Source organism: Ochotona curzoniae, unplaced genomic scaffold, assembly GCF_017591425.1.
Source record: "Ochotona curzoniae isolate NIBS_2020 unplaced genomic scaffold, NIBS_Ocur_1.0 contig_4612, whole genome shotgun sequence".
NCBI classification, from domain to species: domain Eukaryota; kingdom Metazoa; phylum Chordata; class Mammalia; order Lagomorpha; family Ochotonidae; genus Ochotona; species Ochotona curzoniae.
The window spans coordinates 11,234,911-11,523,268 of record NW_024466343.1 but is presented as its reverse complement, the minus strand read 5'-3'; the positions used below and the strand labels follow the sequence as shown (position 1 = coordinate 11,523,268).

Genomic DNA, 288,358 nt, shown 5'->3' with positions numbered 1-288,358 from the left:
TCACAACAGCCCCCTCATAATTTTTTTTTTTAATATGTACTTACAACTTTTTACAGATTTGCCCCTGTTTGTTATAGGATTGGATTGGATTCATTCACATCTGAATTATCATATGCATTGTACTGTTACCATGACAAAAATGCAAACTGGGTCAAGCACGCAGGTCATCTGGTGAGCCCACCAGCAAACTATGATAAGGGTAAAGTTAAACAAGAAGAGAAAACAGACTGATTATAAGCAAAGATCATGATGAATCTATAAGTAGCCTTTCTATTATGCAGCATTACCCAAAACATATAATGATTATTTAAAGGAAAAAATGAATTAAAACAGACTAAAATAAATTGCATGAATTCAGTTTTCTGTAAACATAGAGGAGACACGTTTAAGAGAAAAACAATTAACTGGTAACTGTATTTGTTTCCCCAGGTAAGTGCAATGTAGTCAAGGCTGTGATTGGAAGCAGGAGCATTGAAGCAAGGTGTGTCCATCAGTAGGACAACAGAGGAACAGAGTGAGCTGCGAGTACATCATGGATGATGAAGACATTAGGAGCAACTAATGAGACTATTTGTAGCAGCATGGGTAGATCCTTTCAGAGAGGTTTTAATGAGTTATGCAACTCCTATCACTTACAGAATGTTAAAATGTGAAAGCAATAAAGCATAATATGAAACCAAAAAAAAAAATTCACACTGAATTATGTGCCTGTGACAAGATAGTATCTTTCAGCAAAATATTTGAATAGCCCAAGAACTTGCTGAGTCTCATTCACATCATCTGTGGACAATCCAATCCCTGATGGTCCTGGAAATGAGCAAGATTCCCAACCTAATGTTCCTGGGCCCTTTCCATCCTAACTCTGCTCAGAGGGAATAGTTGGGGTAGAGATAAAAAGAAATAAAATTGAAACAAACCAATAACAAAGACTCTTTGCACTACACAGATGCTAATTTGCCTGACTGGCAACAAGAAAAAGAGGCAGGGAGACAGACCTGTTCGATCATGACAATATGCTTAATTAAACTGTTTAACCTCAATTTGTGCAGGGCTTTTTAGTTTGGTTTGATATTGTCTTGCCGTCTTTTAATAAGAGCCCATCAACCTTCAGCAGCTTGAAGGAATGTAGATCCAAGCATCTAGGAAACCTACTACACCTGAAGGGTCAAGCCTCAGCACCTGTTCGATTTGCTGCAAGAGTCTCTGTGTAAAATAATTGAAAAAGCAATTTGCTTAAAACTATATAGAGATGTGGATCAGCCAGCAGTTCCTTCATCACCCGGTTAGGTGTGGGATTGCTGAGGAGCAAATATGATGTTCTAGGAACTATGATGTGACAAGTAGGCAGGAAAATAACAGGCAGTTATGGTACTGAGCATCACAGGTGGCCAAAAGGTAGGTCCTAAATCTTTGCACAATTGGAAATGATCGGAGAATATTTGCTCTGATAAAGGTCCGGGGCACTAGATGCCTGCCCGTGAGCCCGGCACAAGCAACTGTCCTGCAATAGCTAAGGGAGAGTTAAAAGGACCTAAGTCGTAGAAAATAGCCAGGACCAATTTGGAAGCTTCCAATCACACAAAACCAAGCACATTCTTTTTCTGGGGATTGTGGCCAGGTAAGAGATTGACCGATGGCAGCAGCCCGTACGTGACATGATTTATTGGAAGGCCCCACAAACTCACTGAGATGATTCCACACAAAGGTATGCTGCACAAGTTATAGGGCTTTCCAAAATAAATGGATACAAGATGAGAAATGGAAATAAATTGTATGAGCTGGGATACAAATCGCAGTCGACCTGCAGACACGTGTCCAACATTTAATCTCCAAATTATTACAACCAGAGAAACCAACACTTTCATTCCATCCAAACAACTGACACATGGCTTACTGTCCCTCTTTCCCCCTGGAAATGCACCTTCTCAGCATGCAGTGAGAAGAGGCTTGTCTGGACACATCTCTGGAAATGAATCACTGACTCTACAAACTCTGATATGTATTATCCTCCTACAGCAAAGCTAGAAAAATTAGGAAAGAAAAATTCATAAGTAAACAGAAAATAGCAGAATATTCTCACAGAACTCATTCTGTTTTGGCAACATTCTTTCCTAAGGCAAAGGGTGACATTAGACATGTGAAACAGCCAATGTGAAATCGGCATAGACTAATCCAAGTACATAAGAGCGCCAACTGTAGTAGTAGTAGTATTAAGGGACTGCCTCTCCTCAGCATGGGCAAATGCCCAGCTGATTCTCATAACTCGGTTCAAGGATCATCAGATTTTTTTTTTTGGTTCCAACAAATAGCAGAAATAGTTTTATAATAGTTCACAACTTACCCAGCATGCTAATCACCCTGGATTCATCCAGCAGACATTTCTTGAGAGAGAACTGTGTGCCCGATCCCACGAAAAGAAAAAAAAAAAATATTAAGAATGGTTTTTACCGTCAAAAATTTACAACCAAGTCAGGGAGACAAACATCACACACAAGGTACAATTAGAGCACAATCTTAGGTAAGGCATGTGTGTGAAAGGGGTTGACTTGCATTGTGGGGAATGGGGTGCCGGAGCTGCCCCCAGGAACAGGCAGAAGTCGAGAAAGCCACAACATGGCGGCTGACCCAGGGTCAGGAGGCGGGGTTGGCTGGCCAGTAGGTAAACAAGAACTCACGGGGATAGGCTGAAGTCCTTGCTGCGATGATGTCATTGCTACTGGCCTATCAGGTAGCGCCAAGTGGGCCTACAGGGAGAAGTGATTGGTGGAGATGGGGAGAAAAGCAGTGGAGAGGGGGATATAAAGGCAGCCGCTTTTTTTTTGCTTTTTTGCAGTCAGACCGGCGGTGCAGTGGGGATGGGTACTGTGTGGTGGGGGTGGGTTACGGTGCGCTGGGGTGGGTTACGGTGCGCTGGGGTGGTGGTGAAGAAAAGCAGTGGAGGGATATATAAGGCAGCCGCTTTTTGTAATAAGACCGACGGTGGGAGAAAAGCAGCGGAGAGGAGGGGAAAAAGGAAGCTGTATTTTGCAGTAAGACTGATGGGGGCGGGAGGGGGGGAGAAAAGCAATGGAGAAGTATATAAGGCAGCCGCTTTTTGTAATAAGACCAACAGTAGGAGAAAAGCAGTGGAGAGGGGGAGGCATAAAGACAACCGCTTTTTGCCCTAAGACCGATGGGGGGGGAGAAAAGCGGCAGAGACGGGGGGGGGGGTGGTATAAAGGCAGCTGCTTTTTACAATAAGACCGACGGTGGGGTGGGTTTGAGAGGGTGGGATGGAGGGGAAGAAAAGCAGCGGTGAGCGGGGTATATAAGGCAGCCGCTTTTTGCAATAAGGGGTCCAGTTTTGGTTCCTGTTTTCCCAGACCCTCAAGAGTGCCTCTTAGGTAGTGTCGCTGCTGGTTGGCCACCACAGGTGGCCTGTACAGGGAACTCCCAGCCAATGCCAGTGTAGGTATTTAGGGCAAATCAAAATTATTTTCGCCCTCAAGGCGGCAAAGTGATACAGCCCTAAGAGGTGGTTTTTTGTTTCTGAGAGGCGGCATAGCCATTGGCAGTATCTGCTCATGAGATGGACCCGTGAACTAGACGATAGGAAGAGACTTCCGAACCCCAAAAAGGCAGGGCCTGTGCCCCTAATTAGCAGGAAGCAGCTACAGAAGATATGATTCTTCACCTGTCAGCAATGCTTAGAATTAGGGTTGGGAAGGCTCTAAGGAATTTAGGCAGCTAGTTCAGGGTCATGAGCTTGGAAGTCACCCACAAACCCTGGAACCTTGCTCGAAAGGACCTTACCCGGTGATCCTGAACATTCCGTGGCCATGAAGGTGGCCGAAATCAACCCCCGAATTCATTCCCGGCTAAAACAAAAAGGGAGAGATGTGGGGAGTGGGGTGCCGGAGCTGCCCCCAGGAACAGGCAGAAGTCGAGAAAGCCACAACATGGCGGCTGACCCAGGGTCAGGAGGCGGGGTTGGTCTGGCCAGTAGGTAAACAAGAACTCACAGGGATAGGCTGAAGTCCTTGCTGCGATGATGTCATTGCTACTGGCCTATCAGGTAGCGCCAAGTGGGCCTACAGGGAGAAGTGATTGGTGGAGATGGGGAGAAAAGCAGTGGAGAGGGGGATGGAGAGGGGGATATAAAGGCGGCCGCTTTTTTGCTTTTTTGCTTTTTTGCAGTCAGACCGGCGGTGCAGTGGGGTTGGGTACGGTGTGGTGGGGGTGGGTTACGGTGCGCTGGGGTGGTGGTGAAGAAAAGCAGTGGAGGGATATATAAGGCAGCCGCTTTTTGTAATAAGACCGACGGTGGGAGAAAAGCAGCGGAGAGGAGGGGAAAAAGGAAGCTGTTTTTTGCAGTAAGACTGATGGGGGCGGGAGGGGGGGAGAAAAGCAATGGAGAAGTATATAAGGCAGCCGCTTTTTGTAATAAGACCAACAGTAGGAGAAAAGCAGTGGAGAGGGAGGTATAAAGACGACCACTTTTTGCCCTAAGACCGATGGTGGGGTGGGGGGGAGAACAGTGGCAGAGACGGGGGGGGGGCGGAGGGTGGTATAAAGGCAGCTGCTTTTTACAATAAGACCGACGGTGGGGTGAGGTGGGTTGGAGGGGAAGAAAAGCAGTGGAGAGGGGGTTATAAAGGCAGCCGCTTTTTGCTTTTGGCAAGACTGACGGGGGAGGGGGAGAGAAAAGCCGCGGAGGGGTATATAAGGTAGCTGCTTTTTGCAATAAGACCGACAGCGGGAGAAAAGCAGCGGAGAGGTGGGGTATAAAGGCAGCCGCTTTTTGCAATAAGGGGTCCGGTTGCGGTTCCTGTTTTCAGACCCTCAAGAGTATGCCTCGTAGGTAGTGTCGCTGCTGGTCGGAGACACTGCATCAGAAGTGTACCCTCCCAGAATGCCTTTGAGTATGAAGGCACTGGGGTGAACACTAAGATGCAGATCTAGACCCATCACATTCAAAACTGCAGTTCCGTTGGGAGCAGAGGTTAAAATCCACATCCTTCTGACAAAAGTAACATAGGCCTTTGTTTTAAAATTTAAAGGTTTCCCCACACACACACACACACACATTGCTTGGACTATGTGAGGTTTGGGAACTGGCCTGTCAGCAGAGAAAGTCCATCTGGCCCCGGCTCGGAGTCTGAGTGCTGCCTGGTCCCCAGCCGTACACTGAGTGTTTGACGCTGACCTGTGTCCTGCTTTCCTCACCTTCTCCCATTGCCTCACTGTGCAATATTGGCCAACATTTTGAGATTTGGCAACATCCTCCAAAACACCCCTGCTTTAGCTACCCAGAACGTAATTTCCCCTTGTAAGCCAGGGCGGCCTCCTGACAAACAGGCTGATTTCTCATTCTCCAACACAATCTCACGTCCCAGCTGTAAAGGCTTCGGAAGCTTCCCTGACTCTTGATCCAAAGGAAACTCAAGCAGTGCAGGCAGAGTCCCCTCCAGGCTGGTCATTTTCAAAACCAGTTTCTGCTCTACCAAAGAAATGCCTTTAAATATCCTCTCCAAACAAAATTCTAAGCAAAGTATACCAACCTAGCTCCCTCTTCTGGGGTTTCCATTTCATCGGAGCCCGGGAACCAGCCCAGAGCAGAACTCGGTGACCTTCCGGTCTCATTTTCTCCAGGTTTCTTTACTATCCCTTTTCTTTCCAGTTTATTAGCAAATTATCTTTACATCATACTGCCCACATTCTCTTGTGTGGTTTATAGTAAATCTGTCTTCATTCTTGCTTCCATGTTGTAAGGGAATGGTTAAGATTTAAAGGACAACTTCTGACTTCTCGTTCAACAAGCCTGGGTATTCCATGTAGATAGCTTGGCTGTTCACCACCACCATCTCTGAAATTAGCATGAAGCATGTGTTTGGAAATTCAGAAACTGAACATTGTCTGCTTTGTTCTTTCCTGGGCTCTGCCTCTCCCTGAAGCCAAAGATGTTATGACTCAACGGGCAAGGACTACAGTGCCAAATGAATTAATGGTAATTAAAATAACAAAAGAGCAAGTTTCAAAATATTATGGCTTCTTGGCCCTAAGTTTTTTTTTCCTTGGGTTTTAAAACAAAATCCAAAAATATAAAAAAAAGGATTGGGCAACAACATAGCACTGGCACTTCTGTTGTCTAACACACCTTTGTTATACAATGGCCTCAGGTGTGTCACGGGAATATCAAAGCAGAAGCTTTCACAAACAGGTGAAGCTTCACCCTTGCCTCACAGGGTTAGGGAACATTCCAACCTCAGCAGAAAAAAGGCTGTGCCACCATCTGCAATCAGCAAGTTGTTTGAGGGAGAGGTGAGGGGAAGGACAATGTGGGAGGCTGACGTAAGTGATGGAAGCTGTGGATAAACTCACTCTTCCCTGTGACTGTCCGCAGGTGATCCCTAGTATCAACTTCAGATCATAAGCCACTGTTCCAGCTGTCAACAATTAGCTAAGTGCCTCCTTGACAATACTCTTGATTCTTATGTAAAATACTTGTGATAACGCAATTTTTACTTGACACACCTGAATCAAAAAGCAGTGGTAACTGCAAACAAATTTAGACCTCTACATTCTGCAAAAGGGCTAGTTACATTCTTCATTTTCGGACATCACTTTTTTCCCTTAAAATCAGTCCTGATTTGTATCCCTTGGTTTCTAATTAGTTGCTTATGACATTTGTTTTCCCTACCTATTAAGAGATTGCAATATTACTGACGCAAGCTCATCCCAGCTGTTGTGTATGGCATGAGTTGCTTACTTCAAATAGCAAGTCACCAGGTCAACTCAATTTTATGTCCTCTGAAATCGCCTCCAGTTTTGAGAAAATTTACAAGATACTTCATGGGTTGTCGCTTTCCAATCCATTCAAAGTTACCCAACTCAAGTGATCACTATCTGGAACTTTCTAAGGAGGCCTTCATTTTGTGTCAGATCTCACCCCCTTTTTCTTGAAATAGTAGCTAGCATATTTAACTTTAAATTACAAGTGACACATCAATAGCAATTAACTTTTGCTATGTAATAATTCCAAAATGCAATAGATGGAAACAATACTTAACTGACAATTCTGCAGGTCAGCAACGTGGGCCGGGCCTAGCTAAGCAGTTCTGACCTCAGCTGGGATCTATCACATCTTCCACCAGCTGTCAGGGAAGCCTCAGCTGGCTGCTCCGGCGTAGCCTCGGCTGGCTGGGTGTCCAGACTTGCTCACAGAGCAATTAAGCAGGATTTCAAAAGAACTGCCACATCTTTTCTGTCATAGAATGTTGGCTTAACAGCATTCTAAGGCCAGCCAAGATAAGGATTGGACAGAGACTCCGTCTAGTATAAGATACTATATTACACATTACATAGGACAAGAGCCGTGAACAACTGAAGTTTTGGTCATCAGTCTAGCAAAATATCAGTGACTGAAATCAGTCAACGAATAAAACGTATTAAGTTTTCACCGAACACACTCTGCTAGACCTGTTCCATGAACATCCTGTCAGTTTCCAATCAACTTTACTTTGAGAAATCAAGTAGAAAGCCAATCGCTAAATATGTTATAACAGAATGAGGCAGATACAGAGGAAGGGCACATCAGTTAAGCAGGTCCTCCAGAGAAGACTGACATACCAGGTATCAGAAATCCAAAAGGATAGAAATACAACATTTTCTATGTGCAAACAAATAACACCAAATCCATAGTTAGTTGTCTTTGTCAGAAGGTCAAGAAATCATTTTACTGACAGCCTTGGGTTGCCAAGAATGGCATGTTTGATGCTAAGGACTTTTCAGTAAATTACCTGATTCTGTCCACTAGTTCCTACCACTCCTTTCTACTGCCTAGATGTACAAACTCCACATAAAGCTTATTCTTCGCTTTCTCGGTGTCACGTAGTTCATGTTACCTGTTGGTTGTCTCCCTAGAAGTTCTCACAACTCGTTATCTTCACACATGTTCCTTTATTTTTAGCATCTAGAACCCCACAGCCATCTTTAACCTTAATATTGGTATGTGACTTCGTCTCATCTGCCTCAGGCACTTTGATATGCTATTTCTAAAGCCTACCTGCTAGTCAGAGGCTCATGCACAAAATGATTTAACGGTAGGAAAGATCATTGTACCTTCTATCTTCATGACTCCTACACTTAGAAAAAGAACTCAGATTAAAATAGGAATTACAGAGCCCGGCGCAGTGGCGCAGTGGTTAAGGTCCTCGCCTTGCACCCCCGGGATCCCATATGAGCGCTGGTTCTAATCCCGGCGGTCCCGCTTCCCAACCAGCTCCCTGCCTGTGGCCTGGGAAAGTAGTCAAGGACGGCCCAAAGCTTTGGGACCCTGCACCCATGTGGGAGACCCGGAAGAGGCTCCTGGCTTGGGATCAGCATAGCATTGGCTGTTGCGCTCACTTGGAGTGAATCATCGGACGGAAGATCTTCCCCTCTCTCCTTTGTGTATATCCGCCTTTCCAATAAAAATAAATTTTAAAAATAGCAATTATACAACAATTTTTCAGTTAGGACCATTTGTCATTTAAAGAAAAATACAAGATGGTAGGAGATGAAATAAGAAATAAATCGCTGACAGATTAACAGAAATTAACCTCAAAGGAATCTGGGAGGATCCCAGGGCATACTTCAGATTGAGGCCACCATTGTATGCCTAGCTGTGGAAGAGTTACCAGGAGCAGTATGCTGGCCAATGTGGCTGCAGCCGAACGGGGTGAGGCCTGGGATCAATGGTGATGGGATTGCAGGGATGGGAAACCCTCACTCTGCAGGCCTGGAGCCAGCAAAGGGTACTTCTATCTAAAACCAAGCCATCCTTAGGACTCAAGCACTCCAAGGTTGACCCAAATCTGATTTTCTATTCCACTTGCAGTTTATCATTCAAAAAGTACCTAGCTTACTTGAAAAAAAAAAAAATCCTCTTTAAGTGTGACTAATCTCCATGGTTTGAATACTTCTTCCAAGTAGTTGGATCAACTTTGATCAGGAAGTAGAGACTCAGAGTTCCCAGGGTTTCTAAGGATTGAAAATCTTTCCCAAGACACAGGAAAGGGTTGTGGAGGATCAGAGCTGAGTCACTGGGCCTCCTGCGTCTTGCAAGACAGGCCTGGCCTACCACCTCCTCCTCCTCGGGCTCTAAGAAGGTCACACTGCCTCCCAGGACATCCCGCGACTCCACCGGCGCTTCTCATCTCTGACTTTCCAAAGCCTTTCTCTATTTTAACTTTTCCTGAAATTAGAACTTAATCAGTGTACTTCACAGGCAAATATTTGGCTGTTTCTACACACAAAAACACACACATACACCCCTTAATGTTGAAAATCAAATCTAAAAACATACAAATGTTGGAAATCCAAACCTGGAATACACTTTTTGGGAAGTGAATGTATCTTTGTGTTTAGGGATGGTGTGAAGTTTGCTGAAGAGCAAATCTAGAAATGGAGAATTCTACTACTTGTTACCTCTGAGGCTCACGGATTTGCCCATGAAGACATTTTTTTACTACAATCTTCCTAGCAGAATTAACATGCAATCATTCTTTGGCACCTCTGTCTGTGCGGTCCCTTCCCCAAAGCGTAGTAGCATCACTCTACTCAAAATGCACAGCTATTATACCATAAAATTCAAAAATTCAAAATAAAAATTTAACAAAGGGAAACTGCATTGAAAACGTCTAACAAATTTGCTTGAAGAAAACACAGCTATTGAGGATTACCCACATCATAACTTTATCCTTTATTGCACTTAACATTTTTCCTACATGAACTTACCACTTTGGTCCACCATGTTTAATTCACCTAAGTTTACAAAAAACCTGGGGCAAACTCTAAGATCAAAGATTACATATTTCTTTCTAACATTTCTAATAATTTTAAAGGCAGACCAAGAGAAAAAGGAATGGAGAAAGAATCTTCCATCTGCTAGTTCACTCCCCAGATGGTTACAGCAGCTCAACCTGGGCCAGATCAAGTTAGGAGCAGGAACACTGTCCCAGCCCTTCGTAGGTACGGAGCCCAAGGACTTGCCTTCTGAGGCACGTCATCAGAACTAGACTGGGAGTGGAGAAGCCAGGACAAAACCCAGTACTCTGCTATGAGATGTGGTCCTCCCAAGCAGCAGCTGGGCATGCTGCACCACTTGCAGCCTCTCTGGACCACTTCTTTGCCAAAGAGCACTTTAAGAGTGATACAACTTATGATCAATTTTCAGAATTAAATATATTATGTCAAATCAAGACACTTTCCACACTACAGCTCAGTTCCTACCCTGGATTTTGTTAAATCTTTAGCTAGGAGCGAGCATTTCTCCTAGTGGTTGGCATGTTCACATCCACAACCCTGTACCTGCTTGTGATTCTCCACTCCAGCTCGTGACTCTAGCTTCTGCTGATGCAGATGCTGAGAAGCAGAGATGGCTCCAGCAGTTGAGTCCCTGCTTCCCGATGTGGGAACCCTGTATTGTATCCAGGCTGACTAGAACCAGCCCCAGTCATAGCAGGCATTTACACATCTCTCTCTCAATAAGTAAAATAAGACCGTTCAGCTAAAAATTTCCCACAGGTAAGGTCTTGCCACCATGACTTTTCTAGGAACTACCAGGGGCTAGGAAGGAACAAACATCCTGAATAAAACATTCTAAAACAGCTATCGAATGCTTAAGGAAAAGGGCCCCATGCAAACCCACCTTCAAGTTTTAATTTCACCCTGCGCTAGGCTGCTGGGTCCTAGGAAAGCCACACCTATTTGCAGCTCTAGCACAGCAACTTCATTTGGGTACCGAGGCTTGTTGGTTTCTAACCAGTAGTTTACCTGACATCTAACCAACAGCGAGATGGGACACGAGGTCACTTGTGCTCTGTTTTCTAAATGAACAAACAGACTTATTGATTTATGCAGTCAATTACAAGTGTGGCAACAGCCAAACAGGCAAGTGACTTCAGGGGAAAAAAAAATCCTCAGGTCACTGAAATGGCAATTAGCCAGGACTGGGGGGAGGGGAGGGCGGGGAGAGAGGAAGAGGAGGAGGGAAAGGCCTGATGAGGCAAATTGCCTTTAATTGCCCTTAAATATTTGTTCCTCTTTTGATGCCATCGGGCCCCCTGCAGTTCTAAATCAGTTCAAGTTTTGTTTTGCTCTTTGAGATGGGCCCGTAATAGCCACTGTGCAAACATGTTCTTAATCAAAGGTATTAAACTCCAAGCTGCTCTTCCTCATTTGAAATTGCCTGGGTTCATTATTGTCAAGGGGGAGAGAAGTGTAGTCACCACTGAGTTCCCATCTTAGTAAATTAAAATATTAATTACAAAATACGTTATTTTTATCTTATATCTTAAGCTATTAGTTACCATGGCTGGGGGAGGAAAAAAGAGGCTTCGTTTTACACTCAAGTAATTTTCTAACAAAGCATGCCGAGTGAGTCTCTGCTTCCTGGAAATCAAATCGGTCCATGAAATGCCGCAGTTTAGAGAGCCATCTGAATAAATTAGATAGCAACTTTCATTTTTTTTTTTTGTCTCCAAGATAAGTGCGCAATTACAGTCGCAGGGTCCACGCGCCAGGACCCTGTGAGCCAGGACCCTGTGAGAGGCTGCAGCCAATGCCAGGCAGAGCCCGGGAGCAGAGAAAGAATGTTCCCCTTTCATTTCCGCCACACAATGCAGTCAGATCTTGGGCTCCATAGACACACGTGCCTCAATCTCTGGGAAAGAAGCAAATAAACCCACAGAACAGACATTAGCACCAACTGAAACTCTCATTGTCTCTTCAAAGATTCAAATTACCTGCGATGTACTCAGGTGCCAGGAGAAAACGCAGGCCTGACCTTGGGCCCAAGCAGCCGCCAGCTGGCTCTGTGTTCTGCGGGCAAATGGAATGCATGCCAGTCAGGTAGTTAAAAGGGGAAACTCTGGAGAAAGGCCTCAAAGCCACCACTGCATCTGCAAAACACCTTCTTTTCTTCCTGCCATGATGCCAGAAATGAGATTCTCACCTCCCTTACACGTGGAGGAACACTCTGCCAAGGGTCCATACCTGATTTCAGAAACAGCTAGACCAGTCAAACTGGCCAACACCACTTAAGCACCCAGTGCGTATTAAGGGTTACAGATAATATTTTCTTGAAGTGGCCCCATAATCCTATGACTTAGACGATTTTATAGGCCTGTGAAACAGAGGCTAGAGTAGATTTCAATAACTTGGACAATGGCTGGGTGGTGATTCAGGGAAAATCTAAATCCATGTGTCTGAAAGTCTCTGGCTGTTTTGTGAGTTAAGGTAAGACAGGCTGCTGGGATTTTTAGAAGTTCAAGAGTATATATAAAAGGAGTGAAAGCAAGAATTGGTCCTCAGTATGCCCTCTGAAGAGCGAGCCCCTCTTGGCCAGACTGCCAGGTGCATGTATCACCGCTTGGCCTTCCCATCCCTCCCTCCCACGCAGCATCCACCGCAGCCTTCTTTGTAGGTCTTTGTGCTGTGCATTCGTCTCAGTGAACGGCACGAAGGCCACGGTCCCTATGGAGCCGCAAAGCAGTTTGGATTCTTTCACGTGGACTGCCCCTGGACCGAGGGCACGGAGCAGGCTCGCTAGTCCCCACACATCAATGGCAGGGGGAGGCGGGAGAGTGCAGGGTGGCAGAGCAGGACATGGCCTCACTGTCCACGGATGCAGCTTCGGGGCGACTCTTAATCCTCTGAGCCTCAGGAGGCTGAGAATACAACGCCTCCTTGACGGGATTGCAGGGACTACCAGCTACACGATGTGGAAGGGATGTTACTGTAACCAGTACGTCTTCATTTGATTTAACTGGGTAGAATATCATTTCTCGAAGGTTTACCATACACCTGAATTCCTAAACTATTAGTTTGTGAAATCGGGTAACTTTATAAAGAAAACAAACTCTCAGGACTGGAGGTTGAGGGCACAGTCGGCACGGGCTCAGTTCCAGAGAGAGAGAAGCTCACAACAGACAATGTGACAACGGGAACAGGACGCAGGAAGCCAGAATTGGATTCGGAGGACAGCCTCAGGTGTCACCGGAACCACTTTAATGCTCTCCAAGACTAACAAACATAATAAACCACGGACTTCCTGTTGGATGCTACTTCTTAAAGGTCTCGCCACTAGCTAATATCAGCACACTGGAGACAAAGCTTCCACTACCTGAACCCTTGGAGAGGGAATGAGCTATGCCAAAGCCATAGCAATACAAATAACATATTGCCCCAAATCCGAGTCAATAAATCCATTTTAATATATTTAGCATGGGTCATCCTGCAAATTATACCTGAGGGATTAGCTTTCCAAAGGAATGCTGATAGGAATACTGAATGAAAACAAGTAATGTGAATGTCAGTGCTAAGGGGCTGGGAGGATATTCTAATCACTTTTTAAGGTATATCCACTTATTTAAACGGCAGATTTACAGAGATGCAGAGCAATTTTTATCCAGTGACTCACTCCCCATGTGGCTGCAGTGGCTGGGTCTGAATGAGACCAAAAACCAGGAGCCTAGGATACCAGCCAGGGAGTGCAAGGGACAAGGACTCTAGCTTCCTGCTGGAAAGCAGAAGATGACTTGATGGGCAGTAGAGCAGTCAGGACTCGTACCTTGCCCATATGGGATGCTGGCACTGCAGGCAGAAACTTGACGATGCTACAGCAGCAGGCTCAATTTTCATTCTAAAGTTTGTTTTTCATATCTGAGTTTGTATTATCCAACATGGGGGAGCCATATTCATATTCACATACCATCTATCTCTGAGCCCAGAATGAAAGAAGGTAGGCCCAACCTATAAGTGGATATGTAGAGTAGGTGATCCAGTGAAAATGTATTACCAACGCAAACTCAAAGCAGAGGTAGTATTAAGTCCTCCTGCAAGGAGATACTAAGATGGAGCGAAGCCTTGTCTCAGCTTAGCTGGGAGGTAAAACCCGTGAAAGATAAAGGGAAAGGAAGCAGAACTAGACGAAACTGATGTCAGGTGGCAATATGGATCACAGCAGCTCAGCCAATACAATGGCAAATGCCCAGGAAAAGACCACTCTTAGGAGGGGCCCCGTACCCCCAGGCACTGCTGGGCTTAATCACTGGTTTGGCACTCAAACCCTCAGTAACCAATTCCCAAGGTTAAATGCAGTCTTTGCAGCTGAATTGTAAATTCTTTCTTGAAGCAAGACAGAGCAATGGCACCAGTGGGTTTCACAATGAACCTCTTCAATGTACCAAACTCAGGAGGTACCATGATAAACAAAGTGCAACACGAATAGGAGAGAAGTCCCAAGTTAGCCCGGGAAGCCAGCTATGTAAGTAAATCCAAGAAAGCAGGGCACAGATCGTTCTCCAAGAAGACTTGCTATGGGATGATAGGTTAACAAGGTCTGCCACGGACAATGTAAGAGCAGTAAGTGTACATACAGGCAGGGGCATCTGGCTTTCTTGGCCTGCCATTCTCTGTGCCAGTTTAAATCTCGGGCTCCAGGCGAAGTCTCATGTTTCCCACCATTTCCTTGTATCTGCTACTCCTAAGGGTCTTTCATTTATTACCAACTACCACATTTGTTAACTTCTTCAAACTTATTACAGAGTTTACATTTCCTGTATTATCCTGCACTTGTTTCTTTCTAAAATAGCTGCCCTCACTAACAATCAAGGAGCAAGCCACATACTTTCCTACCTGTCCCTTTTTTTGGAGTAGCCCCATTCAAATTAACACACAGTAGTGTAGTTGATAAGTCACAATTTCAAATGTAGATATTTAACAGACTAGAAAGAGTTGCAGAGGGTAAGGAAGGCACAAAGAGATATTCCATTCTCTGATTCACTCGCCAGATGGCCTCGATGGCCTGGACTGGACCAGGTCAAAGCCAGGAGCCAGGAACAACTTCTGGGTGTCTCATGAGGGTGCAGGAGCCCAGCACCTGGGATCATCCTCCACTGCTCTCCCAAGCCCATTAGTAGGGAGTTGACTGGTGCCCGTATATGGGATGCCAGCACCACAGTCAGTGGCTTACCAACTACACCACAGCACTGACACCTTAGACTCAGCTTTAAAGGAAATCGGAAATTGTTATAAAATTCACGTGTATCACTTTCTCCCAGAATTAGCGTCCCACAATAAATAAAAATGAGCATCATGTTCAGCTGAGATATGTCTCATATATATATGTGCTATTTACTTACTTTGTTTGTTTGAAAGACAGAGGCCTTCTTTCTAAGACAGGCCTTCTTTCTATCAGCTTACATCATAAATGCCACCCCCACCCACAGCTAAAAGCTGAACCGGATGCAAAGGAGCCAGGACTCAATCAGGGGCACCGCAATGGGAGGCAAGCATCCCAAGAGGCACCTAAACCACAGGTGGGAGACACCCATCTGGTGAGATGTTATTAACCTTGCACTCCAGTACTGGACACAGGGTTGGTACAAATGAAGAAACTGGAAGCTTCAGGGCCATCCCATTCTGTTTCAGCTCCACCTCGGCTTCATCTGATTGCCTGATTTTTAACTTGATAATTTAATAGAAAGTGTCTTTGCAGGCACCTCTTCAGGTCTATCATCTGTACCCCTAACAACGCCACCGTATCCACCACCACTAAGCCCTATGCAAACATTCAGCAGCAGCTCCTGAGACTCCCATGCACAGAATGCATAGAGCCTCTTGTTCTATTTTCCGCCTCCAAATCCTCTAGGGACTGGTGAAGTCAACCCGTTTCCCTTAAACCCTCCACTTCTGCTATTTTGGTTCACATCCAACTTCTCTTGAAGAGATCAACTTTCCAGTTAACTCTCTGTAGAAAAAACAAAAATGGACTGGGGGGAGGGGAACTTGAGATGAATCATAATTTTCCTTATAAAGCAGTCAGGCTTGTATACATCTGGCTTTATTTACCAGTGGGGAAAAAAACAGTGGCTTCTAAACTTTCTGAAGTGCGTCTACTCCCTCAAATTAGCTCTTTTTCCTTTGTCTTAGCTGGCAGGAATAGTCAGCCTCCTCATAATATTTGTGGCATTTAAAGTAGATAATAGCTCTCATGAAAATCTCTTCAAACCCTCACCCTGTGCATCCCTCATCACACTCCACATGTTTACACGGTCACAATGGCCATCTTTATTTCAAAGCTCACTTAAAAGGGCAGAGGGTTTGTGGTTGGCCAGAGGTCGCAATGACTCCGGCCCCAGTCGGTGACTGAGCCCCGCACTCGGCTCACCTCCCCAGCATTCATTCACACACACCCCATTATTAGAGCAGCACGTGTGCCAGAGACTTGCCCAATCCATCTTCTAGAAAAGGGACTGGGCAAAGGTTCGCTCCACTCCTCTCACATTTCAGGTTGGACTGCAAGTCACTGAAAATGCTTCTTACCTAGGCAAAGCACAGCCATCAGGTCATCTTCTGGTCTAAATCACCTATGTAGTAAACTAATAGGCTGTTTTCTCATTTTCTATAAAATATTACCCTAAAAATGTTTGACTTTTTGCAAATCACCGGTGTGGAATTTTTCTCCTTGCCTGATGTTCTGTGTGTTCTTAAGAATCCAAAGCACACTCCTTGGCTTCAACATGCTTTCCGTTGACTGTGGAAAATAAGCAACTGAGCAGACCATAAATAAATCTCATTACAGACCTAAGGACTGAGTGCTCAGGAAATTCACAGCAAGGGCCTTTGATCTCAGCTTAGGGAACACAAAGTCGGCTTGGAGGCTATGTCCTTAGAGATGACACCAGCCAAGTACTATTGTGGCTTCAATTATGTCTTCTCCAGAATGGTACATTGAAGTCCTAGGCTCAAATAGTCCACAAATTTAGCCTTATTTGGAAACGAGGCCTCTGCAGAGGTTATCAAGTTAGAGTGAAATCAGCAGGTGCAGACACTTATGTTCGGTGACTGACACCAGCACGGACACTCACAAAGGGAAGATAATCTGAAGATACTTGGAACTCCATGTCGAGACAGAATGCTGTGTTTACAAACTGTTGAATGCCAATTCAGCAGGTATAGTCAGCAGCAGCCAGTAAGAGGCAGGACCCGCTCCCTCACCTGGAGGTTTTGATCTTGGACTTGGTCTCCAGCACACTGAGAGCATGTTTGTTTTAAGCCACCTGAATGCTTGGCGGCAACAGCACTTGGGGACCAACTCGAGCACTGAGCGTGGCAGATTCAGCCTGCCCTTTGCTATCATGGAACCTGTGCAGACCCCAGGACTTCTACCACAAAGGGAAAAGTTTCTGGAGACTTTGTGTTCTGCCCATCTGCTGATAAGCTCTAAGCCCTGCACTTCCTCTGTAGTCAGCAGCTTGGAGCATCAAAGCTTGTGTTTCAGCACCACATCAAAACTCGGGAAGCTTTCAAGTTCATCCAAACACCCAGGCCGTGCAGAAAGAAGGCACCAGGACTCCAGAGACAAGCAACCAACTGTCTCAAGGATCCCTCTGAGAATGAACATCAGCTAAATAGGTCTTTATTTGCATTCTGGAATGTCCTTTCCTGTTCTGGGTCTGCTGCAGCCAGAAATACAAGATGTGGTGTCAGCGGTCACCTCTGATCACAAGACCAGTGGAGCCGAACCCTGGCTCTCAGACCACGAGCTCTGTTCGCCTGAGACACAGCTGAAGCCCATACCCCAGGCTGCACAAACCTGTTGTCTTGAATAGGGTAAAAATTAACAGTTTCAATTCCTCTTGAAATATCTCCAGCGCAAAGAAAGCATTTTTGACTGTCCATAAAGTCCGTCTGAATGCCTGATTGCCAGACATCTGAACGGAGAAAGGCTCACAGTTGCCCTGGATTGAGGAAGTCTGCTTGCTGAGAGAGGCTTCAAAGCACCGGAACTCCATGCATGGGGAAAGGGGGTGGGAAAGAAGACACCCTTCGGGGGAGGCGTGTGACAGTCACAGGATTCCTCTCTTCTCTGGAGGTGGGTGGACGCTATCTTCAAGAAGGGCTCTGCCAGTAGAAACACAAGGAAGTATACAATAAAAAAAATCAAGTGCCTGCAATGCTTCATTTTACAGCTAGTTACTTGAGTGTGTTTGGCCACCAGGGGCACAGTTCAGCTTCTTGCTGCCGATTGGGCTTCCACGTGGGAGGTTTGGGTCTGGAAGAGAGAGGATAAGAGCACAAAAAAAAGGCTTTCTTGCCCATTCCACACACAAAAGTTAGACTTCACTTTTGACAGTTTTGGGTTATACTTGGTCTCACTTGCTTGCTTTGTTTTATCTACAGGGAAGCTGAAAAAAAAACAAATACATGTTTATTGTTAGGTACAGAACCAGACTATACAACATTGCAAGAGCAATGCATCTCATTTTAGCATGAGTGCAATTTTTTCTCACAGAAATCTGCATTCATCTTTGCTAACAATCCTGGAGTTTTTCTTCTACCCTTCACGGTTTTCTCAGGAGGCAAGAGCTGCCGAGGAGGTACTCACTGCCACAGTTAAGACATCACACGGCCAACCTGGACCCTACACGCGAGTACCACTTTCCCAGCCCTGCTTTAATCCAGCTCCCTGCTAGTGTGGGCCCAGAGGGGCAGCAAAGCATGGCACCATGCTTGCATCTCCACCGCTGTGCTGTCCTAATTCACCTGAAGCGAAAAGGGAGCAGCAAGCACTGACAGAGCTTAAAAGGCAGAGCTCCACAACCACTCGTGGATGAATATGTAAATTCAGCATAAAGCTGGCTCACCTTGACGTTCATGCAAATAGGATTTTGTTAGATAAAGCGGAGTAATCCTAGATTAATGAAGATGCCTTGCTTTTACTGTCACAAACCGAAATATGAATCATTAGTAATATATTCCAAAACGTCAATAAAGGAACCAATTCTGGTGTGATCATGTCATCAGCAGAGATTGAAATAATATCAAATGCTCCAGAAAATAAAAATGCAATTTAGTGTCTAACAGCAAAGGAAGGGTAAATTCTGACTTGCAGAAGTTTGAAAACAATGTACCAAATGCACTTCTGGGTGCTGGAAGACATTTGGACAGAAATGAAAATATTTGATCTACTGTCCCTGTCTCCAGACCTCCAGCTTCCTCCCAGTAATCGAAAACACATCTAGAAACACATCTAGAGCTGAGTCGTCTCATTTTTCTCCCATAAGGGCTGCAGTCATCCCAGGGGTGGATCATGAACCAGTGTTCTTAAGTTCAGCTGCTCATGAGAACAGCTAGGACAATGGGGAAAGGAGAGACCTGTGGGGACAGACAGGCAGAGCGGGACCTCATCGCCTCACTGTATGAATAAGAATAAATGATCTCGCTCGCTGAAACCTCAATTTTGCTCATCAATGAAATAAAAACAACATATCCACCTTACCAGGTAGCTGGGAACATTTGAGATCATGTAGGTAAAACACATGTTGCCTGGCAAACATCAGGTGTGCAGTAGAAGTGAGCTATTATGCTAGAATATTAAATTACATGTCATCAATACAGACTTGCAGAAAATGAGATTTAGTACTGTATTTATGTCCCAAGGCAATTTGTCCCCCATTAAAAGGATTTCAAATGTCACTAAGCAAAAGCAGAGAAAGTCCTTATTGTAAGCAGAGGGAAAAAAATACATGTGAAAGGTAAGTGACTAAAAGACTAAAACTGCATTAACATGTAATAAATCAATCTATCATCAAATGCAAGTCAGTGATACTGATAAAAGTTTGGATATAAATAGTCGGGGGAAAGGACAATAACCTATGGAAATAGAAGGAACGGAAGAAAAAAATAGAAACCCGGAGAAAGGACGAGGAGGAGGACAATGAGAGTATTGAAGTGTCAATGATTAAAAGATAAAGGGGAAAAAAGTTGTACTCGGTAACACAAGGACTATTCCTGAATCACAAACCTTCTGAACTGAAACAACCATGATGCTAGGCGAAACATTAAAGAGTTCTTCATGTGATATTGTGCAGGTACAACACTGAGGAATCCATGGAACTCCAAGTGGAGGAGGGCCCTGAAGTGAAGAAGGTTACAAATCTGGCTTTTTCCCTAGTTTCTGCCAAACCTTAGGAACCATGAGTTTCCTCTTTGACTTACTGAGTAGGAGCAGCAGGAAGGAGCTAGAATGCAGCAGGCCTAAGTTAGAAACCAACAGAAGATTTTTTGCATTCAACAAAGTCTCAAAGGTCTCAACCCTTAAAGCTGTAAGAAACGGACCTGAGGGGAAGGCAGCGACTGGCTAAGACAGCTGCATTCAAAGGTATTTAACTTAGTGGTAAGATTTGCTTGGGGGGCCTGGCGCAACAGTCTGGCAGCTAAAGTCCTTGCCTTACATGCACTGGGATCCTACATGGGCACCGGTTCTAATCCCTGCCACCCCAGTTCCCATCCAGTCCCCTGCTTGTGACCTGGGAAGGCAGTCCAGGTCAGCCCAAAGCCTTGGGGCCCTACAACTGTGTGAGAGACCTGAAAGAAACTCCTGAGTCAATGCAGCTCTGGCCAGTGCAGCCAGGTGGGGAGTGAACCAACAGGTGGAAGATCTTTCACTTTCTCCTTCTCTCTATAGACATGACTTTCCAATAAAAATAAGTCTTTTAAAAAACTACATAAATCTTAAAAAAAAAAAAAAATCTTGCTTGGGGAGCCTGCATCCCACCTTTCAGTACTTGCAGTTAAGCTTAGGCTTTTGTCTACAGCTTCCTCAGAATGCTCAGTCTGGAAGATGGCCCAGGCGCCTGGAGGCTTCTCATCCACATGACTGCTCCAGACAGTTTCCAGCTGCTAATTTTTTCCATGGGGACATAGAAAAAATCAGATCAATCTCCATCAGATCAATCTCCATCTCTTAATAACAAATGTGAAACAAAATGTGTTGTACTTGGGCTCAGTTAAGACTTTCATGCTATAATCTTGATTCTGGATAAAAGAAATACAAAAGTGTCTCCCTGCTATAAATGTAACTGGCTCACCTAGAGTTTGACAATGTCTACATGATCATAAAAATGAGAAACTTCTGGTGACATTAAATTATTAACAGTTGCTTGTACTTGTCAGAAGCAAATATAAATCTTCTTTCAAATACATTAAAATTTCAACTCGATCCTTGAATAATAGCATACAATCTATAAGATAAAAAGAAAACAGGCCACCCATTGAGAAACAAAAACCACAGGACATGCCTGAAGAGCATCAGTGAGCAAAAGGAGAAAGCAGAAATAAGTCTCTTCACAACTTCAGAAATTGATAATCACAGCAGATAATAAATACTACATAATAAAACAAAATTTTTAGAAAAATCCTTTGACACGATCAGTAAAAGGAATATTATAAATGACAAAATTTATCTGAAAGAATCAATGGAAATTGCATAACAAGATGATTATGTAAGTTAAAAAACAGTTATTTAAGTTGGGTGCATTAAACAATAGAATTGACTTCAGGGAAGAGAGTGCATTGGAAAATTTCTGAAGGACTATCAAAATGCACAGACATGATCAATATGGACACAAGATAACAAGTAAAAATGAATGAAACAATCTAAGCAAAGTTTACATGGAATTAATAGAATCAATTGGAACAAAGCAGTATTCAGAGTAAATGCTTGGAAAATTTCTATAATTGAGGAAGTAACACTACTATTCAGATGAGGAAAACCACCCCCCAAAATCAGAAAATTCTAAGAACACCACAACTTGACAAGTCGAATAATCAAACTGAAACAATTAGACAAAAGTAAAGATATTTCAAAAAAATCAGAATAACTTGTAGGCAAAGAAGCAATGCAAACAAAGCTGAGTTCCCTAACACCCATAGGAATCTGAGACTGTAGGATGATTTCTCTAAGGTTTTGAGACCGTTGTTTCAGACTAGTTTTATCTGTGAAATACAGAAACAGCTTTCCAAGAACTAAAGTAGGAATAGACATATTTTCAGAAACCTGAAAACTTAGATTTTTTTACCACAAAGTCCTCCTCAAAGGGAAACTGCAACATTCTGTAAATGATTGCTTAGGATTGATACCCTGCTCATGTTGCTTCACCAATTCTGGAAGTTCCTAAAAGGAATAAAGAAATGCCAAAATACGTAAATATTATAAACATACCAACATGTGACTGCAATCACACCTTTTTTGTATGCTGTCTTATTCCTTCAATCACTATTATGATTCCAGCCGTTGCCGCAGCAGGGAGTTGTACGAAGACTTCAATCAACTTGAGAGTTGCAACCTAGTACCACTAACACCTCTACTTCCTACCTGGGGATAGTCACCCTTGCTCAACAGACACTGGAAAGTCCTGAATGCCCCCAAGGGATTACTGGAGATCTTGACCAATGGGACCTGGGAGGTAATGAATAATGCTTTAGTGGAAACTCATTTGATAAAATTTACCACAATTCAAACAAATTGCAGTCACTCACATATACTAGTAGCTAGTTCAACAATCCATTTTTGTCCTAACTCCCTATTTCACTCCAGCATTCTTCATCAGCATAAATTCTGATGAATTCCTTGCTGGCAAACTTTTAACTAAGTCTGTGATTTCCAAGGAAACCAGGTCAATACAATATCTTATGAAATACAGACAGCAATGAATTTGTGAATGCAAAAACATCAAGAATTATAAACTAGATTTACAAGGCTTCAAACAAAAAACTTGCTAGTTGATGTATTAATCAAAGTTCCTCCAAACAAGATAGGAATTGGCTCACCTAATTAAGGAGGTTGGTCTGCCAACCACAAGTTACAAATTCAAGATATTGAAGCCATTAACTCTGAGCCCCAAGGCCTGAAACCCACTGATGCTGATGTACACCACTGAAGCAGAAGAAGAGAGAATGAGCTGCCCCAACACAATCGATGAAGCAGGAAAGAACAGAATCTCTTTCCTCTGCCTTTTGTTTTACTCAGGCCCACAATGGATTGAATGTGCCCTCGCTAGAAAGTCCCCCACAATCCATTTTCTTGAGTCCGGCACTTCAAGCACTAACCTCACTCTAGTGCACAACTGGAAGTCACGTTTAATCTGGACATCCCTTAACGTACTCAAAAATGACTATGAAATTAACAGCTGAAATGGAATTGAAGAGATTAAAATTTCTGAAAGCTTTTTGTGGCATGAGTAGTAAGATATAAATAACCTTAGCCTAAATTAAGAATACATGTATATGTTACAAACATAAATTTAAGAGAATTCTAAACCATGCAGTTTCCAAAGAAGGTAGAGTAGGGACAGATGGGCAAAGACAACGTTGGAAATTCATCCAAATATAAAATTAGATGAAAAGGAGAGAGTAACAACAAAAGGAGAAAGTGGAAGTTACAAAACAGAAACAAACGGTGTATATAGTCATCTTAAATGCTTCAAATAAAATTATATTGGATTGAAACCCCAAAACGTAAAGCTACTAGTCAATAGAGATGTGAGAAAAGTGACTTTCCTTGAGTTATCTAATCCATCGACCATCCCAGATTTCTGTGTGTGTGTGTGTCTTCTGATACCAGCACCCAAATGTTTTCCACCATGTCATCTGTTATGAGAATGGAATAAAAATCGTATTCATCTTTGGGTGTCTACCATCCAACACAATAACAAAGCAATATCTGCTAAATTCATGAAATCAATTGTACAAGTATACAATTTGTCAGAAACATGTTGACCATTCTCAGAGTTAGTGACAATATTTTATCAAGTTTATGAAGACTGATTTGTTCTGACAGCATAACATAATACATGAGCTTTATTTCCCTATGGAAAATATCTGTAAGGGTGGTCATTTATAAGGGAGCACATATCCATGAACGATGACCTTAATTCAGTTTTGTTTATCTAATCTATGCCATATGTAGACACTACTTGTACCATTGTGTAGACACTGTAAGTATGGTGAATACAATAATAAGTATTAACCTATTTTTTTTGGAAGAGGTTGTCTTAATTTTTTAAGATTTATGTATTTCATTAAAAACTGGAGTTACAGACGGGATAATCTATCGGCTGGTTTACTCCCCAGAGGGCTACAACGGACAGACCTGAGACAGGCCTAAGGCAAGAACCAGGGGCTTCATCAGAGTCTCCCTTATGAATGGTAGAGGTCAAAACAGTTTTTCCAGGTCATTAACAGGAAGCTGGATTGGAAGTGGTGAACCCAGGACACAAACCAGCGATGCTGGCTTTCTCCACTACACCACAATGCCAACTCTGTCTTATTTTTAAAAAGACATATTTGAAAAATAGAGCAAGCAATACATAGATGAGAGTTAAAGGAAGAAGGGTCACTCGCTAAATGCTCATACTGGCTGGTACTAGGTCAGTCAGCTAAAGCAAGGGTCTGGATCCCAATCGGGATTTTCCATCTGGCTGCCAGGGACTGTTACTGGAGCCATCACCAGCTGGTACACGTTACTGGCTGGTGATGGAATGAGAAATGGAGCTGAGACTAAAACCCAAGCACTCTGATAGTTCCTGCCACTTTGCAGAGGACAGACAAGTTGGTATACAGCAGGTTTCTAATCCAAAGCACTTTAATACATGAATTACAGTTTAAATTTTCTTTTACATTGCATTGCTTTTAGGAAATTCCTTGACCACAAACTAAAATTTTAGCTTCTCATTAACTGGATAACCTTTGGGCGCATAACTCAGATCATTTGCTGCCCTGAAGTTCGGATTTATTCCGCTCAAAATTTTTAAATGATTTTCTACCTGTCCTTGTGACAATTACCCAAGATAATGTGCCAGGCATGGTGATCAATAAATGCCAATTCCCTTTACAACCAAGTTGTTGCCACCATGCTTAATGTTAATGAATACCATAGTGGATTTGCAGATATTAAGCATTAGTCATTCCAGACATCAAGTTTCAGACAAAGGGAGTCAGCTAGATGCAGCAAGACTGTTATTTATTAGAAACAGACTTCATGAGGTTCAAATAGGACTGTAATGTATGCATATTTATTCATACTTTGTATCAGTTACATAGATGATGGGCTAGCAATAATGCATGAATAAACTACTGGTATTTATTTACCAATAATAGCTATATTCTGTATAGCAAAATCATATCATTTAGAGCACTGGCCTCTAGCTCCCCAAAAAGCACAAGACTGAAAACTTGCAAATCACTGTTTTGACCATTACCTCCAAGTTCTCTACATAAGCAGATGGAGAAATGTATTATTGGATATGCTGCATAAAGTTAAACACTTTGAAATTAAGAGACCTGTTTGCCACAGGATACAATCATACCTAATGGGCTATTTAAAAATGATTAATATATATCCCAGTGGGCCAACAAAGAATAGGGCCATGATTGTGCATAAAAATGAAGAATTAATTTGACCTATCACAGCAACAGAAAGGGCCAGTCGGAGTTACAAAGCAATGACCTGTGGGAAGAAGCTAAAAGCATTGACTGCATGAACTCCAAAAAGCAGTATGTAGTCAGCCTGATGCAGTACCCTAGGGGCTAAAGTCCTCATCTTGCATGTACCAGGATCACATAGGGGTGCCAGCTCATGCCCCAGCTACTCCACTTCCCATCCAGCTCCCTGCTTGTAGCCTGGGAAGGCAGTGGAGGATGGGCCAAAGCCATGGGAGCCTGCACCCACTGGGGAGACCCAGAAGAAGCTCCTGTCTCCTAGCTTTGAATCACTTCAGCTCTGGCCATTGTAGCCATTTGGGGAGTGGCCCAGCGGATGAAAAATCTTTTTTCTCTGTCCGTCCTTCTAAATCTGCCTTTCCAATAAAAATAAAATCAAAAACAAAAAAAATGTTTTTTTAAAGCATATTTTACTCAAATGAGCTTTGTTTGGTCTTGCTGCAGTGGCTCGATCTTGCAACGTTAGGCGCTGCTTTGCCTCTGATTCACCATGTCGGTATTCTGTAAGTCAATTGCATGAAGGAGCATTGAATGGTGCCTTTGGGAAAAATACCAAACTCCTAAGCATGTTGGAATGAAAGATGCTTTGTAATTGCAAGAATTTATTATTAATTATTATACTGGTTCTCATTTACCAATATTTTCCACTTCAGATGAATGATATAAAGCCTGTTTCTGACTTCCAGAACACAAACTAAAGATGTTTGGAATTTTACAAAGCTTTGTTTCTTTATTCTTTATTCGGGACCACATAAAAATAGATTGTTTCGTTCTCCTGAACAGCCATCCATTAAATCTCAGTTTGGATTCTTTAGTGGTGAACAAAACATTTTAAAAACTCAGGATTTTTTTTTAGGTTATTCCTTTTAAAATGCTCCCCCTCGAGCTTCATTTTGTATGTTGCTGATCATTTATTGCAGCCTCGGTACTGTCAGTCAAATAATGAACACTTCTAGAAGCCACCGCAATAGAATCAGTTATGGAGATAAAAAGAACAGAAATGACACCTGCAAGATTAAATATGCGCTCATTAAATATCTTTGAAATAAATTACTGAAGTTTATTAAATATATTAGTGGCTTTTTAAAAGATTTGAAAGGCAAAGTGAGAAAGGGATAGACAGAGACAAAAGCTAGACATTTTCCAGCCTCACTCAAGTGTCTCAATAGTCATGGCTGAACCAGGCCGGAGCCAGGAACTCTATCCCAGTCTGCCACATGCGTGACAGAGACTCAAAACCTGACCCATCTTCTGCTATATTCCCAGGCACAATAACAGGATAGTGGGTCAGTAGTGGAGTAGCCAGGACTCCAAATAGCACTCTATTTAATCTGCTATACCCCAGTCTTAAACACATTAGATCTTGACTGACCGCCTAATGAAATTGGAAAGCCAAATCGGTGCTATTTCAAACATTATAGCTAGGTCACAAGTTTCTAAGTATTCATGCAACTGTTACACAGCATCACAAGAATAGTAGATGAGAGAGCTGGAATAATTCTAGACAAGACCAAATGGAGAGACCTATAGGTGCTTCTATTGATTCTTTTACTTCATTCTTTACCATACAAAAATGCAATTCACATACTTCCCACTAAGGAAGGAGAATTATACTTTAGTGCTTATTATGTGCCAGATATATTTCATATATTTATTCCAATTAAACCCTGGGGATTATGTATGTATTAGCCCTTTTTGACAAATTCATGTAGTGAAGCGAAAAATCAAACTATTCAACACCATACAAGTTCTAAGAATGCTAGATTTTCAGAGATTTGACTAAGTCTAATTTAAGCTTTTTCTGCAATATCAGTTCAATCACTCAGTACTTTCTACCAGCCTGGTCTTATACGGTGAAAGAAAATACTTCTAAGGCAGAATCAGTACCTTAGGAAGTCAGGAGGTCCAGCCTATGGAAGAAGTTTGCAAAAAGCAAGGGGGGGTCTATGCTCTCGGGCTTTGAGCAAGGAAACAGTGGGTCAGAGGAGTCACAAGAAAGTGGAACTGAAGCCAAGTTCAAAACCAAGTGGGCAGGATCAGGCAGTCCAAGAGTAGAGATCAGCATAAACAGAGGCAAATTAACCTGGAAAGTAAGTTAGCAAAAACTTCCAGACAACAAGTTTTTGATGAGGTATGAGAAGTTGAAAGCGAAGTCATAGCTTGTACTAAGTTGATAGCCAAAAACCAATGTCTTCAGAAGGGCATGAGCAACATTCTCATGTCTTTTCCATGAAGAATACTCATAAAAAACTGAAATTCGTATGAGGAAAAGCAAATAAAATCAATACTCTAATAGCATTTGGTTGAGAGTGGAATCTTAAAGTCTCAATTAAAATTATGAAGCAGATGGAGCAGATGGGTCTTCTCAAAATGCAACTGAGCTACTTTAGTGTTTGCACTCTAGGTCGTAGCCTTAGCACCTGTGAACCCTGCATTTTGCCAAGAGCTATGTTAGCTTTAGAAAAGCCACTTAGGAATTTGGAAATATATTAATGGAACTAGGAGATTCCTATAGAGAATAAATATGGTGTCATCCTATGGCTAGGCTGTGCTGCACTTCTAGATCCAGCCCACACACTGACTTGACTTCCTATTGGTCTTTTTTATTTAACTTGTGTTTTGGAAGGTGATGGGAGGAAAGAATAAGGTGGAATGTCTTGATTAGGATGCTCTGAATGTAGCCCTCAATGGGACGAAACCACAGACTGAAGAAAGCTGGCCCTGGCTGCCTGGGATCCTTCCAGAACCAGCTGCAGCACTCTCTTCGAACATTATGACTTGCAGCCTCAAATGAGATGCCCAAGGGTCTGCCCAAGTGAACCAGGCACCGGGTAGCTCCGCATTAAGAAGCTGCAGCTTCTGAGTTTCTAGGTAAACCACTGAGTAATGCACTCGACTCTGGGCATGGTAACAGACACAGAATGAGCTTTTTTCTTTCTTCATTTCCATTTTCTCTTAAAACCTTTGGCTGTGCTGATGAAGCCAAAAATGAAGAATGGTGAGTCGCAGACTGACATGACAAATTACCCATAAAATACATTCATAATCATATAATAACCAAAAATGGGAACTAGGCCACCATTCACATTAAGTTCATGCTACCTTGGTAAAGACTGTTCAATTGACCTTGAAAGCAACAATAGTGTCTCAGCAGCTCACAAGGAAGAATTTTGCATTCCGTCTCTTTGCCTGTCTCCTCCTTCTGTCACCCCTCCCTGTCTGCTCTCCTGTTTCCTCTGCCCCGTGTCCCTGACTTCTCTCTGTCACTCCATCTCCTCCTGCCTTTCTCTCACTTTCTCTTTCAGGGTATGTTCTATTTCTCCAGAAATTTGTCCCGGTCCTGTAAATTTTATTTGGATTAACGCCATCGGCAAAATGGTTTGATAGAACGTTGTCAGTGGCTTCTTAACCATAGCCGCACACAAAAGCACTCAGAATTAAAATGTTTCGAGTAATAAACTGAGTTTCCAACATCATTTGCTTCTATTTCTAGAAATTGAAGGAAACCTTCTGCTCCTGTGTGTGTGTGTGTGTTTGTGTGTGTGAGAAAAGACATTGGTGAACCCGTCAATCAAGGAGTCTTTGCATTTGTTCAATCGGTATTCCTTCAAGCCAAATTTTCTTCTGCTTTCTTTGGAAAGTGAAAGACGGCAATTGCCAAGTGCAGATCTTTTTCTCACACACTTGAAAGAACTTCTCAGAGCTACACACGCCATACTGAATTTTTTAAAATTTACCTCCTAAAGTTTAATAATGAACCCATTATACATCTAATTCTATATTTTAAAAACAATTTTAATGAGCTATTGTGCTTCTTAAATAATTTAAAATCCTAAAAATGCTGTTTTCAGCAAAGTCGCAGTGCATACATCAGTATGTGTGGCATACATTGGACTGCACTTATTTGACATTCAGTCATAAACACACTGCAGTAGTTTGTTTTCTGCATTGATTTGAAGAAGCTGTTTATTATCAGTCATCTCACCTGTAAATATTTACAGGCATGATTTCCAGTCTCAGATTGAAATATTGTATCTTACAATATCTAAAGATTTTTGATTTGCTAGTTTCTCTTTTGATAGCATGTTTATGGTATGATGGTGGGAGGTTTTCTCCTTTAATAATTTAAAAAACTTACCTGCAGTAAAATCTTCACCTGTTCTTTGTTTTCTTAGCACCACAAAATTAGAATTACATAAAAGACCTCTCCTCCAGGAGATTTGTGCCTACCAAGAAAGAATATCTCCACTTAAATTTTTATGAAACATCAAAATTATGGTCTGCTTTAGCAAAACAATACAAAGGGGTGTTTGCTGGGTGTAATGTATTTCCAATATTTGAAAACATCATTCTTTGTCCCCCATTTAATCTTTTCCTGTGGCAGTTTCTTTTGATTCCCAGTTTCATTGATTCCCTTGTTTGTATGTGTAGTGTGCTAATTTGTCTTTCATTACAGAAAGTTCCAAGTGCCAACCACTGAGGCAAACTCCAACCAGAGAACAGGTTCGCTGGAGAGCATAGGGGTTTTCAGTTCAATTTGAACTTGGTGGACACAAGGATTGAAGTCCAGTTTCCTTCTCCAGCACCTCATGTTGGGAGAAGGCAAGGAAGAGGCCACCAATGGCTACAAGTTTAACTGCATGTTCAAGTAGAAAAGCCCGGGCTGTCCTTCACCATGATTCGGATTTAAATCCCTCTTTATTGAATTATGTGTTTTAATAAAGGGTTTATATAACATCCACAGAGCAGTTATCAATTAATTACCCATGGAAATTTAGAGGATGTTCACAGTGTTAGTTATTATACCCAGGGCATTAGACATATGTTACATAAAAGACGCAGTCACCTTGAAACTGTATTGGCAAGGCTGCCTTTTTCATATCAAATATTATACACTGTAATGTGAACATGGAGTTAAAGACCTATTAAGACATGGGGATGGCATGTTCCAAATGCTTTCAGGCAGGCTTACACTGCCAGTCACTCAGCAGAATTTCAGGGAATTGTGCTCACCGACAAATGTCTGGCGTTTTCCAAACACTCTTACCTTCCCTGGACCGGGGCTTTGTGATTCAGAGAGGAAACAGGCAGCTCACTGAGGCTCCTAACCTCAACTGATGTAACTCACGGGTTCATCAGAAACCACCTAGAGTTGTGGCTTCTGACCTGGAGGCGGCTTTGGGCATCCTTCCAATAGGTGTGGTCGTAAGGACTGAAGTTATCACTCCAGAGCATCAGTATCTGGATGCAGAGGCCAGAAAGAGTACAGTGGAGCAAGTAAATGGGACAGGGAAATAGAAATGGATAACAGTAGGGACCCCAGAACCTGCCAGAGAAAGGCAGGATCTTTCAGGTGCCAGAATAGTATTTGCAAGCTTGGAGAGTGGTGGGAGCACTGGGACAAGCAGACAGAAAAGAGCCCCCTCTGGTCCTCATGACAATGACAGAGGCCAGCAGGTGTAGTTTCCAAATAAATCCTTTGTGTTTTGGATGAAAGCTTACCACCTTGGCCTCAGAGCACAAGGATTCGTGTTGTCTATGTTTTGAAAGTTACCAGGAACAAAAATGATCTTTTACCTGCCAAAAGATTCAGGAGTTGTTTGTAATTTTTGAAGCTATAATTGAATTATCAGAAAAATCAAACTCATTAATTTAGAGCATTGCATTACATTGATTTTTAGAAAGATGTAAATTAAAAATGAAGTTATGTCTTAAATTTTTTTTAGAAATCAGAAACCTGTTTTCATTTATTTGAATTGAATCTGTTTTTAAAAACTGCAATCTATTAGTACTGTAAAAACAAAAGCATTTCATTTATTCATTTAGACTTCATTTCTGGGTTTTTCATCAATGAGATCTGAAAAGCAGGAATGAGATGCATAACTGCAGGACAGCCTGAGAAGAGGTTGCCAGGAACAGGAGCATCCGAAGGCCTGATTCTACAGGTGCACAAGCTGGGCCCATCGTGGCACTGAGCCTTAGTGGACTGAGAATGGAATGGCAGAGGAAAAGGAAAATCCCATTCTGTCGAGGAGATGAAGCAAATTCCTTAGTAAACTCACCAGGACCCTTCCAACATAAAACTATCATTACTAAAGGTGTGTGCAGCCTCAGCTGGTCAGGCTCTGCTTCCTGTACCCCAGTGGGGCTCAGACACAGAGAAAGCCCACACCTCTCACCTGACACCCAACATTTGCTCAGAAAAGTCATTGCCTTGAGTTTAAGGGAATGCAGCCGGTATTGCAGTGCAGGGGATAGTCACCACCTGTACTGATGGCATCCCATGTGCACATGGTTTGAGTCCAACTACTCTACTTCCAGTCCAGCTGCCTGCTAATGCACCCAGGAAAGCACCAGACGATGGCCCAAGTACTTGGGCTCCTGTGCCTGCATGAGAGAGCCTGATAGATTCTTCTGGATTTGGCCCAGCACTGGCTGTTTTGACCTTTGGGGAGTGAACCAAATAGCTCTATTTCTATCTTTCTGAGATGAGACAGATTGGAGAGTTGGTTGGGGATGTGACATTAGGATAATTGGCTCATGCATGTGTAGAGACCGTAAAAGTCTTCTGTAAACTGCAGACTCAGGGTTGCCAGTAGCACATCCAAAGCCAAGGGCAAAGGTCTCAGAACAAGGAGAGTAACCAGTCTTTCAATCCCGTGCTGAAGGCCTCAACCCAGGAGGCAGCTGATGCAAGTCCTGAATCCAAGGGCCAAAGAACAGGGAATTCTGTTGCCCTGGCGTGGGAGAGAAAGGGGTTCCAATTCCAAGACAGACAGAAGGTGGATTTATCTTCCTTCTGCTTTTTGCTCTATAGGGCTCCCAGTTGATTAAATGATACCCAGGCACACAAAGGATATTTTCTCGCAGGTAGTCCACCCACTCAGTCTCCTCTGGGAACAGCCTCACAGACACACTCGACAGAATGTACTGCCAGCTATGTATATTTCCCCAAATGCAGTCAAATTGACAAATTAACCATCACAAGCCTCTCTTCTGAGGTATATACATCATTTTTAAAAGTGACATTAAGCCTTTCCAAATGCAAATTATTGAAGTGTCTTCTAAAAACTTTTTCATGCTGCGAGAAAGTAAAAATGAAGATTATCCACTAACTTCATCTCGTACACCTTTCATCTTGCACATACGAGGCTTGTCATTCCTTGCCTATTGCACCACATAGAATGATAGCAAAATAATAGAATTCAGATTGTGGCAATCTCAGAACATTGCTTAGACAGAAATTGATTAACTTTTTTCTATCCCATAACAGATTATTGGAAAATGGAAAAGAATTGTTACCTATGATAAGATGGGAAAAATCAACATGAAATTCAAGGAAATCAGAAAAAAAGTGTAACTCGGGTAGATAATGGGTTTGAATAATTTGAGCTATCTTATTCTTGCAGCATTAATTATTCAACCTTATGCTTTACTTTCAGTGTATTGTATAATCATCAAACTTTTGGTTTTGTATAGTTGTGATTGAAATTAACTATGACACAAACTTGCATTTTTACAGTCTTTGCTTTTATTGTTCCAAGGTGAAAAAGTAAATCTATTACTAGTTGCTTTATTCCCCATTTAAAAGGAATGTTCATCTGGAAAATTAATTTAAACCAACTAGTGAATTTTTTTAAGATTTATTTATTTATTGGAAAGTCAGACATATAGAGAGGAGGAGAGACAGGAAATGTTCCGTCCAATGATTGATCTCATGTGAAGATTATTACATCTGCAATGATCTCTTCAAATTCAGATTCCAGGGAGTAGAATACACACATATATTTAAAGGGATGATAATTCATCCCCACGCAGTCATCTTCCAAATCTTTTCACTAACATCCTCATCTCCATGGTGACACTGCACCATGACTGCAGGGTAAACATTGACTAAGGGTCAGACTGAAGGTCAGAACATCAAGTCGCTGATCCCATGATGAATTCCCAAACACAGTGATCATGTGACAGAAAAGAAATATTTGAAGGAATAATGCCATACTAGTCTGTGTCTTGCCGAATTCTCATGCTATGGGGGTCAGTTAGCCTGGCTTCTTCTGTCGGTCTACTTTCTACCAGGGAATTTCAGCATACATTTGTCATGTTTCATGTTAAGGGAACTTCAGCAGCAAGTCTTGAAATCATGTCTTCCAAGGATACTCCCTATAATTCCTCCCATTTGAAACTCCCCTTGAAAGTAACTCAGTTGGGTCTGAGACAGCACTTTTCATTTTTGTTTTTTCATTTCTCTGACCTTCAGTTAGAAATTAGAAAACACCTAAATTCTGGGATACTTTCCCAAGTTGACCATCACCTCTCCTTCAAGTAAAGAATCTGTTTGGGGGGAAAAAAAAAACCACAGTATTTGTTCAAATTAAAGATTGTACATGAGCCTAACACAGGCAAATTTAAAAGGCAGAATCTAGTAGTTTTCACTTCTTCAGTTTATCACTAGAAGACTTCACTGGATTTTCTTACAGATCCTTACACTTTAAGGTTTTTATCTTTAAGGACATGTAAGATGGAGAGCACGTGTGTCTATCTGCTTGTGCCATAACTACCAGGATTTTACTAATCATCTCTTTGCTCCTGGGAACCTGGTCAAGACTAGCTGAGACTGGCACATCAGTGAGCTCCGTGATGGAAGAGTTAGACCTGCTGATGCACACTGGGTTGCAGGAACAAAAACAGCAGGGAAGCCCACCCTGACCGCACATAGAGCAGAAGCCTGAAGCTTGAGGTGCTCCTCATCCTCCCCAGCAGTTTCCCTTCAGCTCATGCTGACCTGTAGCAGTTTCCCCATTTCTCCATGCTGTCTCAGCGAACTACTGAGCCTGAGACGTTTGTGAGCTCCCCTGAATTTGCACCCAGTGGGTGAGATGCAAGGCTGATCCATCAACCCCTACTCCTCACTCACAGGTGAAATGAGGGGATCTCAGAGAGGAGTGACCCTTCGCCTGTGAGGTGCTGCTGGACTCCAGGTTCATGGTTTTAAAAGTCATTGCAATCCCAGACTCTCTACTTGTATCTGGATATTTCCAAAGATGTGTTAGTTTCCTATTCCTGCTGTCACAATCTCAAGCGACACTGCCCCGAGCAGGACACATGATTCTCACCATTTTGAAGCTCGGACACCTAGTGTGCAGTCACCCACACTGTGGTCTTCCTGGAGGTTGGACGGAAGACTACATTTATCTGTGCTTTCTAGCTTGAGGTAGCTGACCGTGATCCTTGACTCTGGGCACCACATGATGTCACTGCATCTGCTTGGCTGTCCGTTTCTCAGATTTGGGCCTTTCTGCCATCCACTTCAAAAAGTCCTATGGTCCACCTGGACAATCTGGAATAATATCCTTATCTAAAGATCCTTGCCAGGGCCCTGTGTGATAACGTAGTGGCTAAAGTCCCCACCTTGCATGCCTGGGATCCCATATGGGTGCCAGTCCTGATCCCGGCAGCTCCACTTTGCATCCAGCTCCCTGCTTGTGGCCTGGGAAAGCAGTTGAGGACGGCCCAAAGCCTTGGGACCCTGCACCCATGTGGGAGACCTGGAGGAGGCTCTGGGCTCCTGGCTTTGGATTGGCACAGCACCAGCCATTGCAGTCACTTGGAGTGAATCATCAAACGGAAGATCTTCCCCTCTCTCCTCTCTGTATATCTGAATTTACAATAGAAATAAAAAATATACATATATCATATAATAAAAAAATCCTTGCTTGAGTCCCATTAGCCACGCCTCCTTTGCCCCGTTAAGTCGCAGCTCTCAGGGTTTGGGACATAGACGTGTTTAGGGGACCGTAACTCTGCAGTTAGACTCAAAAGCTGTAGCCTTCAGTAGCGTTTTGCTCAAAAACAACTTTGTGTTTTTGAAATCCCTTCAAAAGTGAGAAGTATATTTTGCTAAATGTAATTGGTTTCTCTCTACATGGGCTTTTTTGTTAACATGTAATTACTACTACCCTAGGGTTGTCTTTCCTTAATTTTTCTATCTCCTCTCACCTATCATTATTAACCCAGATCTCCTTCATCAAAAGGTTAAATCTGAGAATGGAAAACAGGATTCTAAAGTCTATTGCTAAATTCATTATATTCTTTCCTAAAATGGCTGCTAATCTTAACACTGATCTTCCTCAGTCCCAATAGAGCAGGACAGCAGTAGTGGATGAGTGTGCAATACAATCAAATATGTGGAATACAAGTTTAGTTTCCCTATTTAACTAGTTACACATTGTCAAAGAGGCTGGTGGATCTCTAAGGTTCTGTTTCCTTGTTTATAGGATGGTAATAATAGTAGTGTTAGCATAACCTCAATCATATAGCTGCACGGATGCAACAATCAACATAATGAGTAAAAAAAACCCTTTTCTTCAGCTTCACTACCACTGCCACCTGAAATGGGATCAACTGGCTCCAAAGAGAACCAACCCACAAGGTCACACATGTTGCACCTAATTCCCACATTCCACGCATGCCCATCGCTATGCCTTGGCAAGGTAATTCCACTCTCGGTATTAATATTGACTCACCTTGATAAATTATGTAAGTGCTCATTACCTGGTGGTGGAAGAAGGGTTGCTTGTCTTTAACCTGCACTCTACTTCTCCACTCTTCAAATGTGGATTAGTTGCAATCCTCATGCTAACGTGAAATCTTCCCATGAGAAGATGTCAGTTTTGTTGTACCCATCTCTCCAGCACCTGGTAGAAAGTGGGGGGCACATATTACTACAGATATTTAAAGATTTGGCTAAGGGAGCTGAGGAATGCCTTTCCATATTTCTTCATATGACCTTCTGCTCTGCCTCTGTTCCTTACTGCTATTTCTTTCTAAATTTAAGCTGTAAATTCAGGACCTACCCAAACTTGGAATTTTGGTAAGATTTCTTTGGACTACTCCACAGGACTTGTTCTCACCCACTTCTAAATTCCTCCAACATTCCCACTTATCTAGGATTGATCTTGTACTGTGTTTTATAACTTTCACACATGCTAAATTTTAAATTCAATTATTTCAAAAGCAGGTGATGGGCCATGTGTGTCTACTATTTGGAATACTATTTTGTACCAGACATCCTAGGCACTTGATGAATATTTCTTGAATTGGTCTTCCCTGCTGAAAGGAACAAACATTGCCTAAGAACCATAAAACATTTCCAAAATCCTGAGTACATTCATAACCAGGTTGATCATTTTTATGAATTAGTAAAACTATTTAATATAATTCCTTTCTAAAGTGTGGCACACGGAATTGATTATATAAAATTCAAATATAATTCATGCAGTTTGCAACCAGGTCACAGCATATAGTGGACTCCCCCAAAAGTGTTGCTGGGCTACTAATGCAATTTTTGTCTCATGTTTTGGGGCTCTTCATTGTACCTTCCACAAAATAATCACTCCAAAGTATATGCGGGAGCTGGATTGTTATAGTACGTGGCAAACTGTACTAATGGGAGTCAGTGAGGAATTTAATTATGCTCCCAATTTCCAAAGGCAATGATGTATCACATTAATACTTTTCCCATGCATTTCCTGCATACTAGTGGCAGAAAGTGAAATGATGGCCCGGTCTCCAGTGTATTTGCAAATGTTTAATAAATTACACCTCTGTACTTTTCAATGGGGGAGCTTTTTTCTGTTGATGTTACCTGTTTATGTAAACAGAATGGCACAGGCTGCCAAAACAAAGGAGATGATATCTAATTCCAAAGTTTTCTAGGGGTCTTTTTAAAACTGGAAGATTTTCTCTAAAATATTTGTATTTTTGTAGGGTTGGTAGCTCACCATAACCAAATTTCCAAAGGTTGCAATAGTTTTAACAGCATGCTCAATCAAATTTAACTATTTTCAAAGTCTCTGAATTTTAAGATTTATATATTTTTATTGGACAAGCAGATATACAAAGAGGAGAGACAGAGAAGAAATCTTCCATCTACTGATTCACTCTCCAAGTGTCCGCAATGGCCAGTGCTGTGCCAATTCGAAGCCAGGAGACAGGAGCTTCTTCCGGGCCTTCCACATGGGCACAGGATCCCAAAGATTTGGGTCATTCTTGACTGCTTTCCTGGTCACAAGCAGAGAACTGGATGGGAAGCAGGGCAGCCGGGACATGAACCACTGCCTATATGGGATCCTGGCACATGTAAGGTGACTACTTCACAGGCCAAGCCCAGTTTTTAGAAATTCAAAGACTCTGTCTTAGTTCATTTTGTGCTCCTATAACAGAATACCCTAGGGTAGGTAATTCATAACCAATAGCAATTTATGGATCCTGATTCTGGAGACTGGGCAGTCATGGAGGAAGGCTCATCACATGGCATAAGAACAGAGAATGAAGGGGGTCCAGACTCATGCTTTCAGGAACTCATGATAAATAATCCACCACCCCCCAAAATGCTATGAATTTGTCAATGGCTCTACTTTCATCTAATCACTTAGACTCTCCCCTCTCAACAGTATTGCTTTGGAGATAAATTTTGAACCCTTGAGCATTCAAATAGCAGTGATGTGCCTGTAGATTTATAATACTGTGATCAGGCAAATCAACATGTAATCTTCAAAGATTACCAATCCCTGGAGTGTTTCCTTTTCCTAGTGATGTGTGGCGAGGGTCTGTGCTTCCATGTCATACACTGAGCAATGAAATTGAGGTGCCGTCAAGTAAACTAATGTTTCTCACATATGAGCCAATTCTGTCCAATTGTTAGGATAGCAGACTATACGATGTTAAGGAAAAGAAGTTCAAAGGATAGGTTCTACAACTGGTCAGTGGTGCAGTCTTTTAAAGAGGAAAGACCTGATGGGATGGGCATTTACGCTTGGGGCTCAGATGAACACATCCTGAATTTAAGAATATGGGTTTGATTCATCCCTCAAGTGCAGGTGCTCAGTGGCAGAAGTGATGGCTGAAATGGTTGAGTCCCTGCTACCCAACCTGAAGGAGCTGGATTGAGTTCCAAACTCTTGGCTTCAGCCCTGGCCCAACTCCAGCTAATGCAGCCATGCAGGGAGTGAACAAGATGGGAGTTCCAGGTGTCTGCCTGTTTCTTTGTGGCTCCTTCTCATTCATTTTCCTCTATTTCTTTTCCCCTCCACACTTCCCTCAATTTTTTTTCTCCCAGAATTACTGGTTAAAATTATTAAAGCAATAGAATGTTACAAAAATAAAAAAATTTGCTGAATTAAAAATGTAGGTGGTGGCGCAGGGCTGGCTCCAGGCTGGGCTGGTCTGGGGCCACGTAGACCCTACCTGCTCCTCGGGAGCTGTAGACTGTCTCACTTGCCCTGCTAAGGAGCACTGTTGCCACCACCCAGGTGGCAGCACTGGGCTGGCTCCAGGAGGGTGGCCCAGGTGTCAATGGCACCAGGTACAAACCTCAGACCACCTGGCAGTACGCTCCAGGCACTCATGCTTCAGGATTTGCAAGGAGATTGGAGAATCAGAGAGGTGAGAAAGAGCAGTGACCTGTGGATTCATGCCCAGGTGAGGAATAAAAGCTGAAGGACAGTTATTCTGTCTTCAAGAGACAAATCCATTGTACTTGCAGGAAAGCGAGAGGAGTAAGACCTGGTAGCTTGAAGGGGAGAGAACAGAAGACCTTTAAAGGCCAGACCAATGTTCTAGCCCACATGGGAGTCCTGAGCTAGGCTTGTTAGCATGGAACATTGCTGACCACCACACACAAGCCCACACACACGCTAGGTCTGAGGGCCTGTCTGGCAGGGCTATATCCCAGTACATGACAGTGAGTGTCAGAGCAGTGGACAGATCACATTATGCTGGGCCATGACACCAACCAGTATGCAAGAGAACCAGGTCCCAGGGGTACATTCTGTAGGGGATATGTAGGCCTAATCCCATGAAAATACAAGTCCCACTGGGTAGCTTAAGAGTTGGGGTGGCAGGGGCTGAGCTAGGTGTGATCATGGAATCTGCCAACACTCACAGGTACTGGGCTGGGAAAAGGCTGGGCAGGTCCAGGCTGCAGTCCCTCATGTGCACCCTTACCAGGGTGTGGAGTGCCTGAGTTGCATTATCCACCAGCTCATACAAAGGTTGAAAGGAGACTGGCATACTGACCTAACTGCTGAAGTCCTCCCATTGAACTCATTGGGATCCCATATGGGCAATGGTTCTAATCCTGGCAGCCCTGCTCCCCATCCAGCTCCCTGTCTGTGGCCTGGAAAAGCCTTCAAGAACAGCCCAAATACTTGAGACTCAGTTGAAGCTCCAGGCTCCTGGCTTCAAATTGATGTAGCTCTGGCTATTGCGATCACTTGGAGTAAACATCCGACAGAAGATCCTCTCTTGTAGATCCGACTTTACAATAAAAGACAAAATAAGTCTTTAAAAAAAAGGTTGGGATGGAGAGGGCAGGCAGCAGCAGGTGGGGGCCTGGCACCTGCTGCCACATATGAGATCTAGGTCTGGGAATGACCCAAGTGGGGGAATCTGGGCAACTCCCCCATTGGATCATAGCTTTTGTTGGTGAGTACATGGTCCAGACCTAGATGTTAGGCAGTCAAGGCAGCTCTATCCATTGGCAAGTGTGTGGGCTGGGTTTTAAAGGGGGTGGACCAGGCAGGACCAAGCAGACCTTAGCCCACCGGCAAGAGCAGAAACCAGGTTGGAGTGCAGATCATTCTGGTTTATGTTATCATATCTGACAGTTTGCAAATGCAAGGATGGGAGCAGACTGAGCAGGTACAAGCTGTAGCACCCACCAGCGAGAGTTGAGACTAGGGGTTGGCCGGATCAGGCTATAACATCCAAAGGCAAAGGCCAAGACAAGTGGGGGCTATGCAAAGCTGGGTCAGAGCAACCACTGGCATGTGCAAGACCTGTGGTTGGGAACAGGCCTCATCGGGGAGCTAAGGGGACACCCTAGCTGGGTTGTGGTTCCCATTGGTGAGCATGAGGGCCATGCTAAGGGCTGTGGTCTGGACTGGACATAACTGCAGTGCCCTTTGGCATGGGTGTGGACTGGGCCAGGTTGTGCCATACTGGGCTGGACTCCAGCACCCACTGGTGCTCATGAGAACCAGGATGGGTGTAGGATGGGCCAGGCTAGGTCCTTGTCCCTATTGAACTATATGTGAGCTGTGGCTGGTTGTAGACCAAGTTTGGCTGGGCTCTAGCACCTAACAGTAAAAACCAGAAAGGATAGGAGCAAGTCACAAAAGGTCACCATTCATGCTGGGATGGAAGGTGGACTAAGCAGGGCTGGCCGATGGACCCACCACTGTGCACGAGATCTGGTATTGGGAGAGGTTCTGATGGAGGAGCTTGACAACACCTCTTTTGGGACACCATCCTTGCAGGTGAGCACAGGAACCAAGACAGGGAGCAGCCCAAACCAGACCAGAGAACAATACCCATCAGCAAACATTTGGCTCAGATCTGGGGCAAGCCAGGCTAGACACATTCATATCACCCACTGGCAAATCCAAGAAGAAAAAGGTGTATGAGTCAGGTCAGTTGAGCTGCAATACCAACCAGCTTACATTAGGGCCAAGACTGGGGGCTTGCTGGGCTAGGCCTGGCTAAGCTGTAGCCCCCACCAGTGTGAGCTGCAACTGAGGGGTGGTGTCTGGCCCAGCCAGGCTACAGCACCCACTGAGAAATGTCCAAGTGAGGCGTGCCATGCCAGAATGAGCAGCAGTGCTCAAATAGCACACACAAGACCATGGGGTAGAGAAGGAACACAGTAAGGGGGCTACATCGGGCTCCCCTGCTAGACCACTACTCCCACTGGCAAGCCTGAGAGCTGGGATTGGGGGTAGACCAGGCTGGGCAGGGCTACAGCACCTGTTGGCCTCATGTGAGCTGGATTAGGGAAATGACAGGCTGGATTGACTGTTCCTTTTGGTACATGCACAAACCTGAGTAGGTATGGGTTTGTTGGGCTTTGCTGTAGCATCAGCTGGTAGAAGCTGGCACAGGAGGCAAGTTCTGTCAAGTTAAACTGCAGAACCACCTGGAGAGTGCAAGATCTGGGAGTGGGAGTGGGCCCAGTAGGGAAACAGTGAGCACCTCCCTCTTGGGTGTCACTCTCACTGGTGAACATGAGAATCAGAACTAGGACAGGCACGGCTAGACAGAGTGGCACCGCCAGTGGGTGTGGGCTGGACAACGGGGCTGGTTGGGTTGAATTATGTTTCAATACACATAGACAAGTACAAGAGCTGAATGAGCTGTGGGACAGACTGGATCAGTCTGCTGTACATATGGCATGCATGGGAACCAGGGTAGGGGGCTGGCCTGGTGCGGGTTATTGGGAGTTGCACCAACTACACTGCAGCTCCCACTGGTTTATATGGCCAAGTGTATGGTGAGTGGAACATGCTGGGTTGCCATATCCATTGGTTTGTGTAGAAGACAGAGCAGGAGGCAGAACTGACCCAGCAATTAGAACCACCAATATGTATGTAAGCTGACTGGGGTAATGGCCTGTGCAGGCCCAGTATTGGCAGGCACACGCAAGAATCAGTTCTGGGGGGCCCGGCACGGTGGCCTAGCGGCTAAAGTCCTCGCCTTGAACGTGCCCGGGATCCCATATGGGCGCCAGTTCTAATCCCGGCAGCTCCACTTCCCATCCAGCTCCCTGCTTGTGGCCCGGGAAAGCAGTCGAGGATGGCCCAGAGCTTTGGGACCCTGCATCCGTGTGGGATACCCGGAAGAAGTTCCTGGTTCCTGGCTTGGGATCGGCATAGCGTTGGCCATTGCACTCACTTGGGGAGTGAATCATCGGACAGAAGATCTTCCTCTGTTTCTCCTCCTCTCTGTATATCTGACTTTCCAATAAATAAATAAATCTTTAAAAAAAAAAAATCAGGTCTGGGATCACCTCAAATAAGATTTCTTTGGGGAGTCCCCCAAATGAATCACTGGACTCAGAACTTCAGCAATGGAGAAAATTGCAGGGCCCGTGGTCTAACCTTGGAGTATTTGTGTCAAAGCTTGGCCTCCTCAGTGGCTCAGATGGAGCAGTGGACAGCATGGCTGTTGCACATGGAGGATACAATGGCACATTAGAACCTGCAGAAGACACCTGGTGCCAGATCAGAGGATGGAGGACAGAACAATTGGTTCAACTACCTTAGCCAAGTGTTGGCTGTGAAAATCTAAGTAAATGGAGACTCTAAGATGAAGTATGTCAGCCAGTGGGATCTGGAGAGATTGCATCATGCTTGGAGTGGAGACATCAGCTGCAATTCAGAACTGTTGAACTATCAAAACAACTTGAGCAGAGCCCTCGGAGCGGGCCCCACATTGGGGGCGCTGGGGTGGTGGGGAGGCTGGATGCGGCTCTTCCCCTTATCTCTCCCCTTTCCCCAAACACAAGAAGAAAAAGAATGTGATAACAATGGCCTCACCCACTTTTCTCCAGCCCTTGACCTTTGTGTCCTAATCAACTATGTAAAGATGATCAATGAAATAAAAATAAATAGAAAAAATCCATATAAAGAAAATGTATCGGTCTATAATGCTGAATGTAAAAAGATTGTTAAATACTTTGGGAAAGAGAATAAAGAGAAAAAGGAAGGAGAGAATGAGGAAGGAAAGTGAGAATAGAATTTGGTATCTAATTCTGATAAGTAAAAGTTATTCTATGAAACTAAATCTATATAAAAATATCTGTAGCTCTAGAATACTTTTCATACATTTTGCCAGATACTCAAAATTTCAATTTACTTATTTTTTTAAATACTAATCTCTTTAGTGTATTATTTATGGAAAGTGATTGGAAAATAGATTCATTTTTTCACAATATTTTACAAATTGGATATCCAAAAATCTGAGAAAAAATATTCCAAACTTAAACTTTTTGAGCACTACCAACATGATGCCACATGGAAAATTTTATTCCATGAAATCTTGTTTCATGCACAAATGTATACATTTTTATAAGAGGCTGGCATTGTGGCACAGTGGGTTAAGCAGCCACCGACTCCAGTGGGCTCCAGTTCATGTCCTGACTACTCCACTTGTAATCTAATTTCTTGTTGATGACCTAGAAAAATGCCCAAATGTCTGTGTCCCTGATTCCCACAAGGGAAGCCCAGAGGGAGTTCTTGGCTTTTGGGTTTGTCCTGAGCCAGCCGTGTCCATTGAAATAAGTATGAGAAGGTCTCTTCTCTGTAACTTTAAATAAATCCTAAAACAAAATAATATCATAATATCGGGGGGAGGTGGCAGTCCTGCAGCCAGCATGGATGCTGCTCGGCTTCCCTGTTTCTCCTAGAGTTTTTGTCATGATTTCGAGGATAATTGTTCTGGCTCATCTACTTTGGTTCTCACTAACTGAATCAACTGGTGCAGGTGGCTGCTTCACACGTTGTGCCTGTGTTAAACTGGCTAACAGAAAGTGAATGGAACAAGTTGGTAATGGAAACTGGAGTTGATTCCTGGGTCTTCCAGCTCTGCCCCTAGACCTGAGTGCCCAGCAGAGGGGAAGTGAACACTTTGTCACCATTTCCCTACCACTGAAACAGTAACAAAGTCTCACCTTCTTGGTACTCAGAGGTCAAACTAAGACAATGGAGAGTAAGCGCAAGCTATGTTATCAGCTCACATTTCAGCCTACAGTGATGTTGTGTCTGGCCTTGTGTTAAGCACTTCATCTCTTAATTTTTTATGATTGTAAATCTGCCTTTCCAATAAAACTAAGCCAGAGAGGAGAGACAGAGACAAAGATCTTCCATCTGCTGTTTCATTCCCAAATGGCCACAGCAGCTGGAGCTGAGGAGCCTAGAGGTCCTTCCCACGTGAAAGCAGGCAGGTGCCCAAAGACCAGTCAATCCTCAACTGCCTTCCCAGGCCACAGGCAGAAAGCTGATTCAGAAGTGAAGGGGGAGTCGGGGAACACAGCCGGCTCTGTAATCCAGTTCCTTCTCTTTGCTCTCCTCGCCAGGCCTTGCCTCGCTCCTCTCCCTTCTGCTTCCTGGGAGCTGCACTCCCATCAGGTATGAGCACTGCTGGTCCTCCAGCCGTCCTTCACGCTTCAATCTAAGAGGAAGCCGGAGGAGCAGGGCAGCTGGCCTGCTGGGCAGTCACGGGGAGCCTCGGGCTGGGTGGGCAGGACGCCACGGAAGATCAAGCATCCCGTGTCAAGGCATTGATTCAATGTGAATGATAACACAGCTTATCCACACAAAATATGAGAGGAGGCATCAAGCAAACTCAGAAAAATAGCAGCCGGTTTCCATTGACCATTACGAGCGACAAACGTGCTGCTGAAACAAACTCCTCTGTTTCACATAATAAAGATTTGAGGAGTTTTTTTTTTCAACACAGCAACACACTCTGCTGTGATGACCAAGCAATTCAAGCCACCTCAGTCCCTGGCTGAGCCACCACGGTCATTTGCCTCACCCTAAACAACGTGGAGGTCAACAGATGGCTGTGGCTCACATCAGAAGCAACACGCTCGAACTTCAGCTAATTGCAGGCTCCAGGGGGCCCAGGAAAAAAAAGCTTGATATTGAAAGCCACTGGTGATCTCTACTGCGATGGGTTTTTCATGGACACAGAGGAGGCAGCTACCGTTCAGCAATGTTTTGTGATTTTTTTAAAAAATGTATTTACCAGGGATATAATACAATCAAAGCCTGAAATGTTGAATCGGACTCAGTTCCCATTCCAACCCAGTTTGGGAGTCACTTCTCTCCTATGGGTCTCTATTGTTAATCTTGTAGGACATCGCTAAGTGTCCCTGACATCCATGTCCTAACTTTTGCCTCTCTTGTACTAAAAATGTAGAGGTTCTGCCAGCCAAATGTCCAGAGTCTTGTGTTCAGTCTTCTGCTGCCATCTCCCAGGCAGGGCGGCAGGCGTGGCCAGCCCAGAGCCTGAGCCCACGAGGCCCCGCTCGTTTCTATTTCGGCGCCAAGGATGCCAAGCTTTGCACCTGCCTGAGGCTCTGGCTGGGCTACCAGAAGGGATTGAACATGAAAGGAAAGGTTCGTGCGTGACACCTAACACGGAAAATTGTGCACTAAATTTTGTCATTTTCCCCACTGTTTTATTATCCTTACCTGTTGAGAGGAAAGTGATTAAGCAGTAAGTGTTAGCTGTTCTTGCAGCACCGAAGAAGTGGTGCATGCTGGTGGAACGGCTCCCGCTCTGTGATTAGCTAATGAAGCAGAGGGGAGAGCGCAGGAGAAGCGCCAAGGGCAGCAGCTTCTCCCGCCTCGAGGGGCAACAAGCATTTACCCTCGGGGGAGAGGGCAGACAAACCAGATGAAATTTCAGAAAACCCCTGGGATTTTCGCGCTCACTCCTCCCTTGCCTTTCTTTAATCCTTGACCTTGGGAGAATTCCTTTCTATGCCCATAAGTCGTTGAAATATAAACACACACAGCCAGAAGATACGACTTCCCCACGGAGCCTTGGTCTGAGTCCTGATACTGCTGCTGCAAGAGGGGACCCACTGTAGTACTTAACAATAGAGCAGATAGTCTGACACGCTGCACGCACGCTTCTAAGTGTGTCAAATACAATTAGTTCCAAATGTCTACAAGCCTACACTTCAGATCACACAATATTAATGCAGTCTAACAGAGTAATCCATTCTGGGTGATTATATAGAGCAAAAGCAAGCCTACTCCAAATAAATAGCACATTGTGTTTTGAGCTCAGCCTTGTGTCGTGGTGGAGCATATTAGAATAAAGGAGAGATTCAGTGTCACTCACACAGTGATGATGTGTTATAGAGAAGAAGGGAAATGAAGGAGATCTTTAAGGGCTAGAAGGGAAGGTGTTTGGCTTACCCGGTACAGCGGAAACACTTTGGGCAGTGCGTGCAGACAGCACAATGCAACAGGAAGGAAATCAAAGTGTCTCCACAGCTAGGGAGCACAGGGAATGAGGGAAGGGCAGAAGACTGAATTGAGGGGTAAGATTAGCCAGGATGGAGAAAGAAGAGAGGGTGAAGGGATTAGAATACCAAAATCATTAGCATGACTGCAGGAGGTGGAGAGAGCAGGGCTCACAGCTTCACAGACACTATCACTTTGCAATGTCACTTCCTTGTACTTGGAGTTGGAAGTTCTCATCCACAAATTGCTTCTGTATTTTGTGGGCATTATAAGCATTGGAATCCTATGGTTGGGGTGTTTTTCATTTGAACTTTTTATAAGGATTTATCTGTTTGAAAGCCAAAATTGAAGAAGAGAGAGAAAAAGGCCTTCCCTCCTTTGGTCAGCTCCCCAGAAGACCACAAAGGCCAGGACTGCACCAGGCTGAAGCCAGGAGGCGGCAGCAGTCTCATCTGGGTCTCCTGCATGATTGACAGTAGCCCTCATGCTTTGCCATCTTCCACTGCTTTGCCCAGCCATCAGGGGGGAGCTGGACTAAAAAGGGAAGAGGCCAGACCTGAACCGGCACCTGTACGGGATGCCGCGTTGCACGTGTTGGCTTCCCTCACTACGCTATAATGCTGGCCCCCGTCACTTGAAATTTTCATTTATTTCCAGAATTGCAAGAAATTCAGAGCTTTTACTTATTTTGAAGATGTGGTCACCTTACCTGCTTGATTTGTTCTTTCAAGTAATATTTATTGAGCTCATCTATTCCATTAACTGAGAGTTGATTTGAATCTGTTATTCAGTCATAAACTCAAAAGTATTGTCTTTTTCATATAACAAAGGACTTGAGCTTTTGGCAGAACATTTAAGAATCAAACTTGTGATAGTTAACTATCAGGATAATCAGTGTGTTTGAAAAATTATGGTCAACTCTGTGTAGATACTATTCAGTAGCACCAATCCTAGACACTGGAAACCAAGTTTATGAAGAGAAAATGTCCTCCATTTTCCTATCCTCTCCTGACTATACCAGTTACCAAATTCTCCCAGGAACTCTGACTGGCTGTTCCTCCCCTTTGCTCCTCTGGCCTCCTGAATCATTTGTGTACCACAAGTGCACAGTTCTCACCCCCAGCACCTATTGATAACTGGAATAGGAACCCTGTGTAATGCCAGCAGCACCCTGCAGCTGACTGGCCACACATGGACACAGGGGTTTACAAAAAGTCCATGGCATGTGTATTGTGAAATAATTGTGTGCAAAATTAAGCCTTATACGCCCCAAACGCCTTGCCTTTTAATTCAGATTTTCCATCTCTAAGGACCTTCAGTTACGTGCTTCAACAGAATACATGTATATTTCATCCCTACTTCTCAATTGCATTTTTCTGATAATGTATCAAGTCTTAATTGCCAAGGTGTGTCCTGTGACAGGTTCTAGGCTGTGCACTTTCATCTTGGCATGGAAGGCCAGGAAGACCACCTACTTTTCTCAGACCACCAAGAGAATTCCAGTAGAGTAACTTGCTCCTTTCACTTGATCTTGTAGTAAATTGAGTGCCTTGTGTAAGTGGACACCATGACATTAAAGGAATATGTCAGCTGAAAGCATGAAAGTTGATTTTATTAGGTAGGGTAATCTCTATAAAACATGTTTTCCCAACACGATATTGCATAAAGTCTGCACTTGGAATCACAACTCTTAAGGGTCCTTGACAAAGATCTGTAGCAGCGCTCCTGAGGCGGGTGTCCCCTCAGGACCACCTGGGAAAGAAGAAAATCTCTTGCTTTCAAAAAGCACCACCAAGATATTTAAACCAACTCTTGTAACCCACAGAAAATGAATGTCTTCCTGTAGCCAGAACACCGTCTTTGTAATATGAATTCTGTAATGTCTGCTTCCTGGTTTTTCTTCCTTTGTAGAAATAAAACCAATTAGTACCCTGTCCTATGATAATAATTTTACTTTCACAGTTTTGAGCACATCTTTTTCTTAGATGAAGTAAATACCAGCTTCTCTGGGCTTTCGGCGGAGGGCTTAACAAGCCAATTATACCTGTGCCTTCATCCTGACATAACGAATCCACGCAGTGCTATTTCCTTGAATATGAAGTCACAAGTGCCCGTTCTCCAACGTCTTCTTTTCCTCAACCTCTTAGAGAGGTCTGGGCATTGAAAATCTAGAATTAGTATGTTTGTCTGAATTTGTGATTAGGCTTAGGAAAGTGCAGAAAGTTCTCAGTGTTTGAAGAATTTGTTGGAGCTGCCTGAGGTTCGGTCGCTTACCTGCCTAATTCACTCACGTGGATGACATCGAGTGAAACTCAACCAATTCATGAACTGCCTAAGTGGACTTGAATCTCTGATCACATATTCCAACACAGGGGAAGACAAAAGCAGGACTAAGTATCTTGGTTTCCCTATTAAACTTAGTGAAGATACCAATTCAGTTCCTATGGCTAATTTAGCTGGAACTAAGTATTTTACTAGAGAATTTGTTTTCCTTAGCAATAATTTCTATGTCTGGTAGTAGCAAATTTCAATATATTTTAATATTTTTATTGAACACTGCTTTTTCATAGCTTTTTATTATTTCTGTAAATAGTTCTAATTCTTTGGAGACCTAAGGATGTTTATATTGGGCATTCCTTTATTGCTCATAAGTATAAGGTTCTTCTCTACCCAAACGTATTCATTTGCATTTTACCTTGAATAAGTCTAAGCCTTTTGTTGGACTCAAACCTAGGCACTCCAACAGACCAAACACTTAACCAGCAGCCCAAATGCCATTCTTAACATTTTCTGAGTAGATTTTCGTTTACTTATTTGAAGGGCAGGATTACAAAGAAAGGAGACACACACACACACACACACACACACACACACACACACACACACACACACAGCAGGGGGAGGGGGGAGAGAGGAAGGATCTTCCAAACGAGAAGGGAAGGATTACTTCCCAAATGGCTGCAATGGCTGGAGCAGGCCAGTGCCAGCGCTGCAGCCATGTCTCCCACACAGGTGCAGGGACCCGAACCCTTGGGTCATATTCTACTGCTCTCACAGGGAACTCGATTAGAAATGGAGCAGGTGGAACTTGAACCAGTGCTTATGAGATAGCAGTACTACACATAGAAGCTTAATCCACCTTACCACAATCTAGGTCCAAGTCATAACTTTTATTCTTAATGTTCATGATTTTCTTTTGCTTGCCTGCTTGTATTTTCCATGTCACTTCAGAGGAGGTGCTATGTGCCTTATTTCAAAGAAGTAAAAATATTCCCCACAGCTCTTTAATATTTCCTTTGATATATTAATATCTCATAGAAATGAAGATTTTGCTTTGTAAAAAGTACTTTCAATTGTTTTCTGGGTCTACCTCTCATATTTTGCAAATAACTAAAATGTTCAAATATATAACTCATTTATGATATGGAAAAACAATCTTGTTTTTTAAGTTGTAATAAAGTAAACATTTAGCATTTGGAGCATCCTCAAAGGCGGGGTGCAACAACCAGCCCACAGATGACTCCCTTTCCTTTTTTATTTCAAGGATAAACAAGGGATTTCCCTTTTCATTTTACTGGAGGCAGAATAGAAAAAGTGGCAGATGGAGAAAGATGCTTCATCCACTGTTTCACTCCCTAAAAGCCCACAAGAGCCGAGGTGCAGCAGGCCAAAGCCAGGAGTCCAGAACCTGCCCCATGCCTTGGGCCGCCGCCTGCGGCCGTGGGGGCTCTGTGTTCTCAATGAAATGTAGACACTTCACCCACTGTGCCCAACTCGTGCCCCCTAAGAGCTTTTTGGTAAGACAGCGGGCCAATGTTTTTCTCTTGTGCTATAATATTTATTGCACCGTGATGTCATGATGGTTTTCTCATTTATTCACTGTGCTATATGATTGTCACTGCTGCCAGTCATGTGTTTTTCTAGAGTTAATCTCTTGAGTGGCTCAGCTAGTGGGTAGGCAGGTCAAAATCCTGCCTGCTCACAATCGCAAGGGTTGTGCTGTATTCTTGGGTGATGGCTCAAGTAGCTACATCTCTGCCACACATGTGGGAGATGCAAAAGGATTTCCTTATTCCTGGCTCCAGCTTGGCTCAGACCTGGCAGAGGCCGAGGTGAGACTTTCAGAAGAGACCCAGAAGATGGAAGTGCTTCCTTTTTTTTCTCTTTCCTCCCCCTTCTCTATCATTCCACATTATAAATAAATGACTAAAAGTAAAAACAAAACAAATCTGTTACCTTGAGGTTTTTGTGGTGTGAGTTTACATGAGAGCCAGACTGAGGTGATGAGCTACCAAGAAAAGTCATTGGAACTTGTCTTCTGATTTTTGTGCATCAAAATATCTGGAGACCAAAGAGCAATTGTAACCGGTGAGGGAATGCCTGTGGGGGAGGGGCAGAGTCGAATGGCAGCAGCCACTTGGATTAGTTCATCTCCCTCCTGGTTTTTGACTCAGCTTTCCTCTCTGCTCCGCAGCTCCTTTCAAAAAGCATTTCCTGCTATTTCACATAGCATTTTAAAAGTTCATTTAGGCAAATTTCAATTAAGATGTCTAGCCCTCCATTGCCAGAAGCAAAAACATATTCCTTTATCTAGTCAACTAACATGTGCTTCGTACAAAGAAAGAGCTGGGATTATCATAGAGAAAAGGCAGAAAAATCACTTTTCATTCCACTAATGAAAGCCATGTTTAGTAGAATTTAAAATTACAACCAGAAGCACAGATGTGAAAATGTTTAGTTTTAACTTACATAGGGGTGCAAAATGCCTGAAAGGGACAATAATCGCTTAAAGGATCCATGCAATTATAGACCAAGGTGTCTGCAAGGCAGAGCATCTTCAAAGAACAGGTGACAGGTAGCATGTAGCTATCCAAAGCACAGGACGAGCAAGGCATGAGATGAGACTGAGAAGCCTATTTGGACAAGAGACCTTGAAGTGGACAGTTGTGGGAACTCCAAGCGATCAGATCAACTTGGAATGTCAAAGCTAAAGATTTTATTTTTGCATCATTGAGATACAAGGCAGTGGAAAGAAGGAAGCAAGATCTTGTGGGAAGAAAAATGTAGTTGGTGTTAATCAAGTAACCAGCGCAGAGGGCAGGGCTGAATTGTTACAAAAAGGTTTAGCATGCTCAAAACCAAACTAGGGCATTGGATCTGAAACGGAGCAGTCAGGGGGGATTTAAGGGGCATGAATTGCAAGAAGATGTTTAAGGACTTACCATGTCTTGCAAATAAAAGGTACTTAATAAATATTCATTTTCTTTTATCTCCCTTCATGGAAAGAAAATTAAACTGAGACTTGGTGAATTAGCAAATATATTTGAATTATCAAATATAGTTATAAAGAATGAAAAGAGCAGAGGGACCTTGATTTCAACTGAATTCATTTTACGATCAGCACTTTTATCCAACTCATATTCCCCTAATTACCAGTTTTTAACTATTCCCCTTATTTCTAAAATCCTAGTCCTTCATATAGTGATTTTTGTTGATTCTGATACAGCGTCTTAAGATTTAAAATATTTCAGAAGTAAAGCCAAGCTGGAAAGCGGCATTGCACTAATACAAGGGTTCTTCAAAACAATTAAGGAACATAGAATTTAAAAATAATTTTGCTTTGTTGCAAAAAATTGAAATTCATGTGTAGTTTTTGAAAACACATGCAGTACATGAACTTTTTGAAGTACCTTTATACTTCAAAATGTTTAAAGATGAGTACAAAAAATGGGAGCGTAAAACATGGACATGATATTAATTTTCTATGTGCACTTGGCTGGGCCCATGATGCTCAAGCAGGTGCTTTAATATTATTCTGTGAGCCAGCATTGAGAAGCTGTGGGTTAGGCAAAGGCTTGCAATGTCAGGCTCACATATATGTGCCAGTCATGGCTGCTCTCTTTCTGATCCGTCTCCCTGGGAAAACAGCAAGGGATGGCTAAAGTACTTGAGAACCTTCAAGCTACATGGGAAACCCAGACAGAATTCCAGATTCCAGGTTTCAACCTGACCCAGCCCTGATAACCACTTGAGGAGTGAACCAGCAGACAGAAGACCTCTCTCTCTCATTCTGTTTTTCAAACATATAAATATTAAAATAAAATTATTTGGGGTGTTTCTGTGAGAATGTTTTTGAGTGTCATTCAAATGTAAATGAAGACACAACAAATTGCCCCCCATAATATAAGCTGGTCTTCACACACACACACACCAACGCACATGTGTACTTGTCCGTGGGCATACACATATGGTAGCATGCACAAGCATACTATTCTGTTCATCTGCAGAAACATAATACAACAAATACCAAGCATTGATTTTGCTCAGAAATTTTTTTCCTTGTTTGAACTGGCTCTCTACTTTAGTAGCTGATGAAAGTCCATTTCAGATTCTGCGAAACTAACACTTCTCTGAGCTATTCTCTTAAACTTGGTCTAGAACTATTTAAACAGCATCGAATTATTACACTGTTACACTGTCAACCAATATTGTATAATATCAGTTGCTTTTCTTGCAGGATTTATTGGTTTACTTGAAAGATACAAAAAGAGGGAGAGCCAGGGAGTAAGATGTCTCATCTGCTAGTTCATTCCTCAAATGGTCACAACATTTGGAGCTGGGCCAGTCCAAAGTCAGATGCCAGAAGCTTTTTCTGGATCTCCAACTTGGGTACAGGAGCCCAAGCAACTGACTGATCCTCCATTGCTTTCCAAGACATGTTAATGGAGAGCTGGATAGAAAGTGGAGCAACTGGGACTCGAACCTGTGACCTAAAGTGATTCCTGCACAGAAGGCAGCAGCTTTACCTGTCACTCCACAACACCAGCCCCACCAACTGCATTTTTGGGAAAGCAAAGAGTTAGAGCTCTTTGAAATAGATGGCATTGTTAAAACTTCCAAAGTTCTGTCCAAGTTCTCCTGGCCTTTCCTCAGAAGTTCTCACTTTCCTGCGCTTGTTGGCCCTGCTTGTGTATCAGTCCATCTAGGTCAGGATGAGGACAATCACATTTCTTTAAAAGTTCAGACAAAATGATTAACTTTAACCTAAATCTTTCCAAACTATTTACCTTTCTTGTATTTCATAGAGGAGAGCTTGCAGGAATATAGTATTTTTTTTTTTTTTGGCTAAGATAGTCAACTTTTCAAGAAACAATATGACTTTAAAGACAGTCATCAAAAATTTGAAGCAGAGTATTGTCACGATTTTTTCACATTTCAAAAAAAAAAAAACAAACCAACTGTGCTTTTCTCCTATGCAGATACTTGCCAAAGCTCTGTGTACATACTCCAGGGGAGCCTCTGTGTACCTCCCACAACGTAAAAGAAAAAAAGAGAAAGCCCAATATCTCTATTGACAGGGAGGAAATAGTGAAGCTGTCTGGACAGTCCAAGCTGTGGGTCTACCCAGCAACTATAATTGCAATTAATTTTCTCAAGAATCTGCAAGCAACAAAGACTGACATGGGGGTCTCTGTAGGTGGACTGGCCCCTCTCCGGGGCACAGGTGCAGTCCCTCACAACCAGATCAGGGTGAAGAGGATTCTTGCCCAGTTCTGTCCAGTAGAATCTAATTGAAATTCCTCTCCTAAATGGAAGGGCTATGTAGTTTTTCAGCACACTTCAACTTTCAGTTTTCCTGTACCCTGCATCCAGCAGGATAAAGAATCTGAATGCAGAAGTCAAAGTTGCATTACAAGCAAAAGCTGTGCATCAGTGCTGAAGTGACAATCACCCCCATTCTCGGTGCGAACTGGGAGCAAGCGCTAATTAAAATTACAAGCTAGAGAGAACAGGCATTGAAAGAAAGAAGTCGTCCCTAACCAATAATTCCAGAAATAAATCCTACTTGATTTGCTAACATATAGAAGTGTCCAGGAACTATGATCTACAAATGTCTTGAATATGCCACTAATCAATCTGCAGAACAATAATCAAGCAGGCATATAATTAGAACAGGCTCCTAGCGACAAGCGGCACACATTGTCTCACCTTGAAACGGCGCAGGGCATCCTGTCTCCCAAGTTACAGCTAATCTCAGACAGAGGCAGCTTTCCCTCCTGAATTGCACTCTGGCCGACCTCCAGCTTTCCTGCACATGCAGGCTGCACTTCGGGGCTGTTTTAGCCATTTCATTGAGCCTTGTGTTCTTTCCGTCCTCTACTCTTTGCACTCTCACCCTTGCCACATCTGATTCATAAATGCAGAGAGCATTCTGACCTGAAATGTCTCTCCCGACAGCTCTAAAACCCAACTGGCAATTGACGATCAGTCATGGAAAACAGCAGACCCGGAACTCTGAGGAACTCAGAGTCCATCATGTTCTTTGACAAGCTGCTGACCTCCACCGAGTCCCAGCTTCACCTCTGCCATCAGGGCAGTGCTCACGCCGGGGCAGAGCTACAGTGGGAAGTGTTGCACACGTACCACTGTCCTGACAGGGTTTCAAGTCTTCGGAAGATCACTGCATTCATTCCACCAATGCGGCTGCTTAAGGAACAATAACATGGACACCAAAGAGCATTTGATGTTACCTGAAGGTTAGATTGCAAGCCACATCTCCCTTACAGCCGTCATCTGTACTGGGCCAGCATCTCACTGCCCTCCAGATTCTTTCTGATCCTAACAAATGCTCCATACATTCAAGACACAGGATCTTTGCATTGGTTCTTTTTTAGAACACTCTTTCCTGCCTCCAATTTATCACTTCAATCTACACCGTCATTTCTCATGGAGGCCTTTCTGAATATCCTACTGGAGTGGCCAGCTCACCAGTGTCTCGCCCTGTTACCCTTCCTATAGTCACACTGTGTGCACAGGCTCTTAGGTTTGAGGCTATTTCCTTCATCTCCTAACTACAGGACAGAAAGTGGGCTAATCATCATACAATAGCATGTAAGAAAGATCATAAGATGAGCAGTGCACCTACTTCAAGGGTAGGCTTTCAGAATTTTATAAATACCAGTAAAGTACTTAGACCAGAATTTACTAGCAAATACACTTCATGCATATTTTCCCCAAAACTCTGACAAATAGCTGAAGTTATCTTCTCGTCTGTCTAAATGGCTATTATGAGGCCAAGAAATCTGTTTTGTTCCTTACTGAATCTATAAAGATACCAGGAACACAAGATATTGTGATTTAAACCACATATTATGCTGGGCTTCAAGCTTGAGCTGCGATTGTGCTGGGTAAATCTTCATACTGTCCTTCTCTAGTTCTGTGATTTCAAATTGGTTATCCAAGTTTCGGTTTTATGATTTCCGAAGGGGAGCTGATCATAACCACTGTAAGCATCCATTCTCGTAAGAACCAATAAGAGGCAAGGTAGTGTGTCCCCTGGGGATAAAATCAAGATAAACCCACAACAGAGTTCAACATGCTGGTTCCCAGTCTGGGTGCCAATCACAACCAGTTATGTTCATTTTGTGAAAATTCAGTCACTGAATTCGAATATGTAAACATTAAGCAGAAGCAGAAATTAATAATGAAGAAATAAAGGAAACGGTGTGTAGCACAGTACTTAGCAGGTGAGATCTCTTGCTAGACACTAATCCTGCCCCGTTTCTTCTACTGCGGGCATGTAGAGGCACACCTCAGGGCCAGAACCCAAGGAGCCTTCAAGGTCTTGATCTGGCTTCAACCCGTGTCCCAGATTTCTGCTCCTTCTCATCCCATGAGACTCATAAAATTGTTCCAGCAACATGGAATTTCTCATTCTGGTTCCTTAAATTTTTTCTTGTACATGTTGGCATTTCAGAACATTTCCCTTCCATTTAAATTACTCCCTCTCTTGCTCATCCAGCAATCCCCTACTCATTATTGAAAATTGAGCCCTAATACTATTGCATTCAGGAAAGCAGATTCCTTTCAAACTCTATCACTTTCTCCACTGTGTTTCGTACTGGATTGCAATAATTCTTTTAAAATGGCTGTGCCTGAGATCCTGTCACTTATTTCTTGGCAAGGTCCTTAAGAATTTAGACTCTTCGGGCTGGCACTGTGGTTCAACGGAAACAGGCTATCCGTCTACCTGTGAGTGCCGGTGCTATATTGACACCAGTTCAAGTCCCAGCTGCTCTACCACCTCCCTGCTTAAGGTCTGGGAAAGCAAGGGAGGATGGCCCAAAGCCTTGAGACCCTGCACCCATGTGGGAGATTTGGAAGAGGCTCCTGGTTCTGGATTGGCTCAACTCTGACCATTGCAGCCATTTTTGGAGTGAACCAATGGATGGACTTTCCCTTTCTGTCTCTTCTCTCTGCAAATTTTCTTTTTAAATAAGAATAAATAAATCCTTAAATTCAGGTTCTTGGGTTTCTCATTAACTAAAAGTTTATTCTTTAACAAGCTACTTCACCTTGTTAAGCCTCTGTTTCCTTGCCGGTTATCAGCAAATAATAAAGTGTTTATGATATGAAGTTCTTTCAAGAGCTTAGGAAAAAGTAGGTAGCCAATATGTTAGCTGTATTAATTTAGGAGCAGAAAAAGCCTTTATTTCTGTGTTCCACAGCCTACCTGTATGAACACAGAACACATCAGAGACTCAACCATTATTTACTAGATCAATAAAAAGTGATTCAAATTGAGTGAGGTGAGAGACTCAACTATGGAAATAAAGAGAAGCATGGGGGATGGGAAAGAGAAAATGGAGAAGTGGAAAAACAGAGTGACACACTTCTCCACGTAAGAGTATTTTTAATTAGCTACATTAATACTCTGAAGGAGACTCGGAGGCCTGCTCCCCTTTGCTCTCATTAACCTAGATCGCTGCAGGAAGCTGACGCGTCCCTGGAGTCAGCACGGGAAATCAACCCTGGTAGACTGAGCTGGGTACTGCAGGTGCGTTGTTCCTAGAAGCAATCCTGAAAATATATCCTGCTCACATGGCTGATAACAACCAAATCCAAGTCCTGAGAACTGGTCGTTTCTCTGAAATCTAACCTTGAGATATTGATGCTACTCACAGTCTCTTCTAAAGAAAGAAAATGATGCAGCCCACTGCATACACATGCCCCATTCTACATATATTGGGCACTTTATATATATTTTATTTACAATTTTATGAAGTATTTTTAGATTTGTCCAAAAGAGAGCAACGGATTATACACATGTCTGTGTGAATACATTTCTATAACCATCGCATCTCTATCATTTAATTACTTATCACAGGAAATGAACACTAAAATTTGGATTAATCTATAAGAAATGAATATATTTGGTGGCTTGCTGCTCTACCATAACTTGTATGTTAAAATATATGATGTGTACTATAGCATTGGATAATCAAATGTGTGGAAATTTTTAAATTCTTAAACTTTTGAACAAGACATTGGCTGTTTTCTCAAAGTCCTTTTGTACAGGCTAAGGATTTCCCTAGGATATAGGCTTATTGACTGCACTCCCAAATTCTTTTTTCTCTTGTATACAGCTGGACTACTCCCACTCGCATATTCAGAGTGCTATACCTACAACGTCCAAGTTCTCTGTCTTTAAATGGGGCCTGCATCTCTAGGTGTCTGTAGTGTGACCGGAGTGCAGATTCCCTTTAGAGTTCTATAAATTTGCTCCAATAACTGTTTTAAGTTGTTTTGTCCACAACTGTCTTAGCAGTGACTCTAGGGCTTCAGGCTTGTTTCCCTCTCACCCCTCCACCCTGTCTGGGAGGGAGTGACTGCTGGCACACGCAGGTGTCAGCTGTTGCGGGTGTGAAGAGCGGCTTGTATGCTGGATGCCTCATTTGAAGCATGGTTAGAACAGATAACTGGGAGACTGGGGAGCTGAGGTTATCCTGCAGGATGTCTTAATTGGGAATCGCTCTGGAGAAACTTTCTAATATTTATTGTTCTTTAGTTAGGAGATACATCAGGTTTGCGGTCCTTTCTGTATTCAATTTGGTGTAACTGAACTCACAGCAAGAAGCTGACGTATATGTGATGTCACGGCATGAAATGGTTGGAGCTGGAAGTCCGAGTTCTTTCAGCACTCACACTCTTGTGAATATCTGAATTGTTCTAGCATAACTTTAAGGATCTGGATAGAATAAATCCTTAGATTTTACTTCACTACTACACAACTTAACTAGTAAATTGTACCTATAATCGGGATTATAAAGTTCCGTTAAATACTATATAGGTTGACAAAACTGCTGTGGGGAAACAAGTAGGTTGTTGCTGATTCTGTTGAAATGACCCTACAGTGATGAAGAAACCTGTTGGGCTAGGATCAGGCAAAATAAGTGAAACAGATGAGAAATATAAAAGCTGCATTCTGCAGTTCACAGAATCATTGTAGCAACAGGAGATCACTTCTGTGTGCATCCTGTTCCCCCGCATCCTTTTCTTCCCACATTCTGCTGCTGAAATGTTATGTCTGCCCCTGCTTAGAAAACACTTGAGTTTCAGGTGGAAGTTAAGTGCTGGAGACCATCTGCCAAGCCACCATCTTTGCAGTCAGACCTCTTACTAGTGAAAAAGGAAGTTTAGAGACAAAGAGAAATATAGGCACCTTCTCATTTTTTTTAAAGCATGGATGGAAAAAAGAACACTAGAAGGAAATTACAAAGTAGAATTAAGGAGACATTCAATATACAAGCAAGTTTTGGGACAATAAAGCTTAAACATTCATACTACACACACACACACAAAATGTTTACAAAAACATCCGAGGCTAGAAGACAATGAGATGGAAAATTCACAATAAAAATTTGCATACATCATAAAGAAGTGCTAAATCCATAAAAGGGTGAAATAGGAGTAAATATCAGAACTAAAGTCATTCTCTCTGGGTGGGGGAGACTGTTTACAGCGCCACGATGGATCAATGCTGAAGTGCTTGGGCTCAAGCATGAACTTGAACTGACTCATCATTTAGGCTAACTGAAATGCTAAGGAAACCTGTGTGTGCCTTTGTATTAATACCTACTCGGGATAATTGCAAGAATTAATGGTGTGATCAAGTTCAGTCGGCTGTCAGTCTTTGGGGTCAGTAACCTGACTGCCTGGGAGCCCCTAACCAGCTTGTCTTGCTGGCTGTCTCATTCTTTCTGTGTTAATCCTGGAAACTGCAGAACACATTTTTGAGAAACACAAACAATTCCAAGAATTAAGTTCAATGTCTTTATTTTTTAGAGGAAAACATGAGGCCTTTGACCCAAGGTTAAAGATAAAGCTAGACTACCAACTTTAGAAGCCCCAAAAGGTGAAATACACCACCATTTATACAGTATTAATCTTTTAGGAGTATAAGCAAGTCCTGAGATATTATTTTCCACAAGGCCTTTCTGCTACCATAGTTTAATTGCATAGGGAAATAAACATCAAATAATTAGATAAATTGCTTCTCCTTTTTCCCAGTGTGTGGTAACCAGATAAGCCGTTATTTTCATTTTATTGGTCTGGTGAGGACTAGAAACTGGATCTTAAAATATTTGGACTTCCCCCCTACTACAACTTCCCCTTGATGAGCTTTTGTAAGTATCTTCCAAGGGGACAAAACCTGTCACCTGTTTGCACTGGGTGTCAACCTTGCAAACGGGCCAGTGCTCAGTTACTGCTTGGTGGCAGATGACCTTTTAAAAGGGCCACTTCTCAAACACCTGAAGTGAGTCGTTACAGCTCTACAGACTCCAAACAACAAAACTTACTATGACCACCAGCATAGAAAAAAAATCCATCATGTGTTAGGAATATTCTTGGAACTCCAGCTTAAACCAGAGGTGCTACATGTTGAGTGTTCACAACCCTGGTGTCTAAAAGATATCTTTCTGGCACAGGTGCTGACACTCCCTACCTGGGAAACCTTGAGCAAATTATATTTCTTCCTTTGCAACAGCAGATAATGAGCAGAGTCCTTGGAGAATTCTTGAGAGGATTAAGTCCAATAAAGCACCTAACACTTGGTACAGAAGCCGGCAAATCCGAAGCATCTATTAAGAGACAGGTGCTGGCAGTTTTATTCCTGTAGCAAAATCCAAACCGTGAATGGAACAAAACCACGTAGGCTACCTTTAAAAGAGACAGCAATTCTTGCTTTGTAGTTCCTTTATTATAGTATCGAAAGAAGCGGCTCTATGCAAGCATGGTATTTTGGTTTCAAAGCCATCTATTTATTAGGATTGGTGTTTCAGCCGAAAAATAGGAATGAATATTTCATCTAATCAATACCACTGATTTGTATCTTTATTGTTCCTAGGTGGGTCTATATAGTAGCTGCCAGTCTTTAAGACTATCAAAAGATCAGCACTTTTTACCTAATAAAACCAAGAAAGCCATGTTGCTATGACTGCCAAAATGCTTTTTAGAAAGCTTAGCTCTGACACAGTTTTAAAGACGCATCTGAAAAACACATTGCAGAAACTACTCATAATCTGATCATTCATCACTTGTCTGTTACGCACACACAACAGATTCCCATAAGATCACAATGAGGAGCGGGTGCGGCAGCATCAGACACTCCTTGACGCGAGCATCCCACTTGAGCACTGGCTTGAGTCCCTGCTGCTTCACATCTGTTCAGCTCCCTGCTAATGTGTGGGAAAGCAGAAGATGGTCTAATACTTGGGACTCTGGCCACCCACATGGGAACATGGGAAACCTGTAGGAAATTTTCCTTGCTCTGGCTCCAGCCCAGCCCAGTTCTGGCCATTGCAGCCATTTGTGGAATGAACAAATAGATGGAATGTTCTATCTCTAATGAAAACATTTTTTTTAAACCATGTCCTTTATACATTCCTAAGCTTGGGCCTTTTAGCTTCAACAAGTCTTGGTTTTGTTGGCAGGCAAGTATCTTGGTGAGTTCAACTGCATTGGGTTACCTATTCTATTATTTCATGCACTAATCTCTAATGTTAAAGGCCAGAATACCTAACTGGGTTTTTTGTTGTAGTTTGTTTGGTTTGTTTTTTAAAGAAAAATTCCACCACTAGAAACAATTGGCTTTAAAAACCAAACCGGCCTCTGAAGGCTTCTGAGGAATCACACTTAGTTACAAGTAATGCCATCAGGAAAGAAATGGGAGACTCTGGAGAAGCCTCACTGAGAGATGAGAAGTGTGCTTTTGACAGTATTTTTAAGAAAATGCTTGTGAGACATTTAATTAGTCAAATCACATGGTGTACTTAGAGCTTATTATTAACGCCTTATGCAAAGGTAAGTTCCAGTAGCCTTGAAAGTTCGGTGGCCAAAAGCGCCTGGAAACAGATTTGAATAATTTCCAGGATGTTTCCATTAGTACCATAATTTTGCAAAAAGAGGACTAGTAACACAAGGAGTATTCAAATGATTTATAAAGTGTGCAATATGTATGGAACAAAAACCAAATCCAAAAACCTGCAAGAGTCCAAAATCTTTAGGACTAAAACAACTATCGTTCATTTCCCATGAACCTTTTGAATGGCTCGCATATGTACAAAGTATATGTGCATTGAAAACGTGTCTTTATTAAACATCCAAACTTTGTCTGCTTGGTGCATTTAGCTAACATTATGCTTCTGCAGTCATTCAAATGATAATTCAGATTGTCATGAATCAATCTCCAAAATCCACTACTACTCACCCTTTAGTTGCTAAGGCTTTCTGTCTGCCTGGACAAGCTATTTAAGGACTACTCACATTGAACTTAATGTTCACTAGCAGGACATGGTGACAGTATGCTCACAAGGAAGAACACTAATTTTACTGCCCTGTGAAGCAGTTCTATTTTTAGCACTCCAGTAACTTTTACTAATGTTTGAGATTTACGGCAATAAGTCCACAAAGAGAAACATTGGGAATACAGGATTGTGTGAACTGTTGGTACTGATGCTTATTTGAAAAACACTGCAGGAGGATTACAAGACAATCTACCAAGAAAACACAAAGAGCTGTTTTCATTTCAAATTCAGCTAGTATACCCTTTGACTTAGAGTTAACTGTAATAACATTTTACTGACTTCAGATTTTTCACAAATCCCCCAATCCATAAGAAAAATGAAAAGGTCAGTTTTAAGCCTGTAGTTTAAAGTGAAATTGATAGAAAAATACATTTTTTACTTTTTTCATTAAAATAAGCATAAAATGAAACCTGAATATACTTATACAAGTGTACACTGAACCATTCTTCGGAAATTCGGTGATGATTTGTGTATATTCCTATGCAATTTGGGGAGAGGAAACCGATCACATAATTGTAAAATACAAAATATGGTTAAAATACTAAATAACTGTCAAGCGAATTTGGATGAGCTGAAAATGACAACATATTTAAGAAATTTATAGATTGCTTGGGACTTTCATCCATATAAATGAGCCTCTAAGATCAACATACAGATGTATAAACTGTATTAAAGTAAACAAACGCCTTTTTAAAAAAGTAAAAGCACAGTCTGGCAACTTGTATCTAAAGTAAATTGTTGTATACATCCTTATTATTAACAGATTAGTGGAAGAGTTCCTGAGAACTATCACAATGTGGCTTTGTAAGTTCACCACTGTGACTAGTGTAATCAAGGGGCGAAAGCTGGTAATACAGGTGAAAGCTAAGTAGAAACTAGCAGATAAGAAAATTACTCAACACTAAGACAGTCAACGGATGAATTTTAAGCCAAAGAAACCATCTGGTACTAAGATGGAATTTAAGGCTACACACACACACACACACATACACACACACGTACTTTAAACAGTAACATTCCTTTAAAATGATTCTGCTTTTACTGGCAAGGGAGGACAGCTGACAATTTTCTTCCATGAGATCAAGATTCATAATAAATTACTTTTTCTAAAATTACCACTAACCACTTAGCTATCCCATCTTGTTTACGTCATACTGGAATATGGAGAGCTGACTCAAGAATGAAACAGAACTAATGAAAACAATCAAGGTTACTTTTCCTTTGCTCCTTTCAAACAATTCCTTGCTGAATCAGCCCGTGCCTAGTTAGCTGGTGCGCGACGAGCACGTAGCACACAGTACTGTATTTTTCCAGGCATTAAAAAAGCACAATATAGAAAGTGAAAAGTATTTTGTAGCTATCTTTCATCTACACACATGCACATATACCTACACACTGACACGAGTACTTTTCTCAGGATTATTAACTCTGGACCTTAGATTTCTTACCAAGTTGTTAGATAGGAACCACAGGTGAATATGTTGCCCTCCCATCTTTGCTTATCATTAAATGTATCCCATATTTTACTATTTAGAGTTTACCTCACTGGATCACATTTAGATATAGGAATGAAAACTGCTAACAATTCCCATTATTTTTTCAACTTTAACCAACATGACCAAGTGCACTGACACAAAATGGTGATTTCCAGCTTAGTGCAAGTAATTCACAAAACCAGTAATCACTAGGAAAAAGTTTGATATGGTTTTTGAACTTTATGTAAAATATTTCTAAGACCATAAGTATTGCCACTCAGCTGTCTACAGGGATATTTACAATCCTCAAATAGTTAAAGTATGCTTTAGGGATTTCCATGAATGCTACAGAAAAATTAATTGTAAGATATCAGCTGCTTATGATGTCTAAATCTAAAGGTATAATTTCCAATCCTTCTTTTTCAAAACAATTTTTCAATTCCCTGCAAGGCTCCCAAGGTACTTTTAAGAACCTTTTGCCTCAGCAGATTCTGTGTTTAATTTCATGTGTACTGCATCGTTCACATGAAGCCAAATCCATTCTTTTCAGCACCAAGGATAAGCAGGCACATTATCTGAATTCTGTCACGTGTCCATGGTGGTAATGGAGCCATCTGCCTCAGGGCGGGTCGGGGTTGGGGCAGGACCCATGTGTTAAAGCCAACCAGCCATCATAAACAAAAGTGCACATGTGAGCTACTTGAAAAAATTCACATTTATTTACTGTCAAACCGTGTTAAACTTTACAGTGGATATTAGTGATGGGCTCATTATTAACAGGTTTACACAAAGGGATGAAAAGAAAAGCAGAATTTTTGCTGAAACAATTTACACTTCATTAGAACTTTATCATAAAATAAATTAATTACTAAATATAGGCAGAAGGAATATGGAAGAGTAATATTTGTTTTATTTTATTTTTTAAAAAAGAATAGGCACCTTTTGTTCACTAGAAAGTTTGTGAGAAGTGCCCCATGCCCTCTTTGCCCTCTGTTCCAGAATAAACAGTGGGTGACACACAACCTTTTCTAGATTTCACCACATTTGTGCAAGGCATAGCATGACTGGCTTCATAATTTTCTCCCCATAAAACACATTGTTTTGGCAATAAGAAATTTAAATGTAAGAAGGACTAGTCAAAGCAGAACACCGTATACAGTGGAAAGTAAGTGAAAATGGGTAGAACTTACCATGACAAAGTGTAAGGAAAAACATTTCATAACATGTGCAACCAAGAGCTTTTCACAATAGTTTCTTCAAACTCTTTAAAATTATTTTAATGACAATTATATTTCAGTTGGACACAAAGGTATTTATTTTACCCTAGCAATAGAACAAAATATAATTTCTTTAGCCATTTTTCATGAGAAGAGTTCATTGTACAGTTGAGGAAACGTATGAAATAAGGCCTGTGGCTTGATTGCTAGTGGTTAAACATGTTTTCAATCTTTGCCTTAATGTAAAAGATTTGCAGTGAACTGCAAACTGATGCAGAATATCTCTCCTGCTTTTCCAAGTCTTGTCAGGAACAATAAGGTACAGTAAATTTGTCCCACAGGATTTTAAAGCCTACGTCTTGTATATAATACAATGCAGGCCTACAAAAATGGTGCAGCCATATTTACAAATTTAGTTCGCAAACTGCTGCAGTAAAATGGCTGGGCAGTTTTGTTTTGCTTGTTTCACAATTTCTCTAAACAGCAGCAGAATCTTAAAATACCTGGTAGGCATCTCTTTTCTCTGTAACAAATAACTCATTTTAGTATACTCTGTGTATATACAAAGTTTTTGTCCGTTTTATAAAAATTCACAGAACTGCAAGGTTCAGTCACCTTTTTTACACTGAAGAACCACAGGTCCACAGAGCCGTGTGTCTGAGGGAGCTGCGTGAGGCCACTGGAGTCTGTCTTTGCTTAGTTAATACTTGACTGCGGCCTTGGCATTGCTTAGCTGTACTATTAAAGACTCGTCACCAGCTGCATCTGTCCTTCTCTAACATCTCCTTCTGGGATACACCCTTCTTTGTTAATGGGGATTATGTAACCATCGCTATTGCCTCTGCTGATCTGGTAGCACATTTGAAGCTGATGGCCAGCTCCTAGATTTGGCATGCTTTTATAGTAAATGTCCTCGTTCTCACTCCTCCGGGAGGGAGAGAGGTCTTCTTCCATGTCGGGGCTGCTCTCCTGGTAGGGGGAGTCTCTGAGATTGGGCATGCTCGTGTACAGAGAGTCCCTGTTGGGGGACTGCAGATGGTCCTCGGCCTCTGCGGTCAGCTGGGACACGTAGCTGTCAGTGCCCTCTGGCTTCATCTTCTTCTGGGGTTGGTAGAGGAGGGAGTGAGTCCGCTGAGGGATGAGTGGCGCCTCGAGTTCCTTGTGATGGAGCTCCAGTCCTGGGTTGTCACCATGCATCAGAGATGCGGCGTCTGCCACAATAGCGTCATCTTCACTGCTGCTGCCTCCGATCACAGGTTTGACAGGGAGGGCAAGCTCGAGGTTGTGAGTCTTGCTGCTGCCCCGTAAGTTGTTGTGTACTAATTCTGAAATGATCATTTTCTCAAAAGCAGTATCATTCAGATTTAGTCCACAGTCCACGACTTGCACACTGTCATTATAGTCCCCCTTGCGCAGTGAGTAGCTGTTGTTAAAATTACCATTTAGCGGTAGAGTATCCATGGCACTTGTATCCCTGGCATTGTTCAGTGAATGTCCTGAAACAGAAAACACCGAGTTACCGTTACTGCCTCAGCTCCTTGCTAAAGAAACTATATTTCTTTTGTACAAAACTGTTTAATGTCGTTCAGGACAAAGTTGTTTTTCAAAGCTAATACTTGGACATAGTGCCAGGCTCTCCCGTTCCCGCATTCCCAACTGGAAATAATTGTAACCCCTTAGGTAACAGGAAAAAGTGCTAAAACAAACAAAATGAATCATATGTTTTCCAGGGACGGAAAATGGCATACAGAATATTCCCTTATTTTGGGGAGACAGTAGTTATGAATTACTTTTTGGTCAAATCTCTGACATTCTTACAAACAAGACTTCACTCCATGCCCTTGCATAGTTAATGCAAAGCAATTCATTCGTGACATTTACATTTTAAAGTACAAGACTATGGTTTATAAAAAGAAAATTAACAGAATTTGTCCTAAACAACACTAAATTAAAACAGAATAAGCCACATACAAAACCAAAAGGCAAATGTACAACATAAACCCACGAAACTTGCAAGCAACTTTTTAAACAACATTCTAACATTTCCTTTGTCTGAAGATGGAGTGAAAAAAAGAATGGACAAATGGACAGATACAAAGAGCTCATGTTAAACAAAGACAGCCATCTCTCACACGGACAGGCCCAGGGCCCACAAGCACCAACCAACAACACGACAGACAGTGGGTGGGATGACTCACTTTGGACAACTCACATCATGTGTGTCTGCTCAGGCTATCTGGCCTAAGAGTAGCTGATATATAAAAGAAAGTAAAATGATTTATTGTAACATGATGAAGAATTTCTAAGCTTCTCAGCAACTTAGAGCAAGGGTTCAACAAATTAGATTGCCAGCAAAAGCAGCCTTTTTGTTTTTCACTGAGTATTTCTTATCGTTTTGATTAGTCTCTCTAATAGCAATGGCCCCAGGCGTGCCTGCAGCCCTGCAGTCGGCCTCAGTCACAGTGACAGCACGGAATGAACCAGCAGAGTCTACTGTACAAGACTGGCCCATTCAGGACATGGGCATGGAGGTCAAATGCAGAAATGTTAGAGATTTCTTAAGTATGGCTCACGGAAAATTAAACCAAGAATAAATAGTAACTATGGAATGGGAGAAGGGTGTCAGCCTTGGCTGGTATATTTTTTTTTCTAAAGAAATGAAAGACTGGGTAAGTCTGCTGAAGACAGGAAAAAAAGGTTTAGGACGGGAAAAAAAAACATGGCAACATGCTATATTTGATTTAGAAAACTTATTTTCTACAGACACAAACATGTAAACTAAGACATCACAGTGCTTCTCAAGCAAATGACAAAAAAAGAAAAAAAAAGTCTGAGAAAAAAAATTAAATGACCTGCACCATGGGACGTTAGGTTAGGTTATTCATTCTCAAAATCCTAGGGAAAAAAAAAACAAAACACTTGTCTATAGATAGGTCTGTTAAAAAAAAAAAAAGGAAAAAAGGAAATGAAATGATGTTATTGAAATGAAACTGACCACTGTGAGGCTGCTGCATTGTATGCAAGGCTTGGAGGAGTTTGGGAAAAACGAATTCTTGGGGAAAAAATAGGAACTTTCCTTTTGAGTTGCCACTCCTTTTAAATCTGCAGATATCCTAGAAAACATCATTGCTGTCTGAAAAGGAGATCTCTGCGCCATACAAACTGCATATGCGATAAATACCTGATCACTCTCGGGTTAATTAGCAGCACATGAGAAAACTGGACTATTATTTAGAAACTGATTCAATCTCTGGATGTGAAAAATTGACAATTCATCTTATATTACGCTCAATGTAAAACAAAGTGAAGTTATGGAGTACTTATAAGGCTTCACTTAGCTTGAATGGCACAATTTCCTAGCATTTTATATAAAGTCATATATGTGCCACGTTTGTTATTTCTGAGTTTAATCACTGGAAAATACTTGACATTTTAAGTTAAAGGATAACATGTTAGCATTTGGTCCCATCTCTTGAAACATTTTTTTGATCACAGCTTAATCAAAATGAGTATTGGATAGAATCCAAAAGGTGTTTCTAGGTTATCCTGCAGATTTAAGCCATCTTTTGACTGGTTTTGAAGAGGCATCTTTTCTGCTCAAGTTCAGGTAATTCACTTGAAGTCTTTCCATAGCCTGTAGCAAGATTACTGTGGGAATGCAGAAATGATAAGTCAATCATTAAGCATTTTGGCCGACAGTACTTCAGGTTTTATATAGCAAATTATTTCAGCATTGCATATACTTAGTAAGGCCAGCATTTGCTACAGACCTCGATTACCGAGCAAAAGCAGTACAGATGGGTGTACTGTTAGAATTTGGTAACTTTTTAGTTGCAAATTGTGAACCACTTGCCCGCTGAGTCTACTTCATGACTGCTAGTTATATTTTAATTGTGCCCGTTAAAAATCATGCTGAAAAAATTTACATTTGATAGGCAAAGTTAAGTTTTACTCCCATACTTGTCTCTCTGTAGGTTGCTAGAGGAGAGCATAAGGAAAGTAAGAAAACAAGAGAATGAAAAGAGAAGCTGCAGTTATGTTAAAGGAGTTTAAGAAAAAATAACCGGAAACAAAGTTTTATGTTTAATTTGGTAGCAAATATTAATAATAGACAAATTATATGCTAGCAGTAATTTTGTGACAGCATTTACCAAAATCTTAAAGCCTGTTACTATATGCTATTTTTTAAATACGCTATTAGAAAACATAGTAAACAGGATGGGTTAGTGACCATTTTGCCCCCACCCCCAATTAAAAACTATAAGCAAAAATTAATATTAACTTTATTCTCAAGTTTCTCAATAAAGAAGAATAACTACCATAAAGCTGCACTATACTATAGTTTGGTCATAATGAGAACGAGGGACAGTTTTCTCTACACCTAGGCATCCAGATTATCATTAGCTAATTCATTCCAAAAGCAAATTTCGCCAGCAAGCTTTAGAGTCAACTGAACAGTATATTATATAGATAGGATACCTCTAAATGATATAAATCTTGAAGATGGGCTCTCGGACCATGTGATGTCAGTCCTGTAATAATATATTAAGATTTATGCCACCTGTGTTAAAAACATGGATCATTACTGTAAATACTATCATGGCTGAGTTTTTACTATAATATAGTGCAGTTTTAGAAGCCTGGCATGGGAAATATCAAATTTCCTTTAACTGAGAATTAAAGAATGTAATAATAAATATATGACAATTTGACTCTTAGAAACTGGGTAAAGAACAGAGCTCTGTTTAGCCGCAGAGAAGGGAAGCTGTATTTGTGAGTATAAGCACACCTGGTGAGTTAAATGCAGGAGCTGAAGGGGCGTTACATACAACTGTTTCAGCGAGCAATGTGTTATAGGGGTTGTTAGTGCCGTGGGGTCGAAGAAGAGGGTTTGTTAGTAGGTAATTGCCAGTCATTCCTAAAGCAAAAAACAAAACAAAAAACAAAACAAACAAAAACAGAAAAACACATCAGTTCTCTCATATTAGTTTTACAATTGCAGTAAAGTTTTTTTTGTTGTTGTTGTTGTCATTTTGGTATTCATCGAGGGTAGTGGACCAGTTGGCAATAGAAAATGTGTTGAAATTTTCTGACGGTATTTGAACTACTAATTTGAAGGAGAAAGGGGAGAAGGAAGTTAAATTTCAGTAATTCACAGGTGCTTTGCAAGTCCCCCAAGTAAACACCTGCTAAGATGACATTTACTAATTTATACAGAATCACTGTTAAACAAAAATGGCAATTAAATGCATTGAGATCAACATTATATTTCAAGATGTTACTGCATAATATTAAAAACAATCATTGAAGCCCAGAAGAGGCTTCTCAAACTTTCAGAATTTACAGGTGTGGGATTATCCCTCATGAAAACATCTGTGTTAATATCAACTTTGAAACAAGCAAGAGAAAACACAACTTTCATGAACAGATAAAAAGTACGACACACTGCAAAAAGCTTCTTAGTAAATGCAAAAGCACACATGCCAAGGAAAAAACCTGCGTATAATAAAATATCAGACATTCACAAATTCTACAAAATAAGAATTTTTCATTCTGTAATCTTATTTGCCAGGTTTCAAAAGTGAATCACTGAGCAATTTATTTACCTTTTCATAGACATTTTTATAGAATTAGGTAAAATATCCAAGCCATGTAAACACACATTTCACTCATTCTAACTGACAAAGTACAAACCTTTCAATACTTAGCAATTTTGTTTGGCATTAGTAATGCAACAACTAAAAAAAGAGTTGAAAATTCAGTTTGATTTTTATGCTACACACACTCTGTTTTTATTATAAGATAGTTTATCACAACAATCTCGACAATCAAAGATGTCTTTAACATTTCGTCACAATTCTATTTTAGGCTATGTTATAAATCAGAACATCAAAACTGAAAATACTAGATCAACTACCTTTCCAAGACACACAATTATTTCAGACTAAATGGAAATTTTCTTGTGTACATGGACTCAGGCTCTTACCCTGTTCAATTGTTTTACTTCCCAGTAAAGGCTACATGAGAATTATATGAATTCATAAGATAACTTCAAAATTGTTATGACAAATAAAAACAATATGAAATATTATGGGGGACAGCACTGTGCTGGGCCAAGTAAAGCCATCACCTCGAGCACCAGCATTCCATCTAGGTGTTGTCTCATGGCCTGACCCTTTGCTAACGTCACCAGAAAACAGCGAAGATGGCCCAAGCACGAGGAGGCCCCCCACCATGTTGGAGACCTGGAATTAGTTCCCGACTCTAAGATTTGGACTGGCTCATGTGTAGCCATTGCAGCCATACGGGGCATGGATTAGTGGATGGAAGATCTCTACCTTTCCCTCGCTCTGTAAAACACCACCTTTCAAGCAAAACAAACAAATCAATAAATACATCTTTTAAAAAGTAAAAACTTTCCATCCATTTTAATTTCATTTGTGTACTATGTTTTTGGCATTTACTTTTTATTTTTGGAAAAAAAAGATTTTTAAAAACTAATTTTCATTACAAAATTGTTTTTGTGAATAGGTGGTTATTTTAGTTATTGTTAATGTTTTAAGAAGAAAGCGTTGATGAATGTCTTGGTTAGAAAGAATAATTAGTACTCAATGGGAAATCATTTCAATCAGCGGCAAAGTATATTTTTCAAGAATCACTCTCTTCCAGCCTTACTCTGTTCATGTGGAATTTAAAGTTTTTGTATTAAATGACTAAGTAACTGGAAGTTATATGTGTTTTTAATAAGTGATGCTACAAATGGACTCAACAGGTTTAGGAAGCTGTGATGTAAACCCTTCAGAGACAAGTTCAGCATTTTCTCTAGAATGGTTACTTGTAAATTGGAAAAAAAATGACACGATTTCTACTGTAAACTCAAATTTTCCTAAAAACTGACCTTGATTAAGTGTTGAAGTGCTATTGATGTCACCTGAGATAAAAGAAGATTCAGACTGTTTTCTCACAGTGTCATTCCACATCCTTCTTATACGACTCTATCAATATAAAATAGCAAGACAGATAGGTTACGTTAGTTTCCCCCAGGCTTACCTTCGTTAAAAACACCAAGATTTACCCGGAGCCACTTGTGTAGTATTATCTGTTGGCCTCTTACTGGACGTTTGTTGTTCCTGGTCTACAACTAGGGAAGTTTACACTGCCTTGTTGCTTCGTAAGGAGTATTTAATCTTTAACTATCAAACACATGTCATTTTTTTGCCTTTTTTTTTTTTTAAACAGTGAGGGTAACTGATTACTCAATAAATGTTTACTGTGTGTTCACCATGAGTCTCTGTTCTATTACCTTGGGATATACAAAAGAATGATCTCATTGTTTTAAAAAAAACTCTCCTCAAAAAATTTCATTTAAATATTAAATGTGGAGAAATAGTCAAGAAGTTAAAACTACTAAAAACAAGTATTTACTATCTAGTTCACTAGTGTGAGGAAACAATGAGTGCATATGCAGAGAACATGTCTCAGTAGGTTTTCTATAAATAAGCTTAATTAAGGATGCTGTCAAGGTCTTTGTTACCTGTGTGCCAGAGGAATAGCGAGCACTGGTTCTGGTGGTTGACGCTTTCACTGAACTGTGGGGGCTCTCGGTTGGGAGGCCACCACAGCAATACGAGTGTCTGAAGCACTTGCCATATTCTTTTCGCACCTGCATTGAATAATCATGAGACCAAGGGATTAATATGAATATACTTGCTTCTGTTCCATTCCTTCCCTCCCTAATTAAATGAACAGTGAAGACAACCGAGAAGAATTAAAGTTCCACTAAGACTTACTCATGGAGAAAACAAATTGAACTTGCAAAATCGAGTTCAATTGAAATTCCTGAAATATTAATAAAAAAAGTTGGTACACTAGACTGGCTAGTAGTACCTGGAAAAGAATGTAACACAGGAAATCTTTCTATCCTGTTATTACAAAATTGCTAGCAATTCATTAAAAATATTATCTTTAAAGCTGTATTAGTATGTGAAGTCTACATACCTGCTTACTCCAATTCTGTTTTGAACTTAAACAACAAACACACAAAAACAACCAAAAAAAAAACCCTTTCTCTTGTTTAACTACATTTAACCACTCCATAATGCAGTCATTTCGGTTTTATATGTTATACACCCTCTAGCTAGATTCATACACAAACCTCTTTAACAGGACTGCATAGTTTTGAGGGCAACCTCTTTATAAGAACAAGACTACTTTGGCACATGAATAGAGAAAAAGAAGTGCTTTGATACTTTTGCCAATAATTAGGATGGAATATTTTCTTTTTTCCTACATATCTAGCTTTAACATTTAGTATAGTAACTAAAATGTCTGCTCTCTTCATTAACACACAAGGGAACTATTTATGCAATTTCCATTCACATTAATGAGCTACCCATGTAATTTCCCTTTTCCCCTGAAGCTTGGATATATGAAGAGATAGAGAAGTTGCTAGGTCTACAAGTTTAAATCCTAAAATGCAAAGTCTGAACAATGGCTTAATACAGGCTCCAGCTAGAGCTGGTGCAGGACCAGGAGGGGCAGAGGGTGCTGGCTCTGACACACAGCTACACTGGCACATAACCATGTCTCACTGTGAACTGCAGCCAGGCTCAAATAGTAGGGCTGTGTATGAAAATATTTTTAGTAGGGTATAAAAAACACACAAAGGACTTTACTTTGTCCTGCCCTCACAATTGCATGCTTAGCATTTGCCTAAAGCACACGAACTTCACATTTGATACAAAATCAGAAAATTAACGTCACTAGGTGGCTTTTTAAATCTAAGTGCACCTGTATTTTCATTTGCTAGCTTTATTTAATTATACCTATTAGACCAGTAACAGTGGGGATGAGATTTCAAGCATTATCTTGACATTAAATATACTCACTGAAGTACAAAGAATCATAATTTTAAATGAACCATTTTATATCCTATGTTTAAGAATCTATCCTGGGGCCCAGTGTGGTGGCCTAAGTGGCTAAAGTCCTCACTTTGATTACACTGGGGTCCCATATGGGTACCAGTTCGAATCCTGGAAGCCCCGCTTCCCATCTAGCTCCCTGCTTGTGGCCTGGAAAGCAGTTGAGGACGGCCCAAAGCCTTGGGACCCTGCACCTGCGTGGGAGACCTAAAGGAAGTTCCTGGCTCCTGGCTTCGGGTTGGCACAGCAATGACCATTGCTTTCACTTGGGGAGTGAATCATCAGACGGACGATTTTGCTATCTCTCCTCTTCTCTGTATAGATCAGACTTTGCAATCAAAATACATAAATCTTTTTTCTAAAAAAAAGAATATCCTGAAAGCACTCAAAAACATATTACCCAGGACTAAACAGAACATATTCAAAATGAGTGTAAAATACTTAAAAAAATGTAATTATCAATTTAATCAATTTTAAAGCATGGTAAAATCTCTTTATTCAATTAATACCCTAAACTGTAAGGAAATAATGACTACTTCACCAATTTCTGCTGAGTTTATGATTAATGTTTGGTACAATGGCACAGAAATTATTAATCTCTGATCAAATGCTTGTATGCAGAATGCCCATCTATGTAGGAAATATATAACCACTAAAGTAGTTGCTATAATTATCCTTGAACATGTTTAGAAAGTTAAAGTTCAGATACCTCACAAAAAATTTCTACACATTTAATGGCTACTAACTGTTCTGAAATGCTGTATAACCAAGACAATGGCAATCAAAATAGTATTTTATCCAAATAATACCCTCGGGTGTTGGTTTTGCCTAATGCCTATATTGCTGTGAATGTACATTATCTATCAGTATTGCATTTTCCCCTGTCATTATCTCAAAATTATAGCTTATTCAAAACTGATGGAAGTAACAACACTATCATCTTGTCAGGACTGAAAACATAATAGTTTTCACTTTCACAATTCTATTTCTATGTTCAATTTAGTGACCAACTAGTAATAACAGAATAAAAAGACTACATTAGATATGCAGTCAGGGAAAGGATATCTTGTGAAAGGCATGGGAATTTTCAACTTAAATTCCAGCTAAGTGATTCTGTTAGGCTTTTGTCTTGCTACAGATTCAAGTTCTCCATCTTCAAAATTAAATTTTGAAGCATTTTAGCTGACTTCATGTAAAACAAAATCAGGACAAAAATAGTAAGACTAAATTAATTCCTCTTTAAATCTTTCAAAATTACTAAAAATCAATGTTGATTCTTATATGTGGTATTTTTACAATTAAAATCACTTAATATTTTATTCAGTTTTATTTTGCATCATTGTCTTACCTTTTAGTAAACAAAGAATTTAACCTTACATATCCTTTGCATGAAGCATTTTCCAGAACCTATCAGCAAAAAAAATTTTACCATTGTATCCAGCTTGTAACATCTCCAGAGTCAAAGGATGAGTGATAATGGCATGCTTACACTAATGGTGTCTACAGTGCTGTCACCATTTGTTTATAGCTTAAAATATGTTAATATACCAGTTGTAGCTTAAACTTTTATTATTTTCACATCAAAGTTCAAATAAACGGAGCTCCTCCATGTTTGCATTCACTTACTTTCTTTTGGAGAGCACAGTGAAAGATGAAAATGAACACTCCCTGGAAAGCATTAAAGATCGTGAAGAGATATGCCATCACAATGGTCTCCTCATTAATAAAAAGCAACCCAAATGACCAGGTTAGGCCAAGAAGACACAGAAGAGCGAAAGCGCCAAGCACCCAAGACCTGAAAAGACAAAGTGAATTTTTGTAACAGGTTCAATGAGGGAGATACACCCATTATGCTTATATTTTAACATATCAGTAGTAGAAGTTGACTTTCTCTATGTTCACATTCAAATTCAACAGCATTATGGCTTTAACCTTTCACTGATTAAGAAAGAACAATTGCATTTAGTACTGCAGTCTCCAGTGAAAACAGCAACAGCAGGTCTGACCTTTCCTTACATCAGAATGAACAAGGTACCAACACTAAATTAAAATGCAAAGTATAAAATATCCCCCATAACTTTATTGTCTTTATATTCATTTGGGTAAGAAAAATTAAGTAGTCCTTAATTAGTTTACTTCTATATTTTTATTCCTGTGGTGCACTCATGACACAAAATAATGTGACACATACAGAAAGGTTAAATGGCAGATAATCACTTAACACCTCAACTTCAGATTCTAAGAGACTAGTCTCAGGTGAGCCTAAGGTTATATAACTAAAGTATGAAGAAGCCTTGCTGAAATGGGACAAAACATGAAAACAACTTCAAAATAAAATAATTCTGGAGAGATTTCATCATGAACAGCTTAAGAAAAAAAGAACTGTAGAAAATAGGACGGAATGAGAGGGGTTTAAAGTCAGTGCATTCCATGTCTAACTAATGATCTTACTTGATAAATGGCTTATTATCTTCATAGCTAGAAAGCATTATAAGCAGAAAAGAGAAACAAAATTATTAGACAGAATTAAAATAGAAAGTAATAAGAAAGCATTTATATATTTTATAAATTAGTCAAAATTAAGAACGTCAAAATGCAGAGGCAAGCAATTAAAAAATAAAGGCATATTATAGTTTTAAAATATCACAGCAAACCAGATATCCCAAAATAATTATAAAAATTAAAGGCAATTAATGACATTGACGGATTTATAAAAAATATAAATCATGCCATAAATTTGTTAATGTAGGGTTCTGCCTTACCCAGGTAAGTCCGTATTATAGTAGCCATCACAAACACGGTAATTACTGGTGTGGATGAGAAGACAGAAAGAGGAAAAGGAAGAAAAGAGAGAGATGCTAAAGATTATCTCTCTCTCTCTCTCACCATGCAACATGCAATGAAGCTGGCACTAACCTATCTAAAACATCTAATTTAAAAAATTATCGTTACTCTAGATCTGCCATTTGTTACATTAAAAATAGTACTATTTTTGCAATTTCATTAACTTGAATACTTCTTCAAATTTTAAACTAAGACTCACATTTGTAAAATACTCTATAAATGTTTCCTTAAGATGACTTAATGAACCAACAGCTATCAATTTTTGGTTAATGAGATAGCCTTTTTTTCTCATGGATGGAATATTGCAGTTCTTACTCAACATTTGAGAAAAAGTAAACATTTGTTTAATTAGTGTGAAAACAACAGATAATCTTCAAGTTAACGACAGTAATAGAGTCAATAGAGGATTAGAAGTAGAAAATGCTTACAATCCTTAAATCAAAAAGTCATTTAACAAAGCAAACTTAATGTAATCACATCAGACATGCAAACAAGGAAACATCATTTATTTTGAACTATATTTAAGTTAAAATAAAAATTGCTACAGTGAAATGGAATTTCCATGAAGTCACTGAAACAATTTCTTTGCTCTAGATCCAGGCAGAAATCATTTTTTAGTTTTGGACCAGGGTCTATGATGATAAGAGTGAGCTTCAATTTCAGTCAGTTCAAATCTCATTCTTAATAGTTTTTACAGTTGGCAGAAGGCAGAAATCCCTGTGTTCCCAGTGGAGAGTCTCTTTTACTTAGCTTATCAGTGTCAACACTAAAATACAAATACTTACTTAATGTTTTCCAACCTGCTAGAATCTGGTTTCAAGGTATTTGAATGCTTCACCATTTTGCACAAAGTGATCACCAGGAAGATGATATTTAGCTGTTATAACAAATAAACAAAGAATTAGGTGGCTTTAAACCAAGTAAAAAGTATATTTTTGTAAAAAATTTTAATGAGTTAATGATTTTAAAAGTCAGTTGATGCAAGCAGAGTTTGATTCAATTTTAGTTTAATGATGTAAACATCAAGTTGAGTCCATATAAAAATACTCTGGCTATGCAGGATCAATTCTTTAATAGATCATTTGACATGAAACTGCAACCTCATTAAGTCAGTATCATGTGGTAATTATTAAATAAATTAGAACACCTAAATTAGTTTTCTTAGCTAGATGTCCTCCAGGGCCTAAAAGCCATCTGATAGAAACACTTAAGTGAATTACTTAGAAAGGGGCATTTATACCATGCAACCTCTCAAGGAAGAATTACTTGGTTTAAAACTATGAGAGATTTGGTTACTTTTGACTCATCAAATGAAGACAGAAAACTTGGCAAAATCAACTTACAAGAAAATTGAGAAGATCAAACGAAAGTAAAATGTTTAATATGCATATAACTAGGCACATTCAAACAGACACATAGAAATACATATGTATATCCACTACTGCTAAAAGTCATCAGCACTTTAACACCCACATTGTACGGAAGGAGGTAGTTGCTGACTAAATGCTATTTTAGGTCCTTCTAAACATTCAGCCGTGAAAAGAATTTTGCTGCAAACAAAAACAAACTGGGAAAGATGGAATCTGGCACAAACTGTTACTGGTCTGGGGTTCCAAGAGGTCAACATAAGTAACATCAGAACACCTTGTCTTGACCGCATCTACTTCCTCTCACACCTGGCAGAATGCTGGGGCCTGGGGAGCAGTTCTATTTTCATGCTCTAAATACAGAACTAAGCTACACTGTTCCTGGATTTGGGATACTGTATTTCTTTGGGATTATTGCACTAAAAAAAAAAAAATATTGGTATTTTGTGAGATCTGCATGACTCAGAACACCAGACAAAGTGACAAGTTCAGGAAAGGATCTATTTTTTTTGCCATTATATGTAAGGACGAATTTAATTTCTTGGAGGCAGATAATCAATATAGCTATGTTACAGTAAAAGGATCAATACCACATGACAGAAGGACATTGTTTTATTTATTCATCTCTACTTCAGATTTAATAATTACAAAAACTAAACAGAAATAAATGTTCCAAGACCTTCCCAATGATGAGTTTTAGCAACAGCTTTAATCTATGTTCTGCATCATTTTGTGTACTATGACTTATTTTTCAAATTTTACTATTATTTATGTATTAAGTTCCCCTCAAGGGACAAAATGAGATCAATGATCCTAACTTGTACATGTTGGCAGATAGCATTCTGTCTTTCATATTAATTGTGTGGAGACAAAAGCAGCTATGATTTGAAACATATTTAAAAATTTGTAAAAATCCTCATCTACAGAAAAACAAAATTAAGCTGTAGAAACATTTTCTGGCTTTATCTTCTGAAGATCATTCTACGTGGTCATGACATTAACAGCATTTCCAGAATTTTACAATGATGCAAGGGCTCTTTGAAGACCTTGTGCAGAATGTGTACCATAAAAATGATCATAGACTTCAAAATCTTTTTGCACCAAAAAAAGCTTTTACACAGAGACCCACACATTTAATCTGAAGGGCAAAGGTAACACATTTACAAATAGGGATAGAGGGGAAGAAATCTTTTCTAGTGGTTTCCTCCTCATAATAAGAGGAGCTGGGGTAGCACAAGGCCAGAGATCAGGAGCAGGTGCTACAAACAGGTCTCCTCTGCAGGCGACGCAGGCCCAGGTGGTGGAACCAGTACAGTTATCTTGCAGAATGCACATACCAGGCAGTTGGAGAAACACACCAGGGCCTTGAACCCATGCGCTCTGACAGGTGGGGACGATATCCCAGTCAGATTTCTAACCACAAACCTCATCTAATTAATTCCATTATCCAGGAACATTTTGAAGTCCTCCATGTTTCATTCAAAAAAAAAAAGTACCAACCTCCTTGTTGCACAGAGGTATACTTATTGCATTCTGAGTAAGAAAGACACCATTTTTATCTATTTGAGAAATTAGAGAGATTAACAATTTCCTAAAGGCCATAGGGCCATAATTCAGGGTTCACTGCTTTCCAAATATCAGTTATTGCATCATCATCTCCTCAGACATAACACTACTGGAAGCACATTTCAGAACAGTAAAAATTAAGTATTCAAAATGTATCAAGTTATGAAAAAGTAACTAATAATAATGTAAAAAATGATTATTTAAAGTATGATGGTCTAAGAAGAAAAGTGCAATTATTTTGGTAGGGTAGACCATATTTTTCAATGAATACAATCAGAGGAAGAAGAAATAATTTAGGGATGAAAATACTGGAGTAAGTGCTGTGACATAGGATGGTAAGTTACCACCTACATGGGGTGGCACACCACACAGCTGTCAGTTCATGCCTTAGCTGATTCACTTCTGATCCAGCTCCCTGTTACTGGCCTGGGGATGCAGCAGAAGACACATCAAATGTCTGGGCCCTTCACCCATGTGGAAACCTGGGGGAAGTCCCTAGTTTCAGACTTTAAACTGGTCCATCCCCAGCCACTGGCCACTGTGGCCACTTGGAGAGCAAACTAGTAGATGGAAGAACTCTTTGTTTCATCCTCTCTGTTACTTTTTCAGGAAAAAAAAGTCCTTAATCGAATGTAAATACTTTCTGCTAAAAATAAATTTTACCTACAGAAAATGTAATAAAAACCTAAATATGATAGACTTTTTCTACTTGACTAAGCTGAATGTGCCATAGAAAATATATTTTCTATTTTTGCCTATGCCTACAATGCCATGATACACTTAAATAGCAAAAATGTTAAACTTGGGACTATTACTAAAGGGTTTTACTATTGCAACATGGCGGAAAATGCTGGAAGAGGAAGAGCGGAAGGGAGGAAAGGAAGGAGAAAGTGGAAATCCCTATAGCTACAAAGCTATATCATGAAAACCAATAATAGAAAACATATTATCTCAGTTAATCCTTTAAAACATTTATGATGCCAATTTTTACCTTATACTCTTGAGTGAATGAAGGGAAGGTTCCTCTGCACTGTATACTAAATGGCTCTTCATTTTAGTGCAAAAAAATCTTTATTTCCTTTTTTTTTTCATAATATACTTTGCCCACAAACCTTTTCAAGATTCCCTCTGTGTTTAATGTTCTTTTTGGTTAGAAATAAAACACATTCATAATTTTGGAAAATGTAGACCATTACAGGGAAAGAAAATAACCTACAGTCTCACTTTCAGAGGAGGCAAACTCATTTTTCAAATTACTGTGCTGTCTTGCCAACGATGACTTAGGTACTATGTCAGGGCTCACATGCAACAGGCTCAGGTCTAGTTCTTTAGACCAGTCTTTCCACGTAACATTAACCAATTCATTCTGAGTGAAAAAATTAAGAGTCTTCCTCCCAAAATATATACTAATTCTATATTAAAAAGGTTCTATTTCTATAGAGTAACCTAATTTAAAAATCACTTAGATGATAAATGAATTAAAAACATCTAATAAATTAATATATAAAATACTGCCTTAAAAAAAAGTCCTGGGACTGGCATGATGACTTCAATAGGCTAATTCTTTGCCTGCAATGTCAGCATCCTGTATGGGCACTGGGATGCAGCTCCCTGCTTATGGACTGGGAAGGCAGCAGAGGATGGTCCAAGTCCTTGGGATTTTGTACCCGCGTGGGAGACTTGGAAGAAGCTCTTGGCTCCTGCTTTAGGATTGGCTCAGTTCTAGCCATTGTGGCCATTTGGAGAGTAAATCAGTGGATAGAAGATCTTGTGTCTCTCGTTCACTACAAGTCTGCCTTTCAAAACGGAAAAATATATAAATCTTAAGAAATTCTGACTAATTCAATAGTGATACTGTTCAATTGTCTTTCACCTGAGGAATTGCCATAATTAACTGTACTTCCGTAATTCCTTGGTGAGACATTAGTATTCCACGAGCAGCAACTGATGGAAAACACCCACACACCTACTTGTCCAGGTTTATTCTTAATCATCACCTTAATTCAGTTATACTCTCATATAGTTAATCACAATAAAATTCTAATATAAAGATAAGAAAATTTAAAGCAGTTCTAAATATATGTAAAACTAGTTTTTCCAAAGAAACTTAGTCTCTTCAAAAGCAACTAAAAATATTAGAAAAATACTTGAAGAGCCCCACAAAGATTTTTGCATGCAACATGATTTTACAAGTTTCTGTGGCTTTTCCAATTTAGACTGAATATTAAAATGATAGCAAATCCACAGAATGTCAAGAAGTTTATAGTAAATCCAATACGCAATTAGCCTCTGGAATATGACTTAAAGGCATACAAATAAAGAGGCAATGAAACATTTAACAGGACAAAATACCATCGTTTAAAGTAGTAATGGAGATAAGAGCATGTAAGACATACTGTGAATGATAATTAGGTCAAAAAGGTGTGAAACACAGGATTTTCACCTTACTCATTGTTAAAAATTTTCACTAACATTTACTAATTTTGTTACAGAAATTTAAAAAATCTGTGTATGTTATTAACTGAATAATTTAAAATGCCAGAAGCAGTATCTATGGCAGTGTACTATTCTGATATTACAGAGACCGCACACTGAAAAACAAATTTTTTTTAAAAAGTAGTCTTATGGTTCTATTTCTCATATGCTTAAAGTTTTTAATATTAAATCTTGGCTTCAAAGAATATATGCAGTTCTTAGTATTTAGAGGGCGGGTTCAGATCCTCTGATTTTAAAAATCTGATATTTTGTAGGGTAAAACACATTTTAATGGATTCCTTCTCTGTTCTTCCTTGTGCTCTTAAAACACAGGCGTCAGAATCAGAATAAGAAACAGTGAGAAGTAAAAACATCCCTGTTCAAATCCATGACCAAAATTCAGTCACTTTAAGACAAAAGGGTTAGTTTCAAACAAACTACTGGCTGCAAATCTATTTTTTCTTTGCTTTCTTCTCTTGGCATAAATGGCTCCAGAAATATACTTCTGTTTTAGTTTTTAATTCCTGATTTAAACTAAGTGATGCTTTTCCCTCTGTTACTTTTACTTCTTCCAGTGTCAGCCTTTGGCATATATCTTAAAATAAAAGTACTCGCAATCATCTAACACAGAATTGACTCAATTTCTTGATTGGAACAGAGCCAATCAAGGAGATGGCCAGTTCAGCCACTTTTTGCTCCTCTTGTTTCTTCCAACGTAAACACTATTTGGGGACAGATTGGAAGGCTCCATGTATCAGTGACAAAGAAAAAAGGGCAGAGCTGCAGCCTTATTCTACAGATTTCCCTAAGGCTGGTCCTCACAGATGCCACTAACTGGTGAGCATCCACATGTTGTCACAACTGTGTGACTAACTTTATAGATGAAGAATTGCATTCCAGACTGAATGAGATTTTTAACTCCATTCCCTGTCTATGTGTGCATAGTGGTAAACAGATAGATGGGTATCCCTTACCGGAACTCTGTGTGAAAGTGCCAGAGCAAATTCAGAAGAAAAGAATATCTGCTACTCAGCCAAGACAAACTCTAAACTGAAACTTTTCCTGCTGACAAGTACTTCTTTGTACCTGTCCCCACAGGATATCTTTTAAAAATATCTTAAAATTCTTAAATAATCTCCTAGTATAATCTGCTGTTTCAATTCATTGCTACTTAAGTATGTCCCAGGTAAGGATTACTCATGCTGATGAATATAAAAGTATAAATATATTTAGTGGGAACAGGACCACAGATTATAGAAGTGTACGGTTTTATGGTCATCAATCTGCTCAATTGAATCACATACGCCTGAGCTTAGCAGCTTAAAATTCATTCCACAGCTTGCAGTGCTGACATGGATATGATAAGACAGAAGAACAGAAACCCCACTCTGAAGCAACTGCACTGAACTGCACATGTTCTGACCCTTTTTGTCCTCCTTAGAGCTTTTGCTACCTGGCAAATGCAACTCCAAAACTGTATTTGTGTCTCCAGATCTTTCCTGTTCGCCAGGCAGAAACCTATTTCTCCGTGGGACCAGCAGTCAGAGAGGTGTTCTCTGAAGAAGACTTCTAAATGAGCGTGTGAGCTGAACTCTTTCTGAACTGAATGAATTATTAACGATGCAGATGGAGCTGTCCAAATGATAAGAACAACTCCTGACGTGTCATGATCCAAGCTTTCATGAAACCATTTCAGGCATACTAATGGTTTCCCACTGCTCATTACTTACCAGCACTTTTCTCATAGATATAATAACTCTAGAGCCTGTGGGCAAGACATTCTACACAAACGCAGAAGTGGCAAGCTTTATCTTCTCTAGCATATTATTTTTCCTCCTAGAATATTATTGTTAAAATGGACACCTACTTAAAACTACTAAGCTAAACTGCCTCAAGTTAAAAAAGTTAAAAGTGCAAAAATATACTTTCTAGGAATATTAGTATATAATTTTTGGCCTAAGAATGTTGCATAAAATGATGATCAGTATACAATGTGATTTATACTACTACTATTATTGGTCTGAGCTGAAATTAAGATTATTCATTTATTTTTTAAAGATTTATTTATTTAAAAAGAGGGAGAGAGAGAGATCTCATGTACTGATTCACTGCCCAAACGCTGCAATTGGACCAGGCTAGTCTGGGTGCTGCGAATTCAGCAGAGGCCTTTTAGGTTGGTGCTAGGGGCCCAAATGCTTGAACCATCACCACCACTTCAAGAAGGAGCGGGAACTGAACTCAGGTGTCCCACTGAAGTATCCTGGCATTAGAACTGGCATGTTAAGCGCTAGGCCAAAAGCCCGTCCCATGGCAACAGCGATGCATGGAGGTAAATAAACACATACTGCATTCTTGTATTTGCACTCTTACATCCCTTTCAGTCTGCTCTGTTGGTATGACTATAAGACAACACTTAAGAGAGAAATTTGCACATGGCTGCCTGCTGAGTGTTTCTGGTTTTGGGAACATTATTCCAAAAACCCTTCACTTTTCCCTTTAAGAATTTGATAGAGGATAATAACGACAAGACCAATAAATAACAGTGGCTTCTCATGACAAATAGTCAATATAATAAAATTGTCCTTTAAACCTGTCAGTATTTTTCTTCTGAGACATAAACAGTATAACAAAAGTAAACATGTGGTATTTTTATAGGCCAAATATTTCTGAGGCTGTCTTAATATATCTAAAAACATAAATGTGCTTGCCCAAGTTTTAGGAGAAAAAAAAGAAAAAGCAGCCTGTGCGTCTGTGTGCTTAAAGCATCATTATCTCCTCATATCAGTTGCTTGTTATTTAATTCTCTGATTAGGGCCATGCTATCTTTGTGAAACCAGGACAAAACTGATGAGATATCAGCTTTCCTAGAAACACTTGGGAATGTTTTACTGGTTTGATTCACATAAGCATTCAGCTCTAACTGTCATTTGGCTTTGTATAATAATATAAAATAATTTTAAGGCCAACCATACAAATTTGAAGTGGTTTTAAAGTTTCTTCAACTATTACATTTTTTTCCAAATTTTATAAAATACAAATTCAGGAATGAAAGCTCATTGGTATAACCTATTGAAGACAGTTAAGAAAAAAGTCCTTAAATTAAAATAAAGTTATTACATAAATGTGCTCATAGTTCTTCAGTGTCATAATGGTTGATGACACTTATTGCTATCAGCATAGAACGAGAACTCTGAGAAAGTTGTAAATACTGAAATTCAGATAATACTTTCTTTTATTTCAACTGTATTTTAAATATAAGTTACGTGTTTAAAAATACCTTAATATTACTATGGTTAACCTGTATCCATTTCATTTAAAAACAATTTTTTAAAACCAGCATTTTTATTTGAAATTGCAAATGTCAGAAAGCAATTGTACGTGTAATGAATTGCAATCTGATTTAATATTCACTTTGGAGTATAAACTTAAAAAAATCGTTTCGTTCTAAACAGAATTGATTGCAGACTTTTAGCTAGAAGTCTTAAACTATCATGTACAAATAAGATAACAGAAATCAAGGTAATGTCCTTAAATCATTTTAAAACATTCAAATAATTCATAATATGACTTACATGTAAAAACATTTTGAAGTATATCATACAATATTTTAGAATACTAAGCTGAAAATAGGCAAAAATGTTTCTAGACAAGATTTTAGAAAGTGTATCCATTTTCAGTAATGATATATTTTAAATCACACTATACAACATCCTGAAAGATAAGTTTTCTTTTCATTGAAAGATTTATAAACTTAAGTTTTTCCTGTTGCTAATTTTTCTTTGAATAGCATTAAACAACAAAGGGAAAATATAGCTTGTTTACCAAAATAATGAAGGTAACAGGTCCAATGAAACTCCATATAAAATAATTGTCAACATGAAGCCAGCAGCTATGAGGACAAGAAAAGAAAAAAGTTAAAAGTTAAATGCTTTAATGCATTTTCAATACCACAAGGAAAACAATTTTTAAGACTTAAAAAATTAGAATAAACCTATCTCTATAATAGCCTTTGAAAATTCGTTTACCACCTACTAACAATTCTAGTAATTATGAGCTGGTTGATGTAAGAAATAGCAATTTATTCACTTCATCTGCCTTTTTAAATTGCAGTTTTTATTTTTTTTTATAAAAACATACAAAAATAATGTTTCTATGGGAAAATAGTAAATCTCATTTTACTCCTAACTTTTGGCTTTACTAAGATGTGAAATGCAGTATTTTAAACTGCCTCATCATTTGAAGGTTCTACATGTAACATTCAAATTATTCTTTCAGGTCTAAGCAGAAACCCTTAGCCCTACAAATACAACAGGAAAAAAAAAGTTCAGACTTCAAGGTTTGTTACAAAATAATATAGTAGAAATATAAGACCTCCATTAAGGCATGGATGAACCACCAGAGGGGGAAAAAAAAAATCAAAAATGGCAGTCACACAATATTAGAATAAATGATACCTAAACTTACTAAGGCAGATTTTACTTAGTGGTTCATTTTCTTATAACATTGAATCCCCACAGAATTCCTTTTATTTGTCTTTCATCATCTGTACAGTCAAAAAGCTTTTCTTAGTCCAAAGAATCTGTATATAACTAATTTTATCAAAGAAGAAGTAAAACAGAATTGGAAGGCAAATTCATGCCTCTAGCAAATGAAATCCTTAGAAACATGGCTGTGTCTACCTTCTGTCATTTTCTGTAAATATCTTTATTTTTATAAATGAAAGACAGTGACTTATTTTAATCCTTTCAAACTGCCTGATAAAATATTATCAAAGTAAAACATATGGAAGGGAATGTGCTGCTGTCACAATTCAGAACCAGAGGTAGCTACAGGGTCGGCTGCACAAAGAGAGCTAATGCTTCATTAGCTCAAAACTGAGTAGTTAAACCTGTCAGCTGCTGTAAGTTCAAAAGAAATTTCACTTAATATCTTTCTAAGGCCAAAAAGTTATTTACTTTTTCAATTTGTTTCAGGTCAATCTTTTGTGTTAAAAAGAAAAGTCCATAATTTAGAATCTGCCTCGCCAAAGTACAAATCCTCTGAACCCAGAAAAATTACAAAAGACTTGATTGTAATTTGCGCACGGCATGCATGCCCATTCTCTTACCAATAAAGCTTTCAGATGCTATTTTAGTCTGTCAGGAACCCTCACTGACAGCTAACAAGCTTTAAAAAATTATTCACTTGAACAACACTCAGGTCGCTTGCAATTACTTACGCTTTTTCTGTTCCATAGCTCTTATAGTCAATAGCAGCTGAAACTCCAACCACTGTGGCAGGAAACAAGTAGCCAGCTACATAGTAATATTTCTTCCTCGAATATTCACTTTCAAAAACTTCAACTAACATCAGATAGAGTTGCACGCCTTCCAGGCACATCCAAGCAAATGCCGCCAAGAAGAAAAAGTGTAAAAGTCCTGCAAATATTGGGCATGCGATCTAGAAAGAAAAACAAAAGCTCATGATTGCAAACAGCCCTCTCCAAAGCTATCAAATATTCACTGATAGAAGTCACATTTGTTTTCAAAATGTGTTGCTACTGAGCGAACTTTCAAGATTTTTTTTTCATAATGGAAATCAGAAATCTGTTTAAATCAGGCACGATTATGCCCAATGCACAGGACTGCATCACATACTACCACTTTCACAGCAAACATGCCTTAATTTTCTTCCAAAGTTACCCATTATGAAAGGTCAATGCTCTATTTGCACAAGAGTTGCTTCAAAAATCTTTAGGACAGTTATTTGCTCATATATTACTTCAAATGTTTCTTACAGTGAATTTTAAAACTTTGTTTTAATAACAAAAAGCCAAGGTCTACTGACCTAGGATTATTTTCCTGCCACATCTAGAACATCTTTAAATTTTTCCCAACACAGATGAATATAGGATAAGACATCAATTAATTAAGTTCTTTTTCTGACACAGAGACCCTTTGCTGATGAATAAATTATTCTAGATATGAGGACAGGTTCACTGGTTAGAACGACTATGTAAACAGTACAAAAATCTTTAAAATGAGATCTTTTCATTAGCAGCGTCACCAGCACACCTTTATTCAGATTATAGCATAACAAAACGCATAAATGCGCTATGTACCTTAACATATAAAGAAAAGCATTACTTAATGAGTTAGTCTATTTTTCTAACTTACTAAAAATTATCCTTCAATACTACCATGACACAAATATCAAATTATAGGGTCAAATATAAACATCAGTACTCTTTGGATGGACACTTTTTAAAGATGTTTCAGAGACCCCCAAGTCAATACATTTAATAGATTCTTACCGTGTATTTTGTTTTATCAATGCCTATTAGGAAAATAAACTCAGCAATGAAAAGATTGATACAAAGGTTCTTGTGGATAGTATTGCGGTCACTTTGTAGGCCACGGAAAAAGCAGAAGGTGAAGATGCAGATAGCCAGGCAAACGAGGGAAATGACGATCCCCACCCAGGTGATGACTGTAAGAAGTAATTCATGAACTCCATCTTTATACTGAAAACAAGACATGAGGACCATTAGATTGCTGCTTGACATCAAGTGGAAGAACGGCTTCTACAGGCATACATTCTCCCTGAATGCTCATATGTGCTCTAATAGGTCTCATTACTAAAAAAATATGTTGATCATACAATAGTTCAATATTACCTTACTTTTATTTAAATAATGACTTCTGAAAGCTTTTAGAAACCAATATAGCAGACCAGTTATTTCAAAATGTCTGAAATAATTACCTACATAAACACACGGAAAATATTCATAATAGAATAAAAATATTTAGTTATGATACCCATTATAAAATATCCATTACAAAATAATGCACATTTTAATAATTCTCTAAGCCAACACATAAGCCATGTTTTCAGTTTTCACCTGGGCTTTCTACGTGTTACACACTTCACAGCTAAGTAAACAGTAGGTATGTGAATTAATAAGTATATTTTGTTGTTTTTTTTAAAATCTATGGCTATAGTTCTCGCAATCAATCCAGAAGCCCGTCTGATTTCTCAGAATCTTCAGCTCTGTATAGTGATTAAGAAACCTAAAAACAACAGCTGTACAACAAAAACAAAAACAAAACTTGTGTTGGGATGGGCATGCCTTGTGTGTGAGCTACTAGTGTGCACTATGTAAACCTCTGGTTGCCTCAGCTAACCACCTGCACACTACTATAAAAATAATTTAGGATCATGATTTTTTAAGATACACGGAGAGTATAGAAACCCCTAGAAACCAATATCAGTTTGCTTTTTAGTTACAATAAGCACCCAAAGTTGGGATTATTACAACAAGTTGCTTTGAATCTCTGAGGTTTTTCTCTACTACTAATTAGCCGTGCAGATACTTACAGCAATTTCCCTGTGGGCCATGAGAATTGCAAAATTGGTTAGGTGGCTGCATGCACATGTTGTGCGGGTTTTATTAGTGTCAACCAGCTTGCAGCCCTGGGTAGACCAATATCCCATCATAGTTCTTTCTGAGTAGTTCCAGAAGGAGCAGTTTGCATTGAAATAATTGTCAGGCTGGGAAATAAAATGACAAGATAAAATTAGGATTTTACACTTTAAGATGGCAATAGCAATTGTCTAATATGTGTAAAAGGTAATTTAGATTGAACTTTGCATGTTTCGGACTATAAAGTTTTTCATCAGCAACATTGTGGACTATGTTATACCAGGTAGATTTCTAGCTTAAAACAGGCTTTATAGTCCGAAACTCTATCGTGTGCTCTAAATTACCAAAGACTCATCTTACACAATTATAATTTCCTTCTTATGATTTTACATACTGATGGCACATTAGAATTATTTTCTTCTCCTTTCTTGCCAAATCAGAGCTGTGAATTTCTGCTGAGAAAATGCTAAGAACCAAAGTCAGAGTTCATCTACAACACAGGGCCCACTTAGAAGTGGATCAACGGGAGATCCGAGTACAAATTTAAACTTCTTTGTCATTTTTCGCTTCCACTTAGTTATCTGTGGGTGCTTATCCACTCGGACACCCAGAACTGTGCAATCTTCCCACAGTGTAGTTGAGTTATCTAAGTAGCAATTTGCAGTTTAAGGCACAGCATGGGAATTACAATCTCTCGTTTTTTTTTTTTAACAACATTACTACTTGATGTCGATTGTGCCAGTATGATCAGTAAAGCCACTCTAAAATAAGTTGATTTGCACAGTAAAAAAGGCAGAGTTCCAACAAGAGTTAATACTCAGCTATCCTGCAGCTAAGGTAAGAGTTAATTTTCATTCAAAAACAAATTAGAGTCATTTACATTTTCCTGTTGATTACTGAATTAGCTTTCATTAAGAATACACTTAAGTTCTAATAATCACTGAACCAGGCTCATTTAATTTTATGTTCACAGACTTAAATAAACTTGTGTCTCTGACCTAGTGCAACATTTAAAATTCAAATGAAAAGGTCTTTTCTTTCTTTCCTCTCGGTCACCATCCTCAGCATGTCAGTTTTGCTTTCCTTCCTCTCTAGTTTTATAACCTTCCACTACTTCATTAGCATACATTAACTTACATCAATGTGCGGCAGGGTAAAAAGCACAGGATCAGTCAGGAATACTCGGCTGGACTCTTTATTGATTGAAACTGAAATCACGTGCGAATTCACTGCAATTGTGCTATTTCGGCCAATAAAGTCAGCGCCCAGTTTTATGGTCGCATTTTCTGTACTAAGGAACTGTCCCAGACTCCGATAAATGATGAACACCAGTTTTGCAAGTCCTAGAAGGTACAATAGTGATATAAGAAATGTGCTTATGCGTAAGATACATTAAAATAAGAATGAAATTTTAAAAAATCCCCTGTACTCTATACTTCGTTAAATTTAATGAGAAAATGTAATCTGCTTTAAATGTTAAGCTGTTTTGGTCACTCCAGATGTCAAATTAGTATTTTGGAATGAATACATTTAGCACTAGCAGTAGACATTTTCTTAGTTTTAAAAGGCTGTTGCATCTTACCGTTCCTGCTGTTCTGTTTGACAGTATTTGCAGAGAGCTGAATTGAGCTGCCTGCACCTTTGATGCCCAGAGGAAATTTAAAGTCTTGGACCTGTCCTTCAGTACTGAGTACTGCAACTTCCAGAACTGGAGGAGACAAAGGGGAAAGGAGAAGGAAGAAAAAGAAGCAATTTTTAAAAATCAAGAAGCAAGGGGAGTTGGTAAACATGTGCAAGCAATATGCAGGAAGGCTCCCAAAAATTGAGAATAAAAATCTAAATTATTTCAAGAGGGTTTACATCTTATTTTTGCTAAAAAAATATTGACGAAATAATGTTACCATTTTCTTGTTAGTTCTGGATGAAGGATAACAGAAATAAGTCCCAACTTTCACATTTATGAGTAAGGACAATGTTTAAATTTATTCAGCGCCAATTTTCAAGGTTTTATTTAAATCACAAAATTAAACTGAAATATTTCAAATTGATCCTTTCTGGTCACTTGTGTTAAGCAACATTTGAATGAAGTAGGAAGTACGAATGTGAACAGTCTGAGTATATTCATTCTATTTCTCCAGATTTACATGTTCATACATAAATTATTAACCAGGTTTACACTAACAGATTTTTTTTCCTGATCTCTAAAAGATCAGCATAGTATATTCATAGAAAAAGAGCTGTCACAAAATTAAAACTTAATTCTTAACCAATAATCTTACATGCTCAGGTTGGGCAAAACAAGATCTCAAAGCCAAGATCAGGTCAGCCACCCTTTTTGAAATCAAGTTTCACAGGAAGAGAGTTAAGCTTATTTATTTATACACTGTGTGACACAACTGTGTTAGTGCTTCAGTGTAACTAAGATACTCAACTTTTTAAAAGAAAAAATGTTACAGAAAATATTTGTCTGCCAATATGCAATTAAAAAATCTAAACCACAAAGAAAACTGAAAAACATTTTAAGGAAAACAGTAAGACATTTACCTGATCCATAAGGGCAATGCTTAAATTTGTTTCAAAAATGGAATTAATAGTAATTACACAAAACACAGTGTTTATTATTTACAGTAATTGAAAACTGTATTATGCAATTTTTTCACTTAAAATTTAAAAGAATATAAAGCGTTTCTTACACAAGTTATATTAATAATTACAAGATGCAATTTTACTGATTATATGGTAATTCTATGAAAAACTGGTAGAATTGTAAAGGTAACAAACATTCTTAACAACAATTCAAAAAACATGTTCCCTATGTTTCTCTGAGCTTTACTCAGTAATATTTTGTGGATTCATCCTTGGAAAGATTAAGCAATAATTCTATCATATCCCATATTTGGTCATTATTCTTCCTCCCTGTACAGGTAAAGTGACAAAATGTTTAGTAATTAATAACTGTCTCTTCCTCACACTGAAAGGGATTATCATCATTCATCTCTCAAGACAGAAGAGTGTAAGACTCTGAGTTTTCATGGAACATCTCAAATACAAATATACAAGAACAAATTTCATTCAACAGATGCTTACTCATCAAGTCTAAAAGTCATGTTCAGGGGTGGTTAAGGCACTAGTTTCGCTGTGTCTTCACTCTGTGTTATAGCATGTGGCTTAGATACAATTTGGCTACTGCCTGGTGATTTCTGCCTAACTGCTAATGTGGACCCTGAATGGCAAGACTGATGCCACAAATGACTGGGTGTTCTCTACCCACGTGAGGCACCTCGGTTGGGGTTCTGACTTAGGGCCCGAGTCCTAAGCGCTGCTGAAAGTGGGGGGTTTGAATACACAGACGGGAAGTTCCCTGTTCATCTCTCTGCATTTAAAATAATTTTAAAAAGATGTTCGTAGTAAGTAAATTATATTTCATTTGAGTTTTAGAAAAAAAAAGCTTGTCAACAGAGCATAGTGGATATTTTTGAGTGATGGGACAATGTAATAATCGCATACCTGTACACGTATAACAATATAGAAATTGGGAAAAAATGAACCTTCTTGGAAAAATAAAATAAAACAAAATTTAAAATCTCAACAGCTTTTAAGCAAGAAACAAAGATGAGTGGTAACTAAATATATATATTGAATTTTAAGCAAGATTTGTAATTTTGTTTCAGAAAATAGAATGCATCCTTATTAATGAGAAGACTTGTACATTGTATATCATAGCACACAAGACAGAAATTACAGAATATTCATTAAAATTATGCAGAAAACCTTTAAAGAAAAATATATATGTCAAATACTGAACAAATTATGCTTAAGTCAAAGAGGCATTCAAAATTCAGCACTAGAAAATGTATTAATATTAATTCACCAAGTAATTCAATAACAAGAGGTATTACCTTTACACATTAAACATAAAACTCCTTATAAAATAATACAAATAAAAGGAAAATTGTTGACCAAATAAAACTTTCTTACCAAATAAAGATTCTTCAATTATAGCTTATAGCAAACAATGATAGACACTCTAGAGTCACTCCTTTGAATATCAGAATGATTCCATATCAAGCAAGTTTTATTAAGCATTGTAATAAACAAACTAGTTTGTATATAATACTTTTTAAAAATGAAATACAAGATATGAAGACCTCAAGGGAAAAAAACTGTTACGTTATTCACAGTAAATGTCACTAACTGCCTAATAATCATCAGGGACTCCACAGAAAAATGTCAGAACTAAGAATCTAGCAAGGCTGCCATCAAGCAAAATCAACTGTGCTACTGTGTACCAAGCAATAGAACAATGAAAACAGGTAATTTAAAAAGAAACCACTACTAATTTGAACAAAATTAATTTTTAAGAAGTATAAGACAAATATGGAACTTTGTTATAAGATCTAAGAGCAAACAGAGATTTATATAAAACTCTTCTTTGGTAGAACTCAACAGATCAAGCTGGCACTTCTTTCCAAACTAATTTACAAACTCAGTTTAATTCTAATAAAAATTCCAGCAAGATTATTCTATGCAAGGAACTTGACATACTGATTTTAAAACCCATATCAAACAATCGTAGCTAAGAGGAGTAAAGGCAATTCTGTAAGGAACTGAAGGCTCAACAAATCTGAAAAACAGCAAAATCAGTAAATGATAGCGCCAATATGTACACAAAATTGACAATATGACAGGAACCTCATAAATCAGGACAGATACCCTATATAACAGGTATAAAATAATTTATAAACTGTGGAAAACACTTAAAAAAACCTGTTTATTCATAAGAAAAGAAATTTATTGTCTGCCTCACATTATACTATCTAATCAAAAATAAATTCCAAGTGGATTAAAGACAAAAATGCGAAATTTGTTCTCTAGAAAGAAAGTTTAGATACTTATAAATTCAAAAAAGAAAATTTTGTTATTTATGAAGCCAAAGATAAACATTTCTTTAACTAGATACTACAAAAAAAATGCACAGCACAACTTAAAAATTTAAATACCTAATAAATGCATTGAAAAGAATCAATCAGTATTTAGTAATCAGGGGAACTGAAAATTGAAACAATAACATGATCCATAAAACCTACAGGATTAATAGAAACTGTTTCAGTAATAAAGAATTGGCACAGATTACTAGCAAAAATGTAAATTGGCAAAAGGGAGAGCGCTAATTGGCATTATTTGGTAAAGTTGAAAATGAGCATGGCTTGTCACTAAAAAAAAAAAAAAGTGTGCATCATATATTTATCAGGGAACACAAGAAACAAAAACACCCACAGGACTTTTCCTTACATCAGCAAAAAGTAGAAGCTGCTAAAATGTCTTTACGTAGAATAGTTAAATATATGAGTGTGTTCTAAAAGCAAACAAAACTAGAAATGTGCATGTCAACATGTACAAAAACATTACAGTAAGCAAAATTATATAATCACACTTTAGAGTGTGAAACCATTAACATCAGATATATGTAAGGCTTTAAATGTACAGGCCTATAGAACAACAAAATAAATAAACCTCAAAGAAATTACTTAAGCACGATACTTATACACTCTTATTATTCTGATCAGGAATAAGGGAACCCAGGGGACTTTCACAGAATTTGTGATTACATTTTCCAGAAACATTTAGTTGAATACAGTTAAAAAAAAAAAAAGTGGTCTATTTGGGTGATTACTGTGCAGGATATCACACTTCTCATACGGTTAATGTTACATGCCTTATATTACATATCTATATTTCTGAAGGAAATATAACACAGCTATGTGGAGCCTCACACAGCTAATTGTGTAAACTTTCCATGGATTTCTGTTCTTTTTTTAAAGATTTATTTGTTTATTTTTATTGGAAAGACAGAGGAGGACAGACAGAGAGGAAGATTTTCTGTCCAATGATTCACTCCCCAAGGGGCTGCAATGGCTGGAGCTGAGCTGATCTGAAGGTAAGAGCCAGGAGCTCCTTCCAGGTCTCCCACGCGGGTAGAGGGTCCCAAGGCTTTGGGTTGTCCTCAACTGCTTTTTTCTTGTCATTGCAATATAATTTAGCCTAAAGTGAAGGCTACATTCATGCCCATTGCTAAGTCCATTAGGGAAATACATGATAGGAAATTTACAATGGATGGATCAGGGGTGACATTTAAGACACAAAGAAAGATAAGAAAACATCATGTGTCTTGTGGCAAGATGCAACATGATGTTCCTGGAAAAAAAAAAATGCCTAAGCAAGTTTCTAGATACAAAAGGGACACTTGTGGTGGAAATACGCTAAAATCCAGAAAATAGAAAAAATTTATACAACAAATCCATATCACCTTTTCATCAAAAATGAAAAGATTATTTAGAGAGACGATGATGGAACAAGTGAGTTTTAATGAAAGATATTCAACTGATACATTAATCAGATAGACTACATGAACGCAGTCTGTGTTGCAATTGGAACAAAGTCTTGTGGGTTCTCTTTTTGAAGTGAATAGGATACATGCGATGTTCTAAACAACAGCTACTGAAAGTTATGATTTGCTTTAATTAATAAATGAGAAGAATGAAGGAAACAGGATTAGTCAGATGTTGATCTGACTAAAAATGGCAGTTTTTACTCAATATTTAAAATTTCTCCTTTCTTAACTAGGGAAATAAAATGGGTGAAAAATGCCAGGGCTTCATATAAAGATACACAAATTCCCAGGAGTTGCCACTGCGGCACACTGGGTTAAGCCACAGCCTGCAACGCCCATATATTACATGAATGCTACTTTCATTCCCGCATGCTCTACTTCTGATCGAATTGTTCGATAATGTGCCTAGGAATGCAGAAAAGGATGGGCCAAGTACTTGGGCCCCTATCACACATGTGGGAGACTCAGAGTTACAGGCAGCAGGCTTCAGCTTAGCCAAGCCTTGGGTGTTTTGGACATGTGGGGAATGAATCAGCAGATAGAAGGTCTCTTTGTCTCTTTTTCTCCTTGTAACTCCAAATAAATAGATCTTGGTGGGGAGGGAGATACACAAGTGGAATAAAAGTGATAAAACTAACAGCAAAATGTTTTTAATTAGAACTTAGTGAAATGTAAAAGCAAACTTACAATGAAATAACCACTACAGACCACAAAAATTCCAAAAATTAAGGAGTACCAAGACTAAACAGTGGTGAGAATGCACAGCAATTACACATTGCTACTGAAAATATAATAAAGCCACTGAGAATAAATAGTTAAGAGAATACATCTATGAAGTGAGTAGCCGGATAAACTGAGGCATGCTGCCCCTTAAAATGGAATAAAACACAGTAATTAAAAAAAAAAAATGAAGGTCTACCACAATCTCATCTAAAAAATTAAATCTCCAAATTAATTCCTCTGCGTGAAAGAAGCAAGGCCAAAAAATACATACGATATGATTCCATTCAGTTGAAAGTCTAGAGAAAGCAAAACGGCAGTGACAGGAAGCATTCGCCTGCCGCAGGGGATAAAGAAGTACGACGCCCCCATGGGAGGGAACAGAAGGATGACCACGCTGATGACTACCAGAAAGTGTATGTCAAAATCATCAAATGTTACACCAAAAACTAGTGCTCTTATTACATGTCAATTGCATCTGAAGGTTGATTTATAATTTCTTTAGTGTTACTTATTTCAAAGATAGACGGGGCGATGTAAGAGGGGTAGAGAGATGGAGAGGTAGTTTCGATCCACTGCTTCATTCTTCAGCTGCACAACAGTCAAGGCTAGGCCAGGCCAAGTCCAGGAAGCAGGACTCAACGCATGCCTCCCACCATGCCAAGACCTGCTGTCTGCTAGCAGAGGGAGCTAGAATCCCAGGGCTGAGCCGGAATTCAAATACAACTACTCTGGTGTGCGTCTCAACAACCACCTATCTGCCCCGCAGATTTTAAAAATGCCACAACCAGATATCATGATAACATATTTGATGGGGTCATGCAGTACAACGGTAAATCATGCTATGAAGTTAAACTAAAAAATCGCTAAGGAGAAAAATCAAATTGTTTTAATAATTAAAAGATACTGTGGCCATCCCCTAAATTTAGATAAGAACTGCAGAGTAACAGTATAAAGGAATGTTAAGCTATTTTAGTCCTCATGTTTGAAAAGCAGAATACAAGCACTAAGAAAAAACTGAATGTTTCCTCATGGTGAAATCATATATATTTTTCCTGACAAAATTACTTATTTGATTTAAAAGCCAAAACTACATTAAATTGAGCTTCACGTGGACAGTTCCTGATGAGCCAACAGAATAGGTGAATTCCAGACATTATTACAAAGGTCAGTAAAATATATACTATATCTTACAACACTCTCCCAACCATGTTTGTTAACTAAAAAAATTGGGGGAAAATCAATAAAATGATTAAACCTTCAAGATTAAAAGAGACATTAGGGAAAAATATACACATGGACATTAATTTTTGAACATGATTTGAAATAGGATAAGAATACATTGGACATGTAGTAACAATTTGTTTTACACATGTAGGGCTGCTAGGATAACGCTAAGCACATATATCATTTCCTTGTATAAGGAAAAGCAGTCTTCAGGTTTTTGTTTGTTTTGTTTTTTAATAGCTTACAAAAGGTTTAGGAAAAGAAAAAACCTGAGATCACAATAGATCTCTTCAAATAATATAAAGATACTTAAAAAGTAATAGAATTTCAAAGTAAAATTAATTTTGACCTAAAATGTTTTTAAATATATTCAGTTTTTTCATAATATGCATTATTACATGAGTTTTAAACATCTATGCACGGATTTCAAACAGTCTTTGCACCAAAGCATACTCATCATCTAATTCCATTTCCCCTTTTGCATTCATGCGTCCCATGAGCCTTCCTCTAAGGTGACCGTATCCACATGCTGTTCCCCTTACAAGTATATCACTGGTGTGCTCACGTGGCACACATATGCATGTACATCCCTGGAAACATCCGGGAAGAACTGTCTCGGGTCTATCTCAGGAGCCCCCATACACCAATAATGAAAAGGCTTCGAAGGGCCTGTGTGATGGCTCTGCCAGCTTAACCCTCCACCTCCAAGCACCAGCATCCCATATGGGTACTGGTTTATGACTTGACTGCCCTGTTTCCCATCCAGCTCTCTGCTTATGGCCTGGGAAAGCAGGGGAGAAAGACCCACATGCTTTGGCCTCTGCACACCTTTGGGGGACACAGAAGAGACTCCTGGCTCCTGACTTTGGATTGGCTGAGGTCCAGCCACTGCAGCCATTTGTGGAGTAAATCAGCAGATGGAAGATCTTTCTCTGTTTCTCCTCTCTGTAAATCTGCCTTTCCAATAACAGTAAATACATCTTTTTTTAAGGCTTCATAAAGAAATGGAAAGCTTTACTTGTTTTGCACTTATAAGTCTATGTTGAATGTATTATCCTCCTGACACATACTCCAGATCATGCTAGCCAAAATATTTTACTTCATTTATTCCTAAGTCTCAGATTAAATAAGCACACTTGAATTTCTAAATAGAGTAGTTCCTGCCTTTTTTTAATCACTTGTTTAAAATAAAGGTTTTTACTTCAAATCCAGGTGTTTTAATTTTACTTGCACTCATTTTCTCTAGGAATCCTTGCTTTTTACATTAAAAAATATGAAAATTGATACAGGAATAATGCAGATATAAGATGGCATCCCAGACAGTAAGACTTTATTTACTATCTGCTGCACTAACGTAGGTAAGAACTACTTTTGTTGAAGGACTAGACTGTGTTACTTTAGAATTTTTAAAAATGTATGCTATGAAAATTTTATTTAACTGTTTGAATTCAGTGTCACAGAATAATCAACATTTCTAAACTGTTTAAGCCCATAACACTAGCACATATTCTACACAGTGTACTTCAAATATCTTCAAAAGCAAATTCCTACCCCCAAGTAATAGCATTTCAATTCTAACTTATACCTCAAAACTCTGCAGTCATGTGACAATCAATGAAACATGGACATTCTGTATTACGGGAGTCAGTTCTTAGATCACATCTCCACTTGAAGGCAGCTGTGGAGCTATTGGCTCAAGTTCTGAGCACTGAAATATTTCACTGGAAAAATATACTGCATAAAATAATTTAAATTCAGCAGGAATATACTAGATAAACTGGAAGAATAGTTGCCACAGTTTCACAGTAAGCACTTTCATTACCTAAGAAATCCATATTCTGGTATTTAAGCATTTTTATACTTCTTTAATGATTTTTCAATTGGAAAAGAAAAATAATGATTTTTTTCAGCTGGAAGAAAATACACACAAATCCAAAATATAAAGACACACAGTTGATTTTGACTTTTATGTTAATTTTAGTAAGTGGGATCAACAACTTATCTTGCTTACGAACAAAAACAATTTCGAGAAAGAGATTTAACACTGGTAAATAAGATGTTGAGGAATGGAAGCATCAACATTCTCCTAAACATCTACCTTCTAAATCCAAATGAACGCCGACAACAGACTGCACTTACCAATGTTTTCTGTGGGCATTGAGACCCTTGTTGGTTCTAAGAGATTGTCAGCCAGGACAAAGGCTCCTTCTTCCAGTGTATCAAGTAACATGGTTGCAGTATGTGCTTGTTCAGAAGAATTCATATGTTTCCATGATTCCAAAGCTTCTGGTCTCAAAAGGTTGTCCACCGTGTCAACAATTGCCTGCATCCATCAGAAAATATCATTACTTTTGACTGCTTCTACAAGCAAGGTAATTTTTCAATTACTGACTTGTGATAACAGTAATATTTGTCATGATGATGCCTGTTTAAGACATCACATCTAAACAAGGTATAGCTGGTCAACCTAAATTCTAGCTGATTAGCAGATCACTATCTGACTGTAAACAATAAATGCAGAAATGTGGCTTGTTTCTGATGATCTAATCATACCTCCATTTTTGAAGAGAAATAATGCAACCAGTGTCAGCTCTTGACCTTGGGCATGACCTACATGTGTGTTCATAACTATTAAAGTCATCCTATTTAGACTTCAGCGTTTTATAAATCACTGACGTGTCTGCAATAGACTATACTTGAAAAACAAATCAGAAGGTTTTAAGGGGGGGTCAAGGAGATAAGGACTAAAATAGTAATCAAACTTGTGCCTTGCAAACATTATCTACTTGCTATTAATTTTTAAACCAAAAAAATTGAAAAATCTTTACATTATCCATAGTGCCACTCTATTCTTCCAATTCTCTGTGCAGCTACGAAACACTTGAACATACTTTAATAAACAATGGTGTTCTTACAAAGGAATCAAGAAAGCAACCAAAATATTCAGAGCCTTTTGTGAAAGCTCAATGAAAACAGAACAAGAGAAGTCTCCAATACTTCCAAGTTGTAAATATTCATGTTCAATTCATTATCATGTAAAATGACAGTGAATTTTAGTCAGTGAATCAATTGAAGGCTAGTTTTTGGGCTGGAAATAATTGTAGTTATGTACAAATTATGCCTTGCACAGCTGAAACCACAAGTTTATTTACTCTGTTCCATTTACCTAGTCATAATGTGTCATTAAGCTCACACATAAATGGCTGTGAAACATAAGAAAACCCAGATTTAAAAAAAAACACATTGTACAAAGGACAACAATAAAAAATTGTTGGTTTGATACTATATTGAAATACGCAGGGAAAACAGTTGTTTGGGTCTACTGTCAGAGAAAGATTAATTAGCTTAATCCATCTTAATATCCTCGTTCTGTCTGCCTTGTGAGCTACCACCACCTTCTTGGCAGGTGGAAGATAGTTCCAAGTAGCGTTAAAGGCTTCTCTCTCTCTCTAATGGGAGATGGAATAGTCAAAATGTTCACACTGATCCTGTGGCAGCCATTAACTAGAGTAAAACAGAAATTGGTCTGCTGAGGCTAGATTCATTAGTCACCAAGAAATACATGCTGGAGCCTCTCATCCAAGTTACAAATGAATCCTCTGTCACAAAGCGAGAACTTGCTTCATTTGCATAGTGTAAGTCAGCTTCCGATTCGTAATTTAAGGAGTTTTATTAGTCTTATCTGAACAGAGAAGCTCTTTTGAGACATTCTGAAAATGACACTGGTCAGAAATTAAGGTCATGCTGAAACTTGCTCCATGTACACATAAATCAATGATGGTATGGAATTATTAATTTGAAACACCCCTTATTTATTGCCATTTTATCTAGTAGGATCAAACTGATCATTAGCCTCATCATATTCCTGAAGCAGTCTTCGTGCCAAAGAGAAAAGCAAGCTATTCTTTTCCCACAGTGATACAGGTCCTGGGCAACACACCAATTACTACATTTTCTAAATTACCTAATACCTTAAAGGTGAGCAGAACATTCAAGTTTGAAAAATTTTTTAGATTTCAGCAGTTATGTCTCCGCTACCATTAAGCAGGGTAAAAAGGACCTTTAGAACATTATCGGCTAAGATATGTCTCATCCATGCATTACCTTTTCCTACAGTGGGTCCAGGAATGTCTACAGCTAACAAACGGAATGCTGATGTTTTCTCCCCTCTAGACTTACTAACTAAAATATACAGTAAAAACGGGTTTTGAATATCCTGTATAAGATGAAATTACAAAAGGTCATTTGTAGTCACAGTATCAAGGTTTGACTTACCATGTTCATGGTTATAAATATGGTTATAGAAAATAACTATCCTCCTAAAAGGAAGTTGTGGAATTCATAGAACAAAACAAAATGCAATTGGATATTAGTATTCTGAGCTATCAAAAAGAACTAGCATGGCATGGCATGGCATGGCATAAGTCCACTGTTAGCCTGAACATAGTTCCTACTTACTCACATATACAAAGCAGAGAAGCTGGCTAGAGGACAGAAGGAATCTGAGCCAAACAATGGCTCTGTGCTCTTATTAGCCTGATAAAAATCAATATGGAATAGATACTGAAATTATCAGACTATCACACTGAAATCAATATCACACTATCACCCATCCCCATATCATCCTGATTCTAGAAATGACTCCTAAAGTTTTCAGGACAAAGCCTATTTTATTTAAGAATACATCACAAAGATAAGAAAGCAGTGACTTTTTCATGCACATACATTATGACTATACAGTCTTTGATATGATAAACTGCCAAGAATATATCATAGCTGTTTCACTCAAGTTATTTTTTTAATCCACAGAAATGACAACAAAAAAGATACAGGATTACTTTCCAATTCAGAGTGTATCTCATCAAAATTCTTGTACTTTTGGATGAATGGAAAAACAGCAAAAATTATTAAAGGAAATTATTTGTGTACTCAGAGTAATATACCTGTGAAAAGCCAACATTTGTACAGCTGATATGGGGCACATTATATAATTATCAAAGACTGAGATACATTGGATCATGCAGCAAGATGATAAAGCGTGGCAGGCAGCTGAAGAAGGGACAAAGCAGGGTGACAGCACGGGAGAGGTACCTTAAGGTAAGCCCTGCATGTCTTCTCTCGTTTTTGGAGCTTTTAAGTAAAAGGAAAGAAAATCAGAGGTTAGATTTTTTTCTGTTAAAAATGAGGAAAGAAGAAATCCTCAGAAATTAAGCTGGTGTTCCAGAGCTCAAACTTTATTTTGCACTAAGCAGTCCACTGAATGTCTGTGGGTCTACATTAATTGCCACACCGTGGATTTGGAGCTTTTACGCTGTATTTTATTAAACACATGAATACAAAATGTGTTGACAAAAGAGAGACAAAATGTACACTGGGATTCAAAACACAGTGCATATCTTAATCCTATGGAGCATATTCTGTGTTTAAATATATACACATACAGTGTAGTAAAAAGCAACATCGAATTTTTACTCTACTAGAAAAAATTACTGACACATAATACAAAACAGTCTGCATAGGGAAACTTGTTCTCCCAAAAGCTGCCATTGAAACGAGTATTTCAGTGACTTAATATTCCCACATGAGTCACAATTTTGCTGCAACCGTAAGAGTTGCATATATTAGCACACTAAACACATCAGTTGTATAAAATCTCTCCAAGTGCACATGGTGCATTTTAAAGCTAGAGAACTGACCATAACCAGAGGGATAATATTTGCCACCAGCTTTAATTTAACATCATGTTCCCTTTTTTTCTTGGGTTGGGGGTGGAGGGAGGTAGTGTTCCTTTTTCAAATGTAATTGTTCCTAGGAGAAATGAACCACTTGGAAAGTTTGTTTCTAAGTTTATGTCCAGGGGGTAAAAGTTTGGCAGCCAACTGCTAGAAAAATCAAGAACCACTGCACAAAATGACAACTGAAACTAACAGAAGAGTTGTGCCCACCTTGTTATAACTCCGTCCAGCTGAGTCCTTCTCACTGGGCTTCAGTTCCTGCAGCTGTGCATCGAGGATGTCCACCAACTGCTCCATCAGCCTCACAGAAGAGCTCACATCCCCAGCAAACACCGGCCCTTTGGTATGTTTAGCTAGTTCATTGGCAAGACTAGCAGCATTTTCCCCACTCCTGATCTGAAATGCAATTTTCATGATCTCAGTAAGAATGTCTGCTCTGTTTATAACTTCTAGTTCTCCCCAAGTAACTATGCTGTGGTGAAAAATAAATATTTGCGGATACGTCAAAAATCTGCAACTAATTGAGACCAATAACTTTCTCTTCATCTTGGAAGATTAAAGACTCTCAGATCCTCAACACACAAAAGCATTCTTAACCAGACACTTACAAGAAACAAAAGGGAAAAAAGAAAAACAGAAATCCCTCATAAAAATTTTCATTCAGCTCTGTCATTCCACTGCAACCATTTCCAATTGTTTTTTAAAACTCTTGTTTAATCCAACGATCCAGAATATAAATCAGGACATAATCAGTGTGACACTGAGAGTTATTATTCACTGTTTATATCTCAGGAAGGTGAATGAAGCAGGAGAAAATAAAATAGCACTGTGTAACATTACAATAAAAATTATATGGTGTTAGAAATGAACATATATTTTAAATATATGCCTAATACCTTTAATGTTGTTTTTACTCATTCTATCATAATCGCATGCATTATAAACATCTGCTTACATTCTGTGGATTTACTTGCAAGCTTAATGATACTTGATTTATTAGGTCAAAGCGCTATTTGTCTTATGAACATCAAAAGAAACAAACTAAATATGAATGAAATTAAATAAGCATGTACTCATTATAAAGCTTAACATAAAAAAACAACATACCCCAAAACATATGTAACTTTCAAAAATAGTCTGCAGACAAAACTATGCATATATTTTATATTTTTACACAGAACAAAGAGCAAGAGAGCCAGTTTGACACACAAAGCTAAATTATTTATGTTAGAAGTTAAAGTCCTGACTTGCCAATGTGTATCATATTAAAAGGGTTCCAACCAACCTTCTGAGCCAGCTGATTTACCCAGTGTGAGGTACAGTTGCTAAGATCCGGGCCCTTAGGGTTCCATGTTCCAGTAGAAACCATGCAGAGATACGAGGCAGTTCCTACAACAGATGCAGAAAACAACAGCGAAATTGAAACCATTTTTCTGCATGCATTCGGGAAATAAGCTATTAGACATTACTCTCCGTGTTAAATTTTGAATAAACACTAATGGAAGCTTTTGACAAAACCTGACAGAAAGTGGGGTCTAATGTAGGTTATAAACAACAAGTATAAAATCAGCATAGAAATATCAGATATTATGGCAAACAGAAGCTCTTGGTTTCTTGGGACTCATCCAGAGTGGCACTCCTAGCAAGAAAGGCAGCTTGTAGCCAAGCCTCACCAGAGTCCCTGGGCAAAATTCACAGGCCTGATCTGGCAAGATCTCTGACAGAGCTAATTCATTCCTTGACGTTAAATGCCTTCTTCATTTTTTTTTTCATTCCAAAGTAATGAAGTTAATTGTTGTAAATATCTTTATTCTACAAAAATTTCTTTGGTGTGATTTAGAATCTACTTGCTAAGTTAAAAAAAAATGTATGCATGGTATATTAAAGGAAATACCTCTCGTTCCCTTGGGACACGGTCGTTCAACCATCATTCCCCTTTGTGTCTGAGGCCACCTTATCCCCCTCGCGTCTAATGCTTCGCAGAATCTCTCTGGCAGGGGAAAAATATTTGTTACAGGAGGAATTTTGGTTGTAGAAACTGCTGGAGGTGGTTTTGTCCCTTTGCTTCCTTCCTGCGATCCAGCTACAGTTGTGCTCATAGGGCCTTTCTGTGAAGTAGTGCTTGTGGTTGACACTGTGGTTTTGAACAGCTCAGCTGAAGAAGTTATTGTCACAGCTGTGGTAGGCACTATGGAAAAAAGATGAGCATATTAATCTCACACACACACTGGCCTGCACATACAGCCCCGCACATGTGAACATACAGAGACAGGAACCCTGCCCATTCATCTGCCACCAAAACCAACCAAATGAGATTCACTATCAGAGTTAGTACCAGTGGGGCAGAAAGAACACATGCTACCATTTTTCACAATCTACTCACTAAAATATGGTAGCTCGGGCTCTCCTATAGCTTTTGCTTCATGACTTCATGTTAGTTTTACTTCCAAATGAAATATTTGATACTACAGTTTAAGCTCAACTTCTTCATGAAATATCAAACATTAAAGGAAGTGCAGTTACATTAATTTTTTTAAAAAGCCAAAACTCATATATGCTCACTCCATAAATAATCAAACTTGAAGATCAACAAAGTCTGATAATTTAATGTAATAATAAAATTAAAATCAGCCACTCTACAGCTTGCAGGAAAATACATAATGTGTCACTTTTCCACTCAGCAGTCATTCTAGCTTGAAAGACTTTTGAGCATGCCTGATTAGGTCCAAACACAAGATAAAGCTTAGCAAGCCTGCTTTATTTTTCAGTGAAAATTATGCTTCAAAACTACAAACTGCTAAATATAAAAATGAAAGTAGACACAAGACAGCTGAATAGTACCCTATAGCCATTTTAAGGTGTATAGCAGCTGGTTATATATAAACAAAAATTGAAATGTCAATGAAGTAGTCACAGGATGTGGTTAAGAACTCGCATTTACTAACATATTGGTCACTCAATACCATGTCAATTAACTCCATAATGCTGTAAATTGTTGTTGATGTTATGTTATGGATTTTCATTGGATGGGATGATATTCTGCCAGCTCTGCTTTCAGACCAGAGATGGTCTCCCCAAAAAACTGTTGAATTTATCTGGGCTGTACGGTACATGCTTGCAATGAAAGAATCATGACTGGATTCAAACTGTAATACTGCAACAATGTGGAGTAATCCACCATGTGGGGGAGAGTCTGGGGAGGGGTTGGGGGAATCCCAGAGCCTATGAAACTGTGTCATAAAATGAAATGAAATGAAATTTTAAAAACAGTTGGTTTAAAGAAGCAGCTAGTTCTCATCAGCAGAATTACAGTCTCTTGCTAAGATAAAGGGTTTGATCCGATCATGTCTAAGCCAATGCTCCATAATTTAATGACCCTTAAAGACAACAGAAAAGGAAGTATGCTTCTATTTTTAAAATCAGATAACTTTTATTTTTAAAGCATTTTTTGCCTTCCAACATTATTTGCAAACTTTCAAATTCACTGTGTTAAAAAATTGTAGCTCAACTGTTTTCTTCAATAATTAGCAATAAATAATTAAAAACAGGTGAAAATTTAAGACTACCATTTAGAATCTATTAGAAGAGACCACAAAGGTTCTGCCAACGTTTACTGACTTTAAGACATTTTAGTCCTAAATTTAAACCATAGTCAAGGAAATTATGTCTATTTTGCAAATAATTTCATAAACCATCAACTTATTTCATGCTTTATTTATGTAAGAGAAAACAAGCTACAACATTCAGACTTTTCAGAAAGGAAGTTTATATTACAGTGATATGCTTAATATTTTTATCTCCAGCCAACAAAAATGCTTTATATTAATTCTAACTCTATTGAGAATATTCTATCACAAAAAGTCAAGTCCACACTTCTCTATCTCTTTCTTAGTGACAAACCTCTTATACTCACTAAGCACTCTAGAAGCATTCCAGTACTTTTCCTCCCTCCGTCTTCTTAAGCATGTGTTTTATTTCCAGGGCATAATTTACTGACCATAAGAGAGATGCCGTGTACATTAGCCAAGCATCACGCCTAGCTAGCTGCTTCAGAAACCCATTCAAACCTGCCTGTCTTCTTCTGGAAAGCACTTGCCTGACATCCTGTTAAACCTCTGTAATTTTCCTTTGATTACAAAGCAGCCAGGCTTTCAGTGCTTTCTCAATTAACATTTGTCAAAGGCATCACAATTTTTTGCAGAAGTGTCAAATGATGACTGCTGAATCAAGTTGTATGAGGACAACGGAAAAATCACAGTGAAACAGAGAAAAGGGCAGAGCAAAATGGTTTAGTGCTACACTGTCCTATGTATAAGACACTGTACTAATCACTGTATTTAATAACTGAAATATGCAGTAATACTACAATTAGTGTTGTGTTGGCCTTAGCCAACATCATAGAGACTCATCATAAATAAATCATGGTAAATAATAAAATGACCTCCATTAAACACACAAACTTTAAGTTAATATTCAGTTGCCAGGTGTCCATGTGTTTTTCATCTTTGGTGATCAAAAGAAATATACGGGCACTCAACACATTCTCCAGTGGTAAACACTGACATATTGGAATAGCATGAAAATAAGCACAAAAGTCGCCTTTAAGTGACACAACTAAAATCATTAGGGAACAGCAAGAGTTGGTGAGATTCAGTAAGTCCGAATACTTTAAGGAAAGCAATTCTCTAATGTTGAAGCTACAAATGCAGAGATGTTTCTAAAATTATTAAGTTCTATCTACAGAGACAAGTCCCAAGGGGGCACTTTGAAGTGATCAAAGCTTATGCACCTAGATGCTATCCCAGTCACCATTCATGGGTCATCAGATCATTTTCCTTAATCCTTAAGCACAATCATATGCACCAGGCACTATAATTGTCTTCTTTTTACAGATGAGGAAATTGACCCATAGATAAGTTAATAATTTAAAGTCATTTGTCTGCACTTTGAAATATTCCAATTTTACTTATCTACAAAGATTTTCACGGACTGAAAAACTACAATATCCCACAAAGCAGCCTGCTCTTCTTTACACACATTTATCTGATGCTTTTCACAAATGTTAAAACAGAGGTCTGGATGTAAAATGAGAGCAATGAACCATCAAAAATTTCATATTAGGGGCTGATGTTGTTGCATAAATAGTTATTTATTTATTTTTATTTTGAATTATGTGGCAATTGCATAAATATTTAAGTCTCTGCCTGCAAAACCTGAATTTCATATGGGTGTCAGTGCCTGGCTGCCTCAATTCTGATGCAGCTCCCTACTAATGATCTGGGGAAACCAGCAGCAAGGGGCCCAAATGCTTGGGTGTCTCCACCCATGTGGGAGAACCGCATAAAGCTTATGGCTTTGGCCTGACCTGGCCTGACCTGGGCTGCCTGCTGGTGCCATCTGGAGAGTGTCCAAGCAGCAGAAACACTTTGACCCACTCTCTCTCTCTCCTCTGCAACTTCTAAATAAATAAACAAATGTTTGAAGTTTCAGAATAAAATTTATCTAAAAGTTCAAAACACAACACCCCAGGAACACTAACAGAAAACATAAACCTTACAACAAAAGTGTAACTTAAACCAAACTCACTTTCACAGCATTTTGTTGATGAAGCTGCCTTCATCCAGATGGACTGAGCATTCTAGCTACTATTTATCATTTGACACAGACACCTTGGTACCCATGAAGGCTTTGGCAAGAATATTTACCATGGTAGTGTTTATAAAACATTTTGTACCGACTACCAGAGTTTTCCTGCATTAAACAGTTTAGGAACAATTTCCAGTTTTCAGAGTACAACTGCCTTCACTGAATTGTAAGAACTCAAGTCATTGTTTACTGAATGAACTTGAGCAAAGTTTGTAGCTTCTATGAGTACCCATTGAATTTATTTTTCTTTCAATATCTGAAAATACTGATCAGGTAATATACATCATTTAAAGAGTCTTCAGAAAACATATGATCAATGCTGCATACATCCTAAATAAAAAGCACAACAGCCTCACCAGCTTTAAAACAAAACCATACAAAAACACTTTCTATTATTCAATTATCTTATTGAGACTTAAGACAAATATTCAGACACTTCCAAAACCAGAGTAAAAATACATTTTCTTGATAATATCTAGAATATCAAATTTGTGGAGAGCTTAAGTAAACAGAAAACAATCCAGATTTAAAAATGGATAGGAGTTAAAATAGGTTTGAGAAAGATTTTTCCTAAGCCCACTATAGGGAAAAAAGCAAAGTAAATAGAAAATGAGACCTAGTTAAAGGGAATGGAGCAAATGAAACAGAATCAAAGCGGGGAAAATCAGGGTGCAAACACAACATGCCTATGCTCTTAAAAATGAAAAGGCGTGAACTTATAAATGGAGCAATGTATTGAAGCTAATACACTGTGATAGAGTCCACAATGAAAGATGACAAGAACGGATAATTTTACACAACAATTAAGTCTTCACTACATACACAATACCAAATCTAGCACGTTAGACTTTCAGTGCGCATTCTAAGACAAACAGGTCAATCACTGCTCTACGACTGGCAAAGGCCTGCCTGGTCTGATCTGTGCTATCAATTTCTTACATCTTGTTTCTGGAAGGCTGACAATAGTTTAATAGTTTGACCTTAATGTATGGACCAGAATAGTTCTGCAAGGTTGCACCTGCATTTGTATGATACCATGTATCTCAGATGAAAGAGATGGGAGTCTCTAAAAGCATGGGAAGATAAATTATAAGGATGGAGACAGTAAAAATATGGGTCAAACAGTAGCAAGAGAAATTTAGGTCAGATAAAATTCTTATCACCAAGGGCTAAATAAAGGGTGAGTATAAATTTTCACACTGTGCATATTTAAGAATGACAAACTACTTAGGTTTTGAATGATAAAGCATAGATGTAGAAATGTACAGACTATAGCTAAACTTTCTCATCTTCAAAGCTGGTAACTGTTCTTTGCAAAAAACATAATTTATTTTTTCATCTTCAATGCATCAAATTATTCATTAAGACATACACTAGGTGTAGAAAATACCATTAGTAATTTTTGTATTCTCTGAAATACTTTCAGACAAGGTAGCATTTTTGTTTAACTGAATCTGTACTCCATTTTATTCACAATCTTCAAAGTATTGGTCACTTATACATTTACAATTTTTAAAATTTCTTCCTTTTTTTCTAATGAGGGGAAAAGATTTACTGCTATCTAAGACAAATTTTAATAGCTGTCAGGGTAATTCAGACTGAAAATAATCAATACATTTTTAACCACTCCCTGAAGTTTGTCTTTGAAAAACTTGTATGAGAAAGGATAAAAACATTTCTAGGAAAAAAACAAAAACAAAAACAATTGAGGCTGGATTATGCCATCATTTCCCATACCTACAATATCAGGACACATTTAAATAGCAGAATGATGGACTTATGGCTGTTTTCTGAAGGACTATATTATTGTAACAAAATAGGAGAAATCAATGAGGGCAGGGAAGGAGAAGTCCCAGGGCCTTGGCAATTGTGTCACTATATAAACAAACAACAAATACAAAGAATTGATGTCACTTCTGCAAAAAAAAAAAAAAAAAACCCACACACAACTGGTACACGTGACGCATCCGAGCTACTGGCCTCAAGAACAACCTGATCTGTCCAGGTTTTAAAATGAATCAACCTATCATCAAAGCTATTCTCTTTGAGAAGACCATATTATAAACTTATTTGTTTTGAAGTCAGAGACACAGAGAGGAGAGACAGAGAACTTCTATCCACTGTTTATGCCCTAGATGGCTGTAATGGCCAGGGTAAGTCCATGCCTAAACCAAGAGCCTGCAGGCAAAAGCTTCATCAGGGTCTGCCATGTGCTTCAGAGGCCCAAGTGGTTGGGTCACTCTTCACAGCTTTTCCCAGGCCATTAGCAGGCAGCTAGATTAGAAGCAGAGCATCCAGGACACAAACTGGCACCAGTATGGGAAGTAGTAGATTTATCCAGTCTGCACATATATACAGGATATTGTTGTTAAAAACATAATAAGAGATATTACTGCTACAGTTTTAAGCTGAGAAAAATAAAGCAACACAAAACTCTATATAACACAAGATTTAGAGCAAAAGGTAGATGAACTAAGTTGATACATCATTATTGTTCCTCTTTTATGAATAAAACCTATAAAAATGAGAAATTCAATGACGTAAGGTTCTGATCTCTCCATTTGAGATCCTCACATATAGCAATATTTAGAACTTATTAATAACGTTTTAAAATGAACAATATATTTGCAGTTGTAGTTTGTAATATATTTAAGAATACTTGCATTGCTTCAGCAAAAGAAAAACGATAACTTGTCTTTGTTCGAAAGAGTTGAAAAGATTTAACCACTCCAAAACTTTCTAGTTCCTTTGAAAGTAACTTAATAATTTGAAAATTCCAATTAACTCAGTAAATTGAAATATTAATTCAGATCTTAAACACATAAACACTACTGCTCAAATAGAAAAGACTCATAATTAGTGCAAGTTCTATATTAATACATTAACAGGTTGCTCTTTTATCATGAGTATGAGGCAATCTTTTTAAATGAAATATTCATTTAATTTGTCCCCCAAAATTACTTCATATAAACTTGAATTCACTTGATAAATTAAATATATTTCCAAAATTTTAGCATTACTATAATATTCTTCCACAAACATAAAGAGAAAAATAATTTCTGGAGGCCAGTACATCTCTCATAAGTCATCATGGGGAATCATTTAGTGTTTGGACCATGAGTGACAAAATGAGACATACTCTCTTGAAATTATCAATATTTCACCAGAAAATAAAAAATGTGCAACTTTACAATCCAACGCAGAAAGATCTGCTGGGTAACTCCCTCTCTTAAACCAAGAACAAATCCCCAAATTTCAGAACATTAATGCCTACTATTGTACATCAAGCCTTGCTGGTCTCCTGGGAATTCCTAACACACATTCCACTTAACTGCTGGCGCCAAGAAGTTAAAAGGTCTGCACACAGATTGTAATCCACATAGAAGTCAGGTAGGGAGAAAACCAATGCTAACAGGTTTGTAGTGGGTAATATAATTTTAGCACTGAAAACTAAACTAGCCCATGATGCTACCATTACTTGGAAGCCAATGTTTAAAATAAAAATGGAAATGGATCAAAATAAGCCTAAAATGTATCTCAACATTTTTCTTTGTGCTTGAGCTACAAAAATAGGAAGAAAATCAACATGGGGTTGGGGGAGGGGATATTTTATTTCAAAAGTGAGCAGTTCACAAAATCGCATCAACAAAGCCTTACCTTGGGCAGGATCAGGTGGACCAAATTCCAGAGAGTATCGTAAGATGAAGTTATTGTTCCACACATAGAGCTGGTTATCTCTTGGATTGTAATCCACTGCAGCAATATACTGGTACTGGTTGGGGAAAGGAACATCTACAAATTCTCCTTTGTTTAATCGAGTATTATAAATGTAATCAATTGCATTCTTCCCTGTTTCACTTTCATTGTCTTGATAAACTGACCTGACCACGTAAAGGACTCCACATATCATAAACGCATTTGACGCAGCACGTTTGTCGTAGACAGTTTCCCATGTTGCTTCAAATCGAAGAGTGTATGGGTTCAGCTGGCTAATAACTATCATTCCATTGTTCTGCTCAGTAGCATAAATGACCCACAAGCCATTTTCATCAACTGCTAGGTCAATGTCAGTCTTCCCTCCCCATCTATAAGGTGAGGTATCATGGTAGTTGGCATAGTTAATTATGGCCTCGCCACTCTTAATTCTAGTCCTCAAGTCAAATTTCACAATATTCCTTGTTCTTTCTTTATTAAAAAAGACAGCACCATCATAAACCACAAATCCAGTACCATCTACTCGATTTGGAAGTTTGTATGTTGTTGTTTGTCGGCTGTTTTGAAAATCTTCTAAAGAAGCATATTCTATTAAAGTATCGGTGCGATATGGCGTCCAGGGCATGAAATAAATTTTGTCTGCAGCCTGAAGAGGGTCCTTGCACCAGGCACCTGCCTTTTGTTCAGCTTCATAGATACACGGTGAGTCCACAATTGCTTTCAAGGTCCCCGGGCAGACAAAAACTAATGGTCACAGAGAAAAGATAAGAATTAATCCACATTAAAAAATTCACACAGATAAACGCAACTTTCAATGATAGCAAATCAAAAGAGGGAAAGTATTAGCATTCAATTTTATTAAAATTTATACTTATTGCAAATATTATTCTTTTCTGAAGTTACCATAATCCATGCACCAACATACAAAATGGCTGGGGTTTATTTTCACAAATATATACCTAATTTTAAGATCAATTGAAACTGAACTGATAATTCAAAATTTCATCATGTTTCTAGCTTATAATTTGCTAATGCACATTTCAATACTTTAAGCTGTGACCCAGCAATGTGTAAATTGTTTTTATACCCTCCAACCCTTATGCCCACCCACAAGACCCCAAAAGTAAAGACAAAATAAAGCAAATTAAAAAAAAAAAAAAAAAACCCAGTGTGAAGGTTTATTTGGAATTTTCACGGAAGACCGAAAACAAAAGTGCTTCAATTTAAAGGACATAAACATTCAGAAAATGCAATTAGGAGCTGAGAAAAGTAAATACAAGGAAAGCAGTGATGAAACAACCAGGAGACCCTGTAACCATGGCATGCTATGGAGAGGGTTCAGGAAGCCAGGCAAGATGATACTTTAATAACAAGAAAATATTCGAGGGTGTCAGAAAAAAGAGATAAAGGGTGAAAAGGAAACAGAGAAGGGGCAGCTTCCTCTCGCCGACTTCACAATTTTTACCCCATCACCAGATTTAGCAGTCATAATTTCATGTTGACTTCTTTATGAGTTGCATTTATGAGTTCCTGCTGATTATTCTAATGTAGCAGTGTTGTGGGGAAAGGGGAGGGCGGAGGTTAACATCCATAAGGCACATAACAGGGAGCCGGGGTTCAGACTGTATACATTATTTACCTTTTTGCTCCACTTCTATTTTAAGCATCGGAAGAAAAATAAAAAAAGGTGCAAGGAAAAAAGAAAAAAAAGATTAAAATAAATTGACTATTAGTCTAAGACTGAATTTGTAATAGAAGCTAAATACAGGAAGAATAAGAGCTGTACTACTTTGGATAAAGAGAAACACACAACAGGAAAACCTATCAGGAGAAAGATTCTAAAGTTACATAAAAGAACATGGATCAATCACTTTAGTAGATTAAGGAGGCAATACAAATATGTTGGCATGTTGCTTCACTTAGTGAACCTGAATAAATAATGAAACTCTTCACTAATGCATGGGATACATACTCTAGCCTTTCCAAAGTCATTCAGCATTCTTACTAGGTTTAACTTTGTGTATACTATAGACATAAATGCATGCATAGGTGTATTCCCCCCCATTAATCTTATATAAACCTAATTATTAAACTAAAACTATATAAGCATAACAATAGTAAATACACAGAAACAACAAGTTAATTTTGGAATTGAGGTCAAATTTAGTAAACAGTGATGTGGTTACATTTTTTAAAGATATTTATTTTAAAAAAATATATAGTTATATATCTCTGTTCAACTGTTTTTCTACTGCCTTCTATTTCTATAAAAATTCATCATAACTATAAAAATAAAGCCTCCTTCTCAGCAATACACAAATCTTCCCTCAGCCCCTTTAGGGGTTTTAAAGGGTGAAATGAGGTAGCACCTTTCTTCCCACTAAGAATTAGCAAATGGCACTTGTTAGATTTAAATATACCTTTTACTATAAAATTCGTATTCAGTTTTCTATATCATACATCTCAAACTTGTAATACTAAATCTAGTAAAGAAAAGTAAGCAAAATACATACAAGGGAAAAGCAAGCACAGTAGGCAAGGAGAAAAAGGAAGAAAGAATCATGGTTAGCTTATTGTGACATTTTCTACCATCATTAACTTTACACAGAAAGCAAGCTAGCATGCAACAACAATCACATCAAGCATTCAAAGCAAATACCTTGACTCCACAGACCCCATAAAGGTAAATGCTTTCATAAAACAAACCTGATTAGTAGAATTATATGGGGAAACAAATTCCTACACATTTAAAGAAATGGATTATGCAGTTACGAAGACTACTACAAAAGATCTTGTAAGTAAATAGTATTCTAATAGTCAAAAAGTACAGTCTACTACTTTGCACTATATCTAGGCTCTGAAGTATGTTGCCTGAATTTCACAAAATGACCGCACTGACTATCATTGTTTCTCCACCTTCCCGTATTAAACAAAGCATTAGAGAATGCTAATACTATCGCTTCTCGGCCTTTTGGCTAAGATCAAGTGAGAATGCTAATACTATATTCCCAGGCTGATTACTCAGACAGTATATTGCATATTTCATTAGAATCTTAGCTTAATTAGGTTTTCTAAATTACAATTATTCATCAGATTCAGTATTGACCTGAAATACCTTTCAGAGAAACGAATCACATAAATGTTTTAACTACAAGAATGAAATATAACCTTCCACATGAAACCACACCCTCTCTCTTAAGCAATTTGGTCTTTTTCAACACTTTCAGGAAACATACTTTCCATGACATGTGATTCTGACTATACTTGGGTAAACTGTTACTCTCTTGGAAACATATCTTGCTTACAAATCAGTAATGATAATGTTATTCCTCAATGAAGAGCAATAGTATACTTGCTTGGAATCAGTAACAGAAGGGTGTGGTAGGAAGGGAGGATAAGAGAAATCGTTAGTATTGTAACTGCACACAGACTATATATCAATACAATTGTATTTTTGCTTTCCTAAGGAGAGGATGGTTTTACTGAAATAAATGCAGTTAAATATAAAGCCAGGGAATAATATAAAAGTTAAGTTTACTTATTTGAAAACATGACTTAAAAACAAGCTCAGTGAAAGCGATTTTTATGCTTTCCATTTACTGCAATGAGTTGGATTTAATTACTTAATACACTAAAATGATAGTGCAGTTACTGAGCAAAACATCATGAGAGGTCTTCATTTATTTGTGACTTATTTCACCTACATCAAAGGAAAGTAAAATGGGCATGAATTATACAAATTTTATAGCAAATGAATACTGAGAAGTAGCAACAACAGAAAAGTTTTGAAAAATTAAGCAAAACATTTGATTATGGATGAATCATGTAAAATATGTATCTTGAAAACACAAGAATTACCTATAGTTTTGATTTTATGAAAACTCAAAAAGTTAGTGGAAAAACAATAAAAAAAAATCTATCAACCATGAGGACATAAAAATACAATACAATTAATGAAATCAATATTGTTCCTCACATGCAGTATTTACTTCAGCTAACAAGAGATTGATTAAATTAATTAATTCCTAATAATACATTTATTTTTCTATACACCAAACACAGAACTTCATGGCCCAGCAACATTTGTGTAGAGCTACAATGGATATTCAAGCCAATGCACTGATCCAAACTAAGTAGAGCCTACATACTCTGTATCCGAAGTGACACACTACTTGATTTTAAATAATCTTGAATTTTGCTCACTAGTAACGGCTTTTATCAAGAGTACTGGACCTTGTTTTCTTCGGCAAATACAGCCTGAAGCTAATGTTACAATTCTTACAATGGTAACTTGAAATAAACAGTAGAAACAAGGACGGAAAATTCTAATCTGACAACTCTCCTTTGTCCTCCAATAAACATGCAGGGAATTTCCAGCACTCTGTCAATTACATAGGATGCCTGCAAACATACAGGCATCACCTGGACAACTGTAAGTAAAAAGATCTGGCTGTTTATGGATTGATTGAAGTAAACCAAGAAAGATTTCTGATATTGACCGTTGAGTAAATTCATTGTATAATTTTTGTGTCAAAAAAATTTCTGAAACCTCTTATAGGATGAAGTAATTTGGGATATACAAAAAATATTATTTTAAAAAATTATAGTATATAATATATAGCAAATTATATATTATTTAATGTATACAATATAAAATTATATTAGAATATATGATATATTATATATAATCTCATGGAAAATTTATTATGAAAGTCAGTTGGCAGAAAATACATAGTAAATGTAATCTGATGGTGATAAGTTTTATCAAGTAAAGTGTAACAGATATGTAAGCACAAAAAAGTACAATAACCCAAATAAGGGGGAGTGAAATCAAGAAGCTTAGAATAAAAGCAAGTGTAAAGAATGGATACAGTAGGTAAAGCAACAGAAATAAAAGCAGGAAAATCAGGAAAAGATAAATCCAACAAGTCCAAGAAGATTAATCTAAGAAAGATTCTTTATAATTAATTCTTACATTAGAGAAAATTACATAATTTATAGTGTGTCACTACTGTACATTGGTATATAGGAATCATAATTACTTCTATTCTTTAGTGAGGAGTTAAAAAAAAAAAGGCGAGAGACTTAGTTCTGCCTCCTGCAAACATCTAGAAAGGTAACAGCAAATTAATTACTGGGTTGCTTTTTGTTTTAAAGGATAAAAACTAGAACGAACAAATACTTCTCTGAGTATTGCTATTTGCAAGCTTAGTGCACAATGTACAATACTTCTGGAGAACTGAAAAAGTAAAGTTTTGAAAGTTAGATGTTCCAGAAGATATCCACATTTTTCCTTCTTAACAGAGCAAGAAATAACTCAAAAGTCTGAAAATAATATTGGCTTAACACTGTTCTTGGTCTATAGACTAGATTACAGGAACTGGTTCCAGAGAGACACAATTCTTGGCAGCTCTGACTGGTTCCACTGTTTGGGAATGGATACTGAACTCTTTTTCTAATTTGAGGACAGAAACCATGCTGCATTTCAAGTGAAAGCGACTCCATGGAACAAAATTTTGGTTAGCTCAAGAGAATTCAGTGTTCCTCTAGTGGCACAGGAGAATGCTTACGGAAGCCACCATACTACACACAGGAGAAACGGTATATAAACATCAGTGCTCTCAGTAGGCTTCCAATCCTACAAATGGTACGGAAAATACTGAAAACATAAAAAGCATCCATTTCACAGGAACACAGGAGCACAGAGCAAGGATGAAAAGAAAAGGTCATCTGTGTTTGGCCTTTAACTGGTAATGCAAAAAGCCAATTTATCAAAAGTGTGGCAGAAAAGAAATGTAGAGTGTTTTCAGTGTAGGGACGCATTGCTACATATTAAACACAGCCCATCTTTCAGAATTTGGTCAGTGGCTCTTGGAAATATGGATAGTCTAGAATGAGGGGTCTGCAAGAACCAGTGGTTTGGTGTTTGACACATATTACCAGGTGAATTCAATTTCTTTTGGGGAGAGGTGCATAAAAACTGTCACAAATCAATAAAATTGTTGCTGAAACACCTTAATTCAAATGACTATAAACTAAGATGATGTGATATTTTTAATTTGCAAATAAAGACAATAATGCTATCAAACAAGTTTATGAAAACTCACTAAAATATTCAAACTTTGAAAATGTTTAAAATATATGTCTTCCTATTGAGAATACAGAACACAATTACTAAGTTTAATTCTGTGTAGTTGTCCTAATCACAGAATTCAGAGTATTAGCTGAAGCCTATCTAATAACTTTTTTATTAAATTTTGGATAGCCTTTTGTAGGATATTAAAAATGTAAGATTTCTGCTACCTAGATCCATCTTATTTAGCATTAAGGGTTTACCACTAAATGTGGGGAAAAAAATATCCCCTTAAGAACACTGCAACTGAACAGGAGGCACTTGCATCAGTTACTGCAAAGGTAGCTTTTACCAGGCACACTAAAGTTACCACAACAGCAGGTAGACATTCAAGTAGCTCACGATTAAAACTGAAGTCAATTCTTCCTTTAAAAAACTGTGAGCCAAACCAATTTGTCAGCAACTGGTATTGGGCAAAAGTACAGATTTCTATCTGCCCTATTGAATAGCTAATTCAAGTTTGTTTTCTGGAAAAACACTAGCCTTAAAAGCCAAACACTTAAGAACACAGACAGACACTTGGCCAGCATCACACTATGGCTTCCTTCCACACTTCATGAAGCTAATTGGAGGCCCAAGTCTGTTAGTGCTCTGCATGCATAATGGTTTTGTGGGCCATAAACATATGCTTCTTTCACGTGTGTAGTCTTTCAGCATCAACAAGGAATGCTGTGGGGAGTGAAAAATACAAACTTTATACTTACTGTAAGGGACACATTCATACTGGACTTCAAGGTATTTGTATGTTCCAGGACACGGATCAGGAAATACATCTGACCCAGTAACTACTATACACTGTGTTCGATTGTTGCACCTGCAAAATAAAATGGGTCACTTATATAATGTTTTTTTCTAAAATGCAAAACTGATCCATACTTTCTTCCAAATAGTAAAAACATACTTGGTTGCCTTAGATGATTAAATCAACATAAAAGTCATACTTCCTTATGTTGTTGTATCTGTAACATAAGTTGCACTGCCATCCTAACTAAAAATGAATACAGCTGACAGTTCTCTATAGTTTTTCTATGTATCTCCACTTGCACTGACATATTCAACATGTACTAGACCAAAAGAATAAAACACAGTTGTGGTCACCTGGGGAGTGAATTAATGAACGGATTATCTTCCTTTCTGTCTCTCCTCCTCTCTGTATATCTGACTTGGCAATAAAAATTTTCAAAAAAATCTTTAAAAAACCCAGTATACTAGGTGTCATGCTTATGACTCAAAATTGCAATTAAAAATGAAACAGCACTACATATAATGTAGAGAAAAACAGATATATAAACTGATGCTCTTAGCAAACTGTTTAGACAACCTACTAAAACAAACGAAGAGCCACGTTTACACGTATCCCTTAAATCCAGTTTTGTTTTAAGCCTTCTATACATATGCTACCTACAACCTTAAATACCCAGTAACAAGCCAGCAGAGATCATGCTACAACCTATAATAAAATAATGCAAAGCAATTAGCACCATCAAATATCTACATAATGCAAAAACTTACACTATTTTCATAGAGCAATGTGCTTTTATTACAAATAATTGTAACTCATTTTAAAATCACTATTCTCTGAAATATAGTATTAAAAACAATATTATTAATTTGCTGTCCTACTAATTCTCATCGAATTTAAAAAATTCTTGAATTTCAGTAACTAATCAAAAGCTGATTTACAATTCTAAGAAAAATGCTATTTTAAGCTCTGTGAGCTTGTCCAAATGGTCTTTTTTTAAAACAGTGTGAAGGCAAGATCTCTATAATTTAACTTAATTGTGTCTCAATGAAATAAAATTTTACAGCGATTTTATTGTTTTCTGAGACTATATATAATTAAGCATGCAAATCAAATGAAACGTTTGTGTATATGTATTATTAAATTCATTTAATAATCTGAATATCATATATTCTACAGTGCATAAAATAACTGAATGACAAAACGCCGTATGAAATTTTTGAAGAGTAGCCCAGCTTTTGGCATAAATAATAAAAGACGGTGGAATAGCAATCATATTAAAAGGGGCTGGTAGCGGGGCTGGCAGTGGTGGAGTAGCAAACTAATCATCTGCCTGCAAGCACCAGCATCCCATATGGAGAGCACTTTGTATCCCAGCTGCTCCACTTTGGATCCAGCTCTTTGTATATGGCTTGGGAAAGCAGCAGAGGGTGGTCCAAATGTGCACCCATTTCGGATACCGTAATTAAGCTCCTGGCTCTCAACTTCATAACGGCTGTCATCGGACAGAAGATCTTCCTCTCTGTCTCTCCTCTCTGTATATCTGACTTTGCAATAAAAATAAAATAAATCTTTAAAAAAGAAAATATTAAGCTACAACAATTTTTATCATTGGTCTGTAATACAGTGTGGCATTTATTTTTAGAAATGCATCATGGACTACAGTTTTCAAGCAGGTGGATAAGCACGCTATGCCACAGCTTCTGTAACATCATACTTCCTGTTCATGCTTTTGTGCTTCTCTTTAATAGGTATACTCATTTGAAGAGATCTGCCATTTACACCAAATCATCATTCTGTATAACTAAATAATTTTAACATGAATCACACAACCAATTTTATAACCACAACTTTTAGACAATAGGTGGATTTAAGCTTTCTCAATAGGTCAAACTGGAACACTTTAACTTACACAGAAACAGAACTCTAATGTTTCATCGTTCTTCTTTCGTAAATTCTGCACTAACAGAGACCTCACTCACCTAAGGTCTACTGATCTCCCAGGAATTCTCCATCACTAACCTGGCTTCCCTCTCCTCTCTTTATTTCCTTTGTGTGTGTATTCATACCTAAGGTGATTCTTCCCTCAGCCCACCCTCACATCCCTCTGGTGTGGTGCACATCCTTTTGCCATGCTCCCTCAGTACACATTTTATTCACTCAACGAAGTCCAATAGGAAAAAAAATACACTCACGAGAACACTTTCACCCTACCCTTCTTACTGGAGGCCTTTTTCATATCACATAGCTAGTAACGAGTGGGGGAAAGAGTGGGATGCACTTCAGACCCACAGACAGAGAAGCTGCTTCAAGAACTGGGGATTTCATGTCATTTTTCCCCCCAAGGAAGAATGCATTTAAGACCAATTATCCAACTTGTGTTATTAGATCAATATATCTGGCTTTCATATGAAAACATACTCTCCTTGTCAGAGTATGTCTTATAAAATGTTTACAGACTATTACTTCTGCTCCCAGTATCCTTTGTATGGAAGAGGACGAACACTAGAGAACAAAAACTAAATGCATATTGTTTTTCTGAAAAACTTTGCTTTACTAATCTGGTCACAATTATAAGTTCAAATAATGTCAGAGGCAATTATAACTTATACTACCATATAATTTTTATTTCTTTGAATAATTCAAATGATACAAAACATATTCAGTTAAAACTGAATATAAAGAAATATGATGGCAAAACCTGCAAATAAATTTATATAACTGTCTGGACTAGATGGCATCTAAAAATATACAAAACATGCATTTCACATTTATAAATTTCATTATGTATAAGTGCAAGAAGTTAACTTGAGAAAAAGAGAAATTTTGGTACTGAAACTATTCAGCTAGAAAATGAAGCCATTTGAAAAGGAGCTTTGAATATCAATATCAGAGCTTTTATATCCCAATATTGGAGCTTTTTTATATATCCACTAAAAGATATGAAAAATACATGAAAAACCAGAACTGTTGTGCAGCAGGCTAAACTTTTCTGGTAAGACCAATGCAGTGGCTCATACTGCCACATGAGTATGCCAGTTGGAATACTGAATACATGGTTGCCTGTCCAGTTCACTGCTAATGCACCTTGGAAAGCAGTGGCAGATGGCCCAAGTGGTGGAGCCTCTGCAGCAACATGGGAGACCTGACAGAAGCTCCTGGCACCTGTCGTGGCCTAAACCAGCCCTGGGCCAATGTGGCCATTTGAGGAGAGAACCAGAAGATGGAAGATCTCTTGTGTGTTTCAATTTGCTTTTTCAAATAAACTGCTTTAAAAAAACTAAGGAGCTAAAGAGAGAGACACTAATTAAGTACATCTCCTTATGAATGAAGCAAACCAACTTTCCAAACAGGGTAAATGGGGGACACATGGGGAATGAAAATACCCAACATGAGTTGTAAGACAGAAAAAAGAAATACCTGAAAATTTGTTAATGAAGAAGCTGTTGCTAAGGCTGTTAAACTGTAAATTGCTATCATTTAAAAAGATCAGTAAATGGAAAGTCATTACTTAGCCACAGAGGCAAAGTTAATTCCCACTAAGGATTCACCTTCAAGTTTTCATTCTAATGAAAATAAAAAGGTATGCCTACGCCAAGAAAGGAAAGGCTCTGAGTTCAACAGTTCATAGTCTCAGTAGCTAGCTCAGTTCCTGGCATGTCCCTACAATCTCCCCATGCCTGAAAAGATTGCTATCAGTGAAGGCATTAATAGGAAAATACCAACATATTTCGTAATACCAAACAGATCTATGGATTTTAAGAATCTACACTTTTCTTAAATGTTAAGCATAAAAACTGCACGTAAATGAGAATAAGACCTATAAAAAAACTTTTTAAAATAGGTAAAGCTTGATTAAGATTTGAAGAAGACCTGAAAAAATATCCTGGCTCCTGGCTTTGGCTCAGCCCAGTCCAATCCTGGCCATTTGGTCAAATGGGGAAGGTTCCAGTAGATGAAAAATCTCTCTCCATCTCTGTAACTCTTTCAAGTAAACAAAATAAATCTTATAAAAATGAAAGAAGGGCTCACTGCAATAGCCTTGTGGCTAAATTATCACCTTGGACGCACTGGGATCCCATATGGTGCCAATTCATGCCTGGCAGCTCCACTTCCCATCCAGCCCCCTGCTTGTGGCCTAAGAAAGCAGCTGAGGATGGCCCAAAGCCTTAGGACCCTGTACCTGTATCAGAGACCCGGGAGAAGCTCCTGGCTCTTGGCTTTGGATTGGATCAGCTCAGCTATGAGCACTGGAGCCACTTGGGGAGTGAGTCGGTGGACAGAAGGTTTTTCTAGCTCTCCTTCTCTCTGTAAATCTGCCTTTCCAATAAGAATAAATCAATCTTTTCTTAAAAAAAGATATTAATATTTTAAACCAACTTTCAAATAACTGACCTTTTGTTTGTACACATGAACACAGGGATGAGGATATATAAACAAAGCTTTTCAAGATGTAAGGTCCTTAGTCCAGTAGCACTAGTACCAAGTGGAAATTTGCTAGATACCTAAAAAGGCAGATATACAGCCTTCTCAGCTTAAAGTAGGTCTGCAGGTGACTGAACCAGATTACTGCACTTGGGAATAACAGGTATAAAATAACACAGGTTTAGACACTGTAGTAAGAAGTAAGTATGCATACTAGCATACACTTTTCCTTCATAAACATTAATGAAGTATAAGTTAAATAGAAAATAAGTGATAAATTTGATCCACCTAACAAGTGTGTAACAGAGCTTACAAAGTTAATACTGCCATGGCTAATTTTAGGTGTAGGAATAAAGAAATTGGATTACTCTGCTTTGAGTAACAATAGCTCCTGATATGGAGAATCTAAATAAGTACAATAAGTATAGGCATATACTGAATAAAACCCATTTTTAACAGGCAAGACAGATAATATTACTTTTTACAGAATTCAACTAGCTGGTCAAAATATCTACCACTGAATAAATCTGGAAATCAAATTCTGACAATCTTTGAAAACACATTATTTCCTTAGAAACAGAATACTGTCAAAAACTAGAGAAAATACAAATCACTATAATTACTCCTTATTTTTCTATATTTAACCTCTGACTGTTTTTACTAGTCACTCAACTCTAGAGTGGCATGAGTATCTGCTTCAGAGAGAACTCAGTACACCTTGCAAATGATGTCCAGGGACTAACTGGGATATAATTCATGATTTAACACTATCTAGAACAAAAATGTACAAGTACATTATCACTTCATCCCTAATTCTAAACAGTAACTTCTTATATTCTTCTAACCATAATTTTAAAACTCTTCAAATTTGGCAATGAAAAGACAAAGGCTTAACCATTATTTCCAACAACCCAGTAAAAACACTATCACAAATATTCATTTACATGCTATTTCTCTGTAAGCGTTGGTTACAACTTTTGGACTACGACATTCAACCCTTGTTCCCCTACTAGAGTAACATAACAAATGCTTTAACATTATGAGTTCGGATCTCAGAATAAAGTATTATTTTTGACATAAACATTCATGAAATTTGTCTTATGCATAAAGCTAATCAACCACAGCACAGAAAAAAAGCTGAATCCTACCTTAGATAAAGGACATACATTAGTTTAAATGAGGACAATTCCAAAATTTATACATTATTTTAAAAACCCTTTGATTTTCCTATCTTAAATGGGCTTGGGGGAAAGGGGTGGAAAGGATTCATTTTAAGAAGAAAAATGATCCTATCTACAACTGAAGAAAAAATGGATTAATAATTTTGGAGATTAGTAGCTATTTAATTCCCTGCCCTGCCTGTACACAAATATCAAATATTTGATTAACAAATTTAGAATGTGCTCAAAAATGTATAATTAATAAATAGGCATTTTATAGAGGTGTATTATTATTATTAGTTTGCTTATTAGTATACAGAAATCATCTAGAAAATATCACACACAGTTTAATAGTAGCATTTATGAAACATTTTTTCCACATCTGGAACACAGTGCTTCATTACTAATAAAATATTTATATTCCTTTTCCTTAACGTTTTAAAGCTGTAAGTGTAAGAAGACCCAGAGCACACATTTCCAATAATCTGAGAATAAACTGTAATGGAAAACAATACAGCATGTCGGTCAAACAGAGGCAGTCATTTGCTAATTGGGAAAATCAGAGTTGAAAAAGTGAGATGTCTACAATTAGAAAGAATTGCTCTTTAAAGTTCCAGCTTAGCTATTTACCTTAATTGTGAGACCAAAGCAAAGTATTAAATCTTTACACTTTAGTTTTCTCATTTGTGAAATTCAGTATCTTCTTCAGGGGCTTATTGGTAAAGTCAAATAAGATAATGCAGACAAACGCAGCATAATGCCTAAACAAAACACCCCAACAAACATGAAGCTATCAAATACATCCACAGTAACAGTCTCTTATGTAAGATGGACATAGGTGTGTATACTTGTGCATTGTACGTATTATTTTTTTTCCCCTGTATATAGCTTTCAAGGCACAACTTTAAAAATAGGCCCAACCATTTACGTAAATCGGCTTCCATTCCAACTCTAATCTGGATCTTTGGTACAATGCCCAACAAATTATTCTTATTCCTGCTTGTGTTATCTTATGCTCATTTTTTACACTCTACACCAAGTGAAAAGTATAAAGATGAGATCCCATGTGTAATCTATCGTGAGGTGTGTTTTAATCAACAGTTTTGTTCTGCTGATTAAGCAAGGGCTTCTGTTTTGGCAAGATAACATTAGTTTCTCCAGTCATGCTCCAAAAACCATTGGGCATCTTCATCAGATCATCAGATATGCTACAGTAAACCTTTGGCGAATTTTCTCTTCTCCCTTAAATTACTTCCTCACTGTCCCATCATTCCGTGTCACCAGTGGCACAGCGTTATTATTGCGGCTCCCCTGAAACCTGAACTAGAGCTATGTCTCCAGGCCATAGGATGCCATTTTCAATTGAAGCTTCAACTTGAAAATATAAATTAAGAAAATTTCATTATCTCCTGCCAGGGGCCATTATTCACCACAGTTCTATGGAAGATTAAAAATGCAAAGTTCCACCAACTGGAAGAAATATTACAGTATTCAACAGAAAAGCTTGGTAAACCATGACAGAAATAAAAAAAAATTGAGTTTCCTTACATTCAAAATCATCCCTTAGACTTAGTCCAATTCCTTACTGATTGTGTATTCTCAATGAAGAGTTTCAATGACATGCTTCTCTTAGTGACTGTTTATTTTTTTTAAACTTCAATAACAAAATACTAACAATAACAGGTCTACTGCTTTCTCTGCAGAGCTATCTTCTCCCTTAATCACAGGTGCTCAATTTTTGGAGTTGAATTAAATGTTTGGAAAGTGATTCCCCATTTCAAAATGCCATGTATCACCAAAATACTCACAGGAATATCCTAAAAAGGTTACGTCACATGCACAGGTGAATTGTATAATCTAAATTAGTACGTCCAACTGAATGGAACTGAAAGCATATTCATTCTTAGCCTCAATTATTAAATAAAAAATGGTATCTCAACAACTGAATTTTACTCTATTCAAGTACACAAGCTAAAAATTGCAGAACCTTCCCACAAAAGAGAGGGTAACACTAAAGAGAAAAGAAACAATGAAGAACTCACTAGAGATGATCAGATGCCTGGCACCTAACAATTCAAAAAGTGTTTCTGAGTGAATGAAACAATGATGAATGGCTAACTTGGCTACGTCTGCTCATAAATACACATGGTTAAAAAAATAAACTTTGGACATCTAATTCACTTTCCTTAACCTACAGTTGATTTTCAAAAACGCAGTCAACATTTGAATGTTATTTTGTATCCTTACAGACAGATCATCTATTTAAAGGGAGGGAGGAAAAGAAGATCCTTGGCTTCCAAACACTCCAAGACTTAGAAAAAACTTTTCTAACCACAGCAGACAATGTTAGAATATGTAAGCTCCAAGGCAAACTGATCCACCCAAAGCATCGGAGGGAACTGAGAGGGATACAAAGATGTTATGCTGAGACCACAAAGGTTACAACCATCTTTGCACATGCAAGAGATAAACTGAGATAAATGTTAACGCAAATCACTGTTTTATTTTTAAATTTCACAGAGAATTATTTTTAGCATGTAAACTCTTCTTCTGTACCACTAAGGAAAGTGGGTGCTGCTTTCTTTAAATATTTATTAATGACGATTTGTGAGCTTAACTAATTGCTAGGTAAGCATGACATTAGGAAGCTAAACAGTATGCAATTAATATGGCAAAAAGGGGTGTTTCATAGTGACGTTCCCATCTGTCACATAACTGTGCTGGTAATTTAATAATTAGCGTAGTCAAGGATTTCTAACAATCATACAACATTTAATTGTTTAGGAATTTTAGGATATTATAACCCATGTGCTTTAAAAAAAAACATATTCAAGTATTTTGAAATTGTTAGTGGAGCAAAATTACTATCATAAATTATCTAGTATAATCTACTTGAACACTGGTATTTTCACAAATACATTCCTCAGAAAAAAATAAACGGTATACTTTCTATCAATAGTCCTACATACTGGTGTTTCAAAAGCTTTTAATCTGAAAGCACAACTATTAAATCTTTGAAATTGCTTTAAAAAAATTAGGAAATCCAGCTAAATCAAGTACTTATAGGAAAAAACAAAATCTCGGTAAAATCAATATGTAAGTAATCTTACAGAAAAAAACAAAAGAAAGCCCAGTTAGCCCATGGAACTTGCTTTAAAAAAAGGGGGGGGTGGGGAGAGACAACAAAGAAAAAAGAAAAAGCTTGAGAGGAAAATTCAGTAAGTTCAAAGGTTTACAAGGTTGCCATTCTATTTTCCGGTGTTGGAAACAGTAATAACTTTAAAATGATACCCTCTACAATCATTTTGCATCTTTTTGCATCTTGAAAAATACTGTGCCAGGAATTTTAACCTCAGGTATGCATATTTAAATATTTAATCTGCATCTTAGAAATCCCCAAAATTTATTTTAAAATTCCGCATTAATTACTAAAATAAGCATTTTGAAATGGCAATGATTTACTAAAAACAAGTTTCTGTGTCTTACAAATCTTTGAAATTTCTTGCAGTTTTACTGGACCTTGAGGTCAGTTTAATGCAAAGTATGCTTGACTCACTGAGAGCCTTATTAATCGAACTGAAAACCTCTTGTTTGCAGAAATGCACATTCAACATAAATGTGAGTGCTTTTATTAGCAAAAATAAGCAGTATTTATTTGCAAAGCATACCATTGAGTCTGTCTTTCACATAGGGTCATCAAGTCTTGTTATTTAGTGAAAATGATCAGGTAATTTAAGTGCAGATAAAAACTCCAAAATTTTGAAATGCTCAAAAAATACTACACTTCTGTGTCCAGGTTTTCAAGACCTCAACTTTTTAATTCGAAGAAATATTAAAACCTATGTCAATTAAGAGCAATTATTTATAAAAATGTTAACCTACTACAGTTTGCACTTGGAGAAACTATCACATTTTTAACAAGGGAAATGGGAAATCGCTATGGGATGCCCTAGTTAGATTAAATTAGCAAGAAACTTGTTACCTTACTCTATAAAAGACACAGCGTAATAAGACATGACCTTGCAGAGCCTGGCAGCGAATCTGTGGTGCTTTTGCTTCCTAGAACTCATGCTAATTATCTGCAGAGTTACAGACCCTTTTGTCGTGGGTTATTTTTCTTCAAATTGTGAAGGGATTTGGGTTTCTAAATATTTAATTAGTTTTGTTATAATAGGAGAATTGTTGTACATGCCAAGCATTTCGATTTCCATACTCTACTCCTTCTAATTATCCTCAGATTTAGAGTGGTCATCCTGAATCTTTTCTGTTTGTAATTATTTACTTCTTAAAGATCATTCAGTGAAGAAATATTTTCGCCCTTATGGCTCTTCTTTTCCGCAAATGGCTTTTCTGGTCCGTTAATTACCAGTTCAGAGGATTAGAGCTTAAAATAATTTAAAAGAACCTGCAACTAAAAGCAGTTTTACAGGGCAAAAGTGAGTAAATGAGATTTGTGCTGTTATTTTCAATTCACCTTAAAGATTACTCATTTGGCTTGGATGTGATTTCGATAAACAGGAAAATTACGCCAGAAAAACTTTTCTTCTGACTCCCAAGTTATCTGATGGAGCATCACCTGGTCAGTGTTATAAACCCTTGAATATAAAAATTCTATCTAATTGCTAGCCAATACTAATTCCCACTTTCACAGACCTCACTTTGATTACAGCATAGTTTCAAATGTTCTTAAGTAACATCACATTGCAAGGCCATCAGACTTTCAGAAGCATTAGTTTTCAAACAAAATAGTATATGTAAAACTTAAGAGGACAACTCTTTGTGTTTTTTAAAATAAAATGATTCCATATTTTTTGAGGCAAGAAACCATTCACTGCCCAAAATGAGTTCAATTTTTTTCTGATTTTTAAGCACTGTATTTTTTTCATCAAATTTTTCTAACTAAATATACTTTTCTTACTGTTTTTATTTTAAGATAAAGTTTTTTTCCTCATGTAAATCCTAATACATTTTGGGTATCACATACCTGATGCAGTTTACAAATCAATGCCCAGGAACACTTGCATATGGAAACTATGAATGCCTAATATTATACTGCTATGCAGTGAATTAACATAGCTTTGTTGGGGGGGTAGGGAAGGGAATATGTTTCTCCAAAGGATCGACAAAAGTGGAAACTCATTCTGAAAACAAAGTGCTATGTTATTATTCGGAAAGCTATGAATTATTTTCCATTAACTATCTCAATTTATAACCCACAGAAACCATGCTAATTATGCTTCTTTTCGTTGTTTTGTTCAAATCCAGGAAGAATTCACCTTATTGTCTATGTACTGAGCTTTATCTTCATGGTCAAATTATGTCTCAGCTCTCCGGCAAGTATTACATAAATATTTTGTTCTAATAGATGTAATACTTCTTCCATTCAAAAGGAAATTTGCAACAATATGTTAATAAATCTGAGCATAAATTATATTAGCATCAAATAGAACAGTACCAAATTAGTATTACATTTTGTCAAGGAAACCGTGTCTTAAAAAACGAACAAAAGAGCAAATAACAACAAAAAAGCCAGCTTGACTTCAGTGGATTAGAAACAGAGATGAAAAAGGGTCCGGAATTATGGCAGCTGAAATTTTGCTCCAAACCATTCAGATTCTCCCTTTGTGTGTTTCCCCCCTACAGTTTTACTCACCTTGCAACCCAAGTGTTTATCTAGAAAAATCTGCTTAAAGATCATGACTTAATATAACCCTTCCTCAACACAGGTTCGAAACTAAGGCTTACAGATTATGAATTAACAAAACTATGCCCAGATTAACCAATGATTCAGAAAAACCTCCCTTTCTCTCCTAAGCAGTTCTCTAGCATTTCCATCTACCTCCTCAAGCCCAACCTGGGACTGATTTCTGCAACAGACCTCAGGGCATGGTAGGAAATCTGACCCAGGGGTGATGACTCCTGTGTCCCACATCAGCACGGCTCCTGAATCAGTTTCCTGCTAATGCAGTCTCTGGGATACAAGTATGACGGCTTCAAGTGGTTGGGTTCCTCTCACCCAGCGAGAGGTCTGGGTTGAATTCCAGGTCACTGAGGACATTTGGAGAATAAGCCAGTGGATACGAGTTCCATTTTTAAAAAAATACATAAATAATTTTTTAAAAATTAGTTGAAAGGCAAAGTTTTAGAGAATGAGAGATTTCCATCTACTGGTTAGCCCCCTAAAGACAGGCTCTAGCCCAGGTCAAAGTCAGAAGTCCAGGCCTCCATCCATGTCTCCCATGGCTGGCAGGGGTGCAAGCACTGGGTCATCTTTCATTGTTTTCCTAGACTAATAGCAGAAACCTGGATTGGAAGCAGAACAACTGTGATCTGAACCAGTATTCATGGAAGATATCAGGATCTCACATTGTGGCTTAACCCATTACATGACATCGCTGGCTCCAAGTAAATAATTGTTTTAAAGAAATCACAAAAGCAACCTTTTCTATGGAACTTCTGAGACTCCTGTTATCTGTGTAACCTGAAACAGCTAGCACAGCAGTGAGCTGAAACTCACGGAACACCTCTGAAGTGAGATTTTGCAGAAATTACTATCTATACTTTGAACTATTTCTTCCTTAATAAGAAGATCCATCTCAAGGACTTTGAGTCTCTAAGGTAGAAAGTCATTAGAGCTGAAGTTATCAGACCGCTAGTCTGAGTAACTACGGTTCTGCACACCCCAGTGTTGCCTTCATGAAAGCTTAAAGGTAACAACCCCTTTTCTGTCTGAGGAAACCACACACACATGCAAGAAGCATAAGGCAAGCAAGCAGTAAAGACAGCCAATACATCCTCTGCTGGATAAGGGGCATTAAATTACTGTCTGATTACCCAAACTGGAGATGATCTTTCTTTCTTTCCCTATAGCATTAATGGTCTATATGATTAATTTTGAAATTAATCACATTCTGGTTTCATGGCAACTCTTCCATGGTTTGCATTTTAGCTGTTATAAAATCCAGCTAGTATGTTGTAAATGTAAAATGAAAAGGTAAACTTCTTTCTTACTTGTTCATATTATTTTCAGAGTGCTGAACCCTTCATTATATCTGATCTCATACAATGACTTCCAGTTGCTCCTAGAACCTTGATCTTACCTCTGTTAAAGTACAGTTAACTTGTGTTTTTCAGATCATCTAAATGTTCAATCTTACTTTCAGCATGTATTCCCTAAATAAATACTTTCTAAACTGGAATTCTCACTCTTCTGTATTTCACTGATGTATTTCAATGAAGGAGCAAATTCAACATGTCTCATGGTAGATCCTAGTTGTCATCTCATTAATAAAAATTGCTGATATGTTATATACTTATTTGGCTATTTATCCTGTAAATGAGAAACAGCAAGGCCAGAAGAAGAAAACACAGACTTGTAGGAAAACTACGAGAAACCGAGCGGGTTTAGAAGGCCAAAAGCAATCTTAATAGTCATAATCCGAATATAAATGATCAAATTCATCAGAGATGGATACTTTGTAGTTCAATACTCAAATTTAATGGAGTCTAACCAGACTGATAAATACATGACAAATTTCTCTGGCTTATTACTGATAAATCAGAACTAATCTTTAATCATGACAAAATATTCATAATTTAATCCTTTTATCAAATTGACTACCACTGCAGGAGTCTCATGTGTTTGCACAATTAAAAACCCCATGTTAGCTGTATATAATAAAGCATTACATTTGATGCAAATCCTTCTCTATTGAAATAGGTGCCAAGCTGACAGCAGGAAGCAGCTGATAAGAAAGCAACAAGGCACTGCTGATGGCATTCTTGATAACTGAACACCAACTCATAAGCATTCAGTCGCCAGCCTATTACCCAAAGAGCTCTTTTTAAAAAAGCAGATCAAAGGAAGTGTGTTTTTGTTCCATTTCAGTCACAAAGGCAAGAAAATCTTTAAATGCATGAATGGATGGACAGATGGATGGATGGACAGATGATCAGACAGATGCAGGAGGAATGGGAGAGGGAGGGGTCCAGGGAGGGCAGTTTTGGTAATTCTGTATCCATTTGAGCCTGATACTAGAGAAAGCGGTAGAAGACACTGTTCCTATATCCTGGGAACAGAAATACCTGCAATTCTAGAACCACAACAGTACCCTCTACAACACATTCAAATAATACCTATGCAAAAGGAATACTAACAAGTGAATATGAAATTGTGTATTAGTATTCTTTGCTATAAAGACAGTAAATTCTTATTGTTTCAGTTATATGAAAAGTCTCAAACCCTACTGCTGTATCCTGTGTGCTTACAATATAAGTTAAAAATAATTTTTAAGAAATATTGCAAGGCTTTGAGACAAAAACAAAGAACAAAATATCTGTTCTTTTCTCCTTAGCCAATGTGCAAGAAGAAAAATTCACATGCCTAAACGGCAGAAAGCAGAACAAGATGCTCCGTGTTATACACAGTATGAAATGAAAGGGTGAGGACAGATGGACCCATCCATCATTTTCTCCACATACAGTGCATTACCTCAGATCAGACCTTTGCTTAACACGTTCTCTCCACCAATTTCTGGAAATCTGTTGCAGTGTAAAAGAAATTCGGCATCATAGTGATTTCCGTACATTTTCTTTTCTCTACCAGATTACAATAGCTTTGAAGAGGGAATGACAATTTGAAGAAGCTCTGAACCACACACAGTTTGTAATACTGTGTCTTATTCAAAAATTTATTACTCCATAAACATCAGCCTACACTCTTGGAAATATATATTCTCATCAATTGTTTATAAATAACTTTAGAGTATCTGGCACATTAGTTTGCACATCACAGAACTCATTAATCACTGGGTAGCATAAATCAGTGAAGAAAAAACAGAGATTTCAGAATCCAAGCTAGTCCCATAATCATGACAAAAACAAATAAGAAATTTTCCAAGTTCATACAAATTATACAAATGACTTATATGCTTTTTAAAATTTCAATGAAGTCAGGGGCTTCTTTCCATGTAATGCTAACAGGAACTTCCTCTGGGTAATTTTTCTGAGAGGAATTGTTTATAGGAACTATAAAATGCTAGCCTCAAATGCTTTAAATGTCACAAACCCACATGTAGCCTTGGGAGTACGAGGCGGTGTGTTATGAAGCAGCAAACACGATGCTCTTCTAAAAGCTAACATGCTTGTGCGCTGCAGATCTAAACAGGGTAGGCACACTAAATAATGAATGACTAGAAACATGTCTCATGACTGAACATGAAAAGCACATTATACACATTCATAGTGTGCACATCAAAATGTATTAACTAATTTTCAGACTATTTGTGTGTGATGAAAGTTGTGATTAAACACAATCTTAACTTCATAAACAGGTGTTCGAGGTGGCATATTTAATAGTTAATCATTTTTTTGCCAGAAGTTCAGAATAGTTAAAACTGTATGCTTAAACATAATATCACATATTTTATATTACAAATGATGCTCAACTTACTGAGTTTGATATGCTAATATTAAGAAAAAGAAACACTAGAAATCTTGCTAGTGCTCTTATCTTTGACCCTTAAACTTTTCCATTTCAGCAACCTCATTAATGTCAAGATGCTATTAGAATGTCTGCCCAACATTTAAATCTCTACAGCCTGGGCTAGGCAAAATCTTCTGGGCTCAATCAGGAACACTTCTTTTGGTATTCAGCCCCAAAACTTAACAGACACAGAAAAGTCAGAAATTATTTTATTTATTAAAAAAAGGAAGACAACAAAGAAAAATACTAGTATGCATAAGTCATTTTTAGGTTTGACTTGCATGACTATTGTTATTATTTTGCTTTCAAACTGATAGTTGTTACACCTGTGAGTCCTAAAATGCCGTCATATTTAACCAGTACCACTAATAAGACTAAGTTTTAGTAGTGAGCACCTGGATCATTCCTTGGTCAGCTAACATAGGAAGCACCACTTGGGGCAAGAACAAAAGACTCACTGGTAGTCCTTTTAGAACTGCCAACCACAAAAAAAAAGCAGGTGTGGGTGGTTTAAAAAAGAAACAGATCTTCAAGGAAGCAGTTGTGAATTGGACAGGGGCAGAGAGGAAAGAGGAAGCAGAAGGCCTAGGAGAGCAAGCCGGTGGGCAGTGGTACTGATGGTAAACTGCCACAGAGAAAGCTGGAATACTCTTCTTCCTGTGGCAGGTGCACAGAATCAGGGCTGAGTCCATCCTAGGCAATGCCTTGGGCAGCCAGGGAGAGACCGATGCTACGAGGGGATTAATGCAACCACTCCAACAGAACAGAGAGAAGGGTTTTATCAACTGTTTCCAAAGACAGCACTACTACTCATTTTCAGCTTTTATTCCATTTTATCTTCGTGTACACATTGATATGTCAATTCTGTTTACTAAGTGATATTCAGTGGGTTTCCTATAGAGCAATGAACCTTAACAGGCAGCTTTTAATTGGCCCACATAGGAAACCGCATTACTATTAATTCCACAGCTACAGCATAAAATAAAACCATTGCTTCTCCAACTCCAGAGCAATTAGACCTCTCGGCTATTTGGCTAACTCTACTTCACGATACCCAATGCAGTTAATTATATTTTTTGATGTTAATAGTCTCTGTCAGTTTCAAGCATAACTTCTCTTTGATGAATATTTAAATTATATTTGAATAAAAAATAATCTTAGTTACATTTCATATTCAGTAATCATTGCAGCTTAATAAAGGTCTACTTGTCAAGGGTTGAAATAAATGGCCACGTATACAAAAATGTCTCAAGTCAACTGATCAAAAAATGTATTTGTGGCAATCATTATTATGCCTAACATACTTGTTTATACACATTTTAAAGCAACAACTCACAATTAAGATTTCAAAAGTTACTTATAACATTTTTATTAAATATATTGAATTTCATAAATTAACAACAAGAACACTACAGGACCAGGGCATGAGACAACTGTGTATAGGGGACAAAATACTACCAAATTATATAATGTGCTAAAATAAAAATTAGCACACACTCCTGTCTCTTCTTGCTGTATTGTTTTGGACATGTGCTTAGAACAATAAGAGAAAAGCTCTGACTTTCCAAAAGATCTTTTGATGATAAATCTTTTTAAATTCACTAGTGAAGAAAAATAACCAACAGTTTTTTCCACCACACGAAAGCCATAACCAGGAGTTGGAGGTGAGTAAAATTTTTGAAAATGAGAGGTCAGGGGGGTAGTAGGAGCATGATAAAAGACCATTAAAAAAACATTTCAAATTTATTTTGCTTTACATCTAGATTATACTTATTCAGATTAAAACAAGTATTCAAAATAAACTGAAAACAGGCTATTCCAGCTAAAGATTTTACTGAATGAATAAATGTTCTGTTAGCCTAATTAAGATTAATGAATTTCTAAAATTCATTAATTTAAATTTTTAAAATTATTTGGTTATTTAATTGAGGGGGGAGGAGAGAATGATATCCCATCTGCTGGTTCACTCCCCAAATGCCAAATGGTTAGCATGAACATAAAACCCAATTCATCGTAAGTGGGCAAAGCCCTGATTGAGCCGTCAGTCCTCTCCCCCAAGAAGCTGGAACTGGAGCAGAGCCAAGGGTCAAACCCAGATACTGAAACTATTAGCCCAAAATGCCTACCCCTAACTAACTTCTGAATTTTAAAATCTTTAGCCTCTTAGTCTCTCTTATCCTAAATCCAAAATCTTTCAAATACAAAGAGGATGTGCCAAAAAGACAGAAGGAAATGTCCTGAAATACGTACATCAATCTAAGAAACTTCAGTGAAACACCAGGCTGATCATTCCAGAAATAATTTAGTTAGTAGCCACAGATTCAAGATGCATGGACATCTAAAGCCTGTAAAACTTCAGGATTCTTCTTTTAAAACTATAGGAGCTATTACAGAAGCCAGTAGCAAAAGGAATAGTTATTTACAGGGGGAAACCACAAAAAAACACATTTTTAAAAGTAAACAAATAACCATGACCAAGAAAGTCAAGAAAATTAAAGTAACACTTTAATTGCCTGGGATTCCTTTCTACTAATTTTTAAATCCGTAGTCTATAGCTGTTTCTTCATATTTTTATAGCACTTTTTTCATTTGGCTTTCTTCTAGAAAGGATGATCAGTTCTTTTTTTTTTTGATGTTTGGGATATATACACTATGTGATTAGACTGCCACATGTGCATACTGCCTGCACAGCTCCAGCCTGTGTCTCACAAACACTAACAATCTGAGAAATTCCATATTAAATTAAACTTATTTCAAGAGGTAGAAAGTTGGGTACCTTTTTAATTTAATTTTAAGTGTTAACACTTGAATATGTGCTACAGTCATATATTCCCCCAAAGACTACAAAGAAGACTGCTGTTTTGATTAGACAGCCGAGAGCCAAATGCCCTATTACTGTGTCACACAGTTAGTGACCAGAAGAACTGTTCACAGGCTAGTGTTTATACATTATGAACATTAATTTTGTTCTAATACCAACTTATGTCAAGTGCCATATGATACAGCTGAACTACAAGATGATACCAGGCTTTGCACACTGATGTTACAATTTGGTAAGGAAATATAATGAATCAAATGAGTAGTATTTCTAAGGGTTATTTCCTCACAAAGTAGCTAGCTTGTAATAACTGAAATGTTCACAAATATCTGCAATCATATATAATTCCTCCACTAAACACAGACTGAATTTATCACCAACTGAACTTTCACGCAACAGAATCTACTACTCAAGCCAATTTAAACAGAATCAGCTCCTGTTTCAGATACTATCTCCAAGTTATAGGTAGAGCATTACTCGATCAAATGACAGGTAAAGTAACACTGTAATATTAGTTATACAAAACACTTACTAGGTTTACATGACAAAAACAAATATTAAATCAGATTTTACCTAGAAACACTTCAAAGAGAATTATCACTTCTAAAACTAAAGTAGGACCACTAATGAGACTTTCTAACTACATTGCTATACTATATAACAAAATGCAACAAATTCTATTTGTTTGAAACGGAGACACAAAAAAGACACACAGCAAGAACTGCTATTCATTGAAATATTCTCCAAATTCCCACGACAGCCAGCGCTGGGCCAGGCTGAACTCAATCCACATTCTGACTGGGGCTGAGACACAATTTCCTGAGTCAGCCCCTACTGTTTCCAGTGCAGAGCAGGGCCAGGCCTCGAACAGTCACTCTGAAAAATGCAGGCATTGCAACTGTCAAATGCCCCATACTATATTTTTAAAGAAAATATATAAAAAGGTGGAAAGAATCAATCTTTTTAAGTTGACAAGAAATTATATGTTGAATTACATTTCAGTTGCATTCACTGGTTTATTAACTTCTAGGAACAGAGGACTGAAAAAGTCAGATCTAAAGCAAGAATAGTGACTAAGTCTTGACCTAAAAGTCAGGCATAAAAGTGATTTCCATTCTCTATGACACATGCATTTTCTATCAGAGTGTAACAGTGTAAAAGTATAAGTGCACATCAGGTTTTTGGACTATTAGTACCAAATCCAAAAGCAGATACAAATGAAGAAGAAAGCACTTAGGGAGCAATGCACTCAAATGGGTCAATAAAAATAGCTGTAAGTAGATCTATGTTCAGGAATCTATATTCACAATACTTTTTACACAATGTACAAAGTAAAACACTGCTATTTGTGGTTTTGTTTGCTCTTGTGCTGCTAGGAGGGTGTAAATTTGCAATTTCATTATGCATGAAAAATTAATGAGGCCACAACAAATAGTAGTTTAAATTATTATTACAAACAAATTAATATCAAATCTTCTCGTTTCTTCATTCAGTAAGATTAGTCAATGGAACATATTAAGAATGATCCTGACTCACAACTGCTTTCTGAGAAAACAAGCAAAGTCAGGGGAAACAGACGTTTAGGCTCTTGGTTAAGACGCCTGTGTCCTGTTATCAGCTCTGGTTCCAAACTAGAGCAGCAATGATGCTTGCTGCCTGCTAGGGCTCAAGAACTGGGTGCCTGGTATACAGAAAACACACGCACAGATTTTGTTCTCCTGGAATAACTCTATGAACCCATCTACAGCACTCATCTTTCAAGCAAGAAAAAAACAATAAATGGGATAGTTTCCAAGGCAGTGATAATCACCATGAAAAGATCACTATGACTACATTGAGATTTATACATCAAATGAAATGTCCATATTCATTTTTATTGATTCTACTTCTGTTTCTGAACTTTCAAGTTTGGTTTCAAAGAGAAGTTAAATTTTCAAATTAAAAACTAAAGTAAAATCACCAAACTTAAGATAAATCTTAGATTTGTGGGCCCAGTGCTGTAGCCTAGCTGTTGAAGTCCTTGCGTTGAAAGCACCGGGATCCCATCTGGGTGCCGGTTCTTATCCTGGTGACCCCAAACCCACTTCCCATCCAGCTCCCTGCCTGTGGCCTGGGAAAACAGAGGAAGATGACCCAAAGCCTTGGGATCCTGCACTCACATGGGAGATCTGGAAAAGGCTGCTGGCTCCTGGCTTCGGATCGGCTTATCTCCAGTTTTTGTGGTCACTTGGGGTGTGAACCAGTGGATGGAAAATTTTCCTGTCTTTCTTTCCTCCTCTCTATATTTGCCTTTCCAATAGAAATAAGTAAATCTTTAAAAAAATAGCTTTGCTTTTAAAAACTTCCTTTATCCTCACCCCACCTGTATCTGTTCAAAAACAAACACAAGCAACAACACACTCTTAAAGTATTACTCAATACTCTAAATGCCACTAAAAGACTTCAGGGAATACTGACGACTGCTAATGCAGCGTCCTTCGAGAAAATGACCATGCCTTTATATGGCCACTGGACATTTTCATATATTCACACGTACATATAAGCAAAACCCCATGCACCTTAACAGAACATGCCAACTGAAATGAGTAATATATATTTGTACTCCTAAGCTTCATTAACTCATAAGAGAATTGTTCGACTAATTTTCCTATATATTTTTTTTTAATATAACGAGAAATAGCGGATCCTATAGGGTAGATTCTTTGATGTAACATTTCTTTCTCATTCACTAGATAAGCAGGGTTGTAAAGGAAATTTAGATGTTTTGCAAGCCATTTTACAATTTATTCGTCTTTCTTGCACACAGAATGCAAACGTTTAATATGGTTAAATTTTATTACTGCCAATAGGCTTTTTTTCCTATAACAAGTACTTTGGTTTAAGTGCTCATCAGTAAGTGACATGCAAAGTCTGTGTCAAATTAGATATACCAATTAGAGCTTTAATGGTTATTTATTACCATATTAAAGTTCAAGAATCTATACTAGGAACCCTCAAACACTTGGTCTAAGAACTGCACTTACCATTTAACTAGCTGTCCTAAAACCATTCAGTCAAGAGTAACCTAGTGGTACATTAGTCAACTAGAAGAAATAACCTAAATACACTGCATACAGATGATGGGTTAGTGGCATCTGAGTTACTCTTATTTTTGTACAAATATTTTTCATCCTTGTGAACAAATGGTTGATAAGGCCTGACAACAGAGATGCATAAAAGCACCTGGGAGAAACAACATAAGGTAAGAATGCAATTTCTCAGAAATAGCAGGCTTAGAGTTTATGATATGAGTATGTGCACTGAATCAATACACTAAGCACGAGGAGCGTGCCCTCCACTTCCAAGCATTACAATAAAGCAGCAACAGGATACATCAACTTGCAGCATTCTATGAAATATCAACTCCACTGAAAGGGCAAAGAGAGCTAAATTCTTCCCTCTGAAAATCATCATTAATAAGGGAGACACATGAAGATCTCAGAAAGATAAGTGTTAGTTGTAAAGAGATTGGAAAACAACTATCAATTCCCTAAATTTAAAAGCTCTTTCAAATTGCTCTAAATAAAATACAAAGCTTTTTTTTTTTTAAATATAAACACAGAATGATCAATATAAAGGTTGAAAAGGTTCTGTGTCAAGCAGAGTACACACAAAGTCTGCCAGGGAACACAGACACAGAGTGAATGCATTTTAATGGATTTTTCTGGTTAAATTCTAAGCCAATTCCAGCTTCACCCTCACAGATTTTATACATAGTTGTGTGTATCTAGGGGTTTCCTTTATTCAAGTATTATATACAAAATTACTAACTTTTTTAAATAATGGAAATGTGTAATAAAACCTAGATAAAAGAACTGAAACTCAAATTTTTTTGAGAATAAGCCTTCAAGCCACTAAGACATTCACTAAAGAATGAAATACTTAGATGTGAACGGCTGAAGTTCCAACATCTGTGGCAAACAACTTAACCCTTTTCTAAAGACTCGCCAAGTAAAACAGGGTCATCATACTGCCATTTCCTCCCAATGATACTCTAAAAATAAGTGAGATTACACATCCAGCAGCATGAGCAAAGCATACTGATTATAATGACAGTTGATTCCCTAAATGTTGGAGTTTAGAATATGATGAGCCCCAAATTCCTTGCTACATTAAAAAAGAAGCTGGAGGAGTAAGTATATAGCCTCAACATGAAGATATTTGACTCCCATATCAGGGAACTCTGGTTCCACACCTGGCACCATCTCATAACTCCAGGCAATAATGATGGTCAAGTAGTAAGTTCTTGCTACCTACATTGGAAGACTTACACAGTGTTCAAGCTCCTGGCTTTAACCTGGTCTACCTATTCTTGGCTTTTTTGGTTGTGGTTTTGTTTCCATGGGTCTTTTTGTTTGTATCTTTGTTGTGGGTTTTTTTTTTTTTTTTTGGTGGGGTGGGTGGGTCATTTGGTCATTTTGGTGAGTGAGCATATGAAAGAACTGTTCTGTTAATCATTCAAATAGATAACAATATTTAAAAAAAAATTACAGAATAGGGCCTGGCTCAATTGACTAATCCTCCTCTTGTAGGAAACAGGATCCCATATGGGCACCATTTCATGTCCCAGATGCTCCACTTTCCATCCAGCTCCCTGCTTGGGCCTGGGAAAGCATAGGAGGTTGGCTCAAAGCCTTAAGACCCTGGATGCACATGGAAGACACAGAAGATACTCCTAGCTCCAGGTCAGCTCAGCTCCAGCCATTCCTGCCATTTGTGTGAACCAGTGGATGGAAGATCTTTCTCTCTTTCTTTTTCTCTAAATCTGCCTTTTCCATAGAAATAAATAAATCTTTAAAAAATAAAATAAATTACAGAACTAAAAATATACTATATGAGAGGAAGGAAAGAGAAACATTTTGAATAAAAAGACAAATAATTGGGCCAGCAAAAAAAAATGTAAAAAAAAATAACATGCAAGAGGGATCCACTCAAAAAATCCTATGTTCCAAAAATAGGGAATTGCTGGACAAGAAAACTCTGCATAGTCTATCACAGTTACAAGTACCCACCACTTCGGTGCCTCAATATATAGGTAAAGTCTAATTAAGATGCCAGAAGTACTGCAATTCCAAAAGCTAAAGAAAGTTGTCCAGAGCAAAGTGATATGTCCAATTCAGATGATTCCAGGCGTACAATGGTTTAATTTGCAATTTTCAAATTTATGATGGTGCAAAAGCAACATACACTTAAGCAAAATCTGCACTTTGCATGTTGATCTCTTCCGAGGCTAGCAATCTGCAGCAGGATTCCTTCTAAAGGCGCCGGGCAACACTGCTTCCCGTCAGTCATGTGATGATACGGGCAAAGAACTGACACAGCGCACTATTAGCACACTAATATCATTAAGCTAGGATATTCAGTGGGTTGATTTATTAAATAATATTTTTAAAATTAAAACATATTCATTATGTGATAGATTCATCAAGATAAACTCCATCATAAATCGTGGAACATATGTATTATTTGATTTTTTAATTAATGGATTAGTGCTTGATAGCAAAATTAAATTGCTTAAGTTCAACAAAGTAGAAATCATTAGACATTACATTTCAACCCATGAAATCAGTGTCCTGCTGCACCTGACCACATACATGACTCACTGCGATCGTTGTAAAATCGCTGAGTTCCAGTTTTCCAATCATCCATAATACTTCTATTCAAACTCCAGCTCAAACACTGATGCTGCATTTTATACTGTCCTGAACTTGTATTTGTTAGAAATACTTTTTTTAACTAAAATCTAAATTTTAAAGATAAAATCTGCCTCTTGCCATATCTTAAAAAACATTCTAAGTAATACAAAAAATAATAACTGGGAAAGGATTGGTCTGACTTGATGAAGAGTATGTTTATGCTCTCTGTACACTATTTATGCTAACTGTGCACTGTTTGAAGGTGACAAAATTTCCCATTAGTATTCAAAAATAAACTTTTCATCTTGCCTTAATATGCTTGTTACACTGATGGCCCTTCTCAAATACTTCTCTCATTAGGTGAATATCCTGACTTAGTAAAGCTTAATCTGCTACAAAATAGTCATGAATTGATTAACTTGTTAAAAATATCTTACTTACAGCACCCTGAAGGGAAAAAAAGGGGACTATATTTACCTGAAGTATTAAATGGACATTATCTGGTAAAGGAATGTTAATCAAAATATACAAATACTTTTTAAAACTGACAGTAAGAAAGCAATCTGATTAAACAAATGGTATAAGACTGAACAGATACGTCTCCACAAAAGACAAACAGATGACAATAAGTATAAGAATGTTGAACATTGAATGGCATTAAAAAAATTGTAAATTAACATGATTTAACACACTCCATTTGGGATGGCTAACGTACAAATACTGGCAACATTAAATGCTGACATTAGTATGAACAAGAGGGAATCACACTCATTGTTGCAGGGAAAGTAAAATGACACAGCTTGCCAGTTTCTTACAAAATTAAGCAGATCTCTACCATATACTGCAGCAATCATGCTCCTGGTATTTATTCAAATGTACTGAACTGACCACAAAAAATCTTTACACAAATGCTTAAAGCAGCTTTACAACTGCCAAAGCTTAGAAATGGCCAAGATGGGCCCCGGTGCAATGGCACAGTGGTTAAAGTCCTTGCCTTGAACGTGCCGGGATCCCATATGGGCATCGGTCCTAATCCCAGTGGCTCCACTTCCCATCCAGCTCCCTGCTTGTAGCCTGGGAAAGCAGTTGAGGACAGTCCAAAGCCTTGGGACCCTGCACCCACATGAGAGACCTGGAAGAAGCTCCTGGCTCATGGCTTTGGATTGACTCAGCTCCAGCCGCTGCAGCCACTTGGGGAGTGAACCATTGGATGCAAGATCTTCCTGTCTCTCCTCCTCTCTGTATATCTGACTTTGTAATAAAAATAAATAAATCTTAAAAAAAGAAGTGGGCAAGATGCCTTTCAATAGCTGAGTGCACAAATAAACCCGCTATGCGAAGTTAACAGAATATTACTCAAGTATCATGCAGAAAAGATTAAAAAAGAAACGAACCATTAAACCAGGAAGAGTCAAGGAAGGAACCTAAGTATGTATTACTAAATGAAACAAATCAGTTGTTAAAGCTGGTATGTGCAGTTTCAACAAAAATGAAATTCAAAAAAAGGCAAAACAATGGAGTCGTTACAATGTTTAGTGGGTGTAGGAGGTCTCTGGGATGAGGGAGGTGGACCAAGCACAGAAGATTGTTAGAGCTATCCTGTGTGCTCCTAAACAGTGGGTACATGTCATCACGCATTTGTCCAAACCCACAGAATATACAGCATCAAGAGTGAGTTGTACTGCCAACAACGGAATGACGATGATAATGAGCGTCAACAGGTTCGGAGTGTTAACAATGCGCCACGGTGCTGTGAGAAGCCGGCAAGCCGGGTTATTTACGTAAAGGAATGAATGCGAGTTATGTGAGAGGCCTCTGACCTCCTGCTCAATTTTGCTGGGCACCAAAACTTGCTTCGAAAATATACCTCAAAACTTACAAGAAGTTAAGGAGCCGCTACTGCAAAAGAACTAGATATTTAAACACTCTTGATATTATAGAAAATATTTTAAATGGCTGAAACCCATGAAAGCAGTATATTTGAGACACTAAAGTTCTTACTTGTAATATTAGATGTTCATTCTGCTTTGTGGCATCTATATTGAAGGGATGTACATACTTAAATGTTATTGAACACAACAGAAAGCAAAACATCCAAAAAAAAAAAACTGACTCTGTTTTATACATAAGCTAGCCTATGAGTTGTATTCATCCACTTTGGGATTATAGACATTTTATGAGCCTGGATTTAGTAGCTAAACACAGGACATTAACATGAGCACTTACCTTTGAGTCATGATCTTGAAGGCATCTGGGAGGTAGCAGTCTGTATTCTCCATCTGAAAGGGATCAGCATCACAAATCTTGTCATCTGTCCGACCGTAGTTAGCACTTTCGATCATGATGACATCACTGCCTGGACATCGTAGATCTATAGAATAACCTTCACAGGACAATTCTCGTCTAACTAAGCCAAATGGTAAAGCTGCTCTGCTGAAACCTTTAAATAAAAAAGAAAAGGAACATATTTAACTCATTTTAGTAATTCACTTTGTAAGACTAGACTTTTACATTTTAACCATTTTCCTAGTAGAGGTCTCACAAAGTAGATACAAAGAATAAAAGCAGAGCAAGCCAGGAATTGTAGAGAAGTATCTTTGCAAAGGAGAGCCTTGCTTTGCCAGTGTGCTACCTCTAGGTTATCATACTGAAAATTACAGTTTCGGCTGATTTAGCTCTCAGGTTTCACCACCTATAGCTTCTATTACAAAGGACTAATAATGCCGTCAGTAACTTTTATTATTATCATTTTTATTACTTCACATTATGAGTTATATCTGCATACTCCTTTTTTTAGAAAAAAAAAAACATTGACACTCAGAAATAAAAGAAGCTATGCCAAGTTACAACCATCTCAGCTGACCAGCAGAGTTGTGGCCAGGTCAACGCAAGGTCTAAATGTTTCTCTGTGTCCTCACTGCACGATGCTTTTCAATAATTCAATGAAACAGAAAGTCATCTGGACAAAACTGAATCTTCCAAGATGTAAGCCATCCACCAGAGGGGTTACTGATTCCCACATTTTTGTGATTTAGAAAATCAGCAATTCCAAAACTTGGCTCAAGTATCAGTTCAATGGAGAAAATCCAAAGGCACAATGGATTGTAGAGAAAAGAAAAATACATGATTTGAAATACTGAGTTCTTCAAGATATACTAGCCAAATGCAACTTCAGTTAAGTTTCACTAAGATGGTTTACAGAATTGTGCAAGCACTGAAAGTATGTAGAGAGGTATAACATTAAAGGAACATAGAAACTGACGCGGACAAGTTGCCAACAAGCTAAGCTTCCAAAACAGGGCTCTTTGCCAGGCTCATAACTAAACTTTGTGCTTTTTGCATCTGCCTCTTCCCTATCATATATTATGTTACCTATTCAAACAATCATGGTTAAATTAGTATTCTATGTTACAGTTGCAACCTAAAATAATTTCTATGGCATGGGTAGTCAACAGTCATTTCTGTGGGGAAAAAAAAGTTGTACAGATTTTCAGGCAAGTGATGTAAAATAAAATTTTGCAATGTGAACTATTTTAAATGGCATAGTGATTTGTGTTTCTAATTCCATAATAAAATAAGTAATATTCGTGGAATGTCAGCAATATTAGAAAATACCACATATTACACGACTGGCTTGGAGCCTCACTTGTCCTGGGCGAGCCGGAGGCCACTCGCCACAGGCCACTCGCCGCAGCTTTGCGAGTCACATTAACAGGGAGCAGAGGCAGAGCAGATTCGAAGCAGCACTCTGAAGTGGGATGCTGGCAATGTACTCAGTGGTTTAACCTGTACAGTACCTGGACTGAATGATTTAACTTTGGATGTTCTGCAGATTACTTATGGTTCTAAGTGAAATCTTTTCTACTCTGTACATAGGTATTTGGGAAGGAATATAGTCGACTACATACGTGCATATGCCAAGCATACTAAACATCCATATATGAGTATGTCTGTACCGAGTTTTTGAACGTGGAAAGTCATTGCACACTTTGGGATTTAAATTTCCATCTCCAAAAAATTAAGCAATCCTAAAGTCCTATGAAATTATCCTCATCTATGAATCTGAAAAGACAATCTGATTTTAATTAGACATGCTTTCCTGATAGTTTCAAATACTAAGTAATTAATAAATGATTCCCTCCTTAAAATAAAAACTGACATTGTTAACACAGATGTAGCATGGCACAAAATCATAACTGTATGGCATTATCAAGATATTTCTTCAAATTACATGTGATGGATGAGACAAAGTTCACTGAAATGATCAGAAAATGTGTATTTTAATCAGCAACTCAGGAAGAGGAAAACACGAGTCAATTACAGAGAAAAAAAAGTTTGCCTAACATTTTTTAAAAATAAGCAAATTTATTTAAAGAAAGAAATATGCTGTTGTGTTTAGTCACTTAACATTATTTTGCAGAAAATTTCATGGGATATAAATCAAATTTTCCCAGAAAATAACATTAATTTTAGAATCTCAATACTTTCATTAAGTAAATCTTACAAAAGTCCCCCCTCCAAATTTTATAAAAAGATTTATTTCATTTTACTGGACACTCCGATATACAGAGAGGAAGAGAGACCAAAAGGAAGATTTTCCATCCGATGATTCATGCCCCAATTGGCCACAACGGCCAGAGCCGTACTCATCTAAAGCCAGGAGAAAGAAGCCTCCCCCGGTCTCACACGCAGGTGCGGGTACTCAAGGCTCTGGGCCTTCCTTGACTGTCCTCCCAGGCCATAAGCAGGGAGCTGGGTAGGGAGCAGGGTCGCTAGGACCAGAACTAGCACCCATATGGAATCCTGACAGGTGCAAGGAGCAGAACCTAAGCCACTATGTTACCATGCTGAGCCCCCCCACTCCACCCCTGTCCAATTCTTAAAAACATTTATCTACCCCTTTGTTTATAATCATATTACAACCTAATGCTGAATGACAATAACACAGGTAAATCTGTCACTTCTTACTTGCTTCATATTTTGTATAAGTCTGTATTATAGGGTTTAAATTGGAGTACATTTTTTAAAATCATTTGCAAATCTACATTATTGATTCCCAAATACTGTCTAATAGTTACTAGGTTAGCTTTTTAAAAAGTGAGATCTTCAAACTCCATTCCAGATCTGCTGAATCAGAACCTTTGGATCATGAATGAAGAAGCCAGGTTATCTGTATTCGTAGAGAAAAATGTTAATTTATTTACAACAGAATGATGTAATAACCAGGATTTGCCCAGAATTTCTCTAAGGCCTTTTTAAAGCAGTTCTTACTTCTCTGTTGAGGCTGCCTATCTGTCAAATTATTACCATCATATTTCCTCTTAATTCTCTAATATAGTTTTACTCTAATATTTGAACATACTTATAATAGCCGCTTTGAAATGTTCACCTGCTAAATCTAACATCTGGGTTCGCATCAGAGGTAGTTTGTACTGAACACTTTTTCTCCTGTGTACAGGTGAACTCTCCTCTTTCATTGCATATCTTGTCAACTTTCTGTTGCTATGGAAAACCGTGTGCTTCAAATAATACAAAGTTGGCAATTTGGAACTCAGATTTCTTTCCCCTGAGAATCCTTGTTGTAGTCATACTTTCGTGTAAGTACCTTGATGGATTTAATCTGCAGGATCTGCCGCCTCACAGTGCATGGCTGTTTATGTCTCAGTTCACTCCCATTTTGTATCATGTTGCTTTCATGCCTATGGTCACGTTTTAGCCTGAGGTCTAAGAAGTCTGCATTGCTTAGGGTCAACCAATGAATGGGCAGAGATGGCACAAAAAAAGAACCCAAATAATACCCCCACCCTTTGATGGTACAGTGTGTGTTGGGGAGAACATCCAAACATCAAGGAATTCTTATTAAGGTCAGCCTCAGTTCCTGCCCAGTCCTTTCAGGTCTCCTGCTGTACTTATGCGAATGCACAGTGAATTGCTGGGCTCTTGAATTCCTTAGATCTCCCCCTTACATTTCCAATGGGACCACCAGTCTCCCAATCAGGAACCACAACCTAAGGCTGGCAGGACTTCAGGTGCCCCCCATCAGTTTTCTGCAGTGCTTACTACTTTGGCTGATACCTTTTTTTGTGTGTATGAAAGCTCATCCATAGCTCCAAATAAGGTCAACTCTTCCTGCTAGCAAAGCTACTCACTAGACTTCACAGCCAGCCTTGTCCTGATCAGACAACCACAATAACACAGTGGAGCAGCAAGAGACAAGGCACAGAAGCAGACCCAAGCAAAAAAGCTTTAAAACTTCCACTGTGCCAACCAGAAACTACAGTGGATCTCACGAATAAATATTTCCCTATTTGGTTGGCTTTGGTTTATTTCCAGTGCCCAAAATGGGTGTTACTGACCATTTTTTTCCAACTTTGTCGGTAGCTCGAGGAGCAGTTTCCACTGTACTCCACTACTATCAAAAGTTCCTGTAAGGGACAATTGTTACACAGCCTATAAATCCTTAAAGTAAACAAATGAGACAGTACTACTGTCCTCACAGAGGAAGAAACTGAAGCAAAGTGATTCTATAGACACATACAGAGTAAGAGTGAAATTAGCGTGTAAGAGCAGCAACTCTCGTGTCCGTTTACCCAGTGTTCGGTCCTCCTAATAATGATAATTGGCAGGGGGCTTGGGGCCAGTGAGGACACAGTCATGTGGCACTGGGTGCTGTTAGTTTGGGGGAAGAGAAACAGCAAAGTAAACAGAGTCTAATGGTCAAGTATTCGCTGGAATAGCTCAGTCAACATAATCAGCATAAAGAAATCGCCAACTTAAAGCCTCTTAACCGCACTAAGACATTTATTCTAAGCTGTATTTTCAATCTATTTCTATGTCAACAAAGGGGAAAAAGAAAAAACCCAGCAACCCAACAAGCAAAGTGTAATCCAATCCATCTTGCAATCCTGACAATCGAAGACAGAACTAGTGGGAGGCCCTGTGAGCAAAAAATCAATATTGCAGCTTTGTGCTGTGCAAATGTGAATACTGCCAAATAGCGGTGCTTAGAGTAAAATGAACTGTTTTGCTCCATTTCTCCTTTCTGAACAAATGATTTTGAAAAGACAGTTTTTCCCCCAAGCTATAAAATGTCAAGCAATAACTCTCGGTGCTTTAGGCTAGTGATTGGAATAAATACCTCCGGGCAACAGGTGCAGCGACTTAGGACTGAAATCATTCACATTCAGGGGATAACTCCTAATAAACAGATGCACTGTTACCAGAATGGAATTTGTAAGACCAGAATTGGAATTTTATCATTAGATTCTTCATTGTTGATGAGCATTTCTGCAAGGAACACGCTGGTGTGGAAATCCACTGCACTGTCTGTTGTGACGGACTTTCACAATTAATTAGGGACATTTTGCTTTCCATGATTGTCTCCAGTGTGCTTTTTGTATCTGTGTGTAAAATCATACATTCTGATGAAAGTGTTTTTATTAAGCTGTGATATAAAGACTGCAACTTTGCTGCTACAGTTCTTCTTAATGTCTCTGCACTACACGCTGTCATGGGCGCCTGGGTTCACGCTGTCTATGAGCCTAGACAGCACCGTGCCTTTTGATTATCCGAGCCCTCCGCCAGACTGAGACTGTGACTTCAAGCTCTACCAAAACATTAAGTCAGGCCACACTCTATTACCAGGGCTGCATATGAAACCTTCAAATTATTCCTGCTCCTATGTTAATGTCTTCCTAAACTGGAAATGAGAAAAATATTCAATCAGGTGGTACGGGAGGGGCATGATTTCAACCAGCCTGAAAACTTATTTCCTTTTCATCCTAATTTAGATGAGAGTACTCAAAGTAAACCTGAAGTTGAAAGATTGCATTAACAGTTTAACGTTAGCGTTTATCTCTGCATATGCACTGGGTCAACTGAATACTTTCAAAAATTAAAGAGGCATAATCAAACATTTTATACCAAAAGGCAATATGCTGAAAGTCTGTATCCTAGTACCTCTATACAGAAGGTCACTCTGGAGATTCAGTGATTTGACAAGTTCCATGTAAGAAATAGCTATCAATCAAGCTCAGCAACTAAAACCTAAAGTACCTGCTTGTGTGTTGACACAAGCTCTGACTTCTGTGCTATGTGAAAAGCCTAATCTCTGACGCATGGAGAACAGAACAGCTTTGACCTACTGGGGCCTATCCCATATACAGAGGGTGGGACTGCGGCTTGGGACTCAGAGATCCCAGAGAAGGGAGTGCAAGGTTCCAAGCACTCCAGCTCCCTGACCATGACGGCCCAAGGGCTTGGGCTCCTGGCACCCACGTGGGAGACCTGCCTGGAGCTCTGAGACATGGCCATGTGGAAGAGGAAATGAGCAAATCATAGTTCCTGCCCTCTCCTTCATTCTGCCTTTCAATTAAACCTTTCTTTAAAAATCAAACAAAAAAAACTTCAACTTGTGAACTTGTGTTTATACTAAGAATAAAGAAAATAAATGAAAAGTCATTTTCTAGCATAAACATACTAACATGCAATGTAGCAATTATTATGAAACACCAAAACATCAGAAAAATAAAAATTAATTCAAGAGAAAATGGTCAAACAACTTAAGATCAGTCAACTACAAAATACTCTGTATGAGAGAGTGGAATTCCTTGGCTCTTGCGTCATCTGATTTGGAAGCTGCTGTTTAGCTTCCTTAAACAACCAAAATGTAAGTTATTTTTTCCTAATTACAATTTTGTTCGAAACTTTGTAATTTTATTAAGCAAAGTCGACTTAAATACAAAATACTGTGACTTACTTTAACAAATACATAAAACAAATGCATAGAGACACATTCATATATAAATGCAATTACATAAGCTACAAGAACAGAAATGCCAGCTCTGGAATCTGCCAACAGTCAATAAATTCTGGACACTGAATCCTTTAAGGTGAAACATGTACTTTGAGAATGATATCACCTATGAGGCTCAAATACTACAACTACTACTACTACCACTGAAAAATGTCTCAGTGTCTGAAGAACACATGAACTGGGAACCCTTTAAAACACCTAATATCACAGTATTTATCAGAAAGAAACTGCCTAAAACACCTAAATTATCCATTACAGGGTAATAATTCATACATGCCATTAACACAGCAATGTTATAAAATACTATCCGCAACGTTGTGAACCTTAAAATTCCTGACAATTGCATCTATTACAAATATCAGACCCAGAAAGATGTTTGCAGTACTCTCGGAAAGTAGCCGTAACTTCTCCTAAGTTCACAAATGTAGTATTGCTTTACTGCTGATTGGCTTTTTAAAATCATGTGGTGAATTTCGTATTGTGCTACAATATTCCCTCAAGTACTCCATGCCTGCCTTACTTAAATCACTCCAGCAACACTACACTAATTTTTTCTCTTAGTCTATAATGGGTCTTTTAAAAACTAGGTCATTGGGCCCGGCACCATGGCCTAGCTGCTAAGGTCCTCGCCTTGAACACGCTGGGATCCCATATGGGCGCCGGTTCAATCCCGGTTGCTCCGCTTCCCATCCAGCTCCCTGCTTGTGGGCTGGGAAGAGCAGTTGAAGACATCTGGGACCCCTGTACCCGTGTGGGAGTCCTGGAAGAAGTTCCTGGCTCCTGGCTTCAGATCAGCACAGGGCCAGCCGTTGTGCTCACTTGGGGAAGATCTTCCTCTCTGCCTCTCCTCCTCTCTGTATATCTGACTTTGCAATAAAAATAAAATAACTCTTTAAAACAAAAAAAAACTAGGTCAAAGCTTCCCTGTCCAGCGGAAAGAACCTCATCTCCCAGGATGTCCTGTTGGGTCATCTGTTCTATTTCTTCCTGATAACCTTTCCTCAGCACCTGCTTTGTGTTTAGCACTCTGCCAGACAAGTAGCATACAACAGTTAATGAAATAACGCTCCCTGTCTATACAAGGCTGATGGGGATGGGCAGTCTTTGAGAAAAGGCATCCTATCTATCTGGCTCATCACATTCATGCCAAAGCCTGGTAAGCAGTTTACAGTGTCCTTTATAAAGAAAACAATACAAAGATGCCTTCAATAAATGGATACATTTGACTGGATGAATTATCAGCTCCTCTATCACAACAGACAAATAAATGTAAGCATCTTAACTCCTCCCCTACTGAGCTATCAGCTTTTCAACAGAATGAAGAATGCATAATTTTGCATATTTTTAAAAAGATTTTTTTTTTTCTTTTTTACTTGAAGGGCTGAGTTACAGAAAGAGAGGAAGACACAACATCCTGCCTTCTGCTGGTTTATTCTCCAAAGGCCACAACAGCCAGGGCAGGGGCACGTTGAAGCCAGGAGCCTGCAACTCCATGTGGGTCTCCCATGGAAATAGAGGGGCCCAGGCACATGGCCAATCTTCTGCTTCTTTCCCAGAGGTAACAGCAGGGAACTAGATCAGCAATGGAGTAGCTGGGAGAGATGGAATAGCTGAGACTCAAACTAGTATCCACCTGGGATGCCAGCACTGCAGGCCATGGCTTGACTGTAGCACAATGCCAGTCCCTAAATTTTGTGTCCTTGAAAAGGGACTGAAGCATAACTGGCACTCAATTTTTTTTTTATTTTGTTTTTAAACAATTTTCAAAAGGTAGGTCTTGCAGGCCACTGAGCCTAAGCCTGGGAAGCTCACGTTCTGTGTCGGTGCCAACCAGAATCCTGGCAAATGGCTCAAGTGCTTCGGCTCTGTGACCCTTGTGGGACACCCGACATGGATTTTCAGGCTCTTGGCTTCAGCTTCTACCCATCCAAGCTGTTATTATTTGCAAAAGATTCTCTCCCACAATTTCTCTATCCCTCTTGCTGCTCATGTAGATGAAAATAAGTAACTTTTTAAAAACATGTTTTTACTTTGAAAGGTGAAGAGACAGATTTTCTTTAGAAAAAAAAAATTAATAATGATTACATGGTGGATCCGAGTTGGAAGGATCAAGGTTTAGGGAAAATTGGGTGTACTCACTGCTTCATTTGCTATTTCTTCTTGTTGTTTCTCGGGGAAAGAGAGAGACTAAGGGGGAAACCATCTGTGACTTTCCACTTGTCTCAGCACACAGGGATGAGGAACCGCCACCTCTCATAAGCCCGGAGTCTCAATGTGTACATATTCCAAGGGTTCTGAGAGAGATTTTCCATCAGCTGATTCATGACCCATATGCCCACTACAGCCTGAGACTGAACTGGATCAGGCCGAAACCAGGAGCCAGCAGGACCTGAGTCCCCAAGATGGGAGGCCTGGATCCTGGTACTGTAGGCACTACTTGCTGACTGTGAATTAGCAAGAAACTGCAAGTCACTCAGGACTCCGACAGGTGTGCCCCACGTGGTGTCTAACCAACTAGGCCAAGTGCCTGCTCCTATTTTGTATGCATTTTATATTTTAATTCTTGTGTACCAAAAGATGCAAAAATAGTTTCAAGAACATAAATTTGGTTTTTAAGGGAAAATACTCACACACACATATCTTTTTTAAAGTTTTATCTTTTAAATTTAAATTGGGCACACTTTTAGAAAATATTCTATTTTGAAAAAAACAATACAGATGTCAAGAGTTTAAGAATATAAGTACCACAGGCCTCTAGCCAGCAGAACTTCACAATGAGATTGTGCCCTTAAATGACAGACCACTACCTGACACAGTTCTAAATTACTCCAGAGTGGTTGACTTCAGTTATGAAAAAGCTCAATTATTTTATCCCTGATTTTCCCTGTTTGGCATAGCAAAAAAGGAAACAGTGAATATTCTTTAATTTTCTTTTACTTACCAAATCCAATTTAACCTTGAAAAGATCGGAAAAGTAATTTCTCTTGTCACTGAGAAATTCACATAGTACCATCAAATTCAAGTTCTTAAATAACTGTATAATGGATTGACTATCAACAAAGAAGCCAGAGTAATCACAGAATAAACTAAAAAATAATTTCATCACCCCTCAGGTACTCCTTACTTCCACCTCTGCATGGATTATTTATATAAATATCCTAAGCCATGATTTCTTTAAACACTCTTTTGTTAATAGATATTTTAAACACCTCCCCAAACACAGTTGTCTCAATATATTTTTTTCTCAAAGCAACAAAATATGGGCTCCAGTGTGATAGCATAGTGGCTAAATTTTCACCAGGCATCCACTAGGATTTCCATATGAATATCTGTTCATGTCCCGCTGCTCCACTTCCCTTCCAGCTCCCTGTTAGTGGCCGGGGAAAGTTGCAGAGGACAGTCAAAAAGCCTTGGGATCCTGGATCTGCCTGGGAGATACGGAAGAAGCTCCTGGCTCCTGACTTTGGATCAGCTCAGCTCTGTCTGTTGTGAACCTTTGGGGAGAGAATCAGCAGAGGGAAGGTCTTTATTTCCTCTCCAATAAATATAAATAAATATTTTTTTAAAAAAACTAAACATGCAGCAGAAATGTTAAATCTATTCCCTACACAGTGACTCACTCCAAGGCCAAAGGATTCCATTCCTTTCCTCTCACTCTATTAAATGGTGATGAATAAAATTAATTAGGATGGAGGCTTCTTTTAAAGAATTTCCCAGGCAGGTCTCCAAGATCAAAGAGAGTCAGAACTTGGATTCTAACTCTTTCTGTTGATACCTTACAATATTTAAAGTCAAAAACAAAATTTTACTAGTAAAAGAAAAATCTACATTTCATTTCTGAAAAGTAAATTAAATCACAACAGGGACAATACAGTATATGAACATCAAATTTCCATATCAACTTTTATAAGGTACCAATAAACTCTGAAGGCATGAAGGGGATACATTTTAACAACCGGCTTCCTCATTAAACATATCTATAAGAGGCCAATTAATATCAGCTCCAGAACTTACTAGCATTAACAACACTGAAACTACACTGAAACCACCCACTCATTTCTCTCAATTCCAAAGAAGAATCCAAATGCAATCACATTCACCCACTGATGACTCAGCCATGTGTTCTGGGAGGGAAAGGCCCGTATCTTCATATATAATCCATGAAGGATTTTTTCATTACTTACCAAAGGCAACAGACTGAAACCCAACTCAACTCTTAACTTCACAAATATTATTCAAACCAACAAGTTGATCATTTAAAGTGTCACCCATTTAACACTTTCCTCAGTAAAAGGAACAATTTCAAGTCTTTCTCAGAAACTAAGGGGTTTTTTTTGTTTTGTTTTACTGGGTATTTATAATTATCGATGATGACAGGAAGGATTTTCTACTAGGGCTATGAAGACACACACTTTCCCACAGGTTTTGAGAGTAGCAGCATAAGGTATCAAGATCGTTTCCCTTCTTAGAATAAGTTCTTATTTAAAAAAAAAAAAAAAAAAAAACATTTATTTATTTAGTGAAAGAGTTACAGAGAGAAAGAAAGACAGACTGAGAAATCTTCCACCCAAAAAGTTGCAATGGCAAGAACTAAGCTAAGCCAAAGCCAGGAGCCAGAAGTTTCTTCCAGATATCTTGTGTGGAAGGCATGGGCCCAAGCATGCAGGGCATTTCCCACTGACTTACCATTAGCAGGGAGGGGCATCAGAAATAGAGCAACTGGGACTTGAACAGGCATCCATCCAGGATGCCAGCATCACAGGCAGGCAGTGGCCTTGCATGTTACACCAATACGAGAGGCCCCTAAAATCTAAGTTACTATTACAGACACGATTTTAAAATATAAACTATTACTACTAACATGTAACACTGATGATTAGTCTCATAAACAGATGTAAAGATAAGTTTCTAGAAGTAGGGAGCTCAGGAGATCAACTAAGAGGCTGATGGAATACATAGAAACTAAACCGAAACAGAATCACTGTTGGGGGGGGCGGATGGGCTGGCCTCAGAGATTAAGTGCCGCCTGCACACCATCCATCACCTGCCCTGAAGTACCTGACTCTGCTTTCCCAAAATGTCCTGGGAGGTAGCTGGTAGTGGCTCAAGCACTTGATTCTGTGCCATGCTTCTGGGAAACTCAGACTGAGTCCCTGACTCATGGCTTCCAACCGGCTCAGCCTCGGCAGTTGTTGGGAAATCTGGGGCATGAACCAGGGGGTGGAAGATCTCTCCCATGCTTTTGTCTGTCACTACCTTTCTGTCTTTTAAGTAACAAATTATTAAATACATCAATTTTAAAAGAAAAAAAAAAGGGAGCACTATGTTGTTAATTTCCTCAGTAAATGCACCTCAATCTATTAAAACTGCATCCCATAAAAGAAATTAAATGCAGTCCTCTTCATGAACTTCCGCTCATTATGTAGTAGACATGATCGTAAAATAATCTGGAATGCCACAATGGTTCAATCGACCAATTCTCCACCCGCAAAACACAGTGATCCATATGGGCTCAGGTTCGTGCCATGGCTGCTCCACGTCTCTTCCAGGTCCCTGCTAGTGGCTTGGGAAAGCAGGAGTATGGTCCAAGGCCTTGAGACCCTACACTCATGTGAGAGACCAAGGAGAGGCTCCTGATTCCTGCCTGATCAGGGCAGCTCAGCTTCAGCTAATGCAGCCATCTGCGGAGTGAACCAATAAATCGAAGACCATTTTTCTCTCTCTTTCTCTCTCCCTCTCTCCTCCACAATTTTACCTTCCCAATAAAGATAAGTAAATGTTAAAAAACAATAAAAACATAAAATGATCAATAATACTCCCAAATGGAAAAACAGCATTTAATGTTCATGTACTCATTCATTATGTATGTGGGTCCTTAGTACACTCTAATAGAATTAGACTATTTTGCAATAAGCTAACAAAACTAACAAAACTCAAATGGGAGGCAATTCTACCACTTCCTTCCACAAACAACAGAAAGCACACCCCAGGTTAAAGTCCTCCCTGAAGCAAAGAAATAACTTTTACAGAAGTATTCCATCAAGTATGATACGGGATTTAAAAAAAACCCATCCCAAGGTGAAATGAAGGCCACAAAAATCATCTCTAAAAGTGACAATAATGTCTGACTTCAGGGCTACTTTCAATGTTATCTTAGAGCTTTGCCAATGGGCGCTGATCAATTTTTAATTAAATGATGAGATTCAGAGTACACATTCAAACTATATTCAAATCTGAATCATCACAACACTTGAGGCAGGAGGAGGAGGGTGGTAGATAAGTTTAATTTGACATTGTACAATTGTAAACTTTACCTTCAAAAAGAAATACAACTTTTCTACAGTGTTAACACTGTATCTTTTTCTTGTGTTTAACTGCCAAGCAGAACATCAAGAGAACTAAGAAATAGCATGGTAGCAGACCCGATGCTATAGGCCCTGCCCCACACACTATAGCCCACTGTAGTCTTTCATACTTGTTCCCTACAGGTACCAAGAGTGCACTTCCAACTTCTAGAGCCAGAGCTATAATAAATTATGAGGAGTTGCAGAAAAAGACTCACAGGGCCCCCGTGTGAGGTGACACTTCTGGGCCCTGGTGTGCTCTACTCCCTCTCTCACCCGTCCCTGCTAGCTGTCCAATATTGACCCCTTTTACAGCCTCAGATACTTTTAATTTCATCCTTACAAAATGAAATGCTACCAGATAAAAAAGTTTCCTTTACTATTGGGGGAGGAGGGCTATGGAAGAAGACTTGGTAAGAGTCACAAAAACAAACAGAAGCTTATCAGAAAATAAAAGTATGTTTAAGTGAATCTGATTTATAAGACCAAAAGGCAGATTTAAAGGAAGTACATTTCCATAACCAGGGAAGAAGCGTGAGTACAGAACAAGCCAGGGGCAGGACCCAGCATGATTCGTGCAAGTGTGCACTCTGCCCACTCCCATGCCCGAGATAAAGGAGCAATCTGCCAAATGCTCACTCCAGGACTCCTTCTGCCACTCACTAAGTGGGTAAAACTGAAGCAAGTTTCTTTGCAAATGAATTTCAGTATCCTCAGAAAATTGTTGCAGATTCATGTTTACTATTAAAATAGAACAGTATTCCAAATATTCTAAAAATTAAATACAAATCTGGTCTTTCAGAGACTCACATGCTAAACTCTAAACAAAGAGTTTGACCATGAATTTTCTATGATCTCTTGCTGATAATGGCTTTTGCATTTCTCAATATTTCAAAAGAATCAGTAACATTTCTTGACGTACGTAAATGTTTAAAAACTTAAAATACTGTGCCCAGCAATGAAACTGGAATCTGAGCAACTGCACTGTTCGGTTAGTTATTTTTCTCATTACACATGTAATCATCTATATGACACCCTCAATTTTCCACTTTGGCTTATAAAGCCTACCTATTATTTAGTCAGTGACAGAAAACACTGGCTGACCACTATTCCAAATGGTTTGGATAAACAAAAAATTAATTTTATCCTAAAAGTACAACCTAAACAGAAAATAGACATTCATCAGAAATTAAGCAAAAGCAACTCAGAACTTTTAATCCTGGAAAACGACACTACACATTTATCAGACGCATCGTTCTGCTCACTGGAATACTGAGTTGCAGTCACAAGAGAACTGCACGAGTATTGGTTGATAAACTCAGTGCTGGAACGACAGAAAAGAAATCATGGGTAAATCTGATCGCTAAATAGTGCTGAATTCCTGTTCATAAAATAAAAGCCACCAAACACAATGGATCAATGAATCAATGAAACCAGCACTCTACCTCAAAAAAGCACCACAGCAGGAATTAAACACCAGGAAACCAAGATAAATCATGTAATTAAGTAACACAGGTTAAAATACACAAAATGTGCCTACAAATCAGGATCAATGTCAAAGCAGATAGAGAAAAAAGAATGGGGCATTCATATTAACATAGGCAGCATCTTAACACAAAATGCTCAGTTTCACGAGAAAGCACAAAAAGAAAGCCAAGACACAATTTGGTGATATTTGCTCGTATGATAAATTACCTAAGATTTGTCTGTTTGGGTATTGTAAAACACTGTCATGAATTTCAGAGTATGAATGGGGACAATCTTTCTGGAAAGAAACTTACTGATTCCCATTTGTAAAACTATACAATGAAATAACTTTAAAATACTGAAAATAAACAAATAAACATACAAGAATATTTTGAAGCAAACTTAAGACCCAAAATGCATAATGACTTAAAAGTACATGAATTAAAATGGAATATGAACCACTCTTATTACATTAAATAATAGAATAAATGCAAGGAAAATAAATATTAAATAATTCTGTAATAAAAGTGACTTGGAATTGAATTTGCAGTAAAGAATGTAAAAGCACTATAAAGCTACACATATAGGAAACAAAAAAAGAGATTCCAGAAATTGAAACCATTTTTGGCCTACCAGTGATCTATTCAACTGAACCAACCGGGCTCAGTCATCAGGGAACTGATGAAAAGCGAACACCAACCCTGAGGTGTCAAGATAGAAAATTCGGGTTAAGTGAGCTAAAGTGAGCAGATGAATCAAAAGCCACTTGGCCCAGGAAGACAGCAGAGATTCCCTCACCCTTTTTAGGAATGGTGTGAAAATACACCATCCCTCATCCTTAGAATTGAAGAGCAAACACCAAGGTTTCCCAACCACCCAGCTCTCCACTCCAGATCCCTATGTGGCCATGGAGACCATGGCAGTTCTTCCAAAGATTGACCATGCTTCTACGTCTTGCTCCTCAATTCCTTTGCCTTAGATAACCCACATTTCCTTGATAACCTGTGTCTAAACATAGTCATTCTACAACAGAAAGCTGTACATTGCTCATGCAAAATGCAAGGTTACTTCACAAAGTTTCTGACAAAATGGAATTAAAATCACACGTTCTAATGCCCAAACAAGAAACGAGTTAAATTCCTGCAGGTTTCTTTTATGTCACACATTTTCATGAATTTCCAGAACATCCTACATATTCCAAAAACTGCACGTTTTCCTAATCCTAACCTCTCACTACACATAATTACCTTCCTGTTTGTTCCAAAATGTATCTCAACCTTGCCAGGCTTTTTCCCAATAAGTTTCAAGGCTGGCGCTTTGATGTGGCTGATGAAAACCTCTACATGCTGAAATGTGAATGAGTGAGCTATTTTTTTCTAGAAATAACTTGTTTATATAAGACAGGGAATCAAAGAGTACCTGTGGCATCAATGTGCTACTGCAGAAAATCCAGCAGCTTCTTTACACTGGAGTTAAACTAGGTTATTGTGTTTACATTATGAAACTGAATCTTAAATTTTCCATTCACTGTCAGGTGTCTTACATGTGCATTCCCGCCTCAGTAACTTTCTCACACAGTTCTTCCCACCTGGGATTCCATCCCTCACATGCTTAGCTTCCAGACTTCCCTGCATGCCAGTGCTGCAGAGCTTCCTCCTCTTCCAGAAGGCAGAGCTGGCCTCAAAGCTGAGATACCAACCTCTCGAATCAGAGCAAAGGTCTAAGTGTCACCTTCCTGCCAACTCAGACCCTGCAAGGCATGAGCGAGAGCTCACATACTAGGACCCCTGCCAATCTCATGGTAGATCTAAACGGTCAGTCGCCAGCTTCAGCTTGGCCCAGTCTCAAGAACTGAGGGCATCTAGGGAGTAAGCCAACAGATGCAGCTGCCTGTGTCTCTCTTCTCTCTTTCTCTCAGATTTAAAAAAAAAAAAAGTCTAAAAATTTCCCTTTGCACCTCCTCCACAGTTGGTTCCTTTGGGCACTTCCCAAAAGAATAACTAGCTGTGCACAACTAGCTAGTGCACAACTAGCTGTTGGTTTAACACTGACCTTGAAAGTCTCAGCAAATGTGACACGCAGGTTTCCTTCTAAGACTTTTTGTAACTATACAGCATGTGCACACACACACACTGTCTTGCACAGACCATCTAGACTTGAATTCAGCTCCTCTGTCTATTAGCTGAATGAGCCGGCTCAGAAGCTACACTCCATTCTTCCGGTTCCCCATTTGTAAGACTGGAAATAATAACAACATCTAAAGCCCCATGAGGCTTATGAAGGTAAGACAAATGAATACTTATAAAGTATGCAGATACTCAGAACTCGGCCTGGCAACCACCAAGTATGTCATTTTGGCAGCATACTTTTCTACTGGTGCATCTGATACCTTGTCATTCCAGCTTTATTAGAGCAGCTGATAAAAGCTCAGGATTCCATCTCAAGCCAACCAAGGAAACAGTCTAATTGGTAAATTACACACCAGATATAACTGAATAACTCATTATATGCAGATTATGTAATCATAATTATAGGTAGTTAGCAATAAGCCAGTCCCTAAGGTTCCCATCTCTTTACTATACTTTTTATAAAGGAACCAAAGACACACATTGCGTAGGAAAGATGGGTGCAGAAAAGCAGTCATCACTTGTAATGTCTTGAACTCCTCAAGGCAGAGTATACACAATCTAACTTAACTATCACAACAACTCTGGCTGGTAACTAACTTCTTACTAAATCCTTTTTAAGAGTGAAAAAAAGATCCTATGGAAAGTTTTCTCAGACCATATCCATGTGGATTCTCTAAATTAACCAACTAGCTTCAAAACAGACTATGCTATGTGTTTCTCCTTTCAATTAAACCAAAATGTTTTGAATGAAGGAAAGGGTATTCACTCATATTTTTATGGCAAGTATCTGGCACAGTGGACCAACTCAGGTCCCACTGCTACACCAGCAATCTGAAAACAGGCTTTAGTGCTCTTCTCACTATACATGGAACTGGTTGGGTCTTGGTTTCCAGGCCGTTTCCCTTCAATGTCTTCTTAGCTTGTTTTACTACTGGCATCACTAAAATCCACTGAAAACCATTGCTAGGCATTTAAGCTAAACATATTAAGTGCACATGAAAGAAACATAATGATGATTTTAATGGATTTTTCACAGGTTATATTAAAATTATTTCAGCTATACATTTGAATATGCAATTCCTTTACCTAATATCTATTTTGTATATTAGATAAGGATACTTCAAAATTCATGAGAAATATAATGAAAAGATACATATATTTTAGCACAAAAAATTTTTCTGAATACAAGGCATATGTAGGTTTTTCACAACTTTTGTGGAATATGGGTTAATTTTTTTGCATCCAAGTGCATGGAACTTATAAATTTTTACAATGTAGCAATGAACTTACTGAAGTAACATCACACAAGAGTTGATATCTTTCCCATGTCCAGATATTACTAGCTCAAATTTTAGTTCCTTGAAATAATTCCATTTTATTCTAAAATAATTTTGTTCACTGACCTACCTTTGCTGCATATTTTAACCTTTTAGCTCACTGATTCACTGTAGAAATACTTACTGAATAATATTATTCTTAGCAAAATATGGTTTACTGCAATTAGCATGCAACTTCTCCTTTTTAGGTAGCTGACTTAAAAGTATGAAGTGGGAGTTTTAAAAAAAAAACAGTGAGAGAAAACAAATGAAACATGAGTTGGTCCAAAGACAGAAAACTATACTCATGGGGAATGTCAAGGAATATTCTTTGGGAAAGGTAAGGTTTTAGGTTCCTTACCAGGAAAACAAGTCAGGTTGTAACTTCTAAGGAAAAAATCATATCAACGTCATTTTCTAAGCTATAACTTACTTCAAATTCATAACAATTAACTCAAAAAACAACCATCTTTTAAAAACGAGTAAAATATTTGGAATGCATGGTTAAAAGCATCCACTTGAAAGAGCTTTTTTTTTTTTCTTCCTTCTTACAATTTTGTAAATCAACAAGGTAAATTTCATTATATGCTGACCTGATGTCAATCACCCTACATTTCAAACACATTTACTTGGATATTTTAGAAAGAGAACAAAAACACTAAAGTATTTCCAAAACACTAAAATAAAGTTAATATGCTGCAAAACTCAGTATGTTACATGAATATTATCAAAAAACTTCATTATTTCAAAACAACATCTGATTAGTCCAGGTATCACTGTCATCATTTCACACTCTAATACTCTTAACTCAGTTTTTCTCTATTTCAGTTCAAGAGTAAACTACTACCTGTGATACTCTAAAGTTGATCTAATACTAACAGGCTTACTGGATTTGACAGTTCTCCCAGATCTTCAAGAACTCTATGTGCCTAAGCACAGCATAAAGGCCTGCAGATTCTGCACACATACACAACACCTCAAAATTTCCAGCATGTATGAATGAAACTCAAACTATTATGTTTCAAGAGTATTCTCTAATAATGTGAGATTTTGAGGATGACAATCACAACCAACTACTTCATATGCTCTCTCTCATAAGCTTTTAAGCATGTCTGAATTACCACCCTTGGGAGTTAGGAATAATTACAATTTATATAGGTTCTAGCTTCTCAGAATATCAAGTCTTAAATCTTTCTTAATCTTGTCCCTAAAAAACACATCAGTGTGTGGCAAAATATATTCACATACTGCTATCTTAGGATGAGTCAAACATTTAAAATTTAATTTGGGGACCCTGGAGTAAGACTTTCAGGATTATGAAATAGAGTATTTCTTTCTCTCCCTCTCTCTATACATGTACATACACACAGATATAAATCCATACAAAAATACAGATATGCATCTAAATATATAAATGTATATATACCAATAGATTTTTGCCACCAACATAACATTTTACATCACAACATTGTGTATTTATTTTGTGCACATCCAGCATAAATTTTTTTAAAAGATACTCAATATATACAATGTGCTCTGATATTTATTATTCTCTTTCCACTAAGTAATGATGACAACCTACTGAATACCACCTTTTAAAACTGATAATGGATTGCAACTCACTATTGAAAAAGCACCAGTCTTAGAACCATGCTTTTCAATAAAGAAATATCAACCCAGACAAGAGATGCGAATTCCCAAAGGAACCTAAATTAGCTCATGTTGGGTAGCAAAGTAAGGCATTCTTAGTGCAGCCTCGGTGGCTATTACACAGTCTCAGTAGGCATTTCATGTATTCTCTCAGCTGGATCACTAAAAACTTTGAAGCTTTCAGAGCCACTCCAAGCTATCTTCTGGGTAAAGTAATGATTATTCTCAAACCCTGTTTAGTAGCAGTTATAAATTTATTTACAATGATCCATATTAAACATAAACAAAATATAGTTAAAATGTCTGTCTTCAGCTAATTACACTAGGGGGCACTTTTTAATATTCCTACACTACAGGCCTGAGTGCATCTTTCTGAGAAAGTATGTCACATTCCTGGAATTTCAGAGCTGAGGTCTTTTAATCCATTACCAGCTTTCTACCAAGGGATTACCCTCTTGTTTTTCTTACATTAATTATATATGGAATCCTCAGGCAGAAATTCTGACAGAAAGAATGTAAACGAGCTAAGCAGACGCTACTTTAATTAAAAAGAGTACATGCAAATCCTTCATCGTGAATAGGAATAAAATTTTTTTTATTTGACAGGTTTTTGTTTTTCAATAAAAGCCACATGTTAAAAGGTTTATCACATTTGATTAGTAATGCTAAATGAGTAGTTAACTTGGAGCTTCAGCTTGCAAAACAATAAACATCTAAAGAATATCTGAGAAGAAATAAAACACAGGAAATACAAAAATTATCTGTTATGTTGCTACAAGAACCTGAACTTCAGCTTTCTGGCAAAGTATTACCTGATTACAACCAAACCTAAAAGATGAAGATTTGTGCAGTCTAAATGGTATATAATTATGCAGCCAATTGCAAAGAAACAGCATGCATATTTTACAACTAAAATGTATACTGAGATACAAATCATATAAAAACTAGCTAAAGCTGTTCTTAACAAAAAAGCTATAGGATTCACTTGTTGCAACCAGGCTCCACTGAAGATTTCCCAACGAGCTGTTGTTGTTAGTAAGTTCCGATTAACAGCAGCATCACCTGACATAAGATGCATCTAATTTCAGTAGGTCACTGTTTAATGGACCTGTCTGAATTGCTACAAAACCATGAGCTAAGTCTAAGTTGCCCTGGTCCTGAAGCAAGGTCAGTTCAGGACTGCTTCTGTATACATCTCAACCAATGTAACAGGATGCTGAAATTTGGAAAAGGCAGATGTCTGGAATTTCCACTCCTTAATTAAATCACAGAAGAGGTTTTGAAGTAGTAAATAATAAATCACAATGAATCCTCAATCTGGTTGTCAAGGAAACTCCGCTGCCTCTGCCGTAATTGCTGTGATCCCCATCTTGCCCTTTTTGACACCAATCCTTATCATGCATTCTGGTCAGAGACTGAGAAAGTAGCTTTTCTGTTCCTCTCAGGCAATCATGTAACATACATTGAGCTTGACTGAACAGGGCCATGCGACCATACAAATGCTGGATTCAAGGTCTCTCCTTTTGGATCTGGAGGCAGTAATTAACCGGAAAGCAGCAGGATCTTCCTATCAAGGCTGAGGTAAGAAACGGAAACAAGGCTCCTTGGCAGGTCACGGCAGCTGTGTATACAGAAAATTTAGACTCATTCGCTATAAGACTTACTTGTGAACTAAAAATCGTTAACTTACCAATACGTTTAACACAATTACTTTTAATTTCTCTGAAAATGGATGAAATATGAAATTTGGTAGAGCCATAAACAAAATAAACACAAAGTTACACTAAGATACCACACTCGGTATTCATCAATATAATAAGCAAAGGAGTGAAAATTAAATCCAATTAGGTAAGACAGTTACTTCCGAGAAGAAATGAATCAGTAAATTTACTATGAAACAAAATTTACAACCTCAAAATAGTTTTTATTTTCCTTTTACTTAATCCAAATTGGTCGTTTTAGGCCAATCACTATCAAATACTGACATAAATTCATAATTCATGTCTTTAACTCCATACAGTGTTCCACTGCTTTCACCTCCTGAAGGGCATTTTCCATTAAAGATATTTGACCTACAATATAATTCTATTCCCTCGTAAATTTATTCCTTTAGTTCATTTTGCTAGATTTTGAAATAGTTTTAGATCACTTAGTATTGAAGTTCTCTCTTTTTTTCCAATCAAAATTCTTTAAAAAAATTCAGCAGCGTGAGGATGTTCTTACACAAGGGTCAATGAAAAAAGCTGTATCATCTGAGAACAGAAAATTTTTCTCAACAAACCAAAATACTGTGTAAAAAGTTGCCAACTGAAATTTCCTTTTTAAAATATTTCTAGTATATAGTTATTAGAGATAGAATTCTGATCTCAAGAATATTACAGAACTGGGTCAGCACTGCGACACAGCAGTGTAGGCTTCTGCTTTCAATGCCAGTATTGGCCAGTACTGGCATTCTGGTTCTACTTCAGCCTCGTGCTAATGCACTGGGAAGGCAGCAGAAGACAGTCCGAGTCCTTGTGCCCCTGCTGCCCAAGTGGGAGATGCAGCATGCAGTTCCTGGTTCCCGGGTAGGTGCGTAAAGCGCAGCTGTCACAGTTATTTGAGGAGTTAGCCAGCAGACAGAAGATCTCTGTCTGTCTTTTTAAAACAAACAAATCTTAAAAACAAACAAAAACACACCATGTATGTTAGCTTCTAAAAAATAAAGAAAACCTTTTTCTTGCCTAACCAAATAAACAAGGCCTGCTTATTAACTGGTAAAAGTTGTATTATTAAAGTAACCAGAACATGAGAAATCTACTGCTTAAGCAACTTCTTCACAATTTTATTTAAAATAACTGAATTTACTTCCTCTGTTAAAATTAGAGACTACAAAGCATTCTGAATATAGGAGAGGCCAAGAGGATATTTTTATGTCTTCAAAACTCTATACAGAATCATGCAGCCAAAGAGTAACACAGTCAAATGTTCTTATTGGTCTGTTTTTACATTGACACTGAATACAGGTACCACATTTTTATAAGTTTAAACAATAATTAAAAATTGCTGCTGTCATACTTTGATTCTTACATGCTATTACAATGTTCAAGTTTTCTTTTATTCTCTCCCTAACCTCTCAAATGCAAAATGCATCATTCTAAAAGTACACTATTTCTTCTTAGACTAAAGGAATGTACCCTGTATAATGGTTTCTTTTTCAATGAAACAAACCACACCTTAACCAGGAAAGTTAATTACGTGCTTTGGTTTCACAAACCAACTGCTGTTGCCAGCTGCATTTTAAGTAAGAGTAAATAGAGACAGTTTGAGCTGTCAACAAAAGACATAATTAAGTAGAAAAATCGCTGTCACTAAAGCATGGTTACACTGAAAACTTCAGAAAACAAATAAAGCCAAGCAGCTCTGAACTACAATGAATAGTCAACATGGTCGTAACCATTGACTAATTGGGTCACGTTAAGAAAATAGAGAAGGAAATGTCTCCAAACATATGTATGGGAAACTAACATTTTGTTAACATGAAAGCTGAAACAGATTAAAGTCCTGCTCAACTAGGATTCCACAAGAGAATAAGGCCCTACATAAAATGATCTGAGAGTCTACTTTCCAGATTCCGCTCTTTCTAGATGTCTCCGAGAAGTTAACTCGTTACACACAATGGATGTGTGAGGTGTTAATTACCTGCCAGAACGAGTGGAGAGGGGATTGTACAGCAACTTCTGAACTGGGAAAACAGACTCACTATTTTTTTTATTTGAAAGTTATCATGAATATAAAAGATATTTAGCCCCTCCCTCAGGGCTATTTTCTAACTATAATGTTAATATGTGTGTTTACAGTGTTTCTAATGCTTCAAATTGCTTTTATATTTACTATATCTTTATGCATATAAATAGCTCTGCTAATTAGAACACAGTTTGGATAAAAGCATGATTCTTTTGCTATTAAAAAGGTTTTTCACTATAATTTTTCAATAAAATTGTTTCATTCTAAAGAGTAACAAAGGAACCCACATGTTTTAATTATTGGTATGCTCAGCATAAACAAAATCCTTCCACAGGTCTGCTGGGCAGCACTGTCTCTACAGCACAGAGTATAAAGTGCTGCAAGCCACAAGCATTGGGAAGAAAACAGAACATCTGTATTTAGTGCCAAGCTCATTTTTGCATGTGTAACTTTCTCAAATCTAGATAAAAATGGAACAACATGTCACAAATCATCCTTTCTTTACATTCTTATTTTTTCCTCACCTAAAATCCCCAAGTAAAGTATTCATTCAATATAACATACAGGCTTCTATAGAGCAGCTGCTGTGTCATACCAGAAATGAAGGAAGGTCAAGTTGAAATGTCAATAAAGTAAAACTCAGAGAAGAGGTAGTGTGTGATGTCTAGCAATCTTCACTTTCCAAGAAAGCAAATGGATATTAGGAAAAAGGAACCAACTAAGCAAAAGGTCAGGCATTCCCTGGGAATACTTGGGCAAAGATTGTGGAGAGACATTATTTTTACCCTGAAACTTCCTGGCCTACTGGTAGAGCAAAGAAAGAAATGACATAGCACCAATCCACACAAGAATGTAAACTCACAGGTAAGTACTCATTCCACTGCAGGCACAAGCTGTCAGCGGAGTAGCAGCTGGGACGGAAGGCAGACTAGCGAGAGCTAGAGCTGTGAATGTAGACACTGCGAGACAGGAGATCTCAACTGGACCTGGAAACATGGCTGGAGAAGAGGACACCTTCGCACAAGAACAATCTTCCAGGAAAGTTTAACAACTTAAGAAATAAATGATTTAGCCCTGGCGCTGTGGCCTAGTGGATAAAATCCTCGCCTTGAACACGCTGGGATCCCATATGGGTGCCAGTTCAATCCCGGCAGCTCCACTTCCCATCCAGCTCCCTGCTTGTGGCCTGGGAAAGCAGTCGGCCCAATGCTTTGGGATCCTGCACCTGCATGGGAGACCTGGAGGAAGTTCCTGGCTCCTGGCTTCAGATCGGCACAGGCCAGCCATTGCGCTCACTTGGGGAAGATCTTCCTCTCTGTTTCTCCTCCTCTCTGTACATCTGACTTTGTAATAAAAAAATAAATACATCTTTTTAAAAAAGAAAGAAATGATTTGACATTTAAATTTTCAAATATCAACGTGATTATTTTTATTCAAAGTACTCAAAATTAATGCCTCATCAAAATAATTCATATTATGTCCTGGATCCACCAATACCTCCAATACTTCCTAATAATATAGAATTTGTCATCTTAGTACATAAACTTGTTTATCCCATACTATTATCCAATTTCAGTATATAGGTATTCCAGACAACAATTGGAAGACTGTGCAGGAGAGGGTAATGGTGATTAAAACCATCACCATGCTAAAGGTTAAAAGGTGAAATCTGACAGAACGGAACAAAAATATACCTTAGATGTTTAAAATGCGCGGCTGAAAAAATAATGTTGCATTTTCACTTCTGTATGAATCAGAAAAGGTTGTTTTGTGTCTTTCAAGGATCAAATAAGTCCAACTACTTAAAAAACAAGTCCGCTGACAAATGAAGTATCTAAGGCAAGTCATCATAGGCAAACATTCCAACAAGGACTCGGGGAGCAATATTCCAATGATAACTGGTCTATCACATTAGACACTGAGGTCACAGCTGCAGTATTATTTCTATTGCTGAGCTATAGAACAGAATCACAACATCTTTAAATGGTTTATTGTGAGTCACAATGCTAGTAATTAGATGAACAGGAAATCAAACTTAGAAAAAGTGTTTTGCAATTATCACTTGATTTTTCCTACATGCAGAGAAAGTCATTATTAAAAAGGTCATTGGAAGGCTGGTTTTCATTTCACTTGGGCAAAGGCATTTCTGATATCTCTTTATTCCGTGTTTAGTACTTAATCAAACAGTTAACAAAGCCTTAAGGAGAAGAGGCGTTAAGAATTATCTTACCAGGGTCAGATACTTGGGACAGTGCTTAAGCTGCCACTTGTGCACATCCCCCATCAGAGTGACTTGTCTGAGTCCAGCTCCTGTTTCTGATCTGGCTTTCTGCTGGTGCGCCCTGCGAGGCAGCCAATGACAGTGCAAGTATCTGAGTCCCTGCCACCCATGTGAGAGTTCTGGGCTCCAGGTTTCAGCCAGGCACAGTCCTGGCTGCTGCTGTGGGCGTTTCGGAGTGAACCAGCAGGTAGGAAATATCTCTGTCTCTCCCCTTGTCACTCTCTTCCTCTCTCTTCCCTACCCCTCCGCCATGCCCTCACTTTCATATAAAATGAAAAGTGAAAAAACAAAAGTTGACTGACCTAATTGGCTACTGTAGATGAAAAAAAAAAAATGCTCCAAGTGACAGAGCACTCAAGAGTATAGTTTAGGAGGCTGGTACCACACAGGTAAAGCAGCCACCTTAAGTGCCAGCATTCCGTATGGTGCTGGCTCAAGCACCAGCTGTTCCACTTCCAATCCAGCTCCCTGATAATGTGCCTGTAAGGCAGCAGGAACTGACCCCGCAAGGGGATTGAACCCATGAGCTCACATGGGAGATCAGGGAAAAGCTCCTTCCTCATGCCCTCAGATCTGTCTAGCTCTGACTGTTGCAGCCATTTAGGGAGGATGGAAGATCTTTCTTTTTTATTTCTCCATCTGACTCTAACACCACCTTTCAAAAAAAAATCAATCTTTTCATTAAAATGCAGTGTAATGGCAGAGAAAAGTCAAATATTACTCAGAAAGTTATTAGAATTCTCACATTTTATTCAATGAATCTGTGTTTTAACGATAGTTCAGTTCTCCAGGTATTTTTAAATCACACTAACTCAAAAACTATTCATCTTCATAGTGTATTTATGATCCTTCAATGTTACTTTCAGTCTGATTGTAGAATGGAAATCATTCAAGAATATTCAAGTCAATCATGTTCTCACAGTTAGCAATTAGAAAGCTGAGTGTGTGCAGAAAAGAGGCAAATAACTTATCTCCATAATTGGTTATCATTTCATTATTAGCCTAAGAGATCTCTTCAAGAATACTCATAAACTTGCAGTAATTTCTGATGCCTGGTTCACTCAATAAAAGATCAATATTCAGGCGGGGGCAAATTTAAAGCCAGGAGTCAGGGAACTCAATTCCAAGTGGAAGGAACTCGGCCACAAAATCTTTTCCTAGAGTCCTACATAACAAAATAGCTGCCGCAGTAAGTAACATGCACTTTCTTTAGAAAATAAATACTCATAATCTCTTTAAGAATGGGACTATAAATTGTGTAAGAATGTATTTACTTCAAATTTCCCATGATGCCATTTACTGTAGCTTTTAGCCTTTTATGTGACACTGAGCTAATTTACAGTCATAAAATAGTTGAAAAGAATGACCTGTGACTCTAAAAGGACACATTATAACATCTCTCTGGGGTACTATAATGTTTTAATTTCTTTTTGGTGATAAACCAATTGGAAAGTGACTATCTTCTAGTGTGTTTTGGGCAAAATGACAAAGAGGTATATTTCTCCACAATATGAAAGGAATCATTACACAAATTCAAAGGGAAAAAATGAAAATGAAAATAACACTGATTCAGTTGTACCTAAAATGCTTTTCTGTTTTTTATTGATAATTGCAAACAATAATCTTAATGCATGCTTTAAATGATGGCATAAATATTCTGAAACCTATGTTTTGTACTACAGAAACACAGGTTACTAAGAATCAAATTCCTTATGATTTCTTCAACATCTTTGCACATATAAAACCCATTATGGCTATCTTCCAGAGTTGTCAAAAATATAAAAATACTAAAATTCACAAGTTTCAATAATTTCTCCATGTATTTTAAAACAATTTCTAAGATTATATGCCTTAAACATTCTATGAGTTCTGGATACTTGCTAATTTAATAATAATTTAAAAATAAAATTAATGAATTAGCATCTGGTTTACTATGATTAATCTCCAGGCAGGTGTGATATGAATCCTAACAAGCACATATAATTTGTGTGTCCAGGGAGAAGCTCCCTCTTGTTAGTATATTAAGACAGAACGGAAAACAACCCAGTGACTACCATTTCCTTTTCCTGAGAAATGGAACAAATACGCTTGCTCAGAAAGTTATTGCTTCCCTCAAGCTCCCAAAAAGCACAGCTGATGACAATACAAGTCACACCAAACTGTAGCATAATACCTAAGAGGAGAATTGAAAATGCTTGCTCACTAAAACTACATAGCCTAGGTGCACAGTTACTAAAGCAAAACTATCGATTTTCGGTCTTTAATCAATTTTCCTTTTGGTACTTTAAAAAAAATGTATAAATATGATTTAGAGATTTTTCTTCCTTTCAAATAAGATTAACCTACCTAACATGCAGTAAACATGTTCAATGGTTTTAACTGCTGTTTTGCAGAAAAGTCACGTTTAATAACTTCTATGGGCACGATATCCATATAAACTATCTATGAATGCCCATAACAAAATTTCTCTTAAGATCTACCTCTAATCCCACTCTCCCAAATATCAAATGTCAGAATCAGGAAGGGGTTATCCCAAAGCATGAAAACAAACAAAAAAGGCATTTATCAACTTGTACTTACCGAGTTTGCAGTTTTAACAAAATGTAGTTATAAAAATAAATGTCATGCATACCAGACAAATACTACTGGCTCCCTAAGGACTAGAAAGTTGTATCTCTCCTGGAGTATAACATAACACAAGTACTCAGATATTAAAACACAGAAATTATCAGTTAGCCCCTCTCACTATTCAACGTGTCTATGGCATCTAGGCAAATACTTAAAATAATCTAAAAACTATTCCAAGAGGGGCTAGACAGAAAGGAAGAAGACTGAAGTAAATATTATCAGAGGAACAATGGGCAAGAGTGTTTCAGGCAGAGCAGCAACCAAAGCATCCAGACAAGAGGTGGAACTGGTCCACCTTCAACTCTAATAAGAGGTCTGAGGTTGCTGATATGTCTCCCATAACTTGCACATTATGAAGCTGAGTTTCTGTCAATATACTTAGGGAGCACCAGCAAGAGTCAACAGTGTTCACTTTTCTCTCAATCTAAGAATGTGAGCTACCCTATTTGTTCCCAATGTATCATATTATTCAGAGTACAAGTCAAGAACCAGTAAGCATCTGATTGCCCAAATCAAAAATGAACAAGCTGGATTATTACCTTGCAAGTCCTTTCTGGTTTTTATGATCTTAAACTTACTTAAGCTAAACAAATATTTATTGACAGACAGGTATCTCTATGTACATGACAAGACATCTTCGTTATAAATCAAAACTCTTGGGGCCCGGCACGGTGGCGCAAGTGGTTAAAGGTCCTCGCCTTGCACGCCCGGGATCCCATATGGGCGCCGGTTCTAATCACGGCAGCCCCACTTCCTTTCCAGCTCCCTGCCTGTGGCCTGGGAGAGCAGTCGAGGACGGCCCAAAGCTTTGGGACCCTGCACCCACGTGGGAGACCCGGAAGAGGCTCCTGGCTTCGGATCGGCATAGTGTTGGCCGTTGCGCTCACTTGGGGAGTGAATCATCGGACGGAAGATCTTCCTCTCTGTCTCTCCTCTCTGTATATCCGCCTTTCCAATGAAAAAATAATAAAAATAAATCTTTAAAAAAAAAATAAATCAAAACTCTTTAGTTCAAGGGAATCAATGCAAAAAGTAATTCTGCAGCATTTCCAAACGAGTGTCAATGGTAAAAAATTACTCACTTTAGTAATAGGAGTTTTATAAGAAAATCAAATACTGATTACAGTGTAAAAAAGATGGGCCTGAATGTAATTGTTTGGAGTTCTTAATATTGTTCATGAAATATTATTATACAAAATTATGAAAGCAATACATGGTGATACAAGGATCAACCTAAAAGGAACTGTTTTAAAAGAATTTCTTAAATACAGCCAAGGTAAATAAAAGCAGTTTTAATTCCATTAAAAACTGTATGGAAACAAGCATCTGACCTAACAGTTAATATGCTTACATTCCTTATGAGGGTGACTGTGTTCAACACCTAGTCCTGAATTGAAGACTCATGCTTGTGTGAATCTAGCAGGCAGCAGTGATGGCCCCAGTAATTAGACCCATGCACCGTCCATGTGAGAGTCGCATTAAGTTCCTGGCTCTTGGATTGGACCTTGTTGAAACCCATAAGCATCTGGAGGATGAAAACTTGCTCTTTTTGATTGCTTATTCACTTGTCAAGTAAGTAAATATTATAGACTTATGTTTTCAGTACATTTTTACCTTATAATAATTTCACTTTACCAAAAATCCTGAAATTGACTAAAATATTAACTTTTAAGAATGCTAACATTTTAAAAACATCAACTTTTAAACTATCTGAAAAAAATATGTGACAAAAAATGAGACTGTTCTCAAAGTCTAGATTTTCTGAGAAACTCATTTCACAAGCACTTGATAATAGTACTCTATAAAGGTGAACTACAGCCAGTGCATAACTGAGTTATGGTGGGCAAGTTCAGGTGTGGGATGCTTTATTAACTGCATTTCAGAGGCAAGGTAGAAGAAAATAGAAATCTCCTGGCAAGTTTTAAATACAATGTTACCAAATACAAAGTCCAGATACATAGCTGCTTTCCATTTCGTAGCAACATATATGTCACAAGTAAATAGCAGGCTCCACTTCCCACCAAATGAATATAAAAGGCACTTTTTTCCCCCACTGTGGACATGAAAAAAGGATGATCTACTCAATCACTGTTGTAAACAGCAAGATTTAACTGTTTTTCTAAAATTATGAAAGTACAAGTATCTAGTCACAACATGGGAAAATGTTAAAACTGTCCCAAATACATTATCATTCCAATGAGTAACACAACCAGAAGCCTGATGGAATTTAACATGCTCCTAGTGTTTCTCTCGCTCAAAAGCATTAGAAATGTAATCAAAATTTTTAAGTGTGTATTTAACTGGTACACAGATATATATTCATCCAATAGCATTATGAGCAGCCACTCAAGACACATTCTCAGCCAAGCACCAAAGGTAAGTATGACTGAGGAAGAGGGCCAGCAGTGGTTCACTCTGCCTGTCACAGCCCTTCAATGCAACTCTCCTTTGCCTTTGTTCTGACAGTAGCAAACAGCTGCTTGTAAATGAGCCACCTTCCTGGGCTGACTCCTATTATTCCACACTTTTGTTTGACAAGGTCACTTGCTGCAGAGATGTGGGAATGGAAAAAGTATGCAGCCTTGGAATTAGAAGTTTAAAAAGCAGGCAACCCAGCTATTTTTCTTTGGGTAGCTTGTGCAAATCAGGACTAAAATAAGATTCTTGCTCATTGATCAATCAACATGGTTTTCCTTTAAAATTACTTTGTAAAAGCTAATAGTATTTCACAAAAGCTAATAATGTTTTCTTAAATCCTCTTTCCTTTAATTTATGGAAACAGCTGAAGAACTTAATCACAAACTAATATCAATAAGCAAAGATTGCTATACTGCAATCTTATACTGACAGAATTCAGAACTGGAAGACAGCAAACAGAGAAACATTTTGGGGAATCATGAGGATGTAATTTTGTCTTATTCTTGCTAATAGTTTTCAGTAAGAATTTACAATGAATCTCAGTAAGAGGAAAAGGCAGCAGGATTTCACAAAAAAATTCACAATTCCACTCTGTGTTAATTGGTACCTTTAAAGAACTATGTACAAAGCAAGCTAGTCTGAGACTTATGATTACAATATTTAATCAATATTCCATCAATGCACCAAATGGCATACAAAGTGGGGCTCACTCTTAATCTACAGCATGACTTATAATCAGAAGAGCTTAAAGCTACATCAGGGCAATCTCCTACAATTAAACTATTCCAAAGTTAGGCATGCAGAAAGAGTGGAATGGCAGGTTTTCAATGCCATGGATTTGAAGAGGGCAGGCATGTTGGGACAGCTTCCCATACAAAATGAAGCATGATGTCATAATTTCAAAAGTTTATGAGTGGTAAGAGATCTAAGAAACCTTTTACACATTCTTAGGACAAAGCCTCCTAGCTATTACACAGAAATCTGGAGTTACCTGTTTATCAGTACAATTTACCACTAACAGCACTTTCAAAATCTTCATAGGAAATGGAATTAAGAGACTTTATTGCATGAAAATATTTTGAAATACATATGACCTTTTCATAGTATACATTTTCTAAAAACTTTATGAAATACTCTCATTTTGTATCTTTTTACCTATAGATACACATTTTTTACTAGCTATGCAACCATCAGTATGAGTCAATATTAAATTTTAACACTTTGTTGATGCTTAACCTAAACCCATCAGATACTTTCAGCAACTTTGGCATTTCTATTTTATTCATATAAGATAAGCAGATATTTCTGTATTAGGAGGAAAAACTTGAAAAATGGCCAATCTTAAATGACCAATGTATCTTAAATAATCAGTCTATTCACAGATTGCAGTAATATTCATAGAAGATAAGTTAGTTTTCAAAACATTTCCAGCATTGTGACATACAATATACTCTGTAAATTTTTACTAGTTCTATGTCAAACATGGAAGCAATTTCCATTCTAAAATGTTTTTGCAACCTCAACAAGTCAAACTATACACCTCTTAAAGCCTATTCCATTTTTTAAAACTCTTCATCACATACTCTGCTGTATCATTTATAGTTTAATTTTTATTTTTGTTGGAAAGGCAGATGTACAGAGAGAAGGAAGGACAGAGAGAAAGATCCACCATTTTTGGTTCACTCCACAAATGGCTGCAATAACAGGAGCTGAACTGATCCAAAGCCAGGAGCCAGAAGCTTCCTCCAGGTTTCCCACGCAACTGTAGGTTCCCAAAGCATTGTGCCATCCTTCGCTACTTTCCCAAACCACAAGTAGTGAGCTGGACGGCAACTAGAACAGCTGGGACATGAACCAGTGCTCATAAATTTTCTGCATTGCAATCAAAGTTACTTTTTGAATGTTGCAGCACATTAACCAAGTATCATATTTAGTGATATATTAAAAAGTATTAAAACTGAATTATATTCAAATGTAACCAGTGCTAACAAGCATTCACATAACAATGTAAATAAATAAAAGAGACTAATGGTAATCCTTTATGACAGCCTTCCCTTTCACACAAAGATCCGGAGCACTCCGGTAGCAAAGGACAGAAGATTCTCGGCTTCATTTATATTCAGGGGCACTCAAATCATCAAACCCATTTCCATCTCTCCACTTCCCTTACAGCTTGTTGACAGCAGGTGGTCTATCCACCCCATCTTTGAAAGAAGTAGGTGGCTTAAAATGCCTTTATATTTCCGTCAAGAGCCTGAATTAAAAATAAACTTGAGCTTTAACTTCATCATTTTCTCTACAAGATGCAGTGATACAGAATAAACACAGTATTAGCTGTTATCATTTAATCTGGGTTCCTGGTTTTATATAGCCTTTCTGCTCATTTTAAAACTGAATTGTTCTCCAAAGAGTTAATTATTATCTAAATTGATACAAAACACAAAATCACCTGGTCAGACTGCACATGTTTCTAATATTCTTATTTTTATTTCTGCACATAGTTTTTCAGCACTCCTTTATACAGATGAATTCCTTTATACAGAGGAAACACATAAAAGCTAAAGTACATTAATATGAGGAAAATAGGAAAACAACTAAATTGACCATGGAGAAAACATGTAGAAATGATCTGGACAAATAAGTCTCACTTCTTAGGCTAAGTGTTCCTTGTTGTGGTGTTTCCAAAATCAGGGAAACAGTGTCCAAGACATCAGCCTCCTTTCACCTAGTCTAACACAAAATAAATGAATAAAACCACAAAAGAGATAGATATCAAAACAAAAGGCAACAGATACCAAACACATCACCAGCACTAACACCACCTGCTATTTAAAAACTGATAACCTTTTGGGGGGACAATAAAAACAAAAAAGAAGATTCTATTATTTGCAGTTTCTAGACTAAAACAGCATTTCTAGAGAACTTGAAATTCAGCAATCTGTCGTCTAACGTCAATGTTTTTTCATTGCAACTGCAGTATGACACATTTCTTTTTGAGACTACAAAGCTAACAGAACAAACTAACCTGTGTCCACATGTAAAACAAAAGATGCTATATTTAATTTCTAAATAATTCTGGTTATCAACATCTAGTAACAAATCCACTGTTAAAATCAATGAGAAATGAAGTAAAGCCTACTGAAACGTACATTATTTTTCATCTTCCAACAACAGCGCAGTAATTTATTGAAGTCACATTTACCATTTGATTGGACAAGAAAAGCGCTATTTTGGGACTAGCCCCATGGAGTAGTGAATAAAGCCCTGACCTTTGACATTTTCACTGCATATGGGCTGTCCCACTTCTGATCCAGCCCCCTGCTAATGCTGGCAAAGCAGGCGAAGATAACCTACATGCATGGATCCCAGTACCTACATGGACGACCTGGAAGAAGCTCCGGTCTTCAGGCTGGCCCAGCTCAAGCTGATATGGCCACTTAGAGAGTAAACCAGCAGATGGGAGATCTGTGTCTCTCCTGCTCTAACACTGTCGTCCAAAAAAATAAATATATGGAATCAAAATCTTAAGTTTTAAAAAAAATACCATCTTCCAAAAAGGAGAAGGAAGCCTATCACTTAACAATACTTGAACAATAACGTCAACAAAAGGATATCTGCAGTTTTAAAAGAGTAGTTTTATACAAATAATACCAACCACATGAAATTTGCACAAACAGAATTCAAAGAGAAGTATGTTTTTTATTTGTTGTGCTATGCTACCATATAAATGAATAAACACAGGTATTCATTTTTGATTCAACAGCATCAACATCAATAAAAACCAAGATCACGAGGTATGCATTTATGTTAGTGGTTAAGACTCTAATGAGGATGTTGGCATCCCACATGACAATGTTCATAGTTGCAGATGCTACTCAACCTGCTAATGTGCACTATGGGAGGCTGGGGTCCATGGCTCATGTCCTGGGGTTCCAGTTACCAAAACAAGAGAGACACACACAATCCAGGGCTCCTGGCTTCAGCCATACTGGCCCACTCTGCTTCATGCCTCTCTCCCCACCTTACTTTCAATGCCTTGGATTTCATAAACACACACAAACACAAACACCCTGGTTATTTAACATCCCCTGTCTGCAAAAATACTTCTACTGGGACTAGTTGCTCTGGCAACTGAAAATGGAGTTAGTTTATATTGCTGTCTTGAAAATATTTTCAACCATGTCCCAATTAGCTTATGATTATGTGTACTATCCAAAATGTGAAGGTACTCTTTGGATCTGAGACTGCCACAGAACTCTCCATTTTCATAAATGTTTCAAAGAACTGTTTCTAATCTGAAATGTCACATTTTAAAGTCTATAGAGAACTGCATAAAACAGTCTCAAGAAATAAACAGGAATACTCAATTTTGCTTTTAGACAATTTAAAGGTATAAATTCACAGAATATGCCTTGTTTTTTGGATGTAGAATATGTGCCACCTAAAATTTAAGGAATCCAAGTATTCAATTTAGATAATTAGGAGTAAATGAAAATGTTTGTGCAAATCTTCAGTTTCAACAAAAGTGCAAAAAAGTACATATAATAAATTAACCATATTTTACTCTACTTTTATGAAAAAGTCTCATGAATATAAATAAGCAGCTTTATGGTTTATTTCATACATACCAAATGTATGAAATTAACTCTGAATAATTGGTTGGAAAAAGCAAAGTCATTAATTATATACAAATTTCAGAAGTGTTGATTATTCTTAATGCAGTATGAGAAAAATGTACATTTCTACTTGTTTAATTTGACGTGATAACATTATTCTGTTTTCAAGACATATAGTCATTAAATACATTTTACATTATATATGAAATGGCTGTCACACAAAGATCTAAATACTTAATGCACAAACACAGAATCAAATTCGGTTTCATGAGAATTTGCTTCAGACATATACTAACCTTTTTCACAAAATGCATATTACATACCACCAGTTTTTAAGATTTATTTATATTGGAAAGGAAGATTTACATAGAAAAAGAGAAACAGAAAGATCTTTGATCTTGTAGTTCACTCCCCAGGTGTCCACAGCAGCTGGGGCTGAGCTGATCTGAAGCCAGGAGCCAGAAGCTTCCTCCAGATCTCCCATATGGGATCCCAGCACATGCAAAGCAAGGACATTAGCCAATGGCTGGAACACCAGTTTGATAATCATTCTGTCTATATTCCTCTAAACAATAACAAATTATCATCCTTTATCTATAAATTGTGAAGAAGCTATTTAAAATCTTCAACCTACAGTCATGATAGTACTTCCCAACCATGGCTTTTTATGTACTGAATCAGGTATATTTACCATGATGGAAGCCATTATGCATTGTGATCCAACACTCATAACATGAGTGACCAGTAAGTGGATTTTTTGAAGAAGAAGAAACAAACAGCAAGATTACAGCTGATCTATACTTTTTTATACTATCTCAAAGCAATACACTAGGGTCCTTCCAATTCTTTTTTTAAGTATACTTTCTTTAAAATAAGAGAACGTTCATCAGGTCTGGATTTTTCTATTCCTTCCTATCTGCTTTTGGAAATAATTCAGTACTTTGAGAACGATAAATTTTGTAAAAAAGAGAGAATAAAAACCTTAAAAATACCAAACAAAGTAGTTGTGCTATATGAATCCTCCCCTCTTTTAGCCCAATCAGGAGCGCCAGCATTTATCCAGATTGCACGTGCCAGAAAACCAAGAGCAACCCTGAATACCTCTCTCCCATCTCTACATGGGATGGCCCTTACTGTTTTAAGCATGTCTGTAATCCATCTCCTTTTCTCTCTCCCTGCTTGAGCAAGACAACTGGCTTATCCATCCTTAGTTCTACTGCGCTTACAGCATCCTTTCCACTCCTAATCTGCTGCATGTGTTTTGGTTCTACCCTCCCTCTACTATCCCAGCTCCTCACAACCTGATCAGGACAGCCCTTGGTTACTACCAGCTCTCACAAAAGATGAAAATCTGCTAGTCACAAGCTCCCATTTGGTTGAACCAAAATTCTTTCATCCCACCAGTTAGGCTGTGTTTCCATTAGTCAAATGTGCTTTGCAACCTTCAGTTCTCCACAAAAGGATTACTTAATCCTTTAGATATGGTCAAATCTTCATCCTCAATATATAAGCCTATTTCAAAAACACTGTGGGAAATGGAGTGAAAAATTATAGTAGGGTACAAAAAATTTGAAATCCATTCACATGTGAATTTGCAAAAAAAGAAATTGTAGATTATGGACAATTACAGGGATTTCAAAATTTTTTGCAACAAAATACTCTTTATTTTTCTATCCTATTTCATGAACTTACAAAGTACCTTCATGAACATTAATTCACTTCTTTAGATAGCAAACAGATGCTGTAGAGCACAGAGGTGTTATAACTACGCAGGTAGCTTCTGTGAGGGACATAAGAAACTACAATGACCTTAAAGGGTTACAAAAACTAAGACTCAATAACACTAAGTCAAAGAATTCCAGAGCAGGCAGGATCATCATAAAGCCACAAAAACAAGCAGGAAACAAAATCATATCGGGTTTACTAACAATTGAAGCTACTGAGGCTTTTAAATAGGCAAAGAAAATGATCCATTTTATACCTTACAAAGTTCACTTTTACTAAACCATGGAAATGAACAGAGAAAGGCAAAGGGCACATTAAGAAAATGCCTTTGCAAAACGTACCCAATTTATCAAGTAATACACACAAGGCTGCCGACGAATTAATAAGTACAAGTTCCATGAGGGCAAGAGCCTTATGTTTTGTTTCCAACAGAATAAGTATTGCCTACTTATCACAATGTCAAGCACACAGAAATCACACACGTGAATATTAACAAATGTGCATCTAAAAAACTGTGTATTTAAAATGCACAAGAAACTTCACCAATTTTTTATTATACATATGCATCACATATATCTATCAAAAGGGAGCCATTTGATTAAGTGAATCAAAAGGGTTTAATTGTACGTCTAAGTCTACCTACAAATTTATCTACAGAGGGATGCACAGTATTCATCATATGCTCGTCTACAAGCCGCAGTTTCAAAAATCACTAAAGCTAGGAGCTAGCACTGGGGCTCTGTAGATACAGCTGCCGCACACCCCCTCCTCCCTGCAGTGCCTGCATAGCTGCTCCATTTCCCACCAAGCTCTCTGATAAGCTACCTGGGAGAGTACTGGAAAATAGCTCAAGTGTCTGGGACCCTGCCACCCACAGGGAAGACCCAGAAGAAATTTCTGGCTTCAGACAAGCCCAGCCCCTACCACTGCAGCCATTTGAAGAGGAAACCAGTAGAGAGACGATCTCTCCCTGTGTTTCTTCCTGCTTTCCAAATAAACAAAACCTTTAAGAAAGAAAAAAATCAAAACAAACAAAAAAAGAAAATCACTAAAGCTAAACCATAGACTTACTGTTGGACATAAAAAAATGATCAAAAATAGAGAATAAAATAAAATGTAGGTAATACACAGGTAGATAAAAGTTAATTCTTGATCATTAATTCAAATGAAGTGCAAATATCATATGAATTAAAATTTAAAAGAATACTTGCTCTTGACTTCCTAAGTGTTTAGCTTTCCCTTATGATTATGCTTTATCTAGGTACTTCGTATTAGTAATTTCAAGAAAGTAAATGCGGTTCACAATCACATAACCCAATGCTGATATGAAAATAATTAATCTCCAGGTAACAAGAAATAATTGTGTACAGCTGGTAATTTCCAAAAACAGAACTAAACATCCACCTCACTGGTTAGCAATATTTTTTCTCAATTATCAGTGAAGCTGCATCCTGCTGTCTTACTTTCTGATACAAATCTAAGAGTTTATGGGGCAGACTCACAGCAAAGGAAGCTAAACACCTCAAGGAAGAAGTTTGGTTTGTTTTCACAGGCACCCAAAACACCACTCCCTCTTTCCCATGAGACTAAATAACAATACTACCTTGTCTGCCAGTCTTAGCAAAGCATATTATATTCTAGCTGCTTCCTTGTTATTTTTGGAAAGCAGACTTTATAAAACACTGAAATTTTATTCAGCACCTAACACTAATCCTAATACAGTAATTCACTGCCCAAATTCAAGCAAGACACAAAGGAGCCATTAGTAGAGGTTTTTTCTTAGTACCCAAGGTTGTAAATGTAAACACTATTTTAAATAACACAGGTCTTAAATTCTTCTGTCCAGAAACAACGTAATTTATAGCAACTATATAATTGATTTGTGATCACAAATAATTTATATTCCAGCAAGGAAGCATTTGTCATTTAAATTGGAACCTTTCATCTCACCACTGCTTAATACTTAAAACACATGTACAACTCATATGTATTTTGCACACATACAAACAAAATATCAGATTAGTTTCTTTTGTGTAAGTTATACAATCAAGTTAATAACTGTCTCTGAGATGTGCTTATTGAATTGAAACACACATGGAAAATGAAAGATTATTTTGCATTTTGAACCTAGCAAATTCTATCAGTAATATGTCACTGGAATGTTCATTCCCAGAGAAATTTATATATACCTTGTTATTCAAAAAAACCTCTGACAGCCACAACTGAAATTTTAAAATTACATAAATTTTAATTATTTTCCTTACACTTTTTGTGAAAATACTCCTTATCTCTATATACTTAGAATGGAGTAAGGATATATGAAGCGTTGTATTCAATCATCAAGCCAATAGCTATCGACTCTGCCTGTAGTGGAAGAGACATCCAAGTAAAGCATTTATAGATACTCTGATTGTTGGAAGAAAATAAATAGGGTGATGTAACCTCGGAGGCACTTTCCATATGATGGTTCTGAGACACCTCTCTGGGGATCTGCACTAATTAGAGGTAAGACCCAAAAGGACGAGAAAGTCAGAAAGTCAGTGATGCGGAAGCCAAGAACAAGTGCCTCCCCTCACCGTCCCACCACACACAAAGTGTGACTTGTTGTAGTACAGAAAAAAGGCAAAAGTATGAACCGGCAGGATCACTTTCCTTTTCTGCTAAGTGTAATGTGGCTTAACAAGAACCTTGGGACTTCTGTTCTCCATACCGTACATGAAGCAAACAGCAAAAAAAAAAAAAAAAAAAAAGGAAAAAAAAAATCTCTAACACAGGTTACTTTGCTTTGCAGGGACTTCTGGAAAAACGCAATACTGGTACAAACTTAGCAGTTAATACCAACAATCACTCATTTGAGAAAATAAAATAAATTAAGAATTAAAGACTACTTTTCTTTCTAATACGCAGAGCTCAGAATCTACACTGATGAGGGAAGATCATCTCTCCATATTAAAAAGAAAATTAAATAAACTACATACACAAATGAAGGTCAGGGAGAGAGACAGGGAGAAGCAGGGAGGGAGTTTTCATCCACTGGGTTCAGTGTCTAAATGCTAGTAAGGCTAAGGCCTGGATGGGACCGGGCAGGGCTAGATGCAAGGAACAGCAACATCAGTCTGCCACATTAAGTGGAACAAACAGAATTACTTCAGGTATCACCACAGCCTTCCAAACTCCACACTAGCAGCAAGCAGGAGTCAGAAGCTAGACCCTTGAACCAAACCCTAGCACTTTAACATGACACATGGGTGTCGCAACCGCCAAGGCCAAATGCTGCTTCGTAATTATAGTCTTTAAAGCAAGTGATTATGTTGACATTGCACATTCACAAGTCAACTTGACAAAAAATCAGCTGCAATGTAGAAGCTGCTAAAATAATCCTATTTCTAACATTTATATCACATTTAATATTTTCTACTGTTTTCTGTTCCAACGCTTTTATCACATTAGCATTTTCTAGTATTTTAATGGCATGTAAAAAAATTATTTTATTATATTTTTGACAATCTTTACATAGTTAATTGCGGTAAAAAGGTTCAAGGGCTACAGGAAAGTGGGTAAGACTATTATTTCCATATTGTTTCCTTCATGTTTAAACGGGAATATTAAGGAAGAAAACCCACCCAATTTCCCACCCTCCCCAGGTCCCACAAGTAGGGTATGCTCTGAGGTTCTTGCTCAAGTGGTTCACCAGTTATAAATTGCTGCCAGTCTTGCCATTCCAAGCACTATGAGGTCGTTGAAGAATCCACTGATTGACATAGTCCATCATAGAGTCTCCATTTGCCCTGTATTTTGCTGCCAACATATAGCTGAGATGGTTGGTTGACCTGTTCTGTCTTCTCTCTTTCCTTGGTTAGAGTTCTGAGTCCAGCATTTTGACTGGGGAAATCTCCAAAGAAACTTTGTCTGAGGTGTTCTTGAACCAGATTCTTGTATGTACTAGCAGGTACAGGGCCCGGCTCAGTCCATAGACCCGATCAGCTGGTGGTTGCAATCACTGGGTTGATTCTGTTTTCAGCCCCAACTTCCACTAGAACCAATGGGTGTTTTAATGGCATTTATAGCACTAAAAACTTGACAGCACTATTTGACACATGGTTCATTCATAAGCCCTCAACACAGAAGAAACCAGCTACTGTCACAACTAGATCTGTCAACACGAAAATCACTTCAAATTTTAGAAAACAATGTAAGTTAAGGTTATAGTTTTAGAAATACCAAGTACTTTACTAACAACATCTCTTACGAACAAAACCTATTTAGTGTGAACACGGAACGACTAGAGAAAAGAGACACTAACACAAAGAATCTCTTATCTGAAAAGCATCACAGTGGCAGCCAAGAGTCTCAGAAATAAAATTGCATAGGCAATCAAGTCCAAGAAACCTTGGTTTCCTCTTTCATTGAAGAAATATTTACAGTGTTCACAACTTTCCTATTTATAGATGTCAATCATGTTGCAAATACACACAGTGCAGACTATGCAACATTTTTAAAACCTCTGCCCTTCACAGCCCAATGATCAATTCATTCTGAAGTGCAATATCAGGCCAACGGCAGTTATTTGGGAGGTGGGAAGGAGGGCGAGTGGGTGATGAACTGTATATGTGCCATCTCAACGCTGTAGAAAAGGAATTACGAACAGATGATCATCAAATGACTACCCTGTTTTCAAGGGCTATGTTGTTCCGGACACATCACATGGCACATAATTCTCAATATAACAATATCTTAAAGCTTGACAGTTGAGGATCCATCTGATCTGATTATTCCCAGAAGAATATATGAAATTAAGCCATGAGATCTACTTTACAGCTCTCCATTTAGGAACATTGAGGACTACTGCCATAGTGCTGCTGACGCACATCTATAGACACACAACGAAGTATAAAATCCTATGACTTGAAACACTGAAAATTCAAGATTTTCTCATAGGCTTAGTAGCTTATAACGAACTCTAACTTTTGAAGCTCTTCCTCACAACAGACGGCCTACTAATATCAGAAAACTACCTTTAATGTTCCTCTGAAAATTAAAGGGGTTTAAAATAAAATATTTGCTGCTTCTTCAGATTGATTTGATGCCTGGTTCTAAAGAACTACAACAGACTTGAGGTGAATTAATATTCATGACACATCTTGCATTAAGTCTGAGTCAAACATATTGACTTCTAAGACAACTTAATTATTTTTTTCTCTGTAACTAAATACACGTAACTCAACTACCAGTCTTTGTGTGTAAAAGGGCATGCTCTTTTTTTCTACCATAGCTGCATAATATATGGTACAATCTTTTGTGGATTTCTCCCCCTTAACTGGTCCTAAAGTGAACAACTAAATCTCATTTTATACTAAATCAAATCTAATTACCAGCAAGAGACTAAGATTCCCCAGCCATTCACCATCTTCCCATCTGCCCCCTATAACCTATTCTCAGCCATTTAAGAAATCATCTGTTGGAGGGGAAAGACTGTGGAGCATAATGATCAACAAACATGAGTATGGAGATGATTTTGTTTTTTCTCATTTCTTCCAGAAGGATCCTTTCCAGGACAATCATTTAAAAACCTGTGGTTCCCTGGGTCCTTTGCCCCATCCAATGGTAACCACAGTTTGGATGCCTACAAAATCTGGAAGACAGTTTCTGAAGGCCAATGCAAGCTGTCTGCTATCCGTTCTCATAATCACACATGGCAACAGGCCAAGAATCAACAGCCTGGCACCTAAACAATCCAATTTCAAATTCATCTTCTGAGACCAGCTAGATTCAAATTTCTATCACAAACGAATCATCCAAACTCACTGCCCTGTTACATTCTCAGAAACTTAAGCCTTTGTAAAATCTTCAAGAATGTTCCCTAACAGAAGGTAAAAGCATGACTCCACAAAGCATGTTTTCAGTTCCCAATACTTAATAACCAGCACATACTTTATATATTAGGTGTCTCATGCACAAATCTTTTTTCAAAAGAAATTTTGGTGATTTTTCTTTTCAACAATAGTATGGATAGGATAACTATTGTTCACTAACTAAGTATATACTAAGTATCTTCTCTTGATCACATCCTTTTCTCTTTATGTGGAAATCACCAGATGTTAGGAGTAGCAAGCTTGCTTATTGATCAAAAAATGTGTTGGGAAAGATTCAATATTTCTCTTCCTTCTCTAGCATTTTGAAATGCACCAGCACACACACAAAAAAAGAGTGTTTCTGTTCTTTTAATACTGTTATCTGCTGGGAAATTCGTAAATCTCTTCATTCACTCAGCAAATATTTATTAACTTAAAAACTATTTTTAGTGCCTGACACTTTGTTGCTCTCTAGGAATACCTATTAGGAGAAGGCCCTGCTCTCACAAAATTACAATGAGTTTATGCAAAATTAGCTTCCTTACGTAATACTAGACATCAACCCAGAGCTATTAGCTAAATGAAAAGTGAATTTATCTGGGATTAGCAAAATAAAGTTGAAATAGGTGCTGTCAGGTAGCAACAAATTAAAAGGAACCTGAAACTTCTAAAAGAGAAAGGGATTGACTACGGATCAGCTGCTTTTCCTTTGGTAAGACAAGAAGCATTAAATCAACACAATTAGTCTATTCTTTAAAGATAACTTTTTAAAACTTAACAAAAATTTTTCCCATATCTTAGTCCTACCCTCTTTTTGAAAACTGCTTAATAATAAAGAAAATTATTTCACCTGTTAATACAGCTGTTTTACATTAATTTATTTTCTAGGAAGTTATAAATTTTGCCATTTTTAACTTGGAAAGTAAAATAGAATTCAAAGGGACATGTACTACTTCCTTCTGTGTAAATTCTACCACGAAGAATATACATACTAGGCCTGGCTCAGTAGCCTAGTGGCTTAAGTCCTCACCTCCCATCCAGTTCCCTGCTTGTGGCCTGGGAAAGCAGTCAAGGACTATCCAAAGCCTTGGGATCCTGCACCTGCGTGGGAGACCTGAAAGAGGCTCCTGGCTCTTTTGCTTTGGATTGGCTCAGCTCTGGCCATTGTGGTTACTAAGGGAATGAATCAGCAGACAGAAGATCTGTCTCTCCTTCTCTCTGCATATCTGAGTTCCCAATAAAAATAAGTATTTTGAAAATGAATACAGGGCCCGGCGCCGTGGCGCAAGTGGTTAAACGTCCTCGCCTTGCACGCCGGGGATCCCATATGGCCGCCGGTTCTAATCCTGGCAGCCCTGCTTCCCTTCCAGCTCCCTGCCTGTGGCCCGGGAAGGCAGTCGAGGATGGCCCAAAGCTTTGGGACCCTGCACCCGTGTGGGAGACCCAGAAGAGGCTCCTGGCTTCGGACCGGCATAGTGTCGGCCGTTGCGCTCACTTGGGGAGTGAATCATTGGACGGAAGATCTTCCTCTCTGTCTCTCCTCTCTGTATATCCGCCTTTCCAATAAAAAAAATAATAATAATAATAAATCTTAAAAAAAAAAAAGAAAAAAAAAGAAAATGAATACACATACTGATAGGATGCAAAATAACTGTCAATATTTTTACATAGCAAAATAAAACATGATAAAAAAAAATGTTCAAAAATGTAAATCACATACATTAGTGTATAGAAAGACCTTATCAAATGTCAAAAGACAATCCTGACATGACACTGACCATTGAGCACAGTACAGAGGTCTGGATATAATTTTGCCAATGAATCCTTCTATTAACCACAGAGGACCCACTGTCCTGAAAACGTGGAAGGACTAACAAGCATTAGTTCAAGACCCTATCAGAATGAGAAAATGGGTGAAATTCCTCTTAGAACAGACAAAATGCTCACATCGTTTGCCTTTCATAACACATAGTTTTATCATGAGAATAGGCTAGCGAGCATAAGCCATTCCAGTCCAACTGATTAGTTTTTAGAAGCAGGCTACGCAGGACTGCAAATCCCAGCCCTCCGATTGATAAGCCTACCAGGAGTCTGTCCTGATCCTCTGCCTGGTTGCTAGCTCTCTGATCCTCACCTGACTGCCTACGCAGCCCCGTGTGCTCACTCAGGCTCCCCGGGCAGTCCCTCCCTCCGCAGACACCCTCCAGGCCTCACAGATTTCACTTCAACATGTCTCATTTCTTCACTGTTCCTGTCCCTGCAGAAATTCTTGGACAAGACATGAGCCAAGAACGCCTGCATCCTCCCTTAACACCATCTCCTTCAGACATCTTTAACCAAGTGACAGATGAGTTTTCTTTAAACGGATGTATGATTGAAATCACTGCAAAGCTGGCTATAATAAAATGCTCTGGTACTTAAAATACCAGTGAAACATTCACACATACTAAAATTAATAAGGATCTGCAAAGAAATTATTAAAATGATCCAAAATTAGGCTACAGAAAGGTAACTGTACACTTAGGAACAATCATAATATGTTATAAAAGTGTTATGAGACAAAATGAAAACTAATAATGACACAGCACTTTCAGAGTTAGAAGGGAATATTCTGCTCCAGTGAACTAACTTCATTGCACCATTTAGAGACAGCAAAGACACTGCACTTCCAATCTTGTTTTTTTAACTTTTAATATGAGGGAATCTGAACCTGAGAAATTAACTGCTAAGTTTACTGAGTTCGGCCAAGAACCTAAATCTTTAATTCCTAGGAATCATTTTTCCCAAATCACTTTATGTTACCAGGCCGATTTATTTTAGCTAAGTAACTGAACTCATAATTTGCTAGACTACATTTCTAAAACTTTATTATACACTTAAGAGGTTACTTCAAAGAAACAGCATGATACTTGGTCTTTTTTTTTTTTTTTTTTTTTTTTGATCTATTGGAAAGGCAGACTGAGAGTAAACGATCAAAACTAAGAAAATCTTTCTGATGGTTCTCTCCCCAAATGCGCACAACAATCAGGTTTGGACCAGGAAAAAAAAACAGGAGTTTAAAACTCCATCCAAATCTCCCAAATCGGGCCGGGATTCTAGCACCTGAGCCATCAACTGCTGCTTCCCTCACGCCCCCCCCCAACCCCCTAGGATGTGCCTGAGCAAAAGAAGCTGTAACCAGGGCACATGGAACTGCTCCTGGGCTCCTGCTGGCACTCCAGTAGCACATGAGTCCCAAGCAACAGCTACTCCTGCCACAGGACAGCATCATGAGGCCTGAGCGGAGACTTTACAATGTACAAAACCTACCAAGTATTTTTGTAAACAGGGGAAAAATTACTGAAATGTTGCAAGAAAATGTTAGTTTCTGAAAGTCAGGGTTTCAGTTCTTAAATTTTCTTTCAAATTCTCTAAGACGGCTGAATTGACTTAGAATTCAATAAATTCCCCCAAATTGTACTTATTTATGTTTTAAAAACTCACAATATTAAACTCCAAATGGAAAATAAATATTTAATAAATCACATCTTATAACTATTTTTATCAATGATAATTTCAATTAAGTAGAAAAAAAAATACCAAAGTTATCACAAGACCAAAGTAACAGTGCTAAACTGCAACAATTCAAAACACCATTTCTATTCACAAAAAGAACACATATACACAGTCATGTCTACATTAAAAGTGGCAAATATCTTAAAATACTTAACCAAAATACTTCCAATTTAGTGCCTTAAATCTTCCATCATTATCTCAAAATGTGCTAATTACTTACACTTTTAATCTAGTATCTTCTTAATCCTTCTTACTGTCAAAATAATTTAACACTCAAACATCATTATCTAAATCCTGGACAACTAAATTTTCATAGGTGTATATTTCAAATTACATTTCTTCAGTAGCTATTTTTAATATATACAAAAAATCGATACCCATTGTATAACTATAAACGCAACTACACGTTAAAGCAAAAATATACCTATCCAGCTAAAAAAATGGACCCTTGCCAATTGAAAACATGCACTCTAAATTACAAATGACACACTTTACATCTGAGAAAACAATAACCAATGAGTCTAAATTTTATTTCATATGTTTTTTATGTTTAACATTTATAAATGACTTCATAACTTTTTCACTTGCCATCATGTTTTAAAGACACTAAATTTTCACTGTCCTTGATACTGTAAGTAACCATCCACACTTGTAATAATTTAAGAAATAAGAACAGCAAATCAAAGGCTGACCCAGTTTCCACTGTTCAAGCTGAATCTCTGAAGAGGTGGAAACCTGTCATGTTTGGGAAGTCAGCAAAGACAAGATTAAGGAAGGTACTGTCTAAACATTCCTTCTTATCCTGAGAGGAAGTTTATGCGACTGAGTAAAATGATAGCTTTTCTTTTCTAGTTTCAGCTCCTGACAAAACCATGCCCCTTCCCCCAAATATTTAAAGGCGCAATATAGCATTTGCTCAATAAAATAATAAACTGCTTTCTGAATAAATCAAATCAAGTAAAGGTAGCTCCACTGGCACAGTAATTAAATCTATTTTCGATTTGTTACTGAATCTAACTTTTCCCATTCTAAAATATATAGAAATTTAATTTTCTGCATGTTTCTCAATGTAAACCAACATTACTATCATTTTAGTAGAATAATTCTCAGTATATCATTTTCACCCTCAATTTCCGGTTTCATTTCCACTGGTATAAACACAGTGCTCTTAGTATTTCTTACACTTCCCAATCCAATTAAACATTAATTTTCATTCCCATTTGAGACAAAATGTGTCCTCCTACATTTCTTAAGGGCCATTCTAAGAATGTTTTTACAACACATATAGTTGACAGCAGTGAATGCAGAACAACTGCTGTACAAACATGACAAAAAATGGTGGGCATTTCACTCCATCTCAATGCCTGAGAATCAAATTCTTGCTCCACTTCAATGCCAGTTCCCTACTTCACCCCTGAGGCAGCAGGCGATGGTTCCAGTGGGTTGGTGTCAACCGCTCACACCTGGCCCAGCCCCAACCACTGTGGCCATGTAAGGAGTGAACCAGTGAAGAGGAGAACTGGTCTCTGCCTCTCTAATAATTCTGCACACAATTTTAAGACGTTTGTTTAAATTCACTCATTTACCAAGTAACTTTTTCAAGCTACTACCAGAGATCAAGAATCTAGAAATGTTAAAGTTTAAGTAGGGGTATATCTTAATCACATGATAATCTTTCAATTGCAATATCTACTGATTAAAGTAAACTCTTTTTCATATACAAGGCATGCATGGATGCCACATTTGAGAAGAAGCAGGTGTGTCCCTAGAAGGGATCCTCTGGTGGCTACAAACCTTTCTTCGGATGTGTCTATGAAATGCCAAGCTATCTAGTCAACTGAGAAACAAATGCGTAAGTGCAAAGCTGGATCTTGCAGCTGCTTAGCAGACTGGTGCCTCATAGACTGAGCGCGGGCGTGAATGGTGCTAGGACAGTAATGAACATCTTCAGCCTTTGCCTTTTTATGTATCAGCACTGCTTAAACTGTGGATGTCGACAGAGAAATCATGGTACGTGAAAATAAAAATAGGCATTAATGCACAAATCATAAAGCATGATGAATTCTGTTAGTACTCAGGATGAACACATCTCATATTTACATTCATTACCAACTTAGCCCTGGTCTCAATAACCTAAAAGTTTCAGCTATAAAAATTAAAAAAGTAGAGGCCCAGCATGCTAGCCTGGAAGCTAAAGTCCTCATCTTGGACCTTATTATAAAATCCTACAGCACCAGACACAGCTGACTGAAACAGACATGGTTCTTTCACAAGAACAGTGAGGATTGGCCCAGTGGCCCAGTAGGTTAAGTCACACGGGTGCGGCTCACACCCTGGCTGGCCTACTTACGATCCAGCTTCCTTCTAAGGTACTTGCAGAAGCAGAAGAGAATGGCCCAAGCATCTGGATCCCTGCACCCAAGCTGCAGACCCGGAAGAGGTCTAGGCTCTGACTTTAGATTGGCTGGCTCCAGCTGTTAAAACCACTTGGGGAGTGAACCCACAGATGGGAGCTCCCTCTTCCTCTCTCTCTCTTTCTGGCTGTAAATCTGGCTTTCCAATACAAATAAATAAATCTTTGTTTTGTTTTAAAGACAGTAATGCTTTAGCCCATGATCTTCCAAATTTCAAGTTAGAACACAAAGCAATTCCAGAAATAGATTGAGAGCTGGGAGTAGTATATCAGAAGTCATTCTAAAGCAAAACTGAAGAAGAATATTGTGAGTAAAGGTAAGAGGGAAGGAAAAGACAGGATAAAGGAAAAAACTAGCTGGCAACAGGCAGACAAAGTAGAAATACACTAAGACTCCACAGGCAAATAAACTTAGTAAATAAACAGAATCCTAGAAACACGTTTTGGTCCAGATTCTGGATTTGGGCTGGCTCCAACCAGTATCCCTTCCAACTTCCAAACTCCTCAAGGACTAGACAGTGTTCAGGACTCCCATCAGACCCCAGAACAGTGCTGTTCACTCCATTCCCAAACATCCATTAGGCTCTATTCTTAACACCAACAAAATCAAACAAATCACTCTCCCTTATCAGTGACTTAGCAAAACCCCTTCAGTTCGAATTCTGAGTAGGACTTAAGCAGTCTTAGCAATTCAGTCCTTTTTATCTAATCTCTCCAGCAAGTTTTTCTAGTCTCTCATTCTTTTCTCCCCTAAATTACTCCAAAAGCCTCACCAAAGAAAAAGGGCACAAATGGGCAAAGGATGAAGCTAGCCCAGAGTCTAAATGTGTGTTTTAACTTAGTTGTTTACATTTCAAACTTTGAGTTAGAACACCCAAATCCAATCCCTAACTTTTCTTAGAAAAAACTAAACAGACAACGTACTCTCATCAAAAAAAGTACTAATGTAATGACAAAATAATCACTCACACCTGAGTCGCATCTGTCTGCAACAGACAATTTACAGTATTACTGTCTTTTTATATCCTGCCCACTTCACTAGTTTATGTAAATCACCTAGGCCCACTGGAATCTGCTCAACGTTGTGTCTGCTTTCAAAAATCAACTACCTCCAACTCAAATAATTAGTTCTTGGAATTCAAATCTAAAATCATCCCTAAAATTACTCAGTGGTAATCTGTTGCCTGCGTGAAGAAATCCCCAGTTTTCCACATAAAAGACAAAGCCCTCTGTAATGTCTTCAATTTCATATAAATTCATCTCTTGTCACCTTCCACCTTGCATACACACGGCTTGTAATTCAGATTTTCAACAGCAGTTTTTACACACTCCATTCACTATCCTGAAGTGTTCCCCGCATATCTCCAACTGGTCAACTACTGCTCACTTGAGAATCTCTGCTGTCTGTTCCCAAGGACACTGTGGGCGGCCGACAGCACCATCCTCACCACGGTCCTCACACACAAGAGGCCTGCCTGACACGCAGCAAGGCTTGGGCTCACAGCAGATATTCAATATTTATTGATGAACAAACATTTAAATATTTCATTTCTACGCACCAGCAGTTCTAAAAGGCAATTTCACAATCTTATAAGGAAATATACAGACTCAGTTTGTACAAATTCACTTAGCTGTATAAGTAAGGTCAGAATGTGAACCACTGCACTTCATTCACATCAAGCCTTACTACACACTACTACCTTTAGTCATTCCCATTAGAGGTGCGTATCTATGTAATTTTACTACAGGATATTTCAGTGAGATGAAATAGAGATTTAGTCAATACAAAACAACAATTCCAAATCAAAGCTGACAGCATCAATCTTGAGAAATCTTCAGTTTTGCCACTGAAATGGTGACTCTAAAAAATAACATGACATCAGGAAAATGACAATAAATTGCATAAAATTTTAATAGTGTAAGCACTTAGCATGTTTTATTATCTTAAAATAATGCAAAGATGATAGAAAACAAAAATGCAATTTATAGTCAAAAATGCATAAAGAAAATTACTGCCCACAGGATAGTCAAAAGACCATAAATTCTTTCAGAAAAATATTTACAGCAGTTGAAAAACCACAGTGAACAAAACTAATTAAATGGTAATCTGTGATTCAAGTTTATTAATGTTTAAGAATAGTAACACTTTATAAATGCTTCCAGCACAAATTAATTTGAACAGTACTTAGCAATAGCCTGTAACATAAATTTGTAAAGCATAAAATTCTAAATTGTATTTTCAAACATTACACACATATTATGAAAGAATTTCTTGAAAAACACCCATTAATAGTTATATCCTGGAATAGAAAATCTTTCTAGCAAAATTTTGAAAATGAAAACTAAAAATTCAGGCCTGGTACAGTAGCCTAGCAGCTAAAGTCCACGCCTTGCATGCGCCAGGATCCTTTATGGGCATTGGTTCTAATCCTGGAAGCCCCACTTCCCATCCAGCTCACTGACTGTGGCCTGGAAATGTAGTCAAGAACAGCACAAAAGCATGGGACCCTGCACCCTCATGGGAGACCCAGAAGAGGCTCCTGTCTTCGGATTGGCTCAGCTCCGGCTGTTGTGACTACATAGTGAATCAAAGGATGGAAGATCTTCCTCTCTGTCTCCTGTCCTCTCTTTATATCTGACTTTGCAATAAAATGAATAAAACTTTAAACGATACAAAGCAATAACTAAAAAGTCATTAGTATTCCTTATTAGCAATTCAACTAATTTTATTTTTTAGACTCTGAAAACTTCATAATTTGTCCACAGAGGGAGTAAATCGTCAAGTGTTTTTAAGGACCTTAAACATAAAACCAAATTAAATGCTCTAGCTTCCTTAAAAATGTCACCTTGCTGAAGCTGGTACAGTGGCTCAACAGGCTAGTCCTCTACCTGCAAGCATTCCATGCAGGCACCACTTCTTGTTCTGGTACCTCCACTCTCAATCTGATTCTCAGCTTGTGACCTGGGGAAGCAATGGAGGCTAGCCTAAGTCCAAGGGACCCTGTAAATCTGTCTTCCAATAATAATAAATGTTAAAAAAAAAACTGCCACTTCCCCTCCTGTCCTGTCCTCACTAGTATCTCCAGCCCAGCCAATAAAACACTGACAGTAAACCATGAGAGCAAAATCACATTCTCATGTTGCTATTGCCAGTTCTCTATACGGCGTCTTCTTGCCACAAAAGCACCTGCAGTCTTACACGGTCCTGCTAGGCACTGTTAAAACCACCTGGGCAGGCTGTTTACAAAAAAACAGAGACAATGAAGAGAGGAGACAAATAAAATTCTTCCTGGCACTCTCTAGACAGTGCAGAACTGAACTCCAAGCCAGCACCTGGTGAAAGGAACTGCTAGATGCGATAATTCCAATTTACACATTCAGCACAACATTCTGTCTGCCTGTCAATTTGAAACAGTTTCCTATCCAGGGATAACATACCCCAAAAGAATGCAGTGTCGAAACACTGACATGAATATTTTATGTACCAACTAGACCCTTTCCCCTGTCCAGACCAGCTGCATCTGCCTTCTTCATTCTCAGAAAGGACTGACAGTTTGGCTCTAATGGGCTGACAGTCTGATTCTCTTTTTGCTGTTAACCTGATCCCCCGATTACCAAACTGATTCCTAGAGAGCAAATGCAAAGTATCGAATGAACATGAAGAATAATCAATAAAATTTTCTTTAAAGATAGTTTAAGACACTAAATTGGAAACATTTCACCATGTCAATGTGTTTTTACTTTTATACTACAGTAATTCTCCATTGCCAAAACCATGAAAGTAAGTATGTCTATTTAATATGGAACTTAGTAAGCAAGAAAGGAAAGGCAACATGGTCTTCAGATGCACATTCCCAAATGCTAAAGAAAAAGACATTTTTTAAAACACAAATTCACAGATTATTTCCCTCTAGACATTTCCATGTTAATATTTTAGAAAAGACTATAAAAGGGCAGTTAAGTCAAAGCATTATTCTAACAGCTTTAAGTTTCAGACCATTTTCTTAAACCCTTCATACCTGAATGACAAACACTTGAAATACATTTGCAGAGCATTAGTGGCTTTTTATTTTTACAACCATACCATGAGATTATATTCATAAATATTTTCCTTATAAGAAGCTGTATTGTTCTCCTCCCAGGTAATAGTGTGGAAGACTATTCATTTGTTTCCATAACAAAGAAACAGTGCTTTTACATTTGTCCCACAAAACAACAACACATTTCCTTCAAGTGATTTAGTCTTGACAAACTTTCAAGAATAGAATGACATATTAAAATAAATATAAAGGAATAAAAGTTTGATGAAATAACACCTTGCTCTGAGAGATACCATTATGGTACAAAACAAAAGAGGTGTGAGGATTAAAAAAAAGTACACTTCTGGACCTCAAATCAATGTTGACCATGTCAATAAAAACTTCCTGATTCCTAACTGAACTTTTTAGTTACAAGCTATTGAAAGCCAAAATATCCAATAGAAATAGTAGTTATTACTATTACTATGTTGCTACTAGGAGTAGCAACAGCACAGAAGATAGTAATTTTAGATACCATTCTAAGTCAAATGCTTTGCTTTTCAAAATAAAATTTTAAAAAATCTTACAATGGAAATGTGTATTTAAAATGTGCAATTAAAAAAAAATAAGACAGCATGGTAAATCAGATAATGTAAATGCTTAACAAAAAGAAACTATGTAATTTTGATTGCTAGCACATGTAAAATTTAAACAGCATTTATGAAGTGTCCCCAACACACATCAATTTTACTACTGTATGCTATGAGCTAACATTTTTATGCTAATAGTAAACCAAAAAAGCAGTATTTTGAGATATAAAATACTATCGTAAAATATCCTCCTTAATATATTTACATGAAAATCAGAGGATGTTGCAGTATTACAAGCATGAATTCACATGAGGAGAGCACAGGAAGTTTCTAAATAACTACATACATCAAGTGATAATTGTGAACTTCTGCTTTCACCATTATTTATCTTCCAAAGCAGTTTCTCAACCACGGGATGCATGGTCTGCTGGTACCTCAGTATACTACAGAAAGCATGCTCTCAGAGGGCACAGGAGGCTAACCTGCTGCCAATGATGCCAGCATGCCATGATGACACCAGTTCAAGTCCCACCTACTCTACCTGAACTCTAGCTCCCAGGCACTGCACCTGGGAAAACAGCAGGCAAGGGCCCAAATGCTCTGCCTGTCTGGAGAATGTACCTACAAGATCTGTCTATATTCAGAGAAGAGAAGCTACCACTAGCTCACTCAGATGTGGCTTATTAGCAGACCATTGAAATATCAAAATCATCTAAGAACTGAAGATGCAATCAGAAACTAGGGCATGCTACAATTGAGCCAAAGTAGACTAAAAGTATCCTCAGTTGTTAGCCTCAAGGACTATTTCTCCACTACACACCAATGCCCGCATCATGGCTTATTTGCTTTCATTGGTAACAAACTCATCACACTGTTGTCTTTAGACGATTAGTGAAAATGCAACCACATGAATGAAGTGTATCTTTAAAATGGTATGTTAGTGCTAAGCATCTTTGACTGCATTTTTCAACTAATTGAACTATTTTTAAGTGTCTAAGCACTACACACACACACACACAGTAATAAACTGTCCTTGACATCAAGGAATTCACTAAAATACATAAAGAAAGCAGAAATCCACCATGACCACTCTGCTGGAAAGACGTGCCTACACACTGCTCTGTCCTCTAACATCTACTTTCTCAGTGTCTCAGCCATCTTTTGAGTGACTAACAACCTATGGCTAGTGGCTTACTATCCTGGGATTGCTATTATATAAAATCAGAGGAGTTCAATTTTTTAATTTATTTTTGATGATGTTTACCAACTTATAAGAACAAACCTAAAGGTGGTAGCTTTTGAAAAAGAAAAGGAATTACACAGACACAAGTGAGTTCAGTGGCATTGTTTTAAGACAGAAAATAGTATAAGCTGATGGAAGTCATGGGACCGAAAAGCCCACTTTGACAGTTAAAGTCTGTACAATTAAGTGTCATCTTTTAGGTTCCCCTCCTCTTGTAAGACAGTCAAAAACTGGCCATGGACTTCATAAGATTAAAGAAAAGCTAAGAATGAGAAGATGATGATGATTCACACAGGGGAAGGCAGAAGAGAAGGAAAAAGAAGGGGGTATAAAGAAGATTTAAGAGAGGAAGCAGGAGTTGTTGGCTTCGAAATTTGTCCACTAAAATGGCCTATTCTCAGATGCAGTTAACACCCAGTGAAAGATTCCGGTTAAAGCACAAAGTGGTCTGCTTATGTTCATAAATGCTGTTTTTCTTTCTTTATTGCAGCAGACAAAGGAATCAACGTAACATCTACCCTGGTAACCAGTGATTAAGCCATAAGGTAGCTTTCAAACTGATAGGTGTGTTTAGAAACTCTGGGGCTCACAGATCAGGGTGAGTGAAAGATCGGGTCTATGCATGACTGGCGTGAAACATTTCCGTCTGTAAATGTGCTTGATCTGCGCTCAACTGAAACACAGCGCAAACACAGAAGGAAAGAGATGTGCTCATCATTTAAGTCATTCATTTGTATTCGTTTCTCTTTCAAAAAAACATAATATTTAAAACTGTCAAACTGCATACTTGCAATAATAAGAGAAACACACTCAGGAAGGTGTCCACTGTGCCAAATTTGTCCTTATCTTTACAGTCTTAACCACTTTGCAAAAAAAATGCAACACTAAAATATTCATCCTCAAGCCACACTCGCATATTTATCAGTATTACAATGAAATCAACCTTCTTAAAAGCCCATCATATTTTAAATTAAACTCAGTCTAATCTTTTTGTTTTAATGAAACTACTAGAAACACTTGTTTGGACCTTGACAGAAGGGTTTCAATTTTACATCATTGCGTTTTTAACTTGCCTAATCAGTTGAACAAAAGTACTTTATGTGAAATGATTCTTTTAGTTGCCTTAGCTACAAATCCCTGCAGGATCCTATAATTGAAATCTACTCACGTAAGTTAGGAATAATTAGGGCCCCAAATTAAGCCAAACACAAAGTTAATTCAAATAGTCAGCTGCTGTCATGTAAATGGTTACGGGGTTTTATTGTTGCTTAACATTTCTGAAAGCTTTTAAATATACTGTGTTCGAGTCTGTATTTAGTATTTTAATGCAAGTGGAAACGGGATTATGAGGGTACGATTCACCAGCCTTTAAAATGAAGTTGCACCTATACCCAGTCTTGTGTCACTAAAGGGTTTGCACTTAGGGTTGGCTATCAATTTGCAACACTGCTAAGAGAATGGAGCCACAGCTCTCTGAGCAAGCTTTCTGGTAAATAAAGCAGGATAACACAATCTACAGTGATTGTCACTAATGCAACAAAAGTAGAAGCTTTTGAAAGCTATCAAGGATGCCTCTCTATTTACTTAAAGTCTAAAACAAAGCAAAGGATTAAAGGAGCTTCCTGTTGTAAGCAAACTAAAAGGAAGAGATAAAGTCCAAACCCCAAACCTAAAGGAGGAGCTCAGGAGGAAAGCCTTTTAACTACTTCAGTGATGACTGATAATTAGTATGAAGTGATAACTAAATATAGTAAGAGTCAGACTACTTTAATAATTATTACTGCTTTGTCAGCTCTGGTAATCCTTTTTAGCAATATCTGATATCTTCAAAGAAAAATTTCATTTTTAAAAACATGTTTATGGCTATTCTTTCAAATGAAGTTATTTGAAAGATAAAAAATTGGTATTCCATTGATAGGTTAGATTATCGCTACGAAACAATTTCAATTTTAATTTAACTTTCAATTTGAAGTGGGATTTAACAAAGAAAATTTTGAACTAAATTATCTTTTGATAATTATCATTAAACAATGGTATATACTATGTGATTATGTTAAAATAACACTTAAATCTTCTTCAGTGACACTTCCAAGACAGCAAAATCTTCAAATATAAAATTCTACAGAAAGAAAATCTTCCGGTTAAGTGGAACTTGAGACAATTCTCTGTAAACCCTCAATTTTTTCATCTGTAAAGCAGAAAAAAATTTTCTACGCTACTAAATTCTCAACTATGAGTCCAAGCCAAAAAAGATAAGAATGAAAATATTTTGACCTTAAAGGTATCATTATACTTCGATTTCTTGGCTTTACAAAGCTGATACATTAAATAAATTAACAAATTAAGTTTCCAAAATGTATTATCATAAAACAATTTATACTAGTAAAATGCTTATCTTTTCTGACAAAAATTATAACGTAACATTAACCAGATGTAACAGTTACCACTTAACAGTATTTTTATATTTCTTTTATTTTGTCCCCTTTTTTATTTTTTCTTATTCCTTGATAGATATCTCTTTTGTTTGAGATCTTCTTTATTTTATCCTCAGGATAGTATTAATTCATTTCAATTTTCATATATATCCCAAAGACTAATTTTTTTAATCTACCAAGAACCCCAACTTAAAAGGTGAGAACTAAGTTCTTCAGTCATCTAATTGACAAGTCAACAGTTGAGTAATAAAAATAACACTTAAACTGACAAAGTAGTTGAAATCTGGTCATGCCCAAATTTGAAAAATGGGTAATGTGCAATAAAAAACAAAATAAAAAGGAAAGTTTATGGAAAAAAAATCAACACCTCTTCTCGTTATACACATGGAACTGCGATTAAAATTGTCTGATTCCATTCATCTATCAATATTGTTATTTTCTTTAACATTTTATTTTTGCATCTAGACTAATTAACAAACTATTACTGAGTATACTTGTTTACTAAATTGACACTACTAAATAAACTTATTTATTTGGTAGACAGAGAAGCAGAAAATGAAGTTTATTTCTAAAGAACTTGCTATGTGTGTATTCAAGAGAGAGAATAGTGGAAATCATTAAAATATTTCACTGGTGAAGATAAGTTTTTATTTTTAGAATTCTGTGGTGCCAAAAAACGTAAGAAATTTCCTGGAAAAATACAGAAGGATCAGATAGACTGGGTTTTTGTTTTCACAGGTGATTAATATAAATAAGAAGCCTAAATAAAATCCTCATCTATGCTGCTGCTTATGTGAGACTTCCTATTATTCCCTTCTGCCTGTATCTCTGGGCTTATATGTTTGCTATGTATGCATATTAATCATTTGTTCTCTTTAAGCTTTTTAAATTTTCTCCATCTATACTAGAAGGCAGATATGTCTGTATTCACTTTTGATGAAGCAATATAATACTAAATGTTTAAGTGGTATAAATGAAACAATAGGAAACTGAAAAACAATTTTTCAAATAAAAATGACAAAGAAGCATTATCAATGAATTTTAAAAGTAAGATTAGGACTAGCAGTAGCCCAGTGACTAAAGGCCTCACCTTGAATGCTCCGGATCCCATATGGGCACTGGTTTGTATCCCAGCTGCACCAATTCCCATCCAGCTCCCTCCCTGCTTGTGTCCTAAGAAAGCAGTAGAGAATGGCGGAATGCCTTGGGACCCTGCACCCCTGTGGGAGATGCAGAAGAAGCTCCTGTCTTTGAATCAGCTCAGCTCTGGCCATTTTGGCCACAGAGGGTCTTTCTGTCTTTCCTTCTCTCTGTAAACCTGACTTTCCAATAAAAATAAATAAATCTTTTTTAAAAAGTTAAAAGAAACAGTAATAACATTAGCAGAAAAATTGCAACAAAAATGCAACAAAAATAACCTGCCTCAAAATAAACAAACATTAAGCACATCCTCACAAAATTTTTTTTCTCATACTTATCCCCCAAATTACAAATTTTTAATAAATGCTCCTTGAATTTATCAAAATGCAAATGTTAATGAAGTACCTAGACACTGATGTTCTCACACACTAGTAACACTTTAAAAGTGCCACTGAAAATGTCTACATTGAAACTGTCTACCCTCTGCTAAAAGTCATCAAAATTTACTATTCCAGCTTGAGGTCATAAAAAGGTGTGAAGCTGAAAATGCATATAAGTATTTGTTTAACTCATACTTGAAAGAAAGTAATTACAAAGCGCTGGTAAGTAGGCTTACATAATTTTGATACATGTGATATTTTACCATGCAGCTGTGAAAACATATAAATATACAATGGCACAATAACATAGCTTCTAATACCATAACTGAAAAATCTCCACATAAGTGCATCTGCAGGTAGGGAATATAATTCTTTTGTGTGCAGAATTTTGTTTTATCTGTGCTATCAAGTATATGTTCAAACCAAAAATGCTCTCATTATATCAAGGTAATACAATTATGAACAATTTTAAATCATCTTTTTTTATTTTCTTCTTTTTCACATTAAGATGCATTCTATTTAACATCAGAAGGAAAACATTCACTTTTTAGAAAAATAACCCTTAAAGCAAGAATTACAATGGGTGTAAAAGTCAAACCCAGGAGAGTCTCATGCTGATAAGGAGAGATTATCAATGTTGTTTTTGCTTCCTGAAGTGCTGACATGGAATTCCCTTCCCAGCTTTACGTTTTAGCCAAGAGATCCCAAGGCCGGGACTAGGTATTCTCAAGGAATCACTTCTGTCAAGTTGACAAAAGGAGTTCAGGAACAGGGTTGAAAGATGTCATGAGATATTCACTAATCCACATTGATGTCTAATACATGTAGCGTGCATGGCTGTCATATGTCATTCTCTGTCATGCACAGGAGGAGAAGAGAAAATAAAGAGTACCATAGGGTACCCAGCATATGTTTCAGGAAGACATCCCCTCAGCAACACAGCAGACAAGGCTGGTTTTCAAGACTAGGCTCTGTGTTCAATCATTTGTATTACTTCTTAACACCACATCCCAAATAAAGCCTATTAAAGAGTGAAAATGTGCATATCAATCCAAAACCTTAAGAAAAAGCTTCATCAAAACTGAAATGAATGACTAATTAATAGAATTATAGTTTCACAAACCAAAGTACTTTAAATGTTTCCTGTGCTTTTAATTAGACTACCTTTAATATGCTATTGATTCTTTCAAAACACAGTCGTTGTGATAAATGCCTAATACGCATGTAACATCACTATTTCTAAGACACACTCTAGTGCAGACAAGCTAATAACCTCTTTCCTTTTAGCAAATCATTATTTTACAATACTTACTAAATATCTGATATTGCCTCTCAAAAACTGAACAGGCAAGCAACCACCCAAGCAACGCTGCAGTGGGGAATAAAGTCATCTGAAAAAGCTTTCCCACCAGCAACAGACTTACTGGTCAATCAGCAGAGACCACAGATAAACAAATCTTTTCCACTACTGGAAAAGAATTTCCAGAGAGATAAAGAATGGAAAGAAAAAAAAAATCAACATTAAGGCACTTTAATATTTATTTATGAACTACGATGTATTTTCACATTGAGTGTAAGGCAAACAAAGTATAATCCAAATTAACTTTTTAAAAGATGCCAATGTATTCTTTTAAACTCAGTTTTAACGTAGACAACTCTGAATCAACGTAACCTTGCTCTTGAATTCCAGTAGTAATACTATAAGGCTTTTGGTTTTATGCAAAGGAAGAAGTAATGCCATGTAATTTATAAGTAGCATCAATATCTGTATTTTTAAAATTAAAACCACATCAAATTCCATTATACCTATAAAAGACAATGAATGTTAAAATTATCCTAAAAGCAATGCAGTTAAGTAATACCCTATTAGTCTTCACTAAATATATAAATAAATTTTGTTTAAAAAAAAAACAACTAATATATTGCTTTGAATAGATGCTAATTTACATAATTTGTTAATTTAAAAATAAGGTTATATTTTCTATGCAGCAAGCACAAAAATACAATTTCTATTAATTTAATGGGACTTGTGACTCCCATTAAGTTTAATAGGAGTCATACAGCCAAATCCCCATGTACCTTGCTGAAAATTTACCTCATAGATCCCAACTAATCAAATATACTGAAATGAGCAAAGTATTCAATTTTGCTAGACTGGGCAATTTAATGTCCTTAATGTCAATATAATATTACCACAGCAATGACAACATTCTTATTTCTAAGTACAAGAACATAGGATTCACAATAAAAGACAAATCTGAACAAAGAATTTAGGAGTTCTACTAAACACAGCATTTATCCTTAACAGAAAGGAACTTTTTTTCCAATATGGTGTGACTTTCACAAAATTCTCTATATCAGCATATTGTTGAAACCAGTATTTTTTAAAAAACAATGTCTTCTTTTGAAATCAATTATGCCCAAAAACTCTGAACCAAGGAATAAGAGACAGACACTATCTCCCATACAACAACTTATCACTAACATTCAAATAATAGCAAATCCATTTTCTGCAGAAAATAATTTTAACAAGTTACCTGGCATCTCCAGCCATGCAGGCCTAACATTTGGCGTAACTTCTCACACATATACTGCTGTAGTTTCAAAGTGTGATGCTGAACAACACCATCAGCATTGTTCTAGAATAACTGTCTGAAGTGCTGAGATTTGTGGGGCATCACTGTGATGTAGCAACTTGAGCTGCAGCTTGAACAGCTTGCAGCAGGGTGCCACTGCAAGTCCTAGCTGCTCTGCTGCTAACACGCCTGGGAAGGCAGCAGAGGACAGCCCAGTGCACCTGGGTTTCAGTCCAAGATCCTCCACTTTCCATTCCAGCTTCTATCAGTGTGCACTCGGGAAGGCCACAGACGACAGACTGGGTCCCTGTCAGCCCGCTGTAACACCTGGCTGGCCTGCCACAGGACTACTTTTTCTTAGTCTTTCTTTTTTCTTTTTTTTTTTTTTTTTTTGGCATTTGGGGAAGGAACATGTAAACAAGATAGAGGATCTCTCTGGGTCTCTTTTTCCCTGTGCCCCTACCTTCCAAACAAAATGAAAAGTTAAAGAATTTTGGAACAACTGCAATGCCTTATTATATTTCCATGCCATTCTTTCACTGTGGAACATTGTCTTCAGTACCATACTGACAACTGCCTTTATAACCAGATGACGCAGCTTACACTGAGACATAGATTAAGCAACTGTCATCATCATCACTTTCCTCTAGAAGATTCTAAGGCACAAACACTCACTCAACCACCCCTTGTCCCAATGTTTCATTGAACATCAACACAGTTCCATCAGTGTTATCACAGCCACTTAGCTTTCCTTTCCTATCAAGACTATGAATCTTTTAAATGTTTTTATGTGGTGCATATAGATTACATGCTTACCATAAACCAAGCTTTGTTCTACAAACCTGAATGCATAAATAGAAAGGCTGTTTTGCAAAGCCATCAAGCGTCTTTGCATGCACACATGTAAATGATATATGCTGATGTATATACAACATGCATGTATGTTCACATATACATGCCTTTTATTACATGTATAAAATAGAGCAAAAAGGAGATGTGTATAGCAACAAAGAAAGGCATGAGTACAGAAGTCTGAAATATTTTCATCTTTCCTAAATTTAACCTGTGAAGAAAGAAGTCACTACTTCCTCAACAACTGTAAATCATCCTGAAGAACATATTTATATGCCGCATACTTTCTTTCTGATTCATATTTAACCTCTTAGATTTGTCTTTTTCTATCTGGACAGTGAAAGGATTCTGCAGATTCATATCAGTCTGTGCTAATGGTAACATTAGCTCAAAAGTCAGTACAAAATATGCTTAGAGAATGTAAATATAAATTGAAAACTGGTAAGACACTACTAATATGATTGTGTTCTTCAATATTCTTAACTCATATAAAACAATGTCTCTAGCATATCTGGCATTTGTACCTGGCATAACATCTTTCTTTAAAAGATGAAAAAGCAACAATGCAGCATGAGTTAATGAACTGAGATTTTGACTAATGAAATCCCATTATGTACTCACTAGATGAAGAAGAGTTCAAACTGAAATCTATATTATCAGCTATGCTGAAGAACTGCTATTATTTGTAACTTGTCACTTGAGCAAGTCTTTCATACCTCCGACTTATGCTTGCCAGGGCTCCATTACACAGCATAATTTAATTCTCTAGGACACAAAAACTCAATTTTCTTTCCTACATAGTGACACATGATTCCACAGTGGGTTACTCTGCCTACAAACACATGCCAACACAGTCAGAGAACACCAGTTTCTCAACAAAACTGACTTCTGTGGGGCTCTAGGTTAGTTCTCTGGGAACAGAGTGAACTTCGGAAAAATCTGCAAGATTTTTTCAAAGTCTGATCTTAACAGAACCACTGTTCAATTAGGAAATTCTAAGCAAATCATTAATTTTCAAAAACAAAGTTTAAGACTTAATAAGATACATTTTCTATTTTACAGAAACAAATTTTAATGGGTAACATGATTCTTAAAAACCAATTTAGCATAGATGAACTGATACATAAGGTCATTCTAACAACTAAATCTTCATATAGTTAGCTTTAACTCATGTTAAAACATTTTTTTAAATGCCTAGTGATTTGTTCTTTAGAATCCACTAATTTTAAATACATGGGAACTTCAAAAGTTAGTGGAAAAATGGAACTGAAATACACTTTCTTTGGTATGGGGCTTTTTTCAAGTAACCTATTTATCAGGTTCATCCAAAGAAGTGTTTCTTTCCAATTTGACTATTTGTCTCTCTTTTTTTGAAAATAACATTAAAAATGAAATGAAGCTTATAAAATCATATATTAAAACAAAACACAACAGGAGACAAGAAATCTCTGAAAAATTAAGACAGAAGTGATCGCTATTCTACAATACACGGACTGGTCTTGCTTTCCTACTAAAATTCTTAATTATTTTATATGATGTAAAAATCTTAATGTCTGATTTCTACTTAAAAAGCCAGAAGATTGGCAAAACCGTGATGAATACAGAAAGGGAATTCACAGGTTTCTGACAGTTACAGGTCTGACTCAGACCTCACACCACCCCAGCAACTTCACCTGCTCAGCCCCAGTCACATCTCTGATGCTTCCTGCATGCAGAAGACCCCAGGCTCCCCTCCCAGTAACTGCCTGTCCCACTCATTTCCAACTCCTGAGCACCTGGCTCCTTAGCCGCTCAATCCATGAGGAATAAGGGATGGAAACATGGGAAATCTTAACTGAATCATCTGCAAGGACCCAGGAATGCTTATGGAGAACAAGTCTATGTTACTACCTCAAAAATACTGTTTAGCCAAGTTAAAACTACTCTGAAATTAAACACACACACACACACACACACACACACACACACACACACACACACACACACACAACTTCACTAAGGTTTACAAAGATAATAATCAGAGCTCAGAACAAATTTTATGGCTGAATAGTAAAATGTATATCTTCCTTCCTCTGCTCTCATATCTAATTTGATTGGTTTCTCCATGGGTGTTCACAGACCCTTATCAGTTTTCTGGCAATAAAGAACTATTATGTCTTGTAAAACTTTTCCAAGACACACTCATGCGATGCTGGATCAATGTTCTGACTGTGTGCATTAACTGTGTATACTCTTACAACTAGCAGTATGGGGTCATCCTAGGTTCTTTTTACCCGTAGGAGGGAATTGCTTCAAAAGCAACACCCCCTGGCCTGATGTGCCAAAAATGAATTTCTCCTAAGAGCAGATATGAATCCTGACCTGATAGGTGACACGAGAAATAAAACTGCAGTATCTCCTGGAAAAGTCTCTGCTAGTCCCCTGCTAGGCTGTACAATGTGGTCTCCATCTTGATTAGAAAAATTTTCATTATTGCACTAATGAGCTATTGGTCCACACCTGGGATCTTTATTAAATTTACAAAAACATTCTAACTTTAACAGTAGGAATTCAGTTGTTTTTTCCCCAAAATACTAAATATAAAATTAGACACAAATTTTCATATCAATCCAAGCAAGCTACCTACATTATTATACTCAGTTCCTTTTGTATTACTGTCATTCAAACTACACAATTCATTCAGTGGGCTCTCACATTATTTTTGATGCATCTTCAATTCTAAAGCAAACAGCCCTCTCATGAAACAATAATTTTAATTTTCCAGTGTGACTTAAATCCAAGTGATGATTATTTACTTTCTAACTACAGAAATTCTTATTTTAAAATATATCCAAATTAATTACTTAAATTTTGTTTTTAAGTTTTATCAATATGCAAGTGTAGGAGACTGGGTCAACAATGAGAACTTGACTAACCACAATTTTGGAACAAAAAATTCAAACAAAATTGTTAGGGCTGAAATAACATGTTAAAATTTAAAGCTTACTAAAGACACAATAAAACAATAAGCTTCTATTTATTGGTAGGATATATGCTAATTTTTATCTACCTATCCTTTTTGTTAATAAGTATAAGTAGGGTCATTTTAAAATATACATAAAATCTGGGGCCAGCACTGTGGCGGAGCAGGTAAAGCTATTGTCTGTGGCACCAGCATCACATATGAGTGCCAGCTGGCATCCCCATGGCTCTACTTACAATCCAGCTCCCTGCTAATGCACCTGGGAGAGTAGCCGGGGAGAGCCCTGGACCCACAGCAAGCAAGACCAGCAAGCAGCTTTGGCTTCACAAATGTCCAGTCTCAGCCACTGCAGCCATTTGGGAAGCGAATCAAAGGATGGAAGATCATTTTCTCTTTTTCTGTGTGTAATTCTGCCTTTCAAGTAAATATATCAATTCAAAGTATATACAAAATCAATTCTGTAATTTTAAAATAAAGAATATTTAGTTGCAACCAAAATTTAAATGCATTGTATTTTTATATATATATTTATCGGATTTTATATATTCTTTATATATTTTATAAGATTATTATATTTTGAGGAAATAAATCCTGGGAAATCTACAAAGCAATTAAAAAATGATGGTTCATTATTTCATTATTTACAAATGAGATCTGAGACAGATACTCGTCATAGCCACTAGGTTCTTCCCTTCCAGATTCAAACTTCCTGCGAATGCATGTTCATGGTGGCACCGAGTGGCAGCCCAAGTAACTGGGTCCCTGTTACTCCTGTGGCAGATTCAGAAATAAAGAATTCCCTAGCTTCCAGCTTCAACCTGGCCCAGTCCCAGCAGTCCTGAGGATACAGGAAGTGAACCAGTATTGGTAAGAACTATGTCTCTTATTCTGCCTCTTAAAAACCAAACAAAAGAAAAAAGATCTTATTAAGAAAAAAAAAAAATCACTGCTCTCTTAGAAAATATACTCACTGCACTGTTTCTAACGTCAAAGCAACTATATGTAAGAAAATTTCCATAGTAAATGCAGCAAGATAAGTGCGGAGCCCTGCAAATTTTGATATTACAAGTCACAGTCATAGATAACATTAAGCAGCAATTAAAAAATGAGTTTTAGTACAAAACATGATAAAAGTTTAGAGTTTTAGTACTACAAGCACACTCAGGCAGACAAAACAGTGAAAGATGTGACATAAAATATTTTCCATTTTACTAGGATAGATAAAATCAAAAATTACAACAGATATTCCCCAAAATTTCACTTAATTTCCTGAGGATCATTTAGAATGAGTATGGCAAATATATTTGTGTGGAATGTAAATTCAGATATACTGCAGTTTCTAAATCAGATAGCTATGTAATAAAAAAAAATCTTTTAACAACGTCAAAAATCACATTCAACATTCAGGGAACCTAAGTATCTATTCTTAAAATAATATTCTAGGTATTTTCTTACATAAAGTTCTCCTGAGTTGGAAAAAAATATTTTTAACTCCATCTTACCTTCTGTATTCGATAAGAAGCTGATTATAATGATAAACCACAGACTTCGCATTCTGCAACCAGAAGACACCATTATTGATCCCTTTAAATATTTTCTTTGTATTCCTTAATGAATCTAGTTATAAATGCCCAGCTTCATCGAGCCCAGCAGTCTGCATCATTGATCCTCATATCTGAAAAACAAACAAATCCATCATTTACTCTCTGGCCTTGCAAAGTCACAAAAAATGCAAAAATAACAAGTCTCTTTCCCTCCCCTTGTTTCTCCCGGGTATAGAACATGAAATACATTTTAATTCTATATCCAACACAGTAGATGTTCCTGTAACTACCTAAATGATAGTTATATTCTTAGAGGTGAAGGCTCAAAAATCATTTGCAGAAAAAAAAAACAACATATAAATTAGAAAAACCCAACATATTTACGAAGTTACTCTAAAATAATGCATCTTTCTTTCCATGACTTACATTAATATTAGCCTCAGCACACAATACCTATAAACAAAGTTATTATCAACAGATGCAGCTTTTTCATTTCTAGTAACTGCAATATCATCTATTATTTTATCTAATTGCCTTGCAGGATGGACTAGATACAATGAGCCCTTTTTTCTACAAAGGTATACTAGTTTAGCCTATAGTATTTCATTCATGCAACAAATATATTCCAACATGCCACACTGCTCAACAACATATAAACTGCTAATTCTTCAACTGCTCATTGTTCATAAAGGATACAGTTTATTAAGGTGATTGCCTTTTTGACCTTTACGTCTCAGATTCCATAATATGTTTTCTTTTTCACATAACAAAGTGCAACTTAAGATCACTATTCATTCATTCTTGACGACAATGGAACCATATAAAAATCTCTAGCCCATAATAACTGTATTTACAAGGCAACCGCAGTATTAAAAAAAAAAATAAAAACTCAGGAGAGGTCAGCATTATGGCACAACAATTAAGCCAACGTTTTACGTTCACATCTTGCACCAGAGAGCTGTTAGAGTCTGTACTTCCAGTCCAGGTTCCTGCTAACGTGCCCTGGAAGGAATTATTAAATCAAGGCCCAAACACCTGGATCACTGTCATCCATCATGAGGGTGTGCCGGCTGCTGGCTGCCCTCCCTTCAACCCTAACTGTGAGAGAGACTTGAGAAGCCAATCAGTGATAGAAAACTGTGACTCCGCCTTTCAAGTAAACAAATAAAGCTTAAAAAACAAGCAAACAGAAAAACCACCTACGGAAATAGCAGCAACAGACACAGAGCCCAGCACTGACACAGTGCTGGCAGACCTTGGGGATCGGGTCCTTCATAGAGGAAGGCGGGGAGGGGGACTGCAGCAAGGCTTTCTACATCCCGGGGATACCAGGAAATTAGGACATTATGCCAAAGATTTTATTCAAGTGTTTTCCTTTCTTCTAGGGCAATGTAAAGTAAACACCTAATAAACATAAAGTAAAACCACTCCTGGGATCAACCTGCAGGTCTACAATCTCTGAGGATAAAGAAATAACCCAAGTTTTCCTTTAAAAGTATATTATACAGTTCCTTCATGCTATTTTCTTCTGAGTAATCTCTCACTAACACTGCTCAAGCCAACCTTAACAACAAGTTTTAACTAAAGAGTTTTACCAAGTGCGGGGACTCGTTGGCACCTATTTTGAAGTACAGATTTAACTTACACAAATTCTCCATAATTCAGATGCTGTCATTAAAGCATAATAATTTCAAGAAAACAAAATTCAGCAATAGTTCCAATTGTCTTTCACTGTACGTGAACAGCTTCGTATTGGCTATATACTTCTTCACATGTCATCGGATTCTATTAGCTGCTTCATTACTATAATATCATTTCAATGGAAAAACTGTCAGATACTAACTGCTTTGGAACAGGACACTGTATTGCTTTGTCAACAAAATCATACATATATATCATTTTTATGTCAAAAAGGACATAAAAAGTAAAGCTACTATATCATATTTAAATATAAGGATGCATAATATTCACAGATGAAACTAGCAAAAATATTTCTGTAATGGGAAGTTGATTTTTGTCACGCACACAGTTCCAGATATAAATGATAACACACACACACACTCTCCAGCAAACATCATCAGCACTGAGGAATTACAAATTGTCTGATTTGGATAACACCTCATAGACTCCTCCACACAAAGTAACAGAACACAATAAAGAGCAACAAGCTTGCTCCTCTGAATGCCAAAAATAGAAAAAAGAATGATGCATCAAAAGTTAATGTGATGGAGACACGGAGCACACATCCCTGCCGAACTAGCTGGCTTGCTTTGCTCATTTTTCACACTGACTTCTCGTATTAGTCAAGAGACATAACTGGTTTGCAAGTGCTGTGACAACATGACTGCCTTGCAACTGCTCAAGCTATTCTGTATAAGGCATAAAAAGTCAGATAATTTCATGGCCTGTCATATCATAATGATAATCAATGAACAATCTTCTATATGCTGTTCAATGATCTGATCAAGCAATTAGAATAATTTTAATGTGCAGATGAGGCATTAATTGCTGCAAGTAAAAATTAAATCAGTCTTTCGACTGCTCCATATTCAAGCCAAGTCTTTACTGTCCAAGTTTTAGTTGCTGGGGCTTTCATTTCAATGAGCTAATGCCTACAGGCAGCCTGCCCACATGCACAACCCTCGAACATGTTTCCACTTTCTTAAAGCGATCCAAGTTCAGTCTGTCTTTGGTCACCCGCTATTTGAAAGACTCCTTGTTTGTGGGAAGAAAGGGAAGGAAGAAATCAGGGACCGATGACTGCCTTGTAGGAAACAGCTGCCAAGATAGGAAAACCTCTTTTAGTGAGCAGGAAAGGAGGAGAAAACCACACAACCAAGACCTCCAGATTGTGGTGTCTGGCAAGGGCACACTACTCAACCAGACTCTATGTACTAAAGTTCATTCTCAAGGCTTCAGAATGTAACACGCGCCTTAAAAACTACACTCCAGTTGATCATGAGACTGTAGAAATTACTGCTTCGGACACACGGCGAGTTTTGGTATGTATAAACTCATGGCTTCTTCTTTGAAAATAAAGGGTACATCTATCTGGAGCAGTAACAAGAGAACATCCCATCTACTTTTAGTATTCTACAATTTACAGCCAATCTTTTTCACATCAAATAAAATGATTTCCAGAAGTTCAAGCTTTTTAGGTGCAATTCTAAAAGCTAAGTCAAAATATTTTACTGCTATGATAAAAAACTAAACACAACTCTTTTTTTAAAAAGTCAATGAAAAATTTAAATACTTGGCAAATCACAACCAGCTAAAAATGGAATGAATAAATAATCAAACATGGTGAAATGAATTCCAAGAAAGTGTTGTTCCTAGATCAGACAGAAGCCAAGACAATGAAATGACAATACAGGTAACAGACTCTTCTAAACTACCTACAGACAGCTCTGCAAGAGTGAAAGGAAAAACAAAACCCAGGAACAAGCCCACAAAAGGGCCACGCCATCCTTTTGGCAAACAGATTACACCAAGTGAACTCCCACACATTAATAACTATTTGTCTTTTGATTTTTTAAGAGAACCATATTCCAAGAAGTTCACAGACCTCAGCATGACGTAAAGGAAGAACCAGGTTACACTGTGGTACGAGTTTAGTTCTTAGAAAGCACAGAAGCAGCACATCTATTGGAACTACACATCATTGACATTTTTAAATATCCAAGCCATTCTATCTTTGCTTTGTTTTAATCTTTCAAACAATTTCATCTTGTTTCTATAGGCCACAAGCCATTGTCTTCCTAGCCTGTCATGATTTTTTTTTTTTAGAACTAAGTATCCTATTACTCTGTCATGTAGAAAGTCAATTAATGCATCAGTACTACCAACCTTCCAAAGCTGAACAGCAAGTGACTTCCAGGAACATGCTTCAGCACTGCCCATATCCCAACAGCCCCTGATGCTTTATACGCTACTTACAATGTACATTCAGCTGTAATCTTTCAGCCTTCTTATATTTATTAGCTGCATTACATACCCCGTGCTTCAAGTGTCAGCAAAATTATTTAAAAGGCAAATACCACTAACCAGTTTTCAGTCACACATTAATGCTCAATTGTCAGGATATTGCATTTAGCCTAATAACATGTTGTTTGTTTAGTAAATACAGAAGAAAAAAACCCTCTTTTGTGGATAAGCATCAATAACAGACTGCATCAATTAACAAGAAAGGCAAATTCAACTAAAATTTTCTAAAACTAATTAGAGCAAATATTCCACCAAAAAAGTACAGCCTCCACAAAGATTGCTGTATGAAGCCTTATATTCGATTTCTACTGAAGAACACTGATGTCAAATAAAAAACAAGTATAAGGATAAAGAGAAAGAGAGAATAAAAACAGTCATCACAGCACAAGACTTGCTGAAGTCACCCCTTATTACCATGCGCTAAGGCTAAGACGGGAAGTGCTCAGGAAGCTCCGGTTTCTGTGCTAACTGCACATCAAGTCTGAACAAGAACTAGCGGTAGCTTTATAACATCATCGTTCTGATCACATATTAAATGCAAAATTATGATCAATACGTATAGAATTCACTAGTCAAAATAAAACTGCTTTTCTATTTAATTAAAACAAACCAAACACAACAAGTATGGTACTAACGTCAGTCTGCGCCCATGCAAAGCCTAAGAAAATTTAGAAACAGATTACAATTTAATCGCACTTTAGCGGAAATTCTGATTATTCTGATTACTCACAATTCAGGTATATTTTACATATAGCCATTTTACACTTCCTAACACTGCAGAAAACATCAACACCCCTTCTTTCACTACTTCAGCTTATGCAAAACCTAGCTATTGTTAATCTTAGCTACAGACATTCAAGGTTCTTTTGGATTGAAACTTCCTTTCTTTCCTGGGGTTGAGACTTACAACGCTGATGGAGATTCGAAAAGCACAACAACAAGCACCATCAGCACCCTCTGGGATGGCAGCTTGGAAGACACTGGTACCAAGTCTGGCTGACTTTAAACTTTGCTAATGTCCCCTTAACACTCTCAACTGGTCTTGCCCGTCACTGAAATTTCTTTGTGGTGAAGGAATAAACCCTCCTATGAGGATGAGAGGAGCAGAAAGAAGAGCTCAGGAAAGTCAGCAGTAAATTACATTTGCTCTATGCTTAATATCTAGGAGTCATGCTGAGCATGCAAATGCATCCTGCAGCTGTGGACACCAGAAGCTGGTCCAGCGCAGTCGGCCATTATCTTCAGTAAAACCATCCAGCGGAAATTTAAAAAAAGTAGTTGCCATTTTATCTTCTAATTCTTATTTATCTATTTACTTTTATTTGGAAGAGAAACACAAGATCCTGGCTCACCCCTCCACATTCCTCTAAACGCAGTGGTTGGGCCAGGCCAAAGCCCAGAGGCAGAAACTCAATCTGAGCGGCAAGGATCCAAGTACTTGAGGCATCTCATGCTGTCTACTACCACGGAGTACATTCCATGAAGTTAGAACTGAAATCAGAGCCATGGCAGGAACCCAGGAACTCCAATGTGAGATACGGGCACCCAACCAAAATATTAACGCTAGGCTAAATGTCTGCCCAGCTGGCACTCACCAACCATTTTATGACTGCACAGAAATCTGCAAATGATTTTTCAAAAGAAACAAACAAAACAAAATTACATGACCAGCTCAATAACATTATCTTACATATCATGATTATTTGATGTTATCCCCAGCTTCTATACCAAAAATATTATCCTTGATCCACTGAAGGCTGTATTCGCTGCTACAAGAAAAAATGCAGCACAGCTACACTGCAGAAGTTAGGTTTTCCTCCAAGCTATTTTTTAAAAGTAGTTTTTCTTCATTTTAACTCTATATTTTATAAGGTCAATATTACAAAGATCAGAGGGGGGCAGATGTTGGGCCAATGCGGGCAAATCGGGAATCTCCCAAGGGCAACAGTTTCAGTCGCAGCTGCTCTACCTCAGATCCAGCTCCTGCTCCTGCACCTGGAAAGGCAGTGAAGACCCAAGTGCAGGGGTCTCTAAACCCACAAAGGAGGCCTTGCTATGTGTCCCAGCTTCTGTCAGGCCCTCTAGTTTTTGAAGCCATTTGAGGAGTGTAGATATCTCCACCTCTGTCTCTTAAGTATAGCTTTCAAATAGGTAAATCTTATAACAAAAACAAAATCAGAAACCTGAGGCTCAGAAAGGGACAAGTGCTCAGCCAGTTAAGTGGCAGACCTAAGATTTCAATCAAGGCTAACCATAAAGTCCTGTTTCCATTATTGATCAAATTATTAAATTCACGAGTATGCACTGAACAGCTATTACATGCAACTCACCGAGGAATGAAACTCGTTACATCCTGGGATATTGTATTCTATTTCAAAAACAGCCTGACCCAGTAAAATGCTATAGTTATTTAATATGTTGTTACATTTCCAAACAAAAAAAATCACAACTAAACTCATAAACTTATCAGCTCATTATTTTGTGTAATTGTGACAACAACCCAGAAAAATCTATTATGTACATTTTATCAGGGCATGAGAAAATTTAATCTGCTCGGGGATATAAACCCATATTCTAAAACTGCTATTGTAACTGAATCAACCACATAAATTTACTTTGCAATTTTTTTTCCCTTTAGAATTAAAAAAAATTGAAGTTGAACAAAGTCATCTTGCACTATCAACATGATGAAAAGCTCAAAGAATAATGAATTGATTTTCAAAATGTTTACATAAGCAAAACTATCACTCTTAGCTAATGTTAAATTTAGCCTAATTCTTTTGTATTTCCAGTTGAGTTACCTTAATTTTACTCACTTATATTGCTACGTAAAAATGCCTATAATTTCATCTTACAAATTAGCAAACTATTCTAGACTGATAAATCTTATCAATCAAACTATGAGTCAGTTATAACAACTCAAAAAAGTTAACACATAAATATTTCTTCTAATGTAACTCAAAATGCATCTTACTAGTCATGGCAGAGATGTTCTCAGTTCACATCTCTGAAATTATGGCTTGAGCACTGTTTAGACAAATACAGAGGAAGAAATTCAAAGTAGCTTGTAAAATGCAGCCATACATTTGGCTTACTTCACTGATCCTCTGTTCATAAATCATTGTTACTAGCCATTCCATGAATCAATATTCAAATTCCCTCTTGGTCTATATATACAACCACTAAATGAAATAATAATGAACTGAGATCTGTTGTATATCAGATCATCAATATCACTTTCCGAGGTTTCTAGAGATAATAAGGTAATCTGAGTAAAAATATGTCAAATGAAAAAAAATGAAAAGTTAACCATAAAATACACACAATGAGAAGCTGAAGAAAATTTTGTGAAGTACCGAGTTTTCCTATGGATTCAATAAATGATACAACTAATTTGAAACCTGTATCTATATCTAGTTACATAGGCATAGGTAGATACGCAGGTAGCTATCCTTACACCTTGCATTTTAAAGTAAATTTTTGTAATTTTGGTACAGTGGCTCAGATGCCACTGGGAGGCACACAGTTCTTATCAAAGTCCAGGGTCCAAGTCATCACACTGCAAGATTCCAACTGCCTGATAAGGAGGACCGTGGGAGGCAGCCCTGTCAGCCATGTGGAAGACCCAGTGGAATTCCCAGATCAAGTTCTCAACTCTCAGGTTCAGCATCCAACCATAGCTCTTGCCAGTTTGTGCAGTAAACTAACAAATAGGGTAATTCTGCCAACTTCTCACTAGTTCCCTTATTGCCTCCATCTCGGCCTGTAAATAAATTAAAAACCATTTTAAAAGCAGGCTATATTTGTACTAAAACTGCAAGTGTATCAATTCAACTCAATGAATATCTAGAATGACTCCTAAATATTTTTGAATCTGAGTACAATTCATATTAAGTGGTCCTATATTAGATTAAAAAGGGATTGTGGGAGCCAAAGTGGTGCTTCAACAGACTGACCCTCTGCCTGCAGTGCCACATCATATAGGGGTCCTGGTTCCAGTCCCAGCTGCTCTACTTCTAATCCAACTCTCTGCTTCTGGCCTAGGAAAGTAGCAGAGCCATCTCATGTAGTTGGGTCCTGCACCCACATGGGAGATCCAGAAGAATCTCCTGGTTTCTGACTTCATATCAGCGCAACTCATGCCATAGTGGCCATTTTGGCGAGTGAATCAGCGGATGGAAAATCTCCTTTCCTATGTGTAAAATCTAACTTCCAAATAAAAGCAAATCTTTTAAAAAGTAAAGGAATTGGGCCCAGCACAATGGTTCAGTGACTAAACTATTGCTTTGCATGCAGCAGGTTCCCATATGGGTGCCAGCTAGTGTTCCAGCTGCTTCACTTCCCATCCAGTTCTCTCTGCTTGTGGCCTGGAAAACCGTAGGGGATGGCCCAGACCATGTGGGAGACCTGGAAGAAGCTCCTGGCTCAAGATAGGCTCAGCTCCAGTCACTGCAGAAACTTGGGAAATGAACCAGCAGACAGATCTCTCTCTCTATGTCATTTCCTCTGTAAATCTGTCTTTCTAAGAAAAATAAATAAATCTTTAAATAAATCTTTAAATAAATAAATAAATAAAGGAACTGGGCCCAGCACAATGTCCAAACTGGCTAATTCTCCCCTAGCACGAACCAGGATCCCATGTATTCACCTGCTCGTATCCTGGATGCTCCACTTTCCAACTGGCTCCCTGTTTATGACCTGGGAAAGCAGCAGAGAATGGCCCAAGTCCTTGGGAACCTGTACCCAACTGGAAGACCCAGAGGAAACTCCTGACTCCTGGCTTCAGATCAACTCGGATCCAGTTGTTGTGAACACTTAGGAAGTGAATGACCATATGGAACATTTGTCTCTCCTCTTGATAAATCTGTCTCACCAAAAATAAATGTATATTTTCAAAAAAGGGTGCTAGTTTGTAAAAATTAAGATTATGGCTGACATGTGCAGAAGGTTAATACTGCAAGCCAAATTATGATAGGAAATTATCATGATCCAAAATATACATTATAAATAACTAAAGAAAACTTCTGAAAAGATTAATGTATTTCATACTGTAATAATGAGAAAGAAGAAGAGTAATACTAGCTCCTCACTCTTATTTCCTTGAGACTGATATCTAGTTAAATCCATGGCATCCCAATAAAGAGTTCCAGACTGAGATCAACAATGTACTCCACCTTCTGCTTCATCCTGCCACTGTGAGGGCAGGGACAATTCCCCTGACCTCAGGTTCCCCAACCGTAACAAGAATAAAAACAATGCTAAATTCACAGTTCATCATTTCCAAATTATACTCAATGATCCCGACTTAACTGTATGGAAGATATTTAGCAGCTTCTACAATAAATTAAACGAAGGGTCTGTGTTTTTTCATTAAAACAGTTCATCAATAATTGTAAATTCATACTTTAAAAACTACATTTAAAGTAGTTATTTCAGAAGAAATCTTTCTTGTTTTTTGCAACATGCTTAGAGATGGCAGCTATGATAAAATAATCTGAAACTGAGATTATATTACCCATTCTGCCTTCCTACAAACGGTCAAAAAAGAAAATGGTGTCAGACTTATTTAAGAAAGAAGCAAGTTTTTGGCTCTTAGGTGGAGTTAGTACCCACTGAGCATTACGCCTCATAACATTAGTATCTGGATCAACAGTAAACTCAATACTCACCTCCACTTCCCTGCAAATGCTGAGCTGAACTCCCTGCTTTCCCCTAGGCCCTGGCCAACACAGGCACTCGTGGAGGAAACCATCTCAACGACATCTGCTATTTGCTTCTCAAAGAAATATAAGATATTTAAATACACACGTGTAATTTTACAACCTGAATTAAAGTTTCAAGTAACATTAAATTAGTAACAAAAGAGAAATATACTTCATAAAAAACTGAGGAAAACCGACAAGAAGGCTGGACTACTTGCCAAGACTTCCTCTGACAGACTTATGGTATTAATACTTCAGTAATTTTTAAATTCTCTAATTCAAGGGACTGCATTGTGGCTTAACCAGCACTGGCTCTGCTTCTGATCCAGTTCCTGCTGATGAACTGGCAAAGCGTTGAAGAGAGCCCAAGTCCCTGGATCCTGCATCAGGATCCTACTTGGATCCCACTTACGGCCATTATAGGAGTAAGCAATGGATGCAAGATTCCTCTTTTTCCCTCTCTTAAACTTTGCCTTTTATATCTTAGAATATATCTTTTAAAATTTTTTTTCATTCAGAAAGCTTAGGAAATGGATAATATCTGTTATTTAACACAAAAAAGCAAAAAAAAACCCTGCTTAAATAATAACTAATAATGACAATAACCAGTAATTCTGCAAACCTCTAAAGTTAAAAAATCATTCCGCTGTATTTTGAAAGACTAAAATAAACCACTCATATAGCCTGATGCTAAAAATGTCAGAGTAAGGGTCAAGTAACTTTTTTCTGTAAAGAAAAAAAATTAGAAAAAAATTTGAGTTTAAGGGTCACAGCCTCTGGTACCACTGACAACTCTGCAGTAGTAAGGTGAGAGGTGTGACAACGCAGAAACAAGTGACCCAGTTGTATGCCAATAAAATTCACTGACAAAATTTCTACCTGGTCATAGTTTCATATCTTCTGGTAAAGATAAAGAAGCATAGGCCCAAGATAACTGGATGCAGTTTAAATAAGCAATGAACTAATAACCATTCATGTCTGCCAAAATAATCAAAACTTCAATGTATTACTTTAAAACACTGAATGCTGACACTATGTAAAACCATGTTGTAATGATAAAAATAAAACAATGTCATCTGATAAACTGATTAAAACGAGTGTTTCAGTGTGTGTGTATGTACAGCTTACTATATTGGGGAGGAAATTCCAGGAAAGAAAAACAAAGAATGCTGCTACAGTAACTTACCTTACACCTTTGCTTAGCACCACAGAATATAAAACCAACCAAACTAGTAGGTAATAGAAGAGCAAGAAGTATTGGCTGATTCCAGAGGGAGTCCACCACTGATCTGCTATGATGGTTCCAAAGAGCTGTTGGTCAACGCAGCTTCAAACTCCTGAAATTCCCGTCACTACTGCCACTTACCCACAGGAAACACTGCATATGCCCCAGGTCCACAAAGACTCAACAGCAACTACCATAAAGTTACAAATTCTACAAGGCCAAAATCACCAATCTCATCTCAAATAATTGTAATGCTGCAATCAACACATCTATTTCTCACAGAAGTAATTCTCTATCCAAACACACCTCAATGAATAACCTGAATTACTACTGACAAATTTTTTCATTTTCTACAAACCTAATGTTTCTTAAAATTTAATTTAAATCGTAACCTATCATTCACAACATTTTAAGCTATAATTACGATCACATTAAAATAAATGAAAGCTAAACTTTTCTAACTATATTTATATAAGAAAAGAGAGGGTTACAAATTTTTAATAAGAACACTATATTATAGAAGTAATAATCTAGGTGTTTTACTGGAAGAGAAGTGGATTACAGCAAATGAAATTTTAAAATGTCCTTTCCATTTTACAGATAACACAAAATGACTTTTTTCATGTCTCTAGTGATAAGGATAACTTTGCCATACATTTAAATGGTGCCTTCACCCTTCCCACCCTGGCTCATGAATTAATAATTCACTGACATTAATACAAGAAGATAAATGATAAAAAGGTTAAGGCGCAAGGGCCAACCATACACACATACTTCTTTTAGCTCAGTTAATACTTTTCTGACAATTACAGCTAAAACTTTCTAACAGTTTTCACCAGAATTTTACAATCTAAGTAGAAGCTTATGCACACACAATTTCACACAACTCAGGCTTAATAAATCTCCTGCTGGTACCAAACAATCATTCTAGGGGATTAAAGTGCAACATCTGTTAACATTAATAATGTTCCATATTCTTGTATGTATTAAAGAAGCCTCTACTCCATTATTAATCTCCTAAATAAACCTTCTAGACCAATATACCGATTTAGCAAAAAATACATACATACATAATTGCTAACTTGCTGTAATAAATACTTGAGTGTAAAATGGTAAGAAAAAATTCCACTAGGAAATCACAAAGTTTCCTTGAGCCAAGCCAACTAAACATAAAGATATGTGCACACCACACTCTCACAAGGTAAGGGTCTCAAATGACTTTTTCAATCAAAAATCCTCTGGAACATTATTCATTTTAACTGTGGTTAAAACAGCATTTTATACAAAAGCCCCTTCCTTTTAGGGGGGCTTTCTCACTGTTTATTGATTACTACTCCGATATAACTTGATCTTGGTTTCTGTTCTTCATTCCCTTGCCTTAACTTTCTAAACTTCAGAAGAATCTCAAAGTTGATTTTCCATCTTCTATTCTGCATGCCAACCTCTGTGAAACTCATAGGAATTCACTCCATATCACAGAAATGTGTAACAATGCAACCAATTCTAAAAATCATTGTGTATTTCAGAGAAAGCAAACACGTGGTGATGTGCCCTTCACAAAGGCAAACTTGGAAGCTGCTGTTTCAGTTCTCTTTCTTAAAATTTCATGGGGATTCAACTTCATCTACTTGGACAAATCCTGGACTGTTCTAGCCATATTTATGCCACTGTTTCTGCTTGGAATCCAATCTGGCACCTTAACCAATCTCTCCCTGCCTAAGACCCAGGTGACCTATCACTTGACGATCTAACTGGCTTCCTCTCTAAATCTTCGCACACACCAGTAAACAATTTCACTTCCATCAGTGCTGCAATGCACTGACGCCAATCACTAAGTACTTGAGCTAAGTGGAAGGAGTATTCATGCTTTTCACATCTACAACCTCTATGAATGCTGCCTACCCCTCAGGAAAGAAGGAAGGGAAGAGGGAGAAACAAAACGAAATGGCCTATATGAATAATTGAAAGGACAAAGAAAAAGCAGAATTCAAAGCCTTCAGAACTTTTTAAAGTTGGAAATGTAGGGCTTTTCACTAGTTTTAAGTTAACTAATTAGGAGTGGATAATTGGCTCTGCAGACCCTGGCTGGCCGCTGGAGTCCTGGTTCTACATCTCCCTGGCTCCTGACTCCAGCTTCCCAATGACACAGACCCTGGGAGGCACAGGTGACTGCCATCCACAGCCAAGACCTCGCTTCAGCTGGCCCGGTTGCAGGTACTTGAGGAGTAAGCCAGCAGACAGGAGCCATCTCCCTATCCCTCGAAGTAAAAAATAGTAAATGCTTAAATAGTGAGCCTTATCAATTTATAATAAATACATTTAATTTTTTCAGGAAATGTATCAATATTTCCATCATTTACACAAATCTAATAAACCCCTAAAGGAAGAGTTTTTTAAACCACTGAGCTCCCCCCCTGCACTGTGGCGCAGCAGGTGAGCCTCATCTGGCGGTGCTGGTATCCCCATACCTGGGCATTACTGATCCAGCTCCCTGTTCACGTGCCTCAGAAGGCAATGCAAGGTGGCCCCCGTGTTTGGTACGCTGCCACCTCGACGGAGTTCCAGGCTCCTGCCTTGGGTGTGTCCCACCATGCCATGGAGGCCACGAAGGAGTAATCCAAAATATAATAACGCTGAGCCTCCTCCTTTTACAAGGAAAGCAGCAGAAAGCTCCAGGTACTAGGGAAGCAAAATCTGCAACTCAGGCCCAAACCTAGCAGAATAATGCTTTAACGAAGTTTTAGAAAAAAAAAAAAAAAACTTAAAATTTTAATAGCAGCTCCAAAACCAATAACTTTTAAATTATTATAAAATTGAAACTATATGAAATTACATTAAAAACATCGGATAATTTTGCTATTGAGTAAAATGTGAAGTTTACATAAACGAACAAATTAGACATTTATTTCCAAAGTTTACTAAAAATACTAGAACATTTTCTTCTTAAACTGCCTTCTGAAAGGGTAGGCTTCCACATTTACATAAAAAACTGTTTCCACAAGTAAAATGATGAACAATGAAGTTTTTATCAGAGGGTAACAAAAAGGCAACAAAGAATGGAAAAATTCAAACCCACATTGCTTTCTGCCTTGAAAAATCACAAAGTAGGAATCATCATTCCCATTCAACAGCTATCTCTCACTATTATATGAAAAATCAGTAAATTTCATAGCAGAAATTGCACTTCTTAATTTCAACTCAAATACCTGATACTGCCACAAGGAAGATTCTTTGTGGTATTTATGATTTACAAAACCTGTTAAAAATCAAAGCTATTTTGGCATTCTAACCATTAACTCTTCTCAAACCAGCTTTTTAAACTTAGTCAACTTTTAATATATGAATCAAGGAACACTGACAATAAATCTAAGCAACTCTTTAGTAAAAAAACATATGTGAATCTTAAATATGAAATTTAACCAGTTTTAATAATTAGACTCTGTAAATAGTACAGCATACATGTCTTTCCTAATTTTGGAAGACATGCTTCTCATGTAACACTTGTCAGACTAAATGGAAGAAATTGTTCTGGCACTTCACTAAATTAAAATCCTGAAACTCCACAGCTTCAATGTACAAATTTAGATTAATACTTTAAATCAAACCATAGCTATTATTCAGTTTCATATAATATAATTTATAGGAGTCTTCTGCTGTGAAAGCAGGAACACAATGAGATTTTAATCAGATTTTAATATGAGTCAGTAGGAGACATTTTGGAAACCAAGCAACCATCCTCCTCCCTCTAAAAACTATCATTTCACAATTTTAAAATGAGAATCTACCTGTGATATGAAAGTATTCAGTGAAAAAGACAAACTGTGAAAAAAATGAATGTCTGCCTACCAAAAAAAAATTTCCGATGCTAAAAATTTGGTCACCTTTGCTAAATATTCACATAAAATATTAAATGCTATTGTTTCATAGGTTGCTAAGTGACTAGAAAGCTACACAGTTGGATTAGAGTTCAACCATACATTTACTATTATCAAACTTAACAGTATATTATAAACCTTTAAATTTCTTCTAAGGATATCTATTCTATTTTTGTTAATCAATTAAACAGAATAAAATTCATGCTACAGTATCAACACCCATACTTAGCCAACTTGCCTTTTCATGACATGCATATTACCTTCTGGATATTCCTATCTTCCCCATACTGATCCTCGCAGAAACAGGAGAATCCTTTAGCAAGCGTGCAGCAAGGCATCGGACCAGCAGAGTCTAACAAACACCCTCTCCTGACTGCCTTTTCAAACCATGAATACATGGGAGGATCCTAATGTTTGTGATGATCTGTGGGCTGGGATTTGGGAGCTGTGATTATAGGTCAGGGAAAAGAATCACAGACAGGAATCCTAATTGCATGTTTTCTTTATGGTAATTTACAAGCATCAAATTGTAAAAGGTAAGGAGGAAAAATACTAGCTTTTTTGCACCTAACTGCAAAGCAATTTTTTAAAAGTTACTGATATTTCAGGAAGACATTAAAATTTCCTGTTTTGAGTGTCAGAACATTATTTTTGATAGAAGCTAGTTGGGTTAGTCACTGATTTATCTAAGGAACATACCAAGTATGCTAGGAAATCCTATAATAACGGGAAGCCCTGAACAGAACTGAGATGAAAAAAAAGAGAATTTCCAAAAAATATAAGAGAAAAAAATAGCAACTCCCAAGAGTGAAAATGGATACATAAAACCTGGGCACTTAATAGATGAATCAATATTCACCAAGTTTAATTTACATCAGTAAATGTAATAAGAAGCATTTATTGAGAACTTTCCACTCATGAAAATCTATCAAGCACTAATGTCTGCAGCAGATAACACTTTTTTATTATTCAGAAGCAAGAATGATTTTGGATTATCACAAACACAAAATTCTTCAGGAGAGGAATCTTTAACTGATTAGGTGTTTGTAAATGTGACTATAAATTATCTTCAACAGCAGTTTTTAATTTTAATTTATTAGTAGTATTTTATTCAAAAATACACTGAGAATCTGTGCTCAGGAATGACTGATGGACAGGGCTGGGAGGCTGCTTTAGGTCTGTTACAATTAACATGAAACACAGGATCAGCTTAATATCTAAAACCTATTGTTGGGGATAAAGACATGAAAAGTTACCGGTTAAGTGATTTTTTTAACTAGAAGGAACAAGATGTAGCAGAGAAATTTTCTATGTATCAATTAGACAAATGGATAAATAAATGATACTAAAAGTTCCTGGCAACCAAACAGAAAGCCACAATAAAGCTAAGTTACAGACAGGGCCGGCTCTGCAGCATAGCAGCTAAAGTCTTCACCATGCACCAGGATCCTATATGGGCGCCAGTTCTAGTCCTGGTGTCCCCGCTTCCCATCCACCTCCCTGCCTGTGGCTTGGGAAAGCAGTCAAAACTGCCCAAAGCCTTGGGACCCTGTACCCGCGTGGGAGACCCGGAAGAGCTCCTGCTCCTGACTTTGCATTGGTTTTGCTGTGACTCTTGCAGTCACTTGGGGAGTGAATCAGATGAAGACCTTTCTCTTCTTCTCTGCTTCTCTCTGCATATCTGACTTTGCAAAAAAAAATTAAAAATCTTTAAAAAAAAAAGATAAGTTACAATGAATTAGAAGTTAAAAAAAAAAACGTTGAACAGCAGCTACTTAAGTTTTCTGAAAAGGAGGCAGGCTGCTATCCACGGAAACCTAAGAATTTCAATCAGCTGCTAAGAATGTTACTTAAATGGCATGAAGAATAGAGAATATCTTAACAGGTCTAATTACAATAAGGTATTCTTTAATAAATAAAGAATTCCTTCTCTCTAGTCGATTTTGATACAGTCTTGACTAAATAGCTAGGAGAAACTTCACAAAACACAAGTAAGCTCAAAATCTTAAAGCTCAAAAAGAAAAGGGAGTATCATCTAGACATATGTAGGCTTATACGCAAAAATGTTTACAGAAACATCCATGAAAGAAGCAAGATTACATTTTCTTCACTAGTACTTCATTAGAGACCAGGCTACTGGCATGAAAGATGGCTTGGCCAGAACCTCATTCCAGGCGCTTCCATTGCCACAGCTCCTTCTCTCTCTCACATTCAAAAGCCAAATTATTGCCCACTATTACAAAATTTCTCAGATCTACCTACTGCTGTTGCCTTTCACCAGCACTGCCATGCACACATACAAGTCAGATATCTACATCCTCCAGTGATTCCCCACTCTGGCTCCTCGGTTACCCCACTTGGGAGCCGTCAATGACACAGAACACCTTCTCAAAGGAAAACATCTACAGCTTTTTATGGCCTACATAGTGTCTGATCTTAGATCAGGAACTTGTAAAAAAAAAAAAAAAAAAAAAAAACCTATCCTGAACTGACATCCTGATTCAGCTCCTTCTATTTCCTGTGCAATGCATTCCATACACATGCGCTCCCCTTAAACATGTGCCTTTGCCTTCCTGTCTTCTTTACCTGTGAAGTTTTGGTCCTCTGACGTCCGGCAGTCCTGCTCTGCCTCAGCTCTATTTAACGCTTTTTTCCATACCACTCATTGTGAATTCATTCCCATTACCACAGCCTTTCCACTACCCTCCATTTTAGCATGTCATTATAATATGCCTTCAAATGTTCTTTTTTCTCATGAACCAAGTAAGTACAATCCTTACATAACAGTACATTTCTCCAGCCTTAATAAATGAGTGCTGATCTAAAATGAACTGAATTAAAGCCAAGAAGTTAATGGTAAATGAGATGAGATATTCTTATACTTAAAATTATCTTGCAACGGATAAAACAGAATCAGTACTTTAAAACAGACCATAAGACAAATGTAAACAAATGCTTATCTTCGCTCTGGTTAACTTTGGCAATTTCTGTACCATACATGCTGTCAAACTTTTATGACTACATGTGGTGCCACAATAACCTTTGTGGCACTGCAGGAAACCCAAAATAACATCTTGAAAATAAAATCTATGGCACTATAAATATACTGAATTGTTAAAGTAAACACAAGCCGTTATCTATCATTTATGTACACACATCATTGGCAATAGCCACTATGAACAAAAGCAGAACCAATTTCCAGAAGTTAAGCTCAAAATATGAAATAAGATTTTTCAAAAGATTATTTTATAGTAACTTATTTTAATAAAGCTTATAAAATAATTCTTTTATGTAGAAAGAATTCCCTAGTACTGTACATCTTAACAAAATTTATATCAAAACTGGCATTGAGGGGAAGGATAATGGCAAAAATTGAAACATTCTGGTCTTGGTGATTTCTGTGTCTTTGAGAATGCTACTAACTCCGTAAGACAGATCAGTAGCCAAGCTGTTGAAGTCAAGATTTATTCATCCACATCAACTATTACCATCTTCATTGTACCCTATAAATGAAAGTATTGGTCATATTAACACCCTATTCAGTATAAACTAAAATCAGAGATTGAAATATCTGCCTTGCAGCTAAACAGCAAGGACACCATTAGGTAACTGCACTAATTTTTTTTTTTAAAGATTTATTTTTATTATTTTTTCATTGGAAAGGCGGATATACAGAGAGAAGAGACAGAGAGGAAGATCTTCCTTCCGATGATTCACTCCCCAAGTGAGCACAACGGCCGATGCTATGCCGATCCAAAGCCAGGAGCCTCTTCCGGGTCTCCCACGTGGGTGCAGGGTCCCAAAGCCTTGGGCCGTCCTCAACTGCTTTCCTGGGCCACAGGCAGGGAGCTGGAAGGGAAGTGGGGCCGCTGGGATAGAACCGGCGCCCATGTGGGATCCCGGGCGTGCAAGGCGAGGACCTTAACCACTTGCGCCACCGTGCCGGGCCCAACTGCACTAATTTTTAAAGATAAATTATTGATAATTCTACTTAGAGACAATCTGCTAGATAAATGTGTTTATTATCAATCTATTGGGACTCAATAAAATTATACTACATGAAGGAAGCCCACTACTAAAGATCAGGGAGCTATTGATTTTCACAGTATTTTTCAATCTTACATAATTCTTGCCAAACTTAAAAAGGCAATGTAGCGGCACAGTGGCATAGAAAGCTAATCCTCCACTTCGAGCACTAGCATCTCATATAGGCACCAGTTCATATCCTGCCTCTCTACATCCAATCCAGCTCCCTGCTTATGGCCTGGGAAAGTAGAGAAGGATGGGTCAAGTCCCTGGGCCCCCTCACCCCTGTGGGAGACCTGGAAAGAAGCTCCAGGTTCCAGGCGTTGTACAGTCTCAGTTCCAGCCATGGCATCCACTGTGAGTGAACCAGCAGATGGAAGCTATCTCTTGTCTCTCCTCTCTGTAAATCTGCCTTTCAAATAAAAATGAATAAACATTTTCCCCCAAAACACCAAAGTGGGCCAAAGTCCTACCTTCTACAAATATTGCTATACCACCATGATGTGTGATTTCAAATATATTAACTTTAACAAACACATTTGACACATTTTTTATTTCTATTTAAATGGCAGGAAATTATGATGCTTTAGCAAGTAATCAACATGAACAACTCAACTGGATACATAAGGAATTAATGTTCAAAGAAATAAATGAACATTCGGAACAGCATAATTGGGACATTTCTAACAGTTTATAGGGAATGTTAATGATTTTAGACAGTTAATTATTTTAGAAAGTTTTGTTTTATGGGCTGAGAAAAGCAGGCAAGTCCACAAAGATCATCCATATTTAAGGAATGATCGTCACAGACTAAACATTAAAAGAATCTTATAAACAGGTGAATAATGTCAAACACGAAGACCTGGCAAATATGGCCTTTTAAACTGTCGAAGTTTAAATATACAGTAAGTCACAAAAGAACTTTATAAGGAACAGCATCATTTTCAATATTAAATAAAATCCTATTCTCTGACACTTGCTTTTTTAAGGAGGTCCCAAACTAAAATTTACTGAGAAAATCAAATGAAACAAGAAACAATTGTTTCAAAATAAAACTGTCAACCATTCATTCAGCCATGAACATGAAATTAATAAAATGATATATGAAAAAGTGTTCTGGAAGAACACACACTAAAATATATACAAAATACTCAAAGGTTGTTCTTAAGAATAGTATTAAACAATGCCAGATATTCTTTAAATATCTGTCCAAATCAGTTTTTATAAATATCCAGAAGTTTGTAATTTTATCTTTATGAAGAGGGAGAAATCAATTTTAACAAAGTAAGCAAATGAACCAAAGCTATATTTTAGTTTATTTTCAATTAAAAATTAACACTATGGTGATTTAATTGCAATTTCTTGATAAGCTCTTCCTGATTTCCACAGAATTAACCAGCAATAAAGAGAATGAAGTCATTAGTGCTTGTAATCTACAGGATTCTCAATATTCTTAAAATACTTAAGTAATGGTTGTGCAAGCTATTCAATTTAGTACTGTTTTAAGAATTCTAATTCTTATTCTCTGATTTGAAGGAATATTTTAAAGTATTAAAAATCAATTTTTGTAATTTTGAAAAGTACAATCCTAAAATGTGAATACAAAAGTACTGAGGCTTTGTGCTTGAATTTTGTATCACATAATACTAATTGAATAATAATTGTTTTAGAAGAAATCTATTCTCATTTAAGGAAATCAATTACAAATTTGCAGGCTTAAAATATCGGGAGGATTTACATACCTATTAGAAACAAAGCAAGAATATTAGCACTAAATAAAATACATGAGAGGCATAAGAAAGTGGGTGATTATTGCATTATCAAAGCAAAAAACACATGTAAGTCATGCAGAGCCATCAGGTTCGTTATCGTACTGTAACCATTTCTACAACTTCGTCATCACAGTTCCCTAGTTTTCATAAACTAATCAACCTTAAATTCCTGAAAATTACAATGATAAAAGATTGGTTTTTAGAAAGTACCCTTTCATTTAATGTGTTGCTGTGGCTGCTCGAATCCTAGACAGCAAAAACATCAACTCCAGGTACTTGTTTCGGCATTAACCAAAGGCCTTTGTGGGACAGAAAGTACCTAGAGAACAGCAAAGCACACGCGGGGAAGCTGTGGGGCAGCACAGTGCTGGGGGAGCTCCACGCCCTAAAGGCAGGCTGCCTTCAGGGCCTGCCAGGATGCCACAACCGTCTCTGTGCTCCGCCTTACACTCACTCAGAGCAACAGTGCACTTCAATCAGCAATCTTAATTTTAAAAGCATTAAATACAAATTGATTTTCAAAACACCAGTGATTAAGTAATTTCATGGAATGGGTAATTTTTTAAACATGAATTACAGAAAAAACCAGTTTGCACATTATATTTACACTATCCAAATTGCACCAATATTAGAGGTAGAGACAAGTAAAATTTTAGGTATTCCCTTGGCTGCTGTTTATTTTTATGTAAAAGCAATACTATATTAAATTCTTGAAAAAATATGTGAAATTTAAATTTATTCTCCACAAAAACACGAGATATTGAGTATTCCAAGATTTTTAACATTTTTCTTTTTATCATAACTTTGATTCGCAGTATCTTGCAAAATCTGATTAAGTATACATATTTAAAATGTTTAAACCTTTGTTACTTATCATTTTGAGGAAATCTTTCAAAAGTAAGCCTTTCACATATGCAAAAAACAAAAAGAAATCTATACTATTTACGTGTTTTTATAACTGAACTGAAAATAACCTTTAAATTCTGAGAATGAAGTGTCTTAATTTCTCCTAGCATAGGTATTAAAACATGCAAGGTTTTGCATTCCAGATTTCAACATATGTAAGCATTTTTAAATATTATCTAGAATCTCTCATGATTTATTAATTTACACTTAAAAGATCTAACATTTAAAATACTTGCATTTTGGCTGAAAAATGACAATTTCTTTTGAAATCTGCCAATTTATTAAATTTGTATTAAAAATTATTTCAAACAGTAATTGTAGAATATAAATTTCAAAAATTAATCTGCTTATACAGATGTGGAAAAATCTGTTTATTATCAAATATATGCAAATGAGCAGTATTATAAACTTATACTTTGTTTATATCTGATTTTAAATTTCCTCGATAATTTATAAAGAATGCCAGGGTTATTTCAAACTGAAAAGCAGTTACAAATTAATTTCTTTGTCTTAAACATCTCTAGGATAAAAAAAATACCAACACTTTTGCAAAAGCAATTTCATTAACTTTTCAATAACATTTTCTTTTCAATAGAAACACAGATTTCACTATTTTAAAAATCACTTAGTGGTCTACCTTCCAATTTTAAAAAAGCCAAGTAACACTTACCCTAGCTGTGTCTTTGCAGTAACCTCACAGAAGTTATGCACCTGTGACAGTTCCTGCGCCTCCCGGAACAATTTTCCTGGAATGCCTGACTTCTGTAACCCTTCCCTGACTGCAAAGGGAGCTATAGCGAAAGTGGGCACTCCAGCATTCAATTTCATTCCCTATACCTATCATAGTTAGCACCACCTAATACATCTTTTTATCATAAAATTAATGCTAGAGAGTATCTGTCAATAATTGTGTTAACAAAGAGAGCATATCCTCATTATTCTATGGAAATAAAACTGCTATTTCTAATAGTCTTATCCTGTTACAAAAAACGCTCTCCATAAACATCACAAAGACTCATTAAGACAATACAGGACCATGCTGTCAGAGTGACACAAAAGCTCCTGCCAGTATCCTAAACCTTCAAGTTTCCTTTGTTAAGAGAGTTATCCTTGTAACAGTAAACACCTGACTTGTTATATTAGCAAAGATTAGTAACTCCAAAAGAATGAATTTCATTCACAAAACCTTTTACAGCAAGTTTACAAAATAAATATTTTACTTGTTGTATCATTCTTGGTGTACTAAGAAACAAAACTACTACATCTATTTTCCAGGATGCCTAAATGGATAAGCTTGCTTTTTTCAATCTCCCCACAATCAAATTCTGAAATAGCATTACTGTGCCAAAACATAAAAAGATTGGAAGTGATTTTAATAGAATTTAATAATATCCTGTCATTAAACTTCCTGGCACAAACATGTATACAGGTAATGTGAAAAATTATGCTCACTAAAAAATAAGTCAATATTCTTAAAGGTTTATCACCTGGATTATCAAACCACCTATATCCTATCTGGGAAACTCAGACTTGAATATTCAGCTTTCAGATCTTAGAAATCCAAGTGGATGGATGCCATAGAGGGAATTCAGTTTTCAATTAAGCAATGTCTACTGGCCTGTGTTTCATTTCCAAGTTAGTCAGCAGTTTCCTGAATCACTTAATATTTGGTCCTTAGTGCTGGTGAACCTCTTTCAAGTGTCACTGGACTAATTTATCCATTATTGCAAATACCAAAATAACCCTAATCCAAACACATCATCTTTTAGAAAACAGCATGCGAAGTTCATCTGATTTGATCTATTATTTAAATGTAGAGGGATGTAATTTACTAGTTCATGTTTAGTGATCACTCAATAATATTATTTTATAAAACCTGGAAAATTATCTTAAAAGCTGAGAGCTCCCTTAAACACTAAGACGGCTCTGTGGTCACTCTCCAGGGTTTTAGCAGATCCTAAAGAACTTCACAGCTTTAAAATGGACTTTTTCTTTATTGTCTCAAGATATTTTTATTAAGATTTAAAAAAATGTATACGTATACATAAGAAATAATACATATCTAATTTTTACTTTATTAAATTTCACTGTAATTTGGCTACACTCCAAATGCCTTAGAACATTTTTCTTCAAACACAAGTAAAACATATCTTAATAAAATTTAACTTACAAAACAGAAATGATCAGTTTACAGTGCCTTGATTATTTAATCTCATATACAAGCTCCCTCTGCAGGTAATAACAAGGGTTAGCAAAAATATCTGAAACATGGAGGCCACCGCCTATACACAAATGCAGGCCGTCACTTCACAGAAATACTACCGCCGGCTATTGTTCCCATCTTACCAGTTATCTGATTAAAATAGCTACTCATGAAAATTTTTGGTCAACATTTTCATTATTTTGCTCCATTCTAGTTCAAAAGGCAGTTTGAACAATCAGGATACACAGTCAACCAAAAAATCCACATCCAAAGTGTTTCAAAAACACATTACCTTGCTTACACAACACCAGCCAGAAATGCCAGACCACCCAAAACAAAGCTGACCAGTCTGTTTATCTGACTGGTCCCCTGAACCCAAAGCAAACAATCAAAGGCGGCAACTTGGAAGAGAGATACAGCAAAGACAGACCACTTTAAATGCAAGGGGAAAAAAAAGCACAACTAAATGTTCTTCTCACGTCAAATAATTCTACAACTTAAACCTGAAAAACAAGTATGGCAACCAAACAGAGAAAAAGCAAATCGGGGCTGCAGATGCTCTTACAACCAATTGCAATTTTGTTAAGAAGCTGCTTTAGATTTGTTTACACTGTGTCCTCTTTGGCCACATTCTTTCCCTAGGTATAAAACATGGTGCTCCTCTGCCAAAAGAGCAGGAGGCAAAGAACAGCCCTGGGAGCACTGCTGTTACGTCAGTGGGCACCCCTCCTTCAAATTCTCTCCCTTCCAACAAATACACATCACCTTACTACCGTTTCTAGAAGTTTGAGGCAAATCCAACTTGACTCAGCCATAAATAAACTGACAGGCTTACAAAAAGTGATTTTCAAAATCTGAGATCCTTATTGAAAACTGCAAAATCTGTACATGCTAAATAAGACATAAATATATCATCCTGAGACGTGTTACATTTCTTGTTTCCAATGAAACAAAGAAAATAAAGGCAAAAAACAATAATCAGAATCCTTAACAGTTTTTTTTTTTCCAGAAAAAGATATCAAATTATCTCACAGGTATTTTTAGATCTCCAGGGTGTAGCTTAAAACCAATGAAAAGTGGCTTCCAAGCAGGCCACTGAGACAGACCTTGGTGCTTGTAGCAAAAAGGCACAAGGGCAGGACACTGCTCTTAGTTACCTACCAAGAGAAAGCACCCAATGTCTGTCCCTTTGCTCATGACAGAGGAACTTTCAACAAGGCAAAAAACAGCTAAATGTCTTGAGTTAAAATTAAAATGCTTCAGGCATCATCGTTTTGGTGTAATCTCTATGTGTTGATGCATATGAAGCAAAAAGAAATATTTTATCAGTACAGCCATTATTTTTAAAATGAAGAACATGACATACAAAACCATCAGTGCATCCATCGTCAGCACATCTCTTAACACATCACGCCTTCACGAAACTCTATGGGAGTACAGGCAATTACTAGAAACCAGACACTGCCCCATCCCCAAACTCATCGTTCCCCAAACTGTCTCAGATTATAACCACAGGGAAACAATGAACTAAGGATTAAAATATACCAAACACCCTGAAATGAAGAACACAAGATGAGCAGAAGAATTCTTACCTACGAAATGTGTTCTATAATAGCCAATCAATAACCACAGCAGCAAACACTAAAAAAAAATGGGAGGCTTTTAATGCACAGGAATAAAATGTCTGTGTGGAAGGTAGCAGAAGGAAAAATTCCAGAGAGAAATCTTTCGCTTCAAATAAAGACAAAGAAAAAAGTAATTCTAGCATGATGCTTTTTTATGTAAACTCCTGTTGAAAACTTATTAAGCAAACAGCCTATTTAAAAAAAAAAAAGAAATACAGCATCAAATAAAGAGTTCATCTAAAATTCTGCAATGATTTGCCCATTATGAAAAGATGCTAGCACAGCACTTAATAAATTTAAGGCCAAATCATTAAAATTAGAAAATTTTAAAACAAAACAGAATTTTCTTTTGCCATCTCCATAAATAGACACTATTACTATCTCCACAAGAGAAAATATTAGTCATGAGCAAGGTCACCTAGCCCGCCTCTGGGTAGCCAACTGCCATTTTTGACAGTAATTGGGGTTAGATTATTCTGTCATCTAAATTCAGAACAATAATCAGTTTGAGGTGTGGGCTGATAAAAAGAGTACCTTTAAAAGGATGAAAAGAACGGATAATATAGACAGTTCACGAACCAGAGGCAGGAATATCTTTGGGAACAAACACAGAAATTAAGTACTTTTACCATTTTCAACCTTAGTTTTAAGAGATTCCTTAATTACTTGTATTTTTAAAATTTAAACTTGTTCTAATTATTAACGAATATACCCATCAACGAATATTGATATATAAAAAGGAACAGAACACAAGTTGTGCTTCTTTATGTACATGGCTGCACATTTCTGCTCAGGAAAGGTGTTAAGGTATTATCACGTTAAAAAGCCAAAATAAGCCCTTTTTTATTAGGAACCTCATAGCATATTGCTGGGCTACAATGTCTGAAGATGATGTCTGTCTTTTCAACAAGAAAAAGATAGTTTGGTTTCTATCCCAACAAATTTGTTTCAAATGATATTAAAGCTACCTTTAACCATCCTCTCAACTTCTCCCATGTCTCACAGCCAAGAATATTCCATTTTCACCCGTTTCTTTTTTTTAATTAATTTTATGGTACAGTTCCAAAGGCTCCGGCATTTCCCTTCCCACTTTCCCAGATCCCCTCCCTGCACTGATTTCCCTTATTTTATTACAATATTATGGTACTTCAAAAACAGTCATACGTCCCTCATTCTGCCATTTAAATGTATCCTGACATTGTAGGTATTTTCATCTGTTTCTTTCATTGGCTATCAAGCTTTTATTTTCAAAAAAAATGGTCTTGCTTGATGCATTTAAATCATAATTACGACTTGTTCGTTCATATATTTCAGGAAGTTAACTTTTGTTTACCTGCAGAAGTCAGTAATATTTCGATTTTTACTCAGGTAGTGAATCTATCAAGAAAAAAAAAAAAAACCTCCAAATATTTTTCAGCTTTAAACAGGCTTCTTTTAAGGGAACTAATTTCCACTCCGAAATTCAGAGATTAAGGTGTAATCCCTGCGTGTGAATTTTTATGTCTGCAATGTACTCCTCACAGATTGCAAAGAATCAATGACAAGACCAACAGGGGCCGGTCTACCCAGTGCAGTTTTCTTGTCATGTGGTGATTAATGCTGTGCTCTGTAGAGGGAGACATTACATCCGGGCTAAAACAGACCTAAATTTTACCCTTAGGCAGAAATCTGATTTAAACATCTCTATTTAAAGTGACATTTGTCCTCCCTTTTCAACTGGTTTCCCCAGAAATTCCAGGAAGTTGACTCCATGACCCAAAAAAAGCCATGTGGCTGAGCAGCCCCATTGCCTGTTCCTACACTCTGCTGAAACTGGATGCCAGGATGGACCAAGGTGGCAATGCAACAAGCACCCAGCTATCTGCCACTTTACTCTCTTAAGGATGTAACACTTAAAATTCAATACACTCCTAGAATAATAATTTAAAAAACTGTGTTTCTGTTGCTAATAATAAGGTACTTAATCCTGTCTGCTAAAGATTCTTTTTTGATTCATAAGATCATATGATAGTTTACTGATCTGAAACGCCAACTGAATGCAAATTCTAGAAATCTAGAAAAACAATTACTAAAAATAAGTATCTAGAATAAAAGAGAATGTACAGGTAAAAACAATTTCTTCTATTTCATCTCATGGCTTCCATGAAAACAAAATTGGAAAGCAAAAAGAAAAAAGTTCATTTAACAAGTCAGAAGTAAGCAAACGTATGCACATTAAAACAGGAACCAAGACCCTCACAATGAGAAACACGGTAACTTCTGATATTATTAAGCAATTCAGATACTGCTGGCAAGTTCCTACAAACCAAAGTAATCTAATTTCTGTTGCTTTTCAGCCTAAATTGATTTTTTTTTCCTCTTAGCCGTCCTGGAAATTGAACAAATTCATACAACTGTGATGGGATTTTACTTACCACCACACAATGCATAAAATTCTCTATGAAGATAAACTATATTATTTCATAAAACTGATTTTTTTGTTGTAATTAAGCAAATTGTACATGAACTTGTGCTGTACTTCTGAAGCAATCTACAGCATTTTGCTGTAAGCTGCACTTAACTTGCAGGTGTTGAGCACTTGGCTCCTTCATTCAGTCCACATTTTCCTTTTCAGATAATATATATTTGCCAAATACACGAGACTCTCTGAAAGAAAGCGCTTTCTCAAAATGGTTGGATGAGAATATGTTTAAAAGTCTCTACAAATCACTACCTGCATTCAATGCAGCAGATAAAGGTCCATTTACAGGATGATTTAGAACAGCTCTGGTTGAATAGGACCTTCCTTTTCTGATGACCTCACGAATCACCTAAAAAAAAAGATACGAAAACTATGCAGGGAGTCTTCAAAATGTTAGTGGAAAATTCATGGTGTATATAGAAACAGTATGAATTTTTTTAAAAGTTTTCGTATCAAAATCGACATCTTCTAAGCACATTTTTCAATGAATTTACTCAAGTTCCTTGGAATTTACACCAAACTAACTAGGGCTTTCCATAGTTTACCACAATGCTTAACAAAACCTATATACTAAACTAAAAACACCAAATTAAAGTTAGGGTCAAATATTCCAGTTGCTCCTCTGACGGCCATCACATTAGATCAAGAAAGATGCCATGATTTTGGGACTTCAGTGCCTTAGTTCCAATGACCAGCCATTCATCCCTGGCTCTCAGACAAACCATTTCCTCAAGCTTTTTCTTCAAGCATTTTTTTTTAAAAATCATCACTACCTGTCCAACCTTTGAGAGTAACTTAACCAGCAAAAAGATTTTAACAGAATAGTCTCAATTTTTTAGATAACATCATTTAATTACAGTAATATGAGTGCTTAAGTATTTTTCAACCTTTCAGCCTTCAATCAAGATTGGAAGAGATGAATATTTGGGTGGAGCTACAGTAATTAGTGTTATGTAAAAGAGAAGTTAACCAACCTAATTGTGATCTATCTTTGAAACAGAAATGTTTTCATCTTTCTTAGAAATCGCTACAACAGAGTTATCTATTTAGGTAACAAGAACTAAGATTTAAATGATAGGATGATAGCAGAGCACTCCAAACATCAGGATTTCAAGTTCTTTTCAGGACTGGCAGAAGTCACCAATTGTAACACTTTATCAAAACCATTAATGTGTTGTTTCTTTTAGCAAGGCATTTTTGCAAGTAATCTGACAAATCTTCTTTACAATGAATGCTTTTCATCTCAAAAATATTGCCTTAAAAATGACTGAACTTTTGTTTCACATGAACCTTTTCTGTTAAAAAGCACATGCCAGGACTCAAAACCAGTAAAGGGGAAATATTAGGAGGCAAAGTGCTATAGTCTTTTAAGGAACTTTCTCTTAATAAAAAATAAATACATAAAAATAATATGACACAAAATCCTTCAATTTCCAAAGCTGTATTTCACTCAGAATTCAAGTACTCCAAATCTGTAATTTTAAGTATTCACAATTGGGCAAGCAGTGTGGATTCTTGCACATTTTTTCCCTTAGGTAAGTAACAGATGCTCACACCTTAGAAGTGAGTGTAATTCTCTCATTCCACATCACACCTGTCAGTCGACTATTATTTCAACATGTATCCACAAAAGTTAGGTCAAATAAATATTTTTATAGAAAATAAAGCAATGATATTTTATGACTAAGGTTTGCGGATTTCCAGTCACGACCGCTCAGTCTCAATCCTCATATTCCTATTTAACTTTAGACACTGAAATATTATTTTAAATATTTTTTTTAAATGAAAAACTTCGATAGCGATCAAATAAAGATCTAGCCTTAAGGAAACCTTCGATTGTAAAGGTCTCTTCTTGCTCATGTAAAGCAAGGAAACACCCAGAAGCCTGGTGTTAATGTTTCTGCTGATTGTGAAAATTGCAGCAATAAAAACTCCAACTGCTTGTCTTCAATTAAGATCTGTCTATTTATATTTGTTTTTATAACATTTGGAAGTTTTGTTGTCTGCTTTGATGTTAGTCACTTATAAAGCAGAGACTCAAAAGCCTGGAAAAAACTTATATGTATTAGAAATTCTCAAGTCGAAACTTGGAGTAAGTGGTTTATTCCACCCCACGCATTTCAATGCTCTGACTTCCCCAACTACCTGCTCCCAGAGCAATCTGCATTTCTAAATTCATTTTCTGTTGCCAACACATAGTAACCCAGTGATTGAAAATGGCAGCTGAAGTGCTTCTACAACACATTAATTTTTCTCTAAGTAGTCTAATTTTGTCATCCTAACATTGAAAAATCTTCTTCCTGCATTTTCCACCTTTAGAGATTCGCTGAATTCAGGATCACCTTCATACAAAATGAAGAGTGGTGTTTTCAAGACAATTTTTAGATTATCACTAATAGCTCTAAGGATAATGTGTTTTCTTTATAACACTCTGCATTCAAAGCAGACTAGTTAACAGCAACTTAAGTGCAATAATAGCAATTACATCAATGTGGGCTTTTTTTTTAACCACTGAAGTACTTCTAGACAAGCGAAGGATCAATCTGATAAATATATTAAATATACTATCAGAGAATGAGTTCAGGGTAATGATATACTATTCCAATGGCACTAAAAATTCTCATTTTAATCTGAAAAAAAAACAGCACCCTATTAAACTAAGGCCTTGGAATGTTAAACAATTAATAATGGCTTTTCGCCTCTGAAATCGCTGTAGAGTTATCATTAATAAGATAAAAGCAAAGAGTCTAAATGTTAGTAAATAATCCTCCTCCAGTGACCGATATCAATGAAATTTCAGAAACCAAGCGCCAAAGGTAAAACTAGTAAGGAAAAAAGGTTGATATCTACCCAAAACCTTCCTTGAAACGCATTTTGATCTTAAAATCAGGTTTTGTAAAATCTTCAAATTAATTCTTCTCTACAAGTTGAAGATGAAAGTTCTCCCCTGATCGGTCCGCTCTCATAAACTGACCCAAACGCTCCAACCTCTCATCCGTCCAGCTTTCATTCAGACAGTGGGCTGTCAGGAGAAAATCAGAGCGCGGAATGATCTGCACAGGAAGGACAAGAGCAAGCACGCGACGAACACTGTGGAAACGAAATCCACTGCCACCTAAATCCTAGAGTTCACCGCGCTTTACAGAACACCAAAGACCGGAAACAACCCAATCTGTAAACAGAATCACCTCTACTCAGACACAATCCATAAAATCCCCTTTCCAAGTTTACACCTGACAAGAGACATTGTGCTAGTCAACTTCACGTCCAATTCTTAATTTCTCAACATCCTTCACTTTTCTCCTCTAGTAATGTACCAAGTATATGAAAAAATTAGTTTGTCACAGGGACCAGCAACTGTCCCTTTATCACAAAATTTGTCTTGTTTTATAGACTAATTAGAAACCTTTCTAATCTACTGACAAAGTGCATTTCGTAGAAAAGCACTAAGTTAGGAGGAAAAGCCTTCTCTGTCTTCCACTGCAGGGACCCAGAAGACAGGCAACAGTGGCTATCCTAATAAAAGGTCGCCCTTTTTCTAGGAACGAACCATTTATCGATAGAAAATAATTGTCTTGCCATTTGCAAGTGCCCCACAGCAACAGACAATGTTTTTGGCTCACATAATTACAAAACAGTAAAAGTTCAGAAACACAGCCTAAATCCACCTCCCTATTTTTACCCTTTACAATTCTCATTGCCCTTTGGGCCTCTGCTTGGAAGCAAATGGAAGACAGGCTGAAGTTTTCTCAATTGAGCTGAAGCTAAGAAACCTTTGATATGCTAATATCCCCTTCAAACGGTAAGAATTCACACTTGCATTAATTCAAACAATTTGTGCAGAATGATGTGAAATGGCACCTCTTTTAGAGGCAAGCAACAAAAGGAGAGAATCAGGAATGTCTGAAGAAACTAAACAACAGAACATTTGTTCTGTAGTATTCTTTCTATCACGCATAAATTTATGGAAGGGTTGAGGGGAGGGAAAACAAAAAAGTTCCTTAATACACCTGAACAGAAGTAGCTTTTCTTACAAAAGGGTTTCTCCAGCAGTGCCAGCATGCTAAATTTAAAGTTACAAAGTTAACCTTTACTAGGTCAGAACACTGCCACCGCGTCTGGGAGCGCTGTCAGATACCCACCCTAAAAAAAAAAAAAAAAAAGAGCTATGGGCACACCGTGCCTCTTCAGCACGTATCTTTTGAAGTTTGCCCCAATATCTTCTGTAGTTTGCCCCAAATCAAACCCGAGGTACCCCGACAGGTAATTATTTACCCAACGATGTGACTTTCTTCATTGTGCAACTCCAAGGGAGCAAAGAGCAAAGTCGGTGGGGCCCGTCCCAGACATAAACACTGGCAGGGCAATGAATGAACCAGCTATGTCCCTCGGTTAATCTACGCTCTGGAAAAGGGGAAGCGAAGTACACGCGCCGTGTGAAGAATGCAGCAGAAAAATCAAAGAACTGGGGGCGGGGTGAGAAGGAGGGTGCCTCAGAACCTGGCCTTTGTAACGGGAACCATATGGCTGGTGGCTGCGGCTCAGACGCTCCCCGGCTGCAGGGAGAAGCTGCTGAGCAGCCTGACACCTTTCATGAAACAGGAGGAAAACATTTCCTCGGTCTGCCGCTGAGACACCACAGTTCGCATCAAGAAGAACGGAATGAGGGGGCTGAGGAAGGGGGGAGAGAGCCGGGGTGGGGGACAGTCCCCGGAACACCGCAGAGGGCAAGAAGGCCTCCACCGGACTTGAGTCTCCACCGGCGCTGAGGAACCAAAGGATAAAAACAGGACAGGACAGACGCACGCTCCTAAGAGTCTCCATTCGGGGACACCTTGGCACCAACTGAAACTGGCTGCGGTGTCCCCTGATCCCAAACCCGGGAGTTGGGAGAAAGGAACAAACTTTACTGGTCCCAAACGAAAAGCATCTCGCAAGCCCGCCTCCTGCTGCTGGGCGCGCTCGCCCTCTGCCCGAGGGTCGTCCCAGCCAATGTAGACGCCCACGCCGGTGATCCCGGAGTCCCCGTCTCCTCGTGCCCCTCCCACGCCTTCTCGTCCTGCTCCCCACCCCGCACCTCCCCTTTCCTCCCAGCCCCCCAGCCCGCACCAATCTCGCCGGCTCCCCAACCCCGCCAGGAGCCCCACATCCCGGGAACTTTCCCCTGCAGGCCCACCGCGGCCCGCTGCTGCCCTCTCTGGGAGGCTCCCAGCCCTCTTCGGGGCCCCGCCAGGTCCAGCCTAGCCACCCTCCCGTCCCGGGGGCCGCCCCCTCAGCGGCCACCCGCCACCCCCTCATCGCTGCCGGGCCCCGCGCCGGTCCAGCCGCATCTAGCTGCGCCACGCAGTCCTCCTCATCTCTCCACACCGCCGTAACCAGCGAAAAGAGACGGCCCGCAACAACTCCCGCACTCCGCCCCCTCGCTGAACTCGTTTCCCAGCGCTCGGCCTCCCGCTTCCCCTCCAACCCGGGACAGGTCGCGAGCGGACGGGCGGAGGGTCCGCAGGAGGCAGGGCTCAGTCTCCCCGCCGCGCCCCCGCACCGCCAGGGAAGTGCCAAGGACGAGCGCTTCCCGACCCCACGCCCCAACCTGTCCGTAAAGGAGCAGGAGATTCGGCCCCTTTCTACTCTAAGCTTTTCAGAAATCCAAGCACGCAGGACTCCCGGGGCCCCCACCCCGGCGTCCCCGGCAACCGGGCAACCTCGGAGCGCCGCAGCAGCTGGGAGAGGAAACGGGGCAACCGGCCGCACGGGGCCGGGAGTTGTGCATTTCGACCTCTGAGCAGCCGAGGTTGGGGACAGGGCAAGGGGCCAGCAGCCCGAGGCCCCCGGGTCTCCCCACCCAAACCCCCGCCCCACGGCCCGGCCTGGGAGAAACAGACGCGCGCCGAGCCCCGGCTGAACCCCTGCGCCCTCCACCTCCAGCACCCACCCCCGGGCGGGAGGCGCAAAGCAAACAGGTCTCCGAAGCCAGCCATAGAGGCACATTGTTCGCTGCCGCGGCTCTTACCTCGGTCTGCGAGCGCGCCCCCGGGGGAGGGTCGTCAGGCGGTGGGGACCCCGCGGGGAGAGGCGCCGAGGGCAGCGGCCACCCGGGCCGGGGAGGGCCGAGGCCAGTCCCGCCGGGTCCGCGAGGGAGGCAGCGGCGCGGCGCTCTGGCCGGACACGGCGCCGCTGCTCGGCGCGTCCTCCTGCTCGGCCGCCGCCGCCGCCTCCAGCCAAGCAGCCAGCGCCGGGCGGCTCCTGGGGCTATGTCAACATTTTCCCCGCAGTTCCCGCACGCCGCTCGGCCAGAGAGGTCTTGCACACTCACGCACACGCCCCCAGCCTGCACGCTCCCTTAGGGGGTTCGAGCTCGGGACTCAGCGCGCCGGCGGCGGTGCAAGCAACAGCCCGACGGAGGCGCCAAGACTTGGGGAGTCCCCCCTCCACCCCCGGCAGCGGCGGCAGACGCCGACAGAGGCGCGAGGCCAACTCAGTTTGTCAGCCGAGCCCACGGTGCGCGCCGGCCGGGCTGCGGGCCCTCGCGCCGACCCTGCGGCCTGGGGCGGGAGAAGGCGGCGGCGGCGGCCCCTCCTCACATTTCGGGACTGCCGGCCCGGTGAGCCGCGCGGCCCACTGCTCCGAGAACGGCTGCAGGCGCGGACTCGGGCTCAGGGACGCAGCGGGGGTTTGCGGGGTGGGGAGAGCCGGGCAGAGCCACGCGCCACGCACAGCCACCGAGAGACGGAGAGATGCCCCGCAACAATCCCAAAGAATTCTCCGGTAAGCTCCCGCCTTCGCTCCGGCACCTCGGCGTGTGTGTGAGCGGCTCGAGAGTGAGAGGGGGAGAAAGGGAGCGCGAGCCAGAGGGAGCGAGGCTGGGGAGTGCGAAGTCCTGACACGGACTCAGCGAGGTCTGAACTGGAGTCACCTCCAGCCGCCGCCTCCGCCTCCGCACAGAGTCCCCACCTCCGCCGCCCCCACCCCCGGGTCCGGCTAATCATATAAACATATTGGTGTGTACGGCGGCAAAGGACAAATCTCTCCCTCCTGGTTTTTTTTTCCAAGCAAGGGGCTCAGGCAAACTCTAAAGGAGATTACGGGCAGGCTAAGTACAAAACGTGGAGCAGATAATCTATAACTCATTGCCACCCAATGGCCATTTTCCACTCCATTTGAGCAGCTGCGGCGGCAGAGCGCCCGAGCGGGGAGGGGGAAGCGGGAGGCGAAGGGCCACTCACGGGCTCCAGCGGATCGGTGGCGACGGCGGTCGAGCGGCCGCCGGAGGACGGGCCGGCCCCGGCTCGGCCGGCGGGGCGGCCGCAGGGCTGTCCGGGCGGCGGCAGCGGCGGCGGGGGAGAACGCGCACGGCCGCGGAACGCGCCCCGGAGGCGGCCTGCGCCGGTTCGCGCCCCTCCCCTCCCCAGGGACTCTCGCACCGCCCCCCCACCCCCCGCCAAGCGTACCCCGGGTCCCAGAGCTTTGCATTCAGTCTCCCCCGCACCACCGCCTCCGCACACCCCAACATTTACACACCCCTTCCACCCCTCCCCTCCCCACCCCGAACTCCACTCACTGCGCGCTCGATCCTTGGCGCGCTCCGTTGGCGCGCGCTCAGCATCCTGCGCACAAACACGCACTTGAAAAACATTTATTTTATTTCTGGAACGGGGTGAAGGTATTTGGGAGAGCTCGGGCCTCGGCGGCGGGGAGCGGGGGGGGGAGTGGCTGGCGGCGGCGTGGGCGCCCCCTTCCCCGAGCCCCTCCAGGCCCAGGAGCTTCCCGCTTGCCCGGACTTCGCCCAGGCGCTCAGGATGCGCCTTCTACCCACCCCGTCTCCAGGTTTTCTCTCTTCTCCACGTAGCAACCCGGAGGCCCAGAAACTTTTAGTTTCCGCAGCCCTCCTTTTGTGTGACTGCTCGCTGGCAAAAGCCCGTCTGTTCGCCGCGGCTGCCTCCGTCCGGCTGCGGCGCGCAGGGGACGCTCCAGGGTTAATACGTCTTTGATACCTGAGATTTCCGGCGCGCTCGTTAATGAAAGTTACATTTTTTTTTTTAAATTGAGATGACTTCTTCTTTGTAGTTACCACGAGCTAGCTAAACTTTGACTTTATTGACTATATTTCACAAGAGCGTTTTGTTTGTTTTTGATTAAACTCCCCAGGATAAGCAACGGAAGGAAAGGAGACTCTTAGCTCGACACTCTACATTCGCGAGTACGCCCGGGCTGCTCCGAGTTCTGTTTGCCTCATTTCCTTACATTGAAACTGCTCTTGTTCTTGTCCTCGGAGCACATTTCCTTGTCCTTTCTGTTTGGCAGTGTCAGCACCCAGCCAAGCAGAGCCAGCCAGGGACCCCACGCCCAAACACACATACCCCAAACCAATGGCATGTGTCTTCTGCATCCGAATTCTTGTTTTAATTACAAAAGTTTTGAGACAAAAGTAACTTCAGTTTTCAGATTTTTTTCCCCCTCCTGAATCATGGATTCTACTAATACGCACAGCATTTTGCAACTTGGCTTCCGAGAAGAGCTGATTCTCCGAGATTTAAAACCTCCAGAAAGGGGAGATGAAATGTGAGCTTCTTTGCCTTCAGAAGCAGTCTGTGCTTTTTTGTTCCTGCGGGTATCCTATAGTCATCATACTTCAAAAATGATTCCCAACAACGTGATTAAAATGTCAACAGTAGATTATTCAAAATACAAGAAGATTCTAAACACCTATCAGTATTTTGTCACAGAGCCAAATACGAGTACTACTAAAGTGAGTCCAACTGTTGGTCAAGTTTGTTCTTGACTTGTAGAACATCATAAATTACGTGTACATATGTCCAAATAACGAGAACATGTGTTTTCTTTATCATTCTCAGATTAAATCAAGGATGCTTGGTAATCCAGTGTCTTCTGCTTCATGTAGTGATGTGTGTATATTCTCACAGTTTCAAAGGATGAAAGAAGCAATTTAAACATTTTGTGTTTTAAACTGCAAATGCACTTCCACTTGGAATTTTTCAGATTAAAAAAAAATACATATAGTGTTTAAATAAATGTTACCCACACAGGATATAAGGTGTGTGTGGAGCAGGGGAGGAGATACAGGTATGCAGGACTGGTGTGAAACCTTACAACGTGCCAAAGTTATGTCTGTCACATTTTATATACACAACAAATCTATCTGGGAAATTACTACCAGCTATTTAATAGTAGAAGGCATAATTGTGTCATTCTCAGAGCTCCAAGGCCATTTATATCACAGTCTTCTTTGGAATGTGAAATTACTCAGAATTGTAGGACACAATATGTCAAACTAACAATCTGCATTTACCAAAAACTGTTAGCCCTTTCTTTTGTGTAGTTTTCAAGGTTTTCACTCACCCGGGCATGACTCACAAGAAACCTCAGTGAATGCACAGATCATTCTAATCCTATTTCCTCTGGGGAAGCAAAACTTCGGCTGAAGTTTTTATTTAGTGAGCTTAGTAAGCAATCAATAGACTTTTTTTTTTTTTTTGCTTGAATTAAGCTGGCCATATGTTGGCTCATTTACTTATTTATTTAACTGTCCCAGAAAGAATCTCTGGAAGAATGCCTTGGCTACATTTCGTAGGTCTGATGCTGCTTGATGCTGAGGACCTTAAATGACTCCCTCTGCACCGTGCTCCTAAAGGGTCTGCACATAGCACAAAGAAGGGATGCCTGGAGAGGGAAGAGCTTATCCAGAGACAGGGAAAACTCATAAAGAGAGAAAATACATCATACAAGTTTCATATCTTAGTTCAATAGGATGTATATTCATAAGAATTCAAAAGATTCAACATTTTTTTTTCCTAAATAATCTTGCCATGTTTTCCTTATAACATGTAAAAGAATTCCATCTTGGGAAAATATTTTAATATTTAAGAATTTTTATTTTCTGGGCTCAGCATGGTAGCCTAGCAGTTAAAGTCTTCACCTTGCATGTGCCAGGATCCATTATGGGCACCGGTTCTAATCCTGTCGGCCCTGCTTCCCATCCAGCTCCCTGCTTGTGGCCTGGGAAAGCAGCCAAGGATAGCCCAAAGTCTTGGGACCCTGCACCCGCATGGGAGACCCAGAAGAAGCTCCTGGCTCCTGGCTTCAGATCAGCACAGCTCTGGCCATTGTGGCCACTTTGGGAGTGAATCATCTGATGTAAGATCTTCCTCTCTGTCTCTCCTCCTCTCTGTGTATCTTTCTAATAAAAACAAATAAATCTTTTTTAAAAAGAATTTTTACTTTCTGCTGTTTAGAAACCATGTTTCAACCTTCTTTGTATATCCAGAGTGTTCAATTGCATTGATATATTCAAGATGAAGTTGTTAGCCATAAGGTTGCCATTAATGAACATGTAAATGACACACACCAGGGCATATCCACATCCAGAAAGCACAATTACCTGACACTTCTTGACAATTCAAGACATAATTTATAAACAATACAGGTGTTATGGTAGGAAAAAAATGAAAAGCTTGATAATGTCTGCAGATGTGACCAAGTTCAGACTCAGGGGCATTGAAGTATGTTGTCCATTCCCTATAACGCAATCAACTGAACAACTCAATCTATAGTATTATTCAATGGCAAAATCATTGACTTATTCATAATACTTGCTAATTGTTTATAAAAATAAATTCTACTTAGGACAAAGGAAACACCCGTTTCCATTTGTTTTATGTTAAATCAACATCTAACCACTCATGGTGATTTCATTCAAAGAAAACAGAAGGAACTCATTAGTTTATGTGGTTAGAGAGATTGATGGGCTTCAAACATTTTAACCATACATGTTTTTTCCAACTGTAGAAACTCATGTTTTTAATTTAAGTGACTTCTAAAAACCAGAGATTATTTTATTCTATGGATGCACAATATTTTTGATACTAAAATTATGCTAATTTTCAAACGAATTTACCACCCAAATATCTTTGTTTAGAAGGGGGTTAACAGGTGCTTGCCACAATTCTTGTGCAAATAGTAATGGAGTTAGATACCAGATCAAAGACTCAGAACAAGTATGAAAATGGACCATAGTTGCAAAATATTGCTGTTAATGTAAGTCAGTGTAGCACAGTCAGTAGCTTCTCCACTCGCCCTGCTCTGGTTAAGCTTAACATTCTGCAGATAAGCCAGTTCAAAAAGGCGATACATCAGGGTACCATGTAGGGAAAATATTGAGGTTTGACTATGTGCCAAACATTTCTTTGACATCTGAACTATTAAGCTATAGAGATCAATGAGGGAAGGCTGTGTCTTCTAGGAAGTGTGTTTCTATCTGTGATGAATGCTTGCGAAAGTTCTCAGAAGTAATAAACAAAACACATGTGGAACCACTCTAGTATGTAATGCAGAAATACAAATAAAATTAGCTGGATTATATCCTTTTCTTTGTCGTTACTGTTTGATGATGCTTAGTGATGAAACTATTTTTCACTTCTCTAGAAAAGAAGCTATTTTAGCGCTCTAGAACACATCAAAGCCATGTGTGAATACCAAGCTTGACTAGAACTGGTTGAAAGTGACTAGCTTTTGTTTTTCATTTTTGCTTTGCCATGCATGTAGGCAGAAAAGAAATCAAAACTCATTTTCCATGAAAGCAAAAACATATGAAAGCATTTGGCAAAGCCAGTAAGTTTTTAGCTATTCAACCAGCTCCCTATGCTGAATAGATTTTGTCCAAGAAGGCCAAATTTTATCCAAAATGTTGACATTCAGTTGCCAAAAGTAATGACATCTTAAAATATAAATATGTACTGTGCTTATTTAGAATTACATAATCACATATTAATACTCATCATTTTATAATTAATACTTTTAAAAAGTTATCCACCATTACAGCTGGTAGCTTGAATCTGGACGTTTGAAGTTTTTATATGTGGATTTTAGTACTGGCATTATGGCTCTGCCCTGCCAATCCAGCTCCCTGCTGGCACACATGGAAAACAGCAGAAAATGATCCGGTGCTTGGGCCTCTCCCACCCACATGGGAGACGTGGGAGTAGCTCCTGGCTCCTGGCTTTAGCCAGGCTCAACTCTGGCTATTACAGCCATTTGGGGAGAGAACCAGCAGATGGGAGTTCTGTCTGTCTTTCCCTCTGTCTCACAAACTGCCTTTCAGGTATACACGTTGCTTAAAAAAAAAAAAAAGATTATACATATTATATTTAATGGTGTATTTATTTATTTGAAAGAGAGAGAAATCCTCCACCTCACTACCACCCCCACACCAGATGGCCCCAACAGCCAGGGCTTAGCCAAGCCGAAGCCAGGAGCCAGGAGCTTTATATGGTTCTCCCCCATGGATGGCAGGGGCTCAGACACTTGGGCCATCCTCCTCTGCTTTTCTTAAACCGTTAGCAAAAGGGCATCCAGGACAGGAACAAGGACCTGGCAAGCAGTGCAAGTGGTAGCTGCACTTGATATACCATGACACTAGCCCTAGGATTATGAAATTTTATATCATTCCAATTATGATGCTCAAAAGTCAACCAATTGTAAAAGATACTGCTTGTAATCACTGTTCAAGCAGTCTTAGACAAGTCACAATCTTTCTTTAGCATAGATTGTTCCCACGACCCTTGTTAATCTCTGCACCTTGAGAATTTTCTATAATTGGGTTGTATAGATCTTCTTCTGTCAATGCGTCTGCCAAACTACAAAATGTAACTAATAAAAACACATTTTATACAAAATCTTCTATAACAATCTTTTAAAGCCATTTTGTTCCTCTTACATACTTATTTTCTTATTAGAATTATATGATTTAAAACTAGACCTTCCCTTCCATTTACAGTGTATACAACCTTCTTGACCAACAAAAATAAAGATGAAATTTATTCAAACATTCCTTAAGGTTGTTGAAGTTAAACAAAGAGTTCCGTGATATCATGGCTCATTCTTAGTTAACTGTCCTCCATCACTTGGGTAACGAAAAAAAGGCAAAGTAATGGTTAACAGGAGAAAGAAATCTGTCTGTTCTTAACCCTTAAAGAGAACCACATAGCAATTGCACAGAATAGTCCAAATTTAATTTTTAGTGCCCCTGGGAATGACTTTGACTATTAATGTCATAGTTCATTGCTATATGGCGAAACTTCCAAAAAGCTTTTGAGAGCCAGGAAACAAATACCCGCTAAGCATTTTAGAAAGTGAACCTAAGACATAATTATATCATACTTCTACTGTTTTCATTGTACAATACATAAGAGTGTTTTATAATTATAAAGCCTAAGATAATAATTATTATCTTGCTATTTTTAAACCCAGAATTTGTTTCTTTTTGGCAAATATTTTATGGTTTGAAATTGTGTAACTTCAGATACTTGACCTTGACTTTGGTCAGTCTTTCTGATCATATAAATGAGCTGTGGCCAACCTTTTCCATTATTTCACTTGCCAATTTATAGGATTGTGATTTTTTTTACTCTACTGCTTTATTTTTAAAAGGCCTTTAACTGTTGTGTATATTTTAGTAAAAATAAATTTGAGCATATGGAAGCTAGAACAGCAGTTTGCATAGTGAAATACTGTCTTTTAAACCTAGCTCTCATCACAAAGTTTTGGGGAAGATAATAGAATGTTTTCATCTCAGGTTTCAAGAATAATTTAAATCTGTATAATTCAGTTTTCTACCTGTTGCAGTTCTTTAGAGTGCATCCTTAAGGTCACTGTCAGATCAGTCACTGAGGTCCCCAGACCAAACAATTATGCTGTAATAATAGGCATAGGACTTTGTGATAAGAAAAAATACACTGGAAAGGATGGGTGTTCCTTAACGTTAGCATCCAAAATTTAGAATCATGTTAAATATCATTTGCATATAAAATGATATTAAAATTTCTTGATAGTAGGATTTTGGAGCATCATCTAAATAACATATTCTTTAAATGGTCTCGTTTTAGTGATGACAAATGTGTCTTGGTAAATGAACCACACTTGTGCAATTTCATTATTACCAAAATAACATGTCTACATTTTAACTAAAACAAAGATCATCAGTACATTAAAAGAGTGTCCTTTGCATTTATAAGGATATGACATCAATTTAGGACCATGTCCTTATTACCTGAATTGATAGTCTAAATTCAACTTGTGTATTTTTGACTGTTCAGATAATGTAGAATACATGAAAAAAGCTAATTTCCTATTTTTGAAATGATAATCAAAATGTAATAATTCAGGGTTACTGCTATATGTGATGTGGCATGTCTTAAAGAGATAATGGATACAATATAAAAAAATGCTATGCTTGTTAAAATAAGAAAAATTTAGTGTAAATTTTGGTCATAAAATTTAAAAGCAAGTAACCTAAGAATGTGAACTATTTTCAAGTAATATAGATCCCAAGAACACTATCATTTATCATTTAAAAATAAATGTACAGTAATCAAATAGGGAATCTGAAAAATATTTAAAAGAATGAATTTTGACATTTTCATATAATGACTCAGTATTTGCTTTTTCTCCAGTGCCTTATTACAAAATGATTTTAAGCTGGATGTGTGTGTGTGTGTGTGTGTGTATTTTATGCAGCTGTAGATTTTAGATGGTAATGTTGGCCTGTTTGGTTATGTTAATATTTCTCTACAGGAGGAAATCACAAAATGTCAAAATAGATACGTGTTTGAATATTTAGAAAACAATCTTTAACTACTTATGTAAATTTATAGCTTATCAAATGTTCAGGGTAAAATATTACACCTTACAACTTAAGGAAGTCTATCTTTGCCTGGATTTTCCAGGTAATGAAAGAAGTGTTTAAGTACTCTGTAGTTAGATTATTAACTTCTACAAAACTGAAACAGATGTGTGTCTTAATATGCCATTAAATTTATGATTTACATAGAACCTTTACATACAGCTGAGCACAGGCCAGGGATTCTAATTTGCTCTAGATTTATAATAACCTGATCTGGTTTTTGTAAGTACCGAAACACTTTAAACAAAATTAGAAAGCACTTGTGCTTTGTGATTAAAGATGCAATTCCCTTTGGGATAATGAGAGAAGTTAAAACATGATTCTTTCTTTATGGATGTTTCTATTATAAACAAGAGTGCTATACATTACATATTTTTGTTACTATGATTTCCTTGTTTTTAATTATGAAACTATTGAAGTTCAGTGGAGTCTCAAGTTGCCAAAATTTAGCTGAAGAATGTATACGGAGCTTCACAAAAGCCCTTAACATTTTTTTCTAGGGTTTTAAATTCTTGTTATACAAATACTTGTTTGCCATCATTTTCTAGAGCAGATTATCTTCTTGTTTAAGCAAGGAGACTTAAGTACCGAAAGCATTTTAGACCTGGAAAATGATATGAATAAAATTGTTCAAGACTAATTATTATTGGATTCATATAAATTACAAATAGAAAAGTCTATTTTGTCTTCTTACACAAGTAATAACATTTGTAGCAGTGTTATTGAAGCTTCTTCTTTGTTGTAAATTTTAATAAATCAGCTCCAAAAAAATCAAATCTATAGGAGTGCTTTAAATGCTGTGAATACTGTTCCCTTGAAATTCAGTCAGAAAATGTTGATATAAAAATCATTGTAAGCATTATGTGTGTGTATTTATGTATGTAGAAAATCAGTGCATGCAGAAGTATCAATTCATTAAAAGTTTATTTCTCATAAAACCTTTATTAGCCCTTGAAGTCTTTGCCACTTCATATAAAATGATTTATCTTTTGAATAACAAGGTTCCATTAATCTGTTTGACAAAAGAATTTTTAAATCATTTCAATAATTTATTTGAATGAATTATTTAAATTCTGTAAAATATATATATGCACATGTATATGTATATATCTGTGTCAGTGCATTTGTGTTCTGGCACAATATCCAGGAGAAATAGAAAATAGACTCCAGAATACATTGTCCTTGACTCCACGAGTGTGACTTGGCGCTGCTGCCGACCTGAGCTTTGCTCACCCACCGTGTACACAGGACACCCAGTAGAGGACCACTTGTGCTCCATTTGACACAACAGGTGATTTAACGTCTGAAAACCTTGCATAGTCTTTTCTATATTTTTAATTTTGCATTTTTGCAAACTTTGTTGGCTTTTTTTTTCTTTTTTTTTTGTAATGGAAGGATAATAAAGACAGTTATTATGCACTCTGAAAAACCTGCTTTCCTTTTCAGTGCTCCAGGTACTACTGGAACATGGCAAACGGTTCCCTTCCCCTGAGAAATAAATCATTATTGGAAACAAAGGGCAAATGTGTAGAGAAAAGAAAGACTACACTCAGAAACATAGAAACCCATTCACAAAACTGAGGACACGCAGGCTCACAGAACAGGTGTCGTATTTTTGGCACTCAGAAATTTTAACTTAGAGCCCGGCGGAATAGCATAGCAGTTAAAGTCCTTGCCTCGAACGCACCGGGATCCCATATGAGTGCTGGTTCCATCCAGCTCCCTGCCTGTGGCCTGGGAAAGCAGTCGAGGATGGCCCAAAGCCTTGGGACCCCGCACCTGCATGGGAGACCCAGATGAAGCTCCTGGCTCCTGGCTTTAGACTGGCTCAGCTCCAGCCATTACGACTACTTGGGGAGTGAACCATCGGACCGAAGATCTTACTCTCTGTCTCTCCTCCTCTCTGCATATCTACCTTTCCAATAAAAATTTGTAAATCTTTAAAAAAAAAAAAGAAATTTTAACTAAAGGCAATTTCTTCATAGAACAATCATGAAATTTTCTCTGATAAAGTTCTTGTTCTTTTTCTTGAAGATGCACTTTTCTCATTAAAAAATAATGAGATGATTGAATGATTTCACAACTTTGCTGAGATAGTACATAAACCTCATGACAGGCTCTTCCCAACTTTATTATTTTTGTAAGAATTTATTTTTATTGTAAATTCAGATTTACAGAGAAGAGGAGAGACAGAGAGGAAGATCTTTCATCTTCTAGTTCACTTCCCAACTGGCCGCAATGACCAGAGCTGAGCCAATCCAAAGCCAGGAGCCAGGAGCCTTTTCTGGGTTTCCCACACAGCTACAGAGTTCCAAGGCTTTGGGCCGTCCACTGCTTTCCCAGGCCACAATCAGGGAGCTGGATGGGAAGCAGGGCTGCTGGGATACGAACCGGCACCCATATGGGATCCCGGGCATGCAAGGTGAGAACTTCAGCCACTAGACTACCGTGCTGGGCCCTCAACTTTATTTTTAAATGTGCTGCAAGTTAGCTTCCCTTTAACTATCTCCTACACAAGACACAGTAGGACACTTGGATTTGTTTTTACCTACCCATCTCATTTCTTGGAAACTCCTGCTTTCTCTCGCTTCCTAGGTCTGAGTAGGTGTATTCAGGCTTCACTTTTTGACTCATCCTTTCCATAAATCTGCATTCCCTTTCATTTATTAGAGAGGTTCAAACTTTACACATGCTAAAAGCTGTTCCTGTAGCATTCGGTAACCTTTGAAGCCTGTATGTGCTCCAGTCCTTTGCTTCCCCAGGAGTCCTTAACAATCTCTGATGCCAGGCCCTGGGCCAGAGATGGGGAAGCCCTCCTCCGTCCCATACAGCTTGGCAGAATTGCCGAGCTATCAAGAGAGAGTCACAAACTGCTGGGCAGGCAACAGGCTCTACCATCACTTGTTTTCGAAGAGATACCTACATTTACAACTGTTTACAATGATGCCTTCAACTGCTCCCTGGATGTATTCTTGGATCTAGAAATGGCTCCCAAATTTGAGTCACAAAGGCTGCAGACTTATGCTTTCCACCCTGATATATATACCAATCACACTAAGATCATTTTGAAATATTTCACCTGTTTATAGAAACTTTCTAAAGAACTGGGATTTCTTTGGTGCTATTATTGGTTGATGGAAAACATTTACAGAATAAATCAAAATTAAAATAATGTAATCATGACTACCATTATAATATTTCATGTAATATTAAGGTTATTTGTTTATATTGTCCAAATACTATACCACTGTTTTGCTGATGCAGATATTGTAAATCAGTTAACCCAGGAAAAAATATATATGTTTACTACACAGATACTTATAAGCAAATAAATTTATTATTCAATACATACATTAACTCGCATAATAAATTGAACCATTTACTTAAAATTTTTTATTTTAAAAAATATTCCTTAAGAACATCTAAATATTTAAATATATAAAAGTTTGACTTTTCAAAAAATTAATCCAATAATATTGTGTATGTGCTCCTTCAAGTAAAAAGAAGCACAAATACAGACGAACTATTCAGGAACTTTGTAGTGTTATTAATATTTTCCGTGTCTGTGTGTGAGATAGGTAGGAAATTTCTCAAGGAAGAAATTAAGGCATTTGAATTTATGGGTTAAAAAATGAAGAGATGCTGGTTACTGATCACAATTTACCTAGAATATCTTCCTATTTTCAATTGAGTCCCAACACCTTACAGAAGATAAAAGACAAGTTCAATCTCAACAGTTATAATCAATTAGGGTTTTCAAGAATTGCAATTCGTATCTTGGAACAGTGGTTTTATTAAAACAACATCTTTGGGCCTGGTAGCATAGTGGTTAATGTCCTGGCCTTGCAATCTCGCATATGGGCACCAGTTCGCATGGAGCTCCCTGCCTATGACCTGGGAAAGCAATGGAAAATGACCCAAAGCCTTGGGAGCCTGCACTGGGAAACCTGAAAAAGCTCCTGGCTCCTGGCTTTGGATTGGCTCAGCTCTGGCCGTTGCAGCCACTTGAGGAGTGAGCCAGAAGATGAAAGATCTTTCTATCTCTCGTTCTCTCTGTAATTCTGACTTTCCAACTGGAAAAAAATTTAAAACATTTTAAAAATAAAAAACAAAGATCATCGATGAATTACACATTATGCTAAAAAGCACCAGACTTCTAGTGTTACCTACTTTATGACTAAGTTATCAAAATCTGTAACTGTGTTTCCCAGAGCCAAAAATCAATTACTTTCCTGCCAAATCAGTAGAAAATATTATTGTGACGTGTTGGAAAGTAAATTCACGAATAGAAGTTTTAGAGGCAGGTGATATTCTGACTTTTCTGTGGACAACGAATGTATTTCTTTTTTATTTGCACCCCTATTTTACATTCTTACTCTTTTCAAAATATTAAATAGCATTTTGCTATTCGGAAAAATCATACTGAATAAGATTTTTATCATTCTTTGATGATGTGGAATCTTTGAGGGCCCATCAGAATGAATGCAGGGATCCAGCATTCCGGCACCTAGGGTCCAGCTGCCACTTGGCTTCCCTATCGGAACACCAGGGCAAGTGTTTTTGCTTTGTTTCCAGTGTGGTTTCCTGCTGCTGCATTTGAAGAGGCGCTGGAAGATGGGTTAAGTCCTGGGCCCCTGCCACACAGGTGGAAACCCTGCATGGAGTTCCTGACTTGGGCTTGCCCCAGATGATTTATTCCTCTGGGGAGAAGAGTGCTTGCTGTTTTCTTATAACACTCATTTGGGGATTGAACCAGTGTTTAGAAGATTCTCTTTCTCTCTCTGCCTTTTATACAAATGGATTTAGAAAAACAGGAATGACCCTTCTTACACATCATTGGTTCAAATGACTAAACTGCTTCTCCAGTGTAAGGTCTTATGAGTCTCAAACTCACACTTTAGCGGTCACTCACGCGAGGTGCCCAGTTGGAGGTGCAGGCTCTTCTGTTGTAACCATCTGAGGAATGAGCCTGGATCACTTTACCTCTCCCTCTCTCAGCCCTTCTAGTCGCTCCATCTTTCAAATAGGTAAGTTTTAAAAAACAAGAAAACAAACTTCCTTTAAAAATTAAAATGAATGGGGCTGAGGCAGTGGTAGAACATGCTAATCCTCTGTCTGCAATTTTGGCATTCCATTTGGTCACAGGTTCTAATCCTAGCTACTCCAATTCAGATCCAGCTCCCTGCTGATAGCCTCAGAAAACAATGAGGATGTCCCAGGGCCTTAGGTTGCTACACCAATATGGAAGACCTTGAAGAAGCTCCTGGCTCCTAACTTTGACTGGCTCAGCACTGGCCATTGTGGCTATTTGGGGAATGAACCAGCAGGTGGAAGATCTCTCTCTCTCTCTCTGTATAACTCTCTCAAATAAAATAAATAATACTTAAAAGAAAAACTGTGTCTGTCACCTAGTAAAAATAACAACAATAATTTAATTATTGTGAACTTCCATCTTCTGGGAAAAAAATAAAGGGGCTGGTGCATTGGCTCAACTGACTAAATCCTCACCTTGCAAGTGCTAGCATCCCAAATGGGTGCCAGTTAGTGTCCTGGCTGCTCCAGTTCCTATCCAGCTCCATGCTTGTGGCCTTGGAAAGCAGTGGAGGACGGCTCAAAGCCTTGGGACCCTGTACCCATGTGGGAGACTCAGAAGAAGCTCCAGGTTCCTGGTTTTGGATTGCCTCAGCTCCAACTGTTGCGTTTATTTTGGGAGTGAACCAGCAGCTAGAAGATGTTTCCTCCTGTCTCTCCCCTCTGAAAATCAGCCTTTCCAATAAAATTTTAAAGCTCCCTAAAAAATAAGTTAAAAATGTGAAACTCTGGCAATATTTGGCATGCAACGAACAAGGAGAGGCTCTCTTTTTAAAACAAACAAAACACTCTCTAACTCAAAATATTCTCCACTATTCATCAGTACTCTCAGCAAATTAGGATAAAGAATCCTGTGCCATGAATCACTCAATTTGTGATTATGTTTTATGCTATATTTTAAAGCTAGAATTAAAGGAGAGTGCATTATCTTCATGCATATCTCTACAGTGGGAAATGCAGCAGAAGTCTTCTATGTTCCACTCAATCGCCCTTCACTCGTGCACTTTTTCTTCTTGGCCCCATCAACATTTTAATTTTTGAGCTCTGGTGGTGAATAATTTATGTGTTGAATGTATATGTGAATTATGCTGTCAATATACATGAAAGACATGAAGAAATGTATTGAATACTGGTAATGGTGCTTTACTGAGTTCAAAGGATTTGCATATATACTACCGCGTTTGTGGTCCTACTTCACAGCTCATATTGAAGTTATATTGGCCTTTTATTCTTATTGATTGGCCTACTCCAATTCTCTAATTATACTCCAATTTACATTCACCAGTTTTCTCTTTATCTCCTCACTGGCTACCACTTCCCATTACTCTCCATTGATGCTTGCTGTTGTACTTTGTTTTCTTTCCAGCACTTCAGGTTTTTTTTTTTTTTTAATGTGGAAAGGTATTATGATGAAATGAATGATGATCTTGATTATTTTTGTATTATCTAAAATCTTTTAATGTACTCCATCAAATGAGGACACGTAAGAGAAATCAGACTTTTCCAAACAGAAGCAAACCTTTAAAGTTTTTTTTTTTTTAACTTTCATAAGTAGTTTAACAGAAACAGTTAAGCAAGTAATTGAAACACACAGTGTAACAAATAGATAAACACAAACTTTCCTAAGACAATCCAGCTAGGGCTTCACTAAAAAGTACACCCTAACTGATGGTCCCAGATACATGGTAAAAATTCTTTCTGAAGATTATCCTTTTTAAAGGAGCATGTTAATATTGAGATGATCTAATAACCTAAACATTCTTGATATTTCAAACTGCCAGCATTGTGGAGTGGTAGGCCAGAAGGGTGTCAGTTCAAGACCTAGCGGGTCCATTTCCCATCTAGCTCCCTGCTAACGCACCCGGTGAAGCAGAAGAGGCTGGCCCACGTTCTTGGGCCCATGTACCCTTACGGGAGGCTTGAAAGAAACTCCAGCTCCTGGCTTTGGCCCAGCACAGCCTGGCAGTTACAGTCATTTGATGCAATGAATCAGCAGATGGAAGATGTGTGTCTGTCTCTTTATCTGTAACTCTGCCTTTTAAATAAATAAGAATAAATCTTCAAAAAAAATTCCAAAGTTGTGCTGTTCCTTCTTTGTATTACTAATGTTACTACCATTATTCCTAATTGTATATTTTGCATTTTCATATACAAAGTGTTAGTTTTATTACAGATCAAAGCATTGTCTCGCAGAATAATACTGTGTATTAAATAAGCATGCCACCTGGAAAATGTGGTTGTAGTAAATTTCTTCACAAAGACGGAAGCATCTGCATTGAACACATTAGCCTTATAAATTATGATAAATTATTTTGTTTCCATAGGATTTTTTATATAAGTATGTCACATAATTTCTAAAAAGACCCCTGTGTTTATCCAAACAGTCTTATTTAGAATACTACTCTTTTCTGTTGTACAGTTTTATAAAACTTTCAATTAACTATATTTAATTTTGTTTCAGAACACGCAAATGCCTGCTCACCATCTTATTAAATAATTATCTAAACATCTTCATTATTAAAACTTTATAGGACAATTAGATTTGCCAATTTTTGGCACAGAATCCACTTAAGAAGAAATCATCATCACAAATAATTTTCTGTTAATAGAGAAACTGATATGGACATATATGAGTGTTTATCCTTTATAACAAGTTTTTTTCTTTTTCCACTGAGCAAGTTGTTATAAATGACAAGAATGAAGTTTACTGCCTAGTAGCCATGGTACTTATGCCTCAAAATATCTTCTTCTGTTTTTACTTCTCTTACCAAGCTAAAAGATATGTTATATAGCCAATGCATGAAATTGGATAATTAATTTGGCCAAATAACTTGGCCTGTGTCCATACTAAAAATATGAAATATTTTCACTATTATTTTGGCTGTTCAACAGAATACCAGTACTCAAAAAGTGGAATTTCTTCTCCTGAGCTTATTTAATAAGCATCCTAGGAAACCATACCTAACTGAAATCCTTTACATTTTTTTTACTTCACATTCTGTGATTTGGTAGTTAAAAATTTGGCTAAATACCATATGAAAGCACTTTGTTCTGCACACAGTTTTGAAACACCTCTGTTGAAGTGTTTGACACATCTTTTGAAAGAAGCCATACACATTACTTTTAAAAATAAAAACTCGGTAAGTGTGAACGATCAGTCTTTTCACTCCCTTACCTCAACAATGGTTAACTTTAGGTTTAAGATGCTTCTGATTTTAACTTTCGGAACAGCATCACAACTTACAAGTTTAGATTCTAAGCCAGACCACTGAGTTTAGATCTCAACTCCACTGTTTTCATATTCTGTATTTTTGAGCAAATTTGGATGCTCATCTTCAACGGTTCCTTTCATTATAAATTGAACAAATTACACAACTATAATAGTGTTGTTGAAAGGGTTCTTTGAATTAATACAACTAACATTTGGCACACTGCAACTCCGAATAAATGCTATTATTTTGGTAGCATACATAGCATACAAAAATTGACAAGGTTTTTTTGTTTTTGTTGTGTTTTGTTTTCTTTTTTGGAAAATACAATCTTTTCTTTATTGTCTTTATCTCTCTCTCTCTCTCTCTCTTTTTTTTATTAATTACATTGCATTATGTGACACAGTGTTATGGGCACTGGCATTCTGCCAACAAGTTTTTTTTAAAAAGATATATTTTTTATTTGAAAGGCATTTCACAGAGAAAACAGGAGAGACAGGGGAAGATGTCCTCTATCCACTGGTAGTCTCCACAAATAGCAACAACAGTGAGGGTTGGGCTTGTCCAAAGCCAGGAGCCTGCAGCTTCTTATGGGTCTCCCACACGGGTGCAGGGTCCCATGGACTTGGCAGGGTTGGATTGGAAGTGGGACAGCCAGAACTGGAACCAACACTCATATGGGATGCTAGCATTTCAGCCAACACTTAACCTACTATGCCATAGTGCCAATACCAAATTTTAAGTTATTCTTTAGTTATATTCTTAAGTTTATAATATTTATTCTTTAATCAGAAGTACTCAGTTTTTCCTGAAATCCTTAACTTCCAAACCTCAAAGGAGTTTTGTACCTTATTACTGTATTTTGAAAGAGACAAACACAAGTGAATGTGTTTTTTTTAATCTACTAGGAATCTCAATATTTGTATTTCACGAATCTGACAAAAATAAGTATTTAAAGAAGATTAAGAGTGCTTTGTATTCAAAGAGAAACTAAATTATCATTTCAAAACACGTGAAGTCAATGTAGACAAGGCATGCCCATATACATGCTAGGCCCAAGCCTCACGTTTGTTTTTATGCTTTTTAATAACCACACAAAAAGGACACTGTGATGACACTGCCAAAGCCAGCAAAAGTGTCATGTCATAATGAGACCACAAAGAACTCCTTAAATGGTGAGAAGGCACATTCACTCGTCCCTCCATATCTTCCCTGCTTTCCTGTCTCTTTCCTTCTCTGTTTTCAAGCAGATACCATTCTTTTATAGGTTGGTGCACACAAGCCTATCCTCCTCCTCCTTCTTCTTTCCTTTTTTTTTTTTTTTTTTAATTTGAGAGGCAGAGACAGAAAATTTCCATCTGTGGATCTATTCCTCCAGATGCCTCTAGTGGCAAGCGTCAGCTTCACGTGGGGCCAAGTGCTGCGAATGTAATCCAGGTCCTACATGGGTGGAGGGACCCAACCACTTGAACCATTCCTGCTGCCATCCACGGATTATGCTGGCTGGCAGCTGGAGTCAGGAGATGGCTGGCTGTCAAACTCCAGTGTGGGACACTGGCCTCTTACCCTTTGTCTTGATCTCTGAACTGAGGATTTGATGAAGGGTAGTTTATAACCTGTCATGCCCTCTTCTAACACCTAACATTTAATGTTTTTAAAGTTTATTTATTTATTTGAAGGATTTATAGGGAGAGAGAAAGAGACAGGGAGAGTTTCACTCTACTAGTTCACACCCCAGATAGCCAGAGTTGGACCCAGGGGAAAGATCTCCTGTTGCTTTTCCTAGGCCTGCGACAAAAGGCTGCATCAGAAGTGGAGAAGCCAGGACACAAGCTGCTGCTTGCAGGCAGGCAGGCACCGCATTACCTGCTTAGTTACAACATTGCTCTCATTCATTTTTTTCCCTTAGAAAGATTTATTTATATGAATGGTAGAGTGATTGAGTTGAACATGGTGAAAGCAACAAGAGAAACAAATTTTCTATCCCCTAATTCACTCCTCAAAAAGGTACAGCATGTAGTACTTTGCCACGTCAAAGCCAGGAGGCAGAAACTCCACTTTGTAGGGGCCCAAATAGTTGGACCATCTTGCTCTGCTTTTCCTGGCACATTAGCAGGAAGCTGGATGGGAAGCACAGCAGCAAAAATTGGACCTGGCACTCCATATGGGGTACCAGCGCAGCAAGGCACCATCCTTTCTTTTACCATCTGTGGAGTCTTAATGAAGAAAATTCCCCAAAATTTAGCTCAATTTTCTGATTTTTAGGTAAGTCACCTATGGAATGCTACACAGTCTTTACATGGTTCATTCTGGCAAGGATTCTTCACAAGAAGACCACCATAATCCACATGATCTTAGGGACAGTAGAAAAGTACGAGTCAATTTTGGCAGATTGTTCCCTATTTCCACTGTCAGCTCCAGGGAAGCATTGCATTAAAGCAACCGATGGAGTCTAATTAATTTAAAGTATTAACCATGCCTTGCAGGGTAAATGATAAACTCAAAGGAGAGAGAGACGATGGGCCTATGGCGTCAGTAAGATGTGTTACTGGTTAACAGTTGGCTTCTAATCCAAAAACTAGTTCACAATTATCTTTTTTAAGTCTATCCATTTTGCTGTAGACTTCAGAGTAAATTTTTGTATTAGAAATAATTCTCTCAACATTATATTACACTAATAAAATAATAAGTTTGGTTTCTTGGGTCAATTGGGGATTTGTCATCTTCTATTTGTTATTTTTGTTTTTAATGAATTTAATTATGAAGAAAGAGAGGAGTGAAGTAGGGACTAACCATGAATCCAGCACCATTGCTGTGACAGGTTGGGTGAGGACTTGTTAATTGTTACTTTATTTTAGTGCTGGCATTCAGCTAGCATACACTGACAGAGATTACTGGTAGTTTATGTCCAACGTCTGTTCTGACCTATTGGTGCCTATCCCCAGCATTCACACAATATTAAATATTTTAGCATTACTCCCACTTTGATTTCCAAATAAGCCTCCTAGGAGATGAGAACACTAGGAACTAGAAGCAGAAATCCTACTCAGAGACCCCTGGCTCAGATTTTGCATGCTCCTCTCCACCCTTTCTACAGAGAGCTTTCCTTGTTTATAGCAGCCTACTTCTGGTCCAGGAAGAACCTTATGTTTATGAACATTTCCTTACAGAGAAGTGTGTAGGCCATGGCTCTAAATTCTTCCAGAGAAGCAAGTTTGAGTTTAAAACCCTGGCAGTAATGTCCCTGGCAGCTGTGTGGCCCATAGGGAACCAGCAGAAGAGAAAAGTCAAGCCAAGGTATGCTGTGTCTGCATGCACCTGCTCCTGATGCATGCAGCCACCTGGATCTGACTTCTGTATCCTTGGCTAAATAAATTGCTGAATGGCAGGTGTGCATGTGATATCTTCCTGCCCATTTACAACTGATCTGAAATGCTATCAAGTCTGTGATAAATGAAGAAATTATGGCACGGGGTGGTGAACTTGTCTAAGGCGCCTAAAGGTTAAAAAAAAAAAGTACATGCTGTGATTTTTAAAGAAGCCCTTTAAATTTTATATACTGTCTAACAACATCTTGTTTTTACTCCCTTTTGGCTGAAACGTCTTTCCCTTTAAACACAATCTTACACAGCATGTTTGCTTCAATTAAACAAGCTGGGGAAGTTGGTGTCTGACCTTGTGGTTAAGACATAGATTAGGACACTCAGGCCCCATGTCAGAATGTCGCACCTGAAGGCCTGTGTGTGGCCCTGGCTCCAGCTCCTGATTCCCCCTGCTGGCTCAGGCAGCCCCCGGGAGGCAGTGCCGACAGCTTGAGTGCTTGACGACTCCACCAGTTGGATCTTTGCTACCTGAGTGGGAGATCCAACCTGATATCCCCATTCTTGAGTCTATCCCAGTTCAACCTTTTTTGGGTATTTGAGAATGAACTAGAGGATAGATCTCTTTGTCACTTTTTCAGTCTCTGAATTTTTCAAAAGTATTTTCTAATTAACAAAATTTGAAAAGCAAGACAGGGGGCAGAATTCATCACCAGCTATAATCTCATCATCAATGCAACTCCCACTGCATCTCCTCCAGTGGGGCATGGGGGGCGGGGGTGGAGGGCGGGGGATGGGCCGAGAGGGGGAAGCTTCAATGTTGTGATCTTAGGGGCAGAATTGGAAAAGCATTGACCTGCAAAATGCTACCATCCTCAGACCCACTCCTTGTTGTTCACCTTGGTAAATAATTCATTCAACAAACATACCATGTAGCTATTGAGTGCCTGACTTTAGGAATACAAAGATAGATAAATAGTCTCTGCTGTCAAGAAGCTCATACACTGGGCAAGGAGGAAAATGGAAAGAAAAAATAAATGAAACAGAAACAGCCCTGGGTACCAAGCCTTTTGTATTAACTTGCACAACTATCAGGGATAGGAATGCTTCTTCCTTTAATGGACTAGAAAACTGAAATCAGAACGATTAAAACAATGTATTGTCATGTAGCCGTGAGTGACAGAAGGATTACCACCCGGGGCTCAGGCATGCCAAAAACCTAGGCTTTTTCTTCTGTGGGGGGCGATGCAGCCTGCAGTTTGTTAAATCTACAACCGAGTAAGCACATTTCAACACAGACTAGAATTTAAAATGCAAATCATTTAAATGAGAAGGAAAAACATCCACAGAAACTCACAGATTAAATCATTAAAGTCATTATCATCATAGTGCCACCTTACACAACCTTCCTCTCCCACAACAGCTCTGTGAGGTAGGAAGGGTGGATAGCATTATTTTCCTTTCACAGAAGCAGAAGTAAATCCCTTGGTGACTAAGAGGAGGTAACCGGTCATCAGGGATGAAATTTACCGGCCCAAGGAAAAGGAACTTGTTATAGGCAGTGCTGTTGCTGTCCTCCTCCAGCAGTGAGAGGTTAGAGATGTCAAGTAACCATTTTGGCCACAGTTCACTAGAAGTAGAAGATTCAAGTCTTTCGCCCATATCCTAATACGTGACAATTATTTCCAAGTTATAGTAAATGATATATTCGCTACTCAATTTGTCTCTGATAGAGCTCAATATATGAGAGAGTGACACCGAGTAAGGGGGAGGGACCTTCATTTCTAATGTGGTAAATCTTCAGTTTGTCAAAAATCTCTCTTGAGTCTATACGGTTCACTCAGGAATAGAACCCATCTCCAGTTGCACAGCATTTTACTATTTCATGCTGCTTATTAAATATTAAGCTGGAAGGAAGCCTTCCGATTTCTGGGATACAGGGTTGGGTCATACGAACAATTCAACTTGTATTATACTCTATTTTAATTCTAATTGGATCAAGCTGATTGGAAGCCAGATGGGTATTCCTTGCAAATTAAAAGCTGTTGTATCTGCATGTAAATCCAAAAACCCACGGGTAGAAGAACACTGGAGAAAAATCCAGATACATATATAATGAGGAACAGAGAAGTGACAGCGCTGTGTGAATGCATTATAGACTCCAGCTACAATGACAGAGAGGAGGATGCGGATCTGGGGCACGCCGCAAAACTGGCAGAGCAACAACATTTCTTGGTGTTGGAGATTTTAGTCTCCAAGTATCTGCAGAAACTTCCATTCCTGGAAAAGCAAAACAGCGACAATTTCTTGTCCGGCCTTGCTGATAATTTCACTTCCCAGAAGGCAAAATAAGTATTAAGGGGAACTCCAGCTCAGGACCCAATTCTGACAGAAACCAGTAGGTAAAATGGAAATGATTGGAACCTTGGGGAAAAGCAACCATGCGCTCCTAGAGTTTGATTTAAGCAGTGTTCTGCCTATGCAAACACAAATGATTCTAATGAGCAAGAAAATGGGGAGGGAACTAAAGAAACCAGTGTGCTGCTCAGGGACTTCCTGACAGGCTCTGAATATAAAGCAGCATGTGCAAAAGATGGTAAAGGGGGACACATAATCAAGTACAAATATATGAAGGTAACATAGACCTATAAAAATTTCAGCACAACTAAAGCACAGGATGAGCTAGGGCTTGTGAAAGATACTATTAAAGAGAACTCAAAATGCTTTCCCTTCATAAGAAATGAGGAGGAAGATCAATACAGAAATAGGCCTGTTTTTTGAAGTTGAAGTCATAAAATTCATTCATGAAAAAGAGACAGCAAAGCCTCTGTACTCTTTTATGTTTTTTCCCTGTAGCTCATTCATATCCCTGCTCGCCTGTCTGGTCTTCAGAGAGGACCTCAGCCACTCTGTCTCGAATAGATCTCACTGACATTATCGGAGACTTCTGGTTCTTCCTACTGCTGACTTTCATTGTTACACATTCTTATGTGTTTTGCTGCTTCTCTGTTGGAACGCCAGCCCCCTGCACTGCCTGGAATTTTGTTTCTTCACTACTACATCTCTATAGCTTTGCATGTACGAAGTATTATTCAATAAGCATATGTTCAAGAATGAACTGAGAGCCATAAGATTTTGGCAAAAAAAAAAAAAAGGAAGGAGAAAAAAAAATAGAAAACATATTTTGTGGACCTAATATTACACTTAGCATTTATAAGAAGTCAAACTCTCTTTTAATTATCATAGCGACACTATGAAGCATGCATTTTTCTCAGGTGGACCCATTTTCCCTCTATCATACTACTAAAGTGTTATGGAGTCAGAATTTGAGCCAAGATGGCAGGTACACAGTGGATGTGCCTATATGGCTGACAAGGATTGCATGAGTTGTCTAGCTGCTAATATGTCTCTTGACTCTACAAATTGTTACTAGAGAAGACTTTCAAACAAGATTCTAGAATATTTGCCTACTTACCCTTGGAACAACAGGAGGATGAGGGGAGGCAAAGGAGAATGTTCATGCCTAGAAATAGTAAAATTTGGGCCCGGCACGGTGGCCTAGCGGCTAAAGTCCTCCCCTTGAAGATGCCGGGGTCCCATATGGGCACCGGTTCTAATCCCATTATCTCTACTTCCCATCCAGCTCCCTGCTTGTGGCCTGGGAAAGCAGTCGAGGATGGCCCAATGCTTTGAGACCCTGCACCCACGTGGGATACCCTGAAGAAGTTCCTGGATCCTGGCTTCGGATTGGCATAGCAACGGCTGTTGCACTCATTTGGGCAGTGAATCATTGGATGGAAGATCTTCCTCTCTGTCTCTCCTCCTCTCTGTACATCTGACTTTGTAATGAAAATAAATAAATCTTTAAAAAAAATAGTAAAACTTAAACATTGAGTCTTGGGAAAGTGATATTGGTAGGAAGTTATATTTAGAAATAATTACTTAATGAGTATTTTTTCAAAGCAGTTATTTGCAAAACGCATAAATTCAGTTCAATTTTTTGTAAGTTAATAGACCAGTATATCAAAAGTTAGGAATGCCTGGATTCTTGCAAACCATTTGATAAAATATTTCTTGTATTCTTAGGAACCACATGAAATGCATATTTAGGAAGAGTGTGATATGTTTTCACACTGCTAGAGTGATCACACCCAAGTGGGAGTTAAAAATGTGTCTCATGCTGGAGACACCGTAAGCCTTTGGTTCTGCCCTTGTCTGATGTGAATGATCGCAATAAAACCAACAGAAAATATACATACCAAAAAACTGGGTACATGAGAAAGAAAAGAAAAAATACATTCAGTTAGGAAATTGGGATCTGAAAGTTCTCAACAGCTAAAAGATGAACAACTCTAACATTACATAATCTGGTTGAAGTAATTGTGAGATTTTATTTGGAGACTAAAACTCCAACTGCCTAAATTTGGTTTGAAGGATATGTGACTTAACAACCATACTCTTTGGGAAAAAATAGGAGCTTACTTGGCAGAGAATCAATGGCATAATATGGTTACAAAAACACACACGGAGAAGCACTTTAGGTTGCATTACTAAATTTAGAATGTGCATAGAATATTGGATAACATGATCAAATTTTATTTTGAATTGTTTAGATTTCAATGCTCAATTCTGAAAGCAATATTCTAAGGATGATATAATGGAAATATTATAAAGCTTCCAGGATTCAAGCACCTAAATGGTAAGGGCACTTAAAATTATTTCATAGGAGAAAAGACTATGACAATTGGAACTTTTTAGCTTGAAGGTTCTTGTATTAATGATTATAAAAAAGTAGTGTAAGCATAATATCATAAATCAGTGGTTTTCCAACATATACTATATGTAATCACTGTGCTAATTATTTTACATCCATTAATGCTGGCAGCAACACAACTAAGTGGGTTCTAGGTTATGTTAATACTGTAGATTAGAAAGTCTAGGCTGAGAGAGAACAGTATGTCCAAAGCAATCAGAACTCACCAGCAGTAATGCTTTGCTGCTGTACTGCCTGTGCACTTAGTCTATACAGTAATTTCCTTTTTTTTTTTAATTTTTATTTGTTATGATATAATTCCAATGGCACAGGGATTTCCTCTTCTACCCTCTTCACTCTCTGGTCCCTTCACTGTTTCCCCTTTATTGTTACAATACTATAGTGCTTCAGCAACAGTCACAAGTCCATCATTCTTCCATTAAGAGTATCATGACATTGTAGGTATAGAAAATGGTAGAAAGCCCAGCATCCTATTGTCAAAATCTACCTAACAGTTTCACTGGGAGTCCATCTTTTATTTGGGAATAGAGATGCAGAAGTCTTGCACTAGGTAAAAACTAAACTCAATCATGTTTGTGTGTATGTATTTTCATGTTGATAAAATTATGTAAAATAACAATCAAAGCAATACACAGTATAAAGACTGGAGATGCACATATCAAAATATTAAGAACTGCATTTGTGTACTAGGAATATGGCTTTATTTTATCTTTTAAAAAACACATTATTTAGGGCCTGGCAGTGTGGCCTAGCAGCTAAAGTCCTCGCCTTGAACATACCGGGATCCCATACAGACTCCGGTTCTAATCCCAGCAGCTCTACTTCCCATCCAGCTCCCTGCTTGTGGCCTGGGAAAGCAGTCGAGGACGGCCCAAAGCTTTGGGACCCTGCACCCATGTGGGAAACTCTGAAGAAGTTCCTGGATCCTGGCTTTGGATTGGCATTGCATTGGCCGTTGCACTCACTTGGGGAGTTAATCATTGGACGGAAGATCTTCCCCTCTCTCCTCCTCTCTGTATATCTGACTTTGTAATGAAAATAAATAAATCTTTAAAAAAAAAACCACATTATTTACATAAAAGTTAGAGTCAAAGTGAGAGAAATCTTCTATTTGCTGGTATACTGCACAGCTGAACTCAACCACCAGGGTTGGGTTGGATTAAAGCATGAGCCAGGAGTTCCATTTGGGTCTCCCATATGGGTGAAAAGGGCTCAGATATTTGGTCCATCTTTCGCTGCTTTTCCCAGCCCATCAGTCTAAAGCTGGATTGGGAGTGACGAACCCAGATGGCAATAGGCTACAACACTGGCCTCCTTCATCCACTTTTCATTTCCTATGTTCGCTTTACTGTGCCTATCTTAATATCATCAAAATTCTACATTCTTTTATTTTAAAAAATCTATTATGTGAAAAAGAGATCAGTTTTTTTTTTCAAAAAAAGAAGTTGGAGGTTAAGATTCTGTACGATATAGTGTGTTATCGTTCAGTTTAAAAACGGATCCACTTACAGTGTTTTTCATAGGCAGTAGACTGATGGAAGAATACTGAGCTTACAGTTTCTAAAGATGGCAACCCAAATCTCGACATACTGACAATTATTTTATGTGGCAAAGGCTTTCATCTGAAAAACCTGGAATTTTGCAAGTATGAGCGAGGAAAAAAAAAAATCAAGAACAAGGTAGTAAATTGTTCCACAACAGTCTCTTGGTCTCTTCGAGAGGCCTGTAAATCTCGCTCTCTCTCTCTCTCTCTCTCTCTCTCTCTGTATCTATCTATCTATTTAAAGTCAAATATACAGAGAGGAGAGACAGGGAGGAAGATCTTCCATTCACTTATTCACTCCCCAAATGGCCGCAATGGCCAGAACTGAGCCAATCCAAAGCCAGGAGGCAGGAGCCTCTTCCGGGTTTTCTACACAGATGCAGGGTCCCAAGCCTTTGGGCTTTCCTTGACTGTTTTCCCAGGCCACAAACAGGGAGTTGGTTGGGAAGCGGGGCTGCCTGCATTAGAACTCACTCTCATATGGGATCCTGGCGTGTGCAAAGTGAAAACTTTAGCCATTAAGCTACGGCACCAGGCCTAATAACTTTAATAAAATATTTGTTTAATGAAAAATAGACCACTGGTAGTATTAGTTGTGTAACAGCCTTTTTACAAAGTATATGTGAACAGCAAAGACTAGATTGAAAGATACCATATTCAATTGTTTACTTAAATCTCACAGTACTTCTGGCTGTGGACATCCGAGCACAGAGTAAGTGGTCCTTCCTGGAGGTAAAAGTTGGTCATGGCCTTGTCTCACACATTCTACATCTCTGCCTCCACTCAAAACTCATGGAAGCCTTCAACTTTCTTTAAGCAGCACTGCTATTAACTCAACTGAGATGCCATGAGAGCAGGATCAATGCCTGTTTTGACTCCCCACATTATCCAATTAACAGACACCAAGCACATATGCATTGGATTATTCAGCTTGCAGAGGCATTCAGCAAGTTTTACTTTGGGAGTAGTGAGGTATGGTCAGAGGACTGCTTTCGATGTCAGTTTCAGACCACGGCAGAGCTGATCTCTGAGAACTGCCTGTATTTGTTATACTTTTCTGGAGTTATGTTTTCCTATCTGTGGTAGACTCAAAGTACCACTGCTTCAGTATTGGGGATATCTTTTATTTAAAGCAAGAAAAGCCTTCCAGGGTATAAAGTACTTATCAATTTTTATCCAATGAAAAATACATACATTGGATTTTTATGTGCTACCAAAAAGTAAATGTCTGTGCAAGTGTTTTCTACGTTTTTTTTTCATGTAGTTGGCATCTGTATGACATGTCTGATGCTTCTCATATTGTGTCACAACTTACAAGGGACACACGATTTCAACAAGAAAATTGTTGAAACATAGATTCCCATTTCCTTCCCAAAAACTATAATGAAATTTATTATTTAAAAATAATGTGATAGTGCTTGCTATAATAAGGCATATTAAGCAAGCACTGAGACAAGAAGCTTTGAGGAGGAAGTCACATAGTCATTAATAAAGAGATGGGTCAAAATGCAATACATGTCCATTATTCCTAAAATGAACTTGAGAACATATTCAGAATACCAACTTTATAGCACGCTTGCAGATTCTGACTCAGTAGAAATGGTCTGGGGCTGAAAATCTGTAATTTATGAAATACAGACATGTTTTGAGGTACTGGGGGGTAAGACAGCAGTACAAGAATCTGGGGAAGCGCAATTCAGCCCATACCACCTTAGCAGGGAGTGAATTAAAATTTATCAGCCAGCAGTGACCACAGAGTGAGATGTTCAATGCTCATTCCAGTCCCCTAAGCTTCAGTTCCTTTCTGTTCAATTGAGGCCATGTGAAGGCTAAGTGGAAAGTAACTGGAAAATAGTATCACACTCAGGAAGGGTTTCTTGACAGACTCCCTCTGGATGCCAGATGTTTAATTGTCAAAATATTGGTGGTGTTCTCAACCTTGCCATATGAAATAATATTCAGCAATCTTCCCACTTGACCTACCTTTGACAGAAATCAGGAAAATTGCACATTCTGGGGCCCGTAGCAATAGCCTAGTGGCTAAAGTCCTCACCTTGCATGTACTGGAAACCATATGGGTGTCGGTTCCTATTCCACCTATTCCTTTTCCCTTCCAGCTCCCTCTCTGTGGCCTGAGAAAGAAGTTAAGCACAACCCAAAGCCTTTGGACCCTGCACCTGCATGGGAGACCCAGAAGAAGCTCCTGGCTCTTGGCTTCGGACCGGCGCAGCTCTGACCATTGGGGTCACTTGGGGAGGGAACCAGTAGAAGCAAGAGATTTCTCTCTGTCTCTCCTTCTCTCTGTAAATCTCACTTTCAATAAAAATAAATAAGCTTTTAAAAATTTGCACATTCTGGTCAAAAAAGGCAGATTTACAGAGGAGAGACAGAGACAAAGACCCATCTGCTGGTTCACTCCCCAAAAGGTCACAGTGGCCAGAGCTGAGCTGATTGAAAGCCAGGAGCCAGGAGCCTCCTGTGTGTCTCCCATTCAGTCCATTGTCTCAAGGCTTTGGACCATCCTCCACTGCTTCCCCAGGCCACAAACAGGGAACAGGATGGAAAGCAGAGCAGTCAGGGCACAAACTGGTGTCCACATAGGATCCTAGTGTTTGCAAGGGGAAGATTAGCTAGTTGAGCCATTACACCAAGTCTCTGACTATTTTATTGACTTTTAATTTTATCTCATAAAGAGTGTACATATTAGTTATGATAAAATAAGGACTAAACTAATTTTCCTGTACAACAAAACTGAGAGTCAAAACAAAATCAGAAAGACAAAAAAAGAATGAAAGCATTCTAATATTTGAAAACTTTATGGATCTGGCTGTACTTTGTGGCTTTTTAGTTAATTTCTGCTCATCGGCACCGTTTCCCCATTGTGCTTTAGGTCTCTGACTGTGAGTCCCTGCCCATGGAATTCTGTCTGTAGGAATTCATGGAGTCATGACATACTTTCGGGCTCTGCAGAGTAGGTCTGCCTTTGATTCAAAAGGAAGTAATCAGGATCAATTTAAAATAAGCTCCTATCTTGCCATTGTTAGACCCTTAAGATCATGCACATTCTTGCTAGAAATACAGTAATGTGAGTTTATGATCTTGGATTGTTAAGGGAGAATTTGGTTTCCCTCTTTAGTCATGCATTTAAGACTTAACATTCTCCGTGTACCCCTCCCTGTGACAGGCTTATTCATATACCAGACATACGGATAAACATATATCTGCTTCGGGTCCCTGAACTAAGGATAAGACTTTGTAACTTTTCCTTATTCCATCAAGGACACAAAAGCCACCACATTCAGTAAATGACCTCAAGGTGAAAGTTATTTCAACATTCCACAATCCATTGTTAGAAAAATCTTATTTTCTAAATGAACAGAGAAGAAAAAACTTGGTAGGATTCAAGCTTTATTAAAAATCAAAACTCAAAGTTGGTTAAATGTAAAAGGGAAATTTCTTATCTTAATAGAGAATAAAAGACCTACAGCTACACGGTGAAATGTTCAAAACATTTTCTTTTAAAAATCAGGCAAAGACAAAGCTATCCAGGATCAATATGTATAATATTAGACTAATGCTCTAGGTGGTGCCACATGAAAGAAATAAAATTAAAGAATAAAGACTACAAAAGGAGAAATAAAAGTGCCATTACATACAGAAGACATGATTGTTTATATGGGAAATCTAAGAGAAAATAATGATGCCTTGTTGAATTAACAGGAATGTTTAGAAGCTCTGTTGTATACATATATAAAACTAATTATTTCTGAGTACGGAAACAAACATTAGGAACCATTTCTTAAAAAAGCAATCCAGGGAGCAGGCATTTGAAAGAGCAGTTAGAATGCAACCCAGACACAGTACTGGGTTTGAGTGCTGTTCCTCTCCGGCTGCAGCTCAGTGCTGATGTATTTCCTAGGAGGCAGCAGGTGATGACAGCTCAGGCTCTTGGGCTGTGTCACCTGCTGCGAGGATCTGGATTGAGATCCACTATCCTGGCTCCAGCTTTTGGCCAGGCTTCTACATTCTGGGCTTCTACAAGCATTTACAAAAGTACAGCATTGGATTGAAAACAGCCTTTCTCTCCTTCTCTCTCTCTCTCTAATATATATATGTGCATACATATATATAATTTAGTATCAAATATATAACTTTAAAATATTTTATTTATAAAATTATTTATAGATAGCTCTAAGAAAATTCAGTGGGAAATTAAACTGTTTTGAAAAACATTATGAAAAAACTGAAATACAGAAATCTAAATACTTTCTGGGTAGACAAAGTCATCTAACATTAAGAACCAAGATCCAACTATTTGATATATCAATCATGGATGTACAAGAATAGGCATAGAGGATAGGTGTTGTTGCACAGCACGTCAAGTCACTGTATGGAATGCCCATATCCCAAGTCTGATTTGAGTCCAGAATATTCTATACTTGCATTCCAGCTTCCTGCTAATGGCCTCAGAGGTGACAAATGATGACAGCCCAAGATCTTGGGTTCTTGCCATTTATGAAGGAGATCCGATAGAATTTGTGGTTCCTGGTTTTTGCCAAAAATTCTCTTTTAAATCCTAATGTCTTGATAACATAATATACGGCATATTTAACTCAATATGAAACGGTAATAAGTCATTTTACAGAGAAAATTGGGAGATTAAAATAAAATGAGCCAGCCTTCATCAGGACAGACACACTGCCTTTTCCAGACAATGACCATTAGCAGATACAAAATTCAACTAACTGCTTTAAAAGCAAGGCTTAAGAACAAGTAAAAAAATCCTCAGATAATCTAGTGGCAGTAATCAGTGCACAAAATGAACTCCCTCTTGTTTAAAAGCCCATCAATTGTTTTTTCTGCTAATTAAGATGAATATTATTCCAGTGAAATGAACCGAAAACTTGTATGAAACCGGAAATCCTAGAAGAGATCTAAAATCTACAAGACTAATTGCCTGCAGTTCTAATTGAAAGAAAAGGAGAGGACTGTTTATTTCTTTACTTCTTTAAAAAATCTTAGAAGTAATCAACTTGTTGTCCAATTAACATTGCTTTTATATTACTGTCATCTGGCCTGAAAATTGACTTTTTTGGATAAGAACAGCTGTGGAATTTTAGAAGTTAAATGATAAAGTAGCTATTGACTGTAGTTCATTATAATGTAGAACTTCAATCATAAGTGAAATAAGGTAGCCACTTTTCACTATTATTTTCAGAAATAAACTATATTGTGTTGTTGCTAATTGAAGCTTAGATGCTTCAATTACTCACTAAAATACATATTTGCTAAGTACAGCCAAAACCATAAATGAAAGGGAGATTCATTTTGTCGTAGTACAGATGAATTATATTGAATGATTAGCTTTATTTAAATAATTGGGATTTATCATTATCAGAAAAAATGCTATTTTAAAGTTCATTTTAATAGACACAGATCAATAAGATACATATTTCCATTTCAGCTCAGTTTACATGGTAATTCAGAGCTCTAGCTCAGTTTTTAAGTCTGCACACTGTTAGATTAGAAAGAAATTATTTGAATGTGGAAATATTTCCAATATCCCATGATTACCTCAGATATTATAGACAGGTGGTCAATTTTGGACGTTTTCTTTTAAAATGTCATGATATCTTAGCTTTCCTAAATGTTTTATAAAGAGAATACAGAATAAAAAAAATAGAGTACAAAATAAAAAATTATGGGTTGCTATGGATCAGAAGCCAGCTACCACTTTGAATAATATCATACCACATTAGGCAGAATATCAGTTCAAGTACAGCATACTCTGCTTCCAACTCAGGTTCCTGTTACTATGCTGGGGAAGGCAGCAGATAATAGTCCACATAAACGGGTGCCTGCAGCCCACGTGGGACACCTGCATAGTGTCTTGGATTCCGGCTTTTGCCTGACCCACCCTGGCTATTCCTGGCATTTAGTAGTGAACCAGGGCATGAAAAATAACTTTCTCTATTTTACTCCCTCTGTTGTGGCCCTTCAGAAAGCAAACAAATTAATATATCTTAAGGCAATTATAAATTCAAATACTTGAATCTTCAATATGTCACATTAGCAGTTTATCAATATAAATCTATTAAATATATACTTTCATACACAAATGAGTGAATTTGTCTCTCCAGTTTTTAGAAGTGGTGGATGCTAGGTTTTCTCTCATACATAATTTATATTGCTCTGTTATTCCATGAAGTTGGAAAATCTAATCTATTTTTACATTTAAAAAATCATAACAGAATGGCTATTAATAAAATATGCAAAATATGAGACCTTATTTGCCTAACATATTTGAATAACACTTTCATTTGAGTGAACTTCGCAAATAAATGAAATTTGTCCCTTTAATCATTGAAACTTTTTTCATTCTAACGGCTATATTTAAAAAATATATATATATATATTTTTTTTTTTGCTGTAAAATTCAAGGACTAGAAACGGCTGTAGATTTTCTTTAAGAAATATTGCTCTATGACTCTGATGGATTAAAAACTTCATTTCATTTGATATTTTTTAGTTAATTTTTTTTTAAATGTTGAAACAAACAGAACAAAACGTAGAGAAACTTCTCAGCGATTGCATCACTTCCCAATCAGCCTGGCCCGGCAGCACCTGAGCGGTGTCAAAGCCTTGGAGCCAGCAACTCAATCAGGGCTTTCGATGTAGGCTGCAGGAGCCAGCACTACTGCCACATAGCATCAGCTCTGACTGAAGCTGCAGTCAGGAACTAGCCTGGACGTGGGCATCTTGACAGCTCAATCTCATGTTCCTTCCCAGATCACAACTTCTATTTGCTCATTATTTTACACTGGAAAGGCAGATTTTTTTTTTTTAAGATTTATTTTTATTATTTTTTTATTGGAAAGGCGGATATACAGAGAGGAGAGACAGAGAGGAAGATTTTCCATCCGATGATTCACTCCCCAAGTGAGCGCAACGGCCAATGCTATGCCGATCCGAAGCCAGGAGCCTCTTCTGGGTCTCCCACGTGGGTGCAGGTTCCCAAAGCTTTGGGCCGTCCTCGACTGCTTTCCCGGGCCACAGGCAGGGAGCTGGAAGGGAAGTGGGGCTGCCGGGATACAACCGGCGCCCATATGGGATCCCGGGGCGTGCAAGGCGAGGACCTTAACCACTTGCGCCACTGTGCCGGGCCCGGAAAGGCAGATTTATACAGAGAAAGACTGTCAAGAGAAAGATCTTCCATCCACTGGCTAACTCCCTAAATGGTGACTATGGCTGGTGCTGAGCTGATCTGAAGCCAGAAACCAGAGTTTCTTCTAGGTCTCCCATGTGGGTGCTTTAGTATTTCCTCCACTGGTTTCCCAGGCCACAAACAGGGAGCTGGATGGGAAGTGGAGCTGTGGGATAGGAGCTGGCACCCACATGGGATCCCGGTGCTTGCAAGAGGAGGTTTAGTCATTTGGGCCATCACACTGGGTCCCCAGATCGGAATTTTTAAACTCAAGTGCACGATTCATGTTATCACAAACCACATCCGGCTTGCTAATCTTCTTCCTTCAGTTCTTAGTGTTGGAAAACAGCTGAGAGTGGCCTCTAACTGTGTAGTCCACATTTTTTTTTTTTTTTGATAAATAAATATTGCAAAGTCAGATAACTATATAGAGAGACGGAGAGATCTTCTATCTGATGATTCACTCCCCAAGTGACTACAATGGCAGGTGTTGCACTGATCCAAAGCTGGGAACCAGGAACTTCTTCCAGGTGTCCCACACGGGTGCAGGGTCCCAAGGCTTTGGGCCGTCCTCAATTGCTTTCCCAGGCCACAAGCAGGGAGCTGGATGAGAAGCGGGGCTGCCAGAATTAGAACCAGCGCCCATTTGGGACCCTCCATGTGCTCAAGGCGAGGACTTTAGCCACTAGGCCACGCCACCGGGCCTGTGTATTCCTCTTTCTTCTTAGCTTTTTGCATTATCCCTTCTGCTTACTGGACAATCACAGAACCATTTTTGTTATAATTTTCTACAAACTGAGAGCAAATCAGATAGAAGACTTGTGAACCCATTATATGAGTAGTATTGGATGCAAGCTAATATGTCCACCTAACAAATTTCTTCTAATATTAATTGATTTTAGTTCCAAATTGCTAACGTTTCAGAATGGTGAGATTATAATTTATGATCTATGCTGGGTTTTCATCCTTTAATAAATTACCCCTGGGGAGAATCTTTTATTTTCAAAAATAATCTAGCAGTTGTCTTAATGGGATTATTTATACTAAGTGATATATTAATTATATTTATTATTTTAGGTTAAAGCAATTCTTATTCTAAAATTTCTTAATATTTGCCCGGTTGCCTACTATACTTTATTTCTTTTAAAGTAATTCCTTACATTAAAGTTGCAAAGATGACATTGTTTATAGACAGATAAGTTACACAGCAGATTTTTAAAAAATTTATTATGGAAGAGTTTGGTCTACTGACTTAAAAGATGCATTTAACCTAAATATCTCACTTTGTTGTAATTTTTCCTAGATAGGCCCTTTCTTCTTGTGAAAACAATAACATAATGCCAAATTCTTATATTTTTTAAAAATTGTGAAATTGTAGATCTTCATATCTTAGCTTTAAAATTATTTTATTTTCCATACATGTGTTTCAATTCCAGGAACACTTTATATCAGAGTAGAATTAATAAAAGCAATAGCTTTATCTTCACATCCTTTATCGATTTTTTCAAGAGAGCATTTCTTCACTTATAGTTCTATTTCCTTTTGGGATTAGGTGGATGTGGTATTTTCCTAATTGTGTAAGATCATTTTGGTTATCTAGTTGGCATAAAGAAATATTTCTCAGTTGTATAAATACATATTTATTTCTTAATACATATTCTTTTGAATAGCTTGTTTTTCTAATATTTTTCTTGATAAAAATATGTGTAATTACTGTTTAAAATTCAGATTGTGAAAAAAGAATATTAAATTACTCTTATTTTCATTCTTTTGTGTAATGTCTGTGACTTTTTCCCTCAGCACATAATAAAATTACAATTTTCTATCTCTTCCACACACAAGCACGCAGGTATAGAACACATCCATGTATGTTTAATGTAGTTTTGTGATCTACTTATTGGCTTGACAGGACACTCTGATGTTTGGTTTATTTCAAAGTGACTTTTTTCAGCCATGAGATATCCTTTATTTACAGGGAATACCGGAGGACCACTGGTCGCAGAGTTGGAGCCGGGGCAGGGAACTTCCCAAGACACAGCAATAACCTGCTGTGAGATATGTACACTGAACTTTCCTATTCAACAGGATTAATTTTTACTATTATTGACTTGTGAAGAGGTTATGATCAAGACTAAAATTACCTATTTTTTTATGTCATGACAACAAAACTACATATTTAAACAAAATCATACAGCTACTTTGCCTAGAAGTTATATATGCTTTAAGGAAAAAAAAAAATAAAGTCACAGATGCTACAAAGCCCTGATCAAACATAAATTACAATCAGTTTTTATGCAACAGTAAAAATTTCAAACAACTCTTACCTACTCTCAGTATGTATCACAAATCGATCTTCTTGCTTTTGCTCATAGAATATAAACTACATTTATTTTCTTATCTGTGTATATTTTAAAGTGAATTACCCCAGCAAACAAAATGTCAAATATTCTATGTTGAACTGCAATCCAACACAGAAAGCAAAACATTATATTCTCTTTGAAGAGTCTGAAGCAAATTTGGCATGAACTTTGAGAGGCTCATAGAATTTTTAATGCAGCATCCATTCATTTGTAAAAGTATAAGCTACCTCATAATTACCAGCTCATTCAATATGCTTCATAAATGATATCCTACTTTGTCTGAAACAACCCGGTTTTTTCTTGTTTGTGTTTGGTGCTAGTAAATATAAGAAAGATTCTTTACTTACCATTTGGGGAAAGGTGAAATTTATCATTGTGCCATAACCACCCTAGAAAACAAAGAAAATATTATTATTTACTCTACCTCCATCCACAGGGATCCTAACTGCCAGCTGTAATGCATCAGCAGCAAAACAAAAATGAGGTAAATCTATTGCAGAAAACACAAATCAGTATTCCAAGAATTCTTGAACATGCATTACATGCCTTTAGACAGAGCTGCCTTAGTATTAGACAAGTATTATGAGAAGCACTTTCAAACACAGAATAAAACATTTGTTTTCCAGAGAACAAATGTTACAGGATTAACAGAAAATTGTTAGTTTGCTTATTCACTCTGCCCTTTAACTCAGCTGAATTTTTCATCGATATAAACTCTTTAAGAGAAAATTGGGGACAATCCACTTTCCTGAAGTCAACATTAATCACCATTAAACCCATTTAAACATAAATAAATTTCCACTCTAGAATTTTGAGTTGAAAATCAGAATTAGGTGCTTAGAAACAAACTCAGCAGACTAGCTCGGTTTTTTCCATAATAAAGATCTACTTTTTTTTTGTTTCCTGTTGGTGAAATACATGCTTTTAATTACATCACATAATAAGGAATGAAACAAGCTTCTATCTTGAGAGTGTTTGTTCTTGAACTTGCTATGTTTTTGAAAAATTTTAAATAATATGCACTTTCATTTTTAGCAGTTAACAGAAAATAATTTTTGTGTAAAAAATTCTACTGTAAAGGAAAATGTCAGAATATAAAAAAATACAGTTTTCTCTTATCCTGATCATGTATATTACTGAATAATGGTTATTTTTTATTTCTTTCTTTGTGTTGCTTTAGTTCTCACTAAGTATAATGTAGAGAAAAAATATAGCAAATTCCTATCTTTCTATTAAAGCTATGCAATGGTTAAGTAAATTATTAAAAGTTTAACGTTTTGTGAGCCAGACAGAGAGCTCCTACTTGGCAAACTACTTCCCAGATTCCTGAAGGGGCCTCTGGCTGGGGGCGGAGCCACAAGCCTGGAGTGGAACACAATCCAGGGTTCCCATGTGGGTAACAGCGAGTCAAGTGTGTGAGGCAACTGGTGGGTGGATACACTCACGTGTGTTAATCTTGAGACGACTTATTGCTGGAAAACAAAATTTGCATTTGTAGACTGCCTTAGAGCTTCAGTCATTTTTACTTTAGACATTTGGATATTAAAGGACTCCAAAATTTTGATGACCCACACATTTTCCCTATAAATATATTTTTAGGGGAAACTGTTCTTTTGAATTTAATCAGATATTAATAATTTATATCAAACATTTGTGTCTTTGCAATGTTTAATGCAAGCCACTAAAGGAAATATTTTAGATTTAGAAATACTTTACTGTATTTTTGTATGTAGCCCTTACTCCTAAGGCATTATTAATAGAATTTTCTATATTACAGTTCATATTTAGTTTCTAAAACAGTAAAAGAAAAAGTATTTTTAAGCACCAGCTCCTGAAGAGGGCAGCACGTTCTAGATATTATTGAATTCTAAGCTCAACTGTGACCGATTTGGCTTTAGCACATTTTTTAAGAACCAGAAGGAGGGAAATGTATTTTTTACATATAGATGTCTGCTCCCATGATACAATAAAATAGCAGCAATTCTAGCCACTTGCAGACCAAGGTCAAAACTGCATTTGATTATTAAAAGAGAACATTCAAATTTGACACCTACAGCAATGAATTTAGAAAAGGAACAACAAAATACTAGTAGGGAGAATTTCATGAGGAATGTATTTTATCTTAATACTGTAGGTAACTTTTCCTATTGGCAGTTCATTGACTGTCAAAACTACTAAAGGGGTTACATTTAATTATCTCACTCCTTGCACGTTTCATCTCAATTGCTATGGCAACATTCAGTTGCTTCGGCAGCAATGCGCACTTTAATCGGATATTTCCCTCTTGTTTCTCTGCGAGCCAAAACTGCATAGTCAAATTTACAGCCAAGTCCTAATGAATCTGATAACACCTCTTACAATTTAATGGCAGTGTACCTCCACCACAGACACAGATATTTTCAGAGAAGATTATTAGAGAAGTCTAACACTTAACAACAATATGTATTTGGATATTTCTGTTTCATTGCTTTATTTTACATAGGTGGATTTTGTTGTTATTTTGGCACTAATTCTTTCTTAGAAGCTCTTCACCAATTAGAAACACACTCTAGCCAGGCACTAGCACAGGTCACCTGACCTCAGTAAGAGAGGAGATGTGAAGGAAACTTGCAATGTTCAAATGTTAACCCTCCTCAATAAGTCGACTGAATTATTTACCTTTTACCTGAACATACTTCGGTTTGGCACATCAAAGAGCCCTTTCCTATTTCTTGACTACAGGTAAGAAAAGAAAGGAAAATAATTAAAAACAGAGCAAAATCTAATCCAGGAGGAAAACCGTAGAATATAAAAATTAAACAGAGGGCTAACCTTCAGTAAAACAACAATTTTAATGACAAGTAAAATTATAATGTGCTAAATAGTTGATGTCACAAGGAGGAATATTAACCATCTTACCTTGTTTACAAAAGATTAGAAAAAAAATTATTTTGGGTACATAAGGAATAGACACACTGTCTTCAATTCTAATTCAGTATTAGGTAATTATATTTTTGTAAATATTTGGAATTTTGCACATGGAGACTCTAATTTGACACAGTCCAATAACTTTTTAAAAATTGTAATTACGAATCAAAACGATCTAAGATCTTCCTAACAAGTTTTAGTGGATGGTAAAACTTATATTTAAATAATAAAATTCTTTTTTCTTAAGTTGGGATTCTCTTCTAGGGAGAAGTTTTACATTGATAGCTGAGAGTAATATTTCAGCATTTTTTTCAGTTATCAATAAGTAATGCCTAGTAAAATTTTCATTAATGGAAGCAACCAAAAAGATGCTTTCTATAGTGTCTTTCTATAGTCTGCAGTTTTAAATAGTAGTTTCTAGATATGTATATTATAGATGTTTAATACACTAACCAAAACTTAAAAGACTAGTTAAAAACAGGTTTTGGAGATGGCTATTGTGGTCTAAGGGTGTTAACCAGTGCCCACATCCCATATCAGAGTGCTTGGGATTGAGTTCTACCCATGCTTCTGAGCCCATTTTCTGTTAATGCACCTTGGAGGTAGAAGATACTGGCCCAAGTACTGGGTTTCTTGCCACCCAGTGGGATTCCTTAATAAAGTTCCTGACTCATGGCTTCAAATGAGTCAGCTTCAGATGCTGGGAGTTTCTATTCTTCTCTCTCTCTCTCTCTCTCTCTCTCTCACACACACACACACACACACACATTCTTGCCATTTAAATACATAAATATTTAAAAATATAGATACTATAGAGTTATTTATTTATTTGAAGGCAATGAGAGATAGAGAATGAGAGACAGAGAGAGAGAAAGAGAGACAGACACAGAGAGAGGAAGAGATCTTTCATCTGCATGTCCACTCTCCAAATAGCTGCCAGGGCTGGAGCTGTGCCAGGAGGCTAGGGCTATGCCAGAGTGAAGCCAGGAGACTGGAGCTTCACCTGTGTCTCCCAGGTGGGTTGCAAGAGTTCTAGAACCTGGGCCATCCTCCACTGATTTCCCAGGCACAGTGACAAAAAGCTGGATAGGAAATTGAGCAGCTTAACCTTGAACTCGTGCCCAAATGGGATGCTGCCCTTGAAGGCAGCAGCTTAACTTGCTGTGCTTCAGTGCGAGCCCCCTGGGTCTTTCTCTCTCTCTCTCTTTTTTCAAATATCAGTTGAGCTCAGTATTAGCAAACAATGTTCAAAATGTGATTACTGAACAACTATCATTAGTGATGAAGTTTTGATTCTGTGTAATTATAGCAGTAGATGAAGTAGTAAGAGAAAATGAAAGAGACCTAGGAGTCGGTGTTGTGGCCCAGCAAGCTAATGGGTTGCCTGGGACACAGGCATCTGCTACAAATGTTGGTTCAAATCCTGTCTGCTGCACTTCTAATCCAGTCGATTTCAGCTCTCTGCTAATGCAGTTGGAAAAGAGGTATGGGATGCTGGGCCACTGCCAGCCGTGTGGAAGATCCAGATGGAGATGTAAACATTAAGCTTCGACCTGGCCCATACCAACCACTGCTGACTTTCAAACAAACAAACAAACAAACAAACAAACAAACAAATGTGTGTGTGTGTGTGTGTGTGTGTGTGTGTGTATAGTGAGAGAGAGAGATAGAATATAATCTCCATCTTCAAACATTTGAAGGATCTATGTAAAGGAGACAGTATGCTTGCAAACTAAGAGAAGTGGTAGAGGTTCTAAAAAATGGATTCCAGCTCTGTATAAAGACAGACTTAAGAATAATTAGAATTGCTTACAGTGATATAAGCCATGCTCTTTGTATAGGCATGTCTCATGAACTGTTTCCATTTGAACTCTTTTGTTTTCTGTTGTTTGAATTCTGGGATAACAATGAAAAAAATGTGGCAAACCACTTCACTAATTTAGGTCTGCAAGTTAAGATGAGTCACTTCATGTCGGGAAGGAAACCCAGCAGTGACCTGCAAGCAGCATAGTCTGCAGCGAGTTTGCAAATCTGCTTGGGAGAAGGGGTCTAAATGAGAAAAACAAACTGTTCTTAGTGAAGTTATCTAAACCCCTCCAAGGAAACATGTAAATCGGTCCTAATTGGCATTCATTCAAGAACCTTGGGAGATGCCAGAAAGTGACTGGAGGTGACGAATGAGTTCCCTTTTCAGTCTTGACTTGGCTCTTGTACCTAAAGTTGGGGTGCTGCCAGACCATGCTTGTGCTGCTGCCTTAGACTTGTTCTTTGGATGAAAGGAAGATTTTGGCACTAGCCTCAAACTCTACATTCACTTAAGAAATAATAATTGCTCAATTAAGGCACTAGTGCTTCCCTTCTGTAGTGAGAGAAATCAAAAGTCCAAGAGAAAATTGCACATCACGTGGGAGTGCTCATCTTCAGCAAGATCGCTGAGTACGCTAAAGGAAAGTAGTAACTAATTTGAAGATAACAAATCAAGGGGATGGCACTCTTCTGCCAAAGTAATGTGAACTCCTCATGTGTCTCAGTTATTGTAAAGTTCTACTTTATATTAGCTGAGTGTGTTTGTCTCGTTGGATTTTGTGGCTTCCTTGTGTGAACTTACTCTTGCATCATATTGAAGGAATCAGGCTCACTGCAAATGCCTGCTTGTAAGTCTTGCCATTTTGCAACAAGAGAGATAATGTTCATTTTACTATTTAAAAACTTAAGATGTTACATACTTCATCAAAAATTTCATCTTCTCTGCCCCTCCACACTCTTTCAAATACAACTTGTACATTAGAATTCCCCCAGCTGAGGTTTTACTAGCAAATGGTCGTGAAACTTGTTTCCAGAATGCTCACCCACAAAAGCTTTTACTAGCCAATTCCATTTGGTTGGCTGTGCTCCAACATCGTCTCTGGTGAACACAAACATTAACTACAGAGAAACCGAAACTTCCATGGCACCCTGGAGGAGCTTTTTGATCCAAAAGACACTACTGGTAAACCAAAGTGTCATTGTAAATTCATGAACGTTTCCTTATGTCATGAATAGCAGTAGGAGCAAAGGGCTGCATTTGTGCAATGGTTGTTCCATATGCGTAAATTTAGTCCCCAACCTGAGATCAAAAACTGTTCTAACAACAAGTGTTTGTTTAGTGCCTGCCGTTTCTAAAACTACGCAGTCAGAAAAGGACATAGAGTTTTTAAATGGTAGCATGTGTTAATGAAGGTGGACAGACATATTGCTGGCCCATTAAAAAAAAGTGACACTCATTTGTAAGAAATAAAATCAACAAGAAACAATGAAAGTTCAGTATCTCTAATTCCTGTCAGTTAAAAATATTAAATCTGTTCCATGTCACAAAATGCTTTAAATATATTTCCACAATATTACTTCATTTAAGTAATTTTTACCGAAAAAGTATAAAAAAGATACAAGAAAAGGACAAATTATATGGATTTTTTCCCTGTGTGGTTGAAGAATGAAATGGTATTGACTTAAATGAAAGCAGTGTTTAGCAAGATTAATATAGTTTAAAATGGTCTTGATTTCATTAAAGATAGGGAATTTTTGCTCATTTTAAGAGGTAATGAGTTTTAAAGAGCAGGTAGGAAGGAAATAGGGCACTTCTAGTGGCACTATGAATATGAGCAAAAGGTTTGCTTTTCAAGCAGAGGAGTTGGTAAAAGATTCAATTTTTTTCTTCTAGTTCTTTCCTCCTCCCTCTCCCTCCTTTCTATTCTTCCTTCTGTTCTTCCTCTACCACCTCCTCCTCTTCACCCCCTTCTCTCTCTCTCTCCCCAATTCTGGCTCTCTCTTTGTTTTATTATCTATTTGAAAGGCAGAGAAAGATGGCAGGTAGAGAAAAGCAAAAAGTGAACTCTCATCTCCTGCTTCA

The 288,358-nt window shown here is 38.1% G+C and overlaps 1 protein-coding gene across 16 annotated transcripts; it reads right to left on the bottom strand.

The window, feature by feature from the left end:
• Positions 1-63,952: 63,952 nt before the first annotated feature.
• ADGRL2 (adhesion G protein-coupled receptor L2) lies at positions 63,953-247,295 on the bottom strand. Of its 16 annotated transcripts, XM_040987332.1 has the most exons (24): positions 211,546-211,618; positions 145,138-145,351; positions 119,312-119,421; positions 114,114-114,125; positions 112,418-113,218; positions 105,009-105,302; positions 104,400-104,503; positions 103,325-103,510; positions 102,471-102,509; positions 99,519-99,702; positions 90,624-90,749; positions 90,179-90,384; positions 88,996-89,169; positions 87,932-88,141; positions 86,858-87,078; positions 85,462-85,528; positions 77,017-77,108; positions 76,150-76,194; positions 75,839-75,865; positions 75,014-75,182; positions 72,001-72,129; positions 71,365-71,461; positions 69,256-69,384; positions 63,953-65,962 (listed from the first exon to the last, which is right to left on the bottom strand). In XM_040987332.1, the coding sequence occupies exons 1-24, from the start codon at positions 211,616-211,618 to the stop codon at positions 65,208-65,210; spliced, it is 4,464 nt and encodes a 1,487-aa protein (XP_040843266.1). In that variant the 3' UTR covers positions 63,953-65,207. The 16 variants fall into 16 exon arrangements, with proteins under 16 accessions (XP_040843266.1, XP_040843269.1, XP_040843267.1 ...); XM_040987335.1 differs by lacking the exons at positions 75,839-75,865; positions 76,150-76,194 and adding an exon at positions 68,427-68,444; XM_040987341.1 differs by lacking the exons at positions 63,953-65,962; positions 75,839-75,865 and adding an exon at positions 66,680-66,717.
• Positions 247,296-288,358: the final 41,063 nt, after the last annotated feature.

Bases quoted from the DNA above. Each gene is read 5' to 3' on its own strand.
- ADGRL2 (XM_040987332.1), bottom strand. From the start codon at position 211,618: ATGGTGTCTTCTGGTTGCAGAATGCGAAGTCTGTGGTTTATCATTATA. The intron at 76,195-77,016 runs GTAAGTATTTGT...CATCCACACCAG, and splicing joins AGCAGGTTGGAAAACATTAA to TAATTACCGTGTTTGTGATG. The intron at 75,866-76,149 runs GTAAGGCAGAAC...AATGCTTTCTAG, and splicing joins TATAATACGGACTTACCTGG to CTATGAAGATAATAAGCCAT.